This window comes from Ixodes scapularis, unplaced genomic scaffold (assembly GCF_016920785.2).
Source record: "Ixodes scapularis isolate PalLabHiFi unplaced genomic scaffold, ASM1692078v2 PGA_scaffold2__306_contigs__length_199485367, whole genome shotgun sequence".
Classification (NCBI taxonomy): Eukaryota; Metazoa; Arthropoda; class Arachnida; order Ixodida; family Ixodidae; genus Ixodes; species Ixodes scapularis.
The window spans coordinates 2,078,157-2,347,709 of record NW_024609857.1 but is presented as its reverse complement, the minus strand read 5'-3'; the positions used below and the strand labels follow the sequence as shown (position 1 = coordinate 2,347,709).

The window sequence follows — 269,553 nt, the reverse complement described above, 5'->3', positions numbered from 1 at the left end:
CCTGTTCGTATTGTCAATCATCTTTCCCCAAGAACAATGACGGGCCGGTAGAGTGTAGTGAATGTGCATGTAAGTATCCCTTTACGAAGTGTGCAGGAGTCACTAAGACATAGGCGTAGACTATGGGGGGGGGGGGGGGGCAGAGCCTCCCCCCCCCCCCCCCCCCGGGTCCCGTGCCATGATTCTTACCGAGACGCTGTTTACGTGCCATGTAACGAGCTTCTAGTAGCGGCATGTAAACAAAATAACGCGCACGTTGCCTTTATTGACAAAATACAAGGGAAATGGAATTCCAGCGTGTTTTCGTTAGCTTCAATCTCCAGTTCTGGCGAAAAAATATCGCGCTCCCCCCCCCCCCCCCCCCCCCCCCCCCCCCGGGGAAAATAGAAAGTCTACGCCGCTGGACTAAGAAATCCTTTAGTGGGAAAAGTGAAGACTCAAAGGCGACATGGCGATGTCCTACATGCAGAGCTACCGGATCGCGCGCCAGCAATAGTGGGGAAGATCAATCGAGTTTGATGTAAGAGCCCTCCTTGAGTGATCAACTTTACTACTCCTTGAGTCCATCAACCAGAGACTGGCCGGTCTTCCCGAGCTAAAAGATAAAATGGGCAGCATGAAACAGTGCATCCAGTTTTTGTCGAAACAATTTGATGATTTCGAGAAGACAATCAAGGTCCACGATACCGAAATCAAGGAACTAAAAAGGAGGGTAACAGATCTAGAGAAGAAAGACGAACTTAGCAGGGCAGCAAATGACCAACTTCAGAAAGAGGTCAACGACCTCGAATTTCGAAGTCGGAGCCTGAATCTGGAAGTTTATGGTATCCCGGATGTCCAGGGTGAAAACCTGATTGAGACATTAAACAAAGTTGCTGAGAAACTAGAGGTTCCTCGTCTAGCAGAATCCGACGTTTCTACACAGGCTGCCCGCAAGACCAAGACCACGCCCCCGGAATAATTGTTCATTTTACAAGGCAACAAATCAAGGACACTTAATAACACTTAAAACCACCAAAATACCATGTATTGAAAACGGCCGCCGCCAAGCAGCGCGCAGGTCCCGATTGAGATAGACCGCCGGAGCTAGTGCTCGGGGAGATTCCAACGCACGGAACACCTTGGCAGGCCCTACGATGTCTCCTGCCCTGTAATCTTACACTTGAAATGGGGTGGATATGATTTTGATATGGGGTTCTCTTTCTACAATTTTCACTTCTATCAGCTGTTATCCCCCCTCCCCCTCCCCCCCCCCCCCCTCCCAATCTAACGATGACCATTCGGCCTTTGGCTGTGACTCCCACGTTAGTATTTCCTCATTCGCAAGTCTTCTCTCTCTCTCTCTCTCTCTCTCTCTCTCTAAATTTTGAAATAAATCACCGAACAAATGAAAAGAAAAAAAACGCTCTTTCTCCTGTTTTTCTTGCCGCTCTGTCCGGCTCTGTCTACCTTCTGAGCCACTCTTGTCGGCAACTGCTTTCTTTCGAGAAGATATAAAATTCTATGCCTTTTTGCCTGGTGCTGTCATCATAGCGCCATGGCACACAATAGGTGAAGCTACCTGTTAAAAACCGCGCGAAAATGCCCGATTCGAAGTCTCGTGCTAACCCGAAAATTTCCAAACGCCGGGCCTACAACGCGGACTGACGCGACCAAAAAACTAGGGAGAACTAAGGTATCAGAATGCACCGCGGTAGCGGTGGCGTCGCGCAACTACTGGAGATATCGATCGATTGTCCTGTCCTCCTGTTCCCCACTCTCCAAGGCAGGCACGTAGCCAGGATTTGGTTTCGGGGAGGGGGGGGGGGGGGGGGGCGCCCATGACAAAATGCGGTATGAGGGGTAGGGGGGAGAGGAGGCCCCAGCAAAATGGACGATTTTGGGTGGGGGAGGGGGGGGCGGGCCCAAGTTTGGGCCCCATGCCCCCCCCCCCCCCCCCCCTTCTGGCTACGTGCCTGCTCCAGGGTTAAAAAATGTCAGACAGTTTGTTCGTCTACTAACAAAACAGGCGACTTTCATTCAAGAATTTGGAGAAATTGCGAAGAAAGCCCATTGATGAAAATGCGGAGGATTGAACGACAGCGAACAGGCTGATATGAACAGCGTTTTTTTCTTTATTACTCTGAGCAAAAAGAAAGAAAAGAAAACAGAGACATTGGTTGCTACTGCAGCGACGCCGACTACTCCTTTGAGAATAACTCTCATTCCCCTTGAGAGTTCACAGTTGTCACCTAAACCGAGCACTGTGCAGAACAACCTGCAATACACTCCAAAATATAAAAGTCCAATATTTCATGCTAGTCTGATACAATTATTCATGTACTTAAACGCGAGTACACTTACTACAGGGCAATATACTAAAGGGATCAGAATAAACGTTACATTACGCAAACACTTTTAACAATTAAGCCTAATTTTTGCACGATTTTGTACAATCAAAGCAGTATAAGAACGCATACAATGCCTATTGATCACAGAATGGTGTTACAACATTTGTGCCGTGCCTGTGTTGTTAAATTTTATAAGGATCTATTACTCTCAATAACTGATCGCTATTCTATAGTTTACAAGCTAAAATCGCGTAAAACAAATGAAGCCTTGTTTTGCAGAACAGGAGTTGGCCAAGATCTTAGCATGTTCTCTACACGACCATTGTGGCAGTCTTCAAGTGCTGTTAGCCGTTAATGGAGTTCTTCGGGACACTTTTCGAATCTCGAGCAATCTAGTTAGCGATGAGTTTCATGTTTGGCTGACGGTCCACATGCACATTTTGGAGAATCCGCACAACTTATACGCCTTAATCGTCCTGGCAATATAAGCGACATTGAGGCAAAGCCTGTGCGTAGTGTTTCTGTGCGGCATGTCAGAGAAATCGGTACGCGTAACTTTATCCTAGTGTCGACTTTGTAGAGAATGCACAGTTTAGAATGTCTGTCAAACCATGTAAATAGAACTACAGATTTCACGTACTACCACCCTTATTTATTATTCCCAGAATGTCTTCGCAGGGTAGGGCCGCCGAAGGGGGTGGGGGGCACATGTGCATATTGCCTGCTTGATTGCCCGTGAGTCCACAATGCCCTGAAAGTTTAAACCCACTGGATGGTGCAATGTCGTGGCCTGCGCCGGCGTTGTTGACGGCGTTTCAATCAGGACTTTGCAGATGTATCCGCGTTGTTGCTTTTACAGTCCATTGATTATATTTTGCATAGATGTGAAAGCCACTTGAAAGTCTCTGCAGATGACCCGTTTCTTTATGGTGCTTGCCTGTCGAATGAATTGTAATGCTGACACCATACCATGGAGCTCAGCTGCTGTAAACGGAGAATGATTGATGTGATAATAAAAAAAAAAAAAGATTTGTGTCTGAAGGTGCTCTAACAAATAAAGAAGGTGATCTTTGACCACCGCTAGATTCATCCGTGTACACTCGAGTGAAACTGGGGTACTGAGTGAACACGAGGAAAAGAGCCAGTTGTGCCGCCACCACGCCGCTCACTAAGCCTGCCACCAAGACATCTCTTCTCACTCTCTTTCCCCTCTCTTCTTTCTATTTTTCGTCAACACTAACAACAGCAACCACCTTAATACTTGTATTATGGGAATCGAGGGTTTAGCCCAGAGACTTGCGCAAGTGTTCATGGTCCCCGAAAGATTCGGGAAACTGTCGGACTTTCTCCGGTCCGACTGGACACAGGCTCAGAAATACTCGTCGTATAATCCATCTCCAAGTCCGCTCTCGAGGAGGACGCCCGAGCACATGAGTACGCGCTCTTCGGGCAGGGAATCAGAGGCGGATGACTAATGAAGCCGCGCACGTCCGCGCCGCGGCCTTGGCCAGCGCGCGGTGCTCGGCCGAAGCCGTCGCAGATGTAGGGAACTCCGCCGGGATCGCTGGGAACGAGACCACTTATCAGATTCACGCCAAGGAAAGTGCGGGGTCGTAAATATTAACGGAAACGCGGCGCAGCGATCTGCCGCGACGACTTTGCCGCGATTAAGGCGGCATCGAGACGGTCCCAGCGACGTCCGAAAAAGGATCCTGGCGACCTTGACGCAGTCTCTCCGAGCCATCGCCTTGGAATAATTGGAACTGCGCTTTTCATAAGAAACCATTCGCTCGGGGGAGCTCTGCCCGTAAAATAACAATACAAAAAGCGGGACGGCAGCGCGGCTCGTATTAAAATCAGCGCTGACGACTCGACGCCCGCGGCACCGCATTGGTAGTGCGCCGGCGTCGCGGCCGTCGACTGCCCCCGGGGACTGCCGTTAAGGAGGCCAGCGGGAGATACCGGCGAAGAGCGCGTCCACGCTCACCGTCGCCGGACACCGGAGTTCTTCCGAGTGAAGGGAGGCTCTCGCGGACGGCGGCTCGGATGGACGCGGAAGAGAGCGAGGTCGAAGAACTAAAAAGGGGCGCGAGCGGTGTGGGGCTGACTCCACAGAAGAGGCCACATAGCTGGGCGCATAAACAAGAGTAGTCGTCCATTCGCATGCAGGATCCGTTACAACGTTGCCACGACGCGTTTACGAGCGCCAGCTTCCCGATAGGCAGCTGCTGTGGGCAGGTAGAAGAGTGCTGCTTTGCGCAATGACCATCTGGCGCGTCCCGTCGAACGTAGGCAGAACGCTGCTTGGGTACCGTTGAGAGTGTCCTTGCACCAATGCCTTGTTTCCAGACAAACGCGGAAGGTGCATTCATTGTCATTCGTGCAAACGCTCTGACACCAAGCACCTCGGCGAGCTGGGAGCGTCCCTAAATGAGTCACACTCAGACGGCAGGGAAATGTCGGGAGCCAAGTTCATGAATCTGAACAGTATTCGTATCAAGGGCTGTCCATAAACAGTACACATCAGACGGCGTACCGCGACACAGCATCGTAAAGTTCCCAGATAAGAGCTTCGTACAAGTAGCGACATTCTTTCAAGCGCCGACTGCGTGACGGTGCAGGTTTTAGGAAGTGAATGGCGGTGCACAGAAGAAAACTGAACTGCATGACGCCATTTTGTCCGAGAGGAATGTGCTTTGTCATTTGTATTGGTTGTCGTTAGTTGTAAAAGAAGTATATCGAGGGACCTTACAGCGTCGAAATATGCCATGAAAGTTGGTGTGCGCGCGCTGGTTTTCAGTTTCGACAGAAACCACGAAAACAACGCGGCTTTCCTCCTCTCCTGCTCGCTGTCGTCTCTTTCAGTTTCTCGTTTTCTGGATTTTGGGAGCCAATAACCACAGCGAAGCCTGGACGACAGCCAGCAGAGCGTGTGAGCGGCTGTCAGGACCTTCGTGATGAGCACGCTTTAAAGGGGCAGTGCAACGATTTTAAGGTTTGAAGAATTTACCGTGTGTATTTTTTATATTGCTTGTCGTTTCACAAATAAACGGAAACATGTATTCGCTAATTCAGATTACTCCGGTGGTTTACAGACAAGATTTATACAACGCATTTACAGTTTAGACTAGTGAGGTCCCTGGAAGGTCGATGTGGTACCGACCAACGGTTCCAACAAGGCTCCGCACGAGCTGGTCACCTCTTTCTTCTTCTCTTCTTAGCAGATGATCCTTGGTCTCGTTTCTCGTGAGGTGTGCTGGTCACCTCTTTCTTCTTCTCTTCTTAGCAGATGATCCTTGGTCTCGTTTCTCGTGAGGTGTATAGTCGGGCGCGAGGGGGATCGGTGGCCGAGTGGGCTAAAGCGCACACCCAGCTCGACGCGCGTGGAGCGAAAGCTCGCGCTGCAGAACCCAGGCATCCTGGGTTCGAGCCCCACCCCTGCCCGTTTCGATCTGGATGAGCATCGTACCGGCGTGCGGTCGTGTATCACTACTGCGTGGTGCACGTTAAAGACCCCAGGCTAGCGGTTGTACCGCACTGGCTAAATTGCTCATCTACAGTGGGTAACAATGTCGCCATGTTGTGGCAGACTAAACTCCTGCTGTATAAACAACTAACGACTAATTTGTTTGTTTTAGTCGGGCGCGTATCCAGATTTAGCGGGAAATGTTGTCAATATTTAATAACATGCATACTTCCCCCGAGATACAGCGAGTTTGCTGCGTAATCGCAAAGGAAAAAAAAAAAAAAAAAACGAATTATTTGCGATCTGTAGCCAGCCGCGTATGGCGCTTACAGGAACTGCCGTGTGACGTACTCTGGGGGATGTCGTTTGGAAGCGAGCGATCTGTAGAATTTTGTGCTCAATTTAAGATTTTTTTTTTATCTTGTCGTTTGAACATAGAGCAATGGGTGAAAAGTCTAGTATTATACCTAAAATGTATTAAATTGATTGAACGTCATCTACCGGGAGTTAACAAAACCAATCCTCCCGCGCAGTCACCCTCCCCGTCGTTCCCGGGTTTGTTTGTGCTGCAACTCAGACGGCATCTTGTTTGCGCGTGCGTGGGAGCGCACTAACGGTCATGAAAAGAAGGATCGTTAGCGAACGCGCGAGCCATGATCGAACTGTATGTCTATGCTGGAACGCCAACTACATGATGTAGAAAACCGCATCGGGCACTGATTGGCTTTTCTCTCGGGTCACGTGACATGACGTTGAAATGTAGTTTTTCCCTATCCAGTTCGAGCTATGCTCGTAAAATGATGCAGTTAGCGGTGACGTCAAAATGTCGTCACGATGCATTTTGACGATGCAGTTAACTGAGGGGTCGAGGCGAAGCCAGAGATCAATCTGCATCGTAAAAGATGGCGACCCTAACATATGCATCTCTACTGTTGGGTTCGCCAGCGGATCGAGTTTTTAAAGATCACCGGGATGCTTTCGAGACGAGTGATGCGAGGTTTGTGGGCGAATACCGGCTGACCAAAGGGGTGGCTCGCTGGCTGTGCAACAGCTTCGCGGAAAGCTCCAGCGTTGTTGTGAAGGGCCCCGTGTGCTGACGGTCGAACAACAAGTCCTCGCAGCTCTACGCTTTTACGCCGCTGGCGGCTTCCAGGGAACCGTCGGGAGCGACGAAAACATTGGTGTTTTCCAGTACTCTGTGAGTCACGTACTTGGTGATGTCACCAACGCTATCATTGATTGCCTCGGCTCGAAGTGGCTGTGTTTCCAACAAACTCAAGCAGAGAAGGCGCTCACAAAAAGGAAGTCCTCCGAGCGATGCAAGTTCAGCGGCGTGATCGATAAATATTCTAAATATTCTTACATGAATTAATACGATTGTGTTTTCATTTGAGTGCACCCCATATAAGCGATTTGGCTGAGCGAAAAGTCAAGCAAGCAACGGTAACAGGCTTAAGTTGAGCTAGTTCTTTCATGCTTTAGGTAGAAAGAAAGTGAAATATGCTTTATTTTAAACCAACTATTTCAAGTAAGGCCAGCTGAACTAGAATAAACATACACATAAAGAAAAGAACATGCACGCCGTGGAACAAACAACTGATTTTCTTCTTCCCCCTCATCTACTACGAGCCCAACTTGAGGGAAATATTCTCTTTTCTTCTTTTTTGCTTCCTACTTCACCGAAAATTTAGCCCCCGAAGGAACATTTTGTTCTTTCTCGTGCAGCACGAGAGAAGTTGCACTAACGCAGTCAAACATAGTCAAAAAGTAAAATTTGTCGTTAGTTGTTTATACAGCAGGAGGTTAGTCTGCCTGAACATGGCGACATTGTTACCACCTGTAGATAAGCAATTTAGCCAGTGCAGTACGACTGCTAGTCCGGGGTCTTTAACGTGCATCACGCAGTGCATGACCGCACGCCGGTACGATGCTCATCCAGCAGATCGAAACGAGCAGGAGCGGGGATTGAACCCAGGATCCCTGGGTTCTGCAGCGCGAGCTTTCGCTCCACGTGCTCCGAGCTGGTGTGCGGTAGCCTCCGAAATTCCCTGTAGGGAAAAAAAGAACGATGTAGTTTCAACTCAATCGCCACTGTTCGGCGACGTCACCGGACACGTCACGGTGCAGTTCTCTTCCGATGTAGTTTCTTGGTGATGGAGATTAGGCTCCTCCCACCGGCGACGTCACGATGCAGTTTCTCCACCGCTTTTTCCAGCATAGACAGACTGTGCTGGGGTCTCTTCTGTTCCTAATATTTAAAATTATATTTCTGTTGGATTTGGATCAAGCATTCGCCTCTACGCAGATGACTATGTCATATACAGTGATATTAGGGCTGAATCGGACTGCCCGGCTTTGCGAGAGGACATTGATAGAATTTCACGGTGGTGCGAAAAGTGGTCAATGAAGCTTCGTATTCATAACTGCTCCCAGAAGACGTTCACTTTGAAATGCCGGCCAGTATCTTTTCTGTACTCGATCGGTGGTGTCGTACTGAAAAAGGAGGAAATAGTAAAGTATCTAGCTGTTCAATTTGCTCATAGCCTGTCATGGAGTGCACACATTGACTTCATCACGGCAAAAGCCAACCGCATGTCAAACTTTTTGGAACAAAATTTCAGGGACTTTCCTCAAACTGCGAAATCAACTCTGTTTAAGACTAACGTTAGGCCGATACAGGAGTACGCCAGTGTTCTGTGGGACCCAAAAGAGAGTTACTTGGGGAAAAAAATAGAGCAAGTACAGAGCAGGGTTGCAAGATTTGTCAAAAGAAACTACAATTATAGAGGAAGTGCTATGGTTGTTAAAAAGCAATTAGAATGGGAGCCACTTTCCTCCAGAAGAAGATCCTCACTTATAGTTTCTTCATGCAATTTACCAAGGTCAAACTGGGATTAATAAGCAAAGATTATTCAACCACCTAACTTTGTGTCTAGTAGATTAGACCACTCAGGAAATATGAGGTAATCAACCATCTAAACGATTTTAGCGCACTCTTTCTGAAATAATCATTTTTTCCAAATACTATTAAAGAGTAAAATGACCTACCAAATGACACCGTTTCTATCTTGTCAAACTCACTTTTCTTTGACAGACTGTCACGTGACAGCTCGGCAGACTGGCGACTAGGAACATGTTTTAATCCTTGCGATGAGAACTTGAGTGATTACTTGGCGATGATACTGCTGTATGTCTAATTGTTCCTACTTTGATTATTTGATTACTCCTTGAACGCAAGTTGATAAAACTACATCTGTGTTTTTTTTTACTCATGTGTCACGCGGCAAGCGAGAGTTATTGTTTTTGCTGTTAGCGCATATTTTCCTCAGCGGATGTTATTATGCGGCTTTTATCATATTCCGGGCTTGCTTTTGTTTATGGGTCTGTTTTCCTGTGTACTTTCGTTTAATTGTTTTTCTTAGTACATATGCGCGAGTGTATTTCTACCTTCACGACCATGTTACCCCCCCCCCCCCCCCCCCCCCCCTCTGCAATAATGCCTTCGGGCGCTGCCGGGTAACCCGAAATAAATAAAAATATGAATAAACTGCTTGGTCTATTCAACGGTCTGCGGATGTCCCATTTTGTGCCAAGAGTACAAAAGTCAAAGTCAAATTGAACGTTTAGTGATTTATACAACGTAAGGTCGGTCTGCCAGGATGAGGCGACACTGGTTTACACTGTAGATAAGCAATTTTGCCAGTGCTACTAGTACAACCGCCATCCTGGGGTCCTTAATGTGCACCACGCGGTAGTGATACACGACCGCACGCCGGTACGATGTTCATACAGATCGAAACGGGCAGGGGTGGGGCTCGAACCCAGGGTTCCTGGGGTCTGCAGCGTGAGCTTTGCCTGGCTCACGCGCAAGCCAGGCAAACGAAAACGCCGGTTTCCGGCGCTTTTTGTTCCAGCTGACCACCCGAATTCACTATGAGAAAAATGTTGCACAAAACAGGCGCCACACAAGAGCCAATGGAGATGTCCCTCTTTTGTACGAAGAAATCCCCTTCAATAGAAACAAATATATGCTTTAAATGAGCTGTGCAACAATTTCAGTGCTTTGCTGCAATAATTTGGGAGTTGGGGTCTCGACCTTTCTGAAGTAAAGAACAAAAAACCGCTTTTGCGTGCATGTCCTAGTTTTTATTTTAAAAATGGACAAAGATTGATGTTTCTGGCATCTCTCAACTCCTTCACCATCTTCCGAGTCGCGTGCGCTGTGACGTCAATGGGGGTCGCGCGGGGTTCCGGTGAAGCTCTCTCTCTAGAGCCATCAGTGAGCAGCGAGAACTCATCCGCTCGCGACCGCGTGACCACGTGCTGGCGCAGCACGAACAATATGGTGAAAGGAGGAAAGTCTCATCCGGGTTCGGCCATCTCCGTCCGGCTCTGTCCCCGTCCCCCTCCGGCTTCTGGAAGCTGTTCGCGGTAGCAGATAGAGCTGCTGACGGTTTTGTGGACCTACGATAGATGGCACCACTAAAGCTCCGTATAATAAAAGTTTTGTCGATGATACTAGGTTTTGACGCATTAATATTTATGATGGAACGACAAGATTTGTAGAAAAGTTACCTTTTATCGAGCAGGTATTCGCACAACTTGCTATCTTTCTACAAGACCCCATTGACGTCATGCCGCGTGGTTCTCATGGCCGCCGCTCGCGGCGACAGGTCGGGGAATATTCTAATTTTTGGCTCGCGATTACGCGGCAGAATCGAAACATTTCGAAAGAAGGAGGTGTGTTTTCTGTTCTATGTGACAAGATAGACAATGTCACAAGTAGAAGATGCCAATTCTTTCAACGTTAAAACCGTTGCACAGCTCCTTTAAGTAAAAAGTCAGAATCTCCAGAAAGCGTTTGGCGCTAATACCGAAGGAGCTCTGGAACGGAATCTGTTAAATGTACTCTCTGACAGACCAAAAACCCGGGTTCGTGAGGTACCGACTAAAAAAAGTATTCAACGTCGACACAAAATTCACTAAGCATTCCCTGCACTCCCTCTTTTAAAAAAAAGACGATTATGCATTCGGAGTTTTGCACGATGAACGGATCGGGCAACTAAAGAGCCACCAAATGCTTACGCAGGAAGCTAACCACATGAAACTGACATGAATTCCTATCGGTAACAATAATCCTTAAGGTCCCCTGTCGGCCCCTGTCTTCCTACTTCATTGTTCTTGTTTTTTTTGTTTTTTTTAGTGTGTTTTTTTTTTTTTGGGCGTTTAATAACTTTTTTATACTTCCTCGCCGCATAGGGGGCTGGATGGCGAACAGATGCCTTCCGTGCCTGGGGCAAGAGGAGCCACCGGAAGTTCGATGCTTGTCCCGGAAGTCGAAGTGGGGTGTTTGCTGGGTTTCCTAGAGCGTTCAGTCGGTATTTTGGCCCATGCTTTCTTGTGTCTTTGAGTGTTTTTATAATAATACCGCTTTGAATTAAACTCTGAGAACAAGGCATTTGAACGTGGGACATATACACACTTGATCAACCAAAATCTCAGAATTTTTACACTGAATGGCTTCCCTGGAGACTTCTCGGGTCCGTATGTGCTATCATTGAGCAACAAGCAGGTCTATTTGCGGTGACTTCATACCTGTTTGCTCAACGCGCCATCCAGCCCCCTTGTAGAGATCAGTGCTCAGCCCTTGAATGTTTGTCGATTTCTAAAGCGAGCAAAGCCCGCGCCGTACGGACAAGAACTAAAAAAGGCACCATGGTCAGAAGCTCTTTTATTTCTACCACCCTGAGTCGTGCATTATTTGAAGATACTCATTACAAGCTCAATAGTATCAGCAAATAGGATATTCACAAAATGTGTTTGGATAGTTCCAACTAAAGCCACTAGATGAGCCACGTTTAGAGTATCTGCATTCGGTTCCCCGATGTTGTTCTGGACACCACCACGTTCGTGCTTGCGCAGAGCAGACGCAACTGCCGATCAGCATGATTCAAAACGTCAGGCCAGGTCAGACGACGTTTATTAAGAATGGTATTCAACTGGCGGTTTGCACTATATATATGGTAGGGTCAGAGGGTACAGGGTTATCGGAATGATGGGAGCGCGTAGGGTTGTAATTGTGGCAGCTACAAGTCTCTGCCGAGGTTGGCCGTCTTCAGAAAGTCGACCAGCGATTGGATGACGAGGCTGCGCCGTTCGGAGTCTCCTGCGGGGTTTACCCATTCGTCGAGTGTTGAAGGTTGTCTTGACGGTTGAGTGCTCCCAGGGCGTCATTTCGCTCTTGGTCGAGCTTTGAACATTCCCAGACCAAGTGTCGAGTGCCTGCCCTGAGATTCTCAAGGCAGTACTTGCACTTGTCTAGTTCTGGTACAAAGTACGTATTCTTCTTCTTTTTAGCGTCCACCTTTTTCTTCGTTATTGATGAGGTGATTGCAGCTCCTGCGTGGAGTCTTCTTAGCAGGACGGATTTGTGTCTTCGGAATCCCTCGAGATTGTGTTTGTCGACATTTTTTTTTTTTCAGAGCGATCCTGGCTGCCTTAATTTCCCAAAAAGGGTCGTAAAAATGATTCAGGTTCGCTTTTCGGAGAGTCCATTGGTTGTGATGTTTGTGGTTGATTTTGATGGGTTCGAGAGTGCGCGGGGGCTTCGGAGTGGCACTGAAGGCAGCGGAGGAAGGAACGAGTTAACTCTCCTGCTGCCTCATTGACCTTCTCGTTGCCCTCGATCCCCTCGTGACCCTGAATCCAACGTTCCAAGGTTTGGATGTCGCGAATTCTTGGATTGATCCGTAGTAGTAATATTTCGAATCGTCTTGCACATTTCTTTATGCATCTTCAATGAATGGATGGCGTCTTGGGAGTCTGTCAACATGATGGTGCTCGTGCCGCATTGAGCTTCTTGTCCTAGTGCATTTGAGGCCTCTTCAATGGCCATGCTTCTTCAAAGTGCCCTGACGAGGTTTCTGGGATCACCTAATTAATATGAATTATTCTGCTGGCTTTAAGCATCTAAAACACCTAAATGGGGACGATATGCGGTCGATTCCTCTATTGAAAAAACAATAAAATATTGTATTGATGGGAGGAGCATGGGAGGAGCATGTTCCGAAACCATGGCCACTGTCAGTCAATAGCAAGCGAAGGATCCATGTGTCTTCGACTGATGGAACCGCGGAGTGACATCTTGAATTCGCGCGGCTCGTTGCCCATACACCCCGGACTACGATTCAACCCAGCGAGCGCGCGCTCGAGCACTCGAGAGCTGACGACCGGACAATAAAGGCCGGTTCACACATGCAGCGAAGCGCTAAGTTAGCGCTACGTGAGCGCTCGGAGGAGCGCTCATGTGGCGCTTCCAAGCGCGTGATGTAGCGCTCGGTTAGCGCTTCAGTAGCGCTCTGTTAGCGCTGTGTTAGCGAGAAGTGCTTTGTTAGCGCTGTCATGCTCCTTGTGCCGTGCTTGTTGCTGCGGAACAGCGCGTGCACGGCGATTCTTTTGTTGTTGTTTTTCCTTTGGCATTGAAAGAAGAGGAAGTAAAACAGCCACTCTCCAAGCAAAGGGTCGGGCAGGCGATCCAGAGTCATGGACTCTGAGCGACTAATTGATTGGGTACGACCTCATTGCTTTCTATTCGATATGCGTGATCCTGGTTTCAAAGACACGCATGTTAAAAATAATCACCTTCCAAAGAGCTCTGTGTCTCGGTCCCTCAGCCTAGGAATAAAGTTCGCCGTGTACCCGTCGGTATCTCGGTGGCGAAAGATTTCGCGCACCTAGAAGGCTCTTCTGGGCGTTAAGCCGTCCACACACATATGCACTAATCGCGTATCTAAGATCACTTGTGGCATTTCTATTTCAGCATCGCACATGTCCGCCATTGTGCTGCTGATGCACAACCAACCACAGGAACCGGAACCGCAGTTCACGCGCTAATCTGGAGCACCGCGGTACAAGAAGCGCTACTGAAGCGCTAACAAGGAGCTACTGGAGCACTAACAAGGCGCTACTGGAGCGCTAACAAGGCGCTACAGAAGCGCTAATCGCGCGCTATATCAGAACTAAGTCACGCGCTAGGAAGCGCCACCTGAGCGCTCCTTGGAGCGCTCACGTAACGCTAACTTAGCACTCCGCTGTATGTGTAAACAAGCCTTAACTCCCGCGAAAAAAAAAAAAAAATACAGTGCGCTGTTTTTGACACGATTATTGCTGTATTATGTTCTCTCTCGGTGAAACTTAACATTTTTCTCTACTCTTATTTGCTTTTATCATCTACAAAAGCATACGCATTTCGTAATACCAGCGTTTGCAATCTCAACGAAATGTCGCGTTTTCATTGGTCACATGCCGTCCTGGCTGCCGGAACAATGATCCTCCCATCGCGGGAGTTGACCTCGGTGTGTTCGATCTTTGATTGCTTTTTTAATAGGGAAATCGGCCGCGCGTCGTTATGATTAATGGATCCCTACACTCTCTCACTCTCTCTAAAAAAGCAGGGTTATATTTTTGCACCTTTTGTCCCATATACGACACCCCAAAACGTCATTGCGATGTACAGCGCGCTGACGTCGAACAGACGGCCTCGACTTTTACGAGGTGATCGAGAACGGTGAGATATGCCTCATGAAATAGCTAGATAACGTATCAAAGACTACAGAAAAGAAACACGGAGGTTTCGCAGTAATACCAAGAAAACCCCGATTTTTTTTTTGTAGTTCATAACACGTACATTAGCTATTTCAGTACCACTCGGCTATCAAGCCGTCTGTTTAAAGTTGGGGCCGTTTGTTCGACTATTGGGCGCTGTACGTCGAACTGAAGTTTTGGGGTGTCGTATACGGGACAAGGGTTGTAACAATACACGCTTTTCTTCTGAGAGTGTAGGATGCTTAGAGCCCCAGAGTGAGTTATAGCCATATTTAGGCGATCTCAGAAACTTCCTCAGGTCACCTTTAAGCCTCTGTCTAAGAACGCAAGCGGAAGTTTTCCGCCCGGCGAGAAAAACGAACGAAAGCGGACCGGAGTGCGGTCCGCTTTAAAGAGGGCACAGAGTGCTTTCTGGATCGTACACTTCGTGCAAATGAATACAAAAATAACTGGCAGGGGGGCAATCAAGCACGTCACGGTAGCCGTTTGATTTCAACACACTCAGCATGAAATATCTAACTTAAAGCACACGTCTTTGTTTACACTGATGCATCAACAACATAAAATCGTCGTCCCTTGCCTCTGGTATTACCCAATATACTATACTTAAGACAGCGCACCTCACTCATTGAACAGCATCTACAACAACATGACCCCACGGTATTTAATTAGCAATGAGCTATATTTCAAAGACAAAGAATAAACAAGAATGGAAAATGGTATCCAATTCTGTTACAGCTATTAAAAGCTTAATAATTTTTTTGGAAAATATTGCAGCAGTATTGCTATTCAGTTAAAGGTAAGAGACATATAGGGTATCCAGTAATTTTACGATGGACTCTGGGTCACAGCGGGATAAGCAGAAATGAACAAGTTGACAAGGCAGCTGAAACAGGACAGATGCTGCGAATCACAAAGATTCCATTAACCAAAAATGACATAAAATGTTCCATAAAAGCAGTAATAAAAACTATGACTACGTGAATCTCATCAAAGGCACATCAAGATGTGGCAAGTTATATCTAGATGATCCGGAGTTGGCGACGCGTCTGCCAGATAACCTACCGAGGAAGATACAAAACCTTGTACCTAAGGCTGTGACTTGAAGCAGCTTACACTGGCAACCACAATTTCGTTTCTTGGCCGGACTGATAATCCAAATTTCAATCTATCAAGTTCAAAAAAGACTGAACATTTGTTATGCGTACGCATTAAGCAGAAGTCTCAAGGGGGAAATCTCTCCAAGCTTATATATATATATATATATATATATATATATATATATATATATATATCTTCTTTTACAAAAAAACTTAATCTGCTGGGAAAAAATACAGATTCTGCTTTGTCATGTTTGGACATCTCTTCAGCTCTTGGCGTCGTGATGGACAAGTATTCAGGACTTGACACGCAGCGTCAGGTCCCTAAGCCCGACCTGCTGCTTTCGCTGCACGAGCCACTGCGCAGGATCAGAATCTTAAGTTATCCCTTTGCGAGAAAACCCTTTTGTACGCGATTTCTCAAACTAAAAATGGTAACTGAAAATAAATAAAGTAAAAAAATCGGTTATTTGAGAGAACTGGTTATCGTAATCTTTTTTTTTTTTTATTTCGAAAGGTATCAAAAGTTACAATTTGTAAAGTTTGCAACTTAAAAACCAATCCAAAGTCGGAATTAAAAACAAAACAAAAATGTTAATGTTTGTGGAAGTTCAGGTTTGAAGATTACGAATTCATTTAAAAATGAAGTTAAAATTCGAACATTCCGGATTTCTTTGAGATGACAGTTAAAACATTTGTTTGCGTTGAAATTGTTCGAACGAGTTTTGAAGTCGTCAAATATTTTGGAAGGATATACAGTTCCACAATTTGACATAAAGTGTTCACAAATTCTTTCATGTTGTAAACGATGTTTCCCCCTTCCTTTTCAGTACTGTACGGTACTTAGAGTACTTCTCATTAGTTATTGTTTTGTACCTTAGCCTTTGGGGTGTACTCTATTTTTCGAAGTACTGTTGGTTCGAACTTCGTCTATCTATTGTTCAAAAGTAGCAGTTCGTCGCATGTTTGAGCATCGGGTGCTCAAAACTTAAAAAATCGTCAAATTTACCAGAATAAAAATTATGAAAGCTCGAAAATCACCGTATTCGATAGCGGGCCAAATTCGAAAGTTGTAAATATTTCAACTTTTTAGAATAAACAACTTCCGAAGTTCAAAAATCGTCGAAATTTTCAACAGTCTAAACATGAAAGGTCACGAACATTTCGAACCCCTCCGCTCGATCTTCGGACCTCGGGTTCGGAAAGAATTCGCGGCATCTTTAGATTGCACTAACGCCGTAGTCTCCTCCTATTTCCCCGTGTTCTCTGGCGTACCCTAGATAAGTGCTCTGAGACCAGGGGGCAGAATAAACATAAAAAGTATTTAAATAGCGATTTCAAATAAGATTTAAATCGAAGCTCTCCCGCGAAAACTAATCTCCAAAATATATTTTATTTACCGTTCTTCTATCATTTCATGATTTCTGTGTGCATTTGTTTCGTATCTAAATCAGAATGATCAAGCATTGAAGATTCATATCATGCTAAACAGAAGCAAGGAGCAGTGCTCTTGTGAACAAATTGGAGCGTTTAGATTTCTTTCAACCTCACACTCTGTTTGCCCAGTTACGTAACATCCAATTACAAACAAATCAAAACACGAAATAGAAAAGCAAATAAAACTCTAACTAGCTTACAGCCAAGCTGTTTTTGTGTGGTGTTGCTTGGTTTACATCCATAAAAGTTGCAAATTAAACCGCACTTTAAGCTACAGCAGAGAGTTTTCGTAGAACGTTCGGATACCTCCTATACCTCCAATAGGGAGTCTTAGGGAACCGTGTATGCACATCAGATACGGCACCATGGGCCCTCCGCTACAAACTGCGCATGTGCTACCGCAGAACACTCGCGCATGCGCAGTTCGTGCCGGAGGGCCCATCGTACCGTATCTGACGTGCAAAGACTGTTCCCTAAAACTCCCTAATAACGATACCCAAAAACGATACCAGGCATGCGGAAAGGCGGCGGGGGATTATGGGGTGTCGATATCGGAGTTATCGGAATTATATACTAAGACTCTCTATTATCTCTTCCTTCCACATTGTTTTCAGTGATTGGACGGGTTGTTCAATCAATATTCCATGCTAGTAATAAAGAATCAGTATTTTCTAGCTACAATTATTTAAATTAAATTAATCTGGATAATAAGTCTGATAGAATTGAATAGAACCTTATTTATTCCATATTTTTATAAAACAATTATTTTTTTTAACCCTGACTTGGACTTTTCGTAATTTTAATATAGACGGAGTGTTTGACTTTCATTCGAATATATATTCTAAAAAGAGGGGGTGAGGGCTAGACAAATGCTGTGTTCACCATGTATATTTAAATCGGGTTGAGTGGACATTAGATGAAGGGATAATGGTTGTGGTAAGTTGGCTAATTTGAAATAAAACCAGTTAATTAACTATTTAGTTATACATTTTAAGGCCTATGTTGGAATCGCATTATTAACGGCAAGTGCTACTAGATGTCAGTCATATTTAAAGAATTTGTGAAAAGGTGATGTATATTTTGTTCTTGCTTGTATCAATCAGCCAAATTTAGCGTTTTCGTTGTATTTAAAAATTTTGCGCGCGAACAGCGCCGCAAATCCTAACCTCAATGACGAGCGACGTAGTCTTTTCGGTCATATTGATGACCTCCCATCAGTCAGTTTCTTCTTTAATTTTTAGAGAAAGTACGTGAGAACTTTTGAAAGGTGGTTTATATGGACTTCAGCTTGATTTATTCTCGTCAACGTTTGTGTACAACCCGATCCCCCGATAGAAACGGCGACTACGAGACATTTTGTTGCTGTCGCCTTGTAAAAAAAGGCTTTTTTCATTCAGGAACTATCAGGCAAACTTTATTTTCAACTTCAAGAATAACTCGTTTAAATTTAGTTAACGAGGGTCCTTTACTACTTATTGTTGAAGCCGACGAAAAAACAAGACCTGCCAAAATGCTCGAATTTCTGCGGAGAAATGGTTTTAACGTTTTGGAAGTTGCAGAAATTAAGCAGTGCGTTGAACCGTGTGGAATAACCCGAAATTATATAAGAGCTAGCACACCGATTGACTTGGTATGCTCGAAATTGAGACATTGAAGAACAAAAATAAATACCAATCTAAATATTTCGATGCATAGGCGGGTAGGCAGGCCAAAGACCCATACTAAGTGGCCTGCAATACTCTGAAAAGTGAAAGGTGCGGAAAAAACAGCACAAAATCAAGAACTTCAAGTTATTTTCCCACAGGTCTGAAGACGTCCGTCTTGATTGATGGGAAAATGGGAAAAGGGGGGGGGGGGGGGGGGGTTCGTCCGTGAGTTCTGCGATAACGGGATGATGATGTATCGTTCATGCAAAAAGAGGATAGAAAGGTAGTGCCACATCTGGCTAGAGAAATGTGCCTCCCCCCGTCAGTATTATCTCGTTTTTGTCGCGGCACCCACTGCCAACCCGTTCGAAGGCAACCTTCACCAACTTTGATGGCAAATGTGTGGGAGAATTCCATCTTTGTCGGTCAGCGCTGGCTGGGGTGCTATTCTGGTCGCAAACAGGTACCTTTCGAGTTGTGACGTATCGAGAAAGAAGGGGCGGGGCCTCAAACTAGAATGATTCTTGTTTGAGGCTCCGCCCCAACATTCGGGTTCACGCACGCGGTCAGCTAGAATCTGACGATGCCCTACGTCGCGGTGACGTGTCTACCCAGTTGGGGCGAAGAAATCCCTGCATTTCCCCCTGTTCTTTTTGTTATCTTCTTCCTTTCCTCCGGGACTTAGAACGAGCGAATAACGGAGAAAAGGCTACCTTCCGAAAAATGGAAGGAAACAGAGAAAAATAATATTATCCTTTTATAAAATACGAATGATTATTTCAATAATTATGACGTAAAGTAAATTTAGCTAAGATATCTCAGCTTTTTTTTCTCGAAGTCTTTCGCTACAGTCTTTGAAAACAAACATGGCGAAAACCGCGGTAACGACCTTGTGGTGTTTGTGTCTCGCTTGCGTGGTTGCTTTCCCTGTTTCTGCACGATGCGGATGGCATTACGATAAGAAAATATTATGTGAAGGTACGCTGCGACACCGTTATCCTTTGTGAAGCCGCCGTGAACATAAGCTGCAAATGAAATTTCCTGTTCGCCTGTGAAGGAGACTCCAAATGGATACAGAGCTGATGACGACTCTGTGGTAGTATTCGCGACTCCAGCGACCTATAGGGGGCGCCCCCACCAGACAAACATGGCGGCTGAGTCCAGGTCGCGGCGGCTCGGCCGGGCCGCCTGAACAGGTGGCGCGTTCAATTTAACAGATTTTCTTTTGTTTAATGCCCAATTTTATAGGTATTTGAACTGAGACGGTTAAGTGTAGCCGGTGCAGATAAACTTGCAAAGCATAGTTTTGTTTTGCCGGTGTTTTTTTGTTCTTTTCGTGTCAAACATTCGTTTCGGAGATTTCGTTCAAAACCGAAACTGTGGGCTCCGGAGGGACGGTAATATACTAATCAGTTTTGATCATCTAAGGAAAGCGGCGATGACTACAGAATTGTTCCACAGAGATTAACTTTTCAGCTAACTCGCATGCCTCGATCATGCGACTTATCTGTCCGCGAAATCGAGCTTTTGTGCGTATCCGCGTTTACGAAACAGCTCCAGTCGTCTGCTCGGCCAACAACACAGGCTGCAGGAAAATTACGAAAATTAAGCAACCGCCTCTTAAGCCAAGGACCGTGTTAACCCGACGGCGCCCCACTAAGCAGCTGATACTCGTATTTCAATTCAGGTTTTAGTAGCAATCGAGAAGTCATTTTGACGAGCGGGTTATGTATTATATTACGTACTATGGGGGGGGGGGGGGGGGGGGGGTCCCACTAAAGCGATATTAGTATACCCTTCGGGTTGAAATATGAGCTTAGTTGACTAGCTATTAGGTGAGCTGCTGAATAAAAGTATATTCGACAGACGGAGACATACTACTTAAACTTAGCCAAATGGTTCTATAGCCGGCAGCACGGGGGACAAACTGAAGAGAGTCTTCACTGAAGATCCGCCCAGAACCTCTCTGCATTGAAAGGAGAAAATTAGTATTTTTTTTGTGGCCGGTCAACCTGACCAATGTAGACGTATATTGCTGCTGGCTTCGACGTCCTCGTAATATAAATATTGGAGGCGCGATAGGTCAAAATGCCGTGACAGCAACTAACGTTGCGAGACATGTCTCCCACCTTTTGAAAACAGATAATTTCCCTCATTCATCATTTGCAGTGAGCAAGTTTTCCTGAATCAAGTAATTTCGAAATCAGACCAACTCCTTCAGTGTGGTCCAGAGGCTTTTTCGGCGAAAAGCAGCCAAGATGAATAGCCAACGCACCGACCGGCGTGGGTGGCTCAAACTTGAAGCTAACCGAACACAACCAAACTCAAGAAAAGCAGCTATCGAACCTTCCCATTCACTTGACTGCAACATTGACGTTCCCTCCAGTATCAGTTACCAAGTGTCGCTTTGAATGTGATTCGAGACAGACAAGAAATCACAAAGTTTTCCGTGATTCTTCCCCATCCAAGAAATCGAAAGCACGCGACCGTGTGCTGTGGAGTAAACGGGCTTTCAAACACGTAATAGAAGAAAAAATCTACTGAGGCTTCACCACACTAATGATCACTCACAAACTTAAGAAATATTCGGACCTTCGTCAAATTACATCGTTCGCCACCGCGCCGACAACACGTCTCCGCGAAAGCCACCAGAGACGCGTAGGGGCGCGGAGCGACCTGGACCGGCTGGTTCCCGGTTTTCCCGCTTGGCGGCGTCCGTTTTGCTGGAGTCGCGAATATGACAAGTCATGAGATCGACGCAGAGTGCAACGGTTGTGAGCATTCTCTGGATGATGCAGGAAAGTTTCTTCGGGTAGTTTTAATAATGCTTTGCTCCTTTGCTCACTGCAGTGATTACGCCGGTATAGTCTCCATAAGCCATGCTCTTCTCTTTCGGCGCTGAAGATATGCACGCGACGGCATAATCTCGGGCATTCTTTTTTACTTCTTTTTATTTGCAGAAGAGCTCGTGCCAAAAAAAAACGGCTTTCACGTTTCTACACGTCCCTACATAGGTACTCTAGAAGGCACCCTAGGTACCTCGCTTTCCCATTGGCTTCATTGCGCGTGACGATTCAACGTCATTTGCCATGGAAACGTTCGTGAAACTAGAAAGCCTCTGTTTGCCGCTAACAGTCATTTTTCGAGTTCGGGTTGTGACGACAAAATGACGTAAGAACAAGAATGCACGGGTCTATTTGCATTGTTTTAACTCGACAACCGTACCCTTGGCGAGTTAAACTCGAAAGAACATGGCCGCGATGCTCGTCGGATCGACCGCGTCTGGGGTTTGACATGCGATCGGTCACTTGATCAACGCGCACACGAATACTTTCGTGCTGTTGGATGAGCCCATTCGGTGACAGGACCGGGTCGAAGAGCACAGTGAGCTGGCGTTTAACGTCTCCGATGTAACGCTTGAAGAGATGCAAGACTTGGCTTCTATTTGTGCCGGTGTTATGAAGCTTGAAAGTGGTGGTGTTGTTGTGGCTCGTACGGTACCGTTGCTGAGATTATGAAGACGGTAATAGACCTTTATTCAGCGTTGCCGTGCATTAAAATTCAAAACCTCACCTTGGCACAAAGGGAACGACGTTTCCGCGAGCACGGAGGCAGCAGCCAACGGTCTGAGAAAGAATTGTGCCGCCGCAACGACCGCCAGCGATCGCCCCAACGGCAAGAAAACAAACGACAAGCTCATTGAGGTTTGTGTAGTGCTGACTACTGATTCATCGGACGACAAAGGTGAATGATGTAAAACGCAACGTAAGTTTGCCAGCGTTTTGCAAAACGAATTCGTTTCGTTGAAAATATAATTTGTGGAACACGTTAACGCCTTGAAAGTTTGACGGGGACCGCATTGTGAACGCAGGCTTCACACAAGTGTTTTCTACAGTGTGTGCTTTGGCTGCATGCATATAAAGACAAAAACACTGCCTATATGGTGCATAAAATGAAAGAAAGTTTGTTTATCTTGATAATGTTGACTATCTATTGAGTGCTGTTGATAGTAGTGGCGTAGCCAGGAACTTCTAAGGGGGTGAGGATGGAGGGGGGTTGAGGTGGCTGGGATGTTCATGACTTGGGGTGCGAGGGGGATGGTTTCGGAATTTGTGTGTATATTCTAGGGCCCGCCGATTTGGGGATGGAAGAAGCGAAGCCCTATAAACCCCCCCCCCCCCTCGCCCCCCCCCCCCCCCCCCTCCCCGGCTTTGCCACATAAGGGGAGCATCCTACATTCTCAGGCTGCTATAAGCATGTGCATAGCCACTGAGCTCGTACCACAATGGCAAGATAGTTGCTGACATTCTTCACGTTACGTAGCAGTTCTTTCTTTTTTGTACATATGCTCGCTTTTCCTTCACACATCTACTCTGCCTCCGCTTGTCGTTTATGCTTGATGGTGATAGGCCAACAGTGCGTATTTGCTCTGCATCACAGGCAAATTTCAAAAATCCAGCTCGCACTACTCTTTAATTTCAATGAGTTACTGTCACTTTTGAAACGACAATCTATTGAATTGCTATCATAACACGTATGTTGACTGTAGGACAATTCTATTTTTATTGTTGTTCTTGGTCACGAAGATGACAACCATCCACAAGACACTGGCTAAATTTCTCGTCTACAGTAAGTAACAATGTTACCATACTCTGTCAGACTAAACTGCTGCTGTATAGACAAGTAACGATTAATTTTAGGACAGACCTGTTCGTAGTTTATTGCAGGACATTGAAAAGTGTTCTCATAACTTTCCGATGACTGACTTGCAATTCCAGCAGCTTGGCGTGAAAAGGTAAAACATCTAATTGATACAACGAAATGCCATCAGCAACCCATCCAGATTTTATTGCGTAATTGACAGTAGCTACAGACCGCAACAAATTGTCAACTAAAGACATAGGTACTAAGCGTGCACTAACTTCGAAGTGGTAGAAACCCTGAAGTTTAAACGTCAACTTACCACCATGTTGTTAATGGCAAAATGGTGTTTGCGGCAAAGTGTTGGAGTCCTTCAGAAAGGTGACGGTCTCCTTCAGACCGATGATGACGGTGACGAAGGTTTATTTAAAGTCTAAGTTTAGTCAACGCACCCGACGACGTCGGTGTGCTTGTCATGGTGGCGACGAAAGCCTTCTTTCGCACGTGCCTCAGCTGCCTCGGTCCGGGGTTTTGTCGTCCCAACCGTCTCTTCCCAGCCGGTTGACAGCGATACTCACGACGGCCGTCACGGCTCTGATCACCATCCACTGGGCATTAGCTATGTGATCATCGGGGGCAACCGCGCCCTTGTAGTTCCCCGTTGCGAAAAATCTCAGTGCGATTCAATTAGTAGCTACTTCTCGACGGTCATCATCTCTCATCGTCGCCGTCTCTCGTTGTCACACTGCGATCACACGGTGCTTTTCGACAAGCGGTATTGTCGTCAGAAACAGTCGTCGTGCATCGCGAAGGCAACCGGGTGCTCGCGGAAAACCCGTCATTGTACGCGTAGCCATCGTTGAGCAACAAGCATCGCCGCCATTTTCTACGCTCTAGAATCCTGCCCAAAGCTAGTTCCGTTTCGTGCAATAGAAAGAGAGGTTAAAAGCACGAGCGCATCACCCCGAACGATCTTGCACGAACGTTGGCTTGCACTGCGCAAGCGCGCCTGCTCGACAGGGACGTTGAAAGCCCGGAGCACGTTCTTGTAGCTCCTACACCCGCACTAGCTCGCACTCATAGTGAAACAGAGAGTAGGGTGTGTCGAGTAATACCGCAGTTAATCTAGTGACGCGACTTCCGCTATGTGCTACGTAGGTCGGACGTGGTCATACGTCACTTTGTCGTCACGGTCCGAACTCGAAGAGAGACATTTACGGCAAACGGTTGCTTTCGTGTTTCGCGAACGTTCCCATGGGAACCGCGTGGAATTATCACGCGGGCTGTGGCCAATAGGAGCGCGCGGTTCGTAGAAGGGAGGAGTTTTCGAGAAACACGAACGTGACCGTTTGTGACCAGAATAGCACCCCTGTGTGTGGCATTGAATGCTAATGCAATGCCCAGTGTGCTGTCATCATTGATTGTACCTATTTTCGGTTCTATATTTTACACCGTGTCGCCATTTTCGTCTACGTGAACCTCCTTCTGATGAATCTACTTACAATAGGATTGACGTCGGCTACTTTACACCACCGACATGGCTGCGGCTAATGCTGAGATCTCCAATGGCAACTCTGCAAAAGAAGCAACAGGCCTACCCATAGGCAAGTCAACTTGAACCCTGCGGCCGACAGCGGCCCTTCCTCTGAGTGGCGGCGTGGCTCAGCGTAGTCCCTGCTTCTTTGTCATTTTAGACTTCATTTCTCTGCTGCTAAGCAGAAGGGCAATGTTCTTGCGAATTGTTATTACCCTCCCAACTAGAATTAAAAAATTACTTCATTTTATAGCCCCTTGTCTTTTTTCTTATACGCTGCCAACCAGAAATTAACTTAACAATATTACATTAAAGGGGCCCTCCAGTAACGTTGAAACTAGTTTGCAATCTGCACTGAAACAAACTACATGGAATGTGGAAACACGGGGGAAAATATTTTTTTTTTTAAAATTTATGATATTTTGAGAGTAACTGAAGTTGCCAGCAGCTTTTAATAACTACTTGATCCTTCTAAGGGCCACTACATTATAGTTCCAAATGCAATTTTAGTTCCGGTAAGCTGTGCAAAGCCATGTTGAAGGACAGCCGTCGCCTTGTTTTCTTGTGGTTTGTCTGAAGACAATTACTTATTTCGTCGTTTGTGCTTTTGATCAGCTTAGAGAGGACAACAGCTCGTCTCCTTGATGAAATTTAGGAGCACTACATTCAAATCTAGAAAAAAAAAAAAAAAAAAAAAAACGCATCTCCACGTGGTGAATGATGTTCATTGGGGCGAAGCTCTGGTGGTGCTTGTCTGCGTAGACGCTGAGCCGCAGCATGCCGAGCCTTTCGTTCGGTTTCATCCATGCCACGCTGCGGTCAAATGCTCCAATGCGTATATAACCACGTTCCATACCACACATTCTCTTTCTGACATGGATGAAAACGAACGAAAGGCTCGGCATGCTGCGGCTCACCGTCTACGCAGACAAGCACCTCCAGAGCTTCGCTCCAATCAACATCATTCACCACGCGGAGATGCGCTTTTTTTTTTTTTTTTGCCCCACACGAGAACTGGAGCACGTGCTCACGTGCTCGTGAGCACGAGCACCCGACGCCGGACGGGCATACGGACATGGCTAGCCCCTAAGGAGCTTCGCCCCTAAAAAAAAAAAAAAAAAAGTACTGCTTGCCAGAGGTTCTGCTGCTTGCTACAATGCTTTTTTTTTTCTTATTATTTGTCTGTCGATGCTGTTTCGGCTGATAGACCCGCAGCTACTTTCTGTCGATAATAACTTCAGCTTGCACAACTGATTACGACGCGAATTAAATTCAACCGAGTTAGGAAACACCGTCTCCGTGTGGTGATTCCGACCGGGTCGGTGTTTCCCACACCGATCCCGTCGGATCGGCCGGATCGGTATCGGAGCCATTCGTCATCGCTCACGACAGACAGATGCTGTGTTTAATCAAGTTTCCACTCCTGTGGACGCTGAAAGATGCCTTCTTTTAAAATTATCCGGTCTCGGTGGAAATGCAGCCGGCATAAGACCCCGGCAGTCGGCTGAACCGCCACGCGAACGGGACCAGCTCGACGGGAAAAGACGCGGCTGTGCGCAGTCGGTCCCACTGTCGTAATCGCCGCCATGGATATGGTGTGTGTGCTATGCGGCGGATGTCTGCGGTGGTTCAGCGCGCACGGAAGACAAAGAATAGACGCGTGTAACCTACGCATTGACTCCGGCAAAAAGCTTTCTTGAATCGCTGGGCGTCACTCATAGATCATGTCTTATGTCAAGCGGCGGACATTTTATTTTATGTGGCCATCGCATTAAAACACCCGTGGACAAGTGATCGCGGAACGAAGTACAAGTTCAAAGGCGTTCATTTTACCCGAGACCTCGCGCGTAAAAAAATACACCGAACCTCGCGTGTAAAACGAACACCGTTTGGGGTGTCCGCCCTGGGAAAACGGTTCAGACGTCTAGAGGTGTAGGATTTTGCTAACAGTATAAGGTCCCTCTGAAGCACGAGGTCGGCAGTGCGAGCTCCTCCGGGCGGTCCGCCCGTCACGCAGGTATAGTGGCGGAGTGGCCCTTTGCGCGTCGGCGACCGCGCGTCCCGTCCCACGGGGTCGGCGTGGTCCCGGAGTCGTCGCGGAGGTGTGCGCCTTCTTCGGGAGGGGCCGCGACGGGAGACGCGTGGGCGCCCGCTCCGTGCTGGGCCACGCGCCGACTGCCGGGCCCCCGCGGGGAACGCGCGTGGCGGCCCGCTTCGAGCGCTGCAATGGCTTTTTTTCCTCCAGGGCAGTTCACCGAGACAGTGAGCAAGGGGCGCTCTTCCTCGAAGGTTTTGTCGTCTGTCTTTTCGCGAGGCCTCGTCCCTGGGAGGAGGTACCGACGCGAATGAATACACTCTTCTTTTTACAGCGAGTCTCAAATCTTCAACAACTATGGCATCATCGGCGCGCAAGCAAACAAAGTAGAAGTTCGCGTTTAAACTGCAGGGTGGGTTATACTCTGCCAGTGAATGGAAACATCGAACGCTGTAGTTGAGACATTTCCCCAGTGCAGTACGACTGCTAGCCTGCAGTCTTTGACTTGCATCACGCATAAGAGATGCACGACCGCACGCCCGTACCGTGCTCTTCCAGATAGAAGCGGACAGGGACGGGGATCGAACCCAGAAATAACCCGTTCCGTAAAAACAAAAAGATACTTCTTTTTTGCGCGTGTTTGAGGGTTTTCGGACATCGTCTTCTATTGCCTGTCGCCTGCTTGCAGATTCAGATCATGATTCCGCGTGTTTCTACAATCAGCCGCCCGCGTCCGTTTGGCACGCGCGCTTCGCCGCTGGCGTTCCATAGCATGCGCCTCGCGGCAAAGCCCGCCCCGCGAGGGGAGCGCGCGACGACCTGGCCAATCCCCGCCGACCGAAGGGGAGAGGGGCCGCAAGGGGGGCCACGCATCACTTCACCGGACCGGCACAAAACGCAGGCGCGTCTCCCGGCCGATCCGACGCAACACGACGTCGTCGCCGACATCCAGCACTGCGACGGACTGGCCGACAAAGAACCGCGAGGGCGCAGCCTCCGGAGGGACGCGCAATCACACTGCGAGCGATCCCCCGGGCTCTCCTCATTCCGACTAGACTGCCGAGGAATAAATTCTGGCAGGATTCCGCGCGCGCGGACTGCTCTTCAAACCCCGGTGACGGCGACGAGTGAATCGGCAGACAGCGTGTGCATGTGTGTGTGTGCGTGCGTGCGCGTGAGATTTCGTTTGGTGGCTACGACGAGGAGAGCTCTAGTACGCCCCCGGCTCCAACCCCAGGTGTGCGCGAACGTGGAACTTCTCCGTCGATAGCTGCCGCCCGTGGTCCCGTGTGGTGCCCGCTCAAGCGCACGAAGAAGCGGCGAAGAGCGGCGTCCACGTGCGCGCGGTGCCGACGAGGGGTCCGGCGCGCCGTCCGCCCGGAGGCTTCGCAGGAGTCCCGGGCCATGCTGCCGGCCTAACGCGGGGCCATGGCCCGGGACGCAGAGGAGCCCGCGGCCCGGCGCCGAGCCCGCCGGCTGCTCTTCTCCCTCGCCCTGCTCCAGGGGCTCGGGTGAGTTTAGCTACGTCACTCTTTGAAAAGACCGGCGTTTTCTTCCGCAGAAGCGTAATTATAGGAATGAAATGTCTTCTCCATTCCGATACGTACTGCTCGGAACTAATCCCTGGTCCTCACTTTTGAGTCAGGCGTTACTTTCGCTCGGCGCTGCAACTGCCACAGAGAGGACCGGTAGGCATTGAGCGGCGTAGAAGTCCCTTCCGACAGTACCGTTCGCTTACGTTTCGTTATTTTACGGGAGCCTACGTCCGCTTATGTCGAAAGTAACCGGCACATTTATGCTTCGTGGGAAGTGACCAATTCAAGGAGCATACTTTGCACGGGATGTAGGAAGCATCGATGTTCAGGTAAAAAAGAAAACATCATCAGCGAACGCTCCAGCGTGGGCGGACCTTTAACTCGTGGTCAAAACGCGCTGTTAAAGTGTTCTCCCGTCGACGCCTGCCGCCAATGCACACCACAGACACCGGCCAGGGTTGGGAGTTTTTGGAGCACGCGCTGTGCTCCGGACATTAGGGAGTTTGACAATACGGAGCCCCAGTGACGGGGGGCCCACAAGAAATAGCAGCTCACCACTGCGCATGCGCCATACCCAAACCAAGGTTCTTTTTTTTTTTTTTCTTTTTTTAGCGTTCGCTTTTAACGTGGAACCCGCGAGGCCCCTGGGGCAAACAAACATAGGGGCGCCCTGTGTCGCTCGCTTCGGAACAAAACCGTAATGGTCGCTACACTAGCAAGTTTCTTGGCAATGAATGATGCAGGAGGCTTTCGCTTTGCCTTACCTCGCTTAAAGCACAAAGTGCACTCTAAGAAATACCTGCGCGTCTACTTACCCGCAGAACACTCGAAGAGCCAATCTCTCAGCGAAAGATGAAGGGGAACATCCGTTTAGAGCTCAAAAGGAAGTCTGCGCTGTGGCATTACGCAATGGAAGCATGACGCATTGCATTGCGTAATTCCACAGCGCAGGCTTCAATTTTACCTCTAAACGGATGTTCCTCCTCGTCATTCGCTGAGCTGATTTCCTAGATCGCTGAGATTGGCCCTTCGAGTGTTATGCGGGTAAGTAGACACGCGGGCATTTCTTAGAGTGTGTGAACAATGATATTGCTCCCTTTTCTAGATCGTATTCTGATTCTGAGCATTCTTAAAGGTGCCCTGAGGAGGTTTCTGAGATCGTATAAATATGGCGATAACTCACTCTGCTGGCTCTAAGCACGCTAGAAATCCTTAAATCATGACAATATTGCGGCCGATCTCCCTATTAAAAAAAAAAAAATCAAAGATCGCAACACACCGATTTCGTCTCCGGCAATGGGAGGAGCATGTTCCGAAACCAGGACCACTGTCAGTGAATAGCAAGCGAGAGAAGGATCCATGCGCCTCCGACCGCTCGAACCGCGGAGTGATATCTCGAACCCGCCCGGTTCGTTGCACACACAGCCCGGACTACGATTCAACCCAGCGAGTGCGCGCTCGAGAGCTCACGACCGGACGCATCACGCCCGCGGAAGACACAAACATAGCTTTTTTCAAGACGATTATTGCAGCATTAGGCTCCCATACCGCGAAAAATAACATTTTTTAACTACTCTTTACTCGCTTCTATCATCTACAAAAGCTTACACATTTGGTAATACCAGCGTTCGCAATCTCAACGAAATTTCGCGTTTTCATTGGCCACATGCCGTCCTGACTGCCGGCACAATGTTCCTCCCATCGCCGGAGATAATGTAGATCTTGGATTGATTTTGTATTTGGGAAATCGGCCGCACACCGTTAGGATTTATCGATAAATCTATAAATCATAGCGATGCGCGGCCGAACGAGCGGGCTCTAAGCATCCTCTAAGATGCTTAGAGCCCGCAGGGTGAGATATCGCCATATTTCGGCGATCTCATAAAACTCCTCAGTGCACCTTTAAGCCTGAATGGACGCGGTAATTGATGACAGCGCCTCGCGAAACTATAGTGGATTGTCTTGCCACGATCTCGCACAAGAACGAAGACACAGAAAATGAACGCAAGATCACGCATAAGCGTTGACTCGCAACTGACTCAAAAGCTCTGAAGCAGAAAGCTTGACTCTAACGACGTGCCAAAAACATCACGCGTGTTTCTTCGTGCCTTATGCAGCGGGTGTGATGCGCTGGATCCTACTGACATGGTGGCAGAAGCTAAGCCAAACAGACTGAGTTCATGATCGAAGCATCACCACTCTTTACAAGACATTTGGGGGGGAAGGGGGGGGGGGGGGAGGGGGGGGGGGTAATTTTTTTGGAGGTGGGCTGGTTGGTGGTGTATAACAAAACTTATAAATGAAACAGTGCAAAAAAAAAACAAAAAACACAAGGACAGACAAAAAAGAAGGGACGCAGACACAGCGCTGTGTCCCTTTTTCGACTTGTTATTGTGTTTTTTTTTAGCAGCGTTAATTATATGTTTAGTTCAACAAAAAAAAAGGGGGGTATTCTTTTTCTGCGTCATAGACGCCTTAATTAAAATTGCTAAAGGGAGATGGAGCGATCTACAAGTGAGATCTAAAAATGGCTTTCGTAGAGAAGAAAAACAACGATGCTTGAATCGTATTGATTTTTCCCTGGCTTCAAACATCCAAACATTTAATGATTAACTAAAAAAATAACACGGCTAGATTTGTATTTACCTTGCCTAATATTTGTGACACAAGCAACAGAAAGTGGTTGTTAATGGAAAATATATTACGTTTTTCTTTTATTTTTTCTTCGATTCATTGCGCTTGCGAGCCGTATTGGCGCTGCAAGGGAGAAACGCAAGCATGTCACGCTGCGTATTCGAAACCACTGATATTTATGGCGATTTGCTGGATCGCACTTCCCCATCTCAGCAAATGCAACCACCGGAAGTTCCGGTGGTCGCATTCGCTGAGTGGCTGAGTGGCTGCATGTTGAAAGATACATTTTCTGCTCGTTCGCCGTCATTCGCCGAATAAGCATTTGAAAATACTTTGTAAACGGTTGTCACTGCCGTTGAGAACACGTGGAAGTTCTTACGAAAGCGCAGCACCGCAGGAAACAGGTACAACTCGTCGGAGGGGTCTCGCGGTCAGCCGACGTGATTAAAGGACGTGCCTTGGCACGCCGAACTGCTGCGTCAATGCGCCCTCGCACGCTTGGATACCGATCAAGAATCGACGCCGTGTGGATGTGTTATCCTTTCGAGAAAGTTTTGAAGCTGTTTCGCGTGTATGTACAGGTCTTTGCTGCATATAACGGTCGTAGAGTTCTGGATCGTCCATCTTTTCTGGCGAGTTACTAGAGAGTTTTAGTAGATCGTTCCGATAACCTCCCATAGCCCCGATAACGATACTATGCACGCGCAAGGGAGGCGACGGCGGGGTATCGGGATATCGTTATCGGAGTCATGGGAACGATCTACTAAAACTCTCTACTATCACTAATTATTAATAGCGGTGAGCAAGAAAAAAAAAAACCAGTGGATTCTATGAGGCACAATTAATCATGGCTATGTTCGAAATCTATTTGAATGGATCCGAATTTTTCACGTCACGTGGCAACAGAGCAACGCAGTGGAGTAGCACTGGACGGGAGGGAGAGTTTTTAAGCGACACTTAAACAAATTCGTTTCTGGCCCACGAGTGCCGCAGGTTACAACTGCAGTCGTCGAAGTAAAGTGAAATACTGCTACATAGTCACATACACCTTCACGCACTTTCACCCGCAATCTTTTTTTTTTTTTTTTTTTTTACAAAGGGCTTACACGAAGGAAAGTCTACTCTTGATCGGTATCCACGTGTGCGAAGGCACAAAGACGGAGCACTCGTCGTGGCACCTTTTGTTAAGCCGCCTGACCGCGAGCCTTGCGTTCGACGAGTCTGAGTTGTGACATTAAGCAATGCAAGTGTGACGTTTTGCATTGCTCAATGTCACAACTCAGACTGCGTTTTTCGGTCTAAACATATGATTCGGCGTCGTCATTCGCTGAGCTGCCTCCGTAAGTTGCGGTGATTGGCTCTCCGAGTGTTGTGCGGGAAAGCGGACGCACAGGCATTCTTTAGAGTGTAGTGGGTCACGAACGCCAAGTAGAATATTAGCCGATGGCACCGAGCCGACTTGATTCCACAGTGCTCCTGTCCGATCCGGCAGCCGCATTCAACGAGCCCGGGACAACCCGCGGGCAGGCAGCGAGTATGACAAAGCATTAAGAAAGATAATGAAAAATGACTTCTCTTTCACGTTTCGCAGCAAGAATCACGTTTTTGTATCCTTATACTCTCGTTGTTATTTTGTATCCCACTACATAATATGCAGTTAGTAAAATTCAAATTCACAATTGTTTCAGCGTTCTTTTAGAAATAGAAAAGCAGTTGGTTTTATACGAATGTAGTTTTATATATATAGCGAGACTTTTAGTGACTGCCATTAAGTTGCTAAATCAAACATTCCGATTCCACCTTGAAAGCCCCTAACGTAAAGGTGCACGCGTATTGCGCTTGCTAACGGTAAACTCCCCAGCCCGGAAAAGCTGTTGGCACAGTTCTGCTTTGATTGAGCGCTCTGCTCACGACACTGTTCGAGGCAGCGGTAAAAAGAACCGTTGACGCGGAGACTAAATCAATGTGAGGTTTTGTAGCTGCCAAAAGAGTACTCAGAAGTAACTATACTCAAACTAAGTTACAAGTGGTTTTAAACACCAAACAGTTAGCTACTAAAACTTGTGTCAGTCACGGCATTTTAAATATTTTTATTTACCTTTACTTCCCAGCTCTACAAAAAAGTGTTGAGATGCACGTTGACTTGTTAAGGTCGAGAAAATCCGGACCCCTCGTAATCGGGGTAACTCTAAGTACCACAGCGGGGCGTCCACAATTGTTAAGAATTCTCCACTAAGTTTTATCACTTCTAAAATACACACACAAAAAAATGATAACGCTGAAAATTTTGTTTTCTATTTCTAATCTTCAATTTTGACTTTTTTTTTCTTTTGATATTTTGCAACAGGAATTTCCTATATGGCCGCAGCTTTGTGTTTAAATTATAGTGTCTTAGCAAAACAACAACAACCACATCAACAGCATGATTTGGAGATTTATTTAAATATGTTAAAGTTAATTTGATACCAATTACGTGTGGTTTACTTGAAGCTAAATTCATTCAAGTTAGTTCACACTCCATCTAAAGTAAGAAATATCAGACACTTTATGAAAATTAGCTAAGCATATCAACTGCGCACTGTGAAGTCACAATTATACATAATGCAGGCTGCAAGGCAAAAAGTAAAAATGTTTGACTTGACGAGGCTTTTGCAGCCTTTCAGCTGCCAGACACCGACCAGCCAGCAACATCCAATGAATGTAAAACCAAAGCATACATAGATGTTGGAACGCAAACCAAACACCCCCCCCCCCCCATTTTCAACAAAAAAATGCAAAATTAAATAACTGATTAGCACAGGCAGCAAGACAAAATAAAATTTATTAAGGTACACTCAGGCAGATTCTAAATAATTCCACGCAAACGAACGTCTTTTTTTTATGAGTGCTTGGGTTGGGACGTGCTTGACACAGTCGGGAGGAAGTGACTGAATTAAGTCCCGTTCACACACTTTTATTTGCCTACGACCAAGTACTCATGATCTCTTACGGCGAGAGAACACACTGGCACGGTGGCGTCATCTATGAGGTGTCCCTGGAACTGCATATCACCAGAGCAAAGCTTCTGCATTATTAGCGAGATCAAATGTATGTACTATCGTGAGAAGTGGCCGTTTATTACAGTCTCAAAAGTCTATTAAAAAAAACAAAAATAAAAGCCTTTCCGAATTAGAGCGCAGCTTTTGAGGAGGAGGATGGAAGGGTACTGAGGGGAGGGTATACTCCTCCTCCCTCTTCGTCACCTCGTCATCCTGCTTGCTGTTCCGCCATGGGGGCCACGAGGCCTCACGGGGGCCACGTGAGGCCTTATGACCCCCGTGACGTCACGGGGGTCACGTGACCTGGCGGGTCCCGTGACCTCAGGGGGAAGGGTCACGTGACCTCAAGGGGTCAGGGATAGGGGTCACGTGACGTGACCTCAGGGGGGTCATGTGACCTCACGGTTACGCCGACGCCGACGCCGCTCAAGCCGGAAACGGGCGCCTAAGAGCTGCGCTCTAAAACAAAGACGTATACTTGCTCAGTGCTCGACGGCTACCCGATAGACTACGTGAATGTGTCGTCGTTAGAACATTTAAAGAGGTTTTAATTAACACACTCGGTTCAAAACAGTGGCAAGTGTGTGAACCAGCCTTCACGCTCCCCCGATGAAGGCAACCCTGTGATTGGACGCCGCCGCCCAGAACCACTGTCCGCGTGGCGTCCGCTATTTTGTTCGATAACCAATCATAATAAACGATTTTCCATTACGTAATTTCGATTACCCTTCTTTGAGGCGGGTTTGTCTTTATTTCAAACGACGCCTAACGTCGCTCGCGCATCTCACAGCCCACTCGTTAATAAACGTTTTTGCACGACTTTCTTGCAGCGTTACGATAACGCATATCTTTTTTTTTCAAGCTTGCGGGCAATTAATTTGCCGTGGGTCGCGATCATTATTCATTATCCCCATTAATGGAGCGAGCCAATGTAGACAACGTAATGCACGACTGCGTTCTCAACCGCGGGCGAAGTTTGAGGGGCACGCTGTGAGGCAGGCTAATATATCCCGGACTTCAAAAAAAAAAAAAAAAAAAAAACACACAAACGCTTCGTTGCAGTCACGTCTGAATCGCACTTTTCTCGATGCTCGCATCACGAGAAATGTTAAGAAAACAACGCAGAAACGTTCGCAAGAGATGCTTTTGGCTGTATAGCAGCGGCGCAAGTTTAAACTGATATATTACCGATCCTCCCGCCGAGTTACTTTTCAGTGAACACAAAATATTACGATGATATTCAAAAGCAACAGCTGATAAAGCATCGAACCAAAAAAAAAAAAAAAAAACGAAAACAAGAGATTGTTTTTACTTCAAGAAAACAATTGGCAGAGACCTTTGCCTCTAAAGTTAAAAGACACTAAACCGTCGTTCCAGGAAATGAAACACCTTTGTTTTCAATGTTTTTCCCTTACATTGAGCGGGGAAACTCGGTGCATAGGTCTCATGGCGTCAATTCCCCTCTAAATTTAGCGGGGAACCTAAACTGGTGTATAGGTCACGTGACGTAAAATTCCCTGCTAGATTTAGTGGGGAAATTGTCACAATGTATGTGGCATGTAGCCAGGTTACGTGACGTCAATTTCCCCTTAAATTTAGCGGGAAAACTGAAGGTGTTTAGGTCATGTGACATCAATTTACGGGACAAATTTCGCGTGGAAACTGAATTGGCGTAGAGATCAATTGAAACCAAATCAAATCAAATTATTTATTTATTTCCACCTGGAGAGGCGAAGCAGAGAAAAAAAGCAACTCAGTGTTGCTTGTCAAGCCCCTGCTGCAAAAAAACATACATACATACCAATATATATATAACATTACTGAGATAATTACCAACAAACTAAATATTAATACCAATGATATAAAATCGAAAATGCTCTCCTAAATCCTGCAATCATTTCGTGCTCTTACCATGCACATACATAAGTGGAAAACCTGAAACAAAAACAGAACGCACTTCTTTCCAAGTTCAACTCAACATGTTCGTGTTAAATTCACGGCACCAATTTAGAAAACGCGGTAGTGTAGATCTCATAATTTGATCGCCATTATAGTCCTGGAATGCGGTGCTGTCCATATACTCGTACACCCAGTATTGTATGTCTTTTCCCTGAATTTAAGGTGGGAGATAGAAAGGAATAAATGGTTATGAAATAACGTCTCTTTGTATGAAGGGGCAAGTTCGTAATTATAGTAACTGGTAACTTGCACAATACTGAATTTTTCGAAAAATTGTTTCGTATGACTCTCATAGGTAGTATATGGCATATTCTACGAATAATGCTTCAAAAAAATGCATTCGTTTGATATTTGTGAATGTAGTGTTTCCCCTTACTAAGAAACAATAGTTATTATGAGCGTAACAAATAGAGTGGTAAATGAGTACCATAGCGGAGCTGGGAATCCTGTGACAATCTGTATATCGTACCCACTGTCTTCGAGAGTTCATTACACGTATATTGCACCATTTTCTTTCCAAACCATGCTTTAATTAAAATAACCCCAAACTTTTTCGCACTTTCAACCTCGCCTACATTTATTTGCAAGGAATTTGATAGTGCCCAAGCATTTAGATTCTTAACAAAACGATTAGCCTTACTAATTATTTGACTTGTGTTAACTCCTAAAAAACAATTAACTTGTATCATCTGCATTGATAATGTAGTTCACACTATCGTCAACGTTTACCTGATCATTACTGTACAAGTTGAAACGAAACTTTCCGAAAATACTGGCCTTTGGCACCCGAGCGGTTTGCGGCTGGAGATTATATCGTTTCTTATTTATTTCAACAGACTGATATCGGTCATGAAGATAACTCTTGATCGACTTTAAAGCAATGCCGCGAACCCGATGGAGGTACAACTTTGTAAATAATCTGTAATGATTTATGCGGACGAAGGACTTTGTGAAATCGATAAATATTCCAAGAGTAATAAGTTTCGTTTGGATATTAAATAAAAGTAATTTCTTTTGTTTCAGTAATGCTAGTTCAGTCGAGAGACCTTTCATAAATCCGTACTGACAGAGCGTAATAATTGAAAATTTCTCACCGAATGCACATAGCCTTTGATGTATGTATTTTCTAATTATTTTGAAAATATGGAAAGAACGGAAGTTTGTCTACAATTTCGTAAGTCCTTTTTGTCCCCCGCTTCACATATTACCGTCACCTTTGCAATCTACTTTTATTTTTGTTCGGAAAAATGTCATTATTAAGCACTAAATTACAAATATGAGTTAGATATGAAGAAATTGCGCGTAAAACATGTTTACCTGGCTTGATTTGAAGGTCGTATATATCGAGGCGCTTATTATTTTTTTTTCTTTAAAGACCGAGCATACTTTGTTTTCGTTGGATGGGAATAAAAATAGGCAGTCGGAAACGTTGAGCTAATATTTCGGCGCATTTATTGAGAACACGCTCTGTACAGATTTAACAAAATGGGCATTAAGTGTTTTAGCAAAAGCTTCCCCACTACATCAGACCCTTCAGTTCTTATTTTTGTAATTATATTTTCATGCAGGTCATGTTTAAGTAGACCGTCCAATATTTTTTTTCATACAACATCCGACCTTTACTGACTTTGAGATAAATTATTAAAGTATGAATGTTTTGCCTTAAGGCCTTGATTCCTTAGTTTCTTAAATATAGTCAGTGTGTCAAAGTCTTTTCTATGCACAGCTCGATGATGAATGTATTTTTATTATTGAACCTTTTTCTTATTTCCGGCGTAACCCAAGGCTCACGTGACTTGCAAGAAATAGTTTGCCTTTGGTACGGGAAGCAACGTTCGCATATCGTGACAAACTTATTAAGAAAATAATAAAATGCTTCGTCGCCTAATAATTTGGACATGGAAATACGGATCACCAACTAGCCCAAGTGCATACCCTTCTATATTTTGGACAGCACTGTAGTCCAGTTCTCAGGATCTATATGTTGTTCAAAAAGTTGCAGATTTCTATAGACTGTTCTTGAAACGATTTTGAGCAGCACGGGATTTTTTACGGTTGAAATCTACATCGGTAAACATCAAGATTGGTGGGTGGTCGCTAATTGTTACCCCACTCACGCCAGTGACTATCTCTGCTGGGGGAACATTCGTTAAAAATAGATCCAGCAACGTTTTCGTGGTACGGGTAGGCAGTAAAAACACGTTATAAAAGCGACATGATTGGTACAACGACACTAAATCAAGCTGATGTTTAGAGGAGCTAAGCATGTCTATATTAAAGTCACCATCGAGATAGAGAATTAGTTTATTTTTTCTAATAAATCTAAAAAATTATCTCTAAGGAATTCAAGAAAGTTCAATACATTCCGACTTGGCGATCGATAAACAACTGAAAATACGGATCTATGCCGAGAGCAAGTCGTCTGCTCCTTGCGAAGGAGTTCCGGTGACGTCAGAACGACGCCGAGCTCTGATTGGCTTTGATGGAAAGGATAGTGGGTAGACCTCAATGGTCTACCCACTATATTTTTCAATCAGCCAATAAGAGCTCGGCGTTCTGACATGATCTCAACCTCCGTGGAAGAAGCAGACGAACTTGCGCTCCGCTTTGGGTTGTATAGTTAGGATCCCATAGTCACTTGGCTGTTGTTTTAAATTCTTTAATGATACAATAATCAATACAATTTTTAACATGAATAAATATTCTTCCCTCTATTTTGTTGTTTTGATTTAAATTAAATACTGCGTAATTATCAAGCTTATCCACTTTACCACTTAGGCGATACCACGTTTCGGTTAGCAATATATTATCAAAAGAAAATGTTAACCTGTCTAAAAGATTGCTAAGTCCATCAAACTTACCTCGAAGTGATTGAAAATTTAAATAAAACAAAGAGAAAGGCACTTTTGCTTGATCTTTAAGAAGTTGTACAACTTCATTTGGCAATAAGTAAAACTTGTAAGTCATTGCGGAAAAAAAAAAAAAGACGTAGATAAGTTTGCAATGATCAATACGCAATTGCTCGAGGTTTTGCAAGGCATCTTCAGTTTTTATAGATACGCCTGGGCATCGTCCTTCTCCGTAACAAGAACCTTGCCGTGTTTGTACCATACTGGAATTTCTTTGTTTTTGCCCATTGCTTCACATCGCACAGCGGGGCTTTATCTCTCTGCGTCAGGTTTTGCGAGATATGGCTTTTACTTCGAGTTCACGTGGCATCAGGTCATTTGATGTCGATTGTCCCGCCAAATGTAGCGGGAAACTTAATTCGGTGTATAGGTCACGTGTCGTCAGGTCACGTGGCATCAATGGACGCCACGTGACCTAAACACCAATTCACTTTTCTCGCTACTTTTAGCGGAAAACGCACAGACGAATGAACGCGCAATATTTGGGGATTGAGGGTCCCGCTTAAAAGAATTTGAGGCTTTCTCTATAAAATACCAAGGACGTTTATCAAAATCCTATAACGTGTGGAAGCAATCCTTTAAATTTGTTAGAAGTCGTTTCGGGGAGTGAAGAACATATTGTTAAATAATTCCTGTGACCTGAGGTCATGGTGCGCGAGGCCACGTGACGACCTGATATCTCGCGACATCAAGACTTAAAACCGCGACGTCACGGTGTCGCGTGACGTGATATAACATGACGTCAGGCTATCCGTGTCAGGTCAGTTGTGTCGGAACACCCCCCCCCCCTTCCCCCCCCCCCCCTCCCCCCGCTCCCCCCAGACATTTTAGGCATTTCGATTAAACAATTCGAGGAGGGAGAGGGAAATCCCCCTGTTCCTCTCGCGGCCGATTTTCGGTCGGGTTTCCGCACATACCCGAAAATCACTCGAAAAATAAAAAGGATTCCGCGCCGATTTTTGACATGAAACGTTCTTTGGCTATGAGGTCGGCATTTCGTGAAGCCCAGATAAAACTGTGGCCACGAGGCTCGGCACTGATTGGTTGACGGGTGGGAGAGGAGGAGTGAGGTGCTCGAAACTGATTGGTTAACGGGGAGGACGTCATGTGACCAGAGGGGTAGGCGAGAAGGAGCTCGACCACCTGTGCGCACTGAGGGAGATGAGCTCGAGAATATGGAAGGCTCTGGAAGATCGCCAAGTTTACCAGCCCGATTAACGGGAGTATCGCCTCATTCTAGGAACAACTATGAAGTGTGCCATGGTACGCGTTAAACTATCTGATAAAGAGCGCCGCGAACGTAGGCGTCGGGTGTCTGCAAACTCGGAGTATCGCTAAACGTTTGTAATGCAAGAACCATTCACGTATGCAACACAATTGCCCAGCAATTCGCCATAAGCTTTATTTGAAAAATGAAATATTGCGTAGATGTTTATCGTTATCGCGAATATGCGTGCAGTGACTCCTTTCGATTTGCGAAAACAATTGTGGAACGACTTTGCCCGGAGAGATTTTTGTTCGATTTTCGGTTGCTTTTTTGTCCAGGTGTTTCAGACTGCGTCGCTGATTCACGCAGTGGGATTTTGCTCGCGATTTTCAGGTATGTCCGACGATACTGCCACGAGACTTTTTCGACGTGGGAGCGGCAAAAAAAGAGACGCGATAAAAGTCCAGACGCGAAGGTTTACCGAAGCGCCCCCAACCAAGCGCACGAGATCATTCTGGAGGGACAGACATACTTTACATTCTGTCAAGGCCGCTTTTTTTTTTGGTTATTATTTTCCGGATGTTGCATGTTTTGCACCCAAAGTGGTCGGTGATTCGCGAAAGGTCGACCGATAAGAGCACGCGCACTTTCCCAGCCGGCTCGATCGATCGCCCGCTCGCTGAACGTGTTCCAATGAAAGCTGAACGGTGGACGGCAGTTGCTAGCTCGTAGCTTTTCCTTGGCATCAACCTCGACGTCGCTGATAACAGGGACGTGCGAGAAAAGCGGCGAGGATCGTGACTTTAAACGTTAACGTTGATTGCCGAAGTGAAACAGCCGTGCCGGCATTTAGCGGATGGTCAGATCAATGGCCGCGAGTTCAATTTCCCGCGGAGAACTTGGACAGGAGAGTCAGTCACTCCGAGCGATGCAGGAAGTTTGGCGAATGACCGGGCCTCATCCAAGAAAGGCCGAGATGTGGCGGCCAGCATGGCGCCTAGCAGGCTCACGTCATGCTCGCGGTGTGATATCACAGTCTCCGTCTTTTTGGGGATTTGAGAACGGAGTGGTTTTATCTACGGCCTCGTCATTCGCCGAGCATTCCTCCGAAGACCGCAGTGACTGGCTCTCTTCTTACGCGAACAGGCCAGGAAACTCGGACTTTTTACAGGGTATACTGTGCGCGGCAGTGCTAGCGCGAACACAACATCGGCGCTTTTTTTGCATTTTACTAAAACGGAGTTCTGGTAGGCACTAAGCTTTAAAGTTTGAGTTACTTCCCTGAAGTAGGACTTTCCCCTGTGTCAGTTGTTTTTACGGGGCCTGTTAAATTTTAAAATAAAAATAAGAAAAGACGGAAATCGCGTGTTCGCGCTAGATGTCGGGCTGTGTGCATTCATTCACTCGCCAGCACCATCCGAATACGATAGCGACACAAGTTTTGCATCTGCGCACGTGCAGCGTCCATAGTCTTGCTGCTACCAACATGGACTAGACTCGGGAACTACTTTCTCACGTTCTGCCTCTAGGACGAGCTAGAGAGCGCGGAGCTCCCACGCATGTGTTAGTGCGCAACCATTGTTCAGTACAAATTAGTCTTGGTTCTGGTTGCGACCTCCGTATGAGTGGTCCGTCTACGCTTCAACGTTCAACATGTACAGTGAAAAAACCAGGTCGTCACGAACAATAATTCGTTGACATGTTCAGGGCGTAAATGTGGTGAGAACAGAAACCTAAAAGCAAGACGCAGGGTAGACAGGCGCCTTTACTTCCAAGAACGCAAATGAGAGAATAAAAATACTTGAGACCAACGAAGGTAAAAAAACTATAAAAGGTTCCTATAGGTATACGAAGTTTAGGTAGCTTAAAACCGCTTACTCTTTCTGGTATTAAATTAAAACTTCTGACTTAATCGACAAATGAAATTTGCGAAGCACATCGTGCCGCGTGGTCATGAGACGGGTTTCAGCTCCATAGGTTTGACTTCATCGCCGCAAGTTGTGTTTAGAGTATAGGGGCTAAATTTCGATTAACAGAAATCTTAAAAATTAATAAACAAAAAAAAAATTTTAAGAAAATCACCAGTAGTGTACCAGCGTGGAGAGGGCAGTTTGCGGCGAACGCGATCCACTTTGTACGAGAGTAACGGGACGGCGTTCAGTATAATTCCCTTTGATGTCCCCTAAAGATTTTGCCGTTTCGGAATAGCGCTGGGCCGCACTACCCAAGTGGCAAAGTGTGTCTCAACGCAAAACCGTCTGGGCTAAAGTCACTGGATTTCGAGAAAGTAGCACCATTGCCTTCCCTCCCTGGTAGCCAAACAGAAACGGATACCGACATATATTATATACACGACGAAATACTGGCTCGCAAGGCGATGGGCTGGTCCGTCTCTGGTGCCATGGCAATCGCCATTGCTGTCCTTTCAAATCTACGAAGCTTCGAAAGGATCGTTCTAAACAACACCACCTAGATGCAGGGCCTTGACCCCGCTCCCTTTCCACAACACAAAAAATAACCCTATATGTACGGACGCCGGAGGCCGTTGGCCGCACCAACGAGGTAACGCGAATATGATAACAAATGTGAAAAAGGGAGTGAATCAAAGGTTGCGCTGGACGTTATAAGACCTTTAGCTTGACGTTATGGAGGAGGGTAAGCAGGCCTTATCAGTATTTAGGTGGTGTTCTTCTAACCTAGTCGCACCAAGATCCGTATGGAGCACCATCGTACTGAGAGGGACCCGTGCCAATATGCAATAACATTAATAATTATGCTTATCTCTGGGGATCTCTTGGAAGTATATCGTTCTTCTTTCGAGCAATACAGCAAAAGTAATTCTCATTGTCAACAAGCAGTTACGCTGCATGTGGTGGCGGTTGCGAAAATGTGCATTCATTCAGTCGGTGTGTGGACAACAAAATCTGGGCAGACTAGAAATGTCTTTATGAAGCAATCTGTCACCGCGAATTTGGATCGGCTCACTGAGAATGGGGAGATCGAGGAGAAACGTCTCATTCCATGAACCAAAATGGCGACCATACTTGGAATTTGTCGCTACTTTCCTCGGATTCAGTGACTTTTGTCTGGACTGCGCACTTTTACTTTTGACGACAGTGATTGGGTAGAAGAGGAAGAGAACGGGAATGGGTGCGCGCGATTTTTCCCCTCTCGATTCAATGCGCTTCAGTCGCATTTTAGCGCGCAGCTCTTAGGGGCCCGTTTCCAGCCTGAGCGGCGTCGGCGTCGGCGTCGGCGTAACCGGGGGGGGGGGGGGGGGGTCACGTGACCCCCGAGGTCACGTGACCCCCCCCCCCCCCCCCCCGGGGTCACGTGACTACCCGCAGGTGACGTGACTCCCCTCAGTACCCTTCCCTACTCCTCCTCAAGAGCTGCGCTCCAATTCGGCGTTACAGGGATTTGTAAACGGCTTTCATTTTTTGTAAACTCAGCCACTGTGACCATAACTGAAAATACTGAAAGTAAGATTGGGGAAGTTTACCACGAGGGCCAGTTTTTACTACCAATCGCTGAAAACTGTTTCACGTGTGGTAGATGACCTTTTCAAAACAGAAGTAGTAGGAGGGCCACTGGGGACGTAGATACAGTTAAGAAAAAAATTAGCGAGATTATTTAGCATTGCTACCAAATGTAAGTCGGGTCAGCGCCAGTGGCCGGGTGAATTCATTTATTTATTCATTCATTTATTCTACAGAAAAAGGGAGAGAAGGGTACACACGTAAATTTGTTTTCCAAGGAACACCATGTTGATAAGTGGATTACAGCTAACAGTGCTGACGCTTTAAGAAAGGAAATAACAACAAAACATGAAATCTTAAGCCCTGATTTTGCCCATTGCCGTGTTTCCGGCCTAGTTGTGTGAAGTGCTTTCCGGACTTTTCAAAGTGAGTCGACAGAATGATTTTAGCTAATAGGCATTGCGAACCTTGAAGAACATAGTTGTTTATTTTATTTATTTTTCGCTCGATCTCGGGTTTGCAGATTGTTGAAAGCTGACCAGCTTGACCTCCTCTGCTTTATTACTTAATCAGATTTTTTTTTATATATACCCTCTTCTATCAGTGATGTGTAAATGACCGGATAGAGGCTCGATGTGATCATGCTCTCGGTCGCAACGCTATGGCCCTATACCGGGGAGAAGACGCGGTGCAGTCTCGAGTCTCCAGCTCCAGCGATCGGCGGAGATGATCTGAACATGTTGACGGGGAATACCGCTCAACTCCGAAGGTCAGGTCAGTAACCGGACCGCCCAGCTAGCTGTTCAGAGAACTCGAGCTAACAAACGGATGCCTCGGCATAACCGCGATCATCTACCGTAGGTACACTTCATGGGGATAAATGATGGCAAATGACGCCCTGTACTACCTCCGTGACGGCAGCACGCACAGCGCCGTTTCAAGGGGCATCGCTGTTCTCCGCCGCTAATGACCTCGCTAAAGTACACTGTGTGCCCACGGCAGGCGCCGCGCGACTGCCATGTCCAAGATGGCGGCCGCTGGCCCGGCGGCTCTTCAGCGGGCACCTGTTGACATTTGGCAATTACCTGTTGACATTACCTCTTCAGCAATTACCTGTTGACATTCGGCTGTGGGCCGAACGAGAATCCATCTATTACGCGTCCGCAGGCTGCCCATAAGGCTAATGCGGTCTGCGGGCACTTGATTACAGCTCGCACGTTACGCCACCCATGCCTGACGGCAGTTGCTCTCCGAGACCCTGAAGAGGAATGATCACGCGAGCCGTGTCGGTTCTCCTCAGACCACCGGGAAGCACCCGTCGCTCGGCCGCCCGAATGACTTCTGTGTGCGTGCGTGCACACCGTTCAGAACCCGTGAAGTACAAACCACCAGGCAAGACGGATCACCTTCGCTAAAAGCCACAACGAATATAGTACCCTATCCGAGCAGACTTTACCGTATAGTTAAGTGTGACTGAGGCCAGACTTAACTGCGATGAAGGGTGCCCGTGTATAGTTATAAGACCTCTTGTTCGCTGAATCATACAAACCGAGTATTTTGAGGGCCGACTCCCAAAGAAGTTTTGAGTTTATTTGTTTCGTTTCATAAAAGAGTGGGAGGAAAACACAAGCCCTACGGGACTGTACAAAAGTCTTAGCAAAACTTTGGCTGCTACTCTCAGCCTCCGGCATCTAGGAAGACCCTCAGTTTATTCTGCACAAAAAATGTCTCGGGGGTATAGACCTTTCCATCGCTTATCACCCGGGCGAAATATGCTGAGTCACTGAGCTGCGGACGCATGCGCAGCGTCTGGTTTTCCGCACAACAGAGCAACAGCGCATGCTCAGAAGGCCTTCCACAGCCCAGCAGACAAAGATGGCAGCGCGCAGAAGGCGATTTTTGCAAAGGTCTACAGTTTGCGCTCTTGCAGAGCGATCATATATTGTTGGCTGTGTATCCTACCACCAACCATTATCAATTTGAACGGGCACTGGCTTTCGGTCGTGTTGCGCGCTAATAAATTCCTCGGGTTAGCAGTCGTACTGCATTATCCGTCCCTCAACTGCATCCTCAGTTCAAGGCAGTTTCCAATTGCCTGAATGCTACACGGCGAAATGGAATGGTACCCGAAATGCGAATCACTATTCTCCCGTGATACCATTCTTTCTCTCGAACGAGCGGAGTGAAAGAAGCTGCTGTACAACCCCAAGACGACCTTCAAAGGCTGTTTTTTGTAAAGAGGAGAGCGACCACTAGCATGCACGACAAAGAACTTCAGAAACGGAGCCCTGCCTCCTGCAGCCGATTTTGGTGTTCTTCCTCAAACCTGCTCCAGCGATCTCCCTGTCGCGGCAAAGATCGTAGTGACCCGTAGGCGCAGACTTGATCTAACAACTTACGATCTTGATTTAACAGAGTCCCGCTTTTATCATTTTCGCTCTCCAGGGGATCACTTTCCGTCAAGCGCGCACGTTCCGAGTCGGTTCTCTAGAGCAGCAGTCAGACTGCTCATCCATTATACAAAAGGTGCGCTGATCGCTGCAGACATAATAATCCGTGGACACGCCACGAGCGACGCGTGTTTTCTTCTTACATTTGTATTCTCCGAAGATGTCCCCAGACAGTTTTTGCATGCCCAGTGTCACAGAGCCTTCATACAAGGAAGAACTTGAAACAGTGTCTACAGACCGCTTGTTGTATGATGCATGAGTAGTGTCACCGCGGCTTTAGCTAAGCGTTCGTGGTCCGCTGGAAGGCGTCCGCGCTTCTGATGAAGCCATCCGGTCGTCGCTTTCGCAGCGAAGCCCTTTCGGCGCCCGCATTGCGTGTCTCGCCGAGCCTGACGTGTGTGTCTCGGCTGAGGAGCCGGCCGTCGGAAACGAGAGCGGTGCGTTGTTTGCCGCCAAGACAGATGGAGGCTGCGAGTCACCCAGCTGAGACCGGTCGACGAGTGAACGTTTGAGCGAGGCCAGCCTCTTTCTTAACGTGGTATTCATGCCCTGACAGCTGCCCATTAAGTGTGATATCTCTATTTGGACGCAAATAGCCCTAAGTACCGACGCACGTACGAACCGTCCGTGTGAATAGGACGTATTGTCGAGACTGTACCGGTACGAGGAGGGGAGTCCGGACCGCCTTGTTTCTATGTCAGGACTCTTCGATGAAGCCTACTATTACCATAGCTGAAATAGCTAATTTATTCATTCGTCTCCGAGAATTAAACGATATCACTTCGGGCTTTCCAATGGGTGCTTTGAACGCGCGGTCTAATCGACTACGAGAAACTCAAAATTACCGAACAGTGTAAACTCTGAGAGGAAACTGTCGAAGTGAAGGGCGATTCACACAATTGCGTTGAGTCCGACAAACCTGGTTTTTACCCCGTTTTGTTGGAGCCGACGCAGCTCTTGCCATAGCAACCCTCGCACAAGGTCGGACTCGACGCAAGTGTGTGAATCGCGCTTTATACTCATCTCAATGATTCTAAGCCGGCTTATACCCTTGTTACACGGGCACACTTAACTGCAGTTACGCTAAGCCACAGTTAGCGCACAATATTTGCCGACAACATTCTGCGGCTACGCAGTCAAAGCTATGGGCGAACGTGCGCTTGAGCATTTTGATCATCCATCGAAGCAGTGCACGCGCGCTCTTCACTTCTTATGGAATAGCTGTCCGAGAGTATAGTGCGGTATCTGTGGTGCCGCGTAACAGCAGTTAAGCTGAGTTAACCGCGGTTAAGTGTGCCCGTGTAACAGGGGTATTAGAGTTTCCTTTTAGAAGTGTTTCGAAAGACCAGCGTGTTTTCTTACTCATGGCTTTTTGGTTTGTTTTGGGACAAACCTAAATGGTTAGTGTATTTCTTACGCGAATCCACGACATCCTAGTTTGTGAATAAATCCGTTAGCCAATAGGACCTTGCGCCCGTGCAGCAACCATTTTTTTGGAAGGACGTCTGCGCACACCCTGTTTCACAGTGATCGCTATTATTTCCGCCGTGACGCCTTCTTATTCTTCCTTTCTTCTTCTTCAGCTTCAACGCTTCGGCGTGACGTGCTTTTATTCTTCAGCTGACGTCAACGAGATTTGTTTCGGGTTTTCTTTTCGCAGCACAAGCCACGTTACAAACGCAGACGGGCGGAAATCGCACTGAGATTCGGGACAAAACTCGCGCCATGCGAAATGGGCTTTAAGCGTTAAACTACCACAACACCGATTTATTTTTCATTATCGCTAACGATTGAAAATGATTGTCAGGAATCGCCCTAAAAATATCAAGCTTGAAAAATGCGTATTTGTAGAAGAAAAAAATTTTTTCCAAAAGCTTGATTTCAAACGCACGCCTGAATCTATGACGTAGTTAGCGAAATTGCTCACTCCTTGACTTTTTGGATGTCTTCCAACAGGAAGTACAGTTTAAAGAAGCGGTGCAACGATATTCAATTGGAATGTTTTTCACTTTACACGAGCTTACTGGTACTAGTGGGACTCAAGGATGCTCGCACGCAACGCCACTGGCCAAGAAACTCCTTTGTTGCGGTGTAATTTCAAGGACAAAAGCGATCATTTTCATTCAATCTCTCCTTTGCAAAATTTGATGACGTAACGTGGGGACCGCAGTACATCCCAATGACGATATTTGAATGCGGTTCATAGATTGGACCCGAGCATTGCGTGGACACTCGATTTGGGCTCGTGATAATTACTAGCTCTAGAAGCATTCGGGTAGTGGTCCGTGTCCAATCGTTGCAACGACGGCACCAGCCGAGCCATAACAATGTCTGGAACTCGGCGCGTGTCCTGTGCTCTGCCAACCCCAGCGCGTGGCTATGATCAACATTGGCGGCATATAATCGGCTCCAGATCACGTGGCCGCTTGTTCTGGCTGCGAGTTGAGGGGCTGAACGCTGCTCGTTTTTCTTTATTTTTTTTTTCTTCTGTGACTTCTATTGCGTGGGGTGAAAAACGAACGCGTGTTTCATAGGTCATTAACGTGAGGGATCCGTTCTAAGTGGTATTTGCGCAAAGTACTAAAATTGTTGCATCGCCCGTTTAACATTCTCTATTTCCCTCTTATCGTTCGTAGACACGCGCATGTGCCATTCGGCCAAAAGCGAGAGTTTCGCGAGACCTTTCTTCGCTTGCAGACGACGCATCAAATTTCATGGCCTTTTTTTTTTTTTGGCACAGCATTAGTCGGTCTGAAACGATTTTTGAAAAGGTAAGGAAGAAAACGACATATAAAAGCCCTTGGTGAGCGACATGGGGGGCCATGTCGGAAAAGTGACGCGTGAGAGGTTATCCAAAAGGTTATCCGGCACCACAAAAAAAAAAAAAAAGAAAATTCGTTCGCGTCGTCCTTGGCTTTCCCTTCTTGTTCACCGCTCTCAACGCACTCAGCACAGCCACCGGGTGCCGCCATGTTGAAAGTAGGAAGCAAAAGCCAATGTTACTGGAGCAAGCTTGCTCCAGTAACGTTGGCTAGGGCCACTAAATAAGCTACGCTTATTTAGTGGCCCATTTAGTAGCTCATTTAGTGGCTCTAACGTTGGCAAAAGCTAGGAGACAGCCGATGCATCGTCATTCACACTTCCGGTCTCCGATTTTTATTTTTCGAAGTCATCATTGTATAGTCGGTTGCAAGCTAAGAAAAAACCGGAAATGCCTCTCAGAGGAAAATGTAATCCTACGCCGAGAAACGCCAGCCAATCGTTTTCATGACGTCACGATCCCGTGGACCATTCGCGATCCTTTTGAAAAAAAAGAAAAGCCCAACATGGCTGCTGGCCTTAGCAACGCGACGCTAGTTTCTCGTGGCAATTATTCTGCTTTGTTGCACCGTGTTTTACGTGCCCGAGGTCACGCCACGAAATCTTAATGGTATCGGCTTGCGTTTGCAGCAGTTTTTGCGCGACAACGTGAGAATCCAGCGACGCTATCGCCAACGAAAATTTCGAAGCGGGCGCGAGGCTTAGCACTGCTGAGAGGTATGTTAGACGGTATGTTAGACAGTATCTTGGACAGAAAATGAATTGGGAAGACGGTACATTGGACATGACTTTCTTTCTTTACTAAACAGCTATTTCGTTGACAAAAACGTATTCTACCTTATTTAAATGTCCTGAATGAATTAAATAAATATTGTAGTAGTTTAAGACACGTTTCCTGGAGGAAGAAAAAGCAACGTTGCTAGCGAACTACTTTCTCGACGGCGGACGCACTTCAGATGGGCGCAATGCGCTTGTAGGTGGAGCTAAAAGATTGTTCTTAGGTTGCATCCGACTATAGTATAATAATAGCTTTATTTCCCATTGAAATAATAGCTTTATTTCCCATTGAAATAATAGCTTTATTTCAATGGGAAAATTGAAATAAAGCTATTATTTCAATGAGAAATAAAGCTATTATTCGGAATTGTTGTCCATGGACCTGTCCATGGTGTGGGTCGGGATAGCTCGAGGCAGTTGTTTGGCTGGTTGGGGGTGGCAGTGGCGGTGATGTAAGTGCTGTTGACTCGGGTGCCTGGTACAAAGGGTGTCCGTCATCTTCGTCGTCGTCACTGTCGCCGTGTAGGCAGAAGGATTCTTGAGTTTGTTTCAGATGCTGCCTGTTTCTACGAAATATCGGACAACTCGATGGCCGGACTCCGGGTGAGCTCCTCATGGGTCGAAGGCTGCGATCCCGCGTGCCAGACTTCGCTCGGACGCCAGGAGCGCAAGTGAGGAAACACACACAAAATGATGGTGGGCATTGTCTGCGTGCTCTCCGGCCAGGTGATATTGTCAGAGTGGCATCTCCGACTGGCTGGATCGTTAAAGCGAAAGTACTCCGTCAAGTTGCGCCGAGGTCCTATGACGTTATCTCAGAAGACAACCGCGTATTTCGTAGAAACAGGCAGCATCTGAAACAAACTCAAGAATCTTTCTGCCTACACGGCGACAGTGACGACGACGAAGATGACGGACACCCTTTGTACCAGGCACTTGAGTCAACAACACTTACATCATCGCCACTGTCACCCCCAACCAGCCAAACAACTGCCTCGAGCTATCCCAACCCACACCATGGACAAGGCCATGGACAACAATTCCGCAGGTCAGCTAAACGGCGTCACCCCCCGAGAAGACTGAGTTACGACGAACACTTCCATCAAGAACTCGTGAACTCCGTCTCAAGAGGGAAGATGTATCGGTTATGACACCACATGACGTCGCTGCTGGCTGGACCTGCCACCCGGGTTCGGCTATAAAAGGGCCTGCACGATGGCAGATTAAACAGAATGTATCTCGCGACTGATGTGATCACTGCTTGCGCTCCAGCCAGTCATTCTGGAAGGTCAACCCTACTAGGTTATCGTAAGATATCGTTGCAACGTCCCAAGAGAAAGCCATGTCTCAATGCATCGACAAAAATGGAGGACTGACTGTCACTGTGGCGTCCTCTGAAGCAGAGAATAATTTGCTAAACCTAAATGTTCTCGCGGGCATCAAGGTGGATGTCGCTGTACCATAATCGTACTCAATGAATCTCGGGAAAATTTGGGGTGTGCCACTTGAATACATTGATGATTAACTCATTGAATACCAACGAGATGACGGAGTCATTTCATGCACAACGACAAATGAAGTTCACACGACCGGAAAGATGGCCCCATAACAAAACATCCTGTGACAACAGTAATCCTCAAAATTTCGGAGCACGTGGAGCGAAAGCTCGCGCTGCAGAACCCAGGATCCTAGGCTCAATCCCCGCCCCTGACCGTTTCGATCTGAATGAGCATCGTACCGACGTGCGGTCGTCTATCACTACTGCGTGATGCACGTTAAAGACCCCAGGCTAGCGCTTCTACTGCACTGGCTAAATTTCTCATCTACAGCTGAGACACCAGACGCCCGTTGATGCAGACCAAGTTCAAGGCTGTATAAACATACACAGAACCTAATATTTTTTTTGTAGATTGTCTGAGAACTATTGACAAGAACAAATCCTACGTATAGTACCTTCCTTGCTTGCCGTCGCTGCGCTACGGCCTATTTTTGGAGGGGACAAGACACCATTTGGGAAGCTGTCGGTCCGACGACCAGGTTGCGTGAATACCTTCTCATACTGAGGACGAGTGCTTAGTCCAGGGACCGTGCCTCCCACAAGAGATGGGGGGACATATTGTCACATCGGGTTTTTGACCTGTAAATATGTAAATGATTATTTTATTGCATATATATATATGTATATATATATATATATATATATATATATATATATATATTCTCGTTTTAGAGCGCAGTTTTTAGGCGCCCGATTCCGGCTTGAGCGGCGTCGCCGTCGGCGTAACTGTGAGGTAACGTGACCCCCGTAACGTCACGGGGGTCACCGGGGAGGAGGACACGAGGGGAGGAGGCTGGAGGAGGAGGGTAGGAGGAGGAGAAGGAGGGAGGAGGGGAGGAGAAGTAGCAGGCAGGATGACGAGGTGAGGAGGGGGAAGCAGAGGTATACCCTCCACTCAGTGCCCCTCCAACCTCCTTCTCAAGAACTGCGATCTAATTCGGCGTTACAGGGAGTTGTAAACGGCTTCAATTTTTTTTAGTCAAATTTATATGCTGCTCATAATTTCAATCAAATGTCTGAGGTAGTCGGCGCCGTGGCGCTGGTCCTACAGCTGCTAAACTCTCTGCTTTGGACGTTTTATTAAAAAAAAAATGATTATCTCTGTGTCCTGCTCTTCTCTCTCCCTACTTCGTGCGCTAAATACCTCAACGCGTTTTGAAAGCGTTTGGTCGGTAAAAAAAAAACATCGATCTTGGGGTTGTCCGTGGACCTTTTAAGAAACCACGAGGCCAGGCCACACACAGCGGACACCCCACCCCCCCCCCCCCCCCCCCCCCCAAACACACACTAATGCACCCAAACACGCACAGGACACAGTATACCAAGGCCTGTACAGACGGATCGCGCTTTACCGTCCACGACGACGGCGACAAACGCTCCACATTTGCATCAAATGACGATCAATTCTCCCGACGGTCCGGAAGCGAGGTCGGGGCGGGGGCCACGTCTCCCGCCGCATCGTACATCTGCCCCGGGGAATCGATACGGGCGCTAATAGTCGCGACCCGCGCGTGAGAAGCAAGCGGGACCGGTCGAGAGCCAGCAGGAGCTTCGATCGACGACCATGCTCGCCCGTCCGACCAAATATGTATCTGCGGGACACGGCCTCCACCGGCCGACCTCCGTTATCGCCGCCCTCCTTCGCAGAGGATCCTCACGCACGCAGTGCCTCCGAGGCCTGATCGATGCACTCGCCGCGGTATCTCCCACCGTGCTACGCGCCCGCTCCCCAGACGATCGGTAAAGCCGCCGAGGTTGTATCGTTCCATGTGGTTGGAACCCATTGGCTCGTCGCTCCTCCACTGTGTTCGCCGTCCGCACGTTCTCGAACAATCGGTCTTCGCTGAATCGCTGCTGTATGCGAGCTCACGTCTCATGAAATGCTCCGAACGATCGCTCGTGGTTAGGTCCTATCTGAATCTCCGTTAATATAAAACTACGCGGCGTGTTCCGTGGATAAAACCTGCTATTCAAATTGTATCTTCCTCGCCTTCTGTTGACTATTACATTTCACGTGGCTTGTTTCTGGCTTTTGAGGCTTATTTGGACGTGACCCGCGTTCATGACCATTCATTTTGTTGGAATGAAATCGACGTTAATCCGAATGTTCTTCCGCATGAGTTCCGTGTGGGTACGGTGCCTGATACGTGTCTCCGACTGGTGTGTTTACCGGGTCCAAAAAGTAGTCCTTCGATTTCCGCCTGATGACGTCATAGAAGTGTCATGCTGTCGCCGGTCGCGAACCTGGCGGCGTCTCAATAGCTGTGGTGGATGTGGCAGACGCCTGTTCTGCTGCAAGTGGCTCTCCAATGCGGCAGTCCACGGAAGCTAAAGCAGCCGGAAGTTGGGACGCCAGGAACGCCGTGACGACAGCGACACTAGCGTTCGCCTGTGGTTTTCGCCAGCATTTCTACGACCAACCGCCAGGATCGCGACATGCAACAGCATGACACTCCGGCTTAAAGGCCGGTTCAGACACTTGCGTTCGAGTGCGTTTGACTGCGTTGCGTCGAGTACCGAAAGCGAGTCACCAGCACATCTATGCTTCGTACGAAGTGTGGAATCCAATGCGGAGGGCAAGTTCGTCTGCTTCTTGCGCAGGGGGTAGCGGTGACGTCAGAACGCCGAGTCCTGATTGGCTGATCGCGCCCCCCTATCTGAGCGTCGTCTGCTCCTCTGCAACGTCGTCTGCTCGCAACGTCGTCTGCGTCTGTCTTACCTTTCCTGCGAATTTCGGAAGTGCAGAGGCCAGATTTACGAAACGATCTTACGCCAAAAATGTGCGTAAGACAAAACTTAAGAACAAATTCGTATTCGCGAAACGAAATTTTCGTAAGTTTTGCGGAGGTTACGGCGAAATCCTACGACAGCCCAACTCAGCATGGCCGACAGCGTCGCGGTCGCGACGACCCACGGACGTTTATTTTTCTACGTGAGCTTCTGACGCGTCTTGACTTCAAGCAGCAAGAAAAAAGTAAAAATTACTTAAAACAGAGCACGATGAACAAGAACGCTGGGTCCACAAACACCGGGGAAAAGCTCCAACGGCCCCGATTCGACCGAACGCGACCAAACGAGCTGGGCAGTTAGGCCTAGTAGGCACTCCGCGACTCGGCGACCGTCTGCCCACGACCGGCTGACGTGCTGAATGGAATATGACCGCGCGACCCTTGTGAACCCTTCCCTTGTTATACTTTGATCGCTGACCTCAATTTTAGATTAAAAGGTCAATTTCTTCCTCTTGGTATCTCCTTGTTTCCCGAGGCAACGGTGACTCGCCGGTGAAAAAGCGGTGAACCCACGTAGCAGGAGAACGTTCTGAGAACATTCCGGGAATGTTCAAAATAACATAGACAACATTCTTGGAATGTTTAAGATTTACGTAAGAACATTCTATCAACGTTGTCAGAATGTGGCGCAGGCACTTATCGCTACATTCGGGGAATGTCTTCAAAGGGATATTCTTGGAACGTTCTGAGAACGACATAGAACATTACCAGGTCATTCAATCAACATTGAAACATCCTCACAAGGTTCTAAGAACGTTCTCAGTACATCCAAAGAACTTCTGCAACATTCTCTGAATGTTGCAAATTTACGTAAGAACATTCTATCGACGTTGTCAGAATGTGGCGGAGGCACTTATCGCTACATTCGGGGAATGTTTTCTAGGGTATATTTTTAGAACGTTCTGAGCACGACAGAACATTTAATCACCATTCTAACAATGTTTTAAGAACGTTCCCAAAACATTCAAAGAACATCTGCAACATTCTCTGTGGAATGTTTACTAAGATTTCACAATTATGGCTTGCTTAGCTTACAGCCCCACTGAGCCGTACTACATATATTGATATAATATCTCCTCACAGAGAGATCAATATTTTTTAATCGAAATATATTTTTTCCAGGCCTAGCACAATGTAGCTGCTTTTCCAGCGCATTAGCCAGAGCCTGTACTATAACGGAAGTTTACTCCTACTTATCAAAACGTGCTGCATACCGATTACTCTAAGAACAGATACACTCAAGCGGGACATACCTTCTTCAAAGTATTAAATCGGAGATGCTAAAAATCGGGTCTATTCAAAACTGCCCCTCTACATACGCAGTGGGTGCCAAGCTCATTATCAAATTTTGAAGACCATTGCTTTTCTCCTACACCTTATCTCACATTCCTCGGTAGACTCGTATAAGATAAAACTGATCCCTTATGCTAAGTTTCCAAAACCTCCACTTAATTGGCATATTTTTGGCACAAGGTGGCATATAGTGGATGGTGTTTCGAAACACAGGTTGCTTGAAAGCTCCGTAAAGTTGGCTTCACTTGTGAAAATTCTAGGAATGTTCGCAAGCGAACGTTCCAAGAATGTTGCACATGTGAATGTTCAAAGGGGAACGTTCCGAGAACATTGTGCATATGAATGTTCACCAACAAACGTTTCTAGAATGTTTAGCAGCTTACAATGTAAGGAATGTTCGCATACGAACGTTCCTAGAACGTTCCGAATGGTGTTTTAACGTTCCTTCAACATTGAGAACACCCAGGGAATGTTCGCACGACATTGGATGCTACGTGGGAATCTCCGACAGACGCAGGAAAGGTAAAGCAGCCATCGCTTTGACTAGCAGACGTAAAGCAGACGACGTTAACTGCGCCAACCCGCCGCCGCCGTTAAAGGAGCGATGCAACAATATTTGTACTTCGCGCAAATACCGCTTAAAACGGATCCCTAACGTTAATGACCTATGAAACACGCGTTCGTTTTTCAACCCACGCAATAGAAGTCCAAGAAAAAAAATTAAGAAAAACGAGCAGCGTTCACCCCCTCAACTCGCAGCCAGAACAAGCGGCCACGTGATCTGGAGCCGATTATATGCCGCCAGTGTTGATCATAGCCACGCGCTGGGGTTGGCAAAGCGCAGGACACGCGCTGAGTTCCAGACATTGTTATGGCTCGGCTGTTGCCGTCGTTGCAGCGATTGGACACGGGTCACAGCCCGAATGCTTCTCGAGCTAGCAATCGTCACGAGCCCAAGTCGAGTGCCCACGCAATGCTCGGGTCCAATCTATGAACCGCATTCAAATATCGTCACTTGGGTGTACTGCGATCCCCGAGTTACGTCATCAAATTTTGCAAAGGAGAGATTGAATGAAAATGATCGCTTTTGTGCTTGAAATTACACCGCAACAAAGGAGTTTCTTGGCCAATGGCGTTGCGTGTGACTATCCTTGAGCCCCAGGTGTGCCAGTAAGCTCGTGTAGAGTGAAAAACATTCCAATTGAATATCGTTGCACAGCTCCTTTAAAGAGTGAGGGGTCTCGCCGCACACGAATGGAGGGAAAAAGTTTTTGGAAGGGAACTTGCGGACACTAACACGCTTCACCTCTCGGTTCTAAGCAAACAAACCTCGGCGCCCCGGGACACCTCGCCAGTGAGTCCTTTGACTTCCCTCCTTGATGCGCGTCTGCTAGTTGTTAGACAAAAACAATGTGCCGCTTGAGTTATTTCGTCTGCCCTCCCTTAAAGGCGAAGTCGAGTTCCCTCCGAAAGTCGCAGGAAAGGTAAGACAGACGCAGACGATGTTGCGAGCAGACGACGTTGCAAAGGAGCAGACGACGCTGAGATAGGGGGTCGCGATCAGCCAATCAGGGCTCGGCGTTCTGACGTCACCACTACTTCCTTTCTCATGCGCAGAAGACGAAAATGAGCCCACTTGCGAGGCGTATTGAAGGAATCATCTTGGCACGCGATATAAGCAGCAGCGATGTCCTGGTTTCTCGCAGCCGCAACGCAGTCAAACGCAGTCAAACGCCGCTGTCTGAACCAGGCTTAAGACGTTTCGCCGAAACGTCGTAAGCTGCCACTTAAGGCTGGTTCACACTGCCCCATTTTCTGACGTTAAGTTACGTTACAAAATAGTACGCTGAAGCCACTGGGACCTATGTGCTTCATATTAAGCGAGGCTACCAGTTCAAGAAGAAAGTACGACGCGCGACATTCGAGACACAAATGTTTCGGTGACTTTTACGTAACGTAACTTAACGTAAGCAAATGGGGCAGTGTGAACCAGCCTTTATTCGGCAGACGAGCAACGGGACAGGCTTGGCGCGCCTGACGGCGGACAAGCACCTTAGTTCTTCAAAGCGCGAGCAAGGCCTCGACAATTTGGGATGCGCAAGTGTGGTACATAAAGGGTCTAATCTGCAGACGGGCCAAGAAAAATCTCCGAAGAGACCGAGCAGCGCACTATCGCATGCTACCGGACTGGATCGAGCTCCCAGCGCACCGGATTGACCGGTGGTGGCAGCGTGCGCATCATGCCGCTAAAACGGTCCGGCTGATCGTTTTAGCGGTCTAGCGATGCGCCCAGTGAATTACGTGGGCGCAACCCCAAACACTTATCTGCCGCCGGGAATCCATTAGAGTCTCGCCCGCTCCGTGGGCCGCTTGCGAGGTGCGCTGCTCGGCCGATGCCCGCGGCAGGCTCTAGCTGCTCCTTAATCCTATAGCGGCCACACACGTCGCCGAATTTCTCCGACAGATATCAATGCTTCCGCAGTCGTCTAAGGAGCGCTGATCGGATGGCCACGCGTTGACGTTGACAGCGGGGGCTTTGCTTCCGACTAACGGCGCTCGATAACTCAAGCACCGCCACGGCTTCATCGTGCCGCCGGCTGTCCCCTTTGCGAAACACAGATGTATAAAAACATACTCAGTACACTTCTGGTATTCCACTAAGCAGGTGGAGTACAGGAATTATATTACAAGTACAATGTGTGGCCCCCGAAAGCCCCTCTGTGATCAATATTAGTGTATAAAAAGTGCATTTTAATCGCATGAAACACTACAAGAAATTAAGCGTTCCATTAGTATTATTAAGGAATATATCTATATAATACTGTTCCATCCAAGCATATCAAAAGCTCCGATTCAGAATAAAAGCGACTGGCTCGAGTGGTAACTCTGGTCGGCATGTAGCGTTGTGGCTGCGAGCATTGCCTGCGTGCCAAATGAATTTTTATGCGTAGTATTTTTTGTATTTTATTTCGGTAGCCATTTATTTACTGGATGCCGGTGACGCCTCGCCATTTTTTACTCATGGCACATACCACAGGTGAACGCGCTGCCTCTGTTGGTTTATCGAGGCAGCCGGCGACGCGCCGCTTGCGACGCATTGTATTCACAGCGACGCTGCCTCAATTTTGGCTCAGAGGCACCCATCATGTACCGTTACCTTGGGCGGTACCCAAAAGAGAGAGTGCACTCTTGCGCTTCCAGTAATCCCTGAGCCTATATACTACTCCATAATGCAGCAGGAACACCTATCATCGGCTTTCGTTTAACGAGTTCAATTAATGGGAACGCCGACCGGTATTCTGCTCGCAAGGTCGAGAATCCTCAGTGGCAAACGTCGCCCACCTCCTTTTGTAACTCAAACTATACAACGTGACACGGGTGACCCTTCCCAGTTGGCCCGGGAGATCGCGGTAAGTATATAATCGGCGTCCCGACTGAATCCCCCGGCAGTGTGTCTTTGAAGCCGCGGTAATGCTAATACAGTCTGCAGACGGTCTGTTTCTTCCCTGGCATCGTATAAACCCTGTCTGCATACAGCACACGCATGATGACGCAAACATGCCGCGAACATGCGTGAGGCGCAGGTAATTCTGTGATCATATCTGCAGGGAACGTCCTTTGTGTGATGTATCCATGTGACTGCGCTTTACGGTCTTCTGAGTCTACTCATTAATTTCAAGACCATTCTTCGCGTGCAAACCTTGCCCCGCGCGTACCGCACAGTGTTTCATCCAAGCTGCAGTGCAGAAGCGTTGGTTCAGTATAAGGAGTATTTTATTCGCTAGCGGCGCTAACGACGGAATTAAAGCGTTATGTACTTCTCGCCAATGCATCGCATAATGCGAGATGGATTCGCAACCGATGGGAGGAGAACACGTCTACGTGTTCCGCATACCGACCGTCGGTAGGGGCGACCCGATAACGGTCTCGAGATCGGAATGACCTCGAGCCTCGTGGTGTACGGTGATCGGGTCGCCGAGCTGGTCAATATGCGAAGCACGTCAGAGAGGCTGCTCCCCCACTGCCGGCATTCATCTCGCTTTATGGGATTTATGGCCAGGAATCGAGGTTCCCCCCTCCCACACCCCGCAACCACCGGTTCCCAAATTAGCGTCGAAAAGAGGAGAAAAAAGACACGGTGATATAGTGTGCTAGGCAGTGATGAAAAGAGGGGGCGCATCTTCACAGCGTAAAAATTGCGAGAGCTAGGCAATGATGTCGTCCGTTTGTACACAGATAACACCACCTGCGTTTATTCATAACGAGCTATATGATCCGTTACGTGATATACTTGTGACGGTGCGCAAGCATAAAAAACAGGGCTTTGCGAGATGATAATCTTGCGTTTTCTCGGCAAGTGCAAGGAATTACGAATAAGAAGCGGGACAAGACTTCCCTTTGCGCCGCTGTGTGCCGATTCCTGCGATATCGTCGAGCGAATGCCTGCTTTCTAGCGGACGCCAAAGATGGCGTCATAGTCGCCCTTGTGCGTGACACGCCTTCACACCAAACGCCTCAGGGGATCGTCTCCTTACGTTCGTAGCAGCAGTCCCACCATTTCCGTGCGTTCTAACAAGAGGTCTTCAAGAGAGGCATGAGTGAGGACAGACACGAAGCCACGCTCCGGGAAGACGCTCCGTCGTTGATAGTACGTTCGTAAACCCTGAATATGTTCTATTGTGAGCACGTTTAATTAAAGCCGAGGAACGCAATCATAAACCCAAGAGCAGGGACCCTACACGCTACACGGCGGGACTAAGCGGGACAAGCAGTTCGTTACATCACCGCCTTCTGCGACTGGTCAGCGGCACGGGCCGCTGCTGGGTCCCGTGTCGTGTGCTGTTGGGCACTGGCAGCCGCACTTTGGAGCTATTGGCGACGTGCGCGACCGAAAGCGTCGCTGTGGTCGGCCTTCCACGATTGGCCGGATGCTGACTATGACGTCGGTGACTGCATCGGTTTCTCATCGACGGAAATAAGAGGACTGTAAAAACTTTGGTTTCGACAATGTTGGCAGTGTTGGTTCAAAGCGCTATGATTTCAAGCTTCTATACCATGCTCATTACAAACACCATCGAACTTGTTGTTCGCAAGGTAATGATGCCTCGAGAGGGAACCACAGGAGGGCGGCACCAAAACATCTAGCCGCTAATAGCAGCTGCGGGGCTCGCGTGTGCTGTGGAAATCTCCGAGGTAACTGGTTCATTGCGTGAGCGAGAACTGAAAGGTTCTCGCTGCACTGCTCGACTTGTGCGCGGTCCACTTAAGTTTCATATAGCGCGCAGTGAGTGTGGTGACTGGAATACGATGATGGTAGCGATGGCACTGGCGATTTTGCAGCATTGAGCGATTGCCGTTTCCTCCGCGGGTACAAGCTGTACGGCAGCCGCTTGAACAGTTCCAGAGGAGTGCAAATTCCAGGCCTTGCGTTAGAGGGATGGTGGACCGGAATTAGGATTTCCAAAAACCAATGCAGGAGATGTAGGCGGGACGCTACAATCCCTACAACACTACTCGTAAGGCGATATCTCGAATGGACAGCCGTATTTTAGGGAAAAGAGGTCGAGATTGAACGAGGCCGACGAGGCGCGAGACGCCAAGATATCTCGTTTCCTCCTCTCTTCGCTTCGTCCCCTCAAGGCGGCGAGGCGGAGAAGACGTGAGGCCGTTCCCTCTCCTTCTCGGAGAAACAAGACGTAAACATATCAGTCCAATGCGCCTCCTTTTGTTTTTGAAAAATACGGTCATCCGTTCGAGATATCGTTGTATAAGTGATGTGTCGGTGTTTGTAACATTCCGTTGCACGCTTTTGCCGCGTGTTTAGAGGAATCCAGATTTCGGTTCAGCATCGCTTTAACGTCATCCACGACGACTGTGTCAGGTATAGTCACGGCTTTTGTGAACCATACCTAAGAAACGTTCGATACATATTACGTAGGTAGACTAAAATAGCAAATGAAACTTGAAAGGAAGCTCCTGGAAGCATCGGAGTGCCAACCAACGTTTCGATATGAAAGCTTGCTTTCTTCGGGGTGCCAGATAATCCTTATTCGCTCATAACCTGCTTTTTCCTTCTCGAATGTGTATACCTCTCACGCGACGCGCACACCAGGCCTAAAACAAGCAAAGATTTCCGACGCTCGTCGGCGAGCAATTGGGCGGTCTCCGAGGCACAGGGCTTCCTTCCCTTCATCTCGCGATGCGAGGTCTGAGCGGCTCACCTATCGCGGCAGCACCAACATCAGCAGTGATCCATCGAGGATCCAGTTCACAGCGCCACGGCCGCTGTTGAGCGCTCGCGATCCTCGGCGGTTGGCGCGAAACTAATCGCTAAGCGGTCTCGGCCGAGATTAAGAGGCCCTAATGGCGGGGGTCATTAACGCGACGGGGGCACCGAGGGAGACCCCGAGCCTAGGTAGGGCTCGGGGCCCCGCCGAACGCCCGGCGAGAGCCGACCGTGAGGTGGGAAATTGCGCGCCTATATCGCGGGGCCCAGGCAGTGACCGATGGCCTGGCGCTTGAAAGCGCCGACCGGGCATCTTCGCACGCTGTCGCCCGGGCTAGTCGCCCGCCAGCCCAGCCTCGCGCACCTCCGAGGCAGCGCGTTGAGCGAGTGCCTTGCGTAGTCGGCGCAGGCATCGATGACCCCCATATACTGTTCGATTTCGCGCACGCGCTTCTTACCGTTTGCCCCTCGGGCGCCTCTGACTAGTGGCACAAACACAATACGAGTCGACGCGAAGGCCAGGTTATGTTGCGGTCACACTGCGTACTAAAGACAGTCTGGTGGAGACACTGTCCGATGCTCTCCTTGTATGACGTCACACAAGTCATACCCAAGCTGCCTGCAGACGTTTTGGAAGCATTACGAGGCAAACGTGCTTCGAACATGCTTTGTAGCTGCAGACAATGCTGTCATGGTGTCTGCAGCGCCTTGTCTTTTGTATGATTTGCGGGCAGTGCGCTTGCGGTCTTAGTGTTGTCATACGTGTTCGTCGGAACAAAAACGGAGTAACAAAACGCTGTCATTGCTCAATAATCATTCGGTCAGCGAGCAACTAATATGCGCCATTCGTTCGTTTTTGTCATAGTCGTTACTTTGCTACCGAAAGAACGCGAATTGTTCCCGGTCAGGCTACTTGAAAGCGTTACGTACCAGGATAAACATAATGAAATAAAACAGCGCCCGAAGGTACAAAAGGAAGCGACAAATCAGACAGGACAGAGCGCTGACTCGCAACTATGTATTTTTACTGATACACAAAAAGAAAGGCAACGTTCAGTTCACTCTAAAGTTTCAGCTTCAGTTTACTGTAAAACAGTTTCAGTTCACTGTAAAGAGTGTCTGTGCGAACCGTCTTTCAATACAACCACGATATTGGGAAGGTACAAAAAAAAAGTGACACGCGAGATGCTCGAGGCATTCTACATCCACAGAGGCGGAAAAAATTGGATTAGCTCAGCGTCAGTGGCTTTGTCTTGTTAAAGCCCCTCTATCTTTATGTCTAGTAAGGCGCTAAAATTCCTGAAACTGACAGTGAAGGTCCAGCGCATGCAGTAATACGTAGATATCATCGGTAGAAGATGTGCGTGTGAGCGTGTGGAACAATGTGCGTTGCCTTGTAGTAAAAATACATAGTTGCGACTCGCGAGACAGCGCTCTGTCCTGCGCGGTTTGTCGCTTCCTTTTGTACTTCTTTGCGCTGTTGTATCTCCTCGTGTCTAACAACCCCGAACTAGCCCAGCTCTCACCCTTATTACGTACCACGAGCCAGCTGAAAACCTCGGCGTGACCGCAACGAGCGAGGCGGCGGGGCCCTCGGGGGACTCGTCGTGAGAGCGCGGAGGGTCCTCGCAAATTGAATCAGAGAAGGGCGCTTCGACGCATCCGCAGAAACTGCGGGGGCATTAGACGCCTGACCGCGGGCGCCTCCGTCGGGCCAACCGCCCGCTTGTCGACCGGGGAGGATAAGTAAGTAATCGCGTCGTAATCGACGCGGCCCGTCCGATCGGTCGGACATGCATGCGCGGCGGCCTAATCACCGGCGCGCGCATGAAATATGCCCCGGTCGTGCCAATACCACCGAGAAGACAAGGCCTGCTCATGACGTCATCGTTAGGGGATCCCGGCCCGAAGACACGCCAAAGCTCGGCGAGAGGCGCCGCGGCGGACGCGTCCATCGCGTCCGCTTGTTGTGAGCCGCTGCGAGTCGCGCTGGCGGCCATGCTGACGCCAGCTGGGGTGCTGCGTCGATCCACTTGTGATGACGTTTGGGGGGAGGGGGGGGGGGGGGGGGGGCGAGGCCTTGTTTTTTAGGCGACATTGGTCTTGCCGAGAGCAGCGCGACGTACAAGGCGTCCCCGGCCGCGCAGAACCGCAGCAGCCTTGTCATTATAGGCGCGGCCCGCTCTCAGGACGACCCGCGCGAGTCTGGCGACTTTCTAGCGCGCTGCTTTATTTGGTCGCCCGTCGTGACTGTGCCTTCCGAATCTCGGTTTCGAAATCCACCTCAGACCAGCCGAGAAAGCCTCAGCCCTTCCACCCGCTTTTCTTTTCGCTCGGCATCCCTGAGAGTTACACGCAAACGTGCGACAGCCTCGGGTATTCACCTCCGATGCTCAACAAGAAAAATGACCGTAGTAACTTGAGTAACGGCCGCAACGTAGTAGTTGTTATGTCGGTTAAGGCCAATTCCAAAGCATGACACCCGCCACTGTCATGACAGCATGCTCATCGAGAGTTCTCTTCTTTTACAACTGCACAACATCAAAACACGCCGCCTCCCCCCCTTTTTTTTTTTTCTTTCTTGTTTTTGAAGAGAGAGTAGTGTTACAGTTCGTGGAAATAACTCAATGCGCGTGACGCGATTGTCAGACTCGGTTTCGTAGTGTCTGCACCACGACAGGTCCAATTGTCTTCACTTGACGGTCCTGACGATGCGGGGTCTGAGTCTCTGTAGACCGGATATGCTTTCAGGTGGTTGGTGACTGTAAGGTGGTGGTTTAAGAGCTTCCTCGGAGACTGTCGGACAATAGTCTTCAGCATCTGTGCTGGTCTTTAATGCTCGATGCGCTTCCTTGATGTGGGATCGATTGCGCCTGTAAGAGCGTCCTTCTTGTCCTCGCAAAATGCATGACCTCCCACTCGGGCCCTCGCTTAAAATCACACCTTTGTTCCACCGACCTTCTTCCTTTAAACCAAACATTCTGTTTTGGCGGCAGGAGCAAAAGAGTCTTTGTCTTCAGGTCGCCATGGCAGTGCTGTCTCACTTGTCCTCGTTCAAGTTGCATTTGAATTTTTTTTTTCTAGTCATAGCTAGGAACCAGGTTACCTCGCAGAGCTTGCACAAATGTCCTCAATTTTCTTCCCATCAAGAGGTCGGCCGGCAATCTTAGACCATACATCGGCGCGCTGCGGTAATCAAGAAAGGCCGTGAGTAGGTCTCTTCCATCTTCTTTCGCTTTGACCAAGGAAGGCTTTATTGTCTGCGCGGCACGTTCGGCCAATCCATTAGATCTCGGATTGTACAGGCCGGATGGAGTACAGCGTACATCCCAATCACTCAAGAAGGTGTTGAATTATGTCCAGTCAAAACATGATGCATTATCGTATGCTACTTCCTTTGGTATAACAGATCTTGGAAAGGATGCCTTAAAAGCGATAATAAAACACTTGGTACCTGTTGATGCCAGTGTTTGAACATCGATGTACTTGCCGTAATAATCGATCAGAATAAGATATGAGGTACCATCTAGGTAGGGCAAGGTGAGGTAAAATGAGAGGCGAGGCAAAAAGAAACAGTTTGTTTTTAGCGCCATCCATCTCCTGAACAAGCAATGGGAGCACGTTCAAACCTTACCGAGAGGCGCGATGACCTGTACGGTTTGCGTGTACAAAAGAAATGAAATCCGTCAAAGAGTGTATTCCAGAGAAAACAAATGCATAGTTGAGGTTGGCGTGTTTACCCCCTGATAAAAAGGCGCAAAATTCAGCACCAGGTTTCGCTTCGAGACGTGCAGCCCGGTTGGCACCGACTATTAGGCCAAGGTAAGCTTCAATTTTATTGGTATGCTTTATTAGCACCATACGGGCCAAATTTGAACGATTTGTGGTTGCTTTTTCTAATGAAATAATCATTTACGTAAAGGAGTACGCGCGGGGCAAAACGCGACAAACGATGACGCGTGTGTCAATAACGCACGAGTCTCCTGGTTGCTCCTGAGCACGGCTCTTGAGTCATGTTCTTTTTCTCCCGGTGTCAAGGATGGTCGAACGTATAAAAGAAAACCAACAATGGCTTATGAAGAAACAAAGAGTGCGCAGGCGTGCTGGTGTATGTTAACATCCACCAGCACGCCTGCGCACTCTTTGTTTCTGATCATGATGTAGATTACCCGAGACTGTGGTAAAAGCGGAGTACTTGGTGGAACAAAGATGACAGAGGACGAAGAACGTCTCAGTTTGAGACGTTCTTTTTCCTCTGTCATTTCTCTACCCCCAAGTTCTCCGCTTTTACCACAGTCTCGGGTCCTTGTGCAAGGCAAGCTCTGGAGTGCCTCACGGATCTGTCTTGGGCCCCCTCCTTTTCACTATTTTTGTAAATTATGTCTCTCATGTTATATCAAACTCTTAATTTCTGCAATACAGTAATGATATAAAAATATACAAAAAAAAAAAGCATTGATCTGATAGATTTGCAGAACGCTTCAGAATGACGCAGCATATTCCTTCGGTCATTGGTGTTTAGACCTCCGTTTGAATCTTTGAACCTCCGTTTGAATCTTTCTAAAACAAAAGTAATAAAATATTGTCGCAATACCCACGATATACTTTTCCATATAGTTATCATGGCGAACTGCTGTCACGTGTAAGTGAACTGAGGGACCTTGGTGTTGTTTTTAAATCAACCCTGAGATTTGACACTCACGTTACCAGAGTGGGTCAATCGACCTTGCGCGTGTTAGGTGCCGCGTCTCTCATAATAAAGGAATTCAAAAGCCCATCCGTTTTTTTCACGCTGCACTGTTCCTTAGTTAGATCCCAGCTAGAGTACGCCTCGGTCGTTTGGAACGGCATTTCCAAAACTAACAATTTATTTGTCGAGCGAGTCCACAAAACAATTTATTTCCATCTTTAAATATCGTTACCTTGAGAAAGACAATCCTTGTTTAAACGTTGGGTGTAACTCGCAACTCGTCAACTTGTTGAGCCTGTAGCAGCGTCGGGTGAAGGCAGATCTGTTGTTTTTGTTTAAGACCCTGCACGGCTCGATTAACTCTCCCAGCCTTCTGTCCAAGGTGAGCCTTAGAGTTTCCAAGTGTGCCTACATGGCTTCAAGTATCTTTTTATATAGCTCAACATTTGAGTCACTTAAACCCGATCCAAATATCGGCTGAGTGTTATAACCACTACTCTGACACAATTGATATTTTTAACTCATGGGGGAGCAAGTTCGAAAACGCTGTTCGAAACTTTCTCTCGCAAGAAAAGGTCTGATCAGTTGAAGGGTTGGTGTTCGTCAATACGATATTCAAGTATCTGCTTTTGGCTCTCACACCTGGTGAGGTCTCTGTTTTGTGCTTTTGATTTCCCTTGCTGATTTGAGTCTCTTTCGTACCTGTTAATGTTTTTCTTTATTCTCAGAGTGGTGAACTACATTCCCCTTCTGCACTCGTGTGTTTGTATGTGGTGTTTTTGATCGGTATTTTTTAAGTGTGCCAGCACTAAAATAGTGATTGGTTGTTCCTGGGCACTATAAAAAACACTGGTTGATTTTGTGATTGATTGATTGATTATTAGTTGAACGGGCTGTTATTTTGCCCCTTTTTGTGAAAGCTCGCACTGCAGAGCTCGTGTATCCCGGGTTCAATCCCCGCCACCGTCCGTTTCGATCTGAATGGGTCGTCTCTCACTACTGCGTGATGCATGTCAATTTCCCATCTACAGCTGAGACACCTGCGCCCACCTAGGCTAACTTCCGGGCCTACTTATTTGCTTCATAGAGTGCGCAATCCAAAACCATAGCGGCAGTGTATGTTGGTTCATTTGTTGGAGTTAGCGGATTTCACTGCCGGGGCGACCGTGCAGAAAAAATAATGAGCATATAAAAAGAGAATGCACACGCGGACAGGTCGTTTTGGTGGTTTGGCGGTGCGGCTGTGTGCTTTAAGTCTTTGTCTTTTTTTATTATTATTAAGTTCGGAGAGTTTGAATTTTTTTTCTTTTTAATTAGACAACTTTAGTGGCTGGTTGAATAACGATCCATTTATCATAATAAAAATTGACACAGCCTGACGCCTTCTTGACCGCCTACAATGCACAGAGAAAGCAACGAGAAAAAATAAAAACCAGTCCATTTAACAGCTTGCCTTTTCAGATGCTGGATGTGCTTTCGCAGGATCTCCTGCTCTGTAGCATCACAATCTCTTAAAAATAGACCCTCGCTTCCATGAGCGCTCGTTGCTCTTGCCAAAAAATCTCTCATACCAACCGAAACCTTAAGGCTTTGCCATGTACCATGGGACAGGACAAGTAAAGCTCCGGGAGTATAATGCAATTTCCCGTCCTCTTTTAAATCCACCGATGCTAGTATTTGAGTTGAAGATAAATTATTTTAAAAATGCAATTTCTGCAAAGTGCACCAAGACGAGAAAAGAAACGAAAAAGTCAAGTTGATAAAAAGAAAACCAACACAAAATGAAAAATCAGGCTAGGTGGCGCAAGTTGCCGCCCCATACTAAGGGCCACTATTCTCCATATATTTATTCGAGTTATGATCTTATCACGTTAGCTCCGCCTCCGTCCTCTGATGCACCTCCGAAAAGGGCAACTCCTCTCATACCGCCAACCACGAAGCAACTGGTAGCTAGAAATGCAATCTGGAATGTTACACTCAGCATAACCTTTCTGTTTAAAATTGCAGTAAAAAAAAAAATAAATAAATAAATAGCCAAGAAAAATGTGGTCCTCTAACGAGGGGCGCGTGATTAAAGGGGTAGGGAATGGGATATCCTTAAGATATACGGCAGATCGCATTTTCGCGAAGAAATAATTCATCGATCTCATTAGCTACGTTTCTTCCGCGTTTCGCGGTTACTGGCTGTATGTGGGGTCTGCGGGAAATGCGCCGTAATTTTTAGTCTTCGATGCTAATTCCCTAAGAGTAAAATAGAAAGAAAAAAAAAACAATGTTTTGTCGTTGCTAATGCCTGTCGCGCAGTTTATACCCACCAAACGCTAAAGCCGCAGGTATCCTTAATTTTATTGCATCAAGTCACGCGGAGAGTGAACCAGGCGAGGCGTCCTATTTTTACCTTACGTGTTTTTATGTCAAAATACTGGCACTCATTATTAATTAGCTTTTAATGTCTCGGCCACTACCCTCCCTTACAAAAAAAAAAAAATTGTCGAGGAGCGCGACTTTGGTTAATTGAGATACAGCGCTCCGCAGACCAGAACAGGTTTCGAGGTGGTCGAGCGACTAATTGCACGTTTGGGTTGAACGCCTGCACACAGTACGCGGCCGGCGTTGACTACAACAAAATAACGTGGTCCTTTTTGGCGCATACCAATACGTAAGTTCAAGCGGGCAAGGTAGCCCTAACTCTCATCAGAGGTAACAAGGGCGCGAAACCTTCATGCACTAGTACCACACTCCACGGCGCGTGTCAAGCGGTGGCATCAACACTCGCGTTGGTCTTGTCTCGGATGTGCTGTAATTCCAACTATAGCCTCGTGTGAACTTACACCAGTTTACGCGTCCCCGGCCGTCTTTGGGCCACCTTGAGTTACGCCCCCATCTTTTTTTGCGGGATAACTTCGAGTACGTCAATAATATGGCTGGTCCGAGCTAGAGCCACGTATAGTCTATCGTAGATCACCATTTGGAGAAGACAAAATGTTTATTTTGGAGCGGGAAAGAAAACTTTTCGAGCACTTTATTCTCACTCATTATACTGAGAATACTATGTGAACAATCACGTGTTGGCCAACTAAATGCAACGCGTCGCGCTCGCTTTGAGACGCTGCAAGACGCGCTCGCGGAGACTCAAGAAGGGCGCCGCTGCCTGGTTCCACTGGTCATGATGTTTGAGAAGGGAAGACCAGGTGACACTTGTTTTAGTCACCCCGTTGCTCGAACTTGATTGCGAAATCGGGACTCGAAATACATCGATGGTTTTGCTCCAAGTTCCTCAATCGGAGCTCCTCGTTTCATGTTGGCTTTGTATCGTTTATATTTAGAAGCTCGAGCAGCGTCGCCCTAATTTATGCCATACTTGTTTCGCGTCGTTGCTACCAACCGTCGAACTCACCCGCCCCTTGAAATTCCTCCGGAATCTAGGCGTAGCGAATGAGATGCTCGAGCAGCTGGGCGCTGCAGCGAGGGACGTGGTCGCCATTGTGGCGCGTGCCATCAAAAATGGAGGAAAAAAAGAAAAAAAAAAACCGCACAGAGGGACGAGACGCCGATGCTCTTAATTGGTATCCCGCTAATTGCGGCCCGTCGTCGGAAAACGAGGCGCGTCGACGGCGACGTGGATGCAGTGTGCGGCTACGCCCACCCCGCTTCTCGACGCCGCCGCACGCAACATGCGGCGACCGATGGGCCGCGCACGGCCATCCGTCACGGCCGAGAGACACTCCTCGACGGCCATTACACCGGTTGCGCCTACGCCGGCCCTCGCCCGCGGACAGCCGGGTTTGCCGGGTGATACATTGTCGGGGGATGACGGAGAAGGCACCCGCATCAATGGAGGGGACGGCGGAGTAGCGAGTTGTCGTCGCACACCGTCCCTTGCAGGACCGCGCTGAAAGCGAATACAGTAGCGTTATGTTTAAAACTGTCTGAAGGCAAGCACTGAAAAGCCGCAGTCCACTGCTGATGTATCATACAAAAGACATCGTGCTCGCTGCAGACATGATAACATCTGCGCCCTCAAGCTTGTTCTAAGCGTGACTGTTTTACACATATTCTATTATATCTGCAGACAGTTTTTTTATGACTGATATGACGGGACCGCCATGCAAGGGAAAACACGCCTCAACCAATCTGCGAACTGTCTATTGTATGATGTATTCGCAGTATGGACAGGCAGTGCTTTTTCTCGAGACTATGAGATAAAACTGCCTAGTTTAATTTCGAACGAGCCGGCCCATGCCTAATTCTCGGGTGCAGTGACGTCACAAACCAGACCAGAGCTTCCTACAGCCTCTGCATGCTGCACGGCGAAGCATTAGAAATAGTAGACATTGATTGGGCTGAGTGTCGACTAAAGATGCCCACGTTATTCGCCACCCTGTAATCTATTCTTATATTGGTTATTAGGCTTCGTTGATTTCCAGACGCACTTGAAAGGGGGTGAAATTTTACTTCTTGCCGTTGCTGATTTTTAATGCGTTAACATTAGAACGATCGTTTGGACGAAACCCCGGTGGTGTCTTTCGTTCGTCAGTGCCGGGAAGAGAGGGAGAAGGAGGGGGAGAGGGTGACGCGTGCGACGCTCCCATTGGTCCGAAGCGCTGACGTCAGCACGCGTTAACCTTTCTTACTGTCCCCGGCGCTGACAAACTGACAGACACCGCCGGGTTTTCGTCGAAACGAGCCCTTTCGTCTTCGTCAAAGTCACGCACACAGCTGGCGCGGAGCCAGAGAGGAGGAGCGGATGCTACGAGCCATCGGAGCCAATCCAAGGCCGCGTGAGTGTCACGTGACCTTGAAAGGGGGCACAGCGATGCGCGGAAAGCGTCTCACGGACTACGTCCGCAGAGAGGGATTGGCTAGGATAGCTCATAGCGTCCGCTGCCTCCGGGCGTAAAGTGAAACGGAGTATAAACCAACACGCGTCCCTGACGTCATGCAGCTGCGGTGGCGCTGTCGACGGCACGGCGCATGCGCAGACGCTTCACTTCACTCGAATTCCGTTTCTGCGCGTGCGCAGTGCCCACACCTGGTGTGGGCAAACGCGGGCTTGTTTGTAAACAGCGTGTCGGTCTATAGATAACAAACCCGTGGTGCTGAATGAGACGGCGTCATCAGAGATGGCCAGCGCTGGACACAGATCGGAAACGAGGGCTGAGTCAGCGCTCGAGTGAAGTTTGAGCCGAACGTTGACGCAATCGTCGTGTTTAATCTGTGCCTAGCGTTCGCATTCTCTGATGACGCCTCTTTGCTATCTAGAAGGTGTTGCGGCGCGGTGGAAAGCGGGCGTTCTCAGTTGATGCTCTGCCGTCGCCAGTTGTTCTTCGCTCTGGGTTTCGTAGTAGCTGTGCGTGTGCTCTGATGTCTATGTGTAATTAAATTTTAAAACGATGGATGCTGTTCCTTCAACAAGCTGAATGGGTGTGGTTTTTTCCACGAGCGATACGGATGACCATATCCAAGGGTGTCAACATACTCTGACGGGCAGAATACACAGAAAGGATGCAAACAATTACAGGAAAATTCATTGGTGGATTCTCAAGGAATCCGTTAGCATGACTCTTGGGAAATATCACACACATCTCCCTTTGAGAAACGCTAACACGGACCCCTTACCAAGGCCAAAAAAAGAGGCAGCACATTTCTTGGAAACGCGTCCGTACCAGCGAATGTCTCCAATATCCTGCAAAAGGACCCAAGTTTAGCTTGGCGCCCAGGCCAAAGCATGTAGATAAGCTGTGCTTGGGCAGAACTCTGGTGGAGGAGGAGGAGAAACAGGAGTAAAAAAGGTGCATCTCAGAAGGTGTAGATTTTTTTAATGCGCACTGCGGGAAATGGACGGAGATGCGTGAACACGAAGCATGTTGTTGCCCATTTCAAGGACAACGGCCTCCGCCTGCTGACCGCTGACAAGGAAGGCGGTTTTGTCGTTGTGGGGAATGGAACGTTTGGGGACAAGTCTAGGAAAGCGATAGAGAAACATTTTAAGCGAGCACAGTCTGTTTCGCTTGTTAAGGTCAAATCACAGACGAGGGCTCTATGCAAGAAACTTAAATTGACCGACTTTGATAAGAACGTGCAGGCGTCAAAAAATCTGTTTGCAGTTTCTTGTTTGTTTTTTTTCACGAGAAAAAAAAATTTAAGATTAAATGTCCTTTCTGAGCGATATTTTTTTTTTTTTTTTTTTCCACGAGAAAAAATTTTAAGATAATAACAGAGAAACACTCTTGGCGGCTGGAGGTGGGCACTTTCCTTTCCAAACACCTTTCGGAGCTAGAGCTGGCTGGCCCTTTTCTGGTTAGGAATTCAGAAGAAATAATAGCATTTTAGGATGAAGGAGACCTGCGGAGAACAAAGGGGTTCTCTATTTATGTCACGAACTTGTTTTACTCGGTCCCGCATGACCATCTGCTAACGGCATGACTGGCCTCAGGCTGGAGGGCTTCCTGGAGTTGTTAACACATTACCTGGGCTCCACTTTGGTCTCCTTCGAAGGTGAGATGTTTGTTCAGAGGCATAGGCTCGAGAGCGGCCCCGATCTTATGGGACATCTTTCTTGCCTTATGTGACAAAGCAATTGCAGAAAAATTGGAGCACAGAGAACGGGTGAAGACTTTTAGATATATCGACGATTTTTTGGTGTTGGCGTCTAAACCAGTGGAGTCGAGTGATGATATGCTTTTTAGGATGATGAACCTTTTCACGAGCTGTGTTTTTGGCCTGAGCTTCACTCGTGAAGTGGCACGCTCAGGTCGACTACAATTTTGAACTTAGGGCTGTCATTCAAAGAAGATCACGCGTGCTGGTTTTACGAGCCTCGCACTAAAAGGGGATGCTCCGGTATGATTCTGCTCAGTTCAAACTTGTGGAAAGGGGGATAGCCTCCACCTGTTTGGCGGCCTCCTGAGAAAATCGTGCAAGCATAGGATGGGCGCCAGCTTTGACTCTCAGCTCAGCAGATTGGCGGCGGCGGGTTTCCTTCCCCGTGTGCTTCGCGATCTGTCGGAAACTCTTTTAAAGAAGATAAGAAAGAGGGCAGAGTCGTTCATGAGGATTTCACAGGGAGGGCGGCCAGACCTGCGCTATTACCCTTCATACACAGAATCCCCCACAACTTGAAGAAGGTAGCTAAAAAATCCGGCATTCTGTTTTTTTTTTCTGCTCCAAATAAACTATCTACATCGTGCCAAAGAATTTATAGAAGTTCGTATGACTCAGCTGTGACAGAAGGGGCTTGCAAAAAGAAGCACGTGACAAAGTATTTCGAGTGTGTCACTGTAAAGTCCCTTGATAGTTTTTTGACAAGAATTAACGACAATCAATACAAATGACAAAGCACATTCCGCTAGAACAAAATGGCGTCATGCAGTTCAAAACTCTCCTGTGCGCCGCTATTCGCTTCCTAAAACCTGCACCGTCACGGAGTTTGTGCTTCAAAGACTGTCACTGCTTGTAGGAAGCTCGTATCTAGGGGCTTTGTGTCACTGCCGTCATTTATGAAATTCCCCTGTCATGCGGAGGGATGTGTGTTGGCCAAACGGAGGGATGCATCCACGATAGAATCAGAGAACACTCAGCGTCAACTAGGCAATCCCCGTCTGGCCACTTGGCCGTACATTGTGATCGCTATGAGTGGAACCCAAATTTTAGTGAAACGAAAATAGTGGGAAGCGGCGCAACAAGAATTGGGCGCGAAATTTTGAAGGCTGTTATGATGAGATCCCATGGCACCGATGTCTGTGTCAGAACCCCCTCGTTATCCCTGACAGATCAGGAATATTCATATCTTAGAAATGAACGCGTCACATAGCAAAACGTGCTAGATTTCGCCACTTCTTTATCTGCATGGTGAATGCAAAATATTTCCCATGCGCATGTGTACTTCAGCCTATGTTCGCGTTTGTGTTTGTTCAATGTAAAGTTTAGTTGAAAGAACGCCTCGTTCAGTCTGCATCTCTTCATGTGGCATGGTTTTTTTTGGCGTCTAACTTTAAGAATAAACAACCAACCAGCCCAACTCGTCGTCTACATCCAGTCCGATACGATGCTCGTTCAGATCGAAATGGACAGGGGGGGGATTGAATACAGAATCCCCGGGTAAGGTGTGCAAACACGCGCTGGGGCGGACCGCGGCCATTTGACGGCTGACAGAGACCCTGGCGGTTGCAGAAGATATGCTTTATTCGACGTAAAAACGATTGTGTTCTTCGTTTGTTTTTTCTGCTCGCCTGCGAAAAAGAATAAGTTACATCCTACATCACACCCTTGTGAAAAAGCGCGACTTGCGCGAGCGGCAGAAGCTTACATTCGAAGCGCAGATGCCGTTTGGCCAGTTACTTACATATTCTCGCGTCTTTATTTTTATTTTTTCGTTTTGTTGTTGTAGAAGAGTGTCTGCTTATCTCATCTTGCATACAAGCCTCAAGAAAGTGAAGTTTGAGTATGATATGACGTGCGATGCTTTCCTCTCCACTTTAGTATCAGAGCTCTTTTGATTATTTTTTTTTCGACAGCTGTACATTTTGCAGCCCTTTAAACACCTAGTCGTGGTTCTGATGTTAATACATATTTTTTTGTATAGTTTTTCTTCACTCATACACTCTCAGCCAAAGCCTATAGACCAGGAAATGCCGAAATTTAAATAATCTAGTGAGCATGCATTATATGAAAATAAACACAAAACTGACTAGATAATTGGAGCAACTTCAACTGCTGTCTTTATTAAAGAGCTATCCCACTTCGAGAACTTTGCTTCCTCTGACGTGTGACACACGGTACCACATTCTTCTTAGACGTCTTCAATTTCTCTCCATCTTTAACAACTTTTCTTCCCTTGGTATAGGTCTCGTGACATCAGGTCATGTGACGTCATTGTGACGTCATGTGAAGTCACAGGCCACGGCTTCAGGAAACGTCGTGTCTAGAGTGCTTTAAATTCGAATTTCATGCAACGTTTGCCCTTCGCACTGATGTACTCGTTCCCGTCTACGCAGTGCTGAATACGTTGACTAAGCAAAGTGGCGGAGCTTCTTCCTAATTCAAGAAGCGAGCAATTATGTTAAGTTTAGCGTTTATCTTGTTTCTTTGACCCAACCAATTGTAGGCGTGGACATTCCCTTCTCTCTTCTGTGTTCTTGCTATTTTTGGTGAAAGAGGAGCACGCGGAATGCCCATAATTGGCCCCGCCAACCATCGGTCCAGCTAAGCCGCCCAGGATTTTCCGATGAACCGATTGACTGACGCGACGTGTGACTGACCGAGCTCCGTCGACTTTGGAAGGAACGGCCCCATCGCCGTTACAGCTCCGTGATAGCTTTGGGTAGGGACCCTAGCTTTGGGTACCTCATGAGTCATATTCGTGACAAGGTCACTCAACTTCGGTGAAGCCCCGAACCTACTCGACTAGGGGCGGTCCAGGGTAAACTCCGAGGTCGTTTTTTTGTGTCTTCCCAATCGCGGGTTACGTTATTTATGCTTTGCCCATGGACGAATAATCAATTCACTTATTCCATAAAGCGGCAGTAACAAAAAAGAAAAAAAAAAGTGTCTAAAAAGATCGGTAACAAAGCAATATTAGACTAATTGAAAGGTTAATCGACCATTTTCCCAGCCCTAATCATTGGTCTACGTTTATTCAGCTCAGTCGCCGGAGGCGGTCGTCCTCGTGCTGCCAGATGCAGGAGTCTCCCTCTGATCTTGTTTTGGTCTTAGAAACTTGATTGTTCCTGTCTTCATTTTTTGTTTGTGTGTGTGGAAATGCCTTTTGGGAGGGGAGTGGGTGGGAAAGGGAGAGAAGTTTTTCTCCCCCCCCCCCCTTAGACGCGCATCTACGCCCGCTTCCATCGCACCAGGACATTTGCATATCAAAGTTACCGCCGAGCTTTCCGACCTACCGCGACGTTGGTGGGTAACAGATCGGTATAGCAACAAGGTACTCTCGGAACAAATGAGTCAAATTAAGGCGGTCTAATATTTACCCCAGCGGCAGTACGAGGAAAAGGAGCGCTACCGCACCTTACACACGGCTTCGTATACCTTGGTTAAGCGGCGTGGGACAGCTAGACATCCGTTGCCAAGTCACACTAGCCGAATAAGCGGCTTTCTGACTCATACAAGCTAATGAGGATTCAGAATTTCGAATGCTCTTGCCGCCACTGCCTTTAAAAGTGGCTGTCACACTGGGAATTCATCATGAAAAGGACAGTGTGCAAAGACCGTTTCAGACGTGTTTCTGCCTTGTATGACAATCACATTGATCATAAAAAAAAAAAAAAGAACGGTCTTTATAGACAAATCCCAAGCATAGTTATGAAGCAAACAGGCTTTGAACATGCTTCAGGCGGCACCAGAGATAATTTTGTCATTATGTCTCCAGCCCCGAACACATTTTTTATATATATATATATATATACAATGTGCGAACCGTGTGACTGCGATTCCAAGCGCAAGACACGGCACTCCCTGAGCACCAAGGAGGCGGCATATACGCTTTTAAAGATGCCATCTGCTTTCCCGTAAAGCACCAGGAAGAGCCAGCTATCGCGATATATAAGGCGGGAAGTCAGCGAGCGACGAGGCCGAAAAAAGTGCCGTCCCTTAGACGCAGTCTGCGCACCAATTTTGAGCGCGACGCGAGCGAGGGAAATCTCAAGACCAGTCTCGCCGCCCTGTATGTTTTATCAATTAAACTTAGCGAATAATATCTTAAATCAATAATTCATACGTAAATATATTCCGGAGCCGGCTACTTCAAACTTAAGGAATGGATATAATGTATGAAGGTACAGTTATAAAGTCTGTAGATAATTATTCCAACTGTTTCTTTCAGTGACGTCGTTCGCCGAGAGTGACTGGCTGTACTTGGGTACTCTGCGGGGGTCAGGCCGCCATCACACTGCTAATACATTATACAAAATACACGTAGTTCGCCTCAGACATGATGATAAATTTATGCGACGACATGCCTCAAGTCTGTCTACTCCATACATGCTTCGAACATGTCTGCAGAGAGGTTTTGCATGACAAGGAAGACCTCGAACAGTGTCTGCACAGACTGTCTTTTGTATGCTGCGTTACCACGGCTTTACGGGCTTTTAATGCGTTCGCAATAGTGCTCTGGTGCATGTGCTGAACTTAGACTGGTTTGGAGCAAACCTATTCAAGATTCGCAACGTCGCTGCGGAATGGCGCCGCAGCTGGCTGTGAACACTGGCTAGGAAACAGCTTCTGCAAGCGCCGACAGTAGCCCACGGGGTGCGTATTTCGAGAGGCTGGGCGATAGGACACGTAGTAACGGAGGTCGCTCTGGATTGGCTGGTTATAGGCAACGACGCCATGACTTAACCTAACGTTTAAAAATCGCCGGCGACGTCCCCTCTCCGATTTAGGCGCCATGCAGTGGGGGACGGCGGGTGTATATCACTGGTGCGCGTGCTAACCCACCCCGGACCTTCCGTTGACGTCGTTTCGTGGCGGCAGTCTGCTTGCGGATGGCTCATTACAAAATGTTAAGCCACCTTAGCCAACCCCTACACGCCGCTTCCCGGCTCATTACAAAACGTTAAACCACTTTGGCCCACCCCTACATGACGCTTCGCGGCGCCCCGCCGGCGGCCCAAGCACACCCTACACTCTAAAAAAACGCAGTCTGAGTCGTGACATTAAGCAATGCAAAACGTCACGCTTGCATTGCTTAATGTCACAACTCAGACTGCGTTTTTCGGTCTAAACATATGTTTCGGCATTGTCATTCGCTGAGCTGCCTCCGTAAGTTGTGGTGATCGGCTCTCCCAGTGTTTTGCGGGAAAGCAGATGTACAGGCTTTTTTAGAGTGTAGCCCCGTTGTCCTCCACTGCACCTCACTTGCTAGGTGTTACGTCTCGCCGTCGCTCTCTATAACCAGCCAATCCTGCGTGGCCGCCGTTGCTATGCGTTCTATCGCCTAGCCTCTTGAAATGTGCGTTCCCGGGTGAGGGTGTGCACTTTGGACGCCCTCGGAAGCTCCTGCCGATGGCTTTGGAGACCTGTGGACGCATACGGGCTGCGTTTCCGTTCTTCGGCTTGCCACGCCGTTCTTGACGCGCAGTCCTCTTATTATGTCATCGGGCCGCAAGCGCACGAAGTCGTCACCCCTGAATGCACATCATGTACGCACAACAACGAAATGGCTCTGTCGTTTTTGGCGCATCGCGCGCGCGCCCTTCATGCACACGCTAAGTGACCTAATCTGTTTGCACCAAGGAGACGAGGGTGTTTCGGGAATCTTGACTTCTGCGGAAAAGTGATGGCTGCATTCACCATGCTTTGTTACGTATAACCGCTAGGCGAAATTTCTTCGAAAGCGCGTGGCGGCAGCAGCGATTTCGGCCCCTTTTTTCCTAGAGTGCAATGAAAAGGAGCGAGGAAAGGTTTAATATTTCCCCGGAGTGTAGAGGATCCAAAGTCAGATTGTGATTATCATTTTATGCTTGGCTCCCGTGTCGCAGTATACACCTCTCCAGGGCCCTAATCTGGACACTCGGCGAGAAAGACGGCGAGAAATCTGGCGGCTCTGACTGGCCGGCGCCAAGGTTAAGTGCGGAGTTGGCCAATGACGGCCGCCAGATTTCTAGCCGACGTTTTCCCCCGAGTCTTCAGATTAGGGCCCCAGCGCTGATCAGCCAGGCGAAGAATGCCGAGTCACGGAGGATGCACGCGCGGCGTTTCATTCCGCGGAGCAACTGGGTACGCTTAGAACGCGTCCCCGAGCCCAGTAGACAAAGATGACAGCGCGCAAATGAATAGAACGGTGAGACTGGCAGTTTTCTCGCCACAGCGTTCAACGGCCGAGTTCTCCGACCCACCGCGCCGCGAAGGAGCGCGCTGAAAGCGGCGTCTGTCTAAGCGCCTGTCGGGTCGTCGACAGAGTCGGTCCTCGCGTTCCCGAGTGGGCAGCGTCCAGCTGAGAGGAGCCCGATTGAGATGGAAGGACGGACACGGAACGACGCGCGCTGGGCGCCCCGAATTAGAGAGCGCACAGCCAACGTCGCGTTCGCCGATTAAATGCCGCCCCGCTCATGGAGACGGACGAGGGACGGAGGATTGCGGGACGCGCGGCGAGAACGGGGCCAGTCGCCCTGTCGTCCGCGCAGGCTCCTGACGGATGATGACTCGGAAGAGCGCGCAACCAGGGCCCCGCTCTTCCGCCCTGCCTCGAAGCATCGACGACCTCCGCTCGAGGGATCGTGCCTACCCTGAAATTTGTACGAGCCAAATGGAACGGTTTGTGTAGGTTAGCAAGGTACCTTTTTTTTTTTTTTTTAATAAAGGACGCTTAAAGACTGACAACGTGCAAATATGAGACTAAAACTGTCCTATAGTCACTTAAATCTTAAAGCGGAGGTCAGACTGATAATACATTATACGTAAAGACACCGTCCGAGGCGTGTTCCTTCATACGCATGTATGAAGTAAACATGGTTCGAACATTGTTATGCTTCGACCAGGCCGTGCTCGAATCACGGCGCACTTTCAGGAACCCTCCGCAAAACCATCGCTCGACAGAGACCCCTCCAACATCCGGAACCAATGCTTTCGGACATCTGCCGAAGTTACCAACGTCAAAGGGCCTTCGTCTTCCTCGTCTTTTACCATCAAAAGAAGCTGCTGCTGCGACGACATAAACCTCCGGGCCAATGACAGAGGCTGTTGGACCTCATCTTCATCGAAGCCAACAGCCGCCACCAATCACGCCAAGATCCGCCGGTGACGCAATATCGTCACGTGACCACGGCTATTCGCGTCTCCAGCTCGTTGCTCGCCCTCCCGCGGCGGAAACGGGAAACGCTCTATGCTCTGTTGCACCCTGTGTTGTACCGCAGGAAAGGCCACAAGCGCGAGCTCCTTGCTTTATGGCACACCTCGGCGGCACAAGCTCTCGTGCACCAAGGGCAGCTGCCAACGCTATGAGCTCGCGCTTCTAGCCTTCGCTGCGGTACAACATAAGGTGAAGGGTCCCCCGATTCTCCTGCTCAGCGGGCACGGCGGAACTGCTCGCGATCATCCACGGCTCGCTAAATGTCATTCCCGAATGCAAATAACAACTTTCACTGCCCGAACGTGCTGCTGCAGCCGGTATAGAATTGTACCTTATTAGAGAGGTTTAGTATTGCGTATAGAAACAAATCCATGCGCTGTCCGTTTGCGTTAGGGTGGCGCGCTAAACGTTGCGCGTGCACGTCGTTGGCATGCTCGGATCCAAGACCGCAATTTCGGGCTCCGAGCACGCGCAGCGTGGAACACGCAAAGCTAACGCAAACACGCAGCGCTTGCGTTCGCTCGTATGCTCAATACTAAGACTCACTACTGTTTCACCGGCTTCTGACGCCAACAAAACGTGCTGCAGTGAGCAGACGCGCAAGCAGGTGGGCGTTCCTTCGATCTGGAAAGGCTGAGATTGACAGAACGTAGGGCGCGTAGACGTATGACGTGACCTAGGAATGGACCACAAGAGCTACGTAAGTGTTTATTTCTAATAACTGAGATTCAGTCAATCTGTGGGCGGCCCACAATCGGCTTTAAAGCACTTTGGTGTATAGAATTTTCTCGAGGTATCTGAATGGGTTGGAGCTTTGCTCTGAATGCAGGTTCTTGGTCACCATCGAACTGAAAGTAATCGAGAAAGAACTCACACTGAACAATTCCTCGCGTGCCGTTGACTTTGGAAAATGACGGTGCCGATACAAGTTCATTTCCGCCATTGATATGGCAAAACCTAAACTGTTTTACAAACCACCAGATGGCACTGAATTTCGGAAAGGGTCTATTGATTCTTCAATGAAGATCTCTTATCGCATTCCCCAACCCCCTATCCCCTTCCTTTTGTGAAATAAAAGATGTTTTTAACAACAACAACGACACCGACAACGACAAGGACAACGACAACGACGACGACGACGAACACGACAACGATAACAACGCTACCATCGACTAATCATGTCTCATTAAATATCGTCGTTCCTATATCCGAAACTCGGTCTCCGACCTGTCCGTCCCCCAGCCCTTAACAGCATTTCCTTTCATCAGCCCAACCAATGAAGAGGACGATCGCTATCATGTTTTAATCGCCGTCAAGTCTCAGCAACAAAAGACGTCGACTCCATTTGCCCCCGTAGCCGCACGAGTTTTGGTTCGCAATATCCGTCGCACTTTTAATTAATGACCGATGTCCGGACTGCATCGCGGTGCCGTATCCTCAGGGTGTTCCGCGAGCGTAGAGCGAGACGAACCTTGCCTCCGGTCTGAAATCCCTGTGCGCTCAAGCGAGACTGGCTTTACACTTGGCACGATAAAAGAGGCCTGTCGACGGCTACCCGCGGCGGCTACGCACCACCGCGCTCCTCGGCAAAATAGCCACAGAATTATGTTTGCTTCTCGTCGCGACCGGCGGGTTCAGAGGTCAGGGAATCCACTCTCCGAGCTCTTTGCCGGCGCACGGGACGCAAGAAAGCCGCCGCGGGGCCCGCACGGGAGCGGCGCGAGCACGCGCGACCACGAAGCCCAGTCAGCCGAGTGCGGCTACCCCCGCGGCGCGACTCCGAGCGCACCTGTGACGCGCAGCCGGTCGTCTTGCGTCGTCCGATCCTGCGTGTGTCTCACGGCGCTTTCGCGGCGGGGCCGCCCGGAACGGTTTTTCGCGAGGAGCCTGTTTTACGAGCCATAACCGCGCGGGGCCGTCCGTTCCTCGGAAACCGAGACGCCCGCGCTCCGAGAATGCAATCCCGAGTTATGGGGCAAACAGGGTGAGGGCAGACGCCACCGCCGTGCGGGAAAGCCGCCTCCTCCAACAATGGAGGGCCGCACGTCGGAGCTGCACGCGAGAGATGTGCGTGTTCCCGCAGGTCGAATCGCCGCTGCCCCCGTGCTCCGCGAGGGCAGGGAGGACGCTTTCAAGGCCGTTGCGCTGTTCTGTGAGCAGCCGAAAGATTCGCCGCCTTCGGGCATTTCGCTTCGGCGAGGAAAGCAAACCGGCGCAAGTCCAGCGCCGCCCTGGCCTCTATGCGCGGTCATAAAATGAGTGAGGCGCATTCACGAGTCGTTAAGCAGAAAAAGGAGCAGACAGAGCAGCGTGTAATCTCGTTCTCTCGTTCGGGACGCGGGGCTATTCACTTTAAACGGTCCTCAAAAATTGCTCACGACACGAATAAACAATTATTGACAGAGAGAGAGAGAGGTGGCGCCGAAGGCTCCGAAAGTCTAGCTTGAAACGAACCTAAAACATTCCGACGCGCCAGGAAGGAATTTTAAATAAATACTTAAATGTGACGAGAAAGCAGAAAAGTCCCTGATCATGCAACAAGGTGGAAAAGTCGGATAATTAGCGCTTCTTTTGCTTTTCTATCAGAGCATCTGAGCAAAACGAAGCAGCGAAGGAACCGCATTCCTCAACTCCATTCATCTTTTTCCGAGCGCTTCTCGAAGAGTCTGGCGTCATTTGTTGTCCAAACAGGGCTGGTGGGTAGGAGAAGGACGTTAATCGCGTGCGAGCACAATGGCGCATCCTCCGTCGTCTGCCGCTAATCCCACATAATGTCCGCCCACCCCGTGCGTGGGAGGGGGACGCACAAACGGCGCACTGCTCCCATTCGCCTTTCCGAGACACACTTAGGCGCGCCAGTCTTTGGTGACTCGTCCGACCTCCACGGCCTAGCGTCCCATTTTCGTCTCATAAAAGTGCGCGCTCACATCGCTAATACATCCTACAAAGGACAGTCTGCACCTATACAAAACCTGTCTGTAGACATGTTTGAAGCATGTAAAACATGCTTGAGGACACAGGTGTCACAGCCTGTTTTTCGTATACGAAGTATGCGCAGTGCGGCTTTACACGAACACGATGGAAGGGGATCGGGAGCAGAATACATTCTGGGACAATAGGGATCTTTAGCGAATCGTTGCCGTGCTCCGCGAACCGCACTATCGGAGCCTTTGAGGCATGCTTTTAAGGGTGCGCCCGGGTGGTACTGTGACCGCGGGGCGCACACTTAAAAGCATGCTTCAAAGGCTCCGGTAGTGCGCTGCGCGGAGCCCGGCAACGGTTTGCTAAAGGTCCCTAATGTTGGTCCATGATAGCGGAGCAGCTGGCTTCGACATTCTCGACAGAAACCGGGTACAAATGTGCGAAGAAGTGACTTCGGCACGGGTAGCAGGGCCGAAAAGGAGAATTCAACACAGTATATCGTCGGCGCCATAATCGGACCTTTCTGTATGCTGAAGGAGAGGGGTGATGAGTCATTTATCGTTTGAACCGCATCCCCTCCCCTCCTTGCAAGCATACCGCACGACGCTCGGCGAGTTCTGCTTCCATCGTTCGATATTGCTCTTTTCCGGGAATAATGGGCGCGCTATAGTATTTCGGAAAGTTAGTTCGAAGCGTCCTCGACGTCCCCTCCCAAAGCCTCTCACTCCGTGCTCTTCGAGTGTCGGACGATTTTGCTTCCCGTGACGAAGGCTGCGGAGTGCACCGCAGCGAGTCGCGAACCCGTCCGTCACTGCGGCGTGGGAACACTGCCCACGGCGACCTCGAAGAGCGCGTGTCTGCGCGCCACGCCGTCTGGTCGCGAGAACGGCACCGAACGGGTCGTGCGCTGCGCTCGGCGGCTGGCGGCGGGAGACTCCGAGCTGAGCGGTCCCAGAAACGTCGGGTGCCGGCGTTGACGTCAGCGGCAGCGGGGGAACGCCGCACGAGCCGAGACTCGGCCAGGCGGTGACTCGCCCCGCTCGACTTTTCGGGGCCGCCCACGCAGCGCGCCGCCGTGGGCAGATCGCCGTCGGAGCCCGCCGCCGCCTGTGACCCGTTTCAGCTTGCGATGGACCGCTGGCGGGCGCTACCAGCCATTCAGACCAATCACACGCTGTGAACGTGTCACGTGGCTGCGTGCCTCGCGCGTCGCTGCGCCGTTCCTCCGCGGCATTCACACGCCATTGGATTGGTCCCAATGACTCGTAGCGGCCGCTGCGGTCATCGTTATGTAAACAAAAAAACTATATATAGGGCGAAAAAAAAAGCAGGTCACAGTTCTTGTTTAGGGTCTTATACATGCACGTGGAGGAGCGCCCTCTTTGTTCAGTGTGCTTATATTTCTTACAACGGCCTCCAAATTCCAAGCTATACGGCAGGTACTGTTACAGCCTTTCCAGTATGTTCTTTTGGTGCCTATTTTCGCAATTGCATTGTATTTCTATTCAATTTTATCGGTTCTATTGGCAAATTTAATTTAGTTACCGTCGTAATCTTAGAGAAGTAGAAACACAACAAAGTTAAACTCCGGCAAACACTGAATTGCGTAGAGTGGAGAATCTTAAGAATTTGAAAAACACTAGCATAAGGTACTAGTTATTTACGATGTAAGACAGTAAACTTACTTCTTCCCGATTGCATATTTTTGCTGTACATTTTTTTCTAAATATATATTTTAGGCGACCCCTCGCTTTCACCGAAAGTAGGCCCCAACGGGTAGCGAGCGCAATTTCTTTTTACAGCGAGAGCGGTTAGTGGTACGCTTTGCGGCTTTGGCGCCGTCGACCGCGCTCCATCGACGCGAGGCATTTTCGGCACTCCCCCAAAAGATTGCACACTGACCACACACCGCTCGACACAGCTCTGACGTCACGTCACGGATCACGTGACCTCTTACCTGGCCTCAGCTGACATCCTGACGTGTCCAGTCAAGTCACGTGTCACAGTGACGCCACGCGACCTAATGACGTCAGGTGACACCGTCAGTCACGTGATGTCATGACGTCACGTGACTGACGGTGTCTTTTTTGGGCCGTGACCTTAAAAACGACCTAAAAATATTATATGCGTCTATTATTTCTTCGAGAACGTTAAGACACACCGCAAACTAATTATCTCTATATGTAGAGGGGGGATCGGTGGCCGAGTGGTCTAGCGCACACCAGCTCGGAGCACGTGGAGCGAAAGCTCGCGCTGCAGAACCCAGGGATCCTGGGTTCGAGCCCCACCCCTGCCCGTTTCGATCTGAATGAGCATCGTACCGGCGTGCGGTCGTGTATCACTACTGCGTGGTGCACGTTAAAGACCCCAGGCTAGCGGCTGTACCGCACTGGCTAAATTTCTCATCTACAGCTGGGAGACTCGTCGCTCTTGTGAGGCAGACCAAGTTCTAGGCTGTATAAACACACACACAACCCAATTTTTTTTAGCGCTCTGTTAGCGCTGTGTTAGCGAGAAGTGCTTTGTTAGCACTTCTCGCTAACACAGCAACTATTTAGTTGCTGTGTTAGCGAGAAACTATTTAAGAATAGTTCCTTTATTGTTTGCTGGAAAGACTTGCGTCGTTAAGGGAAACTTGCCCACATTATTCCACCCGCAACGCAGAGAAATGGAGGATGGTCACGCAACGAACAAATTATGGCTATCAAATGTTAAATTTCACACTTCCACATTTACTAAATAGTTTTAGCATTGATGATATTGACTTTGATAGTTTAACCTTCCAAGACCTGCGCTTATATTTTTGTACGTGATCATTCTATGTTTTTTGTACTTGGGTGAACCTTGGTTTGTAGAAATGTCAACCGGAGATGTGCAACGGTTTCACTATATACTTTGCCTTTTTTGTATTTTTTTTTTTTCCGCCTGCTTGCTGCTGACGAATGTAAGGGGCCCGAGGACCAGTCAAGCTGCCTACTGCAGCTTTTTTCCTTTGGGCCCCCCATCATTTGATGGAAATAAAGTTATTATTATTATTATTATTATTGTTGTTTTGGATTGTTTAAAAATCACGCAACATATAAGCAAAAGTGAAAAAAAAAAAAAAAAGTTCAGCTGCTCTTTTCTTACTTTGCGGATGTTTTTGTTTTTGTTTTAACGCTTGTATTTGATCGTGCGAAATGTGTATTTTTCGCGACGCGGTGCATGACATTTTGGAAGAGGGTGTTCACAATCTAGAGCTGGAGTCATAGAAACGTGAAGCCACCAAAAAAACAAGCTGATGCGGGTTGTCTTCAAATCATTACAATGTGTACAGTAAGTGTGCAAAAACGACAGCCCGTTCCATGCCCGTGGTGACCGTTTCGGGTAATAAGGGTTCATCGTTTGCTTTTAATACAAATACGGCAGATCGGTTCAGTAAAGTGGCAGTCGCACTGCTCATACCTCGTACAAAAGAGACGCTGTTCGCTGCAGATACGGTGACAGAATTACCCGAGGACACGCCTGAAGCGCGTACGAAAGCATGTTTCCTTCATTCATGCTTCGAACATGTCAGCAGACTCTGTTTTGCACGATTTGTTGGCAGTCTGATCCCGGTGTACGAGAAAGAACCCCGACGCTTTGGGTATCCCGATCAGCTTGGGGCACCCAAAGCGCCGGGGGAACCTAAAAGTCCGAAACGGGACGTTGTTCGAGCGGCCGTTCCCACGCGATGCTCCTCAATGCCTCGCGCGGAGCAGCGCCGCGACCCCAGGGAAACTTTCCAAAAAAACGCTCGCAGCCGGTTCCTTCGTTTCGCAGCGAACGCTCGCCACCCGAATTTCCGGCCCCGCACGATGATTAATTGGTGCTTTCTTCGATCGACCGGAAATTTATCTTTAATCTTTTATCTCGGAGGTAGGGACAGCGAACTCGGTCATAACATCCAAAATCCTACCGGAAAAAATAAATAAATAAAAACGCTACGCTAGTTGGAGTCACGACGATGATTTTTCGAGTATAATCGATTGCCGCACGCAGTCTTGGAGACGCGAACCCAAGCACCCGATTTTTACGGTTCTACCCGCTGACCGACAAAGCACGAGTCGTCCTATTTGTGGGCGATTCGTGCGACTCGTTCCACCAGAGAGCGAAAAGCAACAAACACTGCGCGCAGTTTCTTGGACTCTTCGGTCCTCAACTAGCCAGAAAAATGCGCGTCATACTTCGTTTTAGCTTCAGTCCAGGCGTCGTCGACGCCACTTGCTGACGTAACCAATCAAACAGTGTCGAAAGTGGTGTTTGTGATCTTTCTGTACGTGTTCCATCATTGTAAACAGAAAAGGCCCTGTTACTCGCTCTTCTGACGCTGCTCAATAGGTCCCAATAGTTCGTAGCGTCGGCTGCGCTTCGACCTAAGCTGAAATGAAGGATAGGCAAAACGCCATTCGTACCGCGGAATATTCTTCGGTAAGCTATCTCGTTTTTGTCGACAACCAGTGGTTGTTGCTCCAGTGAGACAAGATCCTTAAGCCGCACTCTCACAACTCAGACATTATAAAAAAAAAGATATGTTTGCTGCGGAAATGACGGTGCTTCATACATGAGCATGGGCCGAACATGTATGACGCTAGTTTGTTGTACGATCAATAATCGTATAGGAGCGATAAATACGGCCCAGAGAGTGTCTGCAAGTGTCCTTTTTTCCGGTGTGACGCTCATAGCACGCTTCGAAGCATGACGCCGTATTCATCAGCATCGAACGAATGAGCACTCGACAGATTGTTCCGACCAGATGTTCTCTCTCGTCTAGTTCACCGTGTTGTCGGCGACGAGCGTCCATCGCACGAACACCGGGGCCGGCAGCAGATCGCGAAATCTGCGCGGTGGACATGGGGCCGGAGGCGACGGCCGCTGCGCCCTTTCCAGCGCGCTAATTGATTGACGACGTTGATTGTTGCGGTTTCGCCGAGACGGCCGCGCACGGCGAGAGCGGGCGTCACGACGTGCGCGGGAGAGAGGCTCGCTCATTAATTTCCGGGTCGATTGGTTTCTCGACGGGAACATCGCGTGGGCAACGGGCATCCTCGATTGGCAGCCGCCGGTCGTGAAAGGGCAGGGCCCTCCGGACACGACTACCGATTAATCGCGCGCCCGGCCACTTGACCCTCGCTTGACGGCCGTGCTTGCGTCTCTCGGTCGTCGGACGCGCCGACCCGCGCTGCTCCCGACATCGGTAAAAAGCAGTTTCCGAGATAAAGACGCATTAACTCCCTTAAATTCGCCCCTTCGTACGAATAGTTTGCTCATTCACGAATGGCTGAATGTGGGCGTGCGTCCGTGCGTGCGTGTGCGAGCGTGCGTGTAAATACCAGCTAGAAGACAAGGCCTTTGCCCCCAAACGTCATCATGAGTGGGCCCACGCAGCGCCAACGATGACGTCATGGGTGGGCCTTGTCTTCTAGCCGGTATTGGTGTATGTCTATCTCTGCGAGGGTCAGGCGCCAAATCGAGCTGTGCCCACTGCCGCCCAGTGGCTACGCAAACGTTTCGTTGACAGCTGGGCCCAAGTTGCGGGGAGCCCTGGCTACAAAGAACTAATTCGCGGGGCATGGCGAGCTGTGGTCGCATCGTTGTCGCGCCACTATCCCCGAAGGTGCGGCCCTGTGGGGTTCGACTCCGAAGAAAAAATTCCGAGAACTCGGTAGAATCTTTACCAAAGCCCGAAAAGGAGGCCTCCCGACGGGACCTCCGGCCGTGTAATGAACGCGTTCCTCGGACTTTGAGGCGACGCCAAAGCCTTTGCCACCAACAAAGGACGGTGTTACGTGCTCCGCGGGATGCAGCCCACACCGCTGCGTCCGAGGGCGACGGATGTTGCTTCCAACCAGTCGTTATTCCCCGTTTTACAACTGTTCGAACCCGGCAATTATGTTCCGAACTTATCCGCGCGGGTGGTGGGCGGCCAGCACGTCGTGAGGCTGTAGCGCGAATGCACCGAGTGAGCCTAGAGGTGGTTATCGACGTTGTCGAAGCTACAGCTGCAACAGGAACACATAGAACATCAGTCTGGACGATAGTGCAGGAGACGCGATGGCGGAAAGTTGTCATAATGACTTCGATCCAAACGTCTATTCTTCTAGTTAACAGCATGAAAACGTTTATACCCGGGCAGATTTTAAACACGCACAAAAATAAACTGCCGAATAACAACTGTTACTTTGTTTTGTACAGAATTTTCGATCGCCGGTGTCAGCCCCACTTTGGGCGCCAGGAGTGAAGCTTTCCGTCAGTCCCCCTGAACGACTCCCGCCACCGACTCCCCACAATTCAGGAACACCACCATCGATGCACTGTATGGCCTTTACGGGAACCGTATCGCTGAAGATAAATATGAAAGAAAAGTATATTATATACGGCGCCGCAACTGCGCATGCATAGTCTTCCACTGACCTCAGCCGTTCGTGGTAAGTCCCCTTGGTCCAGTGCGAAACTGCTCTGTGAAAGCCAGTAAGCTAGGGTATTTTTATCATCACTCGCTTAGCTCTGAAGGCACGGTTTCTGAGTCAATCAATAAAGACATACAGTTTTGAAAAATTGCCATGGCGAAAATGGAGATTAGCAGCAGAAAACAAAAATTGGGTTGTGTGAATGTTTATACAGCCTAGATGTAGAACTTGCTCTGCTTCAACGGGCGAGCAGTCTCTCAAATGTAGATGAGAAATTTAGCCAGTGCAGTACAGCCGCTAGCCTGAAGTCTTTAACCTGCATCGCGCAGTAGTGACAGACGACCGCACGCCGGTACGATGCTCATCCAGATCGAAACGGGCAGGGGTAGGGATTGAGCCCAGGATCCCTGGGTTCTGCAGCGCGAGCTTTCGCACTCCTCGTGCTCCGAGCTCGTGTGCGCTAGCCCACTCGGCCACCGAGCCCCCATTAGCAGCGGAGATACACTACTGTCGTGTTCTCAAAATTCATGGAGCACAACACAGTTGGTCCATGGACAAGCGATGTTAAGGTGTCCCGTTTTTCCTTCCTACCCCAAAAAATATATCGTAAAAAAAGTTATGTTAGGATTGTGTACAGAAAAAAACAACTCGCAAAAGTTAGTGCTGGTGTATAAAACTTTGTATTGATTCGAAGGGGCGCCGATGCCGTGTTCGCGTTACCGGTGTCGAACACTCTACTCAACGGGGGATGAGTTTGCCCGCAGGTGTCAATGGAGGACGAACCGCGCGCGTGGACCACCACAGTCGGTCGCATATAAATGCCGCTCCACCACCCACTACTCCGCTGTCCGCCCGTCTCCGGGGGTCTGGCAGCAGGAGTGCTCCGAAGAACCCGAGTTCCGTGCGCGCTCCGGGGGCGAGCCTTTTAATTGGCGCCTTTCGGGGACCCAGCGGCCTCGCTGAATTCGACGGCGTCCCGACCAAAGGACGGTGGGCGGATTCCTCCCGTCGGCAAACTCTCGACGCCGTCCCGGACTCCCAGCCCCGCCGCTGATGGATGTTCCCGACGAGAGCTCTAGGGGCGGGCCTGCACGGAGAAGCAGCTCCGCGTGCGCGCACAACTACCTAAAAGACAAGGCCTTCGCTCTCCTGACGTCATCACGAGTGGCTCCACGCAGCACCGCCTGGCTCGCACCAGCATCGCCACGAGCGCGTCTCGCAGCGTCTCACAGCGAGCTCGAAGCTAGCACGCTGCGACGCCAAGAAGGACGCGTCTCCTTGCGTCGACCCTCGTCGAGCTTCAGCGTGTTTGCCGCCTGGTCCACTAACGATGACGTCACGCGCAGGCCTTGTCCTCTAGGTGGTGTTGGCATAGCCCGCGAAGTGCACGACGGCGGCGTGTGCTGTACCGGCGTGCTCCAGGAGTCGCGGGATCGGGGGCGTGCGACGTGGGTCCAGGACGGCCGACCCGGCGGCCGGGGCTCCGCGAAACCGAGGCGAGTCCGGCGCGCCCCTCCACTTAGCGATGCTCTCCTCGGCGCCACCGGCTCGGATGTCGGGGCGAACCCTCCCACCTCCGGGTCGTGTCTGCTCGTGGCCGGAGATTCTGCGCGGGTGGCGCACTGAGCGACAGCCTGAAACCGGACTCGTTCAGACTCCGCCCGCCCTGTCCATGAACGGCCCTGCCTTCGCCAGACTAATGAAGCCATATTGCATTTCCACTGATATCCTACTAAGCGTACTTACCAGTAAGAAGACGCACAAATCGCGGACACGCGTGCATCTTTATTTTTTTTAAATTTATGAATATTGTCCACTTCGAACAAGGGCTATGACGGGTATGGGGTCACACGAATTAAGCCTTTCACACGAATTAAGCCCCCCCCCCCCCCCCCCCCCCATACAAGTTCATATATATATATACGATAAAAACCCAAACAAGACCTCCCATTAGGCGTCCATTAAGAGTGTATTAAAAGCGCTAGGCGATTGATTGGTTTAGGCGATGATGGCACACTCAGACGCAGAAACAGGAAGAACGCCGTGACGTTGCGCTTTAGGCTCAACTTGTCTACTCAGGGCGCATACGTGCGCCCTGACGAGGCCCCGTTCCTGAAAAAAAAAAGGTTTTCGTTGAGCGCTCTTCTCCTCGTTCCGCTCTCCACGATGAAGGCGCCGTATCGCGCATGCAAGTCGCTAGGATTGTCTGCGGAGTTCCGGATCTCATTAAAAAGTTTTCTTAGATCGTTTTCCCACCTCCGCTACGCTCTCCGGAACGAAGACACTGATACTCTAGCCTTGCCAGCAGATCCCCCCCGATCTTGTAGCGGGTTCCGGAGAACGTTGCGGGACAGTGTGACCCCGGCGTTAAGCCGGGGTCTCACTCCTTTTACTTCATGTAAAAGACAGTCTGCAAACACCAGACATCGCAATATCCGTGGTTTGAATGCCGCGTGCCGAGTGTCTCCTTGAACTCCTTGCCACGCGGCATTCGAAGCACGGATGTCGCGGTGACCCGCGTTCGAATCTGTACGCAGACTGTCTTTTGTATGATGCATGAGCAGTGTGACCCCGACATTACAGAAAACGTAGCGGGATAGCAAAACTTAAATAGCGTTAGTTAGTCCTTTATCACGCACAAAAATGAGCGTGTTGCCAAAATTCTTTACGTTTCTGCAGAAATAATTTTGTGATACAGTGGTTGATTTACTGAGTAAAGCGTCAGGATAACAAAAAAATACTACAAGCGGATAGTGCGCTTTAACCAAGAGACAGAAACCGTGAAAAAAAAAATAAAGAACAAAGTTGGTTAGTGCAGTACGAATAATAACCTCGAGGAATAAAATTCATATTCAGCGCCTAAACCGGGCTTCTTTATCCATCATATCTGACCTTCATTTTCTCAGCTGTTGCTACGACAGCTGTCGGAGGGCGCGCTTCCGCCTCGCTCGATCGACGGAGAATCGAAGGGCCAGAGGGAATCCGTCGAGTCAAGAGAAGCGCTCGCCGCCGTTCCTCTCCAATGTCGCCAATGCCTCGCGCATTTGCGACATTGGAGAGAAACGGCGGCGAGCGCCTCTTGACTCGAGGGAGTAGCTAGCAAAGGCGAAAAAAAGAGAAATTGTTTTGCATCAGGCAAAGTATGCGAGAGAAAAAAAAGAAACCTACATCGAGTCACAAGATTCCCCTAATGTTAAGAGATCCACATTTCATAGCGGCACAACCGCCGTGACGGCGCCACGGGAAGGCCGTGGGAAAAGAAAGCGAGGGTCGCTGCGCTCCGCGGCATCCTTGTGACACGCTCTGCGCACCCGGCGCACCCGTTCCGAGTGGCGCGAGGGAAGAGCCTCGCGAACGGTCGGTCGCCCGCCGATCCGATCTCGATCGGGGAGACGTGAGCTGCCTTCTCGGCGAATCACTTCCCGACGATTGCTTGGGCGCCTCGTTCAGATCGACACCAATTTGCCTCTCCATAAAACACACACAAAAAAAAAGAAAGTTCGGGCAGGTCGTTCTCCCAGTCCGATAACCCGGTAACCCCGCCGGGCTATCTCTTTGGGCACCAACAACCGGGAAGTCGTCGTCGTGCAGCGTGGCTTCCCGAGCTCGCTGCGACTTCGCCGGTGCCTTGGCCCGGCACAGTTCCCTCGGGCTCCGCCGGTTTATTACGCAAAATAAGACTTTCCGCCGATGTAGTGCTTATATTCGTAACGTTTACGGCCTGTAGGGGCCGCACTATGGTTCCTATCAAAATGGCTGTCGTCTGGATGATCGTCGTAGAACAGCAGTACGAGACTGTGACGCGTGAGTAATTCTCGTTTTGTGAAATATGAGCGATATAAGAGCATTAAAGCGCGAAACACATGTACGACCAATCCGTCCGATCCGACGTCCAATCGGGCAATACGACGGACAGTGGCGAGTGTTTTCAGCGCTCTCCGGTGCTACGAAAACCCTCGCCCCCGAAGGTAATTCCGGCAGTTTGCACGTCGGATCGAACGGTTTCATCGAACATGTGTTTCGCGCTTAACGCCATACCTCCACGTCAGGAAGGCGTAAACGAGCAGCTTTATTCTGAAGCCGATCATCCGTGTTACTAGTGTGCATGGCAGGCGAGGGCAACGACAGGCGAAGAGAGAAGGGGCGAGCATTAGGAAGGCACGACGGGAGAGGAAAGCAGTGCAGGGCGAGAGGAGAAAGAGAGAACACTACGAATGTTTGAGAAAAAAAATTAAGGAGGTTTCTCTCCTCCTCCCCAGTCTTTCTAGTGCTTGTCCTTTCTCCCTTCGCCTCGCGTTGCCTTCCCCTGTGCTGCAGGCAACTAGTGACACGGGGTATAGGGAGCGCGAATCTCACGCCGCGGTAGCACCATCGCCGAAAGTTGGGAATACCTTCTAGCCCTTTCAAATTTGTAAACATAAAGGTTTTTTTTTTTTTTTTTTTTTTTTTTTTTTTTTTTTATGTAGCCGGTTGTGGTATTTTGTAACATCTTGAAGTGGTCCTTGCTGTTCTCAGTCTGACCTCGGTACGACTGTCGCGCTTGTTCGCCAATGTAGCGTTTACCGTGCCTCACTTCCATTGTGACCTCCACGGAAATGGCAGTAAAGAAGTAAATAAATAAGAAACATCGGGTATATTGAACAATTATTTTGTATTTTCACGGAAATAAATAATACTAGTAAATAAAAAATAGACAAAAGATCCGTTATGTTTAAAACATTGAAATGAATTCTGGACTGGAATAAATTATTTTAGATTGTGATTTTACTAATCGCATATCGTTTTGTGGATTAGAAGAGAACCGGTACACGAGGGTAGAGATCCAAAAGGCCTGCATTTTGGTACGACATTTTTAAAATATAGAGGACTATGTTACCTGCATTCATTCGAAAGCTTGCAGCCTTTTCACTGTGATATACCCGCGGTACCCAAGCGAGGGTGTCGAACCGAACTCGAACCGAAAATCGGAGCAGAGACGTTATTTTTGAACGAACCGGGACAGTACCGTAACCAAAATTTTTAGCAAACCGCTGCCGTGCTCCGCGTACCGCACTACTGGAGCCTAAGAAGCGTGATTTTAAGGGCGCGCTTCTCGGTCGCGGCATGACTCCGGGCGCGCGCTTAAAAGCATGCTTGAAAGGCTTCGTTAGTACGGTACGCGGAACACGGTAACGGCTAAAAGTCCGTACTGAACCCGAACCGGAACGAAACCGTAATTTCGTGTGGCGGCTACCGATTCGTTGGAAAACGGTTCGGCGTTGTAGAATGTGAGCCGCGTCTTAAATACGGCGGGTGGCGGCGCCAAGTCAATTAAATTTTTGCGACAGCGGCGTCAGCGGCGCAGTTTCGACTAAACAAACGGCGGCGACGTGGAGACAGCTAAATAATAATGAAACCAAGAAAAATATTTCACGTCTATGTTCAGCACGACTTGTCGTCGGCGAGTCGGCGCGGTGGTGTACACTTCTATATTTTGCTTCTCCTTCTCATGGACCGCAAGGGACACTACGAGAGTGTTGCTCCGACGGAGCTAGCGTTGCTCCGACGGAGCTAGCGTTGCTCCGACGGAGCTAGCGTTGCTCCGACGCAGCGTTGCTCCGACGCAGCGTTGCTCCGACGCAGCGTTGCTCCGACGCAGCGTTGCTCCGACGCAGCGTTGCTCTGACGCAGCGTTGCTCCGACGGTCCTTGGCCAAGACCGTCTGCTCACGACCGGGCGGCTTGCTCAACGGAATGTGCCCGCGCGACCCTTGTGGACCCTTCCCGTATAAATAGTTTAATCGCTGACCTCAATTTTAGATTAAGAGGTCAGTCTCTTCTTGTCATCCCTTTGTTTTCTGAGGCAGTGCACGGTGATGAATGCTCGTCGAAAAGAAAGTGTCATCAATTTTATCTTCTCGTTTCGTGTGGTATAGACGCTTTCAGCGCGCGCCAGATTGAGCCGCCATAGCCGACCTTCTATTGTCTTACCAAGATGCCCAGGCACTGAAGCGGGCGTTAACAAGCCTCCAGAGAGACCTACGCTTTGGGAGAAGGAAGCAGTAACACCTAAAATGGCAATAACCTGTCCTACTGTGGTAATGACAAAGTGAAGCGAACGGAATAAGAGGGAAGAAAAACTGAAGGTCGGTTATGGCGGCGCCCATGCACAGCTGCCTGAAAGCGTCTATAGAGCTCAAATAAACGCCGCATGGATTACCTTCGCAACACATGGCATCTACACTTTGCTTTTAGTGTGTCCTTTTTATTTCGACACGACTGTAGCTTAACACTGTCGAGCTAGAACAGTTCGTGGGAGCTACGCGACGCCGGCACGCCGGTCAAACCTTTCTCTCCTGAGAGGCACGTCAGCATCGAGTTGCAATCGTGAAAGATCGGTCCCGAAACTCTTACCAGGACGCGGTCAAACAGCGCGAATCCAGCGCTTCGATCAAACGCGGGTGGCTCTTGCTGATTTACGATAAGGAAAGGGGGACATTGAAAACGAACAGACAAGACAGGCTTCATCATCGTAGTTCAGACGTATCTTCTTGAACGTCGACTCGCTCTTGCATCTCCGGGCTCGCGAAAAACGCCGCGACGATTTGTTTCATGCCGCTTTGTAAATGAGCAGCGCGGGCCGTCTCCCTTTATCAACGATGACAGTTGTGTTGACTTCATAGCGATCGAGTTCGTATACTCCGTTTCAGCTTCGGCCCGAGCGTGGCCGATGTTATGAGCAGAAGGACCAATCAAACAGCGAAAGAGGCACAACGTCATGACGTGCTCTCTCAACGAGGTAGTGCTCTCTGCAGTTGATATGACCAGCCGGTATTCGCTATCTCTCCGCGCGCGCTCCTCTGCTGGCTAGTCCTATCAAGAGCAGGGAGCACGCCATGACGCAGCGCTTTTTGCGCTCTTTGATTGGCCCTTCGGCTCATAACATCGGCCGCGCTCGGACCGAAGCTGAAACGAAGTATAGCAGCCGTCGAAGACGGTTATCGCGGCCTCGGCATTCGGGCCCGTTTAAATCGTGTTAGCGTCGACATTTCACTGCACGGACACGAACCCTATAGCGTTGGCGGAGAAGCCGCCTGCGTTTGTTATTCGAAATCCACGTGCCCCAAACCATGCCGAGCTCTCCGATTGGTTGTTCGTCTCCAGCGCCGTATAGGTGGCGGGGCGGTAGATCCAAGATGGTGGAAGAGACGGGGATAGATTTTCCAGGATTTTCCGTGCGCCTGCTCGCTGACGCTGGTCAGTGCGTCAAAAATGATTTATTTTCCCACAAATGCGAAGCGGTTAGGGGAGGATCATATTACAGGTGACGGGGATGTGAATACGCGTTAGCAAAACGACCATGCTGATATTTCAAAGTTGCATAAACCTCCTCTTGCGAAGCTTTGTGGTGAGCGAGCGCGTTTTAGGCACCGGCCACGTTACTGTTTGTGGCAGAATATTTTTAAGGGTGATGAAGATATCGTGTTTGCTCTTTGCCTGGCCATTAGTGCCCTAAAAAGTAGGCCGCGCACGTTAACCGTCAAGCTTCGGAAGAACAGCGTTCACTGTATTGACGTCTTCGTGTCACAGGCTCACAACTTGGTGTTTACCGTCTCAGTTTTAGTGTATTGCAACACGTGATCAAGTTGCTGTATGGTTATTGATAGGAAGTTTGTTACCGCAGGCTACACTGCGGTGTAGCATTACAACCGGAAGCTCGCGCTGCGCCTTTGAAGCACAATATTCAGCGCGCGCCAGGAGCGTTGCCGTGCTCACGGCAGCTGCCTCTTACCATAATCGGCGTGTTCAATGGTTTTATTTATTGCTCTATCAAATATAAATATTTTGATAACCCGTACAATTTTTGTACTGTATTATTTGCGACGTTGCGGCCCCTCTCGTCAAAACACAGATGCGCTTAAAATGCTTCGGGCAGTTCTTTATTTACTTTGTAATTACCTGAAAGCAAGTACGCGTATTTCATCTTTTAAAAGTGCTTGGAATAAATGGACATGTTCCTTGTAACGGCCTTAAAGCGCGAACCCATTCCCGATGTGTATTGCTCGACAGATCGTTGCGCGACCAGTTTTCTCCTACTTAAGGCAAAGAACAGATTTTTCGTAGACAGTACTCTAGAGCTCTACATTACTAGCGGGAGTGTTTGCCGTCACGGTGAACACCGAATGAAATGATGGCCACGCACAAAACCAGAAATCCGCAGCGTATGCGATGTACGCCGCGATTTCCCCCCCCCCCCCCCTTTAATTCGCAACGACTCCTCTATTCTCAATGCCCCCCTCCCTATTTTCAATTCGTAAGGAAACCCCTGGATATGCGAAAAGTCCCTAATGAAACTAGACATCCCGCGGTCCTTCGTGCAACATAGTTGCAAGGCGGAGCGCAAGAATTCCTATTTTAACGTGCTCACTTTTTTAGGTTAGAACGGCTTCACGCATCAAGGCCGACAGCCCCTGCCACGGTTTCTGCGCCGCAGCCACCGCTGCCGTCCCCGTTCCTCTGGTTCTCCGTTTGTCCGCGAGAAGGCGAGCGGCGGGCTGGAGTTGCCAATAGCAACAGCCCGCTCTCGCGGGGATCGGGAGCTAGTGGGACACCGGAAATTCTTTTTTTTAGAGCGCAGCCCTTAGGCCCCCGTTTCCGGGTTGAGCTTGAGCGGCGTCGACGTCGCCGTCGGCGTAACCACGCATTGCATCACGTGTGACGTCACGAGGGCAAAATAATCCACTGAATTCGGCGGGAAGTTTTCCCGTTAAATTTAGCAGAAAAATTTCGGCGCTAAATTTAGCGGAAACATTTTCCGCCAGATTTAACGGGGAAATTTTACCTTCGTTACGTCACGCGTGACGCCACTCAATCCGAGAAAATATTCCCGCTAAATTTAGTGGAAAAATTTTCCCGGGTTGAATGGTGTCACGTGTGACGTCACGTGAACGAATGTGACGTCACGTTAAATTTAGCGGAAAACTTTTCTGCTAATTAAAACTTTGGTTTAGGCTAGTTGGTCCATGGTAGGTATAAGGTTTAAAAGCACAAACAGACAGGGACAATAGAAAATAACACAAACGAGAGCGCCTTCTCCCTGTCGTTTGTGTTATTTTCTATTGTCCCTGTCTGTTTGCGCTTTTAAACCTTATACCTTTTCTGCTAAATTTAGCGGGGAAATTGACATCACGTGACCTCAACGCCAATTCAGTTTTCCCGCTAAATTTAGCAGGGAAATTTTTGCTAAATTTAGCGGGAAATGTATGTAAATTTCCCGATAAATTTAGGGGAAATATTTCCCCGCTAAATTTAGCAGGAAATTTTGCGAAAATTTTTCGGTAAATAGAAGGGGAGCATGAGAGGAGGAGGGGAGGTACGGAGGAAGAGGAGCGGCATAGCTTCCCCTTCGTACCCTTCCCTCCTCCTCCTCCTTAAGAACTGCGCTCTAATTCGGCAGTACAGAGAATTTCTTTGTACCGCCGAATTTATTTTTTCCTTTTTTTTTTCCGTACGAGAACGTCACTTGCCTTCTCTCACCTAAGACCGCGTTCGTGAATACCAACTTTTCTTCTTACGATCTTACGATGTTCATAATTTACGAACGTCTCAGCTAAAATGTCGTTGCCTAAGAAGCTCTTCGTGAATCTTGCTTGTAAGTTAAGATCATCGTAAGAAGAAAAAATATCTGTATTCACAAACGCGTTCTTAAGTGAGAGGAGAAAAGCGATGTTCTGGTGCGGAAAAACTAGAACTTCCGGTGTCCCGTAAGCTCCCGATCCCCACGAGAGCGGCTTGTTGCCATGGCTACAGCATCTTCGGCAACATGAACAACCAATCGGAGAGCTCGTCAAGGTTCAGAGCACGTGGATTTTGAAAAACAAACGCAGGCGGCCTTTTAATTTTGAATAATAAACGCAGGCGGAGTGCCTTGCTAGGCCTATGATCCGCCGAGCTACTTGGCGGAGGCTTAGTCGGTGGGATCGTTGCCGTTGTATACCTTTTTCCGGATGTTTGTGGATCCAGCGTTCATCTCCGTCGTGGTCAGTTTCAAGTACAAACTTCATTTTTTCTTGCTGCTTTTAAGTCGGGACGTCGGTAGGTCGTCACGGTCAAATATAACTGAGCGACGCTGTCGGCCATGTTGATTTGATCGTAAAAAAGTGCATAAAACAGCTCCGGAGCTGTCGTTGGATTCCATCGTAACTTCCACGAAATTTACGATAATTTCGTTTCGAGGGTACGCACATTTTTAGAGTAAGATCGTTTCGTGAATCTGGCCTCAAAAACTTTGAGTCCTCGATGCTACAGCCGGCAACTCGCTCAATGTTGCACGCGGTTCCAGTCATATGGAGGCACTCCAAACTATCGTTTCGGCTTAAATCCATACGCAGCCGATGCTACGAGGTAATACGACCGATCAAGAAGCGTCAAAAGCGCAAAATATAGCATTTTCTGTTTATATTTGGTTCAGCGATGACAGAACACGTACAGAGACATTACGAAAACCACGCTGGTGAGCTTTTGACGCAGTCTGATTGTCCCATCAGCTCATTGTGTCGGCGGCGTCTGGACTTAAAATTATACGAATTCTACAGAATCTTAGTCCCATTCCATGGCAGTGGTCATCCTCCGAAAAACATTGAGCTGTCGTGAAATGTGCTCCGAAGAAAATGAAAGGTGGTTCTGACAGTAGATGCTGCCCTAGAGAAAGCGCTAAGCATCAAGATCCGTCGGTCTTTTCTATTCTTGTTTCCTTCGTTTTGTACATCTGCATTGCTATGGCTCATCATGTCAAATGCCCACGGCAGAGGAGGAAAGTAGCCTGTTTCATGACAGTGTTTTACAAGGTATACGGCTTTTTGCGCGCGCTGAAGAGCATGCATGCTTCGAAGTCACAGCGTGAGCTTCCGATAGCTATGGTGCCTGGAGCGCGTCCTCGACTGGTCTGTTTACAGTGTCCTCAAAACTCGTCCCTCGACTTCAGCCAGATAAAGTCACAGAACTTTCATGCTGTCGCCGGCCGCTAATCTGGCAGTGTCGCAGCAGCGGTGGCGTATGTGGCAGATGCCAATTCTGCTGCAAGTTGGTCTCCAGCTTGACAGACGGAAGCTTCGGCAATCAGGAGTTGGGACAACACGACGACAGCCACACTCGCGTTCTCCCGTGCTTTCTTCTAGAACTTCTACGCTTAACCGCCAAGATGGCGGCATCCAACAGCATGCCACTTCGGCTTTAAGACGTCATTTGTTACCACTTCGGGACAAATTTGGATACATGCATGGGCGGGATCTAAACACAGCAGTCGGAGAAGTTTTCCAGGCATCGTGGCACAGCAGCTCGTCATTGCTACGCTAAAACTGCCTAATGAAAAGTGATGCGACGGATTGAGCTGAGCGGCCTTCCTCGCTTTCCCCGCGCAGGTGCGCGCTGGGCTTCAGCGCCAGCATGATCTGCCAGCGCATCCCGGGCCTGACGTCGGCGCAGCGGAGGCTGTGCACATCCCGGCCGGACGCCATGGTGGCCATCGGCGAAGGGGCCCTGCTCGGGATGGCCGAGTGCCGGCGCCAGTTCAGGCACCGGCGCTGGAACTGCACCGACACTGGAGCCTCGGAAGCCGGCTTCGGGCACGTCTTCGCCATAGGTGGGCGGCCGAAAGGTGTCCTTCGTGTTCTGTTTTTTCCTTTTTTTTCCTGTCTTTTGCCCCGCATGCCGTTCTGTCTCTCTTCTTTTGAAGTCGCTGGGATTTTGATTATACACCAACTCGCTGTTTATGAACAATTTCACGTTCGGGCAGTTAGCAGAAAGCAGATTCACGTGAAGCGTCTGCACATTCGCCGTGCCGACAACAGCCGCACCGCAACGGCGTCACGCCAGGGCCGTGTGTTGTTGCATATCAGGGAGGTAGGAAGAGTACCGGCTCAAGCCAGCCAGACAAGAAAATCCCAAGTGAATGCCGAAGTAGAGGTCGCGGTAGGTGGCGCCGATTCAGTTGTCCTTTATGTCGAATAGCGTCTTTTGGTCTGGTTCGTTGTTGGTGATCGTTGAGGGCGTGTCCCTCCGGACCGGAAATTCCCCCCTCTGTTGGCGTGATGTCACCTCCAGAAGATTTCTAGCGAAACAAGCCCCCTTCCTTGCAAAGCCCTCCACACTTTCCAAGTGAGCAAACGCTGGAGAGTAAAGACAGGAGGCGGGTCCACTCGCCTTCTCTCCAGCGTTCGCTCCGCGGCTTCGCCAGAGTTTTTCTGCCGGTGCTGGTCCTCTCCATGCCACGGCTCATGGTTCCTACCGGAGCCGGGAAGCCCCAAATGGGAGCGAACGTAAACGCTCTAACGGTACACTTGTTTATAGAGCCCCGCGTCCGAGGTATTTTGTCTCGAACAAGTCTGCTTTTGAGAACTCCCCTTCGAAGGTGCTTTTTCTTGTGTACTCTCGTGGTCGTGACCTTTAATGTGCTTTGTATTGTTTATAGCTGCTCTTGTGAGCTTTGTTCGAAATCTGTATTTCTAGTGTATACCATGTATACTGAGACCATTTTTTGCGTCGTGAACATAGTGTTTTTTTTTGTTTTTTTTGGGAAGAGGCGTTCGTGCATTTAATATTGTATAATCACTGTTGAGAAATTGGAGAGAGCGAGCAAGCTTTCCCAACTTGGTCTCTTTTGTCTCAGGCACTGCCCTTAGTTTCTCAAGTTTCAGTTTCAGTAGGCATTAGGGTGACCACCCGTCCCGCGACTCGCGGGACTGTCCCGCATTGAGGGTTCGTGTCCCGCGTCCCGCGAGAAATTGCTGCATCTTCAAAATGTCCCGCGTTTCATCCTGTCGTAAAATTCACTCTGCATTTCATGGTGCTGCCCGAAAATGGGGCACGCGGAAGTGCGGAGGTCGCTAGTAATTGTGTGAATCGAAATGGTACGCCATGTAACGTTCTATGATCTATCCAAGCATTGCGGGAAGCGACCGTCGTTCTTGCAGGAGGACCGACGCGGATGCGCCGTTCTGCCTCTCCATTTGGTGGGAAAATATTGTACGAAAAAGTTCTCGCCAAAAGTTTAAATATAAAATGTTGTAATTATTTCAAATTGCCATGCCAATGCAATAAATCTGCCACGGATTTCTTTTTTTTTTTTTTAGTGAAGGCAGCCAGTTACACATGCAACGGTCGAAAAAGAACATAATGTTACAAATTTGTGTAGCACCATGCCAATGCGAAAAGTTTGCTGTGGATTTCTTCTTCTTCTTTTTTTTTTTCAGTGAAGGCAGCCACACATGCAAAGGTCGAAATAGAGCATAATGTTAAAATTTTGTGTAGCACCATGCCAATGCGAAATGTTTGCTGTGGATTTTTTTTTTTTTTGTGGAGGCAGTTACACATGCAACGGTCAAAAAGTGAAAGCCGTTTACCACTCCCTGTAACGCCGAATTGGAGCGCAGCTCTTGAGGAGGAGGAGGGGAGGGTACTGAGGGCCACGTGTTCTCGGGGGGGGGGGGGGGGTCACGTGACCTCGGGGGTCACGTGCCCCCTCAGAGGTCACGTGACCTCGGGAGGGGGTCACGTGACTCCCCAGGTCACGTGACCAAAATTTTTCCGCTAGATTTAGCGGGGAATTTTTTTCCGCCAGATTTAGCGGGGAAAGTTTTCCGCTAGATTTAGCGGGGAAATTTTTTCCGCTACATTTAGCGGGGAAATTTTTTCCGCTACATTTAGCGGGGAAATTTTTTCCGCTAGGATTTAGCGGGGAAAGTTTTCCGCTAGATTTAGCGGGAAAATTTTTTCCGCTAGATTTGACGGGGAAATTTTCCCGCTAGATTTAGCGGGGAAATTTTTCCGCTAGATTTAGCGGGGAAATTTTTTCCGCTAGATTTAGCGGGGAAAGTTTTCCGCTAGATTTAGCGGGAAAATTTTTTCCGCTAGATTTAGCGGGGAAATTTTTTCCGCTAGATTTAGCGGGGAAATTTTTCCGCTAGATTTAGCGGGGAAATTTTTTCCGCTAGATTTAGCGGGGAAATTTACCCATAATGCACCGCGCGGTTACGCCGACGGCGACGGCGACGCCGACGGCGACGGCGACGGCGACGGCGACGGCGACGGCGACGGCGACGCCGCTCAAGCCGGGAACGGGCCCCTAAGAGCTGCGCTCTAAAAAGAACATAATGTTAAAAAAATTGTGTAGGACCATGTTGATAGAAGTAAGCGTGGACAGGAAACAATAACCAGAAAAATTTTTACTGTTTCTTATTCCCATTTGCATTGAGTTCTCTTTCAGTCGATTTTTATGTTTTCAACTTCGGCACATGTAATACCATCTTTGGCATTCAAAATAATCTATCACAGGTAGTGAAAATTATTCGAGCCTAATTGCTGCAATACAATTAGCAGGTGTATAAACAGTACGGGATAATAAATGTGTTAACAGAGCCTTGGTTCGTTGTGTGCGTCTACTACGTGCCGCTTCACGTTCACGCACAGCATGATCTCCATCCTAACACCTAGGGTGAGACCGAGCGCCGAGCAAACGGGCCACCGAAGGCGAGAAAGAGCAGGTGGCGCCCTCTGTTGGCGCCGAAGCCGACCAACTACGATAAGCGCGCGCATCCTCCGTTAGTTTTCTGCGACACGACGCTCGTACAATACAACGAGCTCAACACAGCTGACGCTGTAAAGCAGGTCAAAAGCATTTTTAGAGCGCAGCTCTCAGGCGCCCTTTCCCGGCTTGAGTGGCGTCGGCGTAACCGCGCGGTGCATTATGGGTAAACGTCCCCGCTAAATCTAGCGGAGAAATTTTCCCGCCAAATCTAGCGGAGAAAGTTTCCCGCTAAATTTAGCGGAAATATTTCCCCGCTAAATCTAGCGGAAATATTTCCCCGCTAAATCTAGAGGAAAAATTTCCCCGCTATATCGAGCGGAAAAATTTCGCCGCTATATCTAGCGGAAAAATTTCCCCGCTAGATCTAGTGGAAAAATTTCCACGCTAAGTTTAGCGGTAAAATTTCCCCGCTAGAATCTAACGGAAAAATTTCCCCGCTAAGTCTAGCGGAAAGATTTCCCCGCTACATCTAGCGGAAAATTTCCCGGCTAAATCTAGCGGAAACAAATTCCCCCTAAATCTAGCGGAAAAAAGCCCCGCTAAATCTAGCGGAACAATTTCTCTGGGGGGTCACGTGACCCCCGTGGACACGTGACCCCCCGAGGTCACGTGACCCCCACGTGACCTTGGGGAGGGGGTCACGTGACCCCCCCGGGAACACGTGAACCTCAGTACCCTTTACTCCTCCTCCTCAAGAGCTGCGCTCTAATTCGGCGTTACAGGGAGTTGTAAACGGCTTTTTTTTTTATTATCCGAAACAATTGGAAACGATGCCTGGACATTACCGTGAAGCTAAGAAACTAAAGAACTCAGTACTTGTGGAGTAGAAAAACAATTCCCAAGAGCCGAATACGAAGTTCCCGCGCGATCCGAGCCAACGCAGTGACGTCAAAGATGGAGTCGTCCCAGTCGTCCTGCAACTCGAGTTTCTCTCACGCCTCCGAACCGACCCGAAGTTCGCCCGTGTCCCGCGATCAACCGCTTGCGTGCCGCCTGTCGCTGTGAGCAGACGACGCTCCACTTTCGAGTTTGAAGTGCTTTGGGCGCTCCTTCAGCGATCCCAAAGTCTTTGAAATGGTCTCTTCATTTGTTGTCTGTATAAATATAGTCCTATCTGTAATGAAAGTTTTAATCCATAACGTGTACCGGCGGAGTACTCCAGAAGGTATATGCAACGATACGATGCTGTGTTTTGTTAATATTTTCTGTTTCATGAAAACGGAGGGGTAAACATAACCAGGAACGTGCCGTTAAGTAGCTTCGCCGTCTTCCTCTTCTTCCTCTACCCATTTGCTACCAATGAAAATAGTTAAAACGCAGCCACTGTGGTACGGCAAAAGTTCGAACATGCTCGGACTACCGGATGTCTCAAGTAGCGGCCACGTTCTTTAAATCGACAGCAACGTTCGGTTTCTTAACCTGTCACACTACGATTTTGTGCAGCGTTGCCTACAGATGGTGCAGTTTTTCTATAAAACTTTCAAAGAGCGAACTTACCTAAGGAAAAAGTAAAAAAAGAAAAAAAAGGCTTAACCTCTATGGAAACGCAGTGTAGGCGTTAAGCCTTTTTCTTTCTTTACTTTTTCCTTGGGAAAGTTCGCTCTTTGCAAATTTTATAGAAAAAATGCACCACCTTTGGGCAACGCTGCACAAAATAGTAGCGCGATAGATTAAGAAACCGAAATTTGCTGATTTAAAGAGCCTGGCCGCTAATTGAGACATCCGATAGGAATCATTCGGCCATCCAAAAGCTACTGGGCAACTCCCAGGACCGGACCTATGGGAGGGTGATTTGGAAGTCGCCCAGGGTGCCCTCAAAAAAAGGGCGCCTCCCCCCCCCCCCCCCCCCCCTTTCTTTAATGTTTTTAGCTTTTTGATTTATTTGAACACGATCGGACGTTCGTTCTTGGAGTACGGTTCTCGTTTGACAAAACGCTCGTGTTGGGCAACTACTCACATGTTTACTAACACCGTGATGTCGTATGTAGTAGATATAGCCTATAGGGGCGTATGAAAAGGGGCGGGGGGGGGGGGGGGGGGGGACGTTTGCCCAGGGCGCTTGATGGTGTAAGGCAGGCCCTGGCAACGCCACTCCCATATATAGTTCACAAGGAGTATCCAGAGGACTGGAGGCTGTGCGGCAATTACAGGGCAATGAACTTTCGCCCAGACTGACCAGTACCCACTCAATTTAATTACTCAATTTCTAAGTGAAAGCTAGGAGAAAAGGAAATAAACTGTTTCTCTTTACCTGCACCACCTGACGGTATAACATGTTTAACCCACTACCCCACATGCACAACTTTGCTGAACTCCTGACTGGGCCAGCTATCTACGCCAAGATCGACCTGGTAAAGGCATACAACCACAGGCCAATCGAGCCTGCATGCGGATATCTCCAAAACGTCTATCACTACTCTATTCGGCCTGTTCAAGTAAATTCGCATGCCTTTTGGAATTACGAAACTCCACAATCCAGCCAGTTTGACCTAGTCAAACTGGCTGGTGATATCGTTCTATTATCTCTTGCATCGCATCACATCCGGCGGCATTAGGTCTCTTCAATCGAACGTGAGAGTTGTTCGAGACTTCTCGGATAAGCAAATACGCAAACTGCGGAAGTTTCTGGGGCTCAACTTTCATCCGCGCTTCATTCCACATTGAGCACAAATCAGCGAGCCTCTCACAGACTTGCTCTGCGGTCCGAAGAAACCTTCGATAAAAATACCGTGGACTGCGCGGTGGGTGCGTTGACTGCGGTCAAACATGCCCTCACCGACACCGCACCTCTGGTATACCCACAGCCAAACGCCCCAACGCGCGTCATAGTCGATGTTGCCGTGGGCAGTCTTGGTTGTGTGGAATGCGTGTTGCAAAAGAAACTCTGGAATTTCGCCGCCAGTACGCGCTCCGCAGCCGCGGATTCATCTATGACCGCCAGTTAATCCTCCCTATGGATGCGGCGTCGGTTCGCAGTCAGAATCGCCACGAACTCGACAGCGGAGAGGCAAAATGACCACTACTCAGTTTTCGGCTTGACCGGGGCTGCCCACAGGCGCGAGCCGATGGAGAAATTATGCTCGCTCCTCTCGTCTTGCACATCCACCGCCGGGCACACGTCCGAACCGCGGCGCCGGTCGGCCAGCTCGGTCCAGCGCGCGTCTGGACGCGAGGAGCAGCGGGCACGCCCCTAGTGCGCTGTCGGCACAACAAACAAAGGCTGCAGAAAAAGCGGACGCTCCCGGCGCTCGATCACGACGCACGGACTAGGCGACACCCTCCCCAAGTTGACGAATGGATCGGTGGCAGCCGGGACACCGTGGCGCCTGCAATTAAAAGCCAGCCCCGGCGCGAGCACGCACGAATTGCGCAAGGCGCCGCTCCTAATCAACCCCGGTGGAGGTGCGCATAAGCAGCATCTGCGCCGGTCAGTGGCAGCGAAGATACTTTCGCGGTGCTGGCCATAACCATTACGCGCCGCACGGACGTGCCCCGTCAGCCGCTCTTGCAGCCACACTCGTCCTTCTGTCGATCCGCGGCCAGATCCGTACACAGACGCGGCCGTCCCCCGCTCCGAGCCCGAAGAGCACCATTTCTTTTTATGGCGTCCATTAGAGGATGCCCGTGGACACGTTTAGCGACCACACCGGGGGTCCCTCGTGAGGCCCCGTGGGGGACCGGGAAACGCGCCGGCGAACCCGCTATTGGACTAAGACCGGACATCCCGACAGAACTATTCCAAGACGCGTGGACGTCGACCAGTGACCGCGATTTCTGCGTACAGAAAGCGTAACGAGCTTGACCCCCACGGGCCAAATATGAATCCGAGTCCTTTCCCGTAAGTTCGCTGGATCCCACGATTACGCATCTTCAGAGGTGATACGGCATGGTGCAACGCCGCCAGGAGCCATGCCCATGAGCTCGCGCATATTTGCTTGGGCTGAAAGCATATCTTTGGCTACGGGTGACGATGCCCCGAGGTCGGTTTGGGCAGACCGTGACAAGGCTTTGGAACCGTGGGCGCGCGCGCGCGCCGAGGTTGCTTAAAAGAATGTCCGCGCGGGAGCTCACTCAAGTAAAGCAGTTTCCGGGGTCAGTTCTTGCGCCTGTGTATTGTAGTTTTAGAAATTTGTTCTCTGTCGCCTTTCGAAAGAGCAGAAGGTTCTGGCGGCTACCATACTCGTGAAAAAAATAATAAGGGCGTGCCATATACAGTTCTTTGCCTTATTTCAGGGTGCCTTCATGTGCGCTTTGCTTACGGTGATGACACCTGGCCATTTTGTTCCAAAAGCTTATTTGTTGGTTTTCTTTTTTTTTGAAGCGCGTGAAACAGCCGGTGTCTGCACGCTCTCTTGGTGGTGACTGTGGTACGGCGATATTTTGTTTTCGACAATTTCTTTGCATATTCCCCGTGAGCGCGTGTTGTTAGCATCGGGCAGTACAAAGGATGGCATCGCACTAAACAGAAGGGAATTGAGGCACCCTACCTTATCCATTGGCTTGCCGAAGATACCTTCGTGAATCGCCAGCATGCTGCGCGTCGGCTTCTCCCGCTTGCGCTTATTGATACTATCTCTCCGTCTCTCTCTCTTTCTTTCTTCTCTCTCTCTCTCTCTTTCTGTGCATCAAATCGGCATTCGATACATTCGCCCTGTACGCACTAGCTGCCAAGTGTCGGGCTCCTGCTTGAGTGATCTATAAGTGGCGCAAATAAGGCGGTTCTTTTGTTCGCGCCGTCTCGCCGACTTCCCTCGCAGCACCCTTGCGCGCGGTCAGGCGAAACGACGCCGCCGATGATTTGGGGACGTCCACAGACGCGCCTTTTCGATCGGTTCGCTCGAGCACGACAAGCCGATTGCCCGTCGTGAAGCACGCACGTTGTGTACGCCAGTGCATCTCTGTCGGGCCTGTTGGGGTCCGGCCTTGCCCCAGACGATAGATGGGCTTTGGCGGCCTACTTTTGTTGATCTGTACTTCGCAGCGGGTGCCCGTAATTCGTGTAGGGCCGGGTGACGATTCGAGGTTTCATCCCTATCAATCGCTCCGTTTTAATCAATTAATTAATCGAATAATTAGTTGCGCTGACCTGCGGGCCTCATAGCAAATACCGTATTTTCCCGGTTGTAGTCCGCGGACTATACATATTTAAAAGTTAATATTGTAGGCTGCGCGGACTATCTACGCCTGCAAACTATGCAGGACTTTTGTTTTTCAAGATCGTTCATTATGACGAGACGCGAAGAATTTTGTGAATGAAAGGGATCTTAATAATGATTTATGTATAATAGAAGCTTCTTTGTGAGCTAAGAAAGCAGACATTTATCAAGGTGTGCCGTATAAGGGGTATTCACACGAGGGAGAAATCCCGGGGATTTCTCCTCGGCACGCGCGCATCACGAGATGAAAACGTGAGGCTTTTGCACATCGCAAAGCCTGACGTTGTCGTCGTGGGATGCGCGTGCCGGGGAGAAATCCCCGGGATTTCTCCCTCGTGTGAATACCCCTATATGAGAAGATTTCCGTGTCGGCTAAGCACCAGGGCCCGTTTGCTCGAAGCCGGTTAACTTGAACCGCGGTTAAAAGTTAACCGCCCTTCCCTACTAGGTACCTAGAAGTACCCAGCCAAGTTTGGGGAGGGCTGGATGAGCGATAGCTCCGTGCTTTATTATGGGGTGGTAGCTGGTGTCACCTACTGGCTGTAGCGAATATAAGTGGCTTCCATGGAAAGGTTCCCGAAATGGGGGGACCCAAAAAATGCGCGCTGCCTGGTTTTCGCGACGCAGCGCGGCATACATTTGAGCGTATGAAACAATATTTATTGCTCGTCGTACAAATAATCGGCAAGGTAAAACTAAATTAACCCTTGTTTGGAAATTCCCTAAATATTTGGCTGTATGAAGAGAAGAAAAGCGTCGTTGAAATTTCCTTCCAAGTTCGAAAGAGGACGACGAAGTTGAGTCCTAGAAACGATGAGAAAGAAGTGAGCAGGGAAAGGCGGGCGGTGCACCGGCAGCATGGTTGGCCAGCATGTAAGAACGGTATATAACACCGCCATAAATTGAAAAACATGTAATTCGGCTCCACTGAAATTTGACCTATTAGTAAATTACCCGAACATCGAGAAGAACGCTGGAAGTGTAATTCTACGATCGGCGCGCGCTGGCCTTCCACTTCTAAAAGATTTAAAGTAAATAATCATAATAAATCTTTGACGAACGCGCGTGCACGGCAACATTTGTTTTAGGCTTTTTGCTTTGGAACAGTTATTACTGCAGACGCAAGCAGGTGCAGTGCGTGTAACTACACTCGTAGCATGCACCTCGGTGCTTTTGAAATTTAGCAAAAGGTCTATGGGAACGCTCTCTGCTTTTGTGTGCTATCAATACCCGGCCGCTTGAGTCAAGGCAATCCACTTTCCAAAGACGTTGCCATGCCGACAACTATCGCGTTCATTTAGGCTTAGGAATGGCCAGAGTCGAAAGTCTATCTAAAAAATGCGGCTAGGTCATTGCTCATGTTTTGCGTTTTAAGGGTAAGGCAACGCGAAAACCTCCTGCACCATTCATTGCTGACTAACGCGCCCGCTACTGCAGCCACTACGACGTATTAGTTCCAAAGCGAGCGGCGCTCACTCACCGGGCACCGCCATGTTTCCCCGCCGTCCTTACTCTGCCGGTCACGTGACCTAAAATTCCCTTTCGTGGGGAAATCCGTTTAACCGCGGTTAGTTAACCAGCCTCGAGCAGACGGGCCCAGGAGCGGACTATGCACCTAGTGCGGACTATGCATGGGGTGGGGACTACAGTCTAGAAAATACGGTAAATGTTTAGAAACCAGGATGTAGAAGCGAACCAGGAGTGAACAGAAAATTGGAACGGAGCCGTTATTTTTCGTTGAACCGCAGCTGAACCAATCCGATATTTTTTTCTCCATCTTGGAACTGAACTTCAACCGGAGCTCTCAGATATATCGTTCCGAAACGGTTCGACGAAACGGGTCAAAATCACAATTCGGTCATATCAGTCCAGCTTTCCTAGCAGCCTCTAACTTTCCTTTTGCCACCTAATTTACTTTTTCTAGCAGCAATTTTGGCGATGATATGCACGGGGACATGCCGTTAGACAAGTTGTCACAAAATCGCCTCGATCTTGACGCAAAGTCACGGCAAGATTGCATCATCCCAACAGAAATTGGGAGGAAACCCTCGAGAACTCGGCGCCACAACGACGCCAAACAAAAGGGGAAAAATCTATTGGTGGATTCTTAAGGAACGTGTTAGCATGAACCTTGGGAAACGCCACACACGCCCCCACTTGGGGATCGCTAACGCTGACCCCTTCACGTTTCTGCTCTGGCTTTATGTTTTGTTTCCCCTATTTTCTGATGCCTCTTGGCCTCGTTACAGATCAGTGTTATCGTTTCCCAAAGGGGGCATGTGTGGCCTTTGCCAAGGGTCATACTCACGCATTCCTTCAAAATCTACCAGTATATCTTCCTGTAATTTTTTTCGTCTCCATTACTGTACTCTGCAAATCAGAGTACGCCGAGGCCCTTGGATACGGTCATCCATATCACTTGTGGAAAGAACCACATCTATACCACTAGTGGAAGAAAGAGCATACATATCACTCGAGGTGGGAACCTCATCCATCATTTTAACTATACACATACATCCCAGTCCATGCATCGCTACTGCGGAAACCCGGAGTGAAGAACAACCGGCGACGGCAGCGCGGCAGTTGAGCACGCCCGCATTCCACCGCGCCGCCGTGTAGCCTCCTCTCTGGCTCCGCGCCAGCTGTGAGCTTGACTTACGAAAACGAAAGGGCTCGTTTTGACGAAAACCCGGCGCTGACAGACACCGCCGGGGTCCTTTCACAATTTGCTCTTCTATCATCTGTTAATCCACTAAACCCCTCCCCCAACTGACGATGACTGTTCGGCCTCTGTCTGTAACTACCACGCTAGTATTTCCTTTTTTGCAAGTCTTCTTTCTTTCTCTCTCAGCGCCAGGGCGAGAGAGAGAGGTTGAAGCGTGCTGACGTCAGCCCTTTGAACTAATGGGAGCGTGCACGGGTCCCTCTTTCTCTCCTACTCCCTCTCTCTCCGGCGCTGACCAACGAAAGACACCGCCGTTTGTTTTTGTCAAAACGAGGGTTCTAATGTTGACGCATTAAAATAATAGTGCGCCGGCACTCTAAAAAAATAATTTAGTCATTAAACCCCTTGTCACATATAGACCGTTTTACTGAAAGAGAGCGAGAGAGAAGGGGAAAGGGTTACCGGCGCTTTCCCCCTCTCTGGGTGTGTAGAAAGAGTGAAAGTCCCGGATGAGAGGCTTCGCCGGTGTTGGGTGCGTGCAGTGCCGGAACTTCGTTCGCGCTTTCTTCTCTGTTTTAAACTCGCAAACTTAATTAAAGCCACGGACTTCGATGGCGACAGTGCCCGGCCATCGGGACACCATTGCTTGGTGATAGGATGCACGAATAACGACAGAAAGTGTCTAATACTGTCCGTGGACCCATGTAGCTTGAAAAGAACGGGGCAAGGCGAGAGCGCGGCTGCAATGTCTTTCAGCTCCATCGCTTTCCACATTACCCCGGTCTTCGGCGGCAGCGGATTGCGTCCGTAAACCGGAAAGGCGTTTCCTCAACGCCATCTTCTTGACTGTGCTCGGAACATTTTGTGAATGGAGCGCGCCGAACGCTCTACCGCCGATGAACATGGGGTACACTCGAAAGGTGCGAGCGAGTTTTGTCGTAATAATTGCTGTTTCAGCTTGTAAAATTTTGTAACTGAAGTTATCTTACTATTGACATTTTGCAGTGGTGATATTGACTTGATTTTATTATCTACAACACTTAGTTGAAGATAATAAAATGGAGTCAACACTTAGTTGAAGGCTCATTTCCGCCGCCGCGCGTGGCTGGAAATTGTTGAAAAGTTAGTTCTATCGGTTTTCCTGAATCGCGATCTCCTGCGCGATACCAGAGTGCCGGCAAAAGCGCTCCTTGGAATGCCGCTGGTGGATTGTTTCTGTTGATTGCGCGCTTTGAAGCGCTGGATATTCGCTGCAGGGTACGTCTCGTGTGTTGCCATCTCCGTTTTCGAATAACTAGTTTGAGTTGAGCTCGTTGGTACATGTCTATGAGAAACAGCTTGAACACTAAACATTTGCACACAGACAGGACAGGACATACACAGAGATGACTATCAACTATTTAATACTTCTTATTCCTCCACCTCCTCTTCTTCTTAGTCCCTTCGATCATTCCACGATTGCCGTCCGTCCGTCCATCACGCTGCACGGCAAAGAAAAACAATATCTACGGCGTGTTGCGGGTTTGGGCCAGTGCCTCGTGAGGACAGTCATGGGAAGAAGTTCTCAAAACATTCACGGGATACTGATGTCAGCGACTGGAAGTGGAAATGTACGGGGTTAGCTTGGGCATTTGCGGATAGTTTCTCAAATTTTTTTTTTTTTCAATTTTCGTTCATGTAGTTTTTTTTTGTTTTGTTTGTTTTTTCCTTTTCGTCTCTCATTTATTTTTTATATGTACTCCTTATTATGCTTTGGTCATTTAAAAAAAAAAAAAAACTCTGAAAAGTGCATCTTAATCTCACAATCGTGGAATGCTCGATGGGACTAAGAAGAAGAGGTGAAGGAAGAAGAAGTATTAAATCTTTGATATAGTCGGTTGCAAGCTAAGAAAAACCCGGAAATGCCTCTCAGAGGAAAATGTAATCCTACGCCGAGAAACGCCAGCCAATCGTTTTCATGACGTCACGATTCCGTGGACCAATCGCAATCCTTTTGAAAAAAAAATGCTCAACATGGCTGCTGGCCTTACCAACGCGACGCTAGTTTCTCGTGACAATTATTCTACTTTTTTGCACCGTGTTTTACGTGCCCGAGGTTACGCCACGAAATCTTAATGGTATCGCCTTGCGTTTGCAGCAGTTTTTGCGCGACAACGTGAGAATCCAGGGACGCTATCGCCCACGAAAATTTCGAAGCGGGCGCGAGGCTTAGCACTGCTGAGAGGTATGTTAGACGGTATGTTAGGCAGTATCTTGGACAGAAAATGAATTGGGAAGACGGTACATTGGACATATGACTTTCTTTCTTTACTAAACAGCTATTTCGTTGACAAAAACGTATTCTAACTTATTTAAATGTCCTGAATGAATTAAATAAATATTGTAGTAGTTTAAGACACGTTTCCTGGAGGAAGAAAAAGCAACGTTGCTAGCGAACTTCTTTCTCGACGGCGGAGGCACTTCAGATGGGTGCAATGCGCTTGTGGGTGGAGCTAAAAGATTGTTCTTAGGTTGCATCCGACTATAGTCAGCTAGGTACCTGGGAACAACAACAGCATCAACGAAGGGCGTTAGATGCATTAATAACATTTCTTCACACGACTAATTATTGAACGATTGTAAATAATCTTGTAACACACCGACTTTAATCTTGTAACATGCCGACTGTAAATAATCTTGTAAGATATCGATTGTAAATAATCTTGTGACATAACAAAAAGAAATACAATCATGAAACGTGTGCTGACCTCGACAGAATATGAACACGCATTCGTTTACCTTTTCAATGTACAGACTGTATAAGGAATCTTTTCATTATTTCTATGATAATATGCTAAGACTGAATGTGTTGAACATACAATGTGATTAGAACCGTCCTGTGCGGTGATGTATGAGTGTCCTCTCTTGTTACTGTACAAGTCTCGTGCTGTACCTTGATTGTTCTACACCGGAACTTTGACTTTTGTATAGCAACCCAAAACGTATGCCTTTCTATTGCTATCTTTCTTCCTTTTCCCCTTCCCATGCTGAGTAGCCAGCCGGAATGCATTTTCTGGCTAACCTCTCTTGCATTTTTCCCAAATTAATAATATTCAGCTCTGTGTATGACCTGTCCTGCCTGTGTGTAAGTGTTTAGCGTTCAATCCGTTTTCGAGCCCAGTGTGCACGTTTCTTTTTTCGAGTCATGGCATCCACCAGTGCGGCGACGGGGGGAACAGCGGCAGCGAACGTGCTAGCGATAGAAATGGCAGTACTCAAAATATTGCATCAAATAGTAAAATAATTCGTGGCTGCTTTGAGGCTTACTGCGGTTCGATACAAGTACATCTAGAACGTCTTCGTCGTTCATCCACAAGGAAATATAAGAGCACGGACACGCAATACAAAAGCAGCGCAGCAAAACGATCGGTGGTAGCTCCGGGCATTTACAAAAATTAATTGAGTTTTTCGTGTCGTGTATTGCTTGTTGATTACTAAACACGACTACGTTGAACTAAGCCCATTGCGAGCAAAAATTGATAAATGGTTCATCAGTTCCAGTCATGCGGAAAGCGATGGAGTTTAAAAACATTGCAGCCTTGCCGGATTGCATGCAAGCTACATAGGTTGCACAGTATTCGACGCTTTTTGTCGTTATTCATGCACCCTATCACCAAGCAATGGTGTCCCGATGACCGGGGGACTGTCGCCACCGAAGCCCGTGACTTTAATTAAGTATGCGAGTTTGAAACAAAGACGAAAACGCGAACGAAGTTCTGGCACTGCAGACCCCCAACACCGGTCAAGTTTCTCATCCGGGACTTTCACTCTTTCTACACACCCAGAGAGGGGGAAAGCGCCGGTAGCACTTTTCCCTTTTCTCTCTCGCTCTCAAAATGGCGCTACCCACGATAAAACGGCCTATAAGACACCCCAAAACTTCAGTTGGACGTACAGCGCACTGACGTCAAACTGACGGCCCCAGCTTTTGCGAGAGGCTTGACGACGGTGGGATATAAAACATTATAGACAGCATCAAAGACTACAAGACAAAAAAAAAATACTGAGGTTTTGCAGTGGGGCCAAGAAAACCCCGATTACTTTTTTTGCGGTCAGTCACACGTACATTGCCTATTTTAAAAAGTTGTACAACTCGGGTATCAACCCGCTCGTGAAAGTTGATACCGTCTGTTAGACGTCAGTTCGCTGAACGTCGAACTCAAGTTTTGGGGTGTCTTATATGTGATAAGTGGTGTAAGAATATACCCTCTTTCTGTTTGTGTCTGTGGGTCCTTAGGTTTGCCAGAGTTCGCTGAAAAGTACATACAAAAATGCGCCGCAGGCGGTTTTCCCTCTCCCCCGCTTCCTCCTCGGAGGCATCCATTTTACCGAAGCTCATTTTAGCGAACGCCTGTTTATAGACCCCCGTTTAAAAGGTCCCTTCATAAAAAAAAAAAAACAGCTTAAAAAAAAAATGGCGACGAGTCCTTTTAGCAAATTCGTCTTATATAGAAACACAATTCGGGATTGGGCGACGCAGAACTCGTTGCGTCTCGTCTGCTTTACTGAAGGAGAGAGAGGGGAGGCTGCCCAAGGCTTGAGTAAACACGTTTCCTTCTCGGCCTAAAAAATCGTCTTCGGTTGGTCTGTGACGGTTTGGGAGACATACTAGGGGCGCTAACTCTGGCCCGCACGTTCGAGTGCCTATACAACGCGCGTAGCGCTTCTGGGGAATGCGCGTGTTTTGTACCGTTCATGTACTGTCTTGTTCAAACGTCTGCAACAGCCGACAATCAATCGGGACGGGCCATTTACGCTTCGAAACAACCTACGATCATTAGCTCCGGGTGAATATATTCAAGCTCTCTATAAACTCGCTTTCGAAGCTAGTCTCAAAGACACTTGCGGTATCTTAGTCCTGTTCGGTTTTGTAGAGTCTCTGTTTACTCGTCTTCTCTCGTTCTAGACGTTATATTGTACGTGGACGTTTTAGCAAGACGTCTTTATTAAACCAGAGACAAAATATTACTAATAATAATAAAAAAAACGAAGAGAACAACGAAGTCCTCACTAAAACTTCGTTGTGCTGTCTATTTTATTATGTTTAGTTTCTTTGTTCTAGATTTACTATGAACGTCGTTCACCAGCTCGACCACGTTTTTTTTTTTTTTTTTTTTTTTCTATTTTAGCAAAACGTGCACTTTCATGAAGTACTTGTGTTCTGCCTTTCGTTCTACATGTTCTCTGCCTTGTATTTGCCTAGTTGCGTGTCATAAATATCTTTTTTTTTTATTCGGAACATTTAACCGGCAAAAGCTAGACATGAAAAAACCAACCCCCCCCCTCGTCACTCACTCACTGGGGCTCGGCGGAGGATAAGTTTCTCGGCAGAATACCCCACGTTGTGACACCAGTGCTCTTTATCCTTCCACTGTAGGTTCGTATTGTGCTCAGTTTACGATGTTCTGGTGCCTTTATGAGGTCCTTGGAGGGTACCGCACTCGTCCAGAATTCTCCTTCAAGGCCGACATGACGTACAGTTATAGATTTTGTTTTTTTAACATGCAATCTTACGGTGTTTTTCTTTTTTTGTGATATAGCTGCACTCGTATGGGGGATATGAGCAACGTTACGCGAACGTTACTCATATTAATTTATTTTATTTTTTCCCAAAATCCCCAATTATTTTTTTTATTTAATTAATTTCCCAAATATTATAAGGTTGCGCTAGAACGTCGGTATCTGATCGTCCCTTCGTTTCCTTCGTACAGGATTCGCATAAACCAATTCGAACCGTTATCCTTTTTTCTTTCTTTTTTTCTTTGTTGTGGAACTAAACTTGAACTGAACGACAAAGTATGCGCGCGATTAGACCTGAATCCAAACCTGAAAACCTGAAAACTTTTCGGTTCGACACCCTGAACTGAAAACTCCACATTTTTCTATCGAATATTGTCACGGGTGGTGAGCAAAAATAACAAATAAACAGGAAGAAATAAACGTTTAATGTGGCGAACTTGTGCCAAAAATAAAAGAGTACAAAAGATAATAATAGAGCGTCGCGGGCGTCGAAGTCGGCGTGGCAGCAGAGTCGAACGCTGGGGCGAGACTGACTCCGCTCGCCTTGCGGAATCCCATGTACCCTCGTGCACTGTTAGCAAGTGCCGTGTATTTGGTGAATATTTGGGGTGAAAAACACGCTATTTACACAAATTACCATAAATTTACACGATGAGTAACGGATAATACGTTCAGATATCATGCGAGGTTGTAAAAAACGTGTTTTGGTTCGGTCATACACGCATAACCGTGTAGCCGACCTCGATAACACGCATCGCCTCCGGCGACGACCGCGGCATTGCCGGCTATTGAAGCACCGGAATGCTTGGGGACACACTTAGAAAGGACCGTCGAGACAAATGCCGCGGAAAGAAACATGTCTCGGAAACAGATAAGCACCAAAAGCAATTACGCCATGTCGCGGGACGTTGGCGAAACCCGCGCTTACCGTGGCTAGAGCACTATATAGCTCCTACGGAGCAGAGTAGCGCAATCCTTTGAACTCCGTGTTTTGCCGACAACATGGCCGACAGAGCGGCTCGGCGCGAGTCACGTGGTACTCAGGGTTCCAGGAGGCGGCCCGCCCTATGGGAGAATACATGGAGATCGACACAACACGGCTGATTAAAAAATGAACGGCGAGTTCACACTTTTCAAAACTAGTCTGTCGTGAAGTTAGTAAAGCACTAAACACTTTATCAAAGTTTTAACAATATCGGATACGTGTGCAAATTTTGAGAAGGCAATTTCCAAGGCAATGGCGTTTGAAGCAGACGATTTTTGCTCGCAGCGGAGATGGGCTTTTCGGGTTGGCCGGAGCGGGTCACGTGAATGGTGTGACGTCGCCGTGTCGTCTGCTGCATGATGCCGCTCAGGCAATTTTTAAAAAAAAGTCAGGTCCTTGCGGGGCACAAAACTTAGCGCAAATTATTCTAAAGTGTTCCATTATTATGTCAAAAATGATTGCGATGCCGTACGTTCCCACAACACTGAAGAAACAACGATTTTCTCACGTTCTCCATGCATTTCTGACCGCAGTTGGAACCTCCTGGCGTTCGCCGCTAGTCGCCGAGAGGCGGCGTTCTAGATTGCGCTACTCTGCTCCGAAGGAGCTATATAGTGCTCTAACGGCTCTAACCGTGGCTCGCCGCCATTTTCTGGTCGATGGCAATGCGGCTTCCCTCATGTCGCCCATGTTTGCATTTAGTTTAGGGCTCTTGATAATAGTTTCTTACACACCACAAATAAAGTCATGGGTCCAATTATTCGTTCAAAACAGTTAAAATGAATATAAAAAGCGTGTCTTCGATGTGAACACGTGACATTGCAGTTGGTTTCGTTTTTGCTTCAACCTTCAACTGCTTCAACTGCAAGCGACGTACGGTGGAAGGAAGAGCCGGTTGGCTTTCGTTCTTTTTGTTTGACCGGAGAAATTTCTGGCAGCCGCTATTGTTTTGGTTTGACGGGACGCGAGAAGCTTCGCATAGAGCTTCGCAGTTTGCGAGCACATAGTGAAGACGTGACCGGAGAAGTGCCCCTGTGATGTTCCCGGAAGACGGAAAGTACCATTCGTCGTGTGTGCTTTGAAAGCGAGGGGAGTCACAGGGTCCACGAGTGCGCAACCACAAGCCAAGGTTCACGACAGCGCTGCGTTCTTCGGCGATCTCGTTCTGTTTGGGGCAACACGGCGATGCGAGAAAGGGCCGAAACGTTCGTGGTGTGTGGTGCGGTGCTTGTAGGTAGAAACCCGCACTAACGCGGAGCTCATATTGGTTGTTGTGGGGTTGCGTTTGACGGGTTTAGCCCCGTCGTCGTCAGCTGATCCGGTCCAGCTGGTCGGGGAGGACGCAGCGAGCGTTCTTAAAAGTAAATCTTCCTTCGTTCCGTTTCAAAATGTGGAAGATTCCCGACGCATACCGTGAGTAAAATGCTGCGGACGTTTTCAACAAAATTACGTCGTTTTAATTGAACAAGGGACTTCGGATAGTTTCCCTAAATCTGCCGTTTCTATGCTTCGTGTCGTTAGACTGCATTTGCACAGCGACGTGTTCGCACAGCGACGCACACCGCTCGAGTAGATGATTCGGTCCCGCAAACGACCGGTTATACAGAATTTCAGGGAAACTTAAGTCACCACCGATGTTTTCCTGTAAATCTCGTGTGACTCGTGTGAGTTTGTTGCGCTCATCATGCGGTGTGAATAAACTAGGGCAAGATTTTCTACCTGCCCACAGATGCATGAACTGAGACCAATTTTTTACGTAGAGAACATAGTGGTTTTTCTTTACATTGGGAAGAGGCCCGAATTTGTCTCTTTTCCCTCTGGCACTGCCCCAAGTTTCAAGTTGCAGTTTCAGTAGACATACCTACTAACAGGTACAAACTGCTCTAAAGCAGGTAAAAGACTGGGAAGTCAGGACGGTGCGGACACCGTGTTTTGCGCTTCTCGCAAGGTGACTGATGCTTTTGCGAGGTATGCGGAATATGCAAACGATTTTGTTATGCCCTTCGTTTGCGTCTCCAGAAAAAAGAATAAGATTATTTACAAATTTTGGCGCAATCACAAGCCAAGATTTACGATAACAGTGCGTTCGCTTCGGTGGTCCGTGTAGTGGTATTATACGCTGCTTTCTGCAACACCGCGTCATGACGAAGAGCTGGAACGGTCACGGTCTGTGCTGGGCTAGCGGTTGACAGAAACCCGCATCGCCCGCATCGGCACCGAGTGCACTTGGGCTGTTGATGCTCGAGCCTTTCATACGCGGCTTGTCGCCAGCTGATCCTGCTGCTCGACGGTGAGGAAGCGGCGAGTGTGACCTCTGAAGTAAATGTAAATCCTCGTTCATCCAGTTATCCAGTGTCAAAGTGTGGAAGATGTCCAACGTGTACTGAGGGCGGGAACTACGAGCGTTTTGCCTTGCTTTTATAACCGAAACCAGAGCAGCGAGATAATTGCCTTGCGTACTCCAAAATGACGCAAGCAATAAGTTTCAACAGGTCGAGTACGTCACCGCGGATGTAGGCGAGACTGTGCACTGTTTAAACGCTTGCAGTATCCACGAGTGCTACCAGAAAAACGACGTCAACAGAGAAGGAGCTCGCGATTTTAGCATAATGCAGTGCCACGGGCTCGTGAATTTTCAATGTGGCTATATAGAAATATTTAAAAAAAACAAAAAAAAAACGCATCAGCGCCACATTAATGATCACGAATAACACCGGTCACAAACTCCCAAGCCTCACCGCTTCGCTCCCTTCGCTCGACACCAACACGACATAAGACAACAATCTGCATCAAAACGCCCCAAAAGTGAAGGCGTCTGCTCCCGTACGCGTACTACAACTAGCGGAAGTGAAGTGTTGGGCGGATGTCCTTCACAATAATATATATAAAAAATGCCTTGCGGAAGTATAATTTCGATTGATTATTGAATACGTACTGATAAAATCCCAATCATTTGTTTTTCCATCTGATTCAAGCGAGTCGGACTGCTCATAACACTGGTCGAGCATGAAAATAACAAAAATTTGAACTTTTTCATGGCTGGTTTAAGATTTATTGTTAGTACATCGTTGTTTTTCGCAAAGTACTAATTTTGCAGATTTTGCCTCCATACTTTTTAAATGCAAACAGTTCTTACATACGGCTGTCCATTGTGCCGTGTTTTGTGTCTTCTTCTATAAATCGGTAACGATCAGCGACCAAAGAGCTCACCCGTACATGTCAAGCATATATACGCCGCGGAAAGAGTCCGTTGTTTGTAGGAAGTGTCGGGCGTAGTGTCGGTGTTGTGTTTGTGTATGTGTCGCTGCTGTGTTCTACGTGGTGCTCGTCTGTGATGTATGAAAGTAGCAGTCTACTCGTGATAGTTCCCAGCGTATTAACCCGTATTAACCGACTCCTGCTTTTTTTTCATTGGTTGCTAGAAATCGCACTAGGTGGCGCAAGTTACCGCCCGATTACAAGAGTTTGCTTGAGCTATTTATCCATGTAAGTTCAATATTCGTTTTTTTTTTGTTTTTGTTTTTGTCTAGCGGTTTTGTCGTAGCTGCCGACGCCACCGACCGCCGACGATGCACGTAGGTACCTTTGCACTTAGCTACGTCCGCCGCTCGGAGACTGTTTACTGTGCATAAAAGACATCGAACGAGAACGAACGCGTCCTGTATGCTTTCAGTTCGGCTGAAAGGCGCGGCTGGCTGGGCTCGTCCCTCGCCTGTTCTCGGCTGCTGGCCGCCATGTTTCATAAGGAACACGTTGAACCGTGCTTCTCGGAAGGCAAACACGGTGTAGCGTGTTAACTTTACACAGCACCTCATGTGTAGACGAAAAACACAGATGGCTCCGTGTAAAACGAACACGTTTCGACGTGTCCGCTATGGGACAACGGTTTACACGTCTGGGCGTGGGGAGGCACTCACTTGATCGAATGACGTTTTAGCGAACGCCCACGTTTCATCGAATGACACTTTAGCGAATAGTCGGACGCCGCGAAGCGGCGTTTTCGGGTGGGCCAAGTGAGTTCATATTTTTGTAATGAGTTGCCGCAGACTGTCGCCGCGAAGCGGCGTAAAGCGCAGCGTGACGGATGGGTTAACGCGCGCCCCCGTTTTTCGCTAAAACGACCATTCGCTCAAATGTCGCCGTTCGCTAAAATGTCATTCGCTCTTGTGATATGGACCCCAGGAATCGAACCCTGGCTTTCAGCGTGGGAAGCAAGCGCGATAACCGTTAGGCCACGCGCGCGCTGCCTACTTGGCCAGCTGCGCGCGCGGCAATATTACTGCTATATGTCATCCATGGTGGCGTCTAAAGCTTTACTCAAAACTCGACGCTGTAACGACCATAATGAGGAAACACGGGCAAACCATTGTGGGGGGCCGCAAGGCCCTGCCACTTTATTTAAAGTGAGGACATAGAACGAGACAAGCGAACGACGTGTCTGCCTGTCATGGCGGCTTCAGAGCTTTCTCTTGCACGCGCTCTCCGAGGCGCGTGCGCGTGCTGCGCCTCGAGCCATCTCTTTTATTTTGATGAGAAGAATGGGTCTGTGGGTGCGTTGCAGCCCACAGATATGCCCCCCCTTAGCGAGGAGCCCCAACGAGCGATTATATAAAACACAAAGAAAAAGGACAACACACAATTAGGGCGCTAGCTGTGGTGATGAGTTTGTCCAGTGGACTTGAGCAGACTTCCTGCGAGACTTCGGACTTTCTTCGCGCGTCTCACATATGATGAGGTTCACGGGTGCGTGCTCCAGATGGGCTGGCTTTAGACGCTCGAGAGCGATGGTGTCTCGTCGTCCATTGATCTGTACAACAAAGCCACTTGGCTTCTTTTCCAGAACCGGGAACGGTCCCATATAGTGTGGTTGGAGCGGTTTCCGTCGGGCGGTTTGGCGCACGGACACATGCGTTGCACTGTACAAGTCTTGAGAGACGTAAGGAGTATTCGCAGATACCGCGCGCGTAGGAATTGGTCGTAGGTCTGCAAAAACCTCCTTCAGCTTTGTGGCGTAGCGTGATGGCGGCTTGAGAGCATTCTCTTGCACGCGCTCTCCGGGGCGCGTGCGCGTGCTGCGCCTCGAGCCATCTCTTTTATTTTGATGAGAAGAATGGGTCTGTGGGTGAGCGTTGCAGCCTACACCATCTTAATAGACCAATCTCACCGGCCAGTTTGACTACGCCACCGCTGCCGCAATGCAGCGAGGGAACTTTAGTCTTTGGGCACGTGCGACAACATCGCCGGAGCTCTTCGCGCGTAGAGCACGAGAGGGCACGAGCCGTCGCGTGCACGGCCGTCTGGCTCCTGTGAACTTAAGTTAAGGCGGCTTTACGCATGCGCCCAACGCCTAGTGAGATCTGTCTATTATAAACATTTTTTACACTACTTTTAAGACAAAATACTTGCACTGGAATACAATCATAGGGCGAATGTGAAGGTGTTTTACCGCGAAATACAACAGTGCGGCCCTCCTCATTTACATAAACGCGCACCATATAGAAATAAAACTTGTCCCCGAATTTTTTAAATTAAAAATCAACCGATTAACCGCTTTAAAAATGATCTCGATTAAAGCTTAGTGGATTAATCGGAAGGTTAATCGATCAATGGCCCGGCGCTACTCACGAGTGAACCCTGTAGTCCGCGCTGTGGGCCGGGGCATACCCCAACAGAATACAGATATATCGTAGGTCGTAGACCGCGCCGTATATATCACCTATTAACACCTCATACACCATCAGCACGTTAGACAAAGACAGGGTCATAAGCCAAAGAAATCGAACCGCGTATTTCGCATCGCGAACCTAAGCTACCTAAGCATCAGAGTCTCAGACACCGGCCGAGCGAAGCGCGGTTGGGATAAAATGACAAAGTGACAGAACGAACGTTGTCTGTATTCGAAGTTAAAGGTCATTTTCAAAAATTTCCCCTAAAAAAAATGTAGGCCGGTGTAGCCTGCAGATACATAGACAATTAACTTCTGCATGTTGCCACAACTGGACGCCATTTTCTCGGTGAAAATATCTAAAAATGACTTCCAACTTTTCACTCAGACAACTTTTGGTTCTGAAACTTTCGCATATTTCTCCATCAATGGGAAATAGTTTCGAATATACTCTGAGAACTCAGTGATGCGTAGTCCATTTTCAAAGGGAGGTAAAAAAAAAAATTGCCCTTTTCTTGGTTTGGCCACACCCACTGCCGCATCTCGGGCTAACTGAGCTGCAGGTATGGTACAAGCTGATTTGTGACCGTTCTCTTATTTTCATTGTCAGGGGTCGGTTGCATATGATACTTTTCTGACATTATTTTCGTCGGTTACGTCTACCATATTGTACTTATCGTGAGACTGAATAGTTTCACGATAACGGCGCGCGCCATCAGTGACCCTAACACAAAAATAACTTCAGTTCCTTCCGTGTTCCCCTAAAGACTTTAAACACAAAAAGGACTTCAGTTCTATAAGGAGCATTCACTGGGCGCCATATTTATGGTTTCTGTCTAGAGCGCATGCTCAGAACGAGCCCACATTAATAGGCTGTTAAGACCGGCAATGTTGAAGGTGCGGAATGCACGTTACAAAAGAACTGTGGAAGCTCGCCATCAGCACGCGCTCAGCAGTCGTGCACACAGCTATGGCCGCCAGTGAATACTTCCGAACTCATCTCTGTCACGTCACGGCGCGGTGGTGGCGCGTCGGTCGCACTTCCGGTCTGGGGCTGTGGGCGGAAGGCCCCATATGAGACGTGTAGTCCTGCGTTGTTTTGAAAGGAACCAGGCAAAAACCTGCCTTCTCGTCAAAACACCGCGACTGAGGCTTTACCAAAAGCGTCAAGAAAGGTTTGAAGGTCAGTTCTCATGTGCTCGAGGTTCGTCCGAGAACGTGGACATGTGCCGTGAAAAGGGAAAACCAGACGCCGTCCAACCACGATTGCTTGGGCGGGAAGCACTTTGGGTTAAATTCACGGATACTTGTGGTCATCAGATTTATTTGTTTTGTTTCAACATGAACGCCGGAAAACCGTCAAGTTGTGCGGATTACCTGCGGACTACGTTCAATGCGCCTTCAAGTTCGAACGGCCGCCTGATCGTTCGAACTGTCGTCTGCTCTTTCAAACGTTTCTGTTCGTCGTCTGCTCTTTGAGACGACACCGGCCCGTAAACCAAACTTGGGCCCGGTACTTGCGATAAGAAGTAAGTGCAGGCCTCAAAACACTTAAGTTTGAAGATTGGTAAGCAGGCTGTATGTAAACAGTAGATACAAGGATATGTTGACCATTATTACTAGTGGATAACCGACTTGTTATGCCTGATTCACTTGATCCGATTCTGCTTAAGTATTTCAGCATCGACGTCGACAATCTCAGCTACGTTTCACGCTTTTGCAGCTCGAACGACGTCGCGACCGAAATCTCATCATGCGAATCAGGCTGTAGCGTACATTCTGCGGCGTCCACGCGGAATGAATCGCCACATATCACATTATTCACGCGAAGTTTTGCGGTGTAACGAGCCTCGGTAATTTCGCTGAGGCTGCCCAAGTAGTCAGATATCGCCAGAAAGACGTAAAATCAACAATTCGAACGCGAAAAAGGGCAGGGGGACTCACAACGACGCCGACAAAGTCGCATTTCAATGGTTTGTTTATGGGCGACGGCGAGCTTCTTGCCCACACCCCCATCGCGCATGCGCGGCGCCGGTGGTGTCCGCTAGAGGCGCTCCGGTTTGTTTGTAAACATGAGTTGGTGTATAGAGGTGTTTTACCTGAAGACTTTTTAGCTGTTTGCTCTGCGTACTTCTCTTTTTTCTTTCTTCTTTTTCTTCTATTCTTTTATTTGTATTTGTTGTATAGTCAGTTTTTTTTACGTGACAAGTACTTTACCTTTAGCTGAAGTTAAAATAATTTGTATTTTGATTTCTAAAACTAAATATGTTCTTTGTAGCAGCAGTGACTTTAATTGTATCTTTCTTTTCTTCTCTACCACTTCCACCTTGTCGTTCTCTATACTTCGTTTCACCTTATGTTGCACCGCAGCAAACGCTAGAAGCGCGAGCTCATAGCTTTGGCTGCTGCTCTTAAGTCACGAGAGCTTGTGCCGCCGAGATGTGCCCCAGGGCAAGAAGCCCGAGCTTGTAGCCTTTCCTGCGGTACATCATAAGGTGAAACAGAGTATAGATGCTCTATTAAATTTGAGAGTTGTAAGTAAGCGCTCTGTCCTGTCTCCTCCTTCTCTTCTTAGTCCTTTGCGCTTTTTAAAGCCACCGTCTGGACGTGCTCTCTGCGCTTGATAGGACTAGCCGGCGAAGGAGCACGCACAGAGAGACGGCGAATACCGGCTGGTCCTATCAACTGCAGAGAGCACGCCATGACGTTGTGCCTTCTTCGCTGTTTGATTGGCCCTTCGGCTCATAACATCGGCCGCGCTCGGACCTAAGCTGAAACGAAGTATAGTAGCTACACTAGCCAATGTCGTAGTCGTGTTCTCTTGTCCTCCGCACTCCAGTAGTACAACGATGATGATAATGATCATGACTATGTGTGGGATGATGGCGATGATGGAATGATATGTATGTATGTATGTATGTATGTACTTATGCGGCGCTTGCTCTTTGCAACGAGCGTCTGCAAAACAAACTCGCCCCCCCCCCTCCCCCCCCCCTCCCCCCCCCCTCCCCCCCCCCCCCCCCCCCCAGAAAAAAGGAGAAGAAATTGGAGTATTGTTGCTGCTAGAGTCACCGCACTGGCGCTCCTCGTAGTTAATGGGCTGAAACAGCTCGTCAGATCTCCCGAGACTCGTGCCGTTGAGAACTTCCTGAAGTCTCTCCTGAAGCTTGTCTGTCCGTCTTCTTTCCGTCTGGAACTGCCTCTTCAACTCCTTCACCATAGACAATCCTCTCTTGTCCTGCATCTTGCACTCCTCGATGTTGTCCTGTGCTCTTGCTTCAGCTTCTTTGCTTTCTCTCGAAATCGCACTTCTGGTTGTTTGACATCTCCAGACGAATGGTGAGATCCTTTACGGCATCGTCCAGCTGCGTCTTGAGCTTGGTGCAGCCGTCCGAACGTTGCCTTGCTTTGCACTGCTCCAGGTCATCTTTGGACTCCTCAATGGCTTTCTGTAGCATGTCCACGCGTTCCTGCGCCTCACCCTTGCGCTGAAGCACCTCCTCCTTCATAGAGAGCAGCAGACGCTTGTGTAGTGTCAGCGCCGCTTCGTTCTCTGTCACCTTCGTCGCACACTCCTGCTCAACAAGAAGTGCTTCGTTTGACAAGTGTAGCTTCTCCTCAAACTCCTGCCACATTTTCTCTGGGGCCTGCCTGTGTTTCTCCTCTTCCTCCAGCAGGTATGCCCCCAACTACTCTACCAACGCCTTCCCCTTCTCCGCCACCTTGTTTGCCTCGGAAGCAGCAATGGCGCTACGTCGGGAAGCATCTTCTAAACCATGAATGGTGGTGTTCATTGAAGTTATCTTGCCTGCCATTTGCTCGTCCACCCTAAGCAGAGCCTCCCGCTCCTTGTCGGAGTAGTCGATCTGTTGGCACGAGTCTCGCAGCAGCGTCTCCAGCAATGCCTTCTCGCCGAGCGTTACTGGTGAATCGCCCACCAAGCCTCGAGCCTCCGCTTCGCGCACGCCACAAAATTAGTTTCTTCTGTAAATCCAAGAGCTTGCTCAATGCGAGTACCGACGGCTGCTACAGGTTCCAGTGCTGGACACTCGAGAAGCAAATGTTGTAAAGTTTCGTCCGCATCACCACATGCACTGCACAGCACGTCCGTTACGTTGGTGTCATATCTTCTTCTGTACAGACGGGTACGCGAGGCACCACCGCGGGCCTCGGCGAGGAGCCGACTTCCCAACGTATTTCCACACCAGTGGATAGGAGCGATGTCGGTCTTGGTGAAGATTATTACAACGCCCTCTTTATATACAGGGTGCGGCCGTAAAAACTTTCAGATTTGGCACGCCTAGCAAAAATCGAATTTCGAACGTACATACCTGAAATTGGGCACGCGAACGTCGTTTATTCCAAAGTTTTTTGCCTATTTTTTTCAGACGTCAACTCAGGAGTAGCGAATTATTAGAAAGATAACAAAAATGGCAGACGTGCATTTCCTATGGCCTATACCCGCCCGTTCGCCGTCTGCTATCTGGTTCGCAACGCCGCTCCCATGTGGCGCACTGAACGCAAAAACGCGGGAAACGCCGCACGAAAGGCTGGTGTCGGGCGAGATAATCGTGATAAAAAGTGATTTGAACTAAATATATGAACGATTGTTGAAATTACCTGTTTTAAGTTAAGTTTTGACAGATCGTCATGCAAGCAAGAAGGCACCATGATGTGACGAGATCATTTATTTACAGCCTGAAATAGCAAGTGGTGCTGCTGCCGTTGCAGACAAGTTCGTTTTGAGTTATCATTTCATTCTGATTTTTAGAGGGCCGCTGTAACACATAAAGTAATTTTTTTTCATAAAGCTTGGGTATAATTAACACACATGTCGCAAGACGTATTTGTAAAAAAAAAAATCACATTAATTGAAGCAATATTAACGGCGCTGGAGTCATTTCGGTGGGCCGGTGATAAAATGGCTGGTATTTGACAGAGATAATCGTCTTTTTGTTGGTTTCCCATTGGTACCTCTATCAGCAGCCTCTACTTTGCTCTCCGCGTGCGGAAAGCAGCACGAGAGAAAGTAGGAGGGGAACTAATAGTTTAAATTTCGTCAGGAAGTGGAAGTTTTGCGTTCATTCAATTGTTTATTCTTGAAAAATACATCTTCTGATACGCCTCTTCTGTCACGGCGATTTGAAATAATGTTGATGCTGCAGCGGCCCTTTAAACGACTAGGGTTCGGCCGATTCGATGTGCCCGCCTTTTACAGACACGCAAAGCCAAAGTCGAGCTTCGTACGCCAGGAAAGCCGATTCGCGCATCCCATCGTCGATCTCGAGGAACGCGGCCTCAATTTTTTTCTTTCAGCTCTTCGGGGGGGGATCGGTGGCCGAGTGGTCTAGCGCACACCAGCTCGGAGCACGTGGAGCGAAAGCTCGCGCTGCAGAACCCAGGGATCCTGGGTTCGAGCCCCACCCCTGCCCGTTTCGATCTGGATGAGCATCGTACCGGCGTGCGGTCGTGTATCACTACTGCGTGATGCACGTTAAAGACCCCAGGCTAGCGGCTGTACCGCACTGGCTAAATTTCTCATCTACAGCTGGGAGACTCGTCGCCCCTGTGAGGCAGACCAAGTTCTAGGCTGTATAAACACACACACAACCCAATTTTTTTTTTTTTTCAGCTCTTCGATGCTGGGGATCCTTTTCTTGTTGACAAGTTATTTTATAAATCCCCCTACGAAAAAGTCGCACATATTTAAGTCGGGGGATCGTGGAGGCCAGTCCATATAATCTGATCCCCGACCCACCCACCGCCGAGGGAACGTCATATTGAGCCATGCCCTCACGCTCTTTGCGTAATGGGGAGCCGCCCCATCCTGCATGAATATACAGTTTTATTTTGTCATGTGGTACCTTTCAAGCTCAGGGAGAATTCCCGTTTTCAGCACGTCCATGTAGGCATCTGCGTTAACGGTGCCATCGAAAAAAAAAGGCGCCCACTATGCCTTCCCACGCCAAATCCCACTCCACACTGTCACCTTCGGTGAATGGAGATGCCGTTCGTCCACGGCATGAGGGATATCGCGAGCCCATATCCTGCTGTTCTGGCGGTTCACACGTCTATCTAGGTGAAAGTTTGCTTCGTCACTAAATGAAAGAAATTGCAGGTACCCCGGGTTGCTCTTAATTCGCAACAACTCCGTCTTGCAAAATTCTAAACGTCGGACGTTGTCGCCGTCGTGCAGGGCTTGGACAACTTGCATCTTGTAGAAGCGCAAATTATTTTTCCGCAGAATCCGTCGTACGCTTTTTTTCGAAATTCCGAACAACCTGGCTGCTCGTCTTGTTGACAATTGCGGGTCGCTCTCGAAGACAGCAAGCACCGCTTCAATGAGCTCCTCATTTTTCAGCAGGCTCTCACGTTCACTGACTGGATTCTTCTTTTTAAAGTCTCTTCCACTCACAAAACGATCCGCCCAAGTCAAAATAGTTGGGCGTGAAGGCGGGCGTTTATGAAATGCAGTGCGAAATTTTCGTTGTGATGTGGCCACCGAGTTCCGCTCCACGTACCACTTGACTGCTTGGGCACACTCACTTGCCGAGTATCGCGCCATCGCAGGGGGGCGCGGAAAATATTTTGATAATAACTGCAGAAAATAGTGCAACAAAAACAATAAATAGGAACAATCAAGATGCCTCAGCAGCGTCATTCTTGGTTCCAAAGTTGACCTTTCACCGGGAACGGACCCGCCAACAGATAAGCAGACGACAAAGAAAGGAACACGTTCGTCTGCTTTAGAACATATTTTTATTAAACGAGGGCGTCCGCCAGTTTTTAAATTTCAAGTAAAAGGGCATAATCGTTCACATATTTCGGTAAAATCACTTTTTATCGCGATTATCTCGCCCGACGACAGCCTTTCGTGCGGCGTTTTCCACGTATTTGCGTTCAGTGCACCCCCTGGGGGCGGCGCCGCGAACCAGATAGCAGACGGCGAACGGGCGGGTATAGGCCATAGGAAATGCACGTCTGCCATTTTTGTTATCCTTCTAATAATTCGCTACTCCCGAGTTGATGTCTGAAAAAAATAGGCAAAAAACTTTGGAATAAACGACGTTCGTGTGCCCGATTTCAGGTATGTGCGTTTGAAATTCGATTTTTGCTAGGCGTACCAAATGTGAAAGTTTTTACGGCCGCACCCTGTATATATGAAGGGGCGTTGCGTGTGAAGAGCGTTAGGCCTAGCAGCGGTCTTCGCGATAGTGGTCTTTGCGGGACCGCCATGGCCTGCTGACTCCTAAGAGGCCGGTCTCGAGCGCCATGAGAGGGTTCCCTGTGTGCCCAGCTTGCAGGTGAGCCGACCAAATTTCCGGCGTCGCAGGGAATCCAGCACCTATGGGGCTCCAGGGTTGGCGACGATGTTGGCCGGGCGGCGGTCTTCGCGAAAGTGGGCCTTGGAGTCTCCCAGCTCGCGGTGCTAGCTAGTAACCGAGCTGACCGAGCAGCATGAGCGCCTTGTCGATCGAGGACATGGTGTGTGCCACTAGTCCGGCTTACACTCGAATGATGGGAAAACGCGTCATACGCCCCAGCTGGCTTCCTCTTCTTCCTTTTTCCGGTGCCAACTTTCGCCTCCGGGCTTGGAAATTTGGGCGCGTCGGCTGAATATCATGATACGTGTGCATTGCCCTGTTCTCCTCCTTCGTCTGCTAAGGACCAGCGTAAAGCCGCAGTCCCGCTGCTCATACATCACACAAAAGACATCGCTGCAGACAGGATGACAGAAGAATCGACGGACTTTCCTCAAGCAGGTTCAAAGCATGTTATCTCTATCTTCGTGCTTCAAACAAGTCTTCAGACAGTTTTTGCATGACAAATGTGACCGTCATACAAGGGGCCTCAGACAGTCTTCAGGCTGACGGCGGCTTAACAGTCTTGCACCCGCGTGTTCGCAGGAAGCCGTGAAGCGGCGTTTGTGTACGCTGTCAGCTCGGCGGCCGTCACGTACGCGGTGACCCGAGCCTGCACTCGGGGCAACCTGGGCCAGTGCGGCTGCGACCGGAGCAGACAACAACAGCAGCAGCAGCAGCAGCAGACTGCCGAGCCCCGGGCGGAGCCGACCGGTGCTGCGGAGCCCGCTGCTTCGGCCCCGGCGGACGACTCGTGGAAATGGGGCGGCTGCAGCGCCCACGTGAAGCACGGCATGCGCCTGGCCCGCCGCTTCCTCGACGCCAGGGAAGTGGAGGCCGACGAGCGCTCCCTCATGAACCTGCATAACAACCGCGCGGGAAGAAAGGTAGACATTTTTTCCTCTTTGTTTGCTCGTTCTAGGCTGTTTGATGAGCAAGGAACTTAGAAGACCTGTGGGTGTCCGTTCTGTTGCGCTATCCGGTGAATGAGAAGGGGAATGCACATTCTGTATCCACAAGACGGAGAAGGGCGAGAAATGCCCTGGCAGGCACCGCCGATGAGTGGAGGGTTGCTTAATGGCACTCTCTCGATCGAAGCGACAATACCCCCGCTATAAAGAGACGGCGAAGGTTCTGGGACCGAAACGCCCGTGCTTTGCGGAGCCCACAAATGGACGCCCTTCTAACCATCCTCACAGAGTGTTTCTGCTTATGAACCAACGTCACCAGTTCTCGAAGTCGTCTTGTTTTAGAGCGCAGCTCTTAGGCGCCTGTTTCCGGCTTGAGCGGCGTCGCCGTCGCCGTCGGCGTAACCAAGGTCATCCCAAGGTCACGTGACACCCAAGGTCACGTGACCCCTCCCAAGGTCACCCCAAGGTCACGTGACCCCAGGTCACGTGACCCCCGAGGTAACGTGGTCCCCTCCCCAAGGTCACGTAACCCCCCGAGGTCACGTGACCCCTCTCAAGGTCACCTCAAGGTCACGTGACCCCCAAGGTGACCCCCTAGGTCACGCCTCCCCGAGGTCACGTGACCCCCCCTTCCCCGAAGTCACGTAACACCCCCCCCCTTTCCGAGGTCACGTGACCCCCCCGGAGCATATTAAAGAATGAGGGGAGGAAAAGGAGAAGGAGGAGGGGTCTACCCTCCCCTCAGTACCCTTCACTCCTCCTCCTCAAGAGCTGCGCTCCAATTCGGCGTTACGGGGATTTGTAAACGGCTTTCACTTTTTAGAGCGCAGCTCTTAGGGGCCCGTTCCCGGCTTGAGCGGCGTCGGCGTCGCCGTTGGCGTCGCCGTCGGCGTCGCCGTCGCCGTCGGCGTAACCAAGGTGACCCCAAGGTCACGCGACCCCCCAAGGTCATCCCAAGGTCTCGTGGCCCCAAGGTCACGTGACCCCAGAGGTCACGTGACCCCAGAGGTCACGTGACCCCTCCCCCAGGGTCACGTGACACCCAAAGTCACGTAACCCCCAAGGTCACGTGCCCCCCCCCCCGAGGTCACGTGACCACCCCCCAGGGTCACGTGACCCCCTCGCCGAGGTCACGTGACCTCCCCGATGACGTCATCGTCACTGATGACGTCACCGGCATCCACATCGTCATCGTCATCATCACTGATGACGTCATCAGTGACGTCACTGATGACCTCACCGGCATCCGCATCGTCATCGTCATCAGTTACGTCACTGATGACGTCACCGGCATCCGCATCGTCATCGTCATCATCGCGGATTACGTCATCAGTGACGCCACTGATGACGTCATCGACATCCGCATCGTCATCGTCATCATCGCTGATGACGTCATCGGAGTCCGCATCGTCATCGTCACTGAGGACGTCATCAGTGACGTCACTGATGACCTCACCGGCATCCGCATCGTCATCGTCATCATCACTGATGACGTCATCAGTGACGTCACTGATGACGTCATCGGCATCCGCATCGTCATCGTCATCATCACGGATGACGTCATCAGTGACGTGGCTGATGACATCATTGGCATCGTCACGTGACCCGGTCACGTGACCCCCAGGGTCACGTGACCCCCCCCCCAGGTCACTTCACCCCCAGTACCCTTCCCTACTCCTCCTCAAGAGCTGCGCTCTAATTCGGTGTTACAGGGAGTTGTAAACGGCTTTCACTTTTTTAGTACAGGACACGTGGACAATGAAAACATTTTTTATGTGTATCACTAATCTATTTTATAATTGCGTGAAGGACCAGGAAGTAATAACATTTCTACTTAAATATTTAGGTGAGTGCGGCTTTACTAAAAAAGCGCTTTCTAATATAGAAAAAAAAAAGCAGTGGCAACGCAGACTGTATTGTGCGTTGGTTCAAGGTGAGGTTGCACATAGGAAATTGCTAGGCATGCTGTGCCCCAACAGCGCCAAAGTCGTCGTGTATAGCGCCTAATAAAGAAAGCCCTACCAAAGTTTAACTCCAGCGGGAGTGGAGTGCGAAGTTCGGGTGTCTTGCAGTCGCGCACCCCAAGGACCCTGCTAGCTCGCGTCTCCCCGTTCCTCAGAAGCTTGTTTTCTTCCCCCGCCACTTACTGCACTCGAGGTGTGCGAGCGTGGTCGTTCAACACCTAAATAGTGAGTATTTTCTGAGCCACCTTCCGGGGGACGGTGAAGGGGCACGAGGGCTTCCTGGGTCCCGAATCCAGCACGCGAGTTCCAGGCGAAAGGAGCAAACTGCACAGTGCTTTAAGGAAAGCGGTCTGAAGTCTGTCTTTCAACACATTCTGTTCATGCTTGCGCCATTTTGTTTTTCATCATTCGATGAGTGTGACGACATACGCTCTCAGTGGTAACTGCAGAATGTTCACTGGCAGCGAAGAGCGCGAGCCAGGGCGTGCTTCCATCGAGGCTGTATGGATAGCCAAAGCACATATCATAGTACAGGCTCTTCCCTGTGCGTTCGGCATAACTGTGCCAGACGTACGCTTTTTTAGTCAGCAAATTTCGACCGTGATCACTTTCATTTATTTATTTGATACTGCAATCTCTTTGAGGTTTTAACAGGGTGTCACGAGATCGGGGTATAATTTGTTTTCAGTGGTTATTAGTGCGCAGTGGCACCGTTTTGCAATGAGGGTGTCGATGCCCTTGCTACTGAGACACCCGCCATCTCTCTGCGGCGATACAATAAGGCACACCGTTTTATGCGTAAGATAAACGTGACCCCCCCCCCCCCCCCCCCGCCCCCAACCCCTATTACGTCAAACTCCCCAAAGCGAAGTCGTTTTACTACATCGACAGCCGACACACGAAACACGAGCCACCAACCCTAACTGTCAGTATTGCTCGGACCGAGAAGACATCAAACACGTGCTCTTTTCCTGCATAAAAAAGATTAAGTGCAAAAAGTCCCCGTGCACTGATATAGTGCCAACGTGTCTTTTTTCTTTATGATGGTGTTACCATTCTTTAGCCGAGTAGCAACTCGCGCCTCAATGAACACCCTCCTCTCTCCCGGCTATCCCTCTCTTGTCTGAACTGCAGTCTAAAAACACACCGGGAGTATCGTCGGTTTCTGAAGCTCTGTGAAGCCCTCCTCGGAAGACTGTACCGTACCACAAGCTCCGTGAGGAGAGGAACAGTCATCGTCGACTGAACACTAGAAATTTCCTTCGGTGCCTCTCTAAACAAGAAACGGGGCAGCAGACCAACTCTCCCAGACGTCCAGGCCACTGTTTACGGACGCACCCGCCGCAACCGAGATAACTCCCGGAGCCAACCGTCAGCTTGCTCTCCGCGGAAATCGAATCATCCCACACAATCTTGGCCGACGAGCGCTTTCGTACTGGGCGCGCACGCCGAGACATCTTCGATTAGGCGCCACTCTCGCAGCGGCACCCGCGGTTACTCTTCGCACGACAGCGAGCGCGTCGTTGCAGCTACACAGTTGCGTTCTTCACGCCTGGTCACGCCTGAGCAGACCCCGCGCACTGTCCGCGTTGAGGAGGGGGGCTTTTAGAGGGGCCGTTCTCTCGCGAAACAAACTCAGCCGCGCGGTGCCCCCGCGGGCCCGCAAGCAACAAACGATGCCAGGTGAGCGACGCCGACAAAAGACCCGCTGAGGGAGAGACCAGAGCTTTCTTCGGCAGCCGGAACAGAACAAGGCGCAATTTCATGCTTTGTGGGCCTTATTTTTTCTCCCGCGAGCTCGGCTTTCACGGGCGGGCCTGTTGGCAGGGCGGCCCCATTGTGCCGAGACAGCGATCGTCGTTGAGACGGGACGGGTCCGTCTCTCGCCGTCGCCCTGCTGCCGGCCGCGCTGCAGCTCGACGTGCTTTGTGCATCGCCCGTTCCACCAGCACTCATAAAACGCCGATTGCCTCCCCGGCCCGGATGATCGTTGGCAGGAAAGAACCGGAGCCCATTACGCCTCGACGACCTCGCGCTGAGGTCCCTAGCCCCGAATCGCGAACACTCCACCCGGGAATTCTTCGAGTGTCTATGGACCAACTCACGGTTTCGACGTCATGGCAAGATGGTGGCGCTGGCTGTGCATTCTTGCGCGCGCGCAATGCATATCGGCGCCACAGTTTCTCTTCGCAGACGAGTTTATTTAGAAAAAATGAGTTGGTTCGCACTGGCCGCTTCCACGAGTTACATCTGTCCTCCTTCAGTTCGTTCAAGGTTGAGGAATGTTCTCGGTGTCATAATCCAGTACTGGTAGAAATTGAGGGAGAGGAGAGTGCGCGGGAACGTCGGAACATCGAGTTCAGGTTCGAGTGATCAGAGGGTAAGCGCAAAGATAGCTACTTTTATTTTTTTTTTCTACATGCTGTTCGAACACCGAACCTGGGGCGTCCGGCGTTCGAACACACTCGAAGATTCAGTAGAGACACTGGATCTGACGTCTTGGCGCACCCTCATCTCCCTAAGTGTCTACCAGTGTCGTAGGCGTTACCGAAAAAAAGTAACGAAATGCGTTGCTCTTTACTCGAAAAATAAAGGAACGCGTTACCACACTCTAAGAAGTGCCTGCCCGTCTACTTACCCGCAAAACACTCAAAGAGCCAATCATCGCGATCTAGGAAATCAGCTCAGCGAATAATGAGGTGGAACATACGTTTAGACCTAAAATGAAGACTGCGCTGTGGCATTACGCAATGCAAAGCGTCATGCTTGCATTGCGTAATGCTACAGCGCAGACTTAATTTTAATGCCTATGTAGAGATTCCGCCTCATCATTTGCTGAGCTGATTTCCTAGATCGCAATGATTGGCTCTTTGATAGTTTTGCGGGTAAGTAGACGCGCAGGCGTTTTTTAGAGTGCAACCTACGTTACCTTAACGTAAAAGGAATGCGTTACCGTTACCGAGAAGAAGTTAGCGCACGTTACTTATTATTTATAATTTGACAGTAACGGCGCTTTTTTGTTTTGACGACACTTTCTACACTAAGCAAAAGGCCTGGGCGTTTTTTTTTTTTTTTTTGTAAGGTGGGATTTTTTGCTTTTGTAAAAGGGGGGGGGGGGGGGGGGGGGGACAGGCAAAGTCCAGGCCCAGCCGACCAATCAAGCAGCGTCAAAACCGCAAATCACTGAACTTTTTCTTTTTTTTTTTTTTTTTACGATTGGTTGAGCGATGATAGAGCACGTACCGAAGCGTGAAGGACGCCATGATTATGCGGTTTTAACGCTGTTTCATTGGTCCCATCAGGTCGTAGCATCGGCTGCGCCTGGACTTAAAAACGGAGTATAGAAACCCGAAAAAAAAAAAATTGAAGTGTACTTTTTTTAGGTCTTGGGGAGGAGATGCAACGAGTAACGTAACTACGTTACCCGTTATTCAACCTAAGTAGCGGAAGTACGTTTTCCGTTACTGTTTTAAAAAGTAACGAGTACGTTACTACCTTACCGAAATAGTAATGCGTTACCGGTAACGCCGTTACCTGTAATGCGTTACCGCCAACACTGGTTTCTATTCGTAAAGCCATGCGGTCTAAATAAACAAAAAGAAAAAGGAGTCGAGGCCGTTCTGCCAGAGACTACCTGAATATTGGAGAACATAGTTTTAGAACATAGAACATAGCTTTATTTGAAGAAAATACATTTTTGAAAGTACAATAGCAAGCCGGTGAAAGCCTCAAGGGCTTGTGGACCTGGCTCGGCAGTTTGCGATACAAAAGAAAGACACATTGTAGTAAGGTACGTTTTAAAAAAAGTGGAAAAAGTTAGCAGAGTTTCAAAATTTACACGTTCTCTGAATCACAAGGTACACTTGTAGGGCTAGAAAAGAAAGAAAAAAAAAGTTTAATAACCATTACAAAAAAAAAAAAAAAAAAAAAGCTTAACCTCACAGCTCTAAATTCCTTAACGCCTTCCTGAGCTTTTGCCTCGAAGTTATGGATTGAAAGGATTCCGGTAGGCTGTGAAATATTTGCGGAACGTAATACACTCTCGTGCGCTCACCATACTTCGTTCTGACCCGCGGCATTTGGAAACGGAGCGATGGCCTCATAGGTCGCTGCGCAATGTAGGCTGTAATAAAACTAGAATTCCAGAAATGGGGAAGCACAACAGTTTCCCTAAAAAGACCCCGGAAAGAGAAAGGCGATGCCGATCGCCTTTCTCATTGGTTGGATGGACGAAAATGAGGACAAAGTAGCAATGTTTCGAGTGCATCCTGGGACAGTGTACACGGTAGACGCTGTTTATACGTGCATTTTAGTGCGCTCGCTTTCGTCGTAAGCACTTCATTTGGCGTGAGCTGGCACCACGAGGACGCCTGCTTACATCGTGCTCCTGTGAGCTTCCGGCACTCATTGCTACTTTCCATGTGCAGCTCGTGACCACGTTGAAAGATGCAACTTCTTAGGAAACTTATAGCAAGCTGTCAGTCGCGAGACTTCCACTGTCCCAGCGATGTGAAGGAATGCACTGAAGATGGTCTCACTCCATCTTCAGCCGGCCCCCATCTGGTCCGTCGACCCGGATGTGACCCCTTCGCCAACCTGTCACGCAAAACGAACATCGATGCTGGTTATTTCGATGGAACGAACTTCGGCTCCCGTTTATTTACGGCATTATAACACCCAGACAAACACTTCACGTAGATTACATAAAGAAAATGCTGCACACAAATGCTAGATGCAAATTAACCTAAGCCCAGTGGCCGTTCTAGTGCCCTTGATTTGCAATTTGATCAGATGCGCCGAACTCAGAGTGGTTTCTCCCCCTTCATTCGCTCCTTTTTATCGGCCATCGGCGAGGAGTTTCTCCTCGCCCGGGGCCGTCCAACAACACCCCCCGAATGGCAAGGCCCTGGTTTCGGCGTCATCACCAACAGGCTAGCGCGGGCAGATTGGAGACCAGTCCATGCCGAACTGGAAGATGCCGCGTTCTTCCGAAAATTGTACCTCTTCTTCCAATTTGGCTGTAGCATCAAGTAACTCATGGTTAACTGTGGAGTGATCGGAATTGACGCCGGATATACGACGATTTCAGAATTTTCCAACGTATCTGACTGTGCACTTTTGATGACGGTTTGTCGAGAGCGCGACAGTTGGTTTGAACTGATATCACTTTCTTCACGCCTACGTCACTCCTCAATCATAGGGCTAGGGCAGACATGTACGTAACACGTTACAAGTAACGAGTTACTTCTACCTAGTTACTATTTTCGGTAACGGGTAACCTATTTAGTTACTTTTTTTTTAAAAAGGAACGAGTAGCGTACTTATTTACTTTTAAAGCCAAGTAACCAGCAACAGTATCTCGTTACTTTTGAGCTGTAACGCGTACAACACAGTTCAAAGAGCCTAGTTTTAATTCTAACCTGAGTATGCGTGTATTGCGAGAACGGTGGGAGGGCAACCCGAGAAACAACTAAACAGAGGGACAGTATAGCAACGTATATCGCTGAACACGTCAGTCGAACAGTTCGACTGACGCGTCCAGCTATAAGCGTTGCTGTATACTGACTTCTACAGCTGGGTATGTCCTTCCCCCAGCGAACAGAATGAGGTTCGTTGGTTGAACCTTCTAGAACAAGGTAAGGACCGAATGTAAACCCGGAGGTTGCCAACGCGGGAGGGCACATAATCTATTGCCAACTTCGAACTTTAAAAGTAGAGAGAACACAAGAGAGGGGGGAATCCCAGATCCTCCAGCTCTTGCTGAAGAACAACACTGCCGTTCCTTCGAGCGCGTCGATGGAATGACTCTTCAGCGTCAACGGAGATGTATTTTCAAGGAAGAGGGGAAACATTACCGATGCAAACTTCAAGAGGCAGCTACTGCTTAAGTGCAAGGATTACTAAAAAAGAAAGCAAAAAAGCATGAAACAAAAACAGTTGTGTATTTGGTCGTTAAATTAACGTGAAAAGTAACTCGCTACTTTTGAGGTAACTCACACGTTCCTTTTGAGAATCGGTAACGAGTAACGTATTTAGTTACTTTTTGAGCGAGTAACGGTAATTAGTTACTTTTTGTGGGTAACGTGTACAGCCGTGGGCTAGGGCTAGCACTTTCTTCCCTCCGTCATTCGCGGCAATTTTATCTGCGTTTGCGGTAAACCGTCGAGAAAACTAATTTTAAAATGAATGAACAGATTTCGGAATTGCGTCTGGTGGCGGTATGTGAAGCTCCGTTAGAATCCCGTCACGTCATGAGTTGGTAAGAAGCAGTGCCAATTCGCGGCAGTATGACTCTCTCGTGGAGTTACTTAGTCCCAGACTTCTACATGTTACTGAAAAAAAGTAACCGATTACAATTACAATTACATCACTGTAAAAAGTAATCGATTACAATTACAATTACAACCTAAAAAAAGTAATCGAAAAATTACTCTAAAGTAATCGGTTACTTCCTACGTTACTTTTCATTCAACTTTTTTTTTTTTTATTACGGTAGCATAATCCTTGGAATCCCGCGCTCAGTTGTAACGAAAAAAAGAAAAGAAAGCCTCGATTGTTTTTGCTTAGAGCTGAGAGTGTGATGCCAACACATCCAATTCCTCACGCGAAAATAAAATAAAATAAATACTATAGCGCTGTTTAAGTACATTCCTCACAAGATGCCGGATAAGATCATGTTTCATACCCAGGCGTATAATCTCCGGTGTATCCAGAAAAAAAAAGAAAGAGGGTACCCACAAAACGAAGCAAAGTGAAGTGGCCGACTAATCCTCGAAATCCCGTGCTTAATGGTTTCGAAAAAAAAAAAAAAATACCGTTGCTTAGATTTGAGTGACTCCAGCACACCTAACCCCTTCCACTCTCCCTCCCCCCCCCCCCCCCCCAAAAAAAAAAAAGAAAAAACAAAATTGAGAGAAATTGTAATGGGTAATTTTGTAATTGATTACAGCAAAAAAATTAATTCAATTACAAGGATCGTTACTCCTTAAGGGAAGTAATAGAAGCGTTACAAATTTACAGTAAATTGTAATCGATTACAAGTAATCCATTACTTGTAACGCTTTACGTCCAATCTCACCAGCCAATTTGACTACGCCACCGCTGCCGCAATGCATCGAGGGAACTTTAGTCTTTGTGCGCGTGCGACAACCTCGCTGGAGCTCTGCGCATGCAGGGCACGAGCAGTCTCGTGCACTGCCGTTTGTCCCCTGTGAACTAAAGTTAAAGCTGCCTCGCACATGCGCCGAACGCTTGGTGAGATCGGTCTATTCTGCTTAGTCCTGAATGTGACATGGCGGAGAACGCTCATAAACTGAGACTGGAGCTAAAGCTACAAGCGCGAGCTCGCCCGCGCTCCTGGCTTTGAGACATGCATCTCTAGCGCGAGCGCTCGATCGTTCTGCGGAACAACGCTTCAAAGTAGCGACCTCGAGCTCTCGTGGTTGTGGCATATTGGCCGCTGTCTCATCTCCACAGTGCTCCTGCAACGTGCATTTCACACCATCGGGATCGCCGTTCTTTGCACACGTTAGGTAGGAACTTGATCTGAGGATGAGGGGACCTCCGTCAGGCCAACCATGCATGCGCCATTGCTGGGTACTGACGGTGTTTCCTACTTACTGGTTGCCTGGAGCGACTACTTCTGCGGTGTGAAACTTACAAGGTGAAGCGAACGCTCGAGGCACATAAAATACCGGCAGGGCCGCAAATGATGTTACGGGAAAGCTATGTATAGGCCATAGGGCGTACAGCCCTCGGATATTACTACTAGGCAAGATTATCACGCGTTGACGCCACCAAGCGGCAAGGCTATTGACGTCACGAGCGCAATACGCATTACGCTTCTCGCTGGTCGACTTCAAAGCGAGGGCGGGTAGAGAGCTCGCGTCAATTCTTTTCCATACCCCTTTAAGGGTGAGTGCAGTTATAGTTATTACCACCTAAAAGACAAGACCCCCCCCCCCCCCCTCAAACGTGGATCCAAGCTATGCCGCCTTTGCGTCAGCGTCATTCCCAGCACGTTATGCAGCGCTTCACTACGCGCGTGATGCTAGCAGGCGGCGACGGCAAGACGGACGCGTCTCCCGCTTTACGGAGACTCTCGTTGCCGACTTCGCCTCTTGGGGAGGGTAAGGGGTCCACCGATGATGACGTCATGCGCAGGCCTTATCTACCAGGTGGTTAGGCACGTGTATCCGTGAGGGGAGGAAATGCTCAGATGCTGGCGAGGATCGAATCTGCGATTGGACCGAAGAAAGGTGTATGAAAAGAAACAGCGGAAAGGTGCTAGATTTGTACCTGTGTTTTCCCACGCCGTGTGAAGGTTTAAACGGACGCATGATATCAAGAATGCCTCACCAACGACTGAGAAAGGAACTTGATTTAAAGAAAGTACTTGTTCGGGATAATTTTATAAACTTTTATTCAGATTGCGCGGTTACTTCAGAAATGTAATGGATTACTATTAGAAATTACTGAGCCTGGAATGTAATGGATTATCCTTACAAATTACTTTGCTTAAGAGTAACAGATTACTTTACTCCTTACGTTACAAATTACTTTCACGTTACTTTTCGGTACACTTTTTAAGAATACAATAAAAGCTATTTTGCCGTTTTCAAAAGAGTTCTGCAACACTACTTTCTTTTTCTCATGTGCCTGCACTATCGTAGTCCTCGTAAAAATAAACTATTATATTTAAGAGAAAGAATGTAGGTGCACACCGTTTACCCATAAGCTAACGAGGCAGCGAAAGCTGCAACCACACCCGCCATCTCGCTAGCTTACGGCGATCGGAAATGAGGCCTGGAATTCTGCGGACAAAGCTAGCGGTGCGCGTGCTCAGTAGCAGCGTCTACTTCCGCTAGAAGATGGAGGTAATGAACCGATCTACGAAAGTTCCCTTTTGAAACGGGCCTTTCAAGCGGTGTAGAAGTCAAAAACAAATAAACACGAAGAGCGTTCTCCTGCCCGGGAGAAGAAAAACACGATGGAAGGCGGTGGGAAGAGACAGAGCCTGCTCGGCGTTGTCTTCTTGATCTTTGTTTTCCGCATATATGTATATGCCTTGCACGTTTTTCTAGTGGATCTATTGACCGGTCATACAAAAATTCGCGTGTTCTTTTCGGTTATTCTCCTCTTCGCGATGTTTTCTATTTTGTAGAACTTGCTATATTCATGCTGCTGACTTGCCTGCTCATATTGCTCCAATTTCGATATTATGTTAATATTTCTAAAAAGTAACGTGTAATTAAAGTAATCCGTTACCAATATGGTAAAGAAATTATATTACAAATTATTGTCAAAAAAAGTAACGTGGCAATTACAAAATTACTTTAAAAAGTAGCAGATTGCAAGTAATCCGTTACTTGTGACAGATTACTTTCGAAGTATAAGGGTTTGATCGCGGCGGATGTCAAATAGAGAGTTTATAGTGCTAGTCCGCAAATTCCTTACCTAAATTTGACTAGTTAAAGGGGTCATGAAACGATTTCCCTACTTCTTCCTCCTTAGCTTTAATCCTCAACTCAAATGCGAATTGTGAAATCACGTGGTCGTGATATTCCTTCGGCACCGATGCGATGACTCCTAGCTTGCACCGTGCTTTTTATGCACACCACAGAACTTGTCATTGCCCAGTGACGCTAAGTTCCGACAGGGCACTCATTGGCCACGAACGCGAATCCAAAGATTCGTCGACGGATTGATTGTTGACGAGCGCATACGTCCGAGTGACGCAGTTCTCGTGTCCAATGCGTGAGCTGGGCTCTGCTGACGTCAGTTTGACGCCGGGGACGCGCTTTTGGAACCGGGGATGTATCATAGTGAAAAGGCGGAGAGCTTTCGAAGGCAGGAAGTAACAAAATAGTCCGCTATATTTTCAAATGTTCTCACCGAAAAGCTGGCTTTTGACTTTCTAGCCTCTTTCTTTTGGCCAACTAAACGATATGCGATTAGTAAAGTCCCAATTTAAAATCATTCATCCCAACCCAAAATTCGTTTCATGGCCCCTTTAACGTTCAATTAGAGATAGTTAACGTCCAATTAGAGATTGCCCGTTGTTCAAATATGCCATGGCTGTTGTTGGAATTCAGACGACTAAATTCTGCTTCCGTTATTCCCTGACAAATTTAAACCACGAGAGGCTGAGATATCGGAACTGTACGCAGAAGAGCAGCGGAAGTGCTAATCGGCAGCAACTTTAGCCTCCGCAGCGGGCGCGGCTAGTCAAACATCGCGGGCCGACATGGGTCACGTGGAACTAGAAAAAACCGCGCCATACTCTTATATCTATTTGGGTGACTCTTACCTAACCTAAACTAACCTAGTATTCACACGGGGGACATATCCTTCCCATTTGCTTCCCGGTGTGCGCATCACGTGTTAACAACGTCACACCTCTGCTCGCAGTCGCGCTGAAGAAGACATTCTTGGGAGAAGGGGGGACAATTTTGCTCGGGCTGCAGAAACAGTTCCCGCCTTGGCGGGGGATCTCTTGGCAATTCGCAGTACCTTGTTCGCATGTATGGCAATTTTACAGACTCCTTGGGATACCGGCGGTGGCATCGGGATCGTCTCACTTGTCTTTGTTGTGGCTTGCGCTATTGCGCATGTCGTCCGAGGCACCCCAAGGAGTCTTCTATATTCCTCCATGCCGTCTCCAAGGCGCCGCTCATACAACTGGTCTTGAATTCTACGTTCTTTGTGTTTCATCCACCCATTTAGGTAGGCTAACGCACACCAGCTCGGAGCACGTGAAGCCAAAGCTCGCGCTGCAGGATCCACCGACCCTCGGTTCAATCCCCACCCCTGCCCGTTTCGATCTGGATGAGCATCGTGCCAGCTTGCGGTCGTGTATCTCTACTGCGTGGCGCACGTTATAGACCCCAGGCTAGCGGCTGTACGCACTGGCTAAATTGCTCATCTACAGCTGGGAGACAGGTCTCCCGTTGAGGTACACTAAGTTCAGGATGTATAAACAATCGCACACCCCCATATTTTTTTCCACCCATTCAAAAACGAAGTGGTTAGCTGTTTTCTGCATCTAACAACGGCTACTGCGATAATCGCTTATCACCGTTACATGTACGCCTTCATGTTTCAACATTCGTCAGCGCGCACTGAGCTTTGTTGTCTAAGAGTGCGGCCACTAAATGCGTCTGATAACACTGAAATCCCCCTCGGCTCCTCCGTTTGTGTGAATGTTGGAGTCGGGGGGGGGGAAGAGGAGTTTCGCTAATTGCTGACGTGACGGACATCCCCGAGAGAGCTCGAGCTCCCTCGGGGAGCTTGAGTATTCACAGGAACCGAAACTCAAGGGGTATTCACAGAGAGAGAGGGAGAAAGAGAAGTGTTCGAAAGAAGGGGAGGGGGGATGTCCTTTGTGAATACCCCTTTTGTTTCGGTATGGCGGACTCAGCTTAACATCATCGCAGAATAGCGCGGAGCAGCATTTAGTTGTCTGAATTCTAACAAGTATGACATATTTGGTAGGCGGCAAAAATGTTTTTATTCGAATAGACCAGCTAGGCGAATATTTTAAAAGCTGACTAATTATGGTGAGGAAACAATTTGAACACTAAACGATTACACAACGACGCACTCAGAGCTGACTATCGAGTATTCTTTAGTAATTTTTTACCAATTAGCTCAGCTCAATCCGGCGACTGATTAATGACTCATGTAATTTGCCCATTATCACTTTACACTGCTGCCGTCTGTAACGTTATTTGAAGCAGTCAATACTTTATTTTAAGTGTTCTTCATTTCTAAATTATTCCTAGTTATTGCTGAAACAAATCGGTGATTCCGCCTAAGAAGTATTAAGCCAAATTGACCAAATATTTCGTGGTTTTTCTTAAAGGGACCACAATAACGTCATCAGAGAAATGTAAAAGAAGAGCGAAGAAAGGTACATATAGGGTGTATTCACTGGGCACCATATTTGAGGGCACTGTTTAGGGCGCATGCTAAGAACGAGCTCAGATTAATAGGCTGCTAAGACCGGCAATCATGATGGTGTGGAAAGCATGTTGCAAAATAACTGTGGATGCTCGCCATGAGCACGCGCTCCGGAGTTGCGCACACAGCTAAGGCCGCGAGCGAATACCCCCCATAAGTTGGCACCTAACGCCGGGGTCAGACGCTTCAGAACACAGTCTGCAAACATCAGTCACTGCGATATCCGTGGTTCGAATTACGCCTGCCGTTTCTCCTTAGATTCGTTGCCACGCGGCATTCGAAGCACGGATCTCGAGGTGACACGCGTTTGAATCTGTTTGCAGACTGCCTTTTTATGCTGTAGAAGCAGTGCGACCCCGGCTTAAAAGAGCTCGCGAGTCGCGTTCCAAGGGAATATAATGTATGCTCCTCCGCGTGCGCGCTTCTCGTGTCAACACTAGCGATCGGGTGGAACAAAGTCTGTTCACCGAATCGCTCGGATCTCTCGTAAAAGAAGATGGCGGAGCTTGGAAGGAATGTCTACAAACGGACCTCCGTCGCCGCCCACGTCGTGTCGCGGTCCCCGTTTTACGACGCTCCCACCGCAACTCACAGGCAGTAAAGAGTCGCGCCTTTTCTATAAAAAGAGAGCGAGAGGCGCTGTGGCGCTCCCACCGGCAGTACGGACCGGGAATGAAAAAGGCGTACGTTTTGCGTGTAGTTCTTAAGCCGCCCATTTTGACGACCGCAGCGTTTGAGTCTTTTCAGTGTATCGGGCTTTATCCGGGCGAAACGTCGCGTCCTCCTTACCTAATCATGGGCGATCTCTTCCCATACCTCCTACTCCTATACTCCGTTTCACCTTATGTTGTACCGCAGCGAAGGCTGGAAGCGCGAGCTCACAGCGTCACTAGCTGTCCTTAATGCACGAGACCTTGTGCCGCCCAGATGTGCCCTAGTGCAAGGAGCAAGGAGGCCCTTGCCCCCCAGACGTCATCCCTTGAACCAGCATCGTCGACAGCGTGTTTGGCGGCGTCGCGACGTTAAAACGCGGTGACGCCAAGGCGAACGCGTCCGCCGCTTTGCGGCGTCTCTGGTCAAGTTTCAGCGTGTTGGCCGCTTAACTCTGGGATCCATGCACGAACGATGGCGTCGTGCGCAGACCTTAGGTGGCGTAGGGGGACAGCGGCTTGTAGCTGGGAAGCGAGGAAACATCGCCTCCACGAATGTTAGGGTTCGAGAGATTCAGCCATCCGTGCGCACGCCCAAGTTTCCACGAAGAGAGAAGCCACGACGGCACTTGGCGTTGAAAACTGCCGCTGTGCCCTAGCTCCTATATCGACTCTCGCAAGCTCCTCCGTGTCCCTCGAATCGCGTTAGAGTACAAACAGCAGTAGTTTTTTTGTTGTTTTTTTTGTCAGTTTGAAGCAATGAGAGGCGCACTGTTACGGTGGCAAAAGCCGTGCAATCCATTTTGCTCATGGCGATTGCACAGCCATTGATGGGGAAGTCTGCTCATACATTATACAAAGGGCACGGTGTTTTCTCTGCACACATGATGACGAGATTATCCGCGGACACGCCTCGCGCATGTTCGCGGCATGTTTGTCGCATGTTCGCGCATTAATATCCGCAGACACATTTTTTTGTGTGTGACCAATACTTTCATACAAGGAAGGTCTCACGCAGTGTGTGCAGACTATATTTTGTAGGATTTAGTAGCAGGGTGGCTGTGGCTTTTAGGCACGACACCTCTCGTTTTTTCTTATTGCTTGAAGCGACTAAAGCAGCGCATTCCAATCCCTTCTACCCATCCAAAATTCAAAATATCTCAGCCCTCCCCGGCTTTTCGCGATATCATAAGCTTTTATATTTCAGTGCAGGAGCAGTAATACACAAAATTGACATTGCACTTTTATTAGACAGTTAGTATACTGAGAGGAAATCAGCTAAACTAAAAACCATCGCAAAAAAGAGAAAAAAAAAAAACACACGCGAGTAGAAATGACTGTTTCTAGTAAATAAGCTGAGCTTGTTTGTTAGAGCACGGATCGTCAGAACGAGGGCGCAGTTTGAACACCGCGACGTCTCGGTCCCGGCTCCATATTGAGCTGCGATTGATTCTTTGCATTCATCGACGCTACCACAGAGAAGCCAAGTTCACATCTTTTAAGTTCTCGCGACCCCCAATTAGGGAAACGATGGACCAGAGGAAACTGATGGCTGACTTTTCGATTGCTCCGAGGACCAGAGCAATACAGGAACTCCCAAAGGTGCCTTGTTACCGAAAAAAAGGAAGTATTGAGTTCCCTTCAAGCCTGGGCCCATAAACAACAAGCTGACGATGGCGTGGAAGCTTCCAGATACGACCATCGGGGTTGGGTTGCTAGAAACAGAGACTTACCTAAAACTGTGCGAAAGAAAGCACTGCCAAAGCTAGGGCCCGAGCGGTCTGGCTCGTGAAGTCGAGTATCAACTGCTCGCGCGTCTCAGGTTTGCAGGTTTTCTGTCGCACAGTCTCAGCTGAGAACGCTGATTCTTGCGAGCCGGCCCTGTCTACCACGTTTGAGGTGATTCGTTAGCTATCCGAAGCCCAGTCAACGCCACCTATTCTATCTGGAGTCTAACCAGTGTGCCAATCAGCCGACTTGGCTAATATCGGGTTAGAAAAAGGTTCCCTCGCCGCGAATTCCTCAGATGCTGACCCAGAGGCGCTCCTTCCTCGGCCAATTTGGCAACATTTCGCGCACGGGTCCGGCTGGCGGCAACCGCTCGTGTCGCAACCCGAGTACAGCTTGCTCGATCACGGGCCGGTCGGCCGGGCCCCTGGGCGTCCCGCGGAGCCTCCGAGAGGTTTCCTGCGGACTCGGGAGCCCCTCTGGGACGGCCAATTAAGGCCGAGTCGGCGGCGATACGCGCTCGCTGTCCACCGTGGGGGCTTCCGCGCTATCGATCACGAGCCGCCCCTGCGTTGGCTGATCCGGTTAGCGCGGCTGCGACGGCTTGTTTGCTGCCGCCGCGGCGCCACGCCCGACGCGCGGCAGCCCGCGCTTGTTCGGGATGCCTGCGATGCCGCGCACACACTGCGAGAAGCCCGAGGAATACTGCCCCGCGACGGATACCGGCCGTCGGTATCTTTTTATTCGGCGTGACCGACGAGAAGGACGGCATACCGGGCTACAGTTACCACATATACAACAGAAAAAGTAAATGAAATAATACTCGCAAACTATTAGTTGTCCCTCGGTGTTAGAATAAAAAAAGAAATTCACGCGCGTCTGGCTTTCTCAACGAGGTAAAGGACCGTAGAGTGATAAGCTGGTAGCTGAAAGTGACCCCCAATTGGCCGCCGCCATGTTGCACATCTTTGATCACTAGACACATGACCTTATAGTTTCACGTCTAGATTTTAACGAAATACTGCGCACAAATAATTGCTTATTGATATTTATTAAAAGTACCGACAAAATAAATTGCGTTGCGTTTTTTTTTCTTTTTTTTAAGTCCAAAATGTGTTTTTACGACAAAAACTCGGGCAGCTTCGCAATGCCTCCGCTAGATGCCGACAGCCGCGATGCTGTATTTTGGGGTTTTATCGGAGCTAGACACTGATCCCTGGCACTAACAGTATTGAAAATGTAGTCCATGTTTTTTACAGCGATCGCAATACACATCTCGGCTCAGCTTTGCGTAAAAACCTCAGGATTTGGTACGGTCACGTGTCTAGTGGTCGAAATTGTACAACATGGCGGCAGCCAAGTGGGGGTCACTTTTGCCTGGTCAACGGGATGCCAGTTTATCGCTCTAAGCCCCTCCACATCGTTGGGCTTTCTGCAGAACAAGCACACGGTAATCAATCACCGCTGTCTATGCAGCGGGTTTAGCGAATGACGAAACACAGAAGTGTTAAGAATTGGACCACTTTGTATTGAATCACTATGAAACTCGCACAAAAAACGAGGGCGCAAAAAAGACAAGTATAGCGGAGGAAAGCTCGACTGTTGAGGGCGGCACGTCCGTTGTAGGCAACTTGTCTTTCTTGTGTTCCTGTTTTCTGTGCACTCTGTTTTTTATTATGACCCAGAAGGCAAGTTGTCTAGAAACGAAACTTGGCCTGCAGTGCTGAGTTTTACCTAACCTCCACAAGCTTATACTCTGAACGATTTCAACGTGATTCTCGGTGCAGCCCGGATCGGCAAACGTTCGCAGAATCCGAGGTCGTCGAGGGGTGCTGTCCTTCGTTGTCATCGTCGGGACCTGAATCGGGGAAGAGCTGGCGGCGAGACGGATCGAGTAAAATCCACTACAGCCAACGCCGCCTTTGGCCACACTTGGGGATGGTTTAGCGCGAACCACGTCGGTCACGATGCAGGCGGCAGGGGAGGGGACAAATGAGAGGAGATCACTTGGCCACAACGTTTCGCTCGTTCATAATTCCTGTGCAGACCGCGCATTCTTCTTTGCGCCTCATTCCTTTTACGGACGCGCCCCCTGAACCGCAGTTCTTAGCGCCTGCCTTGCTCAAAAGTAGAGTCGCACGCACGTTTTCAAAATGTAGTCTCAGCCGAACGGCGTCTACCTTTTTCGCCAATGAAGCTGCATCGCCACTGGAGCGCGATACCGACTGCCCTTCTCATTGGCTAAGCTCACTAAAAAAAGAGCGGCGTCTGGTGTTCCGAGGGAGCCGCGAGGACTCGCAGAAGTGTGGCACACGCGCAGTACGCACTGGAGGAATTATCGTACCGTATCAGCTGAACGTAGGAAGATGCCAGCTGAATGTAGGACTCTCTACTATCACCGACAAACTTTGCCGTATCGCCGCTGAGTAGAACTTGTGCGTCAAGCATGGATAGTCAAGCTAGTGCTTCGGCCATTCGCACTATGAAATTCACGCAGTTTAACGTCTTTCACCGGCACAACTCGTATTGTGAAAGTAATATCGTATACACTCTCAGAGGCACCTGCTGGTATATTACACGGCGATGCATTCCAAACGCCGTTTATAATTCTCGAATCATCTAATCCAATGAAATGGGCTACCAATATCGCGTCCGAACGGTCCCTCAGTCTCAGTGGCAGAACGGCGTCTACCCCTTGTGCCACTCACACCGCGTGGCCATTAAACCGTCGCCCTTCTCAGTGAGTCACACTCAATGATTCGTGTTCAGAGTGAATCGTACAGTGATGGGATTACTGTACCCTATTGCACCAAAGTGATTACATTGCTACATCCTTTTATGTTTCATCAAAATGTCAGATAAACGCCAGCGGCGTGCCAAAAACTAATTTCACTTCCTCAATCCTGAAACAAACAACTACACCAACTAATCGCTTTGGTGGGCGTAATAACGTATTGTTTGATTTGGACTTCATATCCGGTGCTAACTGTGTTTAAAAGTTTCGCCCTATTTCTCATTCTTTCCCGTATTTTGGGGCGGGTCAGTTAGCTCCAATGAGTGCGCTTCTCCCCGCGCATCTATGCACTGCGGGGAAGCACCACTTGCAATGTTCACGTAGCGATCACGATGCAAAGAGCGAAAAGTGTCTGAACGGCGCCGTGTCGCAGTGGAACGAGTGTGTGTCGAAGGTTCGCTCACGTTTCTGGAAAGCGCCGTGAGATGCGCGGCAGAACAAGAAGCTCCAGAAACCATCCTTATACGTGCACTCGTTTTTAAGGCGGCGCGGCGCCCGACTGCGCCTGCGCGAAGGCACCTAAGCCGGCCGTGCCCCTGCCGTAGGTTCACGAAGCCCGAGCGAACTTTCGGCCCCCCTTCTGGCCTTGTTCGGACACTTCTCTTCTTGCAACGCGGTCGCTATTCTGCGTATCTCGCTTCTCCGCAGCGCAGTCGTGTTCTAAGGGAAATGCACTCTTCCAGAGCGAGATATGCGTCGCATGCGCGCGCACCCATGACGGATATTAGGAACAAATAATAATAATACGAAACTTGCTAAATGCCAATATGTAACGTTTTTATTTAAAAAAAAATCATAATAAAAAATGAGCCTATATTTGTTTTCACATAAAGAACCGTAGTAAAGACAAAAGGTTCGGTTCATCGCTGATCATTTCTAAATTCTCCCTGTAGTTGATAAATTAAAATAGTCACATTCCCATTTTAGTTAGTTGTTAGTTTATCAAAACGCTACAAGTTTAAAACGGAAAATTTGAATGTTTTTCTTTCACAAAAATATTTTGTAACAACTACTTCGCGCAGCGAATGGGCTATGAGGGCTTTCCCTCTTCTCGAAGTTACAGCAAGTGTAGATTATATGATATAGGCTGGCGCTCCAGAGCAGAAACAGAAACTTCAGAGACCGACCGCTTTCTTTTTCTGTGGCAAAAAACGCAGGCAGATGGTGACGGGTGATGCGTGTGGTGCGTGCATTGTGTCCCGTGCACTGCTATCTCGCATGGCTCAGGGGGTGCACAGGCGGGACTGGAGCGTGGCAAATCGTAAGCGCTGACATCCGATCCCGAGAGAAAGAACGAAAAAGAGCACGACGGAAAATCCAACGAGAGAAGCAAACGCGAGGTTAGGCGTGTTCATTTTGCCGCAACTGATTGCTAACCTATGTACGCTGCATGCCACCGGTGTCTTCTTGCGCAATGAAGCAAGAAGGCAACAACCGTGCAAGTGATGGTCTCGCTACATCTGTGTGTTTATTAATGGAGAGTTTTAGTAGATCGTTCCCATGACTCCGATAACGATATCCCGATACTCCGCCACCGCCTCCCTTGCGCATGCATAGTATCGTTATCGGGGCTATCGGAGGTATCGGAACGATCTACTAAAACTCTCTAATGTCTTACCAGCGATTTGAGCTCCGCTGCTTGCAATCACCGCGCGCACCGCCGTTCCGGGGCGGCGTACGCGGATCTCTTCTTCTCTGTTCGGGCCATAGACTCCGTGGTTCGGCGCTCGATTTGTGTCGGTATCTCTTCTGCCGGCAACAGAATTGATTGGTCCTCGGAGATATCAGTCAGCTCGCCGAGTTCGAGCTCGGGCAAGTTCAAGCAGCGGCCATTTTCTACTAGGAACCGTCTCCGGCGAGTCGCTCCAAAAATGCTACTCCATCTTCCGCTCGGCGATTTGGAGCGGGTGCCACGGAGCGGTTTTTCTCCTCCCTCGCAGATTCGCAAATTTCGGGAAAAAATCCAGATCTAGAAGTGGAATTCACCATGATACTAAACAGAAACACGGCTTAGTTCGAACTTCGGCGCAATGCGCGCGTGTCACGCGTTGAAGCCCACTTTATTTGTCGCGCACGCTCCTATCTATTTCCAAGGGCCAAGGTGGAAGACGCGACTTTCAGTGCAAAACTAGAGGGTCCAACCACAACACCCGATTTGCGTCATCACTTTCTTAGACACATACACCAAAGACGGACAATTGTGCAGCGTGGGCAATCAATCACCTAAGTGCGAGCTGCCAAGGTTGAAAAGGCCAAACATTCTTTCCGCGTTACGATATAGATAAACGAAGACTGTAACCATTAAGGCCTGTTCGCACATACAGCGGAGCGCTAAGTTAGCGCTACGTGAGCACTCCAAGGAGCGCTCATGTGGCGCTTCCAGCGCGTGACTTCGTTGTAATATAGCGCGTGGTTAGCGCTTTAGTAGTGCCTTGTTAGCGCTCCAGTAGCGCCTTGTTAGCGCTTCAGTAGCGCCGTGTTAGCGCTTCGCTTCTTGTACCGCGGTGCTGCGGATTAGCGCGTGCACTGCGGTTTCGGTTCCTGCGGTTGGGTGTGCATCAGCAGCACCAGGGCGGACATGTGGGATGCTGAAATAGAAATGCCACAAATGCTCTTAGATACGCGATTAGTGCATATCCGTGCGGATGGCTTAACTCCCAGAAGAGTCTTCTTGGTGCGCGAACATTTTCGCCACCGAGATACCGACGGGTAAGCCTTGTTCCTAGGCTGAGGGACCGAGACGCAGAGCTCTTTCGAATGCGATTATTTTTACCTGCGTGTCCTTGAAACCAGCGTCACGCATATCGAATTGAAAGCGATGAGGTCGTACCCAACCAATCAGTCGCTCAGAGTCCATGACGGGTCGCCTGCCCGACCCTTTGCTTAGAGAGCGGCTCTTTTACTTCCTCTTCTTTTAATGCCAAAGGAAAAACAGCAACAAAGGAATCGCCGTGCACGCGCTGTTCCGCAGCAGCAAGCACCGCACAAGGGATGTGACAGCGCTAACATAGCGCTTCTGTAGCGCTAACAGAGCGCTAACAAAGCGCTTAGGAAGCGCTAACAGAGCGCTACATCACGCGCTAGGAAGCGCCACATGAGCGCTCCTTCGAGCGCTCACGTAGCGCTCACTTAGCGCTCCGCTGCATGTGTGAACCGGCCTTTAACCTTTCTCTCGGTTATTCGTGCAAGTGACAAGATCCACGGTCACATTTCGCGCATGGCCCTTTCACGTTTCGCTCGGACGCTCCCGAGTCGGCGTCATCAAATATATTTCACTGGGCGGGGATCTTTGTCGATCATCTACGAATCAACACCTTGTCTCCTCGCATCGCTCAGTTACAGAGGAATAATCAGAGGCCCGATACCATCGGCAGATTTCATCGACGCGTTACCGAGACAACCAATTCTTCTCCTTACTTAGTGCTTGCCTCTTCAATCGAGGCGATAGTTGAGCACCGAAGCGGCCTCCCAGGAGGGATGGAGACATGACGCCATGTTGACCAGGTTTCCCGCCGAGACAAACAACGTCTCCGTCGTCGGCGGATCTTCGCACACGTGGCCATCGAGCATGTTCTCTTTGCTTCCTATCTCTGCAGACAGTTTCTCTCTGTGACCGTCATACACGCCTCAGACAGTGTTTGCAGAATGTCTTTTGTATTCAGTATATGACCGCGGTTTAGAACACAGTGCCATTCTTTCGGTTTATTTCTGTGCGTGTCTTCGTTATTCCCAGTACGGCGTCGTCCGCTGTTCTAACAGAAGCCCCCGACACGTGAACCTCGCTCCCGGAGATCAGGATCGTGGTTCAATTTATATAAGAGGTCCACCGTAACACCGGGAAGTGTTTGAGGTGCCCTTAGCCGCAGCCACCGAATGGGCTTTTACGGACAATAATTGGCAGCTTGCCAGAGAACCGAAATCACGCCAGGTAATTGTGAAATCGTGCATGTCCGTGGACTGTTTAAAAAACAAAATAGAAAAGAAGAACGATCCCCGCTCTTCTCGCGAAAACGACTGGCGCCGGCAGAAGCGGCGATTTATGCGGCGTGCACGCGGCCGCTCGTAAATTGGCGGCAGATGAAGCCGTCGCTGTCCGACGTCCGTCAAGCCGCTCGCTAATCCAGAGTGCCCCGTCGCCCAGAGAGGCACCATCGCTTGACCGCGCTTCGTCGTTTGAGCGCACGGCATCGGGTCTTGCTTCGCCCACCTCGCAGCTGCAGGGGTGCCTGAAGTGTCGTAGCCTACATTGTGACCAACTCAAATGAAAAGGTGCACCCCTTTGGTGCTTTCTTTTCCCAGTACGGAGAGCCAACACGAACGACGAAGCATCATTCGCAAAAACAAAATGGCGTCTTTCAGTTTATTATATTGCTGTCCGCCACCATTCGCTTTCTAAAACTCGTACCGTCAGGCAGTCGACGCTTCAAATAATCGTTGTGCTTGTATGATGCACATGACTTCGCTTCACCTGTCCGACCGAAGCTGTATGCTTCGAGCCGGTAGGACCAATCGCGACGTCATGGTGTTAATCAAGTTTCTGCGTCCGTTCAATCATTGCTAAAGATATCACATACTGGGACGGCCCAGTGACTTGCGGTTTTACAGTGTGTTCGTGGTCGTATGTGTTTGTGCCTTTTACTGCACTCGGACATATGATAGATAAAGTATAGAAACTACAGCTCTGTCAGCTGAGTGTGTGGAAAAAAAATTACAGGAGGGCACTCAAGACTGCTTACGTGTAGGAAGGTGAAAGCATTAAGGCCTGTTCACGCATGCAGCGGAGCGCTACAAGCATAGCGCTTACCTCGCGCTAAGCTCGCGTTGACGGCAGCGTTCACCAGCTTTGTACCGCACCGTCAAAACTGTTGCTCATGGCAGACGATAAGTAGCTGACGGCACGTGAGGAGCGCTACATAAGCGCTTCGCTGCATGTGAGAACCGGCCTTTATAGTCCCGCGGGAGAAACGTTTTCGAGTAATTTTTCTACACGTATCAGTTTAGGAAGACGTATAGGACGACGTCGAGGACGACGTCCTAGAGATCGACGCCAAGTACGGCGTCTTGAACGACCTCTAAGACGACCTCAAGGACGGCGTCTAGGATGACGTCTAAGACGACGTCAAGTACGACGTCTAGGACGACCTCTAGGATGACCTTAAGGACGAAATCTTGGACGACGCCCAGAGGACGACGTCTAGGATGACCTCAAAGACGACACCTAGAGGACGACGTTTAGAGCGACCTGTAGGACGACGCCAAGGACGGCGTCATCCTTGAGCTTACGATTGAGCGGCGCGTGCTTCATGACGTATTTTTATGGCCATCTTTCGGGCACAACGACGCCTCTCTTTCGCGCAATAAAACAAATAAAAATTTCGCCTTAAAAAAAAGTTTCGATGATCGCCTTATTCTAAGTAATAGCCTTCAGGAAATATGAAAGTGGCGCAAAAATTTGCAAATGCTACTTAACAAATAGAAAACTGTATATATACCTATTTCCCATAAAAAGCATTCCTCACTTCTCATATACCACATAGGTAACCAAGCACTGCTCCGGATTAATGAATATACTTATTTAGGACCACATATAACACGCAATCTAAAATGAGATAAACGTATCAGCGCGGTTATAGACCTTTTCATCCTCCTCCGCATGGGCGCTGCCATCTTGGAATCACGTGACGCGGCAGCCATTAGGTTGCTTCAACTTGCTCCTCCGCTCTCCCCTCCGCACCTTGGCGGATGCGTTGTATCCGTGTTTTTCGTTGCGTTTCTCCGCGCTTTCTGGCCTTGCTTCGGTAACTGTAGTCCGATATGTCTACTCGACGACTAAAGCATGACGAGCATTCAAAGGTTCTTATGTTAACTGTGGTTTGTTTAGTAATAGTAACGGAACATTCCCAGTAAGAAGCGCGTATATTTATATCGTGCATTCAGGATCGGAAGGCCTCAAGAATAGTCAGCGCAAGGAGACTATCGTTATTTCCTGAAAGTATCGTTCTTTGTATTCATAATATATCGAAAACAGTTGCTTTTGATTATGTAAGGAAACTCGCGGAGGAGATGGACAACGAATGTTTAACTTGTATCTTATCTTACGCTAGAAGTAATGGTACGTCAACATCAGGTGAATTGTTTGTTCCTAATATCACACCTACATGTTGATGAGGTTCTCAGTCTTTTTTTGCGACATGAATATTTGGTTGGTCGGTTTACTTATGAAGTTTAAGAAATTGTATACCGTGCTCGCTTCCATTTCGACAGTCATTTAAGTGAATTATTGATTATATTTAGATAACCAGTGTCATCCACTCAATATATTTTAACACAAAGGTTGGGACTTCCCGCGTAAGAAACTGCCACAGACACTTAACGGCAGCGAGTTTTAGAATAGCGTGCACAAAGAAATAACGCCGTTTCTATTTGCAAATCCAAAACGCGGTTTGGGCTCGGCGCATGCTCAATAACGACGACGCTTTTTTTTTTTTTTTTTGCGTACGCTGTTTTAGTTTTTGTGCGTATCTGAAATGCGCAATATTATACGCCACCCCCCCCCCCCCCCCCCCAAAAAAAAAAAAAAAAAAAAAAAAGCCGTTTGCATAACAATTTTTTTTTAGTCCAGGATTATCGATGGTACGTAGAGGTTTACTTTTGGTGGCTGACGACGCCTAAATTTAGAGAGCGAATCTGTTAAAAAAAAATTAATATTTGTTCACACAGGTCCGTAAAGTGGTGCCTAGCGCTAGAATTCAGCCAAACTATCCGAGGCATTTCTCTTCCTGAGCTCTTTAATTTTATTTGGCCACTTTTACGGAAGACAAATGCCAGATTTAATTTGACGGGCCGGTCACTTATATCTTGAGTAAGCAAATGTTCATGTAAAAATAATTTATTTTCTAGAGTCAATATCAAGAAAATGCTGCTTATGAGTACTTTGCAGGGTTGACAATTTAAGAAACTTCCTACTCGGCGTGTCAAAGCATGTTCGAGTACTGAATTTAAAAAAAAAAATAGGCCGAGACGATACTACTTGTTTATACCATTTATCTGCGTCATTACACGAAAGGTTTTATTCTGCGAAGTTCACTAAAGGTTGGGTGCCCACGAAAACCGAACAGTGAGTAGTAAACTCGCGAGTTCATCTGTTCTGGCCGATTCAGCACATTGCTGATCAAGCTGTCGATATGCTTATTTACATTCACGTGTTAGTCTCTTCATTATATTGTTTTTCTGGAAACTGGTGTCATCGGGTACGGCTGTGTACGATGGTAATTACCCCTGTAGATCAGTCAGGCGTTTCGCAACCGACCATAATCAGCTACATCAAATGAGTGGGTAAACAAAAAGCCCACAATTTAGGCTAAAATACATCTCGTAGTCCTCAAGGTGACTCAATACCATTGTTTCATTTGTTGTGTGCTACAAGGAAACTAATCGAATCACAAAATTAAGCAAACACAACGTAAAACAGCAACATAGCCGCGTTCACGTTGAAACCGAAACCAACCAAATTGAAGCAACCTGATGGCGCGGAGTGCGTCAGCACCCTCTATCCACCGGTGAGGCAACTAATAAAATGAAAAGGTCTATAGATAAAGCATATAGAAAACTATGAGTCATGAGACGCAAATTATGGCAGGCAGCTTCGGATCCGAAACTATTGGCGTGCCAAACTTTAGTTCTTCCACTCTTGAAATACGCGAATTTCTGCGCGTTCCGATACACGTAGCCAACATCCGTATTATATATATCATTGAGCCATTGCCGCGAAATAATGTTTTCGAATACTCATTATTTTCCTCGCGCTTTCAAAGATTGGAATAACTTATCCGCTGAAATAACGAGCTCTAGTTCCCTAATTTCATTTCTTGATTCTGTACGAAAAGATTTCAATGTTGAGTGAAGATTTTGTACTTGCTTGCATGTTTTTTCTTTCGTGACATACTAGTGTCATTTTTTTTTTCTGTTTGCTTGTGTGTGTTTTTGTAATGTTACGAATGTTACCATTCCTATAATTGTCATGAATAAGGGTCAGTAGTATAAATAAATAAATAAAAGGGGAAGGGGACATAGTTGTTGTGAGCGCCCGACTTCAAGCATCAAGTTTCTCGTAAGCAGACACAAAAGCCCGGTGCACAAGATGCGGTCTCAAGCAACGATGATGCTCGCTGGCGCCTGCAAAGCGCGTGCCCCTCGCGTTCATGATATGGACACAGCGAATGGCATGCTGCTTGTACGGCTTCTGCAGTCGTCATCCTTTAAAAGCGATAACTTTATATGGGATCCCTCCATGGACTCCTCTTGCTCGTGATGGCCTCATTGTAGGAGGGCGAGATACTCCGCCCTCCCTCCCCCTCTTACGGCGTTTTTGGTCAAGAGTCAGGTGACAGCCCAGTCAAGAGACTCAATATGACGGTGCGATTAACTCGAGCAGGGCCTATCCCATCAACCCCGTACTACCGCTGAAGTGCATTTAACAAAATGTCAAAGCCGGACAATGTGTGTTTTGCTTTTTCTCAGAGATTGTGTAGGTTTTCATGCGTTATACAGAACGTATAAAAATTACGATCGACCCAATCTTGCGAAACGTTTGACAAGGGTAGTTCTCGGCACTGCGCGAAGCAATTAATTTCCCTTGTTGTTGTTTTCTTTTTTTTTTTTTTTTTTTTTTTTGTTCAGGCAAACTATTTGTGATTACTCAATTTAAGTCGGTGACCATGAAAGGCGCACTTCGCATTACACCAACCTCCCATCCGTGAGACAGAAAACAGGTGGACAGCGGGGATCACTAGTTGGCGCTTTGTGTGTTTGCGCCTGTCCCGCGGACCAGACAGTCGACTCCCTGTGCCAGGAAGAGAAACATCTCGCCCAGCACCATGCCCAGAGGGCGCGGTCTGGGAACGGCAATGCAAACGCGGTATGCAGTCACACCGGTTTCAGTGCACCGCGTATAGTCAGCGCTGGTCAGTGGTCGTACTCGGCTGCACAGGACGTCCAGCTTCGAACCGCCTCAGTCTCCAAACTCCGTGCATGGTTTGTTCGTGCAGTCTGTTCATCACGCCGAGATCTGGCTCCGTTGAAAGGATCCACTAAGAAAATAGTGAAGCAGACATTTTTTAGAATTTTGAGCGGTAAACATTCCTAACCATCAAAGTACATTCAGGAACCCTCAAAATCCGAAACTAAGCGGAGCGGTGACAATTCCCCTTCACCTTCGCACCGCAGTATTCGAGACTAAAACGTTTACTCCGAATTAACCGAACACACGAGGAAAATAACGAAAACCCACTCCTATAGCCAGCCGGGTAAAAAAAAACGTTTACCATACTAATTGTTTCGATGAAAGCATGCTCATTCTGAGAAAAAATTTATTCTACTCAATTTAATCCCTCGAGAACTCTGCCAGGCGGAAAGCGAAGGAAAAGCTAAATTGAATAGCGTTGGCACGCGCTATAGACCCCTTGCAAGAAACCCTGGCAACAGTATGCCTCGGCACGGTAACCATGGCAACAGCGAGGTGGTCAGCAGCTGCGTGACATGGCGAAGGAAAGCAAGTCGCTACCTCGCTGTGCGCCAACCGAGCTTTAGACGCTTCATGTGTAGTTTGTAACGACAGTTGACGCGCTCCAGAGTACAGGTGAAGATGCCACCACAGTGCTGTGTCCCGGTCTGCACTCAATATGGATACACTTGACAAATTCGGACCGAAGGGAGTACTTGTATACCCCTATCAAACCGTCCGCTGCCGCGACCATTTGTCTAACGTCACGAATTCGCATGCATTTGCTTAATGGGGATGATAGATTGGGCTCTGCATTATACTGCTTTGCGCTTTCTTTACTATTGCTGTTAGCGAGGAATACGTTTGACACGGATAAACGAGCATCGGTTTTACCCGACGCATCCGTTGGCTTTCGGTCCCGGCCTCACGATTTCGCATGCAGTTGTTTCATGCACTACGTTGTTATCTCATCGCACATTTATTTTGTGTTAATCGGTAGACAGATACCATTGGCGAGGCTAAACGAGCAGTCGAATTCCCGTATCACTCCTGCGAACAAACGAGAAAAAAAAATATCTTTACCTTGCAGGTGCGTTTTTTTTAAATTTCTTTTTATGTTACTGAGGCATCTACTAACACCATGTTACTTTATGTTTCTACGCAGAATTAGAACAGAACCCGATTAGGTTCCCCTTGAGGGCATCTTTTTATGCAAGTTTAGTGGGGACTTGCAGACGCATCATGATTTGTCATCATCTCACCATCTTTGTTTTCAGGTTTCATAGCTAGCAAGCTAGCTAGCAAGGTTATTTTCCCAGCCGACGGCGGGAAGCAGAGCCGCGTTACTTCATTTGCCACGCCACTTTTTCACGCAGAGCCAGCGGGGCAAAGAAAAAACATTCTTTCACCGTAAAGAGCGCGCACACTGTTGCCCGGGGCGCACAGAGTTGTCACGCTTTTAAAAGGGGTCTATTGAACTGGCGTTGGCTCGAGGAGATTATTTTTTGCTTGTTTTTTTTTTTTTGTAATTTTAATGCGCCTGTAACTTTTAAAATAAAACGAATTTCGAGAAAAGAAAAAAAAAAATCACTACGTTGCTACGTTCAGTGCGCTCAGGTTCGGTGCCAATTACAAACCACTAAAAAAAAGTCGTTGCAGGGCCCCTTTAATTCTACGGATTAAGGTCCGGAGGGAGAGAATGTGCAGCATATTTCGAGCTCCTCCCACCACTAGAAAACAAAGGTTTTGGGACAACACGTGTCTAGTAAGCAATTAAGCAAGCTAATCAACGCCGCTCCGCTAGGGAGAAAAAAGTTTCGAAAGGCTGTGAAAATCTGCTGTCTGCTGGAAACTCCCCTCGGCCACTGGCCGAGTTAACTTTGAATCTTCGAGTACGTCTCTTGTGAGCACAGGGTCACAAGATACTGGGGCGTTGTAAAGCAGGTTGTGGACACGTCGGGTCTCTTGGAGACACGCTTCGCACTAGAGTCTTGTTCAGTGTTACGCGCAAAATACATTTTCCCAGACTCACTTTGTCAGAGCTCTTTCCCTTTCGAGTGAATGAGCTGTCTTTACCTCTGTTAACAAAGTCGTTATTTTTCAAATTACACGCCTCCACCTTGCCCCTTAAGACTTGCCTCGAAAGCAGAGGTATATTTGTACCGTGGTGTTAATTGCATGTTGTGTAATAAACCTGGAATAATATAACATTGCTATATTTTGTGCAATGATGCCTTTCTTTTTCAGTAACGTCCTGCAACGAACGATAAAAAAAAGATCCCGACATCAACGACCAAAGTGGTCGCCACCTTCCATTTCTAAGAAATTAACATTTTCCGTATGACTTGTTCGGGCTGGTAGGCATCCACTCCGTGAGAATGCAAAATATTCGATAGAAATGCTGGACCAACTCATAAAACAAAACCAATTTTTGTGGAGCAAATGGCTCAGCAACGCAGCGTTTACGCAGTACAAACGGTTACAGTTTGACTGATTTGCACTGTTAGGTGCATATATACTGTCAGAAGTTTAAGTTCTCTTTCGTTATTTTATCTACTTCGTGTCTTTCGCGTAAATGGTCTGTCGGTCTGAGCAACTACATTCACTCTGAAGGCTATTTGATTTTAAAGTCTGGATTTGTCTTAGTACTTGTGTGCCATTATTTAGTCACCCCATTGACGAACTGAGAAATGTGGCATTACATTATTTCCGTGTGAATATGCTTTGTATATAGCAATTTCTTCTTGGGTAAATACACGTGCAATATTAAAATATATATAGATGCTTAAACTTATCGACTATTTCGTGCTGTAACTTCCATGTAACAAGGAAAATAACCAAACGCTTCGCCGGCGCAAGAAAAAAAAAAAAAAAAAGCTTCGCCAGCGCAAGGGATAAGGTATCCCATAAACTGAACGAGAGGTCAATGGTTCGAACCCCGCCGGGGGACACGACTTTTTGTAAATACAACTTTTCATGTTAATATACTTTTATATATATCTCGTGGCTCTAGGCATGGAAAACCAGCGGTAAAAAGACATTTTGTGTTAAAAGATAAGTTTCGCCACTGTTACTTGTGATATCCTCAGCGTACAGTCAGAAAAAGTCGAAGTCAGATTTGGGGGTTTTACGTGCCAAAATCAACGAGGGGCATCGTTGTTGCGCCCCAGCCCCAGCGGAGAACTGGGGATTAATTTGGGCCACGTGGGGATCCTTTGATGTGCACCCGAGGTAACGGTCACACGGCGCCATGCATACAGTTCCACCAGTGAGGTAAGCCCGTCACTATACACGTTCGGTAGGGTGTCGCAGTTTGTATCGCACACCCACGAGTAACGACGAATGAACCACGACTCCGTAAACATCTTCAGCATGGGAACAGAGCTGGACCCCAAGGAAGTTTCTGGAGTCGTGGCTCTTTTGTGAGTTACGTAAAGTCAAAATAAAGTTCTAAAATCATAAATTCTTCCGGATTTTGGAATATTTTTTTGTTGTACACAATTAAGGGGGAAAAAAGAAGAGCGAAGAACGCAGGGCGCACCAGAGGAGCCAATGGAGGGACGAAGATATTTCGCTGTTCTTGGAGTTATTCCACTAGTCCTTGTCGTCTTCGCCCCCCCCCCCCCCTTTTTTTTTGTACTCTCTGTGATCTGTACCGACTGCCCCTAGTACAGCCAGTCGGTTTCTCTATGCGCGAAATTGAGCAACCGTGCATCCAAGGGGCAGCTACTCGGCCTGCTGTCAGCCCAGGTAGCAGCGGGAAAGCACACTTTCCGCGAAACGGACAGAACGTCCTCCAGTGTTGCATCACCAGCTGACACGCTGGCGACTCGCTAATGAACTGATGATAGCCTTTTAACGCCGTTTCAATCGCGTGTTTCGCGTATATAAACTGCGTTGCGTATATTGCGGGGCTCATTTACTGAAAGGTAGTTCCGGGAGGTGCCTCCCCGGTGCGGCTCGCTTGTCACATCAATTATCGCCGCCCGGAAGGACCCGCCATCGGCGCCATACAGGACCGTGGGCGCTTTCTGAAGGCCCCCCAGAAGAAAAACAAAAACGAAACAGCTGCGAGCGTCTTCCAGGCTCCGAGGTGTGTGCTCCTTGCCGCGTCATCGCTCAGCGGGCGGCGCGGCGGGACATTTGTCGAAGGTTGCACCGCGCCCACGCTGAAGAGTCCGTCCCCCCAGAATCGCTGCGCTCACGCTCTTCTCTTCTCGATCACAGTGTTCTACATCGTGATGGGTTACTGTTTTCTTTTTGTAACGAGGTGATGACTTTATTAGATGTTACGAACAAGACCGGCTAATGCGCAGTGCAAGTCGTCTGCTTCTTGAGCAGGAGCTGCGGTGACGTCAGAACGACGCCGAGCTCTTATTGGCTTTCATTGAAAGGATAGTGGCTGCTGCATGCCTCGAGGTCCACCAGCTATTTTTTTTCTCGATCAGTCAATAAGAGCTCGGCGTTCTGACATCATCGCAAGCCCAGTGCAAGAAGCAGACGAACTAGCCCTCCGCATATATAGACCCCTTTCAAAAGTCAGGTGCCGATTATTAGAGTGTCGGAACCACTGCACAATGGCGGAGCGACTGCATCGAGGAAGGTGCAAGTCATTTCATAAGATAGTGAACGTTGGAGCACGGCCAACACTACGAGCCGACGAGCCAATCAAACAAGGTCGAAAGTGTACCGTCACTGCGTTCATCATCTTTTTAATGGTGTGTGTTTTTTGTTTTTGTTTTTTATTTTCAATGTGCCGTGACGTTGAAGTTTTAGTCCGCCATTGTGTAGGGATTTCACAGCTGCCAACAGAGTACCGTATTTTGAAAGGGGTCTATAGGGAGTATTCATTGGCGACCATAGTTATTGCGTGAAGGCTGAACGCGCGCTGAAGGCGAGCTTCCACAATTCTGCAACGTGCATTCCGCACCATCGAGACTGGCGGTCTTAGCAGCCCTTGAATGTGAACTCGTTCTGAGCACGCGTTCTGAACATCGACCTCAAATATGGTGTCCAGCTATCGCAGAAATATTAGTTACTTTTTGAACGGCTAAGGAGTTCAGATGAACGTGCAGAACCCTGCAGCCTTGTCGTCAACCGCCGATCTAGCGCCGTATTATCGTCGCGACGCAGAAGTCCAAGGGACGCAGCGTGCTGAATCTCATCAGGACGCGATCAGCACCAGCCGAGTGGCCTCGTTACAGCGTCTAGAAGCGATTAAAGCTGCGCTGCCCCAGGCAGCACCCAGTATTGCGCCAATATTGGCGTCGAATCGGAGAAATCGTGCCAATATCGTTTTGATACTGCCTATATTGGCTCTGGATCGTCAAAGTCGGGCCAGTATTACTGTAATGTGGCCGATGTCGGTGGAACATCACCTGGGTCGGACAACGCCACGCTGATATACAGTATCCAGTGCCGTTTTCCGGTAATTTGTCGGGTTTCAACCGGCTATATCGGCCGGCATTAGAGATTCTTGACCGTTTCTAAAACGATACTGAATCGGTCAATCGCGCCGGCCAATCGCGGCGGCCGTCGCTGTTGCCACGGGCTGCGCCGAGAGCGCGCCGGGCAATCAGCGGCTAGAACTGGGATTTTCCGTACAAACAAACGGAAAAAAAAACTCTTTTTGTAGTGACTTTTATTGGAGGTTAGTACAAAACGAAGGGGCGGGTGATGTTTTCTAAATCTTAAGTTTACAAGGTTTTCGGCACAATTAATATTGTTTTTATACAACCATGTCTCAGCGGTGACTTCAGGTAGCGCGTCCCTACCTGGTGCATCCTAACTTCGGCAGTAATTCGCGGCGCGTCCGCTTGGAAGTCGGGGGTGGCACCCTTGAAGCGCCTTCCACCGTATCTGTTTCGGACCTGAAATAGCCGATGGACGCCAAAATACCAGTCACGTGCAGTTCCTCGAGTGGCCGGTGCGGGAGAAATGGCGGCATTGCGATCGCTATTAGCTCGGATTTCGAGTACGGATCGGCGCCACTTTTTCAGAGCAGGCTCTATGGAAGTTTCCCAACTGATCTCTTCTAGTAACGTTGGCTTGGCCCAATTGAGTCCACTGACACCGCAGCGGCCGCGGCCATGTTAACGGATATTCGCCCATCTCTGCCCAGAACTCGAATGGTATCGCCGATTCTGGCCGATTTTTATAACGATCGTTAGCCGATATTGGCCCAATATTGGGCCGTGGTGAAAAACGTGAAACTGGGCCATTATTGTGAGCAATATTGCCCCGACGCTGGCCCAGGGTCGGCGTGCTGTCTGGGGCGATTTACAGTAACGGACAGACATGCACCGGGAATTTTTGCGCTACGGAGTCACTAGAGAGTTTTGTAGATTCGTTGCGATAGCTTCGACACCACCGATAACGATACGATACGTGCGCGAAGTTATCGGGGCCATCGGAACGATCTACAAAGTCTATATTGGGGAGTTTTAGTAGACCGTGTTTCCCCTTCCGCTAACCCCCCGCTACGAAGAAACTGCCACTGCGCCTGCGCGCCGATAGCCTTGGCTGTAGAGTTCCGGGTAGCGGAGGGGCTTAGCGGAGCGGGAAACGCGGTCTACTAAAACTCGCTATTATAGAGAGTCTTAGGGAACCGTTTTTGCCCACCCGATAGGGTACGATGGGCCCTCCGGTACGCACTGCTCATGTGCGACCGCAGAAGACTCGCGGATGCGCAGTGCGTACCGTAGGACCCATCGTATCAGATGTGCAAACGCAGTTCCCTAAAACTCCCTTTTAGCGGCCTCCGTCTACGGTTCGGAGAGAAACCCAATATCCCGTTCCCACGGGAAAGTGATTGCCGTCGAATAACATCTGGGGGGTCGGCAAATCAGCTCCCGGACCCTTTCAGGAATTCAGTGCCATCTAGTTGCTGAAGTATCAGTCTCACTTTCCGTATGCTAATGGCGGTTCGTACGTCAAAAGCAGACATACGAAAGTGGCGGTGTTTTTCGCCGTAGCATTTTTCCTTTATTCGTTTTAGTTTCGGCGACGACAAAAACCTACCCCTCTGTATGAGGCGTTTACCCGAGTAAAACTTTTCGTAAAACTCACCGCATCAGCTTCAAGCTCTTCCTTTGTCAGCCACCAAATGCCGCCATTAGCATGGACAGACACTATATACTCGGATAATGATAGAGATAAAAGTTACCAGACCGAATTTCTGAAAATGTCTCGCTCAAACGTCGTTGGATGGAAATCCTGCGCGATGAGGGTGTTATTCCGTGGGGCAATAGTTAGTGCACTGTTAGAACCAAGTTTCGAGGTTACCGACAGCTGAACTTGGGAAACGTATGGGGCGTCGTTCGTAGTTGCGAGCTTTTAGTTGAACTCGCAGCCAATCAGATGGCGGCTTTGGACGATAAGAGCGCCGAACGACCAATGGCGATGCGCGAACAATAGGAGAGACCTCGCCTTAAACTCGTCGTTCCCCACCGATCATTTTTCGTTTGCAACTACTTTTATGCGCAACATGTGGAGCGCCATTTTCTTAGCACTTTTAGGTAGGCTAAACGAATTCCAAGGGGGGAAAAAATACCAGGTTGTCTTTCTTCGTCGCTGTTCAAATAAAAGTTTTAGATACAAAAAATTCAAAAATTAATCCGTCAGTCAATTATTCAATCAGATATTATCCCCGTTTTAACCAGAATATAACCAATTTTACATCTACAAAAAGCAACACGAAAAGTAGGAAGAGTATAAGTGTCAATCTCTTTAAAGTAGAACGTTTCGATAAAATCCCTACTTTCGAAACTAAACATTTGCAAATTATTGAAAAACCGCGTCAGCCGTATACACCACCGATTGTATAAGTAGCGCATGTTTAATGAAGGGGTTAACTGAGTCATATAATTAATAAGTGATATCCTAAAAGCAATTCACTAATCGCGCCGCGGATACCATTTATCACGTGGTCGTTTCTGCTCACATTTAGTCCAAGGAGGGAGAAGTTGAACAGTGATGCATGGCGAACGTGGATTCCTGTCTTTTTCATCACCCTCATTCACAAATCCTTGTTACACTATTCGTCTCTCCTCAATGGCACTAAAGCCTCGGCCACGATACAAAAGACAGTCTGCAGACCGCGGCCTGACTTGCATCACGTTGGTCGCACAAAAACTGCAGACATGTATGAAGATAATAGACCTGAGCATTGAGAAGGATACAGGTAATGTAGGTGCCGCACCTGCTGGCGTCTGCAGCTGTTATTAAGCAATACAAATGGCATCTTGCACGCGCGTTTGTCAACGGCCCATTTTTGGTTCTTTGATACGGGGAAGGCGAGTATCACGCGAACGCTTTGAGACCAAAGATCAATTCGAGTGTCCGTTCTCGCGCAGGCGGTCAAGTTCGGCCTGCTGACCGAGTGCAAATGCCACGGCGTGTCCGGATCGTGCACCATGAAGACGTGCTGGAAGAGCCTGCCGGCCTTCTCCCAGGTGGGCGCCTACCTGGTGCAGCGCTACCAGCGCGCACGACGCGCCGCGCCCTTCTACGGCCGGAGCCGGCCGCACGAGCCCTCGACGCTCCGCCGACGCCCGGCCTACCTGCGGCTGCGCAAGGGCCGCGGGCCCCGCACTCCGGGCGCCGGACGTCCGGCGGCGCACGGTGTGGCGAGGCCCAAGCCGCGGGACCTGGTGTACCTGCACGAGTCGCCCAGCTACTGCGAGCGGGACCCCGGTCGGGGCTCGGCGGGCACCGTGGGCCGACTCTGCAATCGGACTTCGACGGGTTCCGACGGCTGCCGGCTGCTGTGCTGCGGGCGCGGCTACGACACGCACCGGCGGACCCGGGTGTGGCAGTGCCAATGCAAGTTCCACTGGTGCTGCTTCGTGCGGTGTCAGACGTGCAGCGAGCGCACGGAAGAACACACCTGCAAGTGAACGAGGCCGCGCGATGGACAGCCATCGCTCGATGCTATCGGACCATGCAGGCACGTCCTCGTGAGCTCTGGTGACCCGTGCCTCAGGCGACTCCCTACGGTGGAGGTCATTCTTGCTCGCGCGTACACTGCGCGGACTTAGGGATACTGCCTTCGAAGTAGAAACGTTGCAGTCTCTGATGAGTGGCGTTTTGCACGAAGAGATGAACTGTCACGTGGTGTTTCGAACCCACGAATTCCTAGAATGATTGTTGCGAGAGGTCGCCTCTGCTGACATCCTCATGCGTCGGATCGTGGAAACGGCTGGCCGCGACGCCGAATAATTGATTATGGGCCACAGTGTGCGCGACCGCTGGATGCTACTTGCGTATCAAACACCGACGGGTAGACCAGCAGACCGCCACAATAAAGAGCTTCCGGCCGGTGTCATGATCAGTGTTCTTGCGAAGTTGGAAAGTGGTTAAATGCCAGTGGTTTGACGCTTTGCTCCACCTCGATCATATTTGTTTGGGGTTGTGGAGATTGCTATTTCGGCTGCGAATTTATAAGCGTTGATATTTTGTTTACTTTTCAGCCCTGGAATAATGTATTCATTAATTAGTGGATGCGGGAAACTGCGTAATATTATAATGGCTACCACAACATCGAAACGAATGGTGAGTGTGTCCTATTACGACCATGTGAAGTGGCTGTCTCGCCCGACAATTTGGCCTTCGACGAGTTAACCTACCCAAGAGCAGTGTTGTTGAAAGTGTTCACCCCAAAAATAGTAGGGGTTGGTTTGTGGTCTCTGGCAACAGTGTAAACAAGAGCAATCGTAGTTTTCAAACGGGGCCGACGTCGCAGCTTTATGCTGAGCATGAGTCTCTCAGCTGCCTCGTCTCTAGTCTGTAGCAACATACAATCTGCAAAACAAGCTTTTTCTACGCAGAGGGCTCCTATGCCAGAGGCCCGCTTATTGCAATACACCGCGCTGTGGAAGGTGGTAATTTCTAAGCAACCGTGTGTGGTTATAGAAGCACATGTTTCGCGGTGTCCTTCTTTTTAGGTACAAAAAAGTGAATTTTATTAAGCAGCGTATAGGGGGGGGGGGGGGGGGGGGGTACACTTTTTCTCCGAGAATTCGGAAGGAGCTTCTCCTGTATACTGCTTTCTTCTGGGACAGCTGCTGCAGGAATCGTGGTGCTTCGTCCATGGTAAGTGGCTAGAGCGGAAATTCAACATGTCTCTGGTGGTACAGTATATACACCCAGATGAATAAGCCTGTGCCTTTCCTCCTCGAAGATCATCACTATACCCGTTTTCACCACAAGAAAAAAGGAAGTTTTGCTCCGTGTTCCTACGCCGCGCGAAGTAATTCCTACAATATTTGTTTGCCGGAAGCAGAAGCGATACTTTTGGCGTTTGAAACGTGTAGGTCTTGATAAGATAACATACATCTGATCTAAAATGCACCCACATATATCTCCATTCCCAGCATAAAGAGGAAAGTCAGTAATGCTCCGGGAGAAACCGTACTTTTTCTACTACGGTTCTTGAGGTGAAAATGAGTATAGATGATCCACGCAGCGCCACCTAACTCGCGTCCGCGTCGTTACGGGAATTGCAGCGACTCACGAGTGCAACGCTATCGACGCCACGAGGCACGCGTTTGCAATTTTTCGCGTCAACAAATATCTGCTGTGGTAGAGTTCAGTACCGTATTCTTATCGAGCCCGAGCGTGTTCGCAGCTTGGGGCGGGGGTTTGCCAAAGGTGACGTTACGCGCAAGCCTTGTCTTCTAAGTGGTACTAGCTGAAGGCGCACAGAGAGTGGACAGCTCAACTGGACCGCTCAACCAGACAGCCCTTCCAAGTCTGCGCAGAGCGGCGAATCCCCGGCTTCCGGATTCGAAAGAGGGAAAACAGCCTTCGCATGGCCATTTGCCATTCATCAATAGCGTCGCGCGTTTAGTTCGCGAATCTCAGCGTCCCGAGCCGCGCAGTTAGCGGAGGCCAAAGAGCGCTGCTGCCAAACAGCAGGGTCACCGGGAGAGCTTCTTAACGACCGTCAGGCAAGCGAGCTTCGTTTTATGGCGGCCTGGCACGACAGCCTCTGCGGGGCCCCCTGCGGGACCGTGTCCAAGAGGAGCGCAGCGCCGGGCGGCCGCTCCTCACCGGCGCACAATCGGCGTCCAAATTAATAACCGCGGAAGAGGCGCCGTAAATCCCGGCCGGAGTGCCTCCCTGTCGTCGCAGTCGATCCCCGCTTTTCCCTTCCTCGGCCTAGCAGGGGATATTCGCTCCTGCGAGCCAGACCAACACCAGCTAGAAGACAATGCCTTCACATGACGTCATCGTTAGTGGACCCCCCCCCCAAGACACGCCGAAAGTCGACGAGCGACGCCGCAAAGCGGCTGACGCGTCGTCTTAGCGTCGCCGCGTCCTAGCGTCCCGTTCATGTGAGACGCTGCAAGACGGGCTGGCGGCGACGCGTTTCCCCACTAGTGATGATGTTTGATGGGAAAATGCTTAAACCTTGTCTTCTATATACTGTATTTGGCAAACACGAGCTGCCAGAAAAAGAAAAATATAAGCACAAAAAGATGCGGAATCAATGTTTACAGAATTCGCAGTGCGCGACCATATCGCATGCCTCGAAGCGGCGCGAAAACCAGCAGCGTTTGGACGCGGCTGCTTTGACTGGCGGTCGTCCAAACGCACAAGTGCTACCTCTTCTGCCAATGGCGACAGCTTTAGGAGGTACACGCGCCGCTTTGTGAGCGCAGCTCGTCGAGTGTCGGTTGGAAAGCAACGGTGCAACGAAACAATGGGTGGTATTCGTAACATATCTTTGAAAGCGAGGAAGGCAAGGTTTGTGGAAGCGTTTTCCCACCTCAGCACGCGCTCAATTGGAACGGTGAGTGCGATATCTTCCAACTAAATCATCGCGTAAAATACTTCGTGTATCGTTAAAGAAAACGATATATTATTTAACTCGTCTCGATCATTCTGATAAATCCGGGAAGCACAGATTGTGTCCTGCGTGCATTAAGTGTGCGTTAAAATTTCTTGTGCTCGCTTACTGGGAGCTTCGGGTGGTTTCGGATGCGTTGCATAAACGACATATACTCATGTGCTCTCCGGATTAGCAGAATGACCCAGACTGGTCTAAATTTATTTTGAAGTGTAATTTGTGAGAAGCGTGCTTTATTGGGGATTTTCCGTGGGTTCTGCTACATTTACATTTTAAACGATTAATTTAGTGACTGCGCCACCCCACGAGTGTCACTTTTCCACAGCGCACCAGTGCACGGCGAGAAGCGCATGCTACGGAAATGATGATAAAAATCGCCTAGGAGCGGTGCAACGATATTCAGTTGGAATGTTTTTCACTTTACACGAGCTTACTGGCACTAGTGGGGCTCAAGGATACTCGCACGCAAGGCCACTGGCAAAGAAATTCCTTTGTTGCGGTGTAATTTCAAGGACAGAAGCGATCATTTTCATTCAATCTCTCCTTTGTAAAATTTGATGACGTAACGTGAGGATCGCAAAAAAAACAAAAAAAAAGCAAATTGGGTTATGGGGATATTTATACAGCGTGTAGTTGGTCAGCCATTTAAAGTTGCGACGAGTCACTCGCTGTAGATGAGCAATTTAGCCAGTGCAGTACAACCGCTAGCTCGACATGAATTGGGTAGTGGCCCCTGTCCAATCGCTGCAAAGTCGACAATAGCCGAGCCATAACAATGTCTGGAACTCAGCGCGTGTCCTGTGCATTGCCAACCCCAGCCCGTGGCTATGATCAACATTGGCGGCATATAATCGGCTCCAGATCACGTGGCCGCTTGTTCTCGCTGTGAGTTGAGGGGGTGAACGCTGCTCTTTTTTTTTCATTTTTTTTTTCAGGAACTATTGCGTTGGGTGAAAAACCAACGCGTGCTTCATAAGTCATTAACGTCAGCGATCCGTTCTAAGCGGTATTTGCACAAAGTACAAAAATTGTTGCATCGCCCCTTTAAACACCATCGGTGTGCAGTGATGTGATCGGTATGAGTAATTTTGAAGCATCTTTTGGAGTAGCCAAAGTTCCATTTTGGGGCCGCAAAAACTACTTTTGGAGCATAAGCACACATATTATTTTTATTCATACCAGGGTCAAGTGTTATTTCAAGATTTGTGTGTTTATGTATACTTTGCCATTCTGCTTCTGTGCAACCTTTTGATGGCACCAGCAGCATGGCAGGTTTGATTTCCAAACTGGCAGTTTAATTGCGTGTAATTGCGCCTTGTGCGCAATTCACTGCTCACTAGAATTTAATTGCGCACAAGGCGTGGTAGCAAGACGCTTATTGACAAAGGGTAGTACAAATTGATGTGCATGCTTATTTTTGGTACGAAATTAAACGTTCCTTACAAAAAAATGTAACGAGTTTCAATTGAAAGTCATTCAATTGAACAGAAACTCAATTGAAACTCATTGATCCTTTTTGTAAGGGGTACGTAAACCAAATAGTATATTTCACTGAAATAATGCTAAGAAATAATAATTTGGAACATCCTACATTTATGTTTTCTTTAAGTTCTAAATGTAGTGATAAAACTGCATTCATTAGCTTAGATAGAAAACAAAGCTTTTGTCACTTGATTATGGACACCAATTACATTTTATGCTCAGAACTTCATGATCACAACAATCAGCACGCGCGTAACGTCTCGCTTTGTAGGCGTGTTTTCCCCTCAATACACGAAGGCGGTGCGGCGAAGCAAGATTTGCAAAATGGCAACGCCTAAAACCAAGTACCACGTGGACAGAAGGCCTCCGCAGGCGTCATCAAAGTCCGATCGATCGAGGCGTGAGATTGGGCCCGAGTGCTCTGTCGGTGTTCGGCTGGGGCTCGTGTCCAATCAGCGCGTCGAAGGTCGGGCTCGGTCCCAATAGCCGAGTTAGCGCGATTCAACTCTGTCTCTGATGACGTTTCATAGAGGGAGAGGAGACCATGCGGAGGCCTTCTGTCTAGGTGGTGTTCTTAGAACGCGGTTCTTGCGTCACTGCAGTATACCAGTGCGCGGCGGCAAGCGCACTCAACGATGCTAGCTATCCAGCCAGAACAGACGAGCATGAGGAATATTGCCAAAGTTCGAAGCACTTTCAAAGTTTGATGCATGACCAAATGGAATAGCATGTTATTTGAAGCGATAATCGAAAGTTTTGGAATTTCGCACAAGTCTACCCTAACGATCCGGTCGTGTAGCGTGCCTCATTTGTTACATTCCAGTATTAATGAAGTGAAAATAAGTTGCGGCGCAATGTTGGCGCAAATTCCGTAAAACTTGGGAAAATGTAGCAGGCCATAGGAAAGGGACAGAGCGTTGGTGCAGTTTGGCGCAGCATTGGGCGTGGTCAAATCCGCGACACGAGTTGTATCTGAGCGGCTGCTCCGTGGCCTGTCAGAAAACAAGATGGTGGAGATAGCTTGCGCAGGGAGGCTTTTATCAACGCATACATTTTTTTCTTACTGGTGTCGCCGTATTAAGAAAAAGAAAACGTGCAAAAAAACACAGCCCTTTCAGCGTTTTTAGAAAATGGAAGCTGCCGCAAAGTTGGACAGTTGCCAAGTGGATTTCGCCACGCTGTACAGGTACGTAGAAACATCATTTCAAGGTGACGCTTCCGCGTCGTAGCACTCCTCTCGTTCCAGCTGCGTCGCTCACAGTGCCGGAAGTACTTTTGCCCTAGCTTGGCGCACAGCTGTCGAGTTATGAGGCACGTCAGTAGACATGGCTGGGGCGTCTTTAATGAAAACGTTTCATGTTTTTGGCCTAACTTGGTGCCCGAGTTTTTCCTTCCGCACGTCAAATGTAACAAGCCAAAAAAAAAAAAAAAAATCGCCGAGCAGCAAATCGATTCACCTGGGAACCCGGCCGCTCCTAAGCGACCGAGGCGCTACTCGAACGGCTGGCCTGTTACGTTAATAACTCGGGGGTACGTTTTCGAAGCGAGAGCACTATATGTTTAAACTTCGCAGTGGCACGGCCTCTCGATTCCGGCTCCAAACGAAATTTGACGTTCGTGTTTATGCAGCGTAAGGTCAGTCTGCTTTCGGGGTGCGGCGATACTGGTTTACGCTGTACATGAGAAATTTAGCCAGGGTAGTAAGACTACTAGCCTGGGTTCTTTTTAGGCGACTTTTTAATGCGAGAGCATTAACTGGTCCCATGGAGCGCAGCCAGAAGTTTGTAACCACGAAAAACGGCTCCTAAATTCCCTCCCTCAACGAAACTGCAGTTAAAATGGCTGCGACGCGTCATAGTTCCAAGGAACGCCACCCCACAGAGAAGCCTTCTTCCTGGCGCTGCGGCCCGAGCGCCATTAAAAGGGAGGTGGCGAGCGAGCGGCCACCGCAGTGGCCGGCCAGCCGACCGCGCCCAGAGGCCGGCCGGCGGCTGGCTTCTGCGAAGGACAGAAGGCGAGCTGCTTGTAGGAATGTGCTGCGTGTACGAATGCTTTCGCATTCCTACACGTAAGCGGTCTTAACTGCGTTCCTGTAAGTTTTGATAGTCTTCAATTCGGCTGGAAATTGGCAGACCGCATCAATAATCCTTTCTAAACTGATAGCCAAATTATTTTATAAAACTAAAATGTTCCCCTGAGGTTCTAGAATTTTTGAGTCACGCCGGCTGCGAGGGTTCCAGGAGGCGACTCTCTACTGGCAACAATGAAAAATCTCTACTTTTCCCTACCTGCGTACGTCACCGGCGGGCAGGCGGACCAGTGCCGGGCAGCCGCAAAGTGGCTTTCCGGGTGCCAGCGATCGAGATTATAGTAAAGGGACACTGGCAGGGTATTTAAGCTCGCCGAGGTTTTTAGTTGTACGTGACATAGGAGAGACCAACTACCCAGAACAGAATTTGCGGCTCGAAATTCGGTTTCTTTCCGGCCAAAAACCGCCGATCGAGAACGGCCGGTTCGAGTCGCGCTCACTCTTTTTTCCATGTTCACGGGCCGTTTTCTAAGGTTTAGACACAACCACCAAATTTAATCGAGCTTGTGAGTCATTGAAGGCATACACTTAATATTTAAAATAGAAAAAAAAAATATGAACCCCATTTTTGTGGCTTCTAAAAAGCTGCAAATACGTTGACTGAAAAAAAAAAAAAAAGAAGTTGCACAGAGAACCGGAAGCGTTCTGTGCGTTCACTGCGTATTTCTCAACATGGCGTCGTTTCGCGTATCGTGGGACTCGCGGTGACGGCAATGGCAGCGGACGACGGGCGTTGAACCTACTTCAGAACTGTCGTTCGCGGTACCGGCGAATTCTGTCTCCCCTTGACAGAGAAATTTTAGACCTATCAAAAGAATTGGTATTCATCCTGGACGACACGCCCGACCACCAAGCCGATTTGCACGAAGACGTCACCCCCCTCTCGTGGCTGAAGACATCGCTCGCGCAAACGTCAAGCATGAAGTGAGTACTTCGAGTTGAATATGCCCGCGTACGTTTTCTTTACCAGGTGCGAATGTGGCCAACGCGTGGTGCTGCCCGAGTTAAACCCGGGAGTGATTTTCCTGGAGAAAAATCGGCAGCAAACTTTCCAGCCTACAGTTGACCGGCTGCATTATTACTAACGAAGCAGATTCCCCAGTAGTTCGGTAGAAAGACGTCCGCTTCACACGCGGCCAAACCAAGTTCGATCCCACGTTTTTCTTTTTCCCCCAGGATCGTGTCCACCACAAAGAAATGTCAACACAAAACTCTGGGCAGCTACCGCCATCTATGAGCGACGGCGGCAACCAAACAATCGGCTTGCCGGCCTTGCTCATAGATGGCGACAACCTTTCCGACCTTTCCACTCTGATTTTCACCAGAGTGGAAATGTTGAATTTCTCTAGGCGTCGTCCTAGATGTCATCCTCGAGGTCACCCTAGAATTTGTCCTTGAGGTCGTCCTAAACGTCGCCCTTGAGGTTGTCTTCGAGGTCGTCCTAGAAGTCATTCTTGAGGTTGTCCTTCGAGGTCGTCCTAGACGTCTTCAAAATCGTCCTTGAGGTCGTCCTAGACGTTGTCCCTGCGGTCGTCCTAGGCGTCGTCCTTGAGGTCGCTTAGATGTCGTCCCTCAGGTCGTCCTCTAGGGGTCAACCCCGAGGTCGTCTTAGAAGTCGCCCTAGACATCGTCCTTGAGGTCGTCCTAGACGTTGTTCTGAGGCATCGTCCTTGAGGTCGTCCAAGAAGTCGTCTTTGAGGTCGTCCAAGAAGTCGTCTTTGAGGTCGTCCAAGAAGTCGTCCTTGAGGTCGCCTAGATGTCGTTCCTCAGGTCGTCCTCTAGGGGTCGACCCCGAGGTCGTCTTAGAAGTCGCCCTAGACATCGTCCTTGAGGTCGTCCTAGACGTTGTTCTGAGGCATCGTCCTTGAGGTCGTCCAAGAAGTCGTCTTTGAGGTCGTCCAAGAAGTCGTCTTTGAGGTCGTCCAAGAAGTCGTCCTTGAGGTCGCCTGGATGTCGTTCCTCAGGTCGTCCTCTAGGGGTCGACCCCGAGGTCGTCTTAGAAGTCGCCCTAGACATCGTCCTTGAGGTCGTTCTAGACGTTGTTCTGAGGCATCGTCCTTGAGGTCGTCCAAGAAGTCGTCTTTGAGGTCGTCCAAGAAGTCGTCCTTGAGGTCGCCTAGATGTCGTTCCTCAGGTCGTCCTCTAGGGGTCGACCCCGAGGTCGTCTTAGAAGTCGCCCTAGACATCGTCCTTGAGGTCGTCCTAGACGTTGTTCTGAGGCATCGTCCTTGAGGTCGTCCAAGAAGTCGTCTTTGAGGTCGTCCAAGAAGTCGTCTTTGAGGTCGTCCAAGAAGTCGTCCTTGAGGTCGCCTAGATGTCGTTCCTCAGGTCGTCCTCTAGGGGTCGACCCCGAGGTCGTCTTAGAAGTCGCCCTAGACATCGTCCTTGAGGTCGTCCTAGACGTTGTTCTGAGGCATCGTCCTTGAGGTCGTCCAAGAAGTCGTCTTTGAGGTCGTCCAAGAAGTCGTCTTTGAGGTCGTCCAAGAAGTCGTCCTTGAGGTCGCCTAGATGTCGTTCCTCAGGTCGTCCTCTAGGGGTCGACCCCGAGGTCGTCTTAGAAGTCGCCCTAGACATCGTCCTTGAGGTCGTCCTAGACGTTGTTCTGAGGCATCGTCCTTGAGGTCGTCCAAGAAGTCGTCTTTGAGGTCGTCCAAGAAGTCGTCCTTGAGGTCGCCTAGATGTCGTTCCTCAGGTCGTCCTCTAGGGGTCGACCCCGAGGTCGTCTTAGAAGTCGCCCTAGACATCGTCCTTGAGGTCGTCCTAGACGTTGTTCTGAGGCATCGTCCTTGAGGTCGTCCAAGAAGTCGTCTTTGAGGTCGTCCAAGAAGTCGTCCTTGAGGTCGCCTAGATGTCGTTCCTCAGGTCGTCCTCTAGGGGTCGACCCCGAGGTCGTCTTAGAAGTCGCCCTAGACATCGTCCCTGAGGTCGTCCTAGACGTTGTTCTGAGGCATCGTCCTTGAGGTCGTCCAAGAAGTCGTCTTTGAGGTCGTCCAAGAAGTCGTCCTTGAGGTTGCCTAGATGTCGTTCCTCAGGTCGTCCTCTAGGGGTCGACCCCGAGGTCGTCTTAGAAGTCGCCCTAGACATCGTCCTTGAGGTCGTCCTAGACGTTGTTCTGAGGCATCGTCCTTGAGGTCGTCCAAGAAGTCGTCTTTGAGGTCGTCCAAGAAGTCGTCCTTGAGGTCGCCTAGATGTCGTTCCTCAGGTCGTCCTCTAGGGGTCGACCCCGAGGTCGTCTTAGAAGTCGCCCTAGACATCGTCCTTGAGGTCGTCCTAGACGTTGTTCTGAGGCATCGTCCTTGAGGTCGTCCAAGAAGTCGTCTTTGAGGTCGTCCAAGAAGTCGTCCTTGAGGTCGCCTAGATGTCGTTCCTCAGGTCGTCCTCTAGGAGTCAACCCCGAGGTCGTCTTAGAAGTCGCCCTAGACATCGTCCTTGAGGTCGTCCTAGACGTTGTTCTGAGGCATCGTCCTTGAGGTCGTTCAAGAAGTCGTCTTTGAGGTCGTCCAAAAAGTCGTCTTTGAGGTCGTCCAAGAAGTCGTCCTTGAGGTCGCCTAGATGTCGTTCCTCAGGTCGTCCTCTAGGGGTCGACCCTGAGGTCGTCTTAGAAGTCGCCCTAGACATCGTCCTTGAGGTCGTCCTAGATGTTGTTCTGAGGCATCGTCCTTGAGGTCGTCCAAGAAGTCGTCTTTGAGGTCGTCCAAGAAGTCCTCCTTGAGGTCGCCTAGATGTCGTTCCTCAGGTCGTCCTCTAGGGGTCGACCCCGAGGTCGTCTTAGAAGTCGCCCTAGACATCGTCCTTGAGGTCGTCCTAGACGTTGTTCTGAGGCATCGTCCTTGAGGTCGTCCAAGAAGTCGTCTTTGAGGTCGTCCAAGAAGTCGTCCTTGAGGTCGTCCAAGAAGTCGTCCTTGAGGTCGCCTAGATGTCGTTCCTCAGGTCGTCCTCTAGGGGTCGACCCCGAGGTCGTCTTAGAAGTCGCCCTAGACATCGTCCTTGAGGTCGTCCTAGACGTTGTTCTGAGGCATCGTCCTTGAGGTCGTCCAAGAAGTCGTCTTTGAGGTCGTCCAAGAAGTCGTCCTTGAGGTCGCCTAGATGTCGTTCCTCAGGTCGTCCTCTAGGGGTCGACCCCGAGGTCGTCTTAGAAGCCCCAGACATCGTCCTTGAGGTCGTCCTAGACGTTGTTCTGAGGCATCGTCCTTGAGGTCGTCCAAGAAGTCGTCTTTGAGGTCGTCCAAGAAGTCGTCCTTGAGGTCGCCTAGATGTCGTTCCTCAGGTCGTCCTCTAGGGGTCAACCCCGAGGTCGTCTTAGAAGTCGCCCTAGACATCGTCCTTGGGGTCGTCCTAGACGTTGTTCTGAGGCATCGTCCTTGAGGTCGTCCAAGAAGTCGTCTTTGAGGTCGTCCAAGAAGTCGTCCTTGAGGTCGCCTAGATGTCGTTCCTCAGGTCGTCCTCTAGGGGTCGACCCCGAGGTCGTCTTAGAAGTCGCCCTAGACATCGTCCTTGAGGTCGTCCTAGACGTTGTTCTGAGGCATCGTCCTTGAGGTCGTCCAAGTCGTCTTTGAGGTCGTCCAAGAAGTCGTCCTTGAGGTCGCCTAGATGTCGTTCCTCAGGTCGTCCTCTAGGGGTCAACCCCGAGGTCGTCTTAGAAGTCGCCCTAGACATCGTCCTTGAGGTCGTCCTAGACGTTGTTCTGAGGCATCGTCCTTGAGGTCGTCCAAGAAGTCGTCTTTGAGGTCGTCCAAGAAGTCGTCTTTGAGGTCGTCCAAGAAGTCGTCCTTGAGGTCGTCTGACCGTAGTACAGCTTCGCCGGTTTTCCTTCTCCACCAGAGTGGAAGGGCTGAAAGTTTTTTTTTTCAACATTTTCTGATATTTAAATTCTTTTTGTTACAATTATCACTGAAAAAAAAAATGTTGTGGACGAAACGTCGCTGAACTAAATGGAATGGGATTTTCTTTTTGACACCTGCCAACTCAACGTAATCACTTCCCACAAAATGCAAGGAACATGTAAACCGGGTGGCGTCCGCTTTCCGAGCTGCCCGTAAATGTTCTGCAGAAATTGAACTCAGCCATTGGTCCCGATCCTCTTGATCTTTCGGAAACATGTGCAGACTCTGCCGCACAATGCCGTTTTTTTTTTCGGACGCAGGACATGTGAGGCAGCTTTTCACGCAACACCTTAGGGGTATTCTTATCGGAGCCGATCACGGAAATTCATCTCGGGCACTCACTACTCATCCCCAACTCTTGAATGTACGAAACAATTCATCTTGAAGCACAGAACAGCGAGCGGAGCAAACATAACTGCAAAGGAATCGCACTCGAAACTGTTCGTAGCCATACATCTCGTCTGCTGCGCGCAAAAAAAAAAAAGAAAAAAAAAGAAAAAAAAATAATAATAATTATTATTATTTTGGAGAAAAAAAAGAGCGCGCGGTCGGGTGTAGTTACCCGACTTCCGTCACTCACTTTATCCTCTCCACACTTCCAACCTCCGTGCGCAGGTTTGGGTTTCAGTTTCAAGCAGTTGCGTTTTTTTGCTTTATTAAAAATATACATGACTCTGTTGCAAAACATTAATTGGGTAGTCTTCCGACAACATAATAAATCGCCTAAAAAAAATTGGGGAGTGTCAGTGTCCCTTTAAGGCGAAAAGCCTTATGCGTCCCATTACGCGAAAAGACGAGGGTGGACCCCTTCCCCTGAGTGACCGAGGGGCTCTCCGGGTCCGGAAAAAGTTCCATATATTCAACTTTGGACGCGCAAAACGTCACGTTCACGTGGCCGCTGACGTCACTCCTACCTCCCGGATTTCTCTGGAAACCGTTTTCAATCGTTTTGCGGGTTGGTTGGAACCGCCCTGGGGCGGGACTCCGAGTTCCCGAAATGTAGACCTTACACTGAAGTCTGACAAGCTTCTTGAACCTTCTGACATTGCAAATGCCACTAAGATATATTGCATTCTTTCTTTATAACGCAAGCACTGTTTCAAAGCGGTCGCGTACATGCAGACGGCATAACCAACGACCAGGGCGCGTGCGTTTCCGAGAGACCCGGGAGACGCACGACCGCGCATACGCAGTAAACCGCCGCGTGATGTCTCCAGCAAGAGTGGTCGCTTCTCCGGCAAAACTTGAAGTAAAAAATCTGAGACAGATGCGATACTTTTAGCATATAGGGAGTATTCACTGGCGGCCATAGCTGTGTGCGCGGAGGTCGAGCGTGCTTCCGCAGTCCCTTGGCAACATGCATTCCACACCATCAAGACTGTCGGTCTTAGCAGCCTATTAATGTGAGCTCGTTCTGAGCATGCGCTTTAAAGGGATGCTGAACCGAAATCTGGATTCCACAAAACACGGCGGCAAAAGCGTGCAACGGGATCAAACACCAAAACATCACTCATACAGCGATATCTTGAACGGATGCCCGTGTTTAAAAAAAAAGAAAAAAAAAAGCGCATTTGTCAGATATGTTCACGTCTTGTTTCTCCTAGGGTGCCTACATGCAGTTTCTCCGAGAGGGAACGGCCTCGCGTCTTCTCCGCCTCGCCGCCTTGAGGGGGCGAAGCGAAGAGAGGAAACGAGATATCTTGACGTCACGCGCCTCGTCGGCCTCGTTCAATCTCGACCTTTTTTTCCAAATACGGCCGTCCATTCGAGATATCGCCTTACGAGTAGGGTTGCAGGGATTGTAGCGTTCCACCTACAGCTGCTGCATTGTTTTCTGAAATCCAAATTTCGGTTCACCATCCCTTTAAACGGCGCCCTCAAATATTTGTTTCGTTATTTTTTCGGCACTAAATTTTAAAATTAAGGATCAAACTATAATTCCAACTTAACAATCACAACTAAAGAAGGTTGACAGACAAGAGTGAGCTAACTTTTCTGGGCTGATCAAGCTAACCGACCGACATACTCTCTCACACAAGTTGTTACTCTGTGCACGCCGCTGCGAAGCGGTGAAGCTTGACACAGGAAATTGGGAATTTAAAGACACTATCCGTAAACTTCGAATATTCAAATGTAAATGTTTGAATCGTGCTCTAAATTAAATCGAAAAGGAAACATTATCCTGAATTATTCAATTTCGAAAATTGCATAACCCTACATTTCATTTCCAAACACTGTACCGTGCTGACAAAATGAAGGGAACTTGTTTTAAATATCATACATACATACAATAGCGCCAGAGGACAAGAATATGAAAGTGAGAATAGGATATTTAACCAACTAGCACAGCAATTGACTTTAATTTGTTTTAAATAATCTAAAAATATGGGTCAAGTGAGGTATGACAGCCCAAAGGCTTGATGGTTATTTGTAGTATGAAAACAACTTAAAAATGGTCACATTAATCAAAAGGCACCAGTGAAATGAATTCCTAAGAGATGAAATAAAAGAGGTTGCCATGGTCCTCTTGACTCAAGAAGTAACATAACACAAAATTATTGTCTTTCCTCGTCCTCAGTTGTTCAACAAAAATATCCAATGTGGCACACTTTTTTCTTTTTCTCTTTATATCTTCTGGCTTTTCTTTGCAGCTTTTGACTAAGGCAGGTTCTACCTTACATATTTTCACAAAACAAACATACTACCCGCTTCTTTAGAAAAAATTTAACTGCTGCAGTGTCCAAGACCGATTTTTCCAATTTATTTAGATCCACCAACTCGCAGTGCATTCACTGAGTGGAATGCCTCGTTTACTACCTCAGACAATATGCACATTTAGACCTCTTACTCAGTGAAACTTACATAGGCTTTGAGCAACCAGCCAGAAATGAAATTTATAAAAGAACTGGTGCCCAGGTCGCACCAAAATCTGGAACAAAACCAATTTCGTACTTGTGCTTCCCGTAACCGCAACCAAAAAACTATCTTCTTTTTTTTTTTTTCAGTCGGAGTTTTTGTTTTTGTGGGGCATTTCGAATTTCTGAAAAACAACAGTTGACCACCCAACCCAAGCACCGCGGCAGAAAGGTTGCAAACAAACGGCGTGAAAACGAACAAGTTCTGCGCAAACTGCGTTGTTTCCAAATGGGCAAGAGGTGCAAAGGGCGTTTATTGGGAGACCTCGACGCAGTCATTCGGGGCGGCCGGGAGACATCCCTTCTCTGGTCAGCGAAAGCAGATCGAGGCTGATGCCGAGCTCCTGCAATTGAGGGGCGTCCGTGACCATTCCCTTGTTAACCAAGCCCGCAACAACTTCCTGGTTCTTGGGGTTGTTCTCCAGCAGGTTCCTGATGGCCAGAACTACCCACTGAATGATGTCTGGACCAGAGGCAGTCAGGGCCAACAGGCACACACGTTTTGAGAAGACTGCATCAATATTAAACATCCGACAGGCACTTGCAAAGGACTCACTCAAAACACTTAAGCTACGGTTACACTCCTAGTACATCATACAAAAGACGGTATGCAGACATGTCCGAAGCACACATGTGTGAAGCTTCGATCATGTTTGAAACACGTCTGCAAATAATTCTGTAATCGTGTCCGCAGTAAACACCGTGTCCTTTGTACGATGCATGAGCAGTGTGACTCCAGCTGCAGAAGTACCGTGAGCAGGAATCGATAGGATAAAAAAGGCGCACCGAGGAAAGGGAAAGAAAATGAGCCTGCACACCAGTGAAATTGGACGTTCTCTTTTCAGGTCCTACAAGGCGTGTTCAATGGCCACCAGATTGCATGCACACCATGGGAACAGGGATCGAGCGGCAGAAAATTAGGACATCAAGTAAAGCGCAAGGTGCGTAGACGGAGTGTTAAAAACACGGACAGATCACTGGGGCACTTGGTGCAGATTGGCTACGATGAAAAAGGACACAAACTTTCACGTCTGCGTGGAATTCACCTCCATCTTTCGATCATTCGCATTAATCCCTTTCTTTTCAATTCACTCGAAATAAGAAATAGAGGAAGGAGGTACAAAATTTCAAGATCCACAGGAAATGCCAATATAAAACGAGTCTGCCTAAAACGCAGAGAAACATTAAGGATACATGGATTCTTGGCATCCAAATTGCAGACATCCAGCAGTAAAGCAATTCCTTCGACCTGCCTGACCTGCAAGCAGAAGAAATGGATGACTTTGAAAAGGTATTTTCTTCTTGCCCTTGTCACGATTGCATGGGACAACAAACGCCCTGCTAAAATCATTAAGAACTTGTCTAAAGCAAAGGACAAAGATGCATTAATTGATTCTATAATTAGCATCAAACTATTTTAGAGTCTATCACAAAGCAAATTTCAGCCAAACTGCATGATGAGCTGAGCACCAGAACAGACGCCCAAGCATTGACTCTCTATAGAGAGGCTATCTTCTGGTACAACTCCGTTATTAACCCCTTGACAGTCAAGTTTTTTTTCCTTCCAAAAGATGTTTCCCAGTGGTTGGGTTTTGTTTCCAAAGGAATAGTATAAAGGGTCAATGTGCATGTTTTTTCCCAGTTATCTAGCGGGAACATGTACAGTGTTTGCAAGCTGTTCAGGTATAAAAACCTCAAACCAAAATATTGAAGGTGAAATGTTGCCACCTTTATCGATTCGGTTTCGTTTTAGCGCATAAACTTCAGCAACATTCCGGCGGTTTCAGATTCTGAACCGGAGGCACTTTGCAGAGCTGCTTCATTAGATGGTAAGCTCTCATTCCCTGAGTTCAATCCTGAGAAGCATTAGAAGTCTGAATCGGGAGAGCCGGCACTGCAACTGCCACTACTGCTGGGGCAGTCGACACGCGAAGCGACCATATGATGCGTATCATATATGCAGAACATCTAATTTCAAAAATAAAAATACCCCCAGCAAAGAGAAGCAATGTGCAGATGCATCGTTTATAGTTCCCCATAGACATAACAAATAGCTAGACCTCTTGTAGTGCACGCCGTTTCGCATGTACATGTTCGGCGGCGACAGTCAAAGGGTGTGTAAAGTGTGGTGAGCTATACCTTTCCAAGTACAGCACAACTTTTGACCGTTGCAGCGTCATATGGTGTCACCCACACTTATCTACACAAGTTAAAGCAGATTTCATATATCTTGTCTAAATGCCAAGAGGATTACAGCACTCACTTTCGCATCAAAGAGCCATAGCAAAGACACTCCTTGAAGAGTGTTATGAATTCCACTTTTTTTGCAGTGAATCATGGCACTACGTCTGTTATTTGGAGTTTTATGAAAACATCCATGTTTCAAATAATAAAGCATTTTTCTTTGTTTCTAAAAATCAAGTATTGTACTAGATCAAGCAGCATATAAATTACTATGCACAGAACTTTCCTCTTTCATTGAGGTGTCCACCAGTATACGTAAACTAGAATATGGCTGTTAACTGAACATAGCGTGCATTTTCGACAGCTATATCACACGCCTGCCATTCCAAATATACAATCCAGGATATATAAAAAAAAGTCTATTCAAAACTCCATACTCTTTTTGATGGGGTTTTGCAGCTTGCTTTAGATGGGACTATTAAAAATGACTCGCACTGATGCGAAGTCGCCAGAAAAGGTGCAAAAGCTGCAAAGGAGTATTCCGAAAAGATGAATAACGGGATCCATTCTGCTAAAAGGCTTAAAAGAATTTCTGAAGTTTACTTCTATGGTTGTAATGTGTAGCGGACCGTACCGGCCAAGCTCCGAGCCAGGCAGATGACCCTTTGCCCCATGAATCTTAATTCAAGAAAAAATAAATTGTATTTTACTCGAACCTAAAAGAACCAGTTCTTGGGGAATGCCAGAAACTGGCAACCAAACTTGTTAAAAATTTGAATCCCCCAAAATTTTGGGTAGAAGTGGATTTAAGAGTCATTGTGGCTCCTGTATCCGAAGATGACCTTACTAATTTTTCACTTACAGTCCCTGCACTCGTGAAACATTAGGCACTGTTCTTAACATTTTCTTGCACACTGTAAACCACATTATATCTGTTTCACCTTTTTACAATAATTCTTTTAGTCTAAAATTGGCAGATATGATATCATTTGAGGCAGTAAATATTAATGCAAATGTTTTCCTCTTATTTTGTCTACTTTAGAGCATACGTCGACCACACCCACCAGGTCCTGGTTGGCCCTGGAGTGGTGGCTCATGTTGCCAACCAGACGGACGAGCTCCTTCTTGAAGTTCCTGCGCGGGTCCACGTCCGAGTCGGCTTCCTCGGCCTTCACAAGGTCGTCCAGCTTGGGGGCGGGCGTGAACGCATTGTTGCCGGACTTGCCCAACAAGTGTACAACCTTGAGAACACCTGCACCCAGGAAGAGGAAGTTGGAACTTGGGAGCTGGAGCCTCCAAAGTACCAAGCAGATGCATAGTATATGAGTTTCTGAATGAACTCCATTTAGAGAAACTCAGTAGAATTTGATGCCACGTTTTTTTCTTATTTAAAATCATCAAATAGGAGGCTCTTATAGCAATGGTGACAATGGTAATGTCTTTTCTCTTGAAACCCCACTCCATGCCAGGTGATTGAATACCATTTCACAGTGTAGATTATTTTGTGTGTTGGTTGCCATGTTGAAATATGACGTTGCTGGGTTGGGCAACAAATACTAAAGTAAATAGGTTAAGCATAACTACAATAAAAATCTATAGCCAAGAGAAAAGTAGAAGTATTGGCACAAAGCTTTCGTGAATTCTTCCACCTTCCAGTCGGCAAAAAGAGATTTGCTATTTTGGCCTAACTCAGCTACGCCAAAATTAACACAGCAACCGTCACGAAAAAACAAAATGATGCCAAAATCGCTGCCGTCACTATGCCGAATCTCGCTGAAATGCTTTAGTGTTTAGTGCAGGGGTTCCACCTCGGCGGAGGAAGAGAATTCCAACTTCGCAACGGTTCACACACTGTCGTCTTCGAAGAACCAATCTTTCCTCTTGGGGGTCATCGGTTTCGAGTAAACGGCATCGTCGCTGTGCCTCGGTTTTACATTGTCGCGTGCGTTGCGCTGCTGACAGCTGCTCAATCCTCTCCTCTCCCACTCTCGTAGCACATCATTAAAAGAGTGCAAGAAGACCCTCTCTATTTATGTAAGAGGGAGAATGGACGTAACGAGAAAACAAACAAAGTGAAAGAGCACCGTGGGAACCATGCCACGGCCTCACAAAACCAGTCCAGTCCAGTCCAAACCACGACTGTCCAAACGAAAGGCATGCACCAGAACAATAAACGCTAGCACATTTAAAGAAACTTTAGATATGATATGTATGTAGCATAGAATGATTTTAGATGCTTGGATGTATCGCACAATAAAATGTGCCCTACACTCTTGCAGCAACTTATAATGGCAAATGTAAAAACAATAGATTTAAGTAGTCCATCCAAATATTCAGCAATCTACAGAGCCTGTCTTGAGAAAGCCCAAAACAGGAGCAAATGGTTTGCTCCGCACGGTTTCCAACTTGGCCAAACAAAATCGAAACTTTTAAAGCCATCTTTTAAAAAGTATTCAAGTTACAGTTATTTGAACTTGAATGCAAAGGTTAAATACAGCTAGATCAGGTAAATTAAGTTACCGTATAGGTATAATACCTGGGGAGCGTCCACCCCACTTTTACTGAAAAAACTGGGTAAATCTGGACATGGGTGCTTGTCCGGTAAAATGGGGTGCTTAACGTATAATATGCAGAACTCCCAAGTTTGGGAAATGTTAATAGTGGGCTCTTGAACAAGGTGGGCTCTTCTGCAGTATCTTACGGCATGTTCCAAATCATTTTTAACTACACCACAAAATCAAGATAACAGCACGGATCCTTTTTACTCAGCCCTGGCTCACGGTAGAGTTTGAGGCAGTGGCAATATGCAGCACTGCTGTCGAAACTAGATGAGTGAGTGTATTTGCCAACATCATTTTCAGAAGTACAGTGCAACCCAATTATAACGATATACTGCTCATAACGATCAGTTAATAGGATTTCTAGACTAGAAACGATAAATTTCTAGTCCAGTTACAACGATAATCGGTAACGATTGCATTTTCGGGTTTTCTCATTATCATTATAATTGCACTGTAGCAGTAACTGAACTAAGTTACAAGTTGCTTTAAAAATGCAACTACTAGGTGCACGGTTACTGAAATACTGACCCCATCCAAAATAGAAATTTTGCTATATTACCCAAGCATCAAGGAGAATGCAGGGTTTGGTGTTTCACGCATCGCACGTGCTGGCCTCAGCAGTACTAAATTTTCTAAAGGAAAATCCTACGACAAGTTGTACCTTGCACGTGCGTTCGTCAACACTTTATTTTGTTTATTTACTTTGAATCGTTTATACGGGGAAGGCGTGCACGTGTGGCGCGTGGAACACCAATCCCTGCATTCTCCTTGATGCTTGGGTAATAAAGCAAATGGTCTATTTGGTTTGGTCACTTTAATGACTATCATCGAGAGAGTGTATGGCACCCATGACATACTAATGACGGCCTTCTGGTGACTGACAGGGGAAAGAGTTGAAGATGCATCCAACAGGAAGCATTCGAGACATTGGCAAATGTGATGCAGTCTGTCAGAGTTTATTATGGACTTGGGTTTAAGGGGGGACACTGCCCAGAAAAAACAATTTCTGCCAAAAAAAAAGTTGATTTTGAAAAATGTCATATTTACATCCACCAACATCTAGAGAGTATTCCCAGAAAGTTTCATATTTCAGAAAGTTTCACGTCCGGGTCACTAGTTTGTCGGCAGTGTTCTAAAAACGCCGGAGGAAAAATGCAGGCGTCCGAACCAGAGCTTTGGCTAGAGTCAACTTCTTTCTCTTTATTTTCCTGGCTCCCAAGCCACGAGCGCTGGCAGAGGCTGGCGCTCGTCATAGCCAGCATTGCGAGCCTAGCGCATCTGTCTGTGTCACTATAATAATAATAATAATAATAATAAATCTTTATTTTGTTTCATCACTGAAACGGGGGACCAAGACAAAAAGCTGCTGCAGCAGCCTGACGGAGGTCCTGGCCCCCTTTACAGCAGGCGATTCCTAAGCAATTTCAAAAACGAACACAATAGCTACATTGAAAGAGAGAACACTGTTTTAAATGTACTGACCATAGATCAAACAAAAACAAGAGAATAAACAAAAATTAATGCATTCATTGTGGTATACAATGGTACAGTGATCCTTGTGCCTTAGCTGTACCTAAGAAAACAACCCTAAAATAATGCTCGTACCTCTGCCAGCGTCATTGCATGAATATCAACACCTTTTAAAAATAATTCATTTAACAAAGTAGTTAATTGGTAATTTAGCGTGTGGTTATAATATAATGTATGTGATGGTGAAATAAACCATTTTTCTTTAGGGCGGAGTTGATATGAGGAAGTGAAAAGGACTAGGTTACATAACTCCTCAAAACCTTTATTTTTAAACTGCGTAGACTTCTTGTACGCCACAAGAAGTCGGGACCTGTAAATATTTGAAATTGGTTTTATATTAAACAATGAAAACAAGTGTTCAGTATGATCATAGTATGAAACATTGGCAATAGCACGCGCAGCTTTCTTTTGTAAAATATGTAGTTTATTTATATTTGTTTTTGTTGTATTTCCCCAAACTAGATGACAATAATTAAGTTGGGAATATACCAAAGCATTGTAAAGTTGGAGCTTAACACAACGAGGTAGCAACGATTTAAACTTGGTTAGCAACCCCACTGTTTTTGACAATTTAGACGAAAGATTATCAACATGTTTATTCCAAGACATACTATTTGTAAACCAAACACCCAAAGTCTTAATAGTGTCGACAAATTCAATTTCTTCATTGTTCAAAATCAGTGGGTTTGGGATCATAACTGTAGCATGTTGACTTTTAAATAAAATGGCTTTGGTTTTTTGCAAATTTAACTTAAGGTGATTATTTTTTGTCCATTTTGCTACATGTTCAAGAACGGTATTACATCTAGTTACTAGAGTACAAATATCTTTATCGGAAAAGAAGATGCTAGTGTCTTCAGCATATATTATGAACTCAACTTTAAGATCACGATTTACATTCACAATATCGTTAATATAAAGAATAAAAAGGAGGGGGCCTAAAATGCTGCCTTGGGGTACACCATTTGTTATTTTTGAAATATCAGATTTAAAGTTAAATATAGACACGAACTGGGTACGATTCCGTACGTAAGATTGTAACAAACTTAATATTTTTCCACGAATGCCATACTATTCTAATTTTGCTATGAGGACATTGTGATTTATCGTGTCGAAGGCCTTAGAGAAATCTAAGTATATACCGATCGTTAATAAGCGATTATCTAGTGCTCTTAATATTATTTCTTTTTGTTTTAGTAATGCTAACTCAGTTGAATAACTTTTACGGAAACCAAATTGAGAATTAGTAATTAAAAGGTATTTCTCAAGATGAGAGACAATTCTATTTGAAACGATTTTTTCGAGTGGCTTAGAAAATACTGGAAGTATGGAAATTGGTCTAAAATTGTTAATATTATTTAAATCACCACCTTTATGCAATACACTAACTTTGGCAATCTGCATTTTGATAGGAAACTCACCGCACTCAAGTGCAAGATTGAATATATAAGTTAGGTATGGTGCTAGGATATCTAGAACATACTTTGCTGGCTTCATTTGCATATTGTATGCATCAATACTTCTACTATTGTTTAGACTCATAAATATATTATAGACTTTGGATACATCAGTAGGAAAAAGAAATATAGAATTAGGCAAGGGTGAAGGCATGCACTGAAGTGCATTATTTACAGTAGTAGTAGAAACAGGAGATGTGGTATGATTTACAAAATAGTTATTAAAAGCATTCACCATATCCATCCCCGATATTATACAACCATCTATGTTAATTTCAACTGGCATAGAAACCTGTGGTTTGTAGTTAAGCAATGTTTTGAGTCTTTGCCACATCACGTCACTTTGACGTATATCATCGATATTAAACATATTAATGTAATAATCTTTCTACGTTCACACTGCATAGTTAATTTTTTATAAATTATTTTCAGTCCACCGATGCTAAAGAAAAGGTAGAGGTTGGAGCACTTTGAACGCATTTTTCTCCATTCCACTTTTTGGCATAAATTTCACTTTAGGAAAACTATTGTTTTGTTATTACATAACTTTTTTTTTTTTTTAAGTTTTTCTGGGGTGAAATTTTAAGGGGAAGATAACTATGAGCTTGTATTTTTTATTTTTGTCATTTCTCATGCTCAAGAACTAAAAGTTTGGACAAAGAATGGAAATCTAAAAAACTGTATTTGTGTTTATGTGGCTTTTTTGTCATGAAAGATGGTATAACATAGAAATATAGCTACATAGTTATCTGCTCTGAACTGTCCTAATGCAATGTAACACATGAAAACGACAAATTTATAAGTGATTTCAAAACAATAAGTTTCCTACGCAGACACGCCCACTTTCGTCTTTGAACGTTTGCAATTTTTTTTGTACTTCACCCAGGTTAACAAAAATTGGCAGAACTGTTCTCAACATCAACAGAAACAAGCCCTGTAAATATAATTTAAATCAGACAAGTGGTTCAAAAATTCACTTTTTTGGGTAGTGTTCCCCCTTAATCAATCTGTTGGCAAACACTCAACTTGAAAGTCCCTTGACATAGAGAATTTTACCGAGTGATTTATTGATGCTTCATATTCATTAAGTGTTTCTTTCGTACCATACTATCAAAACTTGAAAAAGGCCTATACGGTGAAAGACACAATTTTGTCGGCCGGAGAAGCATGAAAGAGATGCTGCCCAATGAAATACAACAGTTTCCCCACAGCAATAGACCATTCTATTGCTGTGGGAATGCAGGGATTAGTGTTCCACGTGCACGTTTCCCCGTATAAAAGATTCCAAGTAAATAACCAAAATAAAGCGTTGACGAACGCGCGTGCAAGATGCCATTTGTTTTAGGTATTTGCTTTAGAAAAGTTACTACTGCTGAGGCCAGCACGTGCGGCGCATGGAACACCAATCCCTGCATTCTCCTTGATGCCTGGGTAATATAGCAATAGGTCTATTAATACGGCAAAAGTTACACTGCTATCTGAGCCCGTATAAGGCCTGGATATCTGAAAGGGTGTATTTCATTACAAGTTAAGAAGTAGGTAGTTACTCATTGATATCATCACCAATTATGGTAACCTCAATACTTTCAACAAGTAATTATGCAGTTCTGCTCCCTAGACATCTATACCTTAAAATAGGGGTTCTCAAACTGGGTTCCGGGGAACACAGGGGTTCCACGAGCTGGCCTCATGGGTTCCGCAAACACCCGAATTGCAACCCCCCCCCCCCCCCCCATGCCGCAGGCTGCGCGGCAGGACCATGTAAAGCGCCTTCATCTCACTTTGTACTGACATCGCGATTGATATGGTGGGGATATATGGGAAGCAACACAAGCAAAATATCCTACAATTGTGCATCTGTTGCTTCTCGGTCGGCAAATATGGAGGGGGGAGGGAGGGTTCCGCGGCAGTCTTTGAGGCTTCCTGGGGTTCCGTGAGACCAAAAAGTTTGAGAACCCCTGCCTTGAAACATTCTTTATTTTCAGGGGAGTTAGCAAAAAAACAGGCAGACATAAATTTGGAAGACTGTCCCATTTTTTTGTTGCCTTACTCAATACTCGGTTCCTCAAGGCAACTGGCATTGAGCTCTATCAACTATCCCCCCATCTGAGCCAATCGGAGCTCGGCGTTCTGACGTCACTGCAACCTTTGCTTGAGGAGCAGACGAACTTGCATTACCAGAAAGCTTGTCCCAACTCTTTCTTCTTCTATTCAAACTCAAAGTTTTGTGATCAGCTCAGCACTCAACACTTGCAAATTAGCAAGGACAATAAACATATACACTCTGTTTCAGCTTAAGTCCAGATGCAGCCGATGCCACAAGTGCGAGCATGTGGCCCTGAAAAGTGCTTGCAGTGCGCGAGCGCGCGTGATTGGCAGGGACGCTGAAAGCCCGGAACTCGTTCTTGTAGCTTGTGCTACGCTCACACTTAAAGTGAAACGGAGTATAGTATCTAGATGTTACTGCTCATGCTAGATTAATTTTCTTCTTTGCGAACGCTCTATTGTCCGAATCACAACAGCAAGCTAGCACTGATCTGCATGCAGGCACTATGCTCGTGTAGAGCCCATTTTGTGGTGCAAACGTGACAAACCTAATGTCGCCTTCAGCAGCCCCTGCTTCGGTTCGATCAGCTGAGAGAAGTTCTCATTGCAAGACGCCTCGCACAGCACGTTCAGCATCTTGCTGATCTGGATCGGCTCCTGCGGTGCCGTGCAAGATGCTATCAGAGAGAGAGCAAAAAAGTGAAAGCCGTTTACAACTCCCTGTAACACCGAATTAGAGCGCAGCTCTTGAGGAGGAGGAGGGAAGGGTACTGAGGGGTGAAGTGACCTGGCGGGGGGGGGTCACGTGACGTTGGGGGTCACGTGACGATGCCGATGATGTCATCAGTGACGTCACTGATGACGTCATCCGTGATGATGACGATGACGATGCAAATGCCGGTGACGTCATCAGTGACGTCACTGATGACGTCGTCAGTGATGATGACGATGACGATGTGGATGCCGGTGAGGTCATCAGTGACGATGACGATGACGATGCGGATGCCGGTGAGGTCATCAATGATGTCACTGATGACGTCATCAGTGACGATGACGATGCGGACTCCGATGACGTCATCAGCGATGATGACGATAACGATGTCGGTGACGTCATCAGTGACGTCACTGATGACGTAATCCGTGATGATGACGATGACGATGCGGATGCTGGTGACGTCATCAGTGACGATGACGATGACGATGCGGATGCCGGTGAGGTCATCAGTGATGTCACTGATGACGTCATCAGTGATGTCACTGATGACGTCATCAGTGATGATGACGATGACGATGCGGATGCCGGTGACGTCACTGATGACGTAATCAGTGATGATGACGATGCGGATGCCGGTGACGTCATCAGTGACGATGACGTCATCGGGGAGGTCACGTGACCTCGGCGGGGGGGTCACGTGACCCTGGGGGGTGGTCACGTGACCTCGGGGGGGGGGGGGGGGGGGGGGGTCACGTGACCCTGGGGGAGGGGTCACGTGACATTTGAATGACCTTGGGATGACCTTGGGGGTCGCGTGACCTTGGGGTGACCTTGGTTACGCCGACGCCGACGGCGACGCCGCTCAAGCCGGGAACGGGCCCCTAAGAGATGCGCTCTAATAAAAAGGGAAACATGCCAGAGAACAGTCGTCCCAGGACCAACATGTGACAATGAGAACAGAGAAGAAAATATTACCTGCAGAAAATGAATGATGATGAGAATGAAGGAAACAAATTGCCAGCTGAGAGGTAGTTTTACACTGCTTCTGTTTCATTTCCTGTTTTCCTCTGCATCAGAGAGATACAGAGGAAAAGAGACACACTCCATCATGGCCTCCGAGATGGCTGGTAGGCAGAGCTCTCCGGCCGGTTCAATCGCTCGGCTGCCCAGCAAAAGGAGCCTGTTTATATACTGCTTCCCTAGCACTCTGCTGCGACACTTGCTGAAACAACACTGCTCGCGTACTCTGTCAAACTGGAGCGAACACGGTGCCCCAAGTGCACGGGTCCCGTTCCGGCAACTGGAGCAACCAATCATGCGAGCAATTTTGCTCAATACCAGTCTCCCCCACCCAACAAGCGCAACAGCCGGAGGAGAGCTTTGAACATGGCAATCTCGAATGCCACCACTCCATCCGCTTATGCTGCCAACTGCACGTTCTCATAGGAAAAAAAGGCTATTTTTCGCTACTAAGTTTTTTTCTACTAAAAAGAAATCTCAAACTTTGCCGTCCTATCTCTTCCTCTAGCCCTACAGTCCGGCAGAGTCTGAGATTCCAGCAATGTACAGTTTATTTTCGTGGTGCAGAAGACTGACTATTTTTTCTCATCTGCTGCCCGGTATTTTGCCGAGTGAGCGAATGATTTCCATACTCGAAAACAGATTGCGACAAAGAAATAACTAACGACGTTCTAGCATCTTCCAACCCCCAGGTGGTCGGCCGGCACAGGACAGTGTTTTTAACTTAGCTACTAAGTCGCTAAATTGAGTGACTTTTTAATTTTCTTAAATGACATCTCTTTCTCTTCAGAGTCTTGGCAATTTTTTCAGGAACTTATTCAACAGCAAGGAAAATCCTCAAAATGATAGCTATTTGTGAAGAGTGGCAAGGAAGGCTCATGAGCTCATACATGAGCTCATGTGCGTAAGGAGACTGGTGCTACAAGTGGCACAGTGCAGTGCTCTGCCAACAAATTCCAAGTGCTTCGTCAGGTTGATTGACTGACAATAAATCTTTATTTTACGAAAGGGTGCGCATCAACTCCCCGCATGCATTGGCGCATTTATCGCTACTTAAATTCCTCACGGAATAAGCTCATCAAAAGGCTTTCTCATGTGCCTAGCATAGCGCGAGACTTCTTGACGCGGTTGTCACATATAATCAAAAAGCGAAGGAAACACAATATTAGAAATGCAGGAAAAGATTACCAGGAAGGTACATCACTATCAGTATCATTTTAGTGACTTTTCACCAAAAATAACAACTTTTAGGGCGCGTTCTGGAAACTTCGTTAAAGAAAAAAAAAAACCTCACCTACTCAATCTTCTTTTTTTTTCAAGGAACGTACAGAAATATTTTTATTTAAACGGGCATTTTGCATTAAAAAGGACAAAAACATTTCCTCGACTTCCAGGCGTCATAATCTTGCTCTAAATCAGGACTCCTGGTCTGAGTCCCACTGACATGCAGATGCCGAAGTTGATGGAATGCTTGCAGGATTCACATAGTTGTCATCACTTCTGTCACTTCACATAAAATGATTGTCCGATTCCTAAAAATCGGAAAGGCTGAAGGATTTGTCGTCAGGTACGCCCGAGCATTAATCCTTTTTAAAAAGAAGGTTTTGTATCTCTTTGAATGCTAAAGCGGACCTCCGTGCCAAAACCATATTGTCTTAGCGTGAACGCTCACGAGCGACTGCTTTTTTCTTCCTCAGCTAAATGAAGCGCTTTCTCTCTGTCAAACAGCAAAACAAACGAGCAAACTACCCAAGGAAAATGGAGCAACAGGGGTGGTTCTGCCACCTGCCTGAGAGCACACTAAACAAGCACCGAAACCGAAACGCGAGTCACACTCGTGGTCGGGCTTTATGGTCCTTAAGGAATGGCACGAGTGACACTAGTTGTTGGTAGGCAAGGGGTTAACAACACTGGCGACGACCGAAAGGCGCATATGTGTCTCAGAATGTCCTCTCACCAGCTTCCCTTCCTCGATGCAGTGGGGCACGGCCACGACGTCCTCAAACTCCCTCTGCAGGAAGGCACATAGGTGGTCCAAGAAGTCGGCATGCACCGCCTGGCCGTCCTTCTTCTGCACCTGTTCCACGGCGACGTCGAGTACCACCCAGCTGCCACGAGCGGAGGGGGACAGTAAGGCGTGTCAGTACCCGAGACCAACGTGGGTGTGGCACCTAGAACGAGTCTCTGACCTGCGTGTTTAGCGGCCTATCCCCCCCATGCATCCAAAGTGGTCCCAAACTGGCAACAAATGACGTAGCAAAAGCGGAAGTGTCGCGATGTCGCGATCCCGTTGGTTGGGTCAAGAACTTCAGGAAACATTCACAAAAGAATGTAAGCACCGCTGTCGTTGCGACATACCAACCCCTGCTGCCGAAACGGGGGGGTCAAGACGGGAGCAGAATGCGGAAAATCGTAAATGCCGACATCGGTGGTCTCGAAAAAAACAAAATGAGAAAGCGAGCGACAAAAAGTGGAGGAAGAAAGCAGACAAAAGGTTGGGCGTGCTCGTTTGCTGCAACGACTTGTAGTTGTTTGAGCCATAGAGTTATTATAATGTACGCTAGAGGTTCAACTGGCGCTAGTGTCTATGCGACTTCCGTGACGCAAATTGAAGCAGACAGCAACCAGTCTACTTTTCCAGTCTTCCTGTGTATTCCTATGGGAAAGCGCGTGTGCATTTTGTCTCTTCGCCAGAAAATAACACGGAACACTTCGGTTATTTGGGTCGTACCGAATAGTATGTACCTTGATTAACACTGTAAAAGTGTAATTGCTTTAGTTAGCGCATTTTTCTTCATCAGTGACCGATGTTTAACTTCGCTACATTTCAGTCTCAAACGGGTGTTCCGCAGCAGGTGTGTAAAAACAAGCGACGATTCGAAGCAAAATTACAAAAGAAAGGAATGTAAAGCGTGTTCAAGGCTCGCCAGCAATCCGGTGACGCTTATATATTGATAATATGCCAGTCCTGTCACTATATAAAAATGACCCCGTCGTGCATGAGCGGATAAAAACATTCAAAACGTAGAGAATAAAGTCCGTGGGCTATAAAAGTTGTCTCTTCGTATTGTTTTCTCTGCCGGGCAGCTTTTATCGGGCACTTGTTCTCAAAGATTTTGAGCGTGCGAGTGATATTTTGAACGTAGAACAAGCAGCTTCGCTCAGAGCAGAAAGAATAAAACGGTACTTACTTATATAAAATAGGAATAGATTATGTCGCCTTCAATAAATTTTGATCGTATATGCACGTGTAGTTACTGATCCGGTGTTACTGCGTAGTTCTTGCCGTCTTTCTTAATTTCCAGATGTTCTTCGTTTGTTTGGCACGTATATCCCCCACGCTGAAAAGCGCCGACGTCGTGTTCGCGCTAACAGTGTCCGACAGTGCACATAAATACACGCACGAAGCTGTTTTAGCACCGTTTTTAATGCGATGAATTTGAAAGAAAAACACCGTAACTGACCAATTATTTCGTCGGCCTGACTGAGAAATGTTCCAAGCTACCTAGTACATACGAATTATTCGGGATATTTGCGCTTATGATCGAGCGCAGAGTGAAAATGCACTCACTTTTTCCCATAGAAATGCATTACCGGAAGTCAATTTTCGACTGGTTGCTGTCTGCTTCAATTTGCGTCAGCACACTAGCGCCACTTGAACCTCTAGCGTACATTATAATAACTCTATGGTTTGAGCCCCTGTCGACTCAATTAATTTTTATATGACGCGTGACGTCGGTGTCTTTTACTAAGTAAATACAAAATGAAGCTAAAAAAACAATACATACAGGCCTTGCAAGTGATGTTTGCCAGCTTCTTTGGGGACACCAAAGTGTCGCCAGTGTGCTGGATCCGTCAGGACCATGACCACCAATGTCCGCATCTATGCTCCACCGTTCCAAAGCGGTCGGAATGCGTGGGAACTTTCTTTCTATACCATTACATTAATCCTGTATAGCAAAACTTCCGTAGGCTGCCAAGCTGGAGAGCGACCCGCATCAGAACGGGCATCCGCCACATCCACCAAGGGTTACTGTGACACCGCCGGGATTGCGGCCAGCGACAATGTGACACTTCTACGACGTGATCAGACAAAAATCAAGGGACCTTTTTCTAAGATTCAGTGAACCCAGCAGTTTGCAGTAAACCCAGCAGTTAGAGGTGCATTCCACACGCCATGACATGGGGACCACCCTTCCCGAGCTCTATTGTCGCTCGCCCTTACCGTGCCTGCCGGGGCAGCTTCCCGAAGATGACTGGCGAGTTCTCGTGCGTCAAAAACATCTCGAGCAAGAACAGGCTGCAATGAAAGAGGCGTCGAAAGGACCGTAAAACAACTTCTTCGCTTGCGACAACTAGCGCTCGCAATAAATGCTTCCTGACGCTCATAAAACATGGACTGGGCCAAAGCTTTTATGTACACGTGGTGATTTTCCAAAACATGTATTTATGAGGTTCACATTCTTTTTCCTTCACAACTACCAACTAGCCCCCCCCCCCCCCCTTGATGGGATTGTTCTGCCCTATAACAAAACAAAAGCAATAAAAATTGTCTTTAGGCGAGAAAAGATCCTTTTAGTCCACTTGTTGAATCGTAAACACGAAGGAAGCATGAACCCCAGAAGCAACAAAACAGAAGATGTCAGTCAATAGCCACTTCAGCCTCCCGAAATTATGCACTACGGACCCAGTGTCGTGCTGGCGAGACGATCGCATGCGAGAGAGAAGGGTAATTCGAAGGACTAATGTCAATGCCAGTGGTCCTTCCACTGTGTTCCTTGTTCTTAAATTTCCCAAACAATGTTTTCAAACAAACAGCACTGTTTTAACAGCTACAACTAAACATTACAAACAAATAAACGGAGGGTTCTGGAGTTACCGGGAAACCGCTACCGGATTTATTCCATGGAACAAAGTCAGCCCCATCTCTATCAACTCCAGTGCGCAACTTTCTAAAAATGTAACCTAGCCTATAAAGCTTTCGTCCTACAAAATATCTGTGGAACAGTGTTCATATTGCCCATCCGAGTTTTAAACTTGAAAGTGTACTTCTTATCACTGGAATATACCTTCGAGAAAAATTCTAGGTCAGCTTGCTACAAACAGCGTCTTAGCTAAGACTGTGTGAAAGAAAGCACTGCCAAAGCTAGCACACGAGCTGAATGGCACGGGAATTGAGTCTCAAGCGTTCTTGTGTGCCTAGCTTGGCAGGTTTTTCTTCACGCAATCTTAGATAAGATGTTGTTCCTAGCAAGTCGGCCCTGTCATGCCAGATTGAGCAAACGTCAACTCTCAACTTACCACGCCTATTCAAATCGAGCAATTTGATAGATGGATTTCAAACCCTTATTTCTACGCGTTCAGTGCCATTTTTAGACACCTGGAGCCGTCTAGGATATCATGAAGGAACTCTCCTTCGAGTTTAGGTTTTGGTTTTCGCTTTTCCACGAGGGTGTATTTCACGAGAACTTAAAAGTTACAGAATCGTGAGCAGTCGCATCAATCATGGCATCCATCATCTGACTCGTGATTCCGGTGCATATGCAATTAACTTCGTGGATGAAAGTGGCAGTAGTAAGTCAAAAGATGACATTCATTCATTGGATTTTAGTTTCGATTGTGGCAGTGGGTCGAACCAGCCGGGATTATTTGCAGGTGCCTATCAGTATGTTTTGTTTTGTGCACCGAGTGCATTTACTACCTCTGTGAGCTGTAGACATACCGGGCATGTTCCAAACACATTATTTTTCATCTGCAGCATGTCAACCTCATAGTCACATGATTTTGTGCCATTAGCAGCAAAACGATTGGAGTTTTCTTGGAAAAGGCGGCCTGGTCCCAACCTTGGCAGAACGCCTCAACACAGAACAAAACACTTCAGTCGGGGCTTTGGTGAATATTTGTACAGTTCTCACGGGGGCTAACTTTTAAAGCAATACCTTTACGAGCGACGCTTTTCAGAAATTTTTACCTCATCCTTTGCTGTTGTCGCTACGAAAAAACCCTTCTCTCCGCTCTTGGTGCGAGGTCTGGGTAGTCAAGATTTCCCCTTGGGCCGTCCCGGCATCCCGCCAGTAATGACGCGACGAAAGGAGAGTCTTCTGTGTTGTCTGCTTGAAAGATTTGTTTTCAAACATGGCTTGCGTTATGAGAAATCCCATTTTAGCAGTATCCAGTTGCTACGTGTAATGTTGGATGGTTTTAGAAACTTCCACCGTGCTTACCCACTTACTTCACAGATCACCAAGCATTGGTGGCAGCCATCAATGGCATCCAAGACGCTAACCACGATGGCTATGAGAATTAACCACGTCGCACGTCTGTCCTCATTTGCGTGACGGCACCATTCCACCCACACTGCGCGACCGTGCTACAGCTATTGCTTTCGTCTCTTTGCACACTGAGGGCGAGAAATATCTTTTTTTTTTTTTGCAGAACAAGGAGTCTTGCACGAGAACTGTTCACACTTGTAGGATTTGTTTCCAGAAAAGTAAAGTACAAAATGCATATTTCTAATGACTCTTAATACTTTGCAAGGCACATCGAACCAAATGAAAACTTCTGCATTGACTACACAAAATTTGACATTGCATTTTTTTAAAGCGCAGCTCTTATGCGCCCGTTTCGGCATTTCGCGGCGTCGCCGACGCAGGAGGAGGAGGAGGGGCATACCTTCCTCTCCTTCTCTAGAGCTGCACTCTAATTTCACATTACAGATTTGTAAAAGTCTAATTTTTTTTGCGCTATATAATAAACAATTTATTTGGCATTTACATTTTTTTTTAAGAAAGTTCTTTTAGCTACATTTTGGTACTATTCTTTGGCACATCTAGTAGCGAAATTTGCGACTAAACTATTTTAACGCAAGGTGCATTTTATCAGGCGATTTCCAAGGAGTTCCGTAATGTTTGGCTGTAACAGCCGGCTGTAGCGGTCGGTTGTAACGAAAAACCATATAAAAAGACTTCGGTCACCCGGCAAAATTTGAACTCACCTCCTTGAGGTTGTGAGCAAAGTGCTTTGCTGACTGAGCTATGTTTATTTCTTCTTTTCTTTGTTACAACTGAGTTATCCAGGTCGGTGGTACGGACCACACAAGAGCGAGCCAATTCGCACGGCACTATTCACGGCCTTCCCAGTCGTGTAGTGCAATCTCACGGCGTGTATTCACGGCCTTCCCAGTCGTGTAGTGCGATCTCACATTCTTAGTCAGCATGATCGAGCTTACATAATATTTTTTACTGAGACCACTCCATAAGAGCCTTTTTCCTGCGGTAAAGGCACAGTTAAGGCTCGTTCACACAATTGTAGCTGCTTACATGCCTTAAAACGTCTTACGACGAGAGAGCACATCTATTGAGCGGATCATTCATTATTTCGGGATATTTCCTATTTCATTATTTTTTTATTGGCTCGAAAAACCTCTGACAATGTTATAAATTACTATTTTTTATAGATAGTATGTATATTTCATTGTTGCAAATACTGCCAAACCTTCGCTCTAGTAAAATTCAGTTCCGGAGTCACCTCATAGATGGCACCACCGTGTTCCCTCGTCACGAGATGTTGCATGAACTCCGTAGAAAGTGAATGCAAGTGCATGAATGGGCCTTTAGGGGCCATGTTACGGCGATCGGGCGTAGGTTACGCCTCACGTGGGGCGAGTCCAGTGGGGGACGAGAGACGGCTCACCTCCATTCGGACTCGACGTCAGCCATCATCCGGGTCAGGCACGTGACCACTTCGGCCGTGCACGGGGACCAGAAGAAAAGCCGCAGCAGCGCCCCCTTGAGGAGGCAGCCGTGCAGCAACATGCTGGCGTACATCCTCAGGGTGGCGTCGTCGCTGGACAGCAGGGCTGGGTAGCTGCAGCCACACGCACGCACGCTTTGTTTTTGTTTGTTGATACTGTTAGCCCAGAGGAGCCGATACAGGATGGAGTTTTAGCACTCAATACCACAGAAAACAAAATATACATATTGGGTCAATGGTTTGGCCAGGTGCGCGAGAATTTAGATACACAACCCGCAATAAGGCCTAAAAAAAATGTTTAACACACAATCTAGCCAAGCACAAACACACTGCTCACAACTTGAAATAAATCGAAAAAAAATAACACACTCAAACATGCAAAAAAAAAAAAAACAGTATTAAGTCTAGCCTGCACTGTATGACGCTATGCAGGCGATCACATTGTTTTCAAATTGGTTTAGAGAATACATTTTCACTATATCACAGGTAAGAAAGTTCCAGTCCTCTATGGCTCGTGGAAAGAATGAATATTTAAATCTGTTTATCCGTGTCATTAAGCATGTGATTTGACCTGGATGGCTGCTTCTGATTGGACGAGATGTTTGTGGCTTTAAGTAGCGTTGGGCGTGAAAACTGCAAAGATTTCGATGCATTGAATAAAAAATTTTGAACCTAGCTATTTTTTGTCTATTTTTAAGATGTGGCAAGTTAAATATCTTTAGCATTTCACTAACAGAGTCTGTTGTTCTGTATTTTGACAATATAACCCTTGCTTCTCTTCTTCGAACCCGTTCAATACTGTCGATTTGGTACTGTCTAAATCAGTCCCATACTACACATGCATACCCCAATATGGGACGTACTGGGGTCAAATAGGCAGTTAATTTAACTTCTCAGGGTGCGAGCTTTAGTTTCTGTTTTCTCTCAGCTGAATAGCAAAGATTGTTTATATGCAGTTTCCAGTTTAGATCTTCAGTTATAGCAAGTCCCAAATATTTGAAGTGACCTCCATGCATCAACAGTGCACCATCAAATGCATAATCAAACAATAATATGTTTTTAGTTTTGTTTTTATCCTTGCAAACACTTTTTTTTTTTAAGTTGATATTCATTTTCCATTGCACATGCCAGGTGCTAATAACTTTTAATGCTGCATTCAATTTGACCTGGTCCCCTTGACTTGAGAGTCTTGGATAAATTAAACAATCGTCGGCAAACAGGTGAACTGTCAGGTTAGTGCCCAGCTTATTTGCAATATCATTTATGTAGCTTAGGAACAAAACGGGACCCAGCACTGATCCCTGAGGGATACCCAATGATACGTATAGAACCGCATGAAAGACCACACAGTGACAAACGAGGCAGCATGATGCGCTGATAAGCTGAAAAAAGAGTAGACGGGTAGCCAGGTGGCGCTGGGACACGCCGGATGTGCCGCAGATGCTACGCTCGCAGAATAAACTCTGCGGCCGTTCTCCGCGCCTTCGCTAATCCCGACGCAACACCGTAAACGACTTCTGTTTCCTGGTGACTTGTAGCTTGGTGCGAATTTTGTGAAGAGAAAGGAGTTGCATGACCGCACAAACACGTCGTCCGCATACGGTCCCGTGGTCGTATGAGGCCATAATAATGTGCATTTGTCGGCGTGTTTAAGAAGTAACCGTTAGCAAAGTAAGTTACAAATCACTCCGAGAATGTAAATAAATTGCAGTTTGAGAAATTTAAATGTTGAAAAGTATGTATGTACTTATCGTCACTAATTAAGGTAACTTAAATATATTTTTAATTATGTGACTTTGCAGCTCTGGATACTGTCTGCAAAGGGTTGCCCACACTGGAGAAACACAGTAGCTTCTCACATTGGCGTGCTCCACAGGAAAGTGAGGTTCCAGACAAGCTCTCGGGCAGCTTCCCAGCTGGCCACCAAGTTGCCGAAGCACTGCAGTCCACACCGCAAGGCCACAGTGGCCTCTGCAATAGAGACGACACTTTAATACGTGCCTCGTAGACGAAGCAAGGGCATAAAATAGCGCTGACAATGGTTTCCTTAATGAGGTGTTAAGGTGAAGCATCCGTAGCGAAGGGATGGAAAAGAAAGCCTCCACACATAGCTCAATTAGCGGGACTGTTAAGCTCAACAACCGATGAGTATGTTTCATATTTAAAACTTTTGTGTCGGAAATTGAAGTTGACAGAATTTGAACGAAAATCTCGTCGTACAAAGACACCCTCGCATGAGTCACATTTTATTCTATCCGTTTGACCAACTAACCAACTTAATTCCTTTGTCGAAGGAACTGTTGTTGAGGGCTGCCTACATTGAAACAAGACAGGGGCATGCCAAGTTTCAGGTAGCATTTGTTCAGTTCTTTGTTAAAAAAGAGCATATCTGGATAAATTAAAGTCATGCCACAGTTTGTTCCAAATGACAACTGAAAAAGCACAAAAACAGCCAAGGATGAAGAGTAAAGGCCCGTTCACACACTTGCAATAGAGTATGACTGAGAGACAAGATCTGTTAAAGTTGCTTAAAATTTCTTAGGACGAGGGAACACACTGGCATTCTGGCGTCATCTATGCGGTGACCCAGGAACTGCATTTCAGAAGAGCGAAGGTTTTGCGGGATTTCCAAGGTCAAATGTGCGTAATACCTATGAGAAAGGCTCATTTATAACGTTGACAAAAGTTTTTCGAGCCAAGAAAGAATCAATAATGCGCGAGAGAAGTAGAAAATATGCCGGACCGCCAAGTTTACACTGCTACCCAATAGATGGCACCAGTGTGTCCTCTCGTTGTAAGAGGTTTTAAGGAACCCAGTTTTAAGAGGTCGCAACAGCGTGAACGGGTCTTGATTGGAGGCAACAAGCACTCATTTCGTCCGCATTTTTCAATTCAACCTTGGCTCTCTCAGTGCTCTTTTAGCTCTAATTCAAAGGCATGAACCAACTCACCGACACCTTAGCACAGTTTGTTTCTGGGAAAAGTACTTGGACGGTTTGACCTTTCTCGCGTCAAATGAGCGTACAGAATTTTCCTCAGCTGGCATATTGCACTGAGCATCGATCAGTTGTTAGAATTTCACCTTTCTAGAAAAGCGCCAATGTATCTTCAAGATCTCCCTTTTAATCTGCACAATGCAACAACTCATTTTTCATCTTAGCTACTGATTGTGCTTCTCTTTCTTGCAGAGGGAATGCGATTGCCACGCACCTTCGTCAGTGGGTTCTTTGGAGCGCTGTTCCATCAGGGCTCTGATCAAGTAGTCCACATTCTGCAGCAGCTTCCTGCGGCTGTCAACAAAAGACCAGGGCACAGGTATCCTCTCATACATTAGCCATTTCTTGTCATTCCACTCTGACGCACATTTGGTTCTTGGTTATTGAGCTACTGGGATCGATCGAGAAAAGGAAACCCAGCTTTTCGGCCTGCACAAAGAAAGTAGACATCGCCGAAAGCTGAAACTACATGAGAGTGTGACGTTACTAGCGGTGGTGTAATGCAGAAGATTGAGCACAAGATGTTACCTCAATCAAAAGATACTTAACAAAAACAATACTTTTTCTACGAGTCGACGTCCACCTAAGCCTAATATTCATTGGACTGAAATTTGAGACTGTGGGCACTTATTTCAGTAAGGAGCTCATCAGCAAGAAAGAAAACAATACTGTCTTTGTTACTGACAAGTTTTGACTGAAATAAATGGTACAGGAGCCTGCAATCTGAAATTTCAGTTTGATGAATATTAATTAGCCTTAGGAGCACATCAGTTGATAGAAAAATTGTGTATTATTTTTTTTTTTTATGATTTAGGTCAGGTCATGTGTTCAAACTCTCACATTTTCTCATCACTGAGAAAATGCATTCTCATGGATTTTCATCTTTTTGGCATAGTTTATTTCTGTGGGCCGAGAAACCGGGTTTCAACTTCTCGATCGATCGCGGTAATTGGTTGATCTAATAATAAGACGTCTGGAGATGCTGCACATGAAGCGCCTCTCGATTTTCTCCTTGTGCAGAGCACACCTCGCAGGTGGCCCGGAGGGCATCCGGCCGTACCCTGCAGCTGCTTTCCATAATCGCCACCATCAGCCTTTGGTAGGAAATAAACGGGTAATTAGACCTTCCACATTCCTTTCCGGCCAGAACTGCTCAGTCAAACAGAACTAGAATTAAAAAGTGCCGTATCAGCAGCGCACGACAGCACATGGAAACGGAGTCATTGAAAACCTCTGTTCAAGTGGAAGGGGTCATTTCAGAGAAACATCTAAGCCGAACACAATCTGCTGCAACCTAACACGCCGTTTGGAAAGCCGAAAAGCGTCCAGCCAAATGCAATGCATTCAGTAGAGCACGCAACCGCAACACGCTCTCTCCTTGCTCGTTTCTATACTTTCCAATTATGTTTTAACACAAATATGCGTCTCCAGGTTCCATAAAGACGATCAAGGTCTCTCCAGTCAGCGAAATATTTGCACATCCTTGGCCTAGGTGGCGCCGCATTTTGCGGTTGTGCATTTACATAGTTGGTGTGAAAATGCTCAAAACAATCCAATTAGAAACTAGCAAAGATCCATAGAGCAGTGCATTCACAACAAGAATGTCTGTCGGTTACATAACCATAAAGCTGCAGTCAAACTACTCATAGATCATACAAAAGACATGATGACAGAATTATCTGTAGACGACACAAGCATGTCTGCTTCATACATACACGTATGCTTCAAACGTGTTCTGAGACAGCTTTTGTACGACTGATATGACAGGACCATCATACAGGGACGAAACATGCCCGAGACCGTGTCTGCAAACCGTCTTTTGTACGATGTGTTAGCGGTGTGACAGCGATCTTAAGGTGCGATTGGCAGGAGTTAGCCCCCCCCCCCCCCCCCCCCCTTTTAAATGTAAGCTGAACCTAGATACAGGCTAACACGGCCACGCTACAAAAGCGAATTTCTAGGGGATCCAAAAGGGGATGGGCTCAAAATAGTGGGAGTTTTAAAGAAAAAGTTGACTCATTTGTCTGACGGCTGTTGAAGAGCAGCTCCCCTTGTTCTACCCACACTGAAATACCTAAGGGCGGTTTCGGAGTTTGCGGGGTCTCCGGCGAAGGCATTCCGCAGGAAACGGAAGAGCTCGGCCGACAGCCGGCACACAGCGGCAGTCAGCGGTTCCGCGACGAGCCTCTCGGAGATGGCCTGCACCGACACCCACGTTTCCTCCGCCACCAGCTCACTGCAAAGAGGAACCAAAGCAAGAATGCAACAATCAATCAATACTATTTATTAGAGTCTATGGATATCAGAAGTTGTTGAAAGACCACCTGGGCCCAAAGTCAATTTGGAATGTCTGGGCCAATTTTAATGAAATAAAATAAGAACAATGCTGAGGCAATTGAGACCACACTGATGGTGGATGCTCGACATTGTACATCTTCTCAGGGAATAGCTGCCTCTTTGTAAAAGTTGAGACGAGCACAAACCAGGATTGTGTCAACTGGAAGGCAACGCTAAATCATGGGGCTTTGATATAACCAGCTGTTTTGCTAAATTGCACTATAGAACTGGCAGTGGTAGCAGTATTTTACTTAAATACAAGCAGATATTGACTTTAAAATTAGCACAAAACTTTTGCACTTTGCCACTCCAGCTTTTGAAAGATAAAACTTGAAGTAGATCGAGCCTACCAAAGTTACCCAGAAATTTTATTTCTCATTCGAAACGACTAGAACATTTTAAAGATCCTAAAGGAGATTCGCAAGCGTCAAGAGCCTTTAAAGTCTCGCAGTACGACAGCTTCCAGGATAAATGAAGATGGTAGTGTGAAGAACCAACCACATTTTTTAGAAGCAATCTCTCTCTCAAGCAGTATAAATTGCACAACGCTTTTCATATAGGTTGGGCACAAAGGAGCCCATGCTACTGCAAGAGCCAGAAATGCAGGCATCCAACTTATTTAGCTTAATACCAGTGCACAGAGTAAGCATTAACGAGCATGCAGGTTTGTATCAGCCAGATTTTTATTAAAAGCCTCACAAAGCTAGCCTGCCTATCCAAAGGCTCGCTTTTATAAGGTTTTAAGATACATTGTTTCAACTGACACTGCCATGGCATGTGGCAATCTCTTCCCCAACAAAATATTGCTTTGTGGACTTACAACAGATTCTACCTTCTTATAACTTCATGAAGTTCAGTGATTTACATTGGGAGCTTAAGTCACTGCAAAAGGGTTTACAAACCCGTATTCCCTCCTGCTGCCATGTTAACGTAAAGAGAAGCAACAAAATAAAGATTTAAAAAACTTCCATTTATTGATAAAAAAAGCACCAAAAGGACGTATCAAGGTTTCTTGTTTATTGGCAACACATATCTGAGGGATATAAAAAAATAACATTTCGTATGGTACAAAAGTTGTCACTCCATCAAAACTCCACACCACAGACAAACATAAACTGGCAGTGTCAGAGTAGACAGAACTGGAATTCTGGCAGATTTAAAACTCCAATCCTGCATTCCTTTCATCAAACCATGTGACCCAATACTGTGAAAACATGAGCAACTAGCAAAGGCACATGACAGGCCCGCTGCTCGGCCTGTAAAAACCTCCCCATCGTCTTCTCCGCACTGCCCCTCATAATAATGGTGGCAGGATGTTAAAGGAACATCCAATGGAGCAAATCAATTCTGAGCATGCACATTTGGGGACGAGCCTCCTCTCACACAATCATATCGATGAGCAGATAAGAATGGGCGAGGACTGTCATCACCTTAAAAGGCAGGCATCATTTTTAAAAACAAGTTTGAGCCATAAAGTGTTCTGAAGCACGCTAAGCGAGGCAGTCAGGAGCAAGTGTTGTGATGTGAAGGCAAGAGTTGATGCACACAAACAGTAAACAAGATGTTGTCAGCCAAGAAAAACACTGCAAAGATAAATAATGGCCAGTTGGACACCTTGAAACAAACTCAAAATGGTAAAGTTAAATTAGCATCTAAACGCTCAAATGCGTGCAAGAACTTGGAACGCTTGAAATGAGGTCCATTAAATGTGAAACCTTCCAAACTTTTTTTTTCTTTTTCGAAAAGCAATGCTTCTCTGTCAGTTATTTAAAGAGTAACGTGAAACCAGCACTCTGAGAGAACTCTTATTAAAAAATGTCGCTGAAAATAGACCTCTCACATTGAGCATAAAATGTGACACACAACAAGAACACTTCCTGAAGTAGCACTCACACGAATACAAAGAAAAATAAATCTAAGCAAACAAAAAAGACAGTTCAAAGCATCGCATAAATTAGTGGCAAAACAGATCAGTCTTCAAGTAAAGCATAAAGCAGCTCATAAATATGAAAGCATAAAAAAAAAAAGCGACTATGCTCACTCACCACACAAGCGCGAGAGGGGGGGAGGAAAAAAGGGGGGACTAAGCGAAGTGGCCTCCAAAATCCCTCCGCACGGCAGTGTCCGTTGCCCGCACACTTCTTGCACTTGGCCCTGCGGCAGTAAGGCCCCGAGAGGCTTCGAAGGCACCAGTTCGACAATGCCCCGCACGAAAAGAGATCAAAAGTGGTGGTGAGTCACCCGTCATACGTCCTTGGCACTTCTAACACAAGCGCGTGGCCGCCGGCCAAACAGTCACCAGTTCTTCCAGATGTAGAAAATGGCAGCGGCACAGACGGCGACGCCTGCAGCGGTCACAACAAGACTAGGCAGGTAGCTGGTGAGCACCACCTCCCAGCCACCCCTCTGAAGCACCCAGTCGCAGACGTTGTCCCTGAGGAAGGCCCAGACCCAGAGGACTACCTGCGTACGCAGGCAGGCGCCCAGGGACGTGCGCAGGGCCCTGAGGATCAGGTCGCTGCAGAAGAAGAAGAAAGTGACCAGGCGCTCCCTGCTGAAGCCATCGTGGAACAGCTCCAGCATCAGGCTGTTCAAGTTCTCCCCGGTCAGGGTCGACAGGTCCAAGGCGTCCGCCTCCTGGCGCACCCGGCTGCGCTCGGGGCTGTACGAGAAGCGCTCCGCCAGGTCCCGCAGCTCCCGGCCCACGCGGCGGTATACGGGGTGTGCGAGAAGCACCTCCTCGCGGCTGGGGGGTGCCTGGGCTGCCTCGGCCCCCTCCAGGGTTTGCGAGTACACCATGTCCCCCAAGGCCTCGGGGTGCTCCATGCCCTCCTGCGCCACTTGGTAGTCAATGAAGGTGCTCAGCAGCACGCGCCCCTCTTCTTGGGTCTCTTCGCGGGTCGGGGTCGGCAGCAGCAGCGGAATGCTCAGGTGCGTCTGAAGCGGCAGCAGGTTGGGCCGGGGCTGTTGCGGCGCTCCTGCGCTACCTGCCAGGAGGGCAATGACATCCTGAGACTGCTATGCGCGGTGCCAACGCTGCTCATGGCTAAAGCACTGTGCCGAGGCCTCTCAAGCCATTGGCACCGCCATTTTGTACGCAAATTCGCGAGTGCGAACAAGACAGGAAGGCAAAACAGAAAAAGCCCAAGCTGGTATCAGGATGTCTAGCAAATTATTATTTTGAAATTCCCAGACTTTCCCAGGTTTTCCCTGACAATTTAAGGTGAAATTCTATGACCACTGTAGAGGTGGTTAAATATATAAGACGATTACAACACAAGGCATTGGCATTCAGCACTATGAGCATAATTTTGCTCGCTCCTTAATCCACCTTTTATCTTCCAAAATATTCAGGTTCGTCCAGTCTAGTTTAAACGAGCACTTTCTTGCCGGCAACATTGTCAGTGAAGAGGCCACTTTCGGAAACACAATGAAAACACGACGCTCAACCACACACATCAATAATCGAACGGCATCATGGCGCCTAGCCGCCAGATGCACACTTTCGAAGAGTTTCGGCTAAATGCTTGGATTGGATTGGGGTCTGCGGCTTTCCCATTTGTAACTAAACCTAGTAGCTCTAACTGGATCAAGCCTGCTGTTACACTGTAAATCCAATCCAATCCAAGGCTTGGACAGGATTTGTCGGATGTTCTCTTTGCATCCGGTAGCACACTCCAAATCAGGGGAACAGAGCCCGCGCTCCGCTCTAAGCAGAATTTATTGCATAGTTTTCTGCCCCCAAGTCTTTGCTCAGGGCACTCAATGGCGTTTCCGGCTCAATTTCCCTGACTGGGCTCGCTCTTTGACAATATCCCTGACAATTCCTTGATTTTTCCCGGTAATTAAAATTTCCCTGACAATTCCCGGTCGCTAGACACCCTGGGATATCGAGAAATTGAAAAGAAAGCCCCGCGGTAATAGCCAACGTTTTGCCAAGACAAAGCTTTCTCAGGGTCATCTCTCAGGGGCACGTTGGTCGCCACACCCTGAAATATGCTGACAAACAACTAGAACAAACAAGAGCAATCAAGCAAAGGTTAAGCCAACATACGTAAACCCATGAAATGCAAACATGCAGCGAAACAAAGGATGCGATGTGGATGCAAGGATCCAGTCAGTGCACATATTTCCTGAAAGGGATGACCCCTCCGGAGCGAAGCCTGTCTCTCGAAGAAACAATAGGGTGCAAGTTATTGCTCGATTTAAAGGGAATATATGCCTAGGCCCAGAAGCACTACAAGTCAAGTTGTCCCGATGCGACCCTTGAACAGCCATTCCCAATTCACAAGGTAAGCAAAATGACGGGGGCCCATGCTCTGAAACAATCAAGCAACACTCAGAATGCCAAAATGGCAACAAGTTTGGTGATCATCAGAACAGAGACCGTTAACAGGAACACATGCATACTTTCCCACATGTAAGAATATAACGACAATTTTCTGTGGCCATTCTGAATAAAAGTATACTAGCTGTCACCAAAATTCATTTGCGCAAACGCAAAAAAAAAAGAAAAAAAAAAGAAGACGTGGTTAGTGCGAGGTAAAATAAAAACATACAAAATACACTGCGAATAAGCAGAGAATCGACTAAGACAAAACAAGCACCATGAAAATGTGTGATAGTGCAAAGTAAAAAAAGAAAAAAAGTAGAGGTAAATATTTGCTAAAACCGACGAGTGAATTAAAAATCGGCTGATCTCAATTTCTCTACGATCAATAAATTGCGCACAAACCTCACTCAACTATCGCTTGCAATCCTCCGAAAACAATGCGATACCGGAAAAGCGACAGTAATCGCTGATGGCAACGCGCCGCTTCCGAGAAACACCTGTCGATTGTTAATCAACACACGCCATTACTGAAGATGCGGTAGAACATGTTGCATCATGTCCGCGAAATCACCGTCTACCCCCTCCCCCCTCCTCCTCCCACCCCCCACCCGCAAACTTGTAAACGCCAGGCGCCCAGGGGGCATGGACCCCAAAATAAACTGACTCAGAACGTGACTAACTGTACTAGGAGGTCTCCGCCGAAACTTACTACCGCGGGGCACCAGGGCGTTGAAATGGGGGTTGCTAGAAGGCGGGGGGACAATGGTGGAAGGGAGAAAGATCGCCGTACAACCGTACAATCACCCACAGGTGAAATGGGGGAAAGCTCAGCCATGCACGTGCAAGAAAAGTTCTCGGTGCGAGCATCCAAGACACTTGCAGTGCCCCAACAACGCATATTGCGCATGCGACAACAAAACAAAGTTGCGGTGACACTGTGCACCCTTTGGGCAAATGATACGTACCGCTGGCGGCCGCTGCGTCTCCGGACGCTTGGACTTCGACGATCTTTCGCGCCATGTTGCCTTTCGGGATGAACGGAGAGAAACGCGCTAACGGATCATAGACGCGAACGTGCCGCGGCGAGACGAACGAAGACAACCGACGCGCGGCGACGATACGAGCAGCACTGGCGGTGGTCCGATCGGCCGCCAAGGTGGTGTATGAGTCATGTCCAGACTTGCACCCGCCAAATCCGAAAAAGCGCGACAAAGCCGCCGATTTGCGCTTAGGGCCAAAGCACCAACCTGTTCTGTCCCAAAGCTACGCCTCGCATGTAGACGTGCAACCTTCTTAGGGGCAGGTAACTAAACTTGTTGGGCACGATAAGCGCATTTTCCAACACCTGTAAGGCTGAACTGTCAAAACTTTCACTCATGTCAAATGTCACTAACAAATTTCCAAAAAACAACAAACCATGCGCTGCGCGACTGCGATACGGCTCGTCTGGGCTTGGCCTTGGCCAGCTTGAGGCTTTTTTTCACCACTGCGCGACAGCGCCGCAGCGGCGATGCGGCTGCGGCTAGAGCACTATATAGCTCCTTCGGAGCAGAGTAGCGCAATCTAGAACGCCGTCTCTCGGCGACTAGCGGCGAACGCCCGGAGGTTCCAACTGCGGTCAGAAATGCATGGAGAACGTGAGAAAATCGTTGTTTCTTCAGTTTTGTGGGGATGTACGGAATGGCAATCATTTTTGACATAATAATGAAACATTTTAGAATAATTTGCGATAAGTTTTGTGCCATGCAAGGACGTAACTTTTTTTTAAAAATTGCCTGAGCGGCATCATGCAGCAGACGACACGGCGACGTCACACCATTCACGTGACCCGCTCCGGCCAACCCGAAAAGCCCATCTCCGCTGCGAGCAAAAATCGTCTGCTTCAAACGCCATTGCCCTGAAAATTGCCTTCTCAAAATTTGCACACGCATCCGATATTATTAAAACTTTGATAAAGTGTTTAGCGCCTTACTAACTTCACGACAGGCTAGTTTTGAAAAGTGTGAACTCGCCGTTATTTTTTTAATCAGCCGTGTTATGTCGATCTCCATGTATTCTCCCATAGGGCGGGCCGCCTCTTGGAACCCTGAGTACCACGTGACTCGCGCCTAGCTGCTCTGTCGGCCATGTTGTCGGCGAAACACGGGGTTCAAAGGATTGCGCTACTCTGCTCCGTAGGAGCTATATAGTGCTCTAGCTGCGGCGATCGGGCGATGGGGAGCATGGGGAGGTTCCATGGATGGACAACTATTAACGACTGTAATCGTAATAGCGGACGGTAGCTTGCGCCACCTAGCCTAAAAAACAAACAAAAATGTCGAGGCCAGTGCATTTCTGTAACTATCATCATGCTGTGGGGATGATTGCCAGGAAGAGCTAGGGGGTTCGCGCCCCCTGCCTCCTCCATCTGGCAAGGGATTCGCCAATTTTCCTCTGGTCGAATGTTGTTGGTGTCACCAGTGTCACTCCAACACCAGACCCACTAGGAGACAGGGTTGAGGTTGGGCCGGAGCCACGCGAGAGGGAGTTCCAATTTTCCTCTGAGGTTAAAAGTACAGGGGAAGCTCCTCCCACCTCAGCAGAGTGAACGCTATGGAGGTCACCTCCTCTCCAGCACTCACTGTGCTATAGTGAAAACAAGTGGGAGGTGCTTATCCTGAACTTTTAACCTGCAAATGCCCGTTCACACACTCGCGACTCCTTAGAACCGAGTGCCTTGAAACCACTTAAAAACTCTTACTACGAGAGGACACGGTGGCACCACCTATCGGGTAGCAGTGGAACACTTGGCGGTCCCCGTACAGATATTTTTTATTTCTTTCGTGCATCTTACTTCCTTGGCTTGAAAAACTTGTCAATGTTAGAAACACACATTTCTCATTAGTACGCACATTTGACATCGCAAATATCGCCAAATTTTCGATCTAGAGAAATGCAGTTCCAGGGTTACCGCATAGATGGCGCCAGTGTGTTCTCTCGTCGTAAGAGGTTTTAAGGCGCTCGGTTCTAAGGAGTCGCGTGTGAATGGGCCTTTACCAACATGGATCAGAGTCAGTTAACAAGCTTCCTAGAAGGCCTGGTGCCTTTTCGTGATGCATCCACTCTGTGGCACTTGCTACGCTATCAGTCTAAAGCCCCTCGATACGTTTGTGTTTGTCTTGCAAGTGGCTCCAAGTGCGCCAGTGCACGAAGCCTGTATCTCGAGAGGCCCTTGGAAGCAAATGGAGGCGCAGCGCTGAAATGAGCGGCCCTTGGAAGCGAATTAAGGCAGAGCACCCGCTAGTGACCCGTCTTGCACGTTTCCACAACAATGGTTTGTGGTACTTGAAAGCGTGAATCTTAAGGGACTTCATATCAATCCACCTTTAACGGGACCCTGTAATCCTATTTAAGCATCTACCTTCTTTGCGGTTTCCATATCTCTTCTGGTTTGGGCAACCCAGAGGGAATGAAGAGAGTAACTAAATATTAGTGAGTCATATTTTAACCGGACGACGCGGAAACCTCCTCCTCCAACGGAGGTGCCCTGTGGTGCTGAACACATGCGACATGCGTCCGGCATGCGACGAAATCATGATGTTGTCGGTCCTGGTCAGCTTCTGCCTCACGACTGATCAGAGCCGCTAAAGATATTTTTTACTCGAAATACAAAATATAAGTGGCGCAAACCGTTTCCGTTAGTTACGAAAATAGCTTTTGATCAGTATTTTATATGAGAAAAGAAACAAATGCAGTTTAGAAAGTACAAAAAAACAAGAAATGAGCCATTGACATATCTTGTAATTCGGCTCGTTGCCAAAATGTAATGTAACCCAACGTAACTTCTTAACATTTGCAGTGTCACAGAAGGCGCAGCAGACGACAGAGGCGGTGCGGTACTACAAAGGAGAGGGATGAAAAAAAGGGCCAGACCTGCTCCCCCGTACGCTTGTCGCTCGCCCGACGATCCAACTCGGTTACTCGGCTGTGGGGTGCTCGAACGTTGTTGCTATGGTAACCTGTGCCTGCTCGTGTATGCCACGTGGTAGCGGGAGGCAAGACGATAGGAGGGACATACCGAGTACTTTTGGGATCTTTGCAAGGGGTCTGTTGCACTCAATTCACTGGTCTCTCTTTTTTTTTTTTTTTACTCCCGAATAGCGTTTGGAAATACTCCGTAGAAAATAAAATGTTTTACAAAATACTTTTTGTTACAAGGTTTTAGCCATTTATTTACTTTATATCAAAAAAAAAAAAAAAACTTCCTGCCAGCTAGCAGTTGGTTCAAGCAAGAGGAAACAAATATAGTACCGAGACAGATATAATCCGATACCTCCAATAACAGTATGATGCATATGCAAAAGCACAGGCGAACAATCAGGTTATCGAAACAATCTACTAAAGCTCTCCTATATGGGACATATAGGAGAGCTGATTTTAGTGCATTCAAGCTGCAACGGAAGTTATTGCGTTTAAATTCATTTCGTGAAATATAACCTTACGTTCAATAGACTAATAGCTCCAGAAATCCGTCACCGCACACGTTGCATTCTGGGAACCTGTGAGCCAGAAGCGGAGCACCGTATACTAGATTATGCTTCCCATCGCTTCCCAGAATGCATAATGTGGCATTACGCTGCAATGAGGCGCTTCGAATTTTGGAAAAGTATCTTGGAGAAAATGATTAGGTTCTGTACAATTTTGACCCCGATATTTATAGCCTTAGAATCAAAGAGCTACGTTAGAACAGGAGCAGGAATTCAAGTACACTGTTGAGCAGGAGGGCTCTACACTCGCTCGGTACCAAGGACACACTAAGTGCTCACCCCAGCAACCTTCTGAGCATACTGAGCTATCCAAGGTGTTCTTCCGCACATGCTGCTTCTCCGGGGGCGCAAAGAGCTGAAGCTTTAAGTGCGTGCACCAGTGCAAAGCGGTGAAGCTTGATGCGAGATAGGCTTTAGAAATTAGGGATTCAGCCAGACCCCTATAGTGCCCCTATGCGCTCTGTCAGATCAAACAAGGCACCATATGCCCCTTCTGTTTTTCTGCTCTCAGGCCTAACAAGGCCCACCCCCATTTTCTTATTATCTACTACTTTTGGGTGGGCACTTGCTCAGATGTACCCACCAATGACGGCCATTTTAATCTGCAGTGAGAATGATTTATTTCAGATGTCAAATGTGGTTTCTGTATGCAGAAGACAAAAAAACACACACACACACGGAAACAGTACAACCCCGAAGGCATTAAAAAAAAGTCAGTGGAAGCTCAGTCACCAGGTGCACACAAGGACAACCGACACGGCCACGAAGGCAGCCAAACTCCCAGTTTGGCTCACAGTCCAGTGTGAAGTTGAGGAATGCCAGGTACTCGGTCCAAGCGAGTGAAAGCCCTCTCTTCTTTGGCCGGATGTTTGGAAAGACGTTCTTTTCCGAAAGGTTGAGATCCTCCCTTTTTTCTGGGGTGCCTCATGCCAAACCAAAGATCCCAGCTGTCTTCGGGGTTGCCAGTCTGGGGTCTTGCCCCCGTCTCCCGGAAAATAATTGTTTCGGTCAGGTCGTCAGCTCGTCGCACGCAGCCCCGCAAGAAAGATACCATTACAAGGCTGGACACTTCACTTCTTTCCCTTGGACTTGGTCTGTTCGGTGGACGTAGTGAGTGACGCCACCAGCTTGTTCACCTCCTCAAGGTTTTCTCTGCAAAGAGGGCGGGGACTGTCAAATGAATGCTGGAGGGGGGGGGGGGGAACCGGACTCCCCTTTTCTCCTGCGTGTGATTATCACACCGGGATGCTACAGCGTCCCTGCAACACGTCCACAACCAAAGTGGCCATTGGCCGTGGCGGTTAATTTCTTTTACTATTTTGCTACTTGGGAGGCTTTGCATTTAACCCTTGGAATATCTGACTAAGTAGGCTATCCATTGTAAAGAGATAAATGGGCAGGCGTTTACAAAGAGAGATAGAGCTTCATAAACACGCTTTTTGCAAAAAATCAGTGCATGTAAGGAAATATTGATGTCTGTCTGATGATTTATGAATGTGGAGTGTTTATGCTATCGTACCAACTAGCCTAACTTTCCACCTTTTGGGTGCTTACTATTAGCACTAGTTAGCAAAGTGGAAAAAACAAGGAAGATTCATGGTTCTCGTTAATTATTCTTTATGCTTCGTGTCATCAAATCTCTCTGTCCCCTTCTTCGTCCTTGTTCATTCGGCGCTTTCCTTTCAATCAAATCAGACTCTGTACATGGTAGGACAGAAGGGCACGCAGAGAGTGAGCGTCGCCCATTGTACATAGGGGTGCAGGCAGATCAACACGGGCGGAACTCAATCGAGATAATACCTCAAGCAAATGGTTCTGTATGCCAGAACAAAAAGTTTTCTCTGCTACGAAGCCAGTGCTTTTGTAAAGAGTGTGCCTGGGACTGCAAATTTTCTTTTGTGTCATACTTTACACGCACGTGTAAGCTGGGAAAAAGTAATTTATAAATGCTGGAGGGAGTGATGACACTAAAGTTGAGCTAAGACATCCCAGTGGTTCATAACTAGGGGTCCGTGTTTTCGGTATATGTACCTCCAGAAGTAGCTTCTGAGCCGGTTTTATTGAAATCGGGAAAAACAGAAAATGCTGAAGTGGAGCTGGTGTTGAACAAAAAAAACCCAAGCTATACAGAAATAGATCTTTAGCTACAGCTTTACTTTACGTTGACCTTGAACACAACCCCCCACTAAACTGTCCATGAGGCTGCTTTTTATGTAACTGCACTCTTTTTAAAGTGATAACTTCACCGGTGACACTTTGAAGGGATTTCGATGTCGGCGTTTGTTGTCAGTCGTCACAGCATAAGTGGAAAAACCCTTCCTCTCCCCTCATGGTGCGAGGAGAAAGAGGAGTCGGGTGTTCCCATTGGCCGCACCGCGCGAAGAAAGAGCCCCGACGATTCAACAATAACGGCACAACAAAAAGGAAGCATCAGCGGAGCGTCTTCCTTGTCGTCTACTAACGATAACTTCAAAATAGGCGTTTTCAAACATTACTCACGTTATACGAAATCCCACTGTGGCAGTATTCGGTTGCTACGTGTGATATTGGATGGTTTTAGAAACTTCCATCGCGTTCAATTCCACTCTAACATCTCTACATCTTGAACGCAACTCCAAACATAAAACTACCAAAACTCGTCGCCCACCTTCCCTGCAGAGCCTTGCCATGTTTCTCTGCATGCGTCTCCATCTCTGTTCGTAGCCAAACGTCAATGTTATCCCCTCCCTTCAGTGCTCGACACCGGGAAAACCTGTGCCGATGCAAGTTTTCCCGTCAATGTGCGGAGAAGGGAAAGCGATAGCAGTAGCCCATTCGCGCAATGCGAGCAAATCGGTTTCGTCATGTGACGCCCTCAGGCACATGACGACCCTATTTTGTCCTCACTGCAGGAACCAGGTACAGTTATCACTTTCACTTCTTCATACACTGTGGGTGAAGAAGACAACCTTTTTTTTCATTTCCTTCACGTCTTTCAAGTGTTTGGGTCACCATCCCTAGAGGTTAGGGAGTCCCATGCCCGTGTCTTGTTTTCTTCGACATGCATGCCAATTTTTTTGTCGAGACCACAGATTGACATCGAAAAACATTGAGTCTATGGGTACAAATATACCCCAATAAATCTCCCCCCCCCTTTCCCTCCGAATTTAAAACAAAAAAAGAAGGAAAAACTCGAAAACATGGAATCCTGTTAGTAACTGGTAAATGAAAAACAAAAAAAAGATTATCAGTAACTCAAGGGGGGTGACAATTAACTGTGAGAAGCTATCGCTAGTTCATAAATAGTGCAAAAAATGCAAGTGCTTTATAGAGATGCCTCTCATCGTTAAGCATTGAACGAAACTCTTAATAAAATAAGAGGAGAACACAACAGCCAGTAGAACAACGTCCCTAAAAGAAAAAAAAAGCCAAAGTTGCGAACTTCGATAAAAACTAGAACTGCAGCCAAAAAGGTGCAGTTCTAGTTTCACAGTTCCAGTTCTTCCACAATGTGGAAGAACTGGATGCAACAAGCGCTTACCATCAATTGAACATTTCTGAACAAAAAGTCGGGGTGCCATTGAGCTGGTGAAAAATAGACGAGCACTTTTCGAGCTGAGTAAATTTTAGCCGCGTGTGATACTTCTCCCATGTGTGTTCTCCTTTGCTTGCCCGCAGACTCGGGCTTGTGTCATGACTAACTGAATGCTTACTGAGGCAACGCCCGTTTTGCCCACCCAAACTCCCACCCCGAACTGGCTCAGTTCAGAGGCACAACAGCAGCGGGCCCAGAGAGGGATTAAAAGGGCGGATAACGAGCGGTGCTTGCCTGGCATTCCCGTGGAGCTCCGAGAGGTCCCCCACGGTGGAGGAGAGCTTATAGAGGTGCTGCTGGTAGAGCTTGAGGAAGCGCAGCAGGAGGTCCAGCTGCGGAAGTGGAGTGCCAGGGCCACGGATCCACGACGTGGGCAGGGTTAGCACCACCTGCGTCATGAGCCCCGAACACTGACATCCTCCCCCGGCCTCAGCGACAACCAATCTTGGCCAAATGCACACTGATCAATGCCGTAAGACATGGGTTCTCCAACTGGGTTCCTAGGAACCTTCCCCGGAGTACCCTCAAGGGTTCCCCGAGCCTCCGATTTCCTCAACTGTTTCCAGAACCAAGCAATGCATCTCACTTTTTGGCCCGGTGCTGTTTGGCGTAAAACCTCAGTATGGATCAAAACCAACTGGCCGAACTTGCAGTCTTAACTAAGTAAAATGCTGTTCCGGTTTATTTGAGCAAACCTGGGCCACTCACTGATGTCTGAGACAAACACTCCCTTGTGTGTAGATTTTTGTTTACAAGGTCCATAGGCTACTGCACGACTTGACCGCATCAGCGCCAAAACCAGATAGGGTCTCCTCAAGATAGTTTGAAAACCCCCGCTTTAAGAAAAATGTGCATGTCGTGAGGATCGTGAGGAAGAGTCGAGCCCAGATATGCAATCTCATCATACTGTCATAACCGGCAAAGGCACCTCCTGGAAGCCTCAGACTGGGTGCACACATTTCGCCAAAAGACTTCCTAGCTTCTTCAGGATCATGTCTCCTAGGGAAAATCAGCTGCCACTCTTTGAGGCAGCCTAGCATACCGAGTTATGAAACCAAGCATATGGGGAAACAACTCGATTTTAGTCAAGGATTGCTTTGTGCCAACTGTGCCTCCGGAATGGCACACACCTATTGCTTTGCAGACAAATGCGTTTAATGCAATAATGATGGCCGCATACCTGGAGCCATTGGGCAGGAGAAAAGATGTTGAGGAGGAGGAAGTAACGTAAAGAGCTCGTGGCGACAAAAATGCTTTTTTACTTTCAAGAACCAAACCAAAAAATTAAGCCAGAATGACATTTCAATGTTCTTCTACACAATACCTATCCTCCTTCCGCAGCTAAAAGCCCAGAGCCAATTGAAATGCTTCAGTGCCAAGGTAAAAAGATGAAATCTAAAGACCAATCCAATTTGGTTGTCGAAAGGGCCGTCCGAACGGAACACGCTAGACGGCAAAAAGCGACACAGCACCGGCATAAGAAGTAAAAGTTGCTGTCCGCCCATATGTTTTTCAGTTTGGACATCAACCACGCAAACAGCATGGCATTCCCCCTCACCTCCTCTGCTTTTCTGCGACGTTGGTGCTTGTCACAACTGACATCAGACGCGACCTGCCAATGGTGTGCCTGTCTATCTGTTTTGGCGCAGCCCGTGGTCGCCGTCATAAAGGAAGAAAGGCCAAAGAGGTTAGGCCTCTTGGCCCTCCGTATCCTTCACTTTCTCCTTTTCGAGAGGCTTACACCTGAACAACAGTGGAGGCCTTGTATGAGAGCCAGCAGAGCATGTGAGTGGCTGTCCAGACCCACGTGATGAACGCGTTCCAGGCCGCCGTCAAGGACAGAAGCAAAACGAAGCTTGCCCCCCGGCAAAAAAAGATACTCAGACGAAAGTGGACTGCTAATGGCGGTGCTGTGTCGCAACATGGCATCCTGCTAAGTTCCGTTTGGACAGCCCTTTGAACAACTTGTGATACTTAAAACAACAGAGTAAGCAGACTCTTGGCTGGAGAGGACCTTTGGATGGTGCTATCATTTCAGCTCCTAGCTAGAAATAGCCAATCAGCTAGAAATAGCCATTCATGCAATTAAATTCACAAACTGATGCTAAGGTATTGTATTCCTTAGCATCAGACTTGTACGTAACAAGTTACTGCAAGTAACTGATTACTTGTAATCAATTGCATTTTATTGTAACTTTTTAACACTTCAATTACTTTTTTTCTGTAAAGTTACAAGTATACAATTATATGTTTCTGGAAGAGCTGAAATTATTGAGTTGAGCTTTTTAATGTAAAAAAAATTGCTCTGTCTGCCCGTGCGTCACTCGTCTATGTTGCGCCAACATTGGACACAATTTTCGACCCCCAAAACAAATACAAAAAAAGACACCAAGATATTAGAAGGATTAGAATGTCAACGCACTCAGCGACGTTTTGACTGTCGAGTTGTCGAGAGTGCCTCGTTTCCATTGTACAGGTTGTTATGATCCGGGTTCGCCACGGCATAAGTGACTGTGTTCTGCACCGACCTCATTTAGACACGACAAAGACCCCACCCCCTGTTTGCGTACAACGCACTGGTATGGAAAGTGTTTGTGCGCTACAACAAGCTCATCCGTCAAGAGGGCCTCCAACGTCGTGGCAGATATATTCACCAGGAATCGTGGAAACATGACTGACAAGAACTTCGACCTAGAACTGCTGTTGAAGCTTAACAAGGTGTGAGTACAAAAAGAAACAAAATGTAACCACTTTGAACATATGTATGCATGCATAATTTCGTAGTAAAAAGTAAAAAAAAAAAAGTAACATGAAAAGTAATCAATTACTTTCTGGTATTTTTTCAATTACTTTTTTGATGCAGTAAATGATTCTGGCGGCAGCGGCGGCGAGTGACGGGACGAGGATTTAATCTCTTCTGTACGCCCTTGCAGTGATTTGCAACTAGCAAGATTACACAGCCTCAGCCAGACCGCTGTTTCAAGCCCCATCGCTACAGCCGATTCAGCAAGAGCTGGTCACAACGAGGGAAAAGGATCGGCCCGCTGACGGCGCTGGAACCCGCAGACATCCACGTGATCCTGCCATCCTGCCTTATAAAGCTGCCTACTACAGCGGCGGCGTGATTTGCAACTAGCAAGATTACACAGCCTCAGCCAGACCGCTGTTTCAAGCCCCATCGCTACAGCCGATTCAGCAAGAGCTGGTCGCAACGAGGGAAAAGGATCGGCCCGCTGACGGCGCTGGAACCCGCAGACATCCACGTGATCCTGCCATCCTGCCTTATAAAGCTGCCTACTACAGCGGCGGCGGTATTCTGGCGGCAGCGGCGGCGAGTGACGGGACGAGGATTTAATCTCTTCTGTACGCCCTTGCAGGTTGGTTACTGCCTCCTATACTTAAATTTTCCACTTGTCACTGCCGCTGCTGCTGCCTGGGTGTGTTTTTGTTTGTCACGCGTTTGCACGCGTAGATGGCTGTAACTTTGTGTCAAAAATGCCAGGAAGAGGTAATCGATCAGGAACTGTCGATTTCTTGTTCTGAATGTGAGTGTTCGTATCACTCCGGGCCATGCGCGGGGGTGTCCGAAGTGACGCTGAAGACGAAAGGGGAGGCGTACCGTAATGCATGGAAATGTCCAGCTTGCCGGCTGTCACAAAAGGGGGGTAAACAAAAATGCGGGGAAGACATGTCTGTGCTGTTAGCAAATATTAACAGAAAACTGGATGACCTTCTGACCTTAAAGGAGACAGTTGTTGGAATCGAAACGTCGGTTCAGCTAATGTCTGATCAATATGATAGCATCCTAAGCCACATGAAAGAACAGGACCGTGAGCTAAAGGACCTAAAAAAACGCATCGAGGCAATCGAGCAAAGCAAAAAAGAGGCAAAGCTAAAACAACTGCAGCTCCAAGTGAATGACCTCGAGTGGCGAAGCAGAAAGCTTAACTTAGAATTCCAAGGCATCCCGAAAACTGAAGGTGAAGATTTGATAAGCAAAGTGAACAATATAGCAGAAAAGTTGGAAATGCCCGAACTGTCTCAAAGTGACGTCACAGCTATCCACAGATTACCGTCAAAGCCTGATAAAATTCCGGGAATCATTATCAAGTTTGCATCGCAGACCACAAGGGACGCCTGGTTGGATAGGAGGGCTAGGCTGAGAAACGCTGGTATCAACGCGTACGTCAGCGAAAACATGACCACGTATAACAGGGAGCTGCTGGCCAAGACAAAAGAATGGGCGAAAGGGAAAGGATTCTTGTATGTCTGGCACCGGAACGGGAAGCTTTTTGTCAGGCGAAAGGATGGTGAGCGCTCTTATATCGTCAAGAATGAAGATGATTTGCGCGCACTTGACTCCTAGTTCTGCCTACGTGATTATGACGCGTCAGTTATTACTTGATGGATTCGCCTTATTTACTACTTACTGATTTGAAACAACACCTAAGCTCATGTTCTAATATTTCCCTACGGGCTTTCCATTTAAATGTACGTTCTGCAAAGAACAAAGTCATTGACCTCGAATGTCTTTTTGGACAGTTTGAAATTCCTTTCGATGTAATTATGTTAACTGAAACTTGGTATTCTGATGAAGGGGACGTTTTTCATTTGCCATCCTACAATGCCTATTGTTTAAATCGCACCACTAGTCGTGGTGGAGGTGTGTGTGCACTAATAAAAGAAGGCATGGACTGTGAATTGTTACCATGTTTTTGCTCTATCTCTAGTGATTATGAAATCCTGTCTTTGCTGACAGATAATACGCTTGTTTCTGTAGTTTATCGTCCACCTGATGGCAACATTCCGAATTTTCTTGCCTTCTTTGACACTCTGCTGGGATTCTGTAGCGACAATAAGCTAACTGTGATAATTGGAGGTGATTTTAACATTAACATGCTACTTAATACCACACCTAAAAATGATTTCGATTTTCTGCTTGCTACGTATGACTGTGTTAATGTGATAACCAAACCAACTAGAATCACGGAAAACACGGAAACCCTTATTGATCTCTTTATCACAAATGTTGATAATACTTGTGTGATTAGCGGAATTTTGAATTATCATATAAGTGACCATTTGCCAACTTTCTTTTGCATAGCAGGCAAGCGATGCCATAAAAATAAAAAAAAAGTCCATCAGTCGTTTTCAAGATATCACGCCTGATAACCTTGAAACGTTTCGTGAATGTATTATAAATGAAAATTGGTCTGACGTTGTTAATGAAACAAACCCTGATTTAGCATACAATCTTTTTCTGGACAGGTTCAAAAAACTGTATGCAAGCACTTTTCCGTATAAGACATTTAAAACATCCAAAAGAATTCGTAAGCCCTGGATTGCCCCAGAGCTCTTATCAAAAATTAATATAAAAAATCGATTGTTCGAAAAATTTAATAAAACAAGAGATCAGACGGATCTAAACAATTTCAAATTATACAGAAATAGGCTAACAAAGGAACTTCAAAAGGCGAAGGCGAATTACTATCATAGGAACTTGGACTCGTCGAGTGGACGTGTTGATGTTCTATGGAAAAGGATTAATTCAATCCTACAATGTGACAGGTCTCATGTTGATGTTGAAAAGCTTTGTGTGAATGGTACAGAACTTACAGGTATTGCTTTAGTTAATGCGATTAATGATCATTTTGTAAACTTAGCTACAAACGCATATAGTAATGAAGCCTGTTCATACATTGAAAAAAGGAATGAGAGTTCTGTTTTTCTAGATCCCGTTATTAATACCGAGGTGTTTTCAGTGTTTATGAATTTAAAGAACACTACGAGTAGAGATGTTGATGATATCCAGGTTAAGCCAGTAAAATATGTTCTAGACATTATAACGCCCTATGTAACACATATTTTCAACTTGTGCATATCGACAGGAATATTTCCTGTCCGTATGCAAGTAGCCAAGGTTTCCGTTCTGCACAAGAAGGGAGATAGAAATGATATTAATAACTATAGGCCTGTGTCAATACTGCCAGTCTTTTCAAAGGGACTTGAAAAAGTTATTCATATCCGCTTGTCGAACTTTTTTGATAAACACAAGCTAATTACAAGATCCCAGTTTGGATTCAGAAAGCATAAATCAACTGAACTTGCCTTACTTGAACAGAAAGAATTTATTTTGGGAAATCTAGAGAAACGAAAACTAGTACTTGGTATTTACGTTGACTTTACAAAGGCTTTTGATTTTCTAAACCATGAACTATTATTGAAAAAGCTGGAATATTATGGAATTCGCAGACAAGCTTTAACTCTTCTTCAATCCTATCTTGGAAACCGCAAACAATACGTTTGTTGTAATACTTTCGTTTCCACAGTTAAATCGGTAATATCGGGCGTACCTCAAGGCAGTATTTTGGGACCTTTTCTTTTTAACGCTTATGTCAATGATATTGTGAACATTGACCAGACAACTAAATTTGTTATATATGCTGACGATGCGACGCTTCTTTTTACTGCTGATAAGGCAGACCAACTTATATCTATGGCCAACACAGTACTAGATAAATTAGGACAATGGACCGATAAAAACGCTTTAAAAATAAATATCAATAAAACAAAAGCTATGATATTTAGGCCGAAAAATAAAGTTATTTCTGCACTAGAACACATTTATATAAACTCAGTAAATATTGAATTGGTTGAGTCTTTCAAAACGCTTGGCGTTGTGTTTTCACAAAACATGTCATGGGACCATCATATTGAGTATTTAAAAAATAAATTAGCAAAAGTTGTAGGTCTGGTATATCGGAATCGATATATATTTCCGAGGTCGGTTAAATTATTACTGTATAAGTCTCTATTTTTGGCTCATTTAAGTTACTGCCACCTAGTTTGGGGTACTACCACGGCAACAAATCTTAAGATAATACATTTACTTCAAAAACGAATGTTACGTATAATTGCCAATGTGCCATTCTGCTCGCATACAGAAAACCTGTTCAGAATTTATAATATATTAAGTATCCACAACATGTATAATTATAGGCTGTCTACAAAGTATAAATATGAATTGTGCAGTAACAGTACTTATATAATTGAACTGTCTGGTTTAAACCAACGCGTCCCCAATTATCAATTTCGAAAACCTGATTACTGGAATGTACCTACTTGCCGATTGAACCTAGGAAAAGAAATGTTGTGCTATAAATTATCTAAACTGCTTAATTGTTTTATTCACAGTGATGTTGACGTAGGCACTATAAGCATGAAAGAATTGCGTGCGTTGATGTACCATTTTGTTGTAGGCGACTAATGTTTTTGGTGTGTGTGTTTTTGGCGTGTGTTCTTAACGTTTAACGTGTGTTTTTTTTTTTTTTTTTCCTTGTCTCTTTTTTGCCTTGTCACTGCTGCAGAATGTAGTTCGGGGGCCGAGAGCTCGTCAAGCCGTTTCGTGCGGCTTTTTTTCTCGGCCTCCACCATTGTAAATGGAAAATAAAATATATATTATTATTATTATATTACTGTAATCAGTCACATTTTTCAATAAAATGATTGTAATTGTAATCGGTTACTCTTTTTCAGTAATGCGTGCAAGGCTGCATAGCATCTGCTGGAGCCAGACGACTGAGTAGGTCGAGCTGTTTAATTAGTTAATATCAACACTTTTTATGCCGAAAAAAAAAAGAGAGAGATCAGGGTAAAGTGCAATCCTCTTATAAGTTATAACGATGTACTGCTCATATTGATCACTTTCTAGAGTTTCTAGACTAGAAACTATCAGTTCCTAGTCCCCATACAGCGATAATCGTTTATAACTAGAGTTCCGCGTTTTCGGTTTCTATTTTTTCAAAGTTCGGCATACTTTTTTCGGTGTTTATTTTAAAATTCAATTTTTCGTTTTCTTTTTTTGATGTATATTTATTTTCAAAAAAGTTTTTCAATGAACATGAAAGGAACACCATCGGACATTGGATCAGATGATCCTTGTAGCTGTGATATTCGTGATCACTCAAAGATTAACGGCACATATACATACATGGTCTTTCGCTACAACTTCCGTCAGGACACACATCAAAATCACGGAATTCGCGGGCATAATGTACGGCACGCTTCTTTTTCCTTCCCATTCTGACGACGTGACCATCTGAGGTGATAACCGCACAAAAACCAGCGTAATGGCAAAAAAAAAAAAAAGATCCATTGTATTTATGTTTTCAACCACAGGGAAGTTTGAGAGAAGTTGTTAAGAAAGGCATTAACGGCTCTCCGCGATGTCCTCGGAAGTGCATGAAGCGAAAAACCTTATACTAGCCCGCATTCAACATTTTTTTTTTAAGACCGGGAACTTGACACTTAAGCCCAATCAAAGAGAGGACACAGATGTCCAGCAAAGGCCAATCCAAGACCTCTTTTGTTGCATGTTCTACCTTGGAAGAGGGCAATCACGAAGACGTCACACAATGTCGAACCTTGCAAAGCCCCCTCTCCGTCTCTCCTCTCTCTCAGTCCCAACTCCACCACCAACCTCGATGCGGCCCTAAAAACTGACCTTTTTCAGTTTTAGAAAACGGATTAGACATACTTTTATCGGTTTTTACAGGTTTAAACTGAAAACGCTGAACCTACAAACTGACGTTTTTCGGTTAAAACCGAATTTCCGAAATAAATTCGGCATACTTTTATCGGTTTTTATCGGATTAAACCAAAAACTACGAACCCTAGTTATAACAATTGAATTTTTGGGTTTTCCTATTATCGTTATAAGTGGATTGAACTGTTTATAAGATGCTCATGTGGTAGCTCTTAAAAGCCAATCAATTATGGCTCGACGGAAGGCGATATGCCTGTTTATTACCATAGTAAAAGATTTCCTATCAAGTAGCCTACAATCTAGCACATAAGAAAAGAGTGGCAGCCTGTTTACCCACCCCGATATAACTTCATTTCGAAGTGCTTGATTGCTGCAGAGGCATCATGCAAACATAGTTCTGAAATGCAGCTGGAATACTTCGATATTTTATAAACACTCAGTGCTAACCAGGCATTTCAAAATGAGGTACTGCGACCCACCGTTTTACACTTTTCCACGGTGTCTCTCTGCCCGATGCAGGACTGAAGGGCAAACACGAGATAGCGGTTCAGCAGGCTGCACAGAGACAGCTCCTTCAGCGGGTCCTCAGCTAGCAGGCCCTGCCAGCTCAGCACATTCTTCATCAGCTGCACCACGAAGAAAGAAAAACCAAAGCACAACAATTTCTAACGTGCCAAACAGAAAAAAGGGATAGTGTGGCAATTCAACTCCTGAGGGAAGAAACAGTGCTGCAATTTAATAACGTCCCTAACAAGAGGTATAGCTTTACCCGTGGAAAGAACATTTAGAAAGACATGGCATGCAAGACGTACGGTTACCATGGCCTTTCTGTTGGAACTTTATTTTCTTTGTCTCCTGATCTCTATGTTTTCACAATGTCGAAATGATTTTAGGAGCATATATGCAGAGGACGCATAAATACATTAGGATTGCCACAGATATGCAAAAAGGTGTTTGTTAAAACAACAGTTTCTGTATAGAGACAAGGTGAGAGCTTTTTTGGCCATTATTGTAACTTTGATGTACCGTACTAACTAAGAAATCCTAGCTACTGCAGTAAGTACTAGTAATTAAAAGGGGGGAAAACCAAACAAGCCCTAATAGGGACCCGACGTTTCGAGTCCTCCTCGGCCCTTTCTTCGGAGGCGACTGTGACATTGGTCGTAGAAGAGCAGTATCTTTTGTTTTGTTTTTAATGCGAAAGCATTAACAGTCCCATGGAGCAAGTCGAGGTCATCAGCAGCGCCAAACGGCACACAAGTTCCCGAAGCTGCAATCTGAGGCATCCCAGCTTTGAAACCACGCAGAAAGTCACGCAAAACAGCAGTGAAATGAAGCTGCCGCGCATCAGTTTCAATTAGTGCGATCCCATGGCGCTGCGTGTCCGTGAGGCAGCGGCTCCACCGCTCCACGCCCAAGGTCGGTGCAGCGAGCAGAGCGTGCGTGCTCGATTGTCGATGCAAGTACACCGCAGACGAAATAAGGGAGCGGAGGAACGGCACGCATGCTTTCGCATTCACAACTCATAAGAAGTGCTCAGGTGTACCTCGAGCTTTTTTCTTCTTTTATGATGGTGCACTTCTCTTTGGGTCAGTGATATCACAAAGCCTGTCATCGTAGCCGGATTGACTTCAAGAGCACCCGCATCCTCAGAATTAAAATTAACCACTGAAAAAAGCTTTGCTTAAAATCATGGCACGTACAAACTATGCCAAAAAAACATCAATGCAGAGTGCAAGTTCGTCTGCTTCTTTTGCAGGGCTTGTGCTCCGCATAGGTCTCCCGGCACTTTAACATCTGCCTACGTCAACAGGCTTTGCGATATCACCAACCCACAAAGAAATGTACCAACATAGAAGAAAAGCTTAGGTTCAGCTGGTTATTCTTAGCTTTCCTGGATGTCTAGGATTAGCTTGATTATCATGCTTAATGATACACACGGTACACGCATTGTGTGACTACTTCGGGATCCGATGAGTTAAGCTTGTCCGCTCTTCTTATTGCGGAGGAGGCGCTGTGTAACCGAGCTTTCAGTTGCACGTCAAAAGATCCCCAGGTGGTCCAAATTAATCCTCAGTCCTCCACTGGGGTGTGCCAGATGCCCGTTGCTGGTTTGGCCAGCTGTGCGCCGTGTTGCTATGTATCAAGCAACCAAGCTGCCGCCCAGAACAGACGGACAGAGTGAGCCATAATCTCGAGCGCGTGCATCGGGGACTGACCTAGGCGCCATACCAGTCCTGCCCGTTCCGTCACTGCTCCTCGCGCATGCGCAGCACGGCTCTCCAGGAGCCACGCGAAACTGCTCAACCTCGGCCAGTGTAGCTTACGCTACAAAAATTGCGGTGTCTTGGCTCGGCTATGCCAGGATATACGTAGCGCGAGTTTATGCGCACAGCTGGGCACGCGGCGGCGCCAGTGCATCTGCCATGGCTATGACGTCACTCCTCTGGAATGCACAGACTGGCCAGGTGCGCACGGCGGCGGCAGCTCTGGTGCGCTGTGTGACGCCACTGCTCCTCGCGCATGCGCAGTACGGCCCTTTGGGAGCCATGCGAAACTGCTGCGATGACCATCAAAGAGCAGAATACTGCTCTTTGATGGTCATCGCCAGAATGACCCCTGAAGAAGGGGTCGAGCGGCCTCGAAAAGTCAGGTCCCTAATTAGGGCTTGGTTGTAATCTCCCCTTTTATTTACTCTTGGTCCAGCCAGACAGACATCTGCCAAATGTTCACGTTCAAGTAAATACTAGTAATTTGTCTCAATAAAAGTTCCCACGACACTAAAATAATGAAAACATTTACGGGGCTTGACACATAGACTCCCAAAAGAGAGAAAATGCATCTTTTTTTATGTACTGGTGTCTTCATACTTCACAAATACATGAGACAAATTAAAGAGCAAAGTGCAGTGCGGGGCCTTACCTTGAGGCAAGACCAGAACTGTCGATGGAAGAAGGCTGCTGCCACACCTGCTCGGTTCTCCAGTACCCTGCAAGGGTTGCAGAAATGAGTAAGTGACTCCAATACAATTGCACTTGCGTAATGCATGACAACAGGAGTAAGGACGTTTTTCAGTGGATAAAAAAGACAGGCAGCGCTCACTCCTTGGGGTAGAGGGGGATGTAGACGTCTTCGTCGATGGCCCTCTGAATCCGAGCAGCCACCTTGGCCAAGAAATTCTGGGAGTAGAAGAAGAATAAGGCATTAGAAATTCTGTTTACGTTGAAACACAGAAAGTCACCAGTTATTAGAGCCTCGCACAAATAACAGTTTGATCATCCACATACTTTATATCTGCATCAGAACCACTTCTGCAAAATTCGGAACCGCATCCGACCCGCAATCCATGATCATTCATTTTACATTGTGAAATTCATTTTGAATGAAAGAAGAAAGCCGTCTAGATAGTACCTTATAAGCCGTTAACTTAGCTTTGTACAAAGAACTCCGAGTTAGAATACGGTGAAAGTTCATATTTTGTTTCATCATATTTATTTTATAAGTGATCATCCCTTAAGAGACACTTTGCATCGCTGGAAAGATGATCACAGCTTTGAAATTATCCTGGAAGTGTGTAACACTGCCCAAAAAATGTAATTAGAAAAAAAAAAATTTAGATTTGTTTTTTTTTGCATTTGAAATACTTTTTTTTAAATGCGAATTTTCTAAACATGAAAATTAATGAAAGATAGACTTATAATATTGTTTCATTTTATTTAGGTGAAACAATCAAAAAGTGGGAGAGGAAAGATGGCCACTCACCGCAGCGAGGCACTCGTATATATGAGGTAAGACGCGAGTACAGTGCAGGCCCACTTACAATGATACCACATACTATAACGATGTACCGCTTATAGCAATCAGTTTCTAGGGTTTCTAGACCGGAAATGATCAGTTTCTAGTCCAGATACAACGATAATCGGTTATAACGATTGAAATTTCGGGTTTTCTTATTATCGTTATAAGTGGGTCGCACTGTAGATCACTGGGAAAATATCACCATATATTCTATAACGGTAGCACCTCCATTAGTTTCAGTTTTAAACATGAACAAAGGAAGGAGGCTTCTTCGCTTTCTTGTGGCTTGTACGTTTTGGGTTTTCCTTGCCCGAAGAACACTTCCCGGTCTTTCACTGCTAAACAAGAACATGTTTTCCCGGGATGACTGATGACCCGGCATTCTTTCATTTATCTAGGGACAGCATTTTTGGTGAGATGGAACGCTCTAAAGAGATCTTTGGTGAGAATCGGGTCTTGCTTGGCCTAAAAAGCAATTTTCCCCCCGATTGGAACCATTTTTCTTGAAGAGTAATTTTCTCCCGTAAAACATTCGATGATGCACTCCATTGTATCATTCACTTATTCACTCCACACTCTGCGGGCATACACATTTATGGGCCGTCTCGGCAAAAATGTAGGTCCGGACCCACAGATATCCGCATCCAATACGCAGTCCGCCAAATCCGATTAATTTTTATCTGGATCCACCAGTTGACTGCGGATAACCGCAGGTGATCCACGGGTAATTCGTGGATATGCAGGGCTGTGGTGGTCACGGATGGCCAAAAAGTTTGGTTACAAAATTCGGTGGCACCAACCGAGCAACATGAGATGTTGCCAATGTACCACATTCCCAAGGTAAACATTTTTCTAAACACTGCCCACTTGTTCACCCTTGCTAAGAGTGCATGAGGAGAGGGAACAGGTCAAATCGTGATCAATATACAGACACTAGGGCACTTTGCTACTAAGGCGATTTTTGCACTTTGCAACGACCATACTGCGACAGTACAATCTTTCGGCATCTAGCTGCATCAGAAACTCACTCACCTGCATATGGCGGCTGTGTCCCCCAACCATGGGGTAATCCTCAACCAGTTTCTTGGCCGTCCGCACCAGGTTCAGCGTCTGGTTGCTTGACATCGGATCCCACACTTTCTCTGCCAGGGCTGGAGACACAAAATTCCAAGCTAAAGGTGCTCGCCATGTGCAACCAAATTTTAGAAGGCAAGAAAACTGCCTTCTAAGAAAACCATGGATGTTGGAAGAGTAGAAATGTAGAGGACAAGGGGCAGGCATCTGTCATCCCGCAAGTTTTCCTTCTTCCATGTTGACAATGAAGCTGCATTCTAAAAAAACACTTTGACTTCGTTTTGAGAAGAAAAAAAAAACCTAGCCCTCAAGTTGTTTGCTGCCACTGGGATGCAGAATTGCTAGTTCTTTTCCCCTTTCTTTCCCTGCCTATTCAAAGGGGTATGGGAACAAAAAATTTAAATATTGAAATTTTGTTTGGAAATGAGTCAAGCATGACGAATAATAACCGTAAATGATAATCGCACGTTTGTATTTTAAACAACTGGATATATTTTTTGTTCCAAACGGTGCACTCGAGCAAGCGCTCGAAGAAAAGCGAACAGAGAGCGCGATGCGTCATGGGATATCCGGCGCAAACAAAAACAGAAAGAAAAGATTTCCCGCGTTTGTGGAGTAGCAAGGCAGGCGTGCTTATGAGCTTCGCCCTTGGTGGCGTTGTCAGCGTTGTGGTGGTGTCAGTAGCGTCAACGCGTTACAACCGAGTCGTTCGAAGTACCCGTGGGGTGACGAGCATGTGGCTGGCCCAAGGAGAACGTAGCTTCCACAACACTGTCAGCTTAGGGCTGAAAGGGGGGGGGGGGGGGGGGGGAAGCAACTTTTGTCCGAGCTTTGAGCGACGGGCTAATCTTCAAGGGGGAGAATGGCTGTATCCGGGTGTACAAACGAGGGTCCGAGAAAGAGGGGAGTCCTTCTATTCCGTTTTCTTGGACTGTTTGGTACAATACGCGGGAGGAAAGCTAAGAAGGAAAATGTTGAAATGCCAAAGAGCGGCGATGCTTCGATGGAGCTTGCTACGTCATGACTACATCGCATGCATCCACCAAATGCAAATTAAAAGACCGTTTAATTAGCTTTAAATTAGTTTGTTTGTGCCTTTCAACGAAGGTCTGGTATTTTTGAGGTTATGCTGCAACATGCAACGCATTAAAGCTAAAAAATGAGCGCCGGAATTTCGTTTCCCTACCCCTTTAAAAGGTTGATAACCTGCAGTATCTGACAAATACAAAAATTAACCAATTACAATAAAGGTTGAAAACCTATCTTAAAAAAAATGTTGTCTCTTGGCTTTGTCTTACTGCACAAGAGCTGCCTTGCAAAACAAACACATTCACGCAAACAAAAACAATTTATCTTAAAGGCCGACGTACAACCTCGGTTTTCTGCAGGGAAGATAATCCTTTCAGCACTCCCCTCTCCTAAGCTGCAAGAGGGAGCCAGGTTGGGGCAAGGTAAAACGTGGGGAGGATATAAGAAAGGAGGTGGCGGGCAAAAGTGGAAAGCGCGAAGTGTACGTCGGCCTTTAAGGTAATTTTCGTCTTGCCCAATTTCAGCAAAAGACTGATACAGTACTAGGGTCATCTGACACCCCAACCAATAAGAGACACCCGGCAAAAAATGACCAACAGCAAAAGAAAAAAAAAAGGATCTTTTTATGTTTCAAAAATGTATTTTAATAATTTTTTTAGGATAATTTTTACTTTGTTAATAAATAAAAGCCCGCTGATCGAGTCCGTTCCTCTAGTGGTGCTCACGCACACCCTATTTTTTCCTGTATAATAACTAAAAGGGTATTTTTTTCAAAATAACCTTTTAATAGATCTCTACCATTTTTTTTTTTTTTTTTGAAATTTAAGTTGGCATTGTCCCTCTACAGGTGGTACCGATTAAGGATTGTTATTTTTTCATATTTTCACTCGCCTCACACAAATAGCCCTTTCTAAGGTAAATAGCGAGCACTCGGCAAATGGATTATTGTGCCACTCGCGAGATGCAACCAATCTCTCTGTGCACCGCTTAGAGATCTGGAGTTGGTGCAGCGCTAGCCGAGCACCTCCAACCGATCTGTGAGAAAGTGGCAGAGCACATCGAGCAGTCCGGAGAAAATATCTGCGCTGCATTTTTTGGAGGAGTTTGATCTGTAGTCACTCGCAACATTTCAGTTTTGATGTTTGCGTTAGCGACGTTGTGGCAAACACAAAAGCGACTACACCAGTAGCATTTGGCGACAGAAAGATGCGGGAAGCTACAAGCCTCGTTACAAGATGTTCCAAAGACGGCGAAGCGATAAGACGCAGTGCCAAGGTGTTAACGTTCCCGCCAAAGAGCCAGGGTTGCGATCAAGATGTGTAAAAAGTCATTCTTACTCGAGGGTATGTTTATTACTCCACGGGAAGGGTACATTGATCGGAAAGCTTCTAAGGCAGTAAATATGAGCTGCACTTGTCCAGCACAACAAGGGCGGCAGTGGTGGAAAGAACAGCCGCAACGGTGCTGTGGCAGCGACAGTGGTGGCCATGCGGCAGAAATGCCAGCGAGCAGAGCAGCTCCGTCTGCTCTGCTCGCTGACATTTCCCTCTGCTCCATCTGCTCCCCCACCGAGACCGGATTCTCCATGTCCCAAATGTGCGAGCGCTCGCTATTTGCTAGGGGAAGGGGCTGTAAAAGGACTCGAGTCTTCTGACACCAGCAAGTCTGAGCACACCCAGCAGGTTTATAAAAAGAGAATGCTCGGCTGACCCACCGGCCATCTTGGGCAACACCACTCGTTCCACGATGCGGGGAATGAGGCACAGGTCGGGGTCTTCGACGTCCAGGTTTTCGCTCGAGTCACCGTAGAACAGGAGGGCCTCGTACCAGGGACAGCTCTCCAGGCTCTCGGGTTTCTACGTCGTTTGCCACGAGTCAAAATGTTGTCGCGCGACGTCAGTTACTTACTATACACCCCGATAAACGCAGTGATAAAAGCGGCATTTGACGTTTTGCAGCAGTTTCTGTAGCCGGCAAAATATTTGTTTGGAGCAGCCACTCACGCTTTTGGAGCAGATGCCACCATCTGTTAGTACATCACTTGAAAATGAAAAAGTGACTGCATCACTAAATCTCTTTGACACTGGAGCATATTACTTATTACCTTTTTGTAATAAGAATAGATGGGGCAGAAAAAGAACACAGAGACTTCTTTCTAGTCCTAAGGCTCTGGTTAGAGAAAATTCCATTTACAAAAAATACTCAAAAAAATTTTTGAAAAATGAATCATAGTGCAACATTTCAGCTGGGATAAATACTCTCACCTTTCCCATTTTTACACACGGTAGCTTATTTGGCCTGTAAATATCATTTCTGTAAAATGCCAGCCAAAACCAGCATATCTGCTAAAACAATAAAAATGCATCCTCCAGTTTTATGAACCTACTGAAATCAAGACTCCGATATTATAAACTGCAAAAACAACTGCCCACAAATGTTATGAAAACCTACACTTGTGCTTTAAAAGTGACACTGCTGTTTAGCAGTCTTAGAACCAGAGTGAAGTCAAAGTCCGCTGCTGTTTCGATCAACAGCTGCGCAGGAACCTTGGCTACCGTATTTATTCAAATATAGACCCACATTGTTTTTCCCCCTCCTCTTTCTTGACATACCGTAAAAGACCGCAAAAGTGCCCACTATTAACATCTCCCAAACTTGTGAATTCTGCAAATCATACGTTAAGCGCCTGATTTGACCGGACAAGCGCCCATGTCTAGATTATCCCAGTTTTCAGTGAAAGTTGGATGGGCGCTCCTACGGTATTTTACGGTAGCTTTTTTTATTCTTTTATTAGAGATTAATTTACAATTAAGATTAAATAAGGTAGACCTGTAATAGTGATAATGCAACTAATGCAAAGGTGCAAGCGAGCTGAACAAGAGCGACACTAATGATCCCTGGAGAAGGGGAACAAGGGGAACAAAGGACCAACACAAATCTCCAAACAATGCTGTAACCATACTGAGCATAACTTGCAATCCCATCGCAATGACCCAGGGGCTCACCCATGTAAGCCACAGCTCCTAGCACTCTGGTGCAAAAAGGTGAATTTTGATGCGCGTGCACACTGGTGAGAGGCGGTGAGAGTCGGCACAGAGGCATGCATCTGACATGATAATCAAGAGATCTCATCAGGAGTACAAGACCCTGGTTTGGTCTTATTACAGTAGCCGCCATCCTACGACTTTGCAATGCTTTCTCGTGAAGTTTAACTCCTGACGTCACCGACGTCGTCTCTAAATTTAGACGATGTTAGCGATCAACCTGCCAGCGCGGTTGATGAGCAATCTCTAAACTTTGTTTTGCATTAATTCACAGCGCAGCGAAAGCTACGAGCCAGTAGGACCAACCTAACAGCGTCAAAGCGCGATATCATGGCATTCGTTCATCTTTGTGTATGTGTTCTTTCATCGGCTAAACCATGACTTGCGCTTTTGGTATGTTTGTGGCTAAATGTGTTCGAGCCTTCGACTGTGTTCTGACTTATGATGAAAAATTCTATACGGTGAATAGAAACATTGTGAAATACATATTGTAGTCATGCCTTAAAAATACATTGTTTTTTTTTCCTCCTTCTTTTCTGAGTATTAGGGTCGACCAATATTAAAATATTCTTATATTTTGCTTCATTTAAGCTCATGTCGAAGCAGGTCTGGTGGAATTCTTAGCAAAGATGCCATTTTGGTGCAATATGTAGCAGACTTTCGTTCATGGCACAATTTGGTGTAGCACCTCCATCACTGTAAACGCCTATTTTTCTTTTTACCAACACCGAGAATAGACACTTAGTGCTGCCACAACGTTTATCACGTTAAAACACAACTGCCAAAATGCATGACCGAAAGGAAGGACACAGGCACCAAAAGGTGCAAACTCTGAATTCATTCTGGCAGAATAGGTTAATTTTCGTAACATCTATGCAAACAAATAGCGCAAGCTGTGCTAGACTCTTTTTGATGCATCAGAGATTACTTTTTAATTTTCACATCTCGATATACGCTGTTTACTTAAAGCCTGATATAATGAAAAATCTTACACTGAACTGTATGTCGGTACTCTATGATGTCTCTATCTGTCGTTTGTTGACTGTATTACACAAAGGACTGTACAGTCTCCTATGTGCATTGCAGGCATCCATAACACCACCACCCTGGCGCACGCGGTCCAGCAGTTGTTGCGCCGACAACCTTTTCCTTTTCTGCTTAAAAGGGCAATAGTCACCATACATGTCCGGCAGATTACACATTTGGAAGTGCCCGGCTAAATGCGACAGTGCGCGCACCGCTTGAGGAGTTGCTATTTGTTATGTCTTTGGCGAGCTATAGACATTATATTCGCATGGAGCTTTGCTTTGCTGGAGCTATTTATGTTTTTGAGACTAGATGCCTCATGCACGCAACACGTGTGAGATGGTCCAGACTTTTAACGCCTCTCAAAATTGAATTCAGAGAATGAGAGCTAACCATCCAATGGGGAAGCTCTGTAAAGTGCCTCCGGTTCGGAATATGAAGCCGCTTCGCAGAAGCGGACGCACCCAAATGAAACCAAATAGAAGAAAGGTGACAAATGTTTGCCTTCAATATTTCCATTTGATGTTTCTAAAACTTGAACAGCTTGCAAGCACTGTACGTGCTCCCGCTAGATAATGAAGAAGAAACCTGCGCACTGACCCTTTCTTTGTACCGGGGTTCTCGAGCTTCACAGTGTCGATGAGCACCTATTATCTCAGTTGACAGCTGAGGAACCCCTCCCAGTTTCGGTGCTGTTGCTATAAAGCAGCACAGAAGCCCCACAAAACAAGCCTTGTAAACAATAACAGATGTACTACACCAATAAAAGCCTCAGATCCGCTAAAACTTAAACAGGAAAAATGCTATCCCTCAGGGTAGGGGCGGTCGAGGACATTTGTGGGCTCACCCCAGAGGCTACTCCGGGGAAACAACTTTGAGATTTATAGTATTCCTTTGGAAACAAAACCCGACCACTGGGAAATATCGCTTGGAAAGAAAACTTGACCGTCAAGGGTTAAGCATGTTTTAATGATTAATTTGACCCTATTGGTCCTGTAACCAGTCCAACTGTGGCAAATGCACGAAGACCCAAACTGTAAATGGGCAGACAAAAGGAATGACACCAAAAAAGGCGCTGAGCCAAGACTTGATGCGGCGTCGGTGGGAAGGGCACTCACGTCGACGGGGTTCCAGGTGACCAGCTGGAGCCGGACGAAGGGCACGAGCAGCTTCACCAGGCACAGGGGGATGTAGGCCTGCTCGTACGACTCCTCAAACTCCAGCTTCCAGCGCTCAAACTTCAGCTTGAGTGCAGTCACGCTGCTGAAGTCCTCCGTCACGTCCTCAAACACGTGCCGGGCGTCGTCCAGAATCACCTCTGTGGCGCACACCGAGGAATGCATCTCGTTAACCTGTCTACTCAATCGCAAAAGTTCCTTCCACGACAGTTTGAAATAAATGTACTAAAATGTATGTCGAAACTATGCTAGAGGCATGAGCCTTAAAGCACCTGCCCACCCCTACACACATTTTAAACCCTCAACCCCCCTTTTCTTTTTTTTTGAAGGACATATTGAATAAGGTATGGGTTTTGGATTTTTTTGTGAGGCTTCAGTGGCATGTCTCGTTGCCACCTTGAAGACAATCCTATGCATGGGTGCGTAGGAGTATCTGTTTAAAAACGGGTCAGGTGCCACAAGATTGTAAAGTAGCCAAAGTAGTGCCTATACATTAGAGTGGAAAGAAAAAGAGTGTTTGCAATTATAGACCAGTGCCGTTGTTGAGTACATGTAGTAAGGTTCTTGAACATTTCATTTTCAAGCACATCACAACTTTTCTAGGAACTACTGCATATCTAATAGGTGAACAACACGGGTTCCTTAGAGGGTGCTCGACAAAGACACAACTTCTCCACACGGTCCATAATTTTGCAACAGTAATTGACAATGATGGTGGAGTTCATGCTGTTTTCTTAGATTTCACAAATTCGTACGACAGGGTTTCGCATTCGAAGTTATTGCGTAAGCTGAAACAGGCACTAGATAATGATTGCCTCCTGAAAGGGTTAGACTCTTACCTTACCAACTGTAAACAGTTTGTGTCTGTGGGCAAAGTAGAATCCATTGAATTACCCGTTCTATCTGGCATCCCCCGGGCTTGGTACAAAGACCATTGCTTTTTCTAGTTTTTATCATAATCTGATGGTAGATGAACCTTCGATACAGTGTAGATTTTTCACAAATGACTGTATACTGTTTTCCAAAATAGCTTGCATTAATGATCAAAAATGTTTAGATGACAGCCTTCAACTGATCTTTCTGTGGTGTAAAAAGTGGCAAATGGACTTGAACGCTAAGAAATGCATGCAAATGACAATAACGTGGAAGAAGGTACCACTTTTTTTCCCCCTAAACTATCAACTCAAAAGCTGTAGCAGTAGGCAATGAATACAAGTGCCTAGGCATTACAATTACCTCTAGCTTAAGCTGGACTTCTGACATTGGGCAGGTAGTCATTGCCAAAACGTCAAAGAAACTGTGGTCGCTCCAAAGGACTATGATACACTGCACTCCTGAAACCAAGCTAACAACATATAAATCTCTAATCCCTCCTTTACTAGAATATGCCAACATCTTATGGAACCCTAATTCACAATTGTAAACAAACCAGTTGGAGGGGATTAAAAAAAAATAACTTAGACCCATTTATAATTTATATGGCAAAGAATCAAATGTTCCACCATTGTATGCTGCATCTGGACTGCCTGAGTTGTCATTTTTATATTTTATTTTATATAGCATAATATATAACAAAGCTTGTTTAAAGTTTGATGTCTATCTTCAGTTTAATATAGCCGTGACACAAGACAGAAGCATGAGAAACTGATTCACGAGATTTGTTGCAGGAAATACGTTTAGAATATTCATTTCCGAATACCGAGTTGCCCCACAGCGTGACAGGTGTCGTCCTTTTTTGCTACATTTTCTAATGAAGTTGATGAGCTTTTGTGCGTTAAAATGGACTCCAAGAACTAAACAGCTTACTCGTTTTACTGAATGCTTATGCATATTTAGTTGCTTTACCGACCCTTTTTTTACTGCTCTGCTTACACCCTGCCTTGGCTTTCAAAAGTTAGCCAGCAGTGTCTTCAAAATAAGTAACACTACAGGCACCTGCGCTCCCATCTCTCTAAAACAGTGGCACTGGCATTGAAACAAAGCATGTTCAGAAACTTTGCTCTTTCGAAATTTGCTAACCACAATACCTGCAAGCAAATGCACTAGATTATAAACATTCAACTGACATGTAGCGTACCAAACGCACCGTTTGGAGACGATTTCCAGGCACGGTAATGATACCGATCGAGAGGCGGTGCAAGATTGGGCAGCCTCACCTATCTCTTTGTTGAAGGCGAGCACCTCCGTGTCTGGCTGCTCGTCGTCCGTCGACATGCCCTCCTGATGCGCCAGGGTTGTGCAGCTCTTCTTGGCTTCCCGGGCTTTCCGCCTCCGGACCCTGAGCAGAGTGTCGGCAACGTCGAGACATGCCTTCCAAGCAGGAAGTGACCGGAGAAACAAAACAATGACAAAAAAAAAAAAGGCTGTCTCATTTCAGGTTTGTTTTTATTTTTATTTATCCTCGAAGCAATGTGCCAACTGTCCAAATTAAATGTCTTAACTGTCTTTGACTCTAGAACAATTGACCATACATGGTCGACGGGACTCTTGTAAAGCGAGAACTGCACGGGACAGTGAGGTGCACAAAAAAGAGCCGCCGAAGGATGTGGAACCAGTCGCTTATATGAAAAACTACAAATTCTCGCAAAAAATGGTTGTGTTGAGAATTTGCTATGAGTGGACGAAAGCTTACGCACGGCAAGCCTCACTCTAGATTCTGCGGCTCCTCAACGCACGTCTCTTATGGCAACGGTACGCTTTCCTAAAAGTGCAGCGGCTACGGGGGATTCGCGGTACGGTACCTGCGGCCCTCCCGCTCGGCAGCTCTCCAGTTGCGCGAGTTGTTCCCCTTCGGTCCGACGTCCGCCAGGTTGGGTGCCCCCTTCAGGTTCTTCACTGCAATGACAGAAGCAACCGAGTCAGGCGCCCTGCCTCCAAAGACGGATGAAGAAAGCGCTCCCTCACCGGCCAGGGTGCACTCCTCGGCCTGGTCCTTGATGTCCTGGTGTCTCCGCTGCACAAGACGCTCGCTGCGCTGACACAGCAGCGACATCATGCGGCCCTCCAGCGCAAGGAGGACCGGCATCTGCGAGAGCTTGACTTGAAGCACGCCGAACGTTCTGTTATAGCGCTCAAAACGTGTCTCCGACTGGCGTGTTTAGCGTCCTGCCCATGCTTCGAAAGTGGTTCCCAAGTGGCAACAATATATGTCGCAAAAGCCAGAGTGTCATGCTGCTGGATGTCACAAGCCTGACGGTTGGTCCTAGAAGTGCTGGCGAAAAGCAGGAGCGAACAAGAGTGTCGTCGTCGTCGAGGCGTCCCCACTCCTGGCTGCTCGAAGTTCCATGAACTGTCAAGCTAGAGGCCGAAGTCAACACACCAATCGGAGACACGTTTCAGGAAGTTTCGAATGGAAGTGCCGCCCCAGTGTTTGCACAGTCGAGGTCACGAGGGAAACGTCAATGGACGCATTCTGCTCTCTCTTCCTTGTGTATCAAACGAAGGTTCAAAAATATTGGTTACAAATCTGCAAAGTCGTTCACTATTGTTGTGGTTGCTTTCAACCACAAAAGAAGATGAGCCACGACTAAAACAAAAGAGTGAAAGCGGCCAATATTATTTCGAGTCTGGCCAGCGTGCAAGATTTAGCGAGGGAAGTAAAAAGAAAGGCGGAGAAGTTAAAGACGGGCCAGAAAGACAGGCTTTTCGACTTTGCACGCAATACAAGTGGCTAAGGTTTCCTTGAACTGAGGCAAAGTCGGACAAATCAGTACTACGTACCTTGGCATCGATGCATTCGATGAGGTCGGTGGCGTAGCCCCGCATCTCCTGAAAAAAGTGGAAGCGTGCGGCCAGCTTGGGCTGCTCTTCCTGCAGCTGCTCTATGGCCTCAGCAGAGGCTTCCAGATCCAGCAGGGCCGTTGTCTTCTGTTGCTCATGGAGGGCAAGCAGCTCCCGGACGCTGGCCAGCCTGAAGGACAACCACAACAAAAAAACATGTCACATCACGCTTTCCGAGGCAACAAACATGATTTCATGTCAAAAATGCACAAATCAGAACTGTAAAGTAACCAATTTAAAGCCCTTACTGTAATTAGTTGCAATTTCCGCAACTAAAAGTATTTTAGGAGTTGTAATAAAATTTTCGTAGCATCTAAGCTTGGTTATAATCTCGGAGTAGCTTACAATTTAGTTCAATCATGGTCACCTTCAGGGGGTGTAAGGCTCTGTGGGTGGGCTGTTAGCACCAGAGGGACTTGGCTGGTAGGAAAACGGTGGCGTAAACACCTGCCCGTGGTGGGTGACCTCGAGAGACAGGCATAAGTTACGACGCGAGGATCGAAACGCGCATTTTCTGCGAGAGAATCAGAATGTGTGTTTCGGGCTGGCAGAATGTGGTGGTTCTGGCTGGTGTTGTCTACGTCAACGTAGTCCTTCTCGCCCACGTCTTAGGGGGCACTGTAGAACGACAACGTCAGACCGTGTCTCGCGGAATGAATGACGGGCTAGCCCAGTCGGCACTATCCACACCAAGGTCAACTGTCTGACTCGCCTTGCGAGTTCTACATAAAGTTTGCTTGCATCCGAATCCGCCTGAGCTTTGGCCGTGAGATACACATGCAGATCATAAGGTCTCACGCGGGAACGTAAACAATTGCCCCATGGTGAGAAAGTTAGCCGATTGATTGGTTGTGGACTTTCAGCCAGTGGGAAACACCTGACTGACAAAGCTTCGAGGATTCGCCAGTTCACCAAAAGTGGATGGGCCAACGAACAATTTTTAGTGGAAATGCAGCAGATGGTTTCAATTTGTGCTGGAGCTTGGGAGCTGACGCTCCGTAATCGAGCCAGCCCAGTCGAGGGACTCTGAAGGGCAATGTCTGCGCAGTCGTAACTTAATCCCCCGAGCTTGGATAAGCTAACACCCGAGCACCTCCCTCCAAACCCCGTGCAGGGTAAGTTACCTTTTACAGTAATATTTCGCTGATGTATTTTTAATTCACTACAAAAATATCAAATTGTTTATTGAAAAGCAACTCCCGAGTTGAACAAGTTAGTCGTCGAAGGCCAAAGGAAGCAACTTTGTTCCCGACAAGAACCACCCCAGCTTCCCACAACGAAGTTCGTCACCCCATCTAGACCTGGCAACCCGGACAGTGCAAGGTGGCCCAGCAAACCCGGACTGGGGGGATCAGCAGACGAGCAATTATAACACACCACAGCTCAAGGCGCGTGAAGCAAAAGATCATGCAGCGGGCGATCCCGGGTCCAACCCCCACCCCTGCCTATTGGATGGTGCTTGTTAAAGACCCCAGGCTAGCGGTTGTATTGCACTGGCTAAATTGCTCACCTATAGCTGAGACACGAGATGCCCATTGGGGCTAACTAACTTCCGACTGAATAAACATACATGCAACACGCAAATTCACTAGTTCTAGCCTCAACACCAGTCTTGTCCCTGCGCCAAACTCTGCTCTAAACAAAGAAAAATGAATAAAAAATCTTTTTCTTTTAGCCTATTTGTCTTTATAGCTGACTTCTTCCAATTATAATTGCAGTACTCTATTCCTGGAAATCATAACTATAGTCCCTTCAGTTCTTTTCTGCTCCAAACTGTAGTATTGTGCAACTTGCAAGGCTTTAAGGTCTTAAAATACTTAGCAATATGCATCGAGGGCAATGCGTAGACTTTTCTCACTCTATTTTGGAAGCCGTCATTAAAAACAAACGCGGCAGAAACTCCGCAAGCAGAAAAGAGGCCAAGAAAGGCAGTGGCGCTCACCTGTCAGTAACTCTCTTGGTTATCATTTCTGTGGTGAGATCCCCCTTGTCCTTGGGTACCTGGTAAGTCTGTACGGTGTCAGTGTCAGCTTCGGCAGGAGGGTAGTTGGTGAAATAGTTTGGGATGCTGGGCTGGGGCACAGCGGTGCTGCTGTCTGTCATTGCAACCTGCAAACAGAAACAAACACATTTACCATAAAGTTCCAAAAGAATGTCCACCCAAAATTTAGAAATAAATGGTGAAAAATATGGGGTGGGCAATGGGTAGAAATGCACTCCGAAATTTAATAAAACAATAGGTGATAAGCACAAATTGGGAGGGGGGGGGGGGGGGGGGGCGCTACAAACTATATGAAACAAGGACGCGTTCCATGGTGCGATAAGTATGTGGGAATTCACAACAAACTCTCCTGTCACGGGATTGGAAAAAGCAGAATGCGGATGCAGCACATTCGTGCTTCACGCTGCGATAAACACTCAAGAACGTGCTACAAACCCGGGTGTCATGGGAACCGATGCCATGCGCGCAGATCATGGACAAAAGTGCGCTAACCCGCTACAAATTAATGTCATGGGAACAGATACCACAAAATGGGGATGCAGCAGATTCCCGTTTCACGGTGCAAGAAGTATGTGGGAATTCGCTACGAACATAATTGTCATGCATACCGATACCACAGATAGCACGGTTGATGTGATTCCCGTCAGATATTGCGCGATCGATATCTGGCGAGAATCGAGGGGTGGGCAATCTCTCGCCAGCCCAAAAAACGGGATGAATGATCTTTCAGGGGCGGGTATTCCCTCGCAACTTTACGATATTACTAAGCTCTTCTCTGAAAGTCATTCCTTCCTTCCCCAGTCCCAATGAGGGCTGCCGTATTTTCTCAACATTTGGCAAGATTGGAAGGGCTGATCAGCTGATCATTCCAATGTCATGGGCATTATAAAAACCAGCAGAGTGGGAAAAGCCAAAAAGAGTATATGTCCAAACCTGCCCATAGTGAAAAGCTGTGAGAAGAGGTATGGCAGTTGGAATGCGTCTCGAACCGGTGAGTTTGCCCGAGTTCTAATTTGATCTCCCCGATTTCAACTTGGCGATGTTATAATAGGAAGGTACTGCAGAAAGCTACAATCCTGGCAGTGTGGCAGCAAAAGTGCGCACGGCAGACACCTGTCGCAGCTTTGCAGTTGGCCAATTGACATGTTGGGAGCAGTGGCGTAGCCAGAACATTTTTTCGGAGGGGGGGAGCTGGATATTAATGACGTCTAACATTCCTCGGCAGGTCTTGTGACACACTAGTCCATTCAATGCTTGGGCGGTCTAGAACACTCGAAAAAACACCGATAGGGGATGCGCTAACATAGCGTGGGCTACTCACAATGGGGGCCGTGCTCACGCCCTTCTTCATCTGCTCCTGCTCCCAGCGCTCCAATTCGGCCACATCTTCATGCTCGTTTTCGTGGTTGCTGTTCTCTGAAAAGACACCGATTCGAACCTTGGGTCACGACAGGCCTCAGTCAAACTTTCCCCAAAACCGTCAATCAAAACACAAAAAAGAGCCTTTTGGGGCTCCTACGCAAAAACGCACATCAAGTTCACCCAATTTTTGCCTTATCGGTGTCCAAATTTTTCAATTGCAGCATGCCGCTAATCATCTATTAGCACAATGATTTATAGACATATTAGACACTTAGGGCGAACTGCAGCAAGCCAAGATCTGCACACATCAGCCACCAGCTGGTTTCACTTGAAAAGTAATGAGGAAAGTAACATCTTGAGGTCAAGTAACAGACTTTCTTTGAAGCCCCGTAACGAGCAACATAATCAGTTACCATTTCAGTGAATGACAACTAACAGCACTGATTTAGTTGCTTCTTTTTGCAATTTGCACGTGTCCACATCTTACGCACCTTCCTGGGCCTGTATCATGGCCTCACGGGCACGCTGCTTCTCCAGGGCGCCCGTGTTCACCGTGAAGTTGATGCGGCCTTCTTCTTCGTCGCTCTGGTCTTCGTCCTCGTTCCTGAAATGACCCAAATGCCACAAGGGTTGGTTCTGCTCCACTCTCAACATGCCCGGGTGACTGGATATCGGTGTCAGGGGTAAGCTGCAGTTGCCCAGAGTTCACAGAAAGAAGACGGAGGCAGCCATACCACTTAACAATCATCTTGATGCACCCACCTGGTCAGACGCGACTTCTCCTCGGGTTCCTGCGGCTCCAGCGGCACAAAGTCGCCCATCTCTCGAGCCATCTGCCGCTGTTTCTTGAGGGCGTAGATGGTGGCTGCGTCTGGGATTACACCGCCTGCAGCAGAGAAAACGACTTGTAGCTATCACAATAGTTTTGACTACAGCTTAAATGGACATATACTAACAAAAAAACATCAGCTGACTTCCGGCAACCAGTACTGAACTCTCAATATAAAGGCATTATTTCTTACGTTGCATCGAACAATGTCCACTCAAACTTTGCGCCAATTAAACTTTGTCAATTAATATCAGTCAGTAATGCCAGGTGGCCCTGAAGAGGGCAAGACACTCAGTAAAGCCAAGGTTGTTAGCTAAAAAGTCATTATACCGATCACTGGCTCCTGCACACCCAGTCAGTGCTGTGGACACCACTGAAAGGCCATTGCAAATTTGGGGCAAGCACCGGCTCTAATCCACAAAAAGGTGTAAGGAGCATTTGTAGTCACTAGACAAAGTTCCCGAGCATTGAGCTTAGATCGTTATTTTTTAGTTTTTTATTTCATAATGAAGACATTCAACAGAATCATTTGCAGGTTTCAGAAGGCAGAGACCTACAAAAGTGGCAGTGTCAACAGCGTTAAATGTGCAAAGACCAGCCATTCGAGATAATGCGGTGGATTCAAGGGAACCCCATTGGCTGGGCTCACTCACTCTGTATGACGTTCTTGAACCTGCGGAACCTGATGCCCTCGCCATTGTCGTCTCCGTCCTTGTCCGAGCCCGAGCTGCCGTCGAGGTCTTTCATCTCTTCCGAGTTCAGTATCTTGATTGTGTTCTGAAAAGGCATCCTTTTTAAATGCAGAATGTGTCTTATCAGCTGATATCCATGGAGTTCTGTACCGTATGGCTGTAATGGCCGGCTGTAGAGGAATTTAATTGAATTCAATTGAATTTAAAACTAGCATTTTTTTTTACTTTTTTTTATCACACGTTGAGAGTTAGCTTACTCTTTATTTTCACCTGATTTGCTTTTGACTTTAGATGGGCTATTTCTTGAGATATTACGGTAATTCGCTCCTTAAACCACTAAGTGCAATGAACAAAAAAAAATAATGTCTGGGAGACTTATTTTATTTTAAAATAATTTAAAATCGCAACAATGCCATTTGTAAGAGGCATAGAAAAGTTTCTTAACTGTTTTTATAAATGTGAAAAATATAGATTTTACCCAAACCCTGATAGTTGCATGCTACATATACTAAAGTATATGCATGCCAAAATTTGTTGTGATAGGAGAATATTAAGAACAAAAATTCTTGTGTACAAACTGTGAAGATGTCCCACAATTGTATAAAGAGAAAAACGCAATCAAACGCTAACATAGATGTGTATCGGTACACTTTCGCGGCGGGAACAAGAATATTTGGTTAATGATTTGTTGTGAAAAATTCAAGCTGAAGAAAACTGTGATGGACAGGAGACGGCTACAATGTAAATGTGATGGTGCAAAGTCACCAATTGAAGAACCATGAGCAGAAAAATGGCTCAAACTTATGCTGTTTTGGGTTGCCGGGCAGTCTCCAAATGCATATTTGACTAATCTTGCTCTCATAACTGTAACTTATTATTTTTATGCATAAAATATGAGGATTCAAAGATAATGAAACACCCTAAAACCCGAAATCACATTTTTTGCAAAATATTGCCATTTCTCGATTGGCATGTCTGCTATAATCCATGAAATGTTTGATACTTTATGTGAAAAAGCATTCGCTGCAAGTTAAGTGGAGCACCATGTGCACATCTTCTAAGCGTAGTTCGGTAGGCCAAATGGTGCGGCAGCGCTGTCAAGTTTAGAAGCACATGCCTACACGATCTGCAACACCTTCTCAGGGCCATCTTAGAATGTGCCCGATGCCAAGGATGAGTGAAAATGGTCGACAGTGCCAAGAATAAACAAGTAAAAGTTTTAAAAAATCAAGCTACATTGAGCACCTTTTTAATTCCCATTATAATTTGCACTTGACAAAGGTTTCATCTTGATTTGGATTAGGGCAACACTTTGTTTCTGCTCCTTTTCAAACATAATTATTTGCAACTAGCAGCCTGTTGCAAAGAGTTTGTAGCCTTAGCTGACAAAATATCAGCTAAGACTACAAACTCGCGTCGACAACTTACACGAGATAAGGTGTGACCCGAACAACAGAGCAAAATGACGTCAAGTTCAAAAGGACAGTCCCTGAAGCTTTATAAAAGTTTTAAGCAGAGCTACGTATGTTAAAACATGCACTGTAAGCATCACAGTTGGGAGGTTGGCTTACGAGTGATGTCATCGCACCATGCTAGTGGCAGTTCCCACGTAATCTAGCCAAGAAAAACAAATTCGGTGGTGCGAAATGTATGCTGCCAAAGATTCATGCTCAGGGGCAAGGCCACCGGAATGGCAGTCGATGCTATGTGTTGGGTTGCAGGCTTCGGTAAGGGTATGAAGGGACGTGAGAGCACACCTTGATCTTGATCTCCAACTCGTCGCTGAAGGGCCGTGGGCTCTTGCTCTCGACCGCCTTTTCGACGGGGACTGCAGCGGGGGGAGGGGTGGCCTCCTTCTCGGGCTTCGTCTCCGCCTTGACGGCCTCCTTGAGCTTCTTCTTGCGGTCCCGCTCCAGCTGCTTGGCCAGACGCCGGCTGTAGCTCGACTTCTTCACCTTGAACACCTCCGTCTCTGAAAAGATTCAGAAAGGAAACTTGTAAACGAATGCCAAACTCGTTTCATGGCTCACCTGATTTCTGGGATACTGAATCGCCACTAAAAATATGTATTGTTGCTAGCCTAGACAGGCACCACACATTGCACTCATGTTATAAACAAGAAGGAAACTTTGCACGTTAATCAATGTTTCGCATTATCGGTACAATCTCTTTTTCTTTTTTTTGCTGACACTAAATCATTGCTGTAGTGTCATTGGAACTTGTTTTAGTTCTGTGCAGGCAATATGCAACACACATATCAGAGTGCCACTCTGTGTACGCTCCTGATGTACAGGGGGAACAGCACTGTAAGCACTGTGTTAACAACTGTACGCTCCATATTTGGCAAAACGTTTGCTACCTATTGCTGTACAAAAAAAATAATGTAGTGTCTAGAGTACCGTCCGACGGCACTCTTGTAGAGCGTTCAAGTGCCGTCCGACGGTACTCACTCAGGCGTTCAAGTGCCATCTGAAAGTCTCGTATAAAACGAGTTCTCAAAACGGGTTTTTGGAAGCGGAGTGTGGCTGAGTGGTAAGATGTCTGACTCATAAGCAAGTGACCCCGGTTGCGATCCCCAGTGTGGGCTTACTTTTTTGTTTTTGTTTTCTCGAACATTTTATTTTGCTGACGCATTTGGCGATATTTACATTTATTTTTTTACGATTATTACAGGAAAAGAATGATTGTTGTCGCCTAAATTTCGCTGAACGAAATGGTATGCGACTTCGTTTCCGGAAGTGTATCGGGTACAGCGGGGCTTGGTTTGACGACTGGACGCCGCGAAGCGGCGTGTACAACGGGGCCAAATGGTTCAATAGTTTTGTATTAGCAGCCACATACTGTCGGCGCGAAGCGGCGTGAACGCAGGCGGGGGAGTGTGTTGAGAAGTTGCCCAGTGATACACGCGCCGTCCGACTCTCTTTCGGACGGCACTTGTGGGCGCGATTGGAGGGCCGTCGGACGGCACTGTAGACACAGCCAAAAAATAGCCTTCGGAAAAATAAAAATAAGAGCGATGCTATATGCACTACGTAGTGCACTTTGGACGGAAATTGCTATATGCACTACGCGGAGAGCTCATGCCGCTCGGGCCACCCTTTTTCGAACTGCGCGTGTATCACTGGGGAGCTCGTAAACACAGCCCCCCGCCTGCGTTCACGCCGCTTCGCGGCGACAGTATGCAGCTGCTAATTAGCGTAGTATTGTAGTTTTACATTTGTGGTCATATCAGCTTACAGTCACATTTCGAGTCACAGATTTTGCGCTGGATAAAGCACAGTGACTCTAGGTCTAACCGATGAGTAAGAAAAGCGACTCTGTAGAAAGGAAGTTGTTAAAACTTGAGGGCACTGGCGGACGCAAGAAGTTCGTTGTTGCTACACCACGGCTTGTGCTTAGATCTGCAACGACTCACCATCCTCGTCATCTCCGAAGCTCAGGAGTGAGGCAGGGGCTTTGGATTCTGCTTTGTCGACGTCAACCGCCTCGGAAATGTTCGCGGACACGGGCTCCGGCCGCGGCGGAGACTTTTCGACGAAGCTGACCACTGCAATCTCTTCTCTCTCGTCTTCATCCTCGCTGTCGCTGTGCTGCAATCGCTGTCGGAACTTGCGGTTTGGCTTCCGAAACAACGACATGCCTGCACACTGAAGACAGCCTTCGTCAATCAGATCAAACGACCCGTCATATGTAAGTAGGATCCACAGTGGTAGGATCTCTGCACCCGCAGCAAACTCGCGCAAAACGTTGCTCACCGGCACCGACCAAAACAAGCATGGCTACCGGATTTGGAATCGGCCGGAATCGGCTCTGGTCGATTCCGCAACTTGCGACGATGATGATGATAGCTGTCAAACTGCAAAAGGAAGAGCTGGAAAACTTAATAAATGTGCAAAATAACTCATATTACGTAGAAAGGTAATTCAAAATGGTGGAATTAATTATTTTAGTTCAGTTTATCATAAGAAATAAAAATGACACTGGAGCGCGCTCCCGCTCCCGCGAGTGAAGCCACCAGACAGCCATCATGCTCGTAAATAGGGGTGTCGCGAACCGGCCGCGGTTCGAGTTCGACCAGGTTCGACTTTTTCGAACGTTTAGTGTAAAGTTCGTCGAACTTTGTATTGAGGTTCGACTCGTGTGCGCATGCGCGACAGGTTGGCCAGTTGGCTTCGGATTGGATGGTAATGGCTAAGAGATGAATTAAGTGCAGCGCTGATCCGCTATTTCAGTCAATACAGCACTAAAACTTAAGTTATTAACTTCTTCAGTGAATAGAATTAGTTTCTTTTAATTGCAGCTGTTCACAAAATAAAATAACCCTTTGCATAAAAAAACAAAATCTCCAAACCTAGACATACTTGTTTCAAGGTCTGGCCACACTGTCCACAAAGTCGAACCGTTCGAATCTGGTGAAAAGGTCGAAGGTTCGTCGAACCGGTTCGACCCAGTCGAACCCCCAAAGTTCGACCAAAAAATCTGGTTCGACAAAAGTTCGCGACACCCCTACTCGTAAATGATTTACAATTTCGCTAGTGTCGCAGAGGCTGGCGGCAGCATGCTGAAGACACGTTTTCTACTCGTTCGTCATCATTCGTCGAAGAAAAGTTTTGAGACCATATGTAAAAGCTGAAACTTTCCGTTGAGAATATGTGGAAAGTTTTACGAAAGCGCAGTGCCGCAGGAAAAAGCCACAACAAAAATTAAAATTCTCTACTACTAATTTAAATGCCATAAGCGTCTTGTAAAAAAAAAAAAAAAAAAAAAAAAGAAATACGCGTTGCTGATGCCGTTTCCTTCCCCTCCCTTCCCCCCACCCCTCTTCCGTCGCCACTGGACTCTGGATCAAGCTCGTTTCTAGACCGCGAGTACCGCAAGTTACAAATACAGTGGTCAGAGTAGAAGTAAAATGCTGCCCGGAGGAACATACGGCTTCACGCACATTGCACTCGCAAAACACATCCACACGGCGTCGATCCTTGATCGGTATCGAAACGTGCGAAGGCACAGAGACGCTGCACTTCGGCGTGTCAAGGAAGCTTTGATCCCGCCGCGAGACCGGCGAAACTTGTTTTCGACGAGTTGTGCCTTTTTCCTGCGGCACTGCGCTTTCGTAAAATTTTTCGCGTGTTCGCAACGGCAAGTCTCAACAGTTTCAAAGGGTCTTGAAAACTTTTTCGGCGAATGACGACGAACAAGTAGAAAATGTGTCTACAGTACGCTGCTGCCAGCCTGTGCAACACTAGCAAAGCCGCAAATCGTCTATGAGCAAGACGGCCGTCCAGTGGCTTCACTCTCGCTGCAGCGAACAAGCGGTGAAGCGGGGAAGTGAGGTCCAGCAATTGTCATAGAGATCAGTGTTAGAACCTGACAAGCGGATTCTTTGTTTCGCAGATCAGATACATAAAAATAATTATTGCGATTGACGGGAATTCAATTTCAAACACTGGCTAGGTGATGCAAGCAGCCGCCCGATTCAAACGATTTTACATCCATCCAAAAATGTCAGATGACAGCCGCACTAGACACCACAGCCGTACGGCGCGCAAGTTCGACTGGTAACACTTCTGGCGATGACGGCCCCGTCTCAACTCCGGTATGTAAACATATATATTACATTTCTTAACTAACTCAACAACCATATCTGGTTATCTCATCAATTTGAGACTGCCCATGAAGGAATAGTTTCTCCCGTGAATCGCATAAAAAAATGGTTCGTAACGCTATCAACGCTCCTAACGTTTTTACAGCGAAGCTGTTTATGGCTAGGGTTCCGTGGATTTTTCGTGTGCAGTGGCCACCCGGGGAAGGGGGTACCCCCTCTCATTCACTTCAGTTCTTCTCCCGCTCTGTCCTCTCGTCGTTCGAAGCGCCATCTAGATTTTCGTTTACGAAGTGTTTTTTCCACATATTTCACTTTATGATGTACCACAGGAAAGGCTACAAGCGCGAGCTCCTTGCTCTGGGGCCCATCTTGCTATGAGCTCGCGCTTCTAGCCTGCGCTGCGGTACAACATAAAAGCGAAACGCTGCGCTTCGAAACGTACGCATACCATAGAATACACTGCACCATAGCAGCCGTCCGGCGCGTCGAGCGACGGGAGGCGAGTGTGGTGAGTGATGCAGCGTCTATGAGCAGTTCCGTAACTGAGCTAATCTAATAACCACGGCGGGAGGCACTCACTTGATCGAATGACGTTTTAGCGAACGCCCACGTTTCATCGAACGACACTTTAGCGAATAGTCCGACGCCGCGAAGCGGCGTTTTCGGGTGGGCCAAATGGGTTCACATTTTTGTAATGAGTTGCCGAAGACTGTCGCCGCCAAGCGGCGTACAGCGCAGCGCGACGGATGGGTTAACGCGCGCCCCCGTTATTCGCTAAAACGACCATTCGCTCAAATGTCGCCGTTCGCTAAAATGTCATTCGCTCTTGTGATATGGACCCGTTTCACGCCGCACGCGCGCGCCTTTCCCGTGTAAAAGATTCGAAGTAAATAACCAAAACTAAAGTGTTGACGAACGCGCGTGCAAGAGGCCATTTGCTTTAGCATAGCCTCTGCTACACTGACAAAGCCTGGCAGATCGCCACGAGAAGCGGCCGCCGAAATTGAAAAGGTAGAGCGGCAGACAACGGATAAGAGGAGAGCCATGTGACGGGCGCCTGCTGCGGCGAGACGCTGAAATACGCTGTCCGTTCGTGTCCTTGTCTTCCTCGCGCTACCGCTTCTTTTCTCGTGGGGTTTGAAAACCCTGTTTCGGGTCCTCGCTGCTGCAAAAGCTGTGCGCTGACGTCCAGGTTCTCCGAGAAATGCTCTGTGCTACCAGATCCTCGCGCTTCAAATTTGCGACCGGGCACTCCGTCGTTGAACTGCCAGACTTTGTGAGTATAGAGGAGGCTATAGTTTTAAGCTTTGGCTTTAGAACAGTTATTGCTGCAGACGTGGGCACGTGCGGCGCGTAGAACACCATTCTCTGCAGTCTCCTTGATGCTTGATTCCCACCCCTGCCCGTTTCGATCTGGATGAGCATCGTACCGGCGTGCGGTCGTGTATCACCTGTGTGGTGCACGTTAAAGACCCCAGGCTAGCGGTTGTACTGCACTGGCTAAATTTCTCATCTACAGCTGGGAGACTCGTCGCCCGTGGCAGACCAAGTTCTTTAACATACACACAACCCCCCCCCCCCCCCCCCCCTTGATGCTTGGGTAATCTAGCAATAAGTCTATTCGGTAGATTAGTTATCAATAGGCACCATTATCAAGATCAGTAGACTCTCAGGTAATAAAGGTTTCTCAAAGATGTGCCGCTGTGCGACCTGCGCCGGCCATATTTACGCTCGCACCGCCCTCTCTTTCAGTGTTGGGAAGTACTTGAAGTACATTGTACTTGAAGTACTATTTCAAGTACTACTTTAAGTAGGTTTAGGAAACTTGTACCTTACTTGAAGTACATTCTTTGCGTATGTACTTGTACTTAAAGTATTTTTCTCTGGTACTTTCCGGGGAAAGTACAATTCCCGACTTCAAAGTGCGTTCCCCAAATTGGGTTTTGTTAAATTTTTATCACGAAATGATGCTTTGTCAATTCCAAAGAAATACTGGGAGGGATATTCTACTCTCACCGGAAACGTGAGCAGACGACGCATCGCTCCGTTTGTTCTGGGGGCGGCTTCCCCGTAGCTTTTTGAACTCTCGCTACTTTTTAGTCGATCAGCACAAGGGAGGAGGTTTAAAATATTAAGCGAGCAAAATTAACCATAATGTAGCACCTGAAACTGTGGTACGGAAAAATTTAACTTTCGAGGCGAAGAAAAAGACAACAGAAGAGAACGTCACGATGTTTTGAGACACTCCCTTTTGTCTTTTTCTTCGACTTGAAAGTTCCTTAATTTTTTTTTCACACCCCAATCTAAGGTGTCACATTATGATTAATTATCACAAGCTCGCATGCACACACACTGTTTTTTTTTTTTTTTTTTTTTTTTATTAAGGAGAGGACACTCCTCTACGAGAGGATTGCTTGCGGAAGCTACAGGGCTGACGTCATGCTGTCTCCTAGTACATTTAACCCCCTTGGTTGCAAAAATCCAGTGCGAGAAAATCGCTATACAGTTATTTTCAGGAATTTAGCTCAATTCATGAAAATAACTACTCTGTGGCCACTTGGTCAAATATTCGCCGCTGTTTTTGAAGATAGGTCATGCAGCCCTGATTACTCCTGGGCACTGCATACCAGTTAGAAAATCACTGTATAGGGGGATTAAAGGGCATCATGAACGATTGTGTTAAAATAGTTGCAATTTACTTTGAAAGTACATTGTATTTATAGTACTTTACATCAAGTACATTGCACCCACTGTACTTACTACTTTAGTTGAAGTACATCACGTCTAATTTACTTTGTACTTTACTTGAAGTACCTTTTAAATGTACTTTATCCAACACTGCTCTCTTCGCCGTCGTTCCAAGCCCGCTTGCGTGCCTAGTTTCCTTCCGCTCTCCCGGGGTGTCGGTCCCACCGCGCGTGTCTAGTTTCCTCTGGCTCCTCGGCGCGGGTCTGTGTCGTGTGCTAAAGAGCTTCGCTAGTCATCCCCCTCCACAAAGTGGAATGGCTCACGATTACTTTTTGTTTTCTTTTGTTATAGTCGGTTACAGGCTAAGAGTTCGGGGGAAGCTCCTCCCACCCCTTTCTACTTTAGCAGAGCGAACGCTATAGAGAGGAGCTTCTCTCCAGCGTTCGCTCTGCTAAAGTGGAAAGAGGTGGAAGGAGGTTCCCCTGAACTCTTCAGCTGCCACCATCACTGTCCGCCATCGTCCTTCTAGGCTTTTAGTTCCCAAACACGGTTTGGGCCTCAAGACTAATCATTGTGCTGTGTGTATGTTTAGACAGCCGGAAGTTAGTCAGCGTCAGTGGGTACCTGGTGTCTCAGCTATAGAGGAGAAATTCAGCCAGTGCAGTACAACCGCTACACTCCCAAGAAAAAAGGGTGTAAAAGGGTGTATCCCTTACACCCTTTGTCCCATATAATACACCCCAAAACTTCAATTCGATGTACAGCGCCCTATAGTCGAACAGACGTCCCCAAAGTTTACGAGGGTCGTGATGACGGTACGATATAAGTTATAACTTATTCAATAGCTAAAGTACGTATCAAAGACCACATAAAGAAAACATGTTTTTACAGTAGGGCCAAGAAAATCCCGATTATTATTATTATTATTATTATTTTTTTTTTTTTGTTGTAGCCAGCAAGACGTACATTAGCTATTTTAATAAGTTGTACCAAACGGCTATCAAGCCCCTCGTAAAATTTCGGGCCGTCTGTTCGACTGTAGGGTGCTGTACGTCGAATTGAAGTTTGGGGGTGTATTATATGGGACAAAGGGTGTAAGAATGCACCCTTTTGACACCCTTTTTTTTTTAGAGTGTAGCCTGGGGTCAGCCTAACGTGCACCACGCAGTAGTGATATCCGACCGCACGATGCTCATTCAGATCGAAACGGGCACGGGTGGGAGGATCCCTGGTTCTGCAGTGCGAGCTTTCGCTCCACGCGCTCCGGGCTGCTGGCCGTGGAAACATGAGATGTGCAGGAAACCCTCCGCCTCCAGCAGGCGCTACTGGTTTTCCGTCGTGTATTGACTGCGCCTGCGTTCAAGTGTTATCCAAGGTAAAAAAGCTCGCGCTGAAAGCGGGGCATCACTGCAAGTCTTATGTTAAAACATATTATGATGGCGCTATTAAAAAGCAACGACAAACGTTGCCTTCTAATATATGAGGCTTGAGCTGACCTCAGAGATAAACGAAAAAACCGAGAGAAAATCCAACGCGCGTGGCGAATTCCTCCCGTAGCAAGTCCGTCCTGCCAGCTGGTATATTTGGGTGGACGTGAAGACGTTGCGCATTGCGACCAAAGTCAGACCGCGTTTTCTCCCTTTCAGTGGAAGTAAACAAATGCGCTCGCCTAAGAGCTCTTTTTTTCTTTTTTTACTCTGCAGTTGAGAATTTCCTTGAGACTCAAAGGGGTGGACCAAGCCGCGACGTGGCAACACAACGACATCCCTAGGCTCGCGCTGCTTTGATTGGTTTTGTTACGGTCGTGAAGACGTTGACTGACTTTGAGGCTACGAGGGCCGTCGTGGGCGGCCGTTGCTGAAACACCGTCCCACGCCCGCGGCTTCCTTGACGGACCGGCCACGTCAATAGGCCCTTTTGGAAACTCACGTGCCGAATGTTGGAAGATTAGAACCGCCGGACAATAGCGGAGCAACCGGCAACGTGCCTGCGACGTCAATCCCTCTGCTCTGCGCCGGCTTTGCAACCCCGGCGCCCAGCTGTCTGCGCCGTGGTAACGTCAGTAGCGTGAGCAGTGCGACGCAAGTGCAGAGCAAAAGAAAACTGACGTCACAAGCACATTTCGGCGGTTTAGTTTCGGCTTCTAACCATGTACAAAGATGACATTTGTCGCCCCGTAGCGCCCACTACGAATTTTGTAATGAACGTTTTATGTCGCGCCTTGACTATAGGAGGTCGAGTAATGCACTCTATGCCCCAAAAAATCAAAGATTAGAAGATTTAACTAAAACATTTTAGTTAATTAACGAACTAATTAGCGAATAGGTGTCTTTCCTAGTGGCCCCCAACTTAGCCCTAGGGATAAAAAAAAAAACAAAAAAACAAGCACACAACCTAACTTAAGATTTTTTTTCAAAATCTTGTTTTCATTAAAAATAAATCCTGTGTAGTAATTGACAGCCGCAGCCAATACCTCATTGATGAAGAAAGAATAAAACAATTAAAACAGGGACAACACAACCACATCTTTCACAATGTAATATTTCTAATGTATTTACCTTTGATCTACGCACAATAAAACCAACCTGAAATTCTGAAAGATGTGGTTGTGTTGTCCCTGTTTTAATTGTTTTCTTCTTTCTCCATCCATGACTTAAACCAACACGCTCTTCTCCCAAGCCAATACGATTGCGGTATTATCCGGTAAGGAGGTTGAAGAATCAATCAGGGATACAGAATTGCCACCGTTTGGTAGGAACGCACAAATAAAGACGATGAAAACGGTGACGTTGCAATTTCGGTGTTGCTTGATTGGCCCCATCGGCACCTGCAGGCGTCCGCTGAGCTCTAACCGGTGGAAAGTATTCCTCGCCCCGCCTCTTGTTCGAGCGTGTGCCTAGTGGCGACGCCTGGATTGTTCAAAGAAGAGAGCAGGCGGCATTCTTCGATAGATGCCGCTACTGAGTTGCCGGAGGCAGAGCCGGAGGATGCGCACAATGAAGCCACAAAGATCGAAAACAATAACGCAGAAAAAGAAAAAAAAAAAAATTAGTTCTGCTCGCGTCGCATGAAGAATCCTGTGAGACGCATCAAACCAGAACTTGCAACTATAATAATAATATTACCGTGCCAGCATTTTTTTTTCTCTTTTTTTTTTTTGTTTTTAGACTTAATTTGCTTTCTTGCTCGGCGGCTGCTTCGATGACATATCTGTTCAAAGTGGCGAAAACTCAACGATACTAGATTTGGTACGTTTGGTTTCTTTTTTCCCATCTAACGCGTTTATTAAACTGTTTGTACTCGCCAATTCATGAGCGTTACTGCTACAGATCTGCCCGCACTGTGTAACGAAGTTTTCACGTGCCTAATATCCACGCATGTCTTTTTTTCTTTATTTACGTGGTTTCCGAGTTTTTTTTTTTTGTGAAAGAGCCCTGTTGTGTAATCTGCGGTTCTACACAACAATACACGACATTACGCAACACAACCTCGCTGGTACAGCAATGAATATACCCAGCAGTGCTCAACAATGAAGATGTAGCTTTTATTCTTCCTTGACACGGACAGGGAAATGAGCAGACAGGAAGGAGGCTAGTGCAATTATATTTAGAATGGGGTTGCTCGGCAGAAGCCAAGATGGGTCTTAGTTTTATCGTCAGATCATGCTACCTAAACGGCTTTTAAACATTTTTTTTTATGTTTTTTTTTTTCGGATACTCGGTTCGGTACTTCAAGCAGCCTCAGGCATATTGTGGATGTCCCTGTGTCCACACCCTCCTTTTTAGTATGGATGACCTCGCGTGAACTAGCATCCTGAACTGCCAAGGCTGTGGCGGGCAGAAGGAGCGCTGTATTTGTTCATCGAGCAGCGCCTGGCGTTTTATGAGCACTTCCTCGTTGCCGATATTGAGCTTTAAAAAGAAGCGCGGCCGCTTTCGTTTCTCGTGTGCTCGAGAGCGACGGTTTTCTTTGTGACAGATCCACGTGACCGGAGGCGCGTGTCCTCTTGAGGGCCTTCGTTTTTTAGGATGAAGAGAAAGTGGGGAAGTACCTTCCACCGTTTAACGTGACGTCACTCGTTTCTGATAATTATACCGGATTGTTAAAATTTTATGGGAGATAAGTGTTGTAATGAACGAGTTTCTTAAACTAGTTGTTTACAGTATCCAAAATTTTATTTTCATTTATTTATAATGTAATATTTATTTACGACCCATTTATTTATCCAGCGTGCTTTCTTGCGCTCCGATGTCTTCCGCATAAAGGGCCACCCACACTAGCGAGAAAACGCGCGTGGCACGCCGATCGCGGCAAGTAACAAAATGTCGCCGAAGCACAGTCAGCGCCAGGAGCGCGTGCAGAGACACGCCCTTTATCTTCTCGCTTAACCGATTTATCGGCGCGCCGGGCGCGTTTTCTCGCTAGTGTGGGCGGCCCTTTATGCTCACCACATCCGACCGTAAAGCCAAGGTCACATTGCTCATACCATCCTACAAAAGACAGTCTGCCAACATAAGTCACCGCAGTATGCGCGGTTCGAATGCCACGTGCCAAGTGTTCTCCTTGAACTCATTGTCATGCGGTATTCGAAGTACAAATCTCGTGGTGACTCGCGTTTAAATCTGTATGCAGACTTTCCTTTGTATGGTGTATAAGCAGTGTGACCCCGGTGTATGGGAACCAAACAAGAACTGACACTCGCCAACGCTGCACAAGCCAGTCAAAAATAGAAACACACACAAAAAAAATGGGACGATTGAGAGCCAGGTGAACGTACAGGTATACGTTCCCCAGAACCTGAGCATGAACACCGGGTGAAGCTTGGCAATCCAAACCGTAAACTCAGCAAAAACAAAAAAAAAAAAAAACAAGAACGGTTTAGGAGGCTACTGTGCCGGCTGATATACTAATGCAACTGCCTCAGTTTGAAAAAAATAATAATAAAAAAATAAAGCACATTGTTTGGAAGCTGGAATGCTCGTGATAATTGGGGCATCGATTGCATGTTCGGAAAGTGGCCCGAACTGCAGAGCTTCCTTGAATATGGTCAGCTGAACAATTACAAATTAGAAAAACCGTGAAAAAACAGCGGTGTGTATGTCTTTCCTCTCACGGTTTTTCTAATTTGTAATTGTTCAGCTGACCATATTCAAGCATGTACCAACTAGCTCAAGTAAAACCTGTAGTGCAGAGCTTGCTCTGTCTAAAGTCACTGGATCTGGGGAAGTAGCGCGATTGCCCTCCCACTTGCTAACTGGACACAAACAATTATCAATATACAGACGAAAAAACCTCTCAAGGTGATCGGCTCATCGCTGTTGGTTGCCATGACGATCGCCATTTTGGACCTTTTCAAAGCATCGAAGCTTCGAAAGGGTCGTTGAAACCAGTCGCACCAAGATCACTAGGGAGCATCATCGTTTTGAAAGCGTTCTTCGGCCAATATGAGCGTTTTTGGCACTGTGCATCCAATGAATTTTTCACTCATGCTAATTTCCCCAGATCTCTTACAATTATGTTGCTCTTCTTGCATGTTTCAAGACAGTAAAATTATTTTTCAATGCCTCCAAGCACTGCGTTGCGTGTGATGGCGGTACGAAGATGTACGGTACACTCTTAGAAAAAAGGGTCAGTATAGTCCTCCCTAAAGGGAGGAACGCTCTTGACACATATGTTCCTTCAGAAAGGGAGAAACTTTCGTCCCTTAATCAGGGGAGGAAAAGTTCCTCCGTCGACTGCATCTCATTATGGCGGCCACGAATCGAGCAAATCGAGCTCGGTAAGGCTTAACGAGAACAGTAAGTCTATTGCACGAAGCGAGAGGAGCAGGAAATAAAACGTAGCACGAGCTTTCCGCGAACTGTATTTATTTCCGAAGTTTCTTTACCCCTGCAGGTAAAGAAACTTACGTTTCGAAAGCATGCAGTCACTCAGTCTTCTCATCGTCAGCACTGCGATGTTCAACGGAGACAACCGGCACTCAGTTCGCGCACTTTATGTCCTACCTTTGCTATTCCTCGAGCCACAATTCCTTCATCAACCGTTGCGTCAACCGCACATCACGGAGGAGTGAAAATCATTCACCCGCAAAACCAAAAGCCGCTCTCAAAAAAAAAAAAGCAAATCCGAAGCAACCTCTTGGCTTAGCTCAGCACGGTAACACGAAATTATGGCGTAGCCGCGTAGCGTAAAAGGATGTTAAATCGCTTGCCACCAGATGGCAGGGTCAAGCAGAGTAATCGCACGTAGCTAGGCTAGGTGGCGCTAGGTACCACCCAATTCATGTTTTACAAAAAAATATTTATATTTTTTTACGCCACAATTGCGTTTCCTTTTCTTCGGAATCTCTAACACATGTAGACACCTTGCGCACACTACAAACATCAGGTCAACATATATATTGAACGCATATACAGGCATCACACATACAAACATCAATACAACAGCACACTACCCCAATGGGCGCGTTAAGTTAACGCGTTCGAGCGCGCTCCAGCGGTCAGAGTGCACTCGAGCTAAACTAAACGACATCGTCTAACTTCCGGTGCACGGTGGCGGAGCGCGCTCCGCGAGCTCCGTCGTCGGAGGTCAACGTTACTAAAACACTCAGTTGGGAAACTCGCCGTCAAAACCTGGGCCGCTGGCGTCCACCGAGACCGAGCTAAATGCGACAACAGCGGCACTCTTTATCGTTTGTCTGTACTGTAATCACCTTGAGCTTTTTGAAAGCCTGTTTTTGCGTAAAAACAAACGGAAAAGACTCTTTTTGTATGAAATTTATTGGAGTTTAGTACCAAATGATGGGCGCGTGATGTTTTTTTCATCTTTAGTTCGCAAGGTTTTGCGGAACAATTAATATTGTTTTTATAAAACCATGCCTCAGCGGGCCTTTCAGGTAGCGCGTCCCGACCTAGGTGCATTTTAACTTCGGCAGTTTGACGCGGCGCGTCCGCCGGGGAGACGGGGGTTCACCCTGTCAAAGCCAAAAATAGAAGTCTCGTGCAGTTTCTCGAGTGGCCGCTGCGGGAGAAATGGTGGCGTTGTGTTCGTCATTAGCTCGATGCTCGGAGACAGATTGGGGCCATATTTTTAGGGCTGTCTCTATGGGAGTTTCCCAACTGAGTGTTTTAGTAACGTTGTCGGAGGTGGTGCGCGAGAGCTCGAACAGGTTGGTTTCCGGTGTAATGACGACGTTTCCGCTCTCGCGGCCAGTCTCGCGGTTACTCGAGGTGGTTTCACGCGGTGGTCTCGCACGGGACGGAAGAAACATCAAAACCCCAAGCGTTTTGGGCTCCGGGCCGGCCCGCCGGGGCACTCTGGACCAGAGGCGTCGGGTGTGCGCAATCCCCGGCGAACGAGTTCGCTTCCGAACGCTCCGAGGATGCCACTGTGCTCGCCTCGCCAAACCTCGCCGACCGCGACCGCACCAACCGAACCCCGCGGCCGAACGGCTCCGGCCTAGCCAGGAACGGCACCGAGGTAGGCCCGGTCATGGGTAGGAGCTGCTCGTTCTGCGCTACCATGCAGTGCTCGAAGCTCTCGGCGTCGTTCGTGCTTTCGCCGAAGCCTTTAGGGACTCCCTCGGACGCGCAAGGCGCGCCTGCTTGGATGCGTGGATACTTCGACGGCGATCGCTTGGCAGCTCGTGCAATCGTTCCGTCATCGTGGAATATATAAAAATAAAAAAAAAAGCATGGTGCTGGCGTAGAAAGGTATGCATACATCCTTCAAATGCTTGTCGAAGTTCTTCATGTACCGTACCGCAATTTCACGATCAGGCGAGCCAATGAATTCGGCCATTCAGCCGTCATTCTTTAAGGCTTTTGGGAATTCAGAAGGCGTTCGGCGTACCTTTAATCGCCGCACCAACAGCGTGCAGCACAAATACAAGCTCTTGCTGTTGCCGCCGTCTCCGCGCACTTATTTCATCGAACTCCTCGTCGAAGAAACACTTTTTCGACGTTTCGATATACTGCAGTTTCGACGAGACGGGAGCCATGTTTACGCGCGCCAGAAAGCCGGAACCGGAAACGTTAAAAAAAATAGGCGTCAGATGGCGCCTCGGTACTAAAGTGCGCCGTTAAGCTACGCTCCGAACCCGCGCGCTCGAGCGCAGATGTCCGGAGTCTGGAGCTCACTAACTTAAAGGACACATGCAAAGAAAAAAAACATTTTTTTTTAGACAGCTTAGATGGAAAAAGGATGTCATAAAACGATTTTACAACGAAGAAACAAAATTTTTAGAGCTATATTTACGGCGCTATACGAATTTGTAGTTGGCGCTCGCGGGAGCCGCCGCTGGTCACGTGGTAGGCCCGCGCGCCGCCGCGCTGCGTCGCCGCCGCACGCTGAGCGTTGTGCGAACGCCGCTTCAACGCGTTTCTCCACGCCGCCGTCGCCGCCGCCGCACAAGTTCGTCTGCTTCGGGGCGCCGCCGCCGTCGTCTGGCCGGCGCACAGGTCTATCACGTCTGCTTGCGCTTTTTAAGAAGTTTCCTTTGGGCTCTAAAAGTTACCTATTCGTCTTCTTTTTTTGTTATACTTCAAACAAAGATGAATAAGTTACTTTTAGAGGCCATAGGAAGCTTCCGAAAGAGCGCAAGCACCACGTGATAAATAAAGACCAGTCACGTGATAAATACAGACCACTTTTCCGCGGTGCCCGCGGGCGCCAATAGGTGAGCGGCGTTAGGCAACTTCCGGTTTCTTAGGAAATTTTGTTTAGCTGTTGACAAACGACGACAATAATCTGCAAGCCTGTCTAACCATGGTTCTGAAAACTACAGTCTGGATGCTTCAGAATTATGCCTGCACAGGCTTGCAGCTCATTGTTGTCGTTTGTCAACAGTGAAACAAAATTTCCAAACGAACCGGAAGTTGCCAAACGCCGCTCACCTATTACAAATTCGTTTTGCGCCGTAAATATAGCTCTAAAAATTATTTTTCTTCGTTGTAAAATCGTTTTATGGCGTCCTTTTTCCATCTAAGCCGTTTAAAAAAAATTTTTTTTTCCTTTGCATGTGTCCTTTAACGCGCCCAATCACTACTACCGAGCCCTGCGTTTCCGCCTTTTATAGTGGTCGTTTTGAACGTACGGAATTTTTCGGTGACTCCCTAAGCAAAAAAAAATATTCCGAACATGTTCATTTTTTTTTCAGCAATGTCATACATCTGAGGCTATTTTTAATGGCTCAGGGGATGAATCTCTTATTAAAAAGAAGACGCTCGATCATGACATAATTATTTGAAAGCCAATAAATCGAGCCGCTCCAATGTGGTTCCAAGCCATGAGTTTGTTTGCCCGCATGGCCCTTCGTAGCCAGTATTTATACTGTAGTGTTAGTTTTTCTATTTGTGCTGTTCGCGCAAAGCTGCAATTGCCGTCTTGAATTAATCTCTGTAGAGCGGATATCCTTTCAGCTGGAAGTGATGCTTCACGGGCACAGAAATCGCTTTTCGATCAACTTGAATGCAGTCAAAGCCGCGACTTGCGACAACTGTTAAGTGTACGGAGCTGCGCCGTTGCGAGCTCGAAAACTTCTAGCGCTCATCCCAGCGCGCCACTTAGAGGGCAGTTTCTACAGGAACCGTAATATATTTAAACAGTAAAATAAAGGATAGCGTTTTTTGTTTTTTTCGATTTTGCCTGTCTTTTTTTTATGCTAAACTTCCATTATAAATATACGTACTTTCCGTCATACTTTCGTAGTGTTGTCTTTTCTCCAGAGCGCAATCGCTCTCGGGGACCGACAGTCACATTAGCCAATGTACGATAGGAGCTTACCGTTCAGACCAGCGTTCCAACATGACTATCCACACGTCGATCGACTGCACCTAATCCCTCAAGTGGTTTTAAACTCTTTAACGTAAAGCGGAATGTCATCCTGCGACACCCCGGCCCCTCCGATAACGGCCCGACCAGCGGCATCAATGCCCGACAGTTTACGTCATCTCATCTTGTTGTTACACCACTGATACGCGAACACACGGTCACATCGGCGATAATTCCAGTCTTCTGTTCACAACCCACAACACTGCCATCACGATGTCGCTGACACGAAGAAATACGGAACCACGTTGACGATGTTGCTGACACGCAGAAGAATCACGTTGAACGCCGGTTGGCACTCGGCACGGGACAACGAAACCGAACTCAGCACGGAAGGCACCCAGGCAGCCGGCAGGAAAACCTGCCTTCCTTGGACGCAGTTCCCGCGATTTCCATAACGTCGAAAACGTCGAAACAGTTCCTCGTGGTTTCGCTGCTGTAGTTTTGCGTGTGTCCCACAAATTGGAGACGGCCGTCCACTGATCTCAATGACAATTGCTGGATCGCGCTTGCCGCTCCCGCAAGTGAAGCCACCGGGCGTCACTCGCTTGGGATACGATTTGCCGTTTTTGCTAGCCTTTGCTGCGGTTTTCCAGCGTGCTGACGACACGTTTTCTACTCGTTCGTCGTCATTCGCCGAAGAAGTTTTTTGAAGACTCTGTGTATTGTTGAGACTTTCCGTTGTGAACACGTGGAAAATTTTACAAAAGTGCAGTGTCGCAGGAAAAAGGCACAACGCGTCGAAAGGAAGGGCTGGCGGCGTGTTCAAAGCATCCTTGGCACGCCGAAGTGCCGTGTCTCTGTGCCTTCGCGCGCTTGGATACCGACCAAGAACCGACGCCGTGTGAATGTGTTTAGCGAGTGCAATGTGCGTGAAGCCGTATCAAAAGGTACAACTCGTCGAAAACGTGTCGCCGGTGTCGCGGCGTGATCAAAGCTTCCTTGGCACGCTGAGTGATGCATCTTTGTGCCTTCGCACGCTTGGATACCGGTCAAGAATTGACGCCGCGCCAAAGTTCTGAACGTGCGTCGCGCGTAGATGCCTTTAGATCATTTATATATATCGGCCACGGAGTTCTGGATCGTCCAGCTGTTCCGGTGAGTTGCTATCAATAAAAGGGGGAGATCTGTACGTATTCTTATGTTCTATATTAACCATGGCTATGTCCCAAATCTACTCTAATAGATTCCGTGGGAGCACGAATAGGGCAACGTTGTACGTGGAGCCAGGGGGGTTTTCGAAAGCAAAAGTACAAGACGGCGAGAATGAAAATCTTTGAAGCGCGGCCGATATGGTCGTGTGCAATCTGTTGACCAATTACAATTAGGCGAGTCGCGTAGGTTGATAATAAGCCAGCACTGATCAGTGATGAGGAGCTGTTGTGCACGGTATTGTGTAAATCGTCTAAGGACGAAAAAAAGACGTACCTTCTCCCCATCCTCCGTCGCTAGTGGACGCTGGATTAAGCTCGTTCCTAAACCGCGAGGGGAAAAGACGCTGATCCAGAGGCACGAACAGCTTCACGCACATTGCACTCGCTGAACACATACACACGGCGTCGGTTCTTGGTCGGTATCCAAGCGTGCGAAGGCACAGAGACACGGCACTTCGGCGTGCCAAGGATGCTTTGAACACGCCGCCAGCCCTTCCTTCGACGCGTTGTGCCTTTTTCCTGCGACACTGCACTTTCGTAAAATTTTCCACGTGTTCACAACGGAAAGTCTCAACAATACACAGAGTCTTCAAAAAACTTCTTCGGCGAATGACGACGAACGAGTAGAAAACGTGTCGTCAGCACGCTGGAAAACCGCAGCAAAGGCTAGCAAAAACGGCAAATCGTATCCCAAGCGAGTGAAGCCCGGTGGCTTCACTTGCGCTGCAGCGAACAAGCGGGGAAGCGCGATCCAGCAATTGTCATAGAGATCAGTGCGGCCCGTCCACTGATCTCAATGACAATTGCTGGATCGCGCTTGCCGCTCCCGCAAGTGAAGCCACCGGGCCTCACTCGCTTGGGATACGATTTGCCGTTTTTGCTAGCCTTTGCTGCGGTTTTCCAGCGTGCTGACGACACGTTTTCTACTCGTTCGTCGTCATTCGCCGAAGAAGTTTTTTGAAGACTCTGTGTATTGTTGAGACTTGCCGTTGTGAACACGTGGAAAAGTTTACGAAAGTGCAGTGTCGCAGGAAAAAGGCACAACGCGTCGAAAGGAAGGGCTGGCGGCGTGTTCAAAGCATCCTTGGCACGCCGAAGTGCCGTGTCTCTGTGCCTTCGCGCGCTTGGATACCGACCAAGAACCGACGCCGTGTGAATGTGTTTAGCGAGTGCAATGTGCGTGAAGCCGTATCAAAAGGTACAACTCGTCGAAAACGTGTCGCCGGTGTCGCGGCGTGATCAAAGCTTCCTTGGCACGCCGAGTGATGCATCTTTGTGCCTTCGCACGCTTGGATACCGGTCAAGAATTGACGCCGCGCCAAAGTTCTGAACGTGTGTCGCGCGTAGATGCCTTTAGATCATTTATATATATCGGCCACGGAGTTCTGGATCGTCCAGCTG

General features: G+C 47.6%; 4 protein-coding genes across 5 annotated transcripts; 1 reads left to right on the top strand and 3 right to left on the bottom strand.

Moving 5' to 3' along the window:
* Nucleotides 1–27,664: 27,664 nt before the first annotated feature.
* On the top strand, nt 27,665–169,592 carry LOC115311524 (protein Wnt-7b). 2 transcript variants are annotated; one of them, XM_040221690.3, is made up of 4 exons: nt 27,665–28,304; nt 100,704–100,924; nt 131,805–132,145; nt 168,622–169,592. In XM_040221690.3, the coding sequence occupies exons 1-4, from the start codon at nt 28,222–28,224 to the stop codon at nt 169,162–169,164; spliced, it is 1,188 nt and encodes a 395-aa protein (XP_040077624.1). In that variant the 5' UTR covers nt 27,665–28,221; the 3' UTR covers nt 169,165–169,592. The 2 variants fall into 2 exon arrangements, with proteins under 2 accessions (XP_040077624.1, XP_040077623.1); XM_040221689.2 differs by having other exon boundaries at nt 100,704–100,939.
* Nucleotides 169,593–183,706: 14,114 nt separating this feature from the next.
* Nucleotides 183,707–213,894, bottom strand: LOC8040903 (ataxin-10). Its single transcript, XM_029991506.3, has 11 exons — nt 213,666–213,894; nt 207,823–207,984; nt 205,963–206,042; nt 204,612–204,723; nt 202,693–202,866; nt 199,226–199,300; nt 196,958–197,108; nt 193,814–193,922; nt 186,736–186,923; nt 184,682–184,745; nt 183,707–183,950 (listed from the first exon to the last, which is right to left on the bottom strand). Exons 1-11 carry the CDS (start codon nt 213,794–213,796, stop codon nt 183,763–183,765), a joined length of 1,434 nt encoding a protein of 477 aa, XP_029847366.3. The 5' UTR covers nt 213,797–213,894; the 3' UTR covers nt 183,707–183,762.
* Nucleotides 209,035–213,672, bottom strand: LOC115329826 (bcl-2-like protein 1). Its single transcript, XM_029991508.4, has 2 exons — nt 213,384–213,672; nt 209,035–211,072 (listed from the first exon to the last, which is right to left on the bottom strand). The coding sequence occupies exons 1-2, from the start codon at nt 213,436–213,438 to the stop codon at nt 210,381–210,383; spliced, it is 747 nt and encodes a 248-aa protein (XP_029847368.2). The 5' UTR covers nt 213,439–213,672; the 3' UTR covers nt 209,035–210,380.
* A 3,626-nt stretch (nt 213,895–217,520) lies between the features above and the next one.
* LOC8040904 (PAX3- and PAX7-binding protein 1) lies at nt 217,521–252,717 on the bottom strand. Its single transcript, XM_029991505.4, has 19 exons — nt 252,293–252,717; nt 250,635–250,849; nt 248,839–248,962; nt 248,119–248,242; nt 247,848–247,960; nt 247,316–247,410; nt 245,935–246,101; nt 243,933–244,122; nt 243,117–243,237; nt 242,954–243,047; nt 242,369–242,490; nt 240,153–240,352; nt 236,679–236,820; nt 233,894–234,012; nt 232,166–232,242; nt 231,986–232,052; nt 229,543–229,689; nt 220,753–220,907; nt 217,521–218,096 (listed from the first exon to the last, which is right to left on the bottom strand). The coding sequence occupies exons 1-19, from the start codon at nt 252,513–252,515 to the stop codon at nt 218,015–218,017; spliced, it is 2,577 nt and encodes an 858-aa protein (XP_029847365.3). The 5' UTR covers nt 252,516–252,717; the 3' UTR covers nt 217,521–218,014.
* Nucleotides 252,718–269,553: the final 16,836 nt, after the last annotated feature.

Coding starts and splice junctions, on each gene's coding strand:
- LOC8040903 (XM_029991506.3), bottom strand. CDS start 213,796: ATGAGTGAAAGTTTTGACAGTTCAGCCTTACAGGTGTTGGAAAATGCG. Junction 202,867..204,611: donor TTCCTGTGGAGCACGCCAAT/GTGAGAAGCTAC, acceptor GTGTGGCTGCAG/CTACCCAGCCCTGCTGTCCA. Junction 199,301..202,692: donor GACGTCGAGTCCGAATGGAG/GTGAGCCGTCTC, acceptor CTTTCATTGCAG/CCTGTTCTTGCTCGAGATGT.
- LOC115329826 (XM_029991508.4), bottom strand. CDS start 213,438: ATGGCGCGAAAGATCGTCGAAGTCCAAGCGTCCGGAGACGCAGCGGCC. Junction 211,073..213,383: donor AGACGCAGCGGCCGCCAGCG/GTACGTATCATT, acceptor CCCTCCTGGCAG/GTAGCGCAGGAGCGCCGCAA.
- LOC8040904 (XM_029991505.4), bottom strand. CDS start 252,515: ATGTCGTTGTTTCGGAAGCCAAACCGCAAGTTCCGACAGCGATTGCAG. Junction 250,850..252,292: donor CTTCGGAGATGACGAGGATG/GTGAGTCGTTGC, acceptor GAATCTTTTCAG/AGACGGAGGTGTTCAAGGTG. Junction 244,123..245,934: donor ACCAAGAGAGTTACTGACAG/GTGAGCGCCACT, acceptor GTTGTCCTTCAG/GCTGGCCAGCGTCCGGGAGC.
- LOC115311524 (XM_040221689.2), top strand. CDS start 28,222: ATGGCCCGGGACGCAGAGGAGCCCGCGGCCCGGCGCCGAGCCCGCCGG. Junction 28,305..100,703: donor GCCCTGCTCCAGGGGCTCGG/GTGAGTTTAGCT, acceptor TTCCCCGCGCAG/GTGCGCGCTGGGCTTCAGCG. Junction 132,146..168,621: donor ACAACCGCGCGGGAAGAAAG/GTAGACATTTTT, acceptor GTTCTCGCGCAG/GCGGTCAAGTTCGGCCTGCT.